Below are 240266 nucleotides of genomic sequence, written 5' to 3'. Positions count from 1 at the left end.
CGTGCAACTGGCTTGCCGTGCCCTGAGGAACAGTGTTCCTTCCTTCCGTGAATTTTACCTCTAAAGGGCACCAGAGTAAAATCATTCGGTTCGGGTCTGAAAAGATGGCTCAGCAGTTAAGATCGTTTGAAGCTCTCTCAGGGGTTGGGAGGGTGACTCCCATCGCTCGCCCGCAGCTCATGAGCCTTGTAACTCCACTGCAGGCAATCCCTCGCCCCTCTTACGCCCTTCGCGGGCACTAGGCACCAACGTGGTGTTCAGACATACGTGAAAGCAAAACGCCCACGGCCTTGAAATAAAGCGATCGTTTTTGTAAATCATCTGGTTAATTCACAGGATGGGGTTTTCAATTTTATAAAAAATATTTGTGCGCGTGCTTATGAGTGCACACGTACCTGTGTGGGAGGAGTGAGCGCGTGCACGTGTCTGTACCTGTATGCGGAGGTCAAAGGTCAGCCCTCAGGAACTACCCTCTTCGTTTGATGAGACAGGGTCTCCCACTTAGACCTGGGGGTTACCGATTAGGCTAGGCTGGGCTAGGCTGGCTGGCTGGTGCACCCCAGACATCCACCTAGTTCTGTTTCACCAGTACTGAGATTATAAAAATACTGGTGCTGGAGCTCAGTTCCCCATGCTTACGCAACGTCTTACCCAACAGAGCAATCGCCCCGGCTCCCATTCTACTATTTTAAATAAAATAATTTAAAGACCTATTGACTGTCCCTTTGATAACGTAAGCTGTTTGTGAATGCTGTCAGAATATGGGTGTTCACTTCAGCACGAGACAACTGTATGGAAACAGCTTGGGGTAAGGGAGGCAAACAGAAAAGACTAACCCCTGGTGACTGATTGCCCCTAACTACAGCTGAGGCTCACTGGAGGCTTGGAAAGGCGGACCTTAGCTGGCCCAGGCTGACTGGGCTCAAGCTGCTGGCCCTCCCACTGCGCGGACCACCAGCTGCCACAAATCAAAAACCCAACCCTGAGAGCGAAAGCCTCAGACACCGCTGCGTACCAAGAAGCTGGAGTCCGACTTTCCGTGCTCGGTTTCTTGGCCACATGGTGAGAACAGAATGTCCAGGCGGAGTTCACCCGAGCCTGTGAGGAAGACTTTCAGGACGGTCCTTCACTGACCGTGAAGTCGGAGGTACGCAGCATCTCTGTTGCATCCAAAAGGAAACGAACAGGTCAACCACGCACAGACATGTGCCCCAAGGAAAACGTTCTTCTGGAAGTCTCACGTAAATAAGTTATAAGATTTGTAAACAGCAAACATAACTAAGGCTATATTTGGTAAGTATTTAAAACATAGGTACAGTGAGGCATGTCTCCAGCATTCCAAGCTGATGTGATGAGTGTAGCATTTGAATTTAGAAATACAAACTATTTTCAAATAGTTTCACATTTAGAATCTGAAATCTAGACCCGTTCATTATAGAGACAAATAAAATATTAAACACCACTGTATACTCACTCTGGAAATGTAAATAATCCCCCATTCCACACTCTGGTCAGCATACACACTCCAGACACTATCAACTGACCCCAGATTGTGTAAATTCTTTTGATAAGGAAGCCCCTAAGACAGTGCTGAATCATAAAATGCTTCTGAACCATTGTATATTAGTTTTGATTTAGTTTTCATATTAAAACATATTTCATTCTATTATAATTCTGTCAAAAACCAATAACCCATACTCAGATGTAAACATGGATACATGGCATGTCCTTCTGTATTACCTTACCAATTATATTCAGTTTTATGGTAATATTTCCAATGGTTGCCTTTATCATACACTTATGAATAAGTAAAGTAGAGAGATGAAGACTACTTAAGCATGTCTGATTCTCTCATTTTATTACGTATGCCTTCTTCCTGCTTCTGAGAAAGAAAATAACTCTGTGATCACTATGTGTTGTCCAATTTCAAACATGTTAGTACACTAAAACATCATTTTTGATGGCTATGAAGGAAGACTATCTCAAACAGTTGTGTATTCTCTCCCATTTAACTTAGTGAGAAATTAAACAAGATAATATATGCCAAGATAGTATTTACTGCTAAAATCTTCTAAAACTTTCTGAGATTTGACAGCAAGTAAAAAACAATGAAAATGGAAGAAAGTTCTTCCTAAAACAGATAAAGGCAGGTAAACTTTGTATTCTATAGAATTATAATGGCATCACTTTTTAATCATTAAAGATTAGAAGTAATGAACTTAAGGTTTGGAAGAGTAACATAAGGTTTTTATATATTATATATATATGATAAATTCATAGAGGATTCTACATGCTGATTCTCTCATTCTAAATCATTATTACAATTAATGTAAATCTTTTCTATATGAGATTTCCTTAATAATATGGCACCTTAATATTAAAGTAAGTATTTTGGTGAATGTTCATTGTGCCCTTGTGTGAATTTAAACTGTAGCAGCAATGGAATAAAACAGCTCCCAAAAAAGATTACAAATTGATGCTGTCACTTGAAGCATGATGGATTGATTCAATTAATCAGTCAGTGTTTCCTAAGAGTCCTTCAGGGAGTTACTTAGCAGAGGCATACCCTGTTTATTCCCTTCCAGGGGCCTGTCATTTTTCTTCATTATTCTTCTAGTTTTACTCATTATATCTTTGGAGGGATACGCTGATCTCCATGTGCAAAAGGTTTTGTACACAGCTGTCCAGACATAAATCTTCCAAGCTTCAAACTAGAGGCTGCCAAAACACCTGAGCCTCATGTCATTGTTCTATCAGTATGACCAAGATGCTCACAGAATGAAGTGAGCATCTTACCAAACAAAGAAATGGACACTGACTTAAGAAATGGTCAGTCAATGAGAAAGGAACCAATTGATGGAGGGTTGTGAAATATTTCATTCATAAAAATAGTTACATTGTCCATGTGCTCCACATATGTGGAACTGGTCCTCAACCCCAAACGCACATAGGTAGAGGCAAAAGAATTGGGAGTCTGGGACTCATGCTAAATACTCACAATAAGACTAAAAACACATTCAGTGATTATGTTGCTTTGGCTAACGACGGATAAATAAATATTCTTAAATATGAAATATTTCTACAGTTAATGCATCAAACCATTTGCTTTTTTAAGCTGTAAAATGTGGGGCTGTAGATGTAGCTCATCTAGCAAAAGTACTTGCCTAGAACATATGGCTAGAATACATGAGGCTCTGGGTTTCATTCTGAACATCACATAGAATTAGATATCATACACACAAATGCAATCATTGCATTCAAGAGGCAAAAGCAGGTGGATTAGAAGGATAGGGTCATCCTTAAATATACTTTAAGTTTGAGGCTAGCCTGGGCTACATGGGACACTGCCCCCCCAAATATTTTATTTGAAGAGTGCCACACATCTAATATAGGATAAACATACTAAAATCTATACTCCTGAAGAAGCTAAACAACAAAGGAGGACCCTAGGGAAGTTGCTCAGTCCTCACTCAGAAAGCAAGTGAGATAGACATCGGAAGCAAGAGGAAACAGGGAACAGGACAGGAGCCTGCCACAGAGGGCCTCTGAAAGACTCTACCCAGCAGGGTATCAAAGCAGATGCTGAGACTCATAGCTAAACTTTGGGCAGAGTGCAGGGAATCTTATGAAAGAAGAGGGAGACAGTGGGACCTGGAGAGGACAGGAGCTCCACAAGGAGACCAACAGAATCAAAACATCTGGGCCCAGGGGTCTTTGCAAAGACCGATACTCCAACCATGGACCATGCATGGAGATAACCTAGACCCCTTGCTCAGAAGTAACCCATGGCAGCTCAGCCTACAAGTGGATTCACTAATAAGGGGAACAGGGGCTGTCTCTGACATGAACTCAGTGGCTGGCTCTTTGATCCCTGATGGGGGAGTGCAGCTGTACCAGGCCACAGAGAAAGACAAAGCAGCCAGTTCTGATGAGACCTGATAGGCTAGGGTCAGAGGGAAGGGGAGGAAGACCAACCCTATCAATGGACTGGGGGAGGGGCATGGGAGGAGAAAAAGGAGAGAGGGTGGGAATGGAGGGAATGAAGGAGGGAGCTACAGCTGGGATACAAAGTAAATAAATTGTAATAATCAAAAAAATTAATTAAAAAATAAATAAATAACTAAAAGAGTGCCGCACACAACCAGGTTGGAATAGTTGGTACTACGAATAGTGAAGATAATAAGAATTGGAAGGATCAGGGCTAGAGAGATGGCTTAGCGGTTAAGAGCACTAACTACTCTTCCAGAGGACCCCGGGGTCAACTCCCAGCATCCACACGGCAGCTCACAACTCTCTGGTGGTCTGTAACTCAAATTCTAGTGGATCCAACTCACTTTCACACAGATATCTATTTATGCCAAACCACCAAATGTACATAAAATAATAAATAAAAGAATTGCAAAGATGGACAGAAAAGAACCAAATACCTTATAGTGAGACTCTAAGTTACTTAGACTTTATGGAAGTATTTTAATTAAAATGGAGCAATCTAATTTCTGGCTATATACACAATGAAAATGAAATATATGTGCAAAGAGATTTTTGGATTATATACATGATCTCATCATTCTCAATATGGAATCAACCTATATGTTCATCAATAGATAAATGCACAAAGAAAATAGGACATATGTAACAATGGAATAATATTCAACCTTTAAAATGATGAAGTCTGTCATTTATAACAGAGTGGATGGATCTGGAAGACAGTTTTGTTCATTCAAATAAGCAAGGTACAAAAAGAGAGAATGAGTAGAATAAAAAAAAAGGAAGTGTTGGCTAAAGGAAAAGGGAGATGAAAAGAGTATGGGAGGAATTGGGGAGAGAAAAAATATGATCAAAATATATTGTATGAAAAAAATGCAATAAAAATATCAGTTAGGAAAATGAAACTATAAATAAATCACACATGGAGTGGCAATAATGATAACATGGAACTATGCTAGCATCGAAGTATTACATACTGATCACATGGAACTATAGTATTACCTAAGTTCTCTTGGCTATAATGTTACACTAATGTTGTAGACTCTAATGATAAGATGGAGCTGTGATATTATACAAGTATTATAGATTTGAATATTGCTGAGATAGTATATTTTAAATGTTCTTACTGCATATAAATAATAAGTGTGTTAGAAAATGGACATACTACGTGGCTTGAATTAGCCATTTTGCAATGCACATACACAACTCATTTATATACCATAAACATATACAAAGTCTAGCAATTAAGTATTAACTTGGGATTGGAGAAGTGGCCCAGTGGATAAAATGCTCTTCATGTAAACATAAGAGTCAAAGTTCAGATCCCCTACAGCTACATAAAATCCCACAGGGCTTGTAGCCCATTTGTCACCTCAGTGCTAGTGAACCTAAGACAGGAGATCCTTGAGTAAAGCTGGACAGACTGCTTCCTCATTCACTGAGAGACCCTGCCTCAGTAAAGTAGAGAGTCATTGAGGAAATCATCCAAAGTCAACTTCTGGCCTCTTCCATGCACCCACACCTATGAACATGGATACTCACTTACACATACACACGCACACATGCAGCACACAAACATACACAAATAATATTACTTAACTTACATAGTATCAAACAAGAAAGACCTCATTGCTAAATCTTGTAGGTACATAATTTACCAGGTTCAACTAAAAATAAAGATGTGAGATTCCTCCAAGAACTAGGAAAGGGGACTGGAACAGTGGTTCCCAACCTTCCTAATGCCGCAACCTTTTAATACAGTTTCTCATCTTGTGGTGGCCCCTCAATCATAAAATAATTTCCATTGCTACTCCTTAACTTTAATGTACTGCTGCAGTTGTGAATTGTAAATATCAGATATGCAGGATATGTGTCCCCTGAGGGGTCACGACCTTCAGGTTAAGAACCATTCCTCTAGGGCTGGAGAGATGGCTCCGAGGTTAAGAGCACCATCTGCTCTTCCAGAGGTCCTGAGTTCAATTTCCAGCAACCACATGGTGGCTCACAACCATCTATAATATGATCTGATGCCCTCTTCTGTCATGCAAGCATGTGCTCATGTGTATAAATAAATAAATCTTTAAAAAAAAAAAAAAAGAACCATTTGTCTAGAGATTTGGCTAAGCTGTTAAGAAGAGGAGCTGTTCTTGCAAAGGAACCAGGTTCAATTCCCACCACCCATACAGCAGCTCATGATCATCTGCAACTTCAAGATTACAAATGACAGCAAATGCTGGCATGGATGGGGTAGAGGGTGCTTTTACACAGTGTTGGTGGGAGTACAAAGTAGAGCAGGCATTTGGGAAGTCAGTCTGGAGGTTTCTCATAGAACTGACATATGACCTTGAGCACATTCCCAAAGAACTTTATAACCTATCAGAGAGTTGCCTGCCTACCCATGTTCAGTGCTGCTCAATTCACACTGACTAGAAAATGGAAGCAAGCGAGATATCCATCACCCGATGAATGGGTAAGAAAAATGAGGTAGGCAGACACATTTGGACAACTACTCAGCTGTAAAATAAATAACAAAATTTGCAGATTAATGGATGGAATAGGAAATAAACTGTGCTTAGGGAGGTCAGCTAGGACCAGAAAGACAAAGACCACATGTTCTGTTTCACATGTGGATCCTAGCATTGACTCTTTTTTTCCCCCATGTTTAGTTAGAATGAATCTGGAAGACAGGTAATAGAAACAGGACATTTGTCAGTCGAGACATTAAGAGAGGGAGAAGGTAAAACATGGGCAAAAACCTCAGTGCCGGGCACAGATTCCTCCTTATGAGTAATTGGTCAGGAAGGTCCCAAAGGCACCCAAAACAGCACAAGATCTTTCTCTTGGTTACCCAACATATGGGGCAGGCACCCTGTTACTGAAGACACCACTCACTTCAAATGCAGTATATGGATAGATCAACTTCAACTGACCAGGAAATGTTCTCCCTACTGTCTATATCACAAGTACTGGAAGAAAGTATTCAGGCTGCTGGGGAAGAAAAGCAATGGTCTCACTCAGGGCTGGACCTGAGTGTAACACACTACGATACCAATCTCCCATAAAAAAAAAAAAAAAAGTACCCACTGGTACAAAAGTGGCATGACAGTTATGGAAATACCAACCACTTTCTAATTGAGTATGAGGTCTGCTCCAAAAGAGAAACATCACGCCTGACATCGAAAACCTGGTCAAAAGCTCATGACTGAAGAGTGATAGGCCCTGGAGCAGACCCACTTGTGCTGTGTTAAACAGTTATGTTGTCAATCTGCCTTGTAAATGTTTATGTTTATGCTCATATATTTGCATTGCTCTCACCTGTGGTCAGAGAGGTTTCTTTTTGTAGCGGGTAAGAGTGCGGATACTCAGACTGACCAAAGTGCCAAGCATAGGTAACTAAGAGCTCAGCCATAGATGAACCATCTGAGGTTCAGGAAACATCATGGGAGGAATGTAAGAGCTCAAAAATAAGGAGAGCTGTGAGTTAGTTGCTGGCTTCTGGAATGCCTCAGAGGATGATTCCACAACCCTGTTTCCAGGAGCACTAATTCAAAGTTTCCTATCAATAACAACAACAACAACAAAAATGAAAGACATGAAGTCTGGAGTGAAATGGGGTCGGGACCCTATGGGGAACTAGAAAGAGGAATAGTAAACATATATGATTAAAATGCAGTGTACACATGTATAGATTTTTCAAAGGATAAATTATAAATATTTTAAATAACAAAGATGACTTCATAAAACTGTACAGTAGGAATCATTAGGTTGATGATAGCATATGCCTAATACGTTTAAAATAAAAACAAAATTTTTACTTAAATGCATGTAGAACAATCCACAGACCCAAAGAAGCTAAGTAATAAGGAGGGCCCAAGGGAGGATGCTTGAATCTCATCCAGCAATGGGTCAAATCAGATGCTGAGACAAAGGGCCAAACATTAGGTGGAGCTCAAAGAGTCTTGTGGCAGAGTTGGGGAAAGGAAGGAAGGACAGAAGGATCCAAAGGGAACAAGAACTATGCAAGTAGACCAACAGAGTCATGGGGACGCACAGAGACTGAAACACCCACTAAAGAGCATTCATGGACTGGACCTAGGCCCCCTGCACATAGGTAGCTGATGGGAAACATTCGTCACATGAGTTCCCTTGCTGTCTCTGACATGGACTCTGTTAGCTTCTTCTGGATCACTTTTCCCTAGCTGGACTGCCTTGTCTGGCCTCAGTAAAAGAGGTTGCATTGAGTCCTGATGTGACTTGAGGTGTTGGGCAGGTTGGTGGAGGATGCTCCTCTTTTCTGAGGAGAAGGCAAAGGGGAATGGGAGAAGAGGGTGGGAGAGTGGGATCTGGAGGAGAAGAGGGAGGGGGCTGTGATGGGGATAAATAAATTGAATAAATACATTAATTAATGAATGAAAAAATGCATTTAGAAATGAAAAAAGGTAGCTAAATGGGATACATTATACCTTTCAAAAGACTAAATTGATATGACTATACTTCATGTAACTGAATATTACATTTTGTCCCTTCATAGTTTCTGTATGATGATGCAAGGGGAAATCTGGAGTTCACAAATTCCCCTTCTCTTCTTTTTCTCTTTTGCAACACTCTTTTACACAGGAACATACTATTGAGTATTGGACGTGTCACATGATTTCCTAGATAGCCACCAAATCTAAGTGGTAGGTTCCAACTTCAAACCTTGTGTGTCATAAACCTACAGTTCTGGGGACTTCCTTCTAACCATCCACTCCCATCCCTCAGCCCTACCACTTCAGACAGAAAATGGGATTTCTTGACAATGATAGAAGGTATTGGACATAGAATTAATTTTGGGAAAAGATTCTACCTAGCTTCATTGTGGGTATATCTCTCAACAACATGACTTCCTGTCTGTTCAGGAAGAAATAAAGTCACAGAATGTATTGTTCCTGTGGCCCATAATAGCAAAAAAGAAGACACTTGTGATGCAATATTCACACCTTCTTCTCTCCATTATTCCCGTTTTGGTTGTGTTTGACATTTAAAATTAAAACGTGTAGAGGAATGTTAAGCTAAAGTCTGAAGGAATATGGTCACAGTAGGCCAGGCCTTGCTAAGTAATTGTTGCAATATCATTCATTCTGAAAGGCAGGACTTAATACCATCACAAAAAAAAAAGAATCATTTCTTCCTGTGGGTCTATTTATAGTAAAAGCCTAGAAGAAAACTAAACTAATCCCTCACCATTTTCCAACATTACTATAAAATGGAATGATATTATTACCTCATCCCTATTTCCAAAAAGTGGTTACCAGCAATTTCTATTTCTAAACTAAAAAAGGCAAATCATATTTCCATAAAAAAGCAAGACAAAACAACAGCAAAAGAAACTATAAGAAATGTACAAAATGCACAGGATAACCATAGTACAATTCACAGACCCAAACAAAATAAGTTACAAGGAGGACTGAAAAGAGGATGCTTAAATCTCACTCAGAAAGGGAAATAGAAAGATGACAGATGCTGTTGAAGAGAGGGAACAGGGTGGGAGAGGGAGCATAGAGATAAATAAGGGTGGAGATCAGACCTGGAGAAGGGGGAGCAGAGAGGGACAGAGTCTTTACAGAGAGAAGAGAAACCATGGATGAGGCCATCTCTATGACAACCTGGAGACCTACAACTGGATAGGCTACTGGGAATAAATATATGGGGTTGACTCTAGCTGAGACTCTTAGTAGCAGGAGTCATGGAGACTAAAGAAGCCACCTTCTACCTAGACAGGACTCCTAGTGGAGGGAGAACATCAACCATCCACAAAAAAACTTCTACCCAAAATTATCCTGCCTAAAAGATGTGCAGGGATAAAGATAGAGCATATATTGAGGGAATGTACAACCAAGGCCTGGCCCAACCTGAGACCCACTCCATGGGAGAGAGCCAACCCCTGACACTATTAATGATACTCTGCTATGCTTACAGACAGGAGACTAGCATAGCTGTCCTCTAAGAGGCTCCACTCTTCAGTAGATGGAAACAGATGTTGAGACTCACAGCCAAACATTGGGTAGGGCACAGGGAGCCTTTTGGAAGAGTGGGAGGAGAGTAGAAGGATTTGGAGGGAGTCAGAGCTCTATAAGAAGATGAACAGAGCCAACTAATCAGGACCCTGGGAGCTAGCAGAAATGAAGCATCAACCAAGTACAATGCATGGCCTGGACCTAGGCCCCATACACAGATATAGCCAATGGGCAGCCTGGTCTCCATGTGGGCTCCCTAGTAAGGGAAGCAGGGAGTGTCTCTGACATGGATTCTGTTGCAAGCTTTCCAATCACTTGCCCCTGGTGGGGCTGCCTCATCGGAAGACGATTCCCTTAGATGACAAATTGATAGATAGATAGATAGATAGATAGATAGATAGATAGATAGATAGATAGATAGATAGATAGATAAAATTAAACCCCTCATCCTAACAGAATTTCACCCTTTACCTTTATACACCACCATCTGCCTGTGGGCCATATCTGTCTCCTCTCTATCCAGAAACAGTCCTTTGTTCCCGTACTCCCACACCCTGTGAAAATACCCCTTACCTCTCTCCCTTGTCCCTTTTCTTCCCTCTCCTTTTTTCCCTTCCCCTTCTCCCTCTTTCTCTATCTCCAGTCTTTGTCCTTTATCCCTGCCCTTTGTTCCTTTGAGGCAAATCTTTGTGTTGAGAACTTGGTCTTGGGGAATCCTGAGTCAATACTTTTTCTTTCATAAAAAGACATAACTCGGGTTCAGTCTACAGGATTCCCTGTTTACTCCCTAACCCAATTCTCGAACATTCAGACCTCCTGATGCCCAGTCTTTTCATCCAATAGTGACTGATTGGTAAGACTCACACACACATACACACTTGCTGTCCTAAATAGTCCCCAGTGTCGAGCGTCTGGTGTTCCTGTTCTATCCTGTGGGACTGAGAAACTGCACCCCACCACCACCTGCATTGGTTACAGTGGACCCCTTTGCACCAGTAGGCACTTCCTGTTCAGTTTGGTTTGGTTGGAAGTTTTCATTTCACTTTTGGTGGCCACACAGCTGGAATCCAGTGTTGGCTCCTAGCCCCCACTCCCTTCACTCCCTCCTGAAAATCCTGTTTGACAGGTCCTAGATTTCTCCTCAGACTATTCTCTCTCTCTTGGTGACAGAGCATGAGTAATGACTCCTCCCTCCCAGAGGTTTCTGTAGGGCTACCGAGACCAGGGGGAGCCCTAGGCTCTCAACCCCATGGCCCTAGGACACCATTAACAAAAGGAATCCATTCACTCCATTCCAACTGAAAACCCCCAGCACTCAGGGAGGCAGAGGGAGGTGGATCTCTGTGAGTTCAAGGCCAGCCTGGTCTACAAAGTGAGTCTAGGACAGCCAACGCTACACAAAGAAACCCCGTCTCAAAAAACAAAACACAAACAAACAAAAAGGTAAAAAAAAAAAAAAAAAAAAAAAGTCATTGACAAGTTCAGGAAAATCTGTACACTTTAAAATTTCAGGGATCTCAAGTGAGTGTGAACATATGCTTTTACTGCCATCTGGTGTTCAAAAGTGTATATGATGTTTTCAATTAGAGACAGACAAATGAATAAGCAATTTAGTTTTAACTTTCTTTCAAACTAGATTCCTTGTTTCCTCACTCCAATGAGTTTAAGGTTTTATATTAAAAACTGGCAGTAAAGTAACTAATCATAAACCATATAAAATTATAGGAATTAACCCCTCATGAAATAAAGGAAAGAAAGAAAGGAAGAAAAGAAAAAGAAAAAGAAAGAAGTCACTACCTATGATGACAAGAGTCTTCACTCAGAATCTCAACCTACCAAATCATGCCTCATAATCACTGAAGTGCGCTTGTCTCAGCACACTCGTCTCCAAAACTCATGGGTCCAGAAAGATGGGTTTAATTAAAATCCAACTACACGTAGACGCTTCTGATATTTAAAATAATGCTTTAGCTTATTTCTCTCTAACTGGATACCCCTATTAAAGCACTAAAGGTCTTTGACCAGAAGATTTATTACCAACATTATTAGAAAAAAATAGATGTTTAATTTTTTTAAATTATATTTAAAATTTGCTTGGATTTGCTTTAAAAAACTTAGTGGGAGGAAGGATATAAGAGCTGGAGGTATCAAGGACACCACAAGAAGATCTAAACTAACGTGGGCCTGTGGGGGCTCACAGAGACGGAACCACCAACCAAAGATTATGCATGAGCTGGCTTAGACCTCCTACACATATATTCAGGTTGGTCATCATGTGGGTCCCCTAATAATGGGAGTAGAATCTGTCTCTGACTCTATTGCCTCACTCTGGGTCCCTTTCTTCTAGCTGGGTTGCCTTGTCTGGCCTCAGTGGGTGAAGATGTACTTAGTGCTGCTACAGCCTGAGATACTAGGGTGAGTTGGTGACCCTTGGGGACCTCCCTTCTCTGAGAAAAAGGAAGAGGGAGAGGATAGGAGGAGGGGTGCATGAGAATGGGACTGGGAAGAGAGGTGGGAGGGGGCTGTGATCAGGCTATAAAACAATTAAATAAATAAATAATTTGAAACTTGAACAAATAGCCCATGATTAAAATAAGACTTTTTTTGAACTCTTCAAAATTGTTTATTGTTTTCACTTTATTTTATTTTAGTGTGTGCGTGTGTGTGTGTGTGTGTGTATGTGTGTGTGTACAACCACGCACAACACATCTACAAAGATCAGAAAACTTTCAGAAGTTTTTTTTTTTTCTTTATACCTTGGATCCTAGGGCTCAAACCAAAGATCAGACCATCTCTTTTTCTTCTACTGTTACTTCAATGGCAGCATAAAACTTCTCTACATATGTGGTATTAAACTCACATCAACCTTATATGCAGAAGCTTGAGTCGGAGAAACAATGTCAAAGCAAGTTGCAACTCCCCAAAAGACAGATAATTACAAATATCGAAAGATTCAGAAAATACCTCCATGTTTTTCCTTGTCTTCACACAGGACTGACTTTATAAAACTAAACGTAGCAAAGCTGTTTCGAAGGCGGCAGCAGCACACAGAGCTGCTCTCGCTGCCTGTGGCCGGCATGGTTCATTTTGTGTATCTCCATGATGGAGCTAAGAGGAACGCTGAGAGCTGGCAAAGCATTCTTTCTGGGAATATTTGTGGGCGTACATACCCTAAGAAGAGGAGAGTATTTGAGTTAGTAAAGAAAACAAGTAAGATGCTTCGCCCTCCCTCAATGTGAGTGGTTACCACACAACTCTGAGCAGTACCATTAGTACCAAGGTAGAGGAGCAATGGATGCTCTCCTTTTGGAAGCTGGGACAGTGGACCTACTGTTTTGTAAATGTTTCAGTCGCCATTTGTGAGACAGTGTGGGATTCCTCAGCTTCCAAAGTTACAATCCAATTTTTCATGAGAAACTTTTTTTCTATATTTTTCTCTACCTATACTGTGGGCTCGCTTTTTTTTTTTTTTTCTTCTTCTTTGAGAAACTTGACTATTCCAACCTATGCTTCTAAAAACAGGCAATTAGATGCTCACTGTTTGGTCCTTAGGAAAGTCAATTAGCCACCCCCTCTTGTATTACCTGTCTCTGCTGAGACATCTGCCCCAATCTAGGCTTATATAGACCAGGAGCCACTATACCAAACATAGAATAAATCTTCACGGTCTACCAAGAACTCACAGAAATATTGGGTAAATTTCTTCCATTTAATTATCAAATAGTAGCTTGCCAGGGGTAGGTAACAAGGCAGGTGAGTAGTGCCTGAATGGACAGGCCGCTGTTTAAACGAATATCAGACAACAATTGGAGCTGGATTATATGAGTAGGTGTGAGAGTCATGCACCTTAAACAACAAGCAACGACAGTGAACCTCTTAAATAATACAACAGACCACACTTTGCAGTGAATTTGTCTCTCATCCTTAAGCATGTGTGTTATCTCTCCTATCATATACCCTCTAGGAATTCATTAACAACTGTGAACAATTTCTCTCACTAAAAGGAGGTAATGCAAATGAGATATATTTTTTTTTTCTGCATCTACAGAGGAAGCAATCTTTACCTTATTCGTTTCTGATTAATCCAGGTGCTATTAAGTTTCACCTGCTGATTGGAGATGCAATGTTTTAAAAGCTCCTAGAAACATTTCTTGAATTATTTATCTTTACCCAAAAAATTATTCTGGTTACAATATTGGGTAGTTGATATGAAGGCGATAATTCTTACTTATAATCAATTACAACATTAATCCTTAAGCTGAATCTAAACATAATAAACAAGTGAAAACTCATGAATTTCACTTGCTATTGAGTTTGCTCATAATTTTTCCTTTATGCTTCACATTAAAATTCAGATGTAATTTCAGGAAGATCACTGAAATATTTAATTACATACTACTTTCTCTAAACTAAACTGATAGTAAAGTCAAATATTAACTGTATATTTAATTTTTTAAAAATATTTTGTGTAAATTATCTATTTATCTAACCTATTCCACATAGGATAGCAGATAAGTAGCATCAAGAAGGTTTAAAGGTCATCTTGAAGAATCCCCAAATCCTGTTTTCAACTACCCTCATGGATCCTTCCAATATTTCAGTTTCCTCTGTAAAAAAAAATCTCTCCAATAAGTACACCAGCATTTCTGTACATTTCTAGTAAATACCCAAGCCTAGTTACGATCATATGTTCAGACAAAATAAATATGAAAGCATCACTCTTTCCATATACATGAAAAGCAAGCTTCCAAGTGTTTGGTGAAGCTTTCCTCTAAAATATATAATTCTCTCTTTTCCCATACGTCCTCATCACAGAGCTCTTCAGTACAGTGGTTTAGTATCCAAATGTTAATGAGTTCATTCATTTAATAATGCAATCCTTCCAAGATTCCAAAGTGACTGAAAGCATTTTGAAAGTCTTAAGTTTTCAGAATAAAGTATTCAGGAAAATAAAGAATATATCCAAGGAAGAATGATGCCTTCTGCTATGTAAAAGTTCTAAGATCCCCACAATGGCGAAAATCCTTAGCACATGTTGCAAACCATAATGAAATACAGACCCGCAGCGAAAGAACCTCAGGGCACCCAGCTGAGCGCCTTACCACCATCACCCCAAAAGTTCTCTGGAAAAGTTTGCAGGTTCCTACAGGCTATCGGTCACCAGTGCAAAGCCAGTTGCCTGCGTCTGCATGCTCTACTCACCATCACAGAGTGAACTGTGGACCCTAAAACATACTTGACTGGGTCCCCCTGTTGGGAGGAAACCCCACAGGTCCAACCTCAGGACACCATCCTAATCCCTGGAAAAGTCCCTGTGTTACCTCAGGCCCTGGGCTCCAGCATCCTGCTGAACCCCTGAGTGCTGCACACAGCTGCCACTGATAACCACTGGGGCACAGTGTTCTAACCTCAGACCTCAGATCCAGAAGCCTGGGATCCATATGATCAGCCCTCAGACACTGCTCCAAGACACAACCTGACCAAACCACTATGCTCCCTGGTTCTTCAAGAGAACTGTGCCCGCAAACACAATGTAAGAGCAGCAGCAGTTCACTTAATTCACAGCAAGAAAACCTGTGGCAGGATGGCTGTCTCCAGGACTTCTCCTGTTAAGAGGAAAGAAAGCCCCCCCCCCCCCAGCCCGACGACCAACTACTGCAGTTACCTCACAGGTCCATACAGCTGAGGTGAGCTGTGGTAATTCCTGAGAAGCACTGGCCATTCAGTGACCATACCCAAAAAGCTGAGGAGGCCTCCTCCAGAAACAACCATCTTCCTGCCAAGGGGATTCTCCCCACCCCAGAATTCTAGCAAGCACCAGAAACGAACAGCCAACTGAGATAGCCAAATGGGTAGAGGCCAGCATAAAAGCATAACCAACAAAAGCCAAAGCTTATGGCATCTCCAGAGCCCAGTTATCCAGGGTCAAGTAGCCCTGGACACCCTAACATAAGTGAAATTCAGGAAGTAGACCTTATATCTATGGTTATGAAGTGTATAATGGAGGAAATAAATAAAACATGTAAAAAAATAGAGGAAGATAAAGTCAAACAGATTATGGCCATCCAGAAAGAAATAGAGGAAGATAAAGTCAAACAGATCAAGGACACCCATAAAGAAATACAGGAAGACATAGCCAGTTTGTGACATTCAGAGAGGAAATAATTAACTCACTGAAAGAAAGAAAAGAAACAGAGGAATGTTCAAACAGGTGAAAAAATTGAAGGAAGATACAGTCAGACAGGTGAAGGAAATCAACAAAGCAATTCAAGATCTGAAGATAGAAGTGGAAGAATTATAGAAACACAAATGGAGGAAATCATGGAGAGGAAGAATTTAGGAAAGAAAACAGGAACTACAGAGGTAAGCATAACCTACAGACTACAGGAGATGAAAGAAAGAATCTCAGGTGTGGAAGGTACAATGGAAGAAATTGATGTATCTGTCAAATAAAATATTAAATCTAAAAAATGCCTGACACAAACCATCCAAGAAATTCAGGACAACATGAAAAGACAAAACCTAAGAATAATAGCAATAGAGGGGAAGAAAAAAGATTTCCGTCTCCAAGACCCAAAAAAATATTTTCAACAAAATCATAGAAGAAAATTTCCCCCAATTTAAAGGAGAGGCCTATAAGAATACAAGAGGCCTACAGAACACATAATAAATTAGACCAGAAAAGAAAATCCTCCCACCACATAATAATTAAAACAGTAAGTATACAGAACAAAGAAAAGAATACTAAAAGCTGCAGGGAAAAAGGCCAAGTAACATATAATGCCAAACCCATCAGAATCACACCTGACTTCTCAATAGAGACTGTGAAACCTAGAAGGGCCTGGACAGATATGATGCAGGTCCTAAGAGAGCACAGATGTCAGCCCAGTCATCTATACCCATACTATAGCCATACTATAGCCATACTATACTCAGAAAAATTCTCAGTCATCATAGTTGGAGAAAACAAGATATTCAACAATAAAAAAAAAATTAAACAATGCCTACACACAAATCCAGTGTTACAGAAGACACTAGAAGGGGAAAAAAAAAACAGGAAAGCTAACTACATTCAGGAAAACACAGGAAATAAATAACCTCACTACAACAAAACTAAAAGTATCCAAGCACACAAACACACTACCACAACCAATATCAAAATAAAAAGAACTAACAGTCCCTGGTCATTAATCTCTCTCAACATTCAATGGAATCAACTCTACAATAAAAAGACACAGACTAACAGAATGGATGCATAAACAAGACCCAACAATCTGTTGCATACAAGAAACACACCTAAGTCACAAAGATAGACATTACCTGAGAGTAAAGGGCTGGAAAACGGTTTTTCAAGCAAATGGACACAAGAGAAGCACGAGTAGCCATTCTAATATCTAATAAAATAGACTTTCAACCAAAATTAATCAAAAGATATGGGGAAGGTCACTTATACTCATCAAGGGAAAATTCCACCAAGAAGGCATCACAATCCTGAACATCTATGCCCCAAATACAAGGGCACCCACATTTGCAAAAGAAACATTGATAAAATTTAAACCACATATAGATCCCTACATATTAATAGTGGAAGACTTCAACAGCCCACTCTCACCAAAGGACAGGTCAACAAAACAGAAATTAAAAAGAGAAACAATTACTATAACAAATGTCATGAATCAAATGATCCTAACAGGAATCTACAGAACTTTTCATCCAAACACAAATGACTTTACCTTCTTCTCAGTACTTCATGGAACTTTCTCCAAAACAAACCATATAATCAGGCACAAAGAAAGCCTCAACAGTTACAAGAAAATTAAAATAATCTCTTATATCCTATCAGACAGACCTGTTGGACCTCAACAACAACAGAAAGAGCAAAAAACTTACACACACATGGAAACTGAAAAACTCTTTACTCATTGACAGCTGGATCAGGGAAGAAATAAAGAAATTAAAGACTTCCTAGAATTCAATGAAAATGAAAACACAATATCCCCAAACTTAAGGGGATACAAAGAAAGCAGTGCTAAGAGGAAAGTTCATAGCACTAAGTGCCTTCGAAAAAAAAATTCCGAACATCTCATACAAGCAACTTAATGGCTCACCTGAAAGCCCTGGGAGAGAAGAAGCAGCAGACACACCCAAGAGGAGTCGACTGCTGGAAATAATCAATCTCAGGGCTGAAATCATTAAACTAGAAACAAAGAGAACAATTCAAAGAATCAATGAAACTAAGAGCTGGATATTTGAAAAAAATCAACATTATAGACAAATCCTTAGCCGAACTAACTAAAAGACAGAGAGACAATATCCAAATCAACAAAATCAGAAATCAAAAGGGAAACATAAACAAACATGGAGGAAATTCAAACAATCATTAGGTCTTACTTCAAAAGCATATCCACCACAAAATTTGAAAATCTAAATGAAATGAACAATTTTCTTGATCATTTCCATTTACCAAAACTGAATCACGACCAGGTAAATAAATTAGAGAGTTCAATGTTCAATATCCCCTAAGGAAATAGAAGCTGTCATCAAAAGTCTCCCTTTCAAATAAAGCCCAGGGCCAGAGGGTTTCCGCACAGAATTCTACCAGACCTTCAGAGAAGAGCTAACTCCGATTCTCTTCAAACTATTCCACAAAGCAGAAACAGGAGGAACATTACCAAACTCTTTCTATGAAGCCACAGTCACCTTGATACCTAAACCTCACAAAGACCCAAAAAAGAAAGAGAAGTTCAGTCCAATCTCCCTTATGAACATTGATGCAAAAATAGTCGACAAAATACTCACAAACCTAATCCAAGAACACATCAAAAATATCATCCATAACTAAGCAAGCATCATCCCAGGTATGCAGGTATGGTGCAATATATGGAAACCCATCAATGTGATCCACCATATAAACAAACTTAAAAAAAAAAACCCACAGGATCATCTCCTTAGAGGCTGAAAAAGCATTTGATAAAAATCGAACACTCATTCATGTTTACAGTCTTAGAGAGATCAGGGATACAGGACACATTCCTAAACAGAATAAAGGCAATATACGGTAAGCCTATAGCTAACATTAAACAAAATGGAGAGAAACTTAAATCAATCCCACTGCAATCAGGGACAAGGCAAGGCTGCCCACTCTCTCCGTATTCAATGCAATTCCCATCAAATTACCAAAACAATTCTTTACAGACCTTGAAAGAAAAATTCTCATCTTAATATGGGATAACAAGAAACCCAGAATAGCTAAAACAGTCCTCTAGAATAAAAAATCTTTTGGAGGTATCTCCATCCCTGATCTCAAGCTGTACTATAGAGCAACAGTAATAAAAAAAAAAAAAAAAAAACAAAACTGCATGCTATTGGCATAAAAACAGACTGGTGGATCAATGGAATTGAATAGAAGACCCAGAAATAAACCCACGCATCCATGGACACCTGATTTTTGACAAAGATGCCAAAACCATTCAATGGAAAAGAGACAGCATCTTCAACAAATGGTGCTGGTCTAACTGGATGTCTACATGTAGAAAAATGCAAATAGATCCATACTTATCACCCTGCACAAAACTAAAGTCCAAGTGGATCAAAGACCTCAATATAAAACCAGACACACTAAATGGGTTAGAAGAAAAAGTGAGGAAGAGCCTTGAATTCATTGACGCAGGAGACAACTTCCTGAACAGAACACCAAAAGCACAGACTCTAAGGTCAATAATCAATAAATGGGACCTCATAAAACTGAAAAACTTCTGTAAAGCAAAGGACACTGTCATCAGAACAAAACACCCTACAGACTGGGAAAGGATCTTCACCAACCCTATATCTGACAGAGGGCTAATATTCAGAATATATAAAGAACTCAAGAAGTTAAGCAGCAAGAAATCAAGCAATCCAATGTAGAGGAATATAGAATGGCAGAGAAACACTTAAAGAAATGCTCAACTTCCTTAGTCATCAGGGAAATGTAAATCAAAACAATGCTGAGATTTCACGTTACACCCATCAGAATGGCTAAATTCAAAAACTGAAGTGACAACACATGCTGAAGAGGATGTGGAGAAAGAGGAACCCTCCTCCATTGCTTTTGGGAATGTAAACTTGTACAACCACTTTGGAAAGCTATCTGGTGCTTTCTCGGGCAATTAGGAACAGTGCTACCTCAAGATCCAGCTAAACTACTCCTTGGCATATATCCAACATATGCTCAATTATACGACAAGGACATTTGCTCCAAAACTGTTCGTAGCAGCTTTATTCGTAATACCAGAATCTGGTAGCAACATAGATGTCCCAACTAAGGAATGGATACAGAAATTGTGGTACATTTACACAATGGAATACTACTCAGCAATTAAAAACAGGAAATCAAAAAATTTGCAGGCAAGTGGTGAGAACTAGAAAAGATTATGCTGAGTGAGGTATCCCAGAAGCAGAAAGACACACATGGTATATACTAACTATGAGTGGATATTAGACATATAATATAGGATAATCATACTAAAATCTGTACACCTAAAGAAGCTAAGCAAGAAGGAGGACCCTGGTTAATGTGCTCAATCCTCATTCAGAAAGGCAAACATGATGAACATCGGAAGAGGGAGAAAACCAGGAACAGGACAGGAGCCTACCAGAGAGGGCCTCTGAAAGACTCTACCCAGCAGGGTATTAAAGCAGATGCTGAGACTCATATCCAAACTTTGGGTAGAGTGCAAGGAATCTTATGAAAGAAGGGAGAGATAAAAAGACCTGGAAGGGACAGGAACGCCACAAGGAGAGCAACAAAACCAAAACAATCTGGGCCTAGGGGTCTTTTCTGAGACTGATACTCCAACCAAGGACCATTCATGGAGATAACCTAGAACCCCTGCTCAGATGTAGCCCGTGGCAGCTCAGTCTCCAAGTGGGTTCCAAAGGGGAACAGGGACTGTCTCTGACATGAACTCAGTGGCTGGCTCTTTGTACACCCCTCCCTGAGGGGAGAGTAGCCTTACCAGGCCACAGAGGTAGACAATGCAACCAGTCCTGATGAGACCTGATAGGCTAGGGTCAGATGGAAGGGGAGGAGGACCTCCCCTATCAGTGGACTGGGGAAGAGGCATAGGAGAAGAAGCAGGAGGGAGGGCGGGATTGGGAATAAGGGAGGGGACTACAACTGGGATACAAAGTGAATAAATTGTAATAAATAGGAACATAAATTTAATAAAAAGAAGGGAAACTAAAAACAGTGATAAGGAAAGAGGCTGGAAATGCTGACACAGTAGGTCAAGGATAAAAAATAAGAAAAAAGAAGGCATAAATATCTTCTAGACGTCTCAAAAATTGGTGCACCTGAACTGTTAAAAACAGCAAACCTCTCTCCCTCGCTCTTCCTTTCTCCCTCCCTCTCCCTCTTCTTCTCCCTTTCCTTCTCTCTCTTCCTCTTCCTCTTCCTCCCTCTTCCCCTCCCCATCTCCCTGCCCTCTCTTTAACAGGGTTTCACTGTGCATAGCCCTGGCTGTCCTGGATCTCCATTCATTGACCAGGTTAGCCTCAACCTCACAGAGATCCACGAGTCTCTGCCTCCCAAGTACTGGGGTTAAAGGCATGTGCTACTATGCAGGGCTGAATAGCAAACTTCACTAGGTGGAATTCTGTAAGTCAGAAATCCTATAGTTCTCCAGATCCTATAGGCTCAAATCCGGATATTGATGCGTCTGTAATAATTTCTGGAGGCTCTGGAGGCTATATTTCCATGTTTTTGAAGGTTGTTGCCAGAATGCAGAGCTATGTGGTTGTACTGCAGCACCCATGAAGTCGATAGCTATTAAAAGACGTTGTTCTCAATGTCTTGAGCCTGCCGTAGATCACAGCAACCTTGAGTCAAGTCTTTCCCATTCTTTGATTCTCTCTGGTGTCATTTTCATTATGATGCTGTAATATTCTGTCTTCCTTTCCCATGTGTTTACTTCTTTGCTTCGGTTGATTTATTTATTTATTTATTCACTTTGCATCCCAATCATAGGCCCCTCCCTCCTCTCCTCCCGTCCCCATCGTCCTCCCTCTTCCCCCATTCCCTGCCCCAGAGAAAAGGAGAACCCCCTTCTAGCAGCTTGCATCAGCACATCAAGTCATATCAGGACTGAGCACATCTTCCTCTTCCTCAGTGACAAGGCAGCCCTGCCAGGGGGAAGTGATCAAAAAGCAGACAACAGAATCCAAGTCAGAGACAGCCCCAGCTTCCCTTACTAGGGAACCCATATAAAGACCAAGCTGCCAATCAGTTACACATTTGTAGGGGGCCTAGCTCCACTCAATGCATGGCCTTGGTTAATGATTCAGTATCTGCAAGCACCCCCAACCCCCACCCCTGCCCTGGGCCCAGGTTAGTGGGCTCTGTTGCTCTGCTTGTGGCTTTGGTTGATTTTTTTTTTTTTTTTGTAAGAGGCTGCATGCTACTCAGTCTGACCTCGGATTCCCTTTCTAGCCAAGGATGATGTAGAACTTCTGATCATCCTTCCTCTGCCTTCTTAGAGCAAGGAGCACAAGCAGGAAGGCACCTTTGTGCCTGGTTCACTGTGGTGACAGAGAGGGAACCTTGGGCCTTGTTTATGCTACACCAGCACTCCCCCACCTGAATCACATCCCAGAGCTGCTATTAAAGAGCCATGATTAAAATGAACTTAATTGGGTAATTCAAGATTATTTTTTAAAATTATTTTAGGACCTGCAGATCAGCAGCCTTAACCACAATTATAGAGCCCCTTAGGACAATGTCTAAGGATTAGTGTTTGGTTGAAGTGTAGCTGTTGTGAAGTCTGTCATCTACAGCATCACATGTCGTAAAGGTGGTGCCTGGCATAAATTATGAAGCTTTATTTTCTTAAAATGAATACTACTGGGTAATAGGACCTGTTACAATGATAGAAATCCACAAGAAAAATCTTCATCCTTTGTTTCCAAGCCAGATAACTATAATTTATTAGGCTACTTTTATGTGTCTGTGAATGGATTTTTCAAAATTTTGTGTGTATGCATGTGCGTGCATGAGTGAGAGCTAATTTTTTTTTCAAAAAAGCATTTCTGTTGCATAAGCAAGGCATAAGTTTAACAAAGGTTATTTTCAATCCTGTTAAAGAAATTTCAACCTGCATTGTCTCTGTGCTCATTTCAATAGTGTGGCCAAAAATTCTAATACTGAATCAGTGATCATGGCATTTCCATGGCAACACACCAGGGTGCCTCCAGCATGAAGCCATCTTCACTTAAGGCAGCATAAACAATTCACCTGATTATGGGCTATTAAAAGACTAGACAGAAGAGCAAATGAACAGAAAAAGAAAAGAACAGGGTGGGATGTACATTGCTACATATTTTGGCTATCGCTAATAAGCCCAGATAAGACAGGAGATGCTGAGAAAATGGAATAGAATTCTTCTGACTGGTTTTGATAAAATTGGACAGTTCTGTCAAAGTGCCTTCATGGATTCTTTTCCTTTACAGATTTTGAAATATTTTTTTCTCCTCCTTTCTCATTATCCACTAAAACAAGTTGTTTTCTTGCTATATAAAAAAACACTAAAGTTAGAAATTTTGCTACATATAAAAATGTATTTTTTAATACATTTTATGTATAAAATGCTATTTTAGGACAAAGCAAAGAAGAGAAATCTATAATTTGAGTTTTTACGTAAAGAACAAAGCCCGGGAAACTGCTTTTTAAAAAACCATCGCCCACAATGATTTTCAAAGTGCTGCGTTTGTGGCAGTGTCTTGAGAGAGTCTCAGTCGACTGCCAGATTGTGTACCCTTCACCTCTGCTTTGAGACACTGCACAAGCATCCTTACTGAAGCACGTATCTTTGTCTCTGCGGTCAACAGATGCAGAAGTTTCTGCCTATCATGTCACTTTTCAAAATTCAAATACCCCTGAGATTAGGCACAAGTTAGTAGGTCACATTAAAGTTAATGAGCCTTATCACCTAGACTATCTTACTCTATAGCTCCTTCGAGCTTACCATCATCCCTTGAAAGGATGACTCGAATCCTGACACCTACTTCCTATGTACCCACTGGGCCGCCTATTTTTAACTTCTTCCTCACATGGTGTGCTTGCTGTGCACTTCCCATGCTGGTCTTAACATAGCCCTGACCTTTCACCAAGCATGTTCATGTAGAGTATTTTACCTGCACAAAGCTGTCTTAGGATCTGGAACCCACCACTGGAAATCTTAATAAAACGGACAATCTCTTCTAAGCCTTTGAAATGACCTAGCAAAGCACTGCAAGCTGACTGATCTCCACAGCAAAAGAGTTCAAAGCTAGCCTGGCCTTCAGAGTGCGTTTCAGGGCAATCAGGGCTACACAGAGAAACCCTGTCTCAAAACACCAAAAAGAGAAAAAGAAAGGAGAGAGAGAGAGAAAGAGAAGAAAAACAAAAAAGAAAGAGAAAGAAGACATACTATCAAACTTCTTAAAGGAAGAAAAACTCAATTCCCAACACCAAAAAAAAAAAAATGTTGGGACAATTAATAAAAACAAGATAATGAGATGTTTATGACAAAAACAATTCTATCTAAAAAATATCTTGGTACTGGAAAGACGAGTCAGGACTTAAGAATACTTGCTACTCTTGCAGAAGAGCCAAGTTCCCAGCACACATTGGGTGGCTCTCATTGCCTGTACTCCAGTTACAGGAGATTCAACTCCCTCTTTTGGTCTCTCCTCCTGCACCAGCATTATCTAGTGTTGGGATCCGTAAGCAGGCATCTCTGCAGCCAGCCCCAAGGGACCTGACAAACCGGATATCAGGCATCTGTGAAGCCACCTATGGACCACCGGGACCCACCTATGAATGCTCTGGGTCCCCTTATAAGAGAACTGGAAGCTCCTCCCCTCTCTGTCTCTCCTGCCTCATCTAGAGACACGTCTGTGACCTCTTCCCCCTTCTCTTCCCTCTTCCCTTCTCCCTTTCTTTCTCCTTTCCCTCCCCTTCCCCTTCGCCTAATAAACCTCCCACGTGGAACCGGTCTGTGGCGTGATTTGTGAACCTGCTGTGTAACTCTCATCCTTCACGATTTCTACCATCTAGTACATACAAATGTACACAGACCCACCACCTCCAAATACACACAACACATATGAAATAAATTTTTTAAATCTTTTTTAAAAATCTATGTCCATCTCTTTCTTAGCCCACTAATTTTGAACAAAAATGGTAAGAACACAATATTTTAACACAAACCACTATGTAATGGTGAGAATGACCTTATATATGTTACAGTAGTTATAAATCTGGGAAAGCAATACAGAGGGAGTGGGAAGGAGGAGAATAAATAGCACTATAAGGGCTGCTTTTGTGTGTCAACATGACACAGGTAGAGTCATCAGAGAGGAAGAAACTTAAGTTGAAAAAATGCCTTCATGAGATCCCGTTGTAAGGCATTTTCTCAATTAGCGGTTGATGGGGCGGGGCCCAGCCTATTGTAGGTATTGGTCTTCCTGGGCTGGTGGTCCTGGGTTCTATAAGAAAGCAGGCTGGGAAAGCCGGGGGAAGAAAACCAGGAAGCAGCACCCCTTCATGGCCTCTACATCAGCTCCCGCCTCCAGGTTCCTGCCCTGTCTGAGTTTCTGTCCGGACTTCCTTTGTTTATGAACAGCAATGTGGGAGCGTAAGTTTAAACCCTTTCCTCCCCGACTTGCTTTGGTCTCGGTGTTTTGTTGCAGTGAAAGAAACCCTAACTAAGACAAACACTACGGGTGTTTGAAAAAGCCATAGAGAATCAATCATATTATTTTACATTGGCGTAGAATCACATATTATACTTACATACATAATTTAAATAAAGTTATACAAGTTGAGGTAGCAACGCTCCACCCCAAGAGCCATAGACTATTTAACAAATATTGAAGGACCAACCATGAGAAACTTTCTTTAGAATGATTGGTCTTGGGAGTACAAGAAGCTCCATATCTATGCAGGCTATTGGGGTTCAACTTGGTTACCTCCCAGGGTTTGAAGGTAAGTCCCCACCACTGACGACATCACACACTTTGGTAACAGGACTTAGAGGAACTGAACTGGATCTGACACAGAAGCCTCCTATCTGAGGACCAGCTTTCATCATATCACAAGAGGCTATTCAAGCTGAGTAGGGAGGGGAGTAGTCAGTAGTTATAACCATCTATGAAGCCTATGATCTACAACAATGACCAGTAGAGCAAGATATCTTTAAAGGTGCAATAGTGACACTCATATCTTGACAGTAATCAACAACTGTCTAGTTGGACTTAAAGCCCATCAAAAGGAGGGAAAATATTTCTGGTTCTGTAAACCTAGCCAACTCCTATGGCTTTTGAAACTATCAAACCTAGAGGAGAACCTCACACTGTCATCTTTCCAAACTATCCTAATGACTGACTGAATTCTTAATTCTTACCTTTATCCTCAAAGATAAGTATAGCTCTCTATCTTATTAAAAATCTTTTTTACAGCATACAGAGATCACTAGAGAAACTTACAAACAGTCAAATTGACAAGAACAACTTACCATCGGATGCCGAGGACCAAATGATTGGGACATCTACAACAGAATCCCTGCACTTGAGGCTTAGGAAATAACGTAGGAGAGAGGGTGGAAAGTACGTGAAGAGCCTGTAGACCAAGCCATTTGCTAGGCTCTTCTATCTTTTAAGTATGACTTGGAGGCTGTACCGCTGATATATAAACAGTATGGTTGCCTAAACAAGACCTGAAGAATGACAACACAAGTTGACCAGCATACATGGAAGGAAGAAATCTCCCAAGGCCCCATCTCTAGTGAAGAGCTATAAGCAATTAGTGTCTGCTGAGAGAGGAAGAATCCATCTTCCATTGGGATGAGACCTTCAGTTGCTCGTAAAATACTAAGTGATCAGCCTTGAAATCATGTGCATCTGAACAACACGAATGGACTCATGGTTTGTACTTGTGCATTTATTTATCTCTGTAACAATAATAAGTAAGAAAAAGAGGTCATTAGTTTGAGAGCGGGGGTTAACACAGGAAAGGTTGGAGAAAGAGGGGTGAAATACATTTATGTATTTCATATATGTATTTATATGAAATACATTTATGTATTTCATATATGTATTTATATGAAATACATTTATGTATTTCATATATGTATTTATATGAAATACATTTCATATAATATTTTATATATGCATATATGTACTTAAAAATAAATTGGAAATTATAAATTGGGATATATTTAAATTGATTTAACAACATACCTATATAACCAGTCCAACCAGATTTGCTGTGAGCAATTAAGTAAAATGGACCACAAACCTTCTTTGCTACCCACCACCCCTGCTTGCCTCTCTACTAATTTTCATTTGATGACAGAAGTTGGAATTGAAAAGTCTGGATGCCTGGTTCTGCTAGTGATATGATCGTGAGAAAACCACTTAAACTCTTAGTACCTCAATTCCTTCACCCATTAGGCCAGCAGTTGCTGAGGAGATGATGGCTAGGGAACAGCTCTCACTTCCCTTCACAGCCTTTCTCATTTTCATGCAGTGCTCCCACTGAACTCTGAAATTGGAAAACAAAACAAAACAAAACAAAAAAAAAAAAACATTTTGCTTCCTAGAATACAAATTTTAGAAATTTCTGGTACACGTTGATAGTCCCTGGTCATCATGAATAGTACTTTGAGTATACTCTTCAATTACTATTAAAATTAGTCATTTACAGTCACATTTCTGAAATTTAATAATAATAATTTTTTTAATGCTGGGGAGATGGCTCGATTAGTAAGTGTTTCTCTGCAAGCGTGAGGACCTGAGTTCAGATCCTCAGCACCCACATTCAGAGTCAACATGGATGTGCAGGCCTGGGATGCCAGCACTGAGCATCAGGGACTAGGAGATCCCTAGAGTTTGCAGGCCACCCAGTCTAGCATTTGGTCGACTCCAGGTGCAGAGAGAGACTCTATCTCGAAGAAATAGGTTAAAGAGGAGACAAGAGAAGATGCTGAATGTTGATTTTGTCCTCCTGAAGGTCATGCATGCACATGTGAATCTATGTGCATACACTAAACACATGTACACACACAGAAAGCACATATGGAAGTAGAAATTCTGACTTAGTCATAGGAAGCCACTTCTAAATTGAGGGTTTTTTTTCTCACCTAGTTATAAACAGAAGAGGGAGCTCTAAGATTAGAATTCAAATTCTAGTCTTAACTTGCTATACCAAGCAAACTCTAAACCAAAATTACCTAAAATGTGCAAAATATTTAATGATTTATACCCAACAGAGTTGAAACAGTTATATAAGGAGTTCAACCAGACAGCCAAAGCGGCAGCAGCAGCAGGAGGAGGAGAAATTGTTTACAGTATGGGCAATTCAATCAATAAGATGAAGAAAAGCACAAAAAGAACAGAAATTCACCCTGCATCAATCAATAATATACCTCTATTATATTTCACATAAGACATCAAAAATGGGTGACTGTGTATTTTTAATCTGTGGAGTTCCAAAAACAGAATATTTCTTGTCAACTCTGAATCTATTAATGTTCTACAATGGTTATGGGTGGCTGAGCAGACTAAATAGGCCAAGTGCAAGTACCTTGCACAGTAGCTATAATACAGCTACTAAATGATAGTGGTTTTCTTCATTTCTAATATTGCACGACTTTATCTTTGAAATTTGTGTTTTAATATTACTCTTATGAAGGAACCTATTAACTAGAAAATTTCCATATCAAAGCTACCTCAGTAATAGAGTTCATAGTTTGTTATAAAATGAAAGCACCAAGAAAAAGTCAAATTCTAATGAACCCTTTTTTCTGATAACTGATAAAATTATAGATAGATACCACACTTTTTATTTTAATTTTATTTATATATTTATTTATTTATTTATTATAATTTCTTCACTTTCTCTCATCTCCTGCCAGTTCCACCTACCCTCCCTCTTCTCCTCCCATGGCCCTTTTCCTAGTCCACTGAGAGGATGGGTCCTCCTCCCCTTCTATCTGACCCTAGCTTATCAGGTCTCATCAAGGCTGGCTGCATGATCTTCCTCTGTGGCCTGGTAAGGCTGCACTTCCCAGAGGGAGATGATCAGAGAGCCATCCAGAGTGCATGTCAGAGACAGCTCCTGTACCCCTTACTAGGGAACCCACTTGGAAATTGAGCAGCCTATGGGCTTCCTTTGAACAGGAGGTCTAGTTCCTCTCCATGTACAGTCCTTGGTTGGAATATCAGTCTCTGAAGGCCCTCCTGGGCCCAGGTATTTTGGCCCTGTTGTTCTGAATGTAATCTTGTACAACCACTTTGGAAAGCAATCTGGCTATTTCTCAGACAATTAAGACTAGAGCTACCTCAAAATCCAGCTATACCACTCCTTGGCATATATCCAAAATATGCTCAACTATACAACAAGGACATTTGCTCAACCATGTTTGTAGCAGCTCTATTCATAATAGCCAGAATCTGGAAACAACCTAGATGTCCCTCAACAGAGGAATGGATATAGAAAGTGTGGTACATTTACACAATGGAATACTACTCAGCAATTAAAAATAAGGAAATCATTAAATATGCAGGTAAATGGTGGGAACTAGAAAAGATCATGCTGAGTGAGGTATCCTAGAAGCAGAAAGACACACATGGTATATACTCATTTATAAGTGGATATTAGCCATATAATATAGAATAAACATACTAAAATCTATAGTCCTAAAAAAGCTAAACAACAAGGAGGACCCAAGGAACATCCTCATTCAGAAGGGCAAACAGGATAGACATTGGAAAGTAGGAGAAGACAAGGAACATGACAGGAGCCCTCCACAGAGGACCTCTGAAAGACTCTGCCCACCAGGGCAGATACTGAGACTCATAGCCAAACTTTGAGCAGAATGCCGGAATTTTTTTTCTTTTTTATCATTTCCAGGCATAATGTGTCTTAAGTCAGAGTTCAATCAGCATTTAGACAATATTGCAAAAGACGCTCATTGTCATTCTTTTAATCACAAAGGCATGGAGAGACATAACTATCTCCAACTCCCACAACTAGTGATTAACAGATGATGCATTTGACCACAAAAGCCAGAATTCTCGGTCGTCACCCTTCACTTCTCAGATAGTCTCCTTTTTTCCTAAATATTGTTTTATTTGCTATGTGTATTCACTTTTGCTTAGATGGGTTTACATACACAATATAAATGTAGGTTCCCGAGCATTTCCAAAGGCATCAGATCCCCTAGAACTGGAATCAAAGGTGGCTATGAGCCACCTAATGAGAATGCAGGGAACAAAATGCAGGACCTCTGCAAAAGCCGTAAGTGCTCCTAACCACTGAGCTGCTTGTTCAAATATATATATATATATATTTGTATATGTTATATAATATAATATATATATATATATAAATTGCAGTGGGCTGTAAACATGTGAAATTTTAATGCATTAGTAAACATACTGGTTATACATATGCCACAATTCTAAAAGAAAACTTTGATATAGAAATCATATAGTAGTGAGTTCCAAACCAGCCTGTGGTACATAGCAAGACCATATCTCAAAATATAAAACAAAAAGTGGGGGGAAGGGGAAAATGACAAGTCAAAACAAAACAAAAAACTCTCAAGCAACCGCAAACATTATTCTAGGTATGATAATAGGCCTTTCTAATTTGTTTTAAGTTGATTTATTTAAATTTTTCTTCATGTATTTATTGGACACTATGTAGGCCCACTGGCTTGGAACTCATTATGTAGACCAGTTTACAGACATCTGCTTGCCTCTACCTACTGAGTGTTGAGATTAAAGGCTTGTGCTACCACACCTGTCTGAAAGATTTTAAAATAGATTTTTATATGTCTAAACTAATGTTGTTGAGAATTTGAATGAAATTCTACTTAATCTACTTAATACACATAGCAATTTGGAGAAAAGCTGGAATTTTTGCTGTGCTCAGACTTCAAGCCTGAAACAGGGTATATCACTCTAAGTGATTTTGCTAATGAAGGTTTTCAGTATATACATGCTAGTGTCTCAGTAAGCAAACAGTTTTTATGTTATTTTACATGTATTTATGTTGTGTTTCTAATGTCTGCTTTTTTATCTTTCCTGTTAATAGACTAAAATACTATTGATCTTGTATGTGTGTTGTTGTTGTATCTTATAACTGTTGTTCTTGTATCCTATAACCTTATGAAACTATTAGTTCTGGGAGGTTTTGTTTGTGGGTTCCTTGGCATTTCTTATGCCACTGTCTTATCTTCAACTAATCTGTTTACTGTATGCTGTTTATACCCCTTTTTACATTGATCTACATTCCCAACTCAGTTGTTTCCTTTTTCACTCAATTTTTTTTTAAAAATTATCTTTATTTATATGCATTGGCGTTTGCCTGCCTCCCCCATTTATGTCTGTGTGAAGGTGTCAGATTTTAGAATTGCAGACAGTTGTGAGCTGCCATGTAGATGCTGGAAATTGAACCCAGGTCTTCTGAAAGAGCATTCAGTACTCTTAACTGCTGAGCCATCTCTCCAGTCCCTTTTACTCAGTTTTGGCTCATGAAAATTTAGCAGTGTTCTGTTCATATATCTGAAATGCTCCTGTTATTTTTCAGCTATTAATTTTTAGTTTTTTATATTATGACCAAAAGTTACCCTTTGTATGTTTCATTTTGTTGTTATTGTTGTTTTGTGATCCAGCATAAGACCCATCTTGGTTACTTTTCTATGAGTGTGTGTGTGTGTGTGTGTGTGTGTGCGCGTGTGTGTGTGCAAGCACACATTTGCACACATGCATGTGTACAAATTTAACAGATTAATTTATGTTTCTTCATCTTTCTTGTTAACAGACTAAAACACTATTGATTAGTGTACTGTTGTTCTTGTATCTTATAATTGTTGTCCTTGTGCCCTATAACCTTATGAAACTATTAGAAGTAGACCGTAGTGTCCGATCGCTTGCTCTATCCTGCTTTAACCAGGTGCTAACCTGGGCCTCACCAATTCGGCAAGACTGTCTGGCCAGGAACTCACCTGCCTCTGCTTCTCTGTAGCTGAGATTACAAGTTCTCACCCTGGGAGGGTGACCTCAGATTCCCATGCTCTGCACTAAGCGCATTACTGATTCGGCTACACTTTTTAAATTCCCCTCCCCACCCCACCCCCCGGGGATGGAGATACAGCTCAGCAATTAAGGCCCTGCAGTGAAATTCCAGGGGACCTGAGTTTGATCCCCACCACTCACAACCTCCTGAAATTCCAGCCTTAGGAGGATCTCAAGGCCTCTGGCTTCCACAAACATCTGCCCTCACAGGCGCACACACACCCACAAGCCCCTAACTTAAAACAAAATAAATCTCTTTTTCAAAATGCATTTTGGTTTTGTAAGGTTAAAGTGTTTGTGCACATCAGTTAGATCTACTGTTGACCGTTGTATTGTTCAAGCTCTTACTAGCTTTCATCAATCGAGCTCTAAAACTAAAATGATTTTATTTCTAGGTTCAAAAAAATAAGATATTTGGAAAATGTTTGTTGTTTTTATTTTATTTTATTTTATTTTATTTTATTTTATTTTATTTTTGAGACAGGATTTCTCTGTATAGCCTTGGTTGTCCTAGACTCTCTTTGTAGGCTGGATTTGAACTCAGAAATCTGCCTGCCTCTGGCTCCCCTAGTGCTGGAATGGCAGGCATGTGTTACCATGCCCAGAGTTCTAATGATTCTGATTTAATAAAATATTAAATAGTTGTTTATACTCATTAGAAATATCAGTCTTTGGCAATATTTTTTTAATTAAAACTCATTACCTCAGTATTAACAGAGACCTAATGAATTTAATGAATTAAAACTGAAGGATACCTAAACTCAAGAATACACACAGAGTTCATATGCTTTGGATGCTGGGAAGGACACAGCGGAACGTTCATTGGAAAATGTTGTAAGGTCTTCAATATTAGAGGCCCAGAAGAAGTGTTGCCTGTAAAGAAGATAGATTGTAGACAAAGATTATCTGTATCTGTGCTTGTCGGATCTTCTCAGCTTGACACACACTAGAGTTACCTGGGAAGAGAGAATCTCTGTTTAGGAGTTGCTGGCATCATGTGGTCATGTCTTTGAGCATTTTCTTAATTAATGATTGAGGTGAGGGCCCATTCCATTGTGGGCTATGCCACCCCTGGGCTGGTGGCCCTAGATTGTATAAGAATAGAAGCTGAACAAGCCATGGGAAGCAAGCCAATAAGCAGTATTCCTCTGTGTCCCTGCCTCAAGCTCCTGTCCTGGCTTGATGGACTATGACATAGTTGATGAACTATGCTGTGGAAGTGCAAACCAAATAAACATTTTATCTCCAAGTTGCTGTGGGTCAATTTTTTTTTGTCAGTGTTTTATCAACAGCAAACCAAAGATATTATGCCTCTAAGGCATGATTCATGTATGCACTAAAGGTGAGAAAAAAATATTAGAAATAAATTATTAAAAGAGTTCACTGACAGTTTTGACTTTGTCTTCCCAAATAGCTGCATCCTCTTTCAACAAAAGGTCCTCTTGAAAGTATCAGATAAATTTTCTATTTATCCACTCTTTTCTTCAATAAATAGAATAAGGCTCCTGTTGTGTGCCTCACACGGTCCTGTGTGCCAGAAACACAGAAAGAGCAAGATTCATAATGCTCACATTCCAACCACATGCCTCCATCTACGTCCATAGAACACTGGTTTCTCCTGTGTCTGCGTTTACATAATGAAAACCCATATTCACTGACCAGAGAATTCTTCGATGCTCCAAAACACCCCAAATATCAGTTAGGCTGGTTGTCAAGATCTTCAGTCAGGGGCAAGCATCATAGGCCCTCGAACCCTATGCTAAATCACAAGTTGTCACATTCACACTCTCAAAGTGACAACAGCAAACTTCAGGATGCATCTAGCCAGAAAAGGAAAGACTTGATTGGAAAGACCTGGTATTTGCCTTCTCTAAAAAGCCAAGGGAAGCTGAGAGTGAGCCACACTTGAAACCCCAGCCACAGTAGACAACTAATATAAAAGGCACTGTTCTCTGTCACTGAAGTGTGGTTATGGGCCTTCTTCTAAATTAAGCCAGAGCAATTGCTGTAAACTGTCAACTCTTCATACCCAGATGTCTGTTAACAAATGACCCCCATGTTGCCTGAAGAATATTTTACAGGGAGAAAAGGAATGGTGGGGAGCTACTAAAGAATAGAAGTGCCATCAGATTGCCGTTTATAGAACTGACTCATCATTCTCCATTACACATACTGGGGACTTTCCCTATTTATAACATGGGGTTCACAGACTTTACCAACAAGAATGTGTGAACCGTCAGGTAAAATTTAGCACACGGAGCCCAGTACTTGGATTGTTATTATATTAGGGCCCAAACTGGAATTGGCTCTATGTCAGATATGAAATATCAGAATCCTGTTAGCAAGTGCAACAAGTCTGCATTCCCTGCAAACCTGACAGCAGGGTGGAAAGAAAGGTCAGTGCCTCTGGTTTTCCCTAAGGCAGCAGCTGCAGCTGCTCAAGTGACTGTGGAATGTGCATCGACGGCCCCCTCCCGGCTGGCACAGTTATTGTCATCCAGGACACAGGTCACAGAGCCTATAGCATTTCTGCCTTCAGTGTAGTTTGCACACGTCAGCAGGAGACCTGAAGGGCTGTTCAGGAGATTAGAAACCTGAAAGACAGGAATGGCTAGTCCAGTCATGGAAGCACCACCATTTCTGATGAGCCTAGGAAGACCTAGGACCTCCAGAAAATTGCACATGGAACTGCCTTAGGTTTTTAGTGAGTGACCAAGAAGGCCAAAGGAAACCTGGTGCTGAAATTTTATGTGGATGGATGGGAGGGGTGGAAGGGAGTGGCTGTAAAGAGAATGAGTCTCCATTGGTTCTCTGAGTAGGGTAAAAGTTTAAAAAAACATAAGCAGGGTAGCAGGGTACACTTTTTTTTCAAAGAGCTTTTTTTTTTCTTTTTTTTTTTTTTTTTTTTTTGAGCAGGATTTCCTCTTCACATCATGGTGGACCAAGTAAATATTCCTCCTTTTGACTTAGTGGCAAAAACCATTTCCTGTAAGGTTCTTCCACAGGGGGAGGGGAGGTGCGGGGAAGAAAGAAAGAAAAAAGAGACTCCAACACACACACAACTCAAAATAGAAAAGAATAAATTACCGTGTGAAATTTGATCAGAAACATTTTCAAGAAACGGGAGCATGCTTCTCTGATTTGCTCTTAGCCAGGCTGCTTCGGTTTTGCTTCGTATTGCTTCTTAGACATGTAAACCTACATTACTGCTCAAAAATAGTCTATTATCTGAAGTGCCTAGGCTTCTCTCAGCCTCACAGTAATTTGCTCAAAAAAAAGTTTCTCTTCATTCTCATTCCCTCCTTATAGTTTCACTGTCATTGTGTGCACTCTTGTTGCAGATACAGCTGTCTAGTTTAAGAAGGGAAATATGCCATTCTTCCATGTACTAGAACAGGAAAAATAGGCAGAACATAACCATCTACCTTTCAGTTTCCACAGTTCTCTTGTTTTCACTCTAGCCTTTTTTTTTTCTCCAATGGTCATTTAACACATCCATGAAGCATAATTCAGATCTGCGGAACAGATCTGGGATTTGCTAAGGATCCCAGACTTGTGTGTCTAAAGTGCTGTTGCTACTTCTCTCCACCAGAAATTCCTTATAATGTGCAGTTGTTGATGGCTTCTTTGGGCAAATGTTCTCCTGCTCCCTCGCTGTGCTGTGTGTGTGTGTGTGTGTGTGTGTGTGTGTGTGTCTGTCTGTCTGTCTGTCTGTCTGTCTTATCTGTCTCTCTCTCTCTCCCCTCTCACTCCCTTCCTCTCCATCCCACTCCTCCCCCACCCCCCCTTCCTGTCTCCTGGTCATATTGAGAATCTGTCTCTTATTCTATAAAGTTAGCACTCACTTTCATGTGCACCAAAATAGAATTTACTCTTCTTTCTTGTCCTGATATAAAATAGTAACAAAAGATGTAGGGAGGGGCTAAATAGTAACTGTTTATATACATGTTTTCTGTAGAGAAAAAAAAAAAAAACATTGCAAGTGATATATGATACTATTTCAAAAGAATTTTTACAGAGATCTTTATGTAGTATGACCTGCTCCTGGATATTTAATTAAATGGACAAACTCTTGAATGTATTTTAACAGAAGGGATTGTTAGCTGCTGGGAAAGAAAGTAAAAGTATCTTCTAAGAGGGTAGACCCTGGAAAGCTGACCACTTTCCAGCAGAAAAGAACAGATCCTAGGATATTTGGGTACCACAAATTTGTCTTCAAGGAAGAGAGAGAGAGACAGAGACAGGAAGGAGAATGAATTAGGGAAGAGATGGGGATAAATATGATCAAAAGGCATTATAGGAAACTACCCAAGAATTAATAAGACATTTTAAAAAGAAAACTTAATCTACTCTATACCTCATGCATCTATTAAGGAGTTTTTTTGTAATTAAAATTTTATTTATATATTAATTACAGTTTATTCACTTTATATCCCAGCCGTAGCCCCCTTCCTCAATCCCTCCCAATCCCACCCTCACTCCCTCATCTCCTCCCTGACCCTCTCTAAGTCTACTGATGGGGGAGGTCCTCCTCCCCTTCCATCTGAAAGATTTCTAATATACCACCAATTATTACTATTGAAAACGATAGTAGATTTTAAAGAATGTCATTGGAGGAGGCGGGTTAAGAAAGCTAAGGGCATTTGTGACCAAGCCTGAAGGCCCCCATTAGATCCATGTGACCCACATAATTAGAAATCTAACTCCCACAAGTTTTTCTCTGACTGAGTACCATGTCATGTGCATGAATAAATAAACATTTACAAATTTAAAAGGTAAAAAAATGTTACGCTTTGGAGAAAACACAGTAAATCAAGTCACTAGCAAGAAAATGGATGGAACTAGAGACGGTGTTAAGGGAAATGAGCCAGAAAAGCAAATACCAGATATTTTCACCCATAGACAAAGGTTGAGGCTGAACGACTTTTTAAACATAAAGACATGACTGACACCAGCCATGATGTGCTTCCAGTATATTTGAGACAAAATATAGATTAAGTTTGTGACTAAGAACATGTATCTTTGATTTTTTTTTTCCTATTTGCTTCTGCCCATGCCTGAAGTTGGTCATTATATTATATAGTCTTAGAGAAATAAAGCTTTGAGAAAAAAAAAAAAAAGAAAAGAAAATTCTGGTGGATTCATAAAAAAGCTTCTATGTGATACCTGGTTATTTTTGTAGAGAAAATATACTCTAAACTCACTCTGTGCAGACTAAGGAATGCTCAAAGCAAGATTGAAAGAACCAACAAAGGTGAACCCAGTATTCCGAACTCAGTGTCTGCACCTCTCACTGTACCCAAAGACACTCATCCTCTTATCTTGGGCAATATTTTAGCTATGTAGAACGGAAGTGAGAGGGAATTTTTTTTAAGCTGGATTCATCACAGAAACTAGAAGAGAAAAATATGTTTAAGAAAACCCATTCTGTTTTGAGCAATCAGTGTCCTTGTGAGCTTTGGTTCTTACTGACACACACACACACACACACACACACACACACACACACACACCTTGAATCCCTTAATGACTGGCTTATAGTGCTATATTCTTTTCTTTGTTTATCCCATGAGCCTCTGTGCAACCTTCTCTCAATAAAATGCCCGGATTCTAGAAAATACTATCTGTTTACCGTAGCCTAAAGGCCACGTACTCTTCCTTTTTCTATCTATTTGCTCTCTGATCTTATCTGAAGGGATTTCTCTCTCTCTCTCTCTCTCTCTCTCTCTCTCTCTCTCTCTCTCTCTCTCTCTCTCTGGGATTCACTGTGCTGTTCCTCTTTCCAGGTTTTTTTTTTTTTTTCCTGTTTAGCTCTCCCCCAGAGCTGCCCTGTCCTGAGCTTTGATCCGCTTTACCAAGCTTTCCTTTGCATTTCCTTTGGCATCCTTCCTCCTGCTGTAGAAACCTTCCCCCTGACAGGGATTCTGGTTATTTTCTCCCTTCCTGGGATAGCCCTTCCATTTCCTTTCCTTAGCCCTGTTTATTGTGACTGGTTTACCCAGTGACCCCTACCTCCATCAGCACCCACGTTTCTTCCTGTTCTCAGTTAATGGCACCTCTGACCACCCAGCCTGGGAAAACAGATAACAGCTCGCTCTCTAGTCCCTCCCAAGCTGTCTTCAGCCTCAGCAACCAGACTGTCCCAAATGGCTCTGAGTCTGTCTGCACAATCAGCTGGCCTGTCCCTTCAGCCTCTCTGAAGCTGTTATCACACTCGCCAGAAGCCAGATTCTCACTTGCCTCCCCTGCTTTATCTCGGCGTCTGTCCTTTCCTTTCAAGGCAGGTACCTGAGGCAGAGTTTCTTCATCTTGCCTTATCTCTCACCTTCCCGTGGCAGAAAAAAAAAAATCTTCTTTCTTAAAGCTTCCAGTTTTAAAAACTGGATGCTCATTCATTCCTAGCCCACCTCTCATTTTCGCTGCGAGCTCAGCTCTCTGTTATTTGAACTTTTCTTGTGATGGAGCGCATCCTCCAACGCCTTTGGCCAACAGCATCTGTCTGCCTCACGCTGTCTCCCTTTCTCATCCCCAGGAGAGACCTCTCTGCCAGAGGCTTATAATACTCTGAATGCAGAGTACCTGAGAGCGTCACCAGTGAAATTCCAGCGCTGAGTGGCCCACACCAGCGCCCCCTCAGAAAAGTTCCGTGATTTCTATGATGACATATTCTGTGCTGTTCATTATGACAGCTACCACACATGAGTGACCACTGAGCACCGAACATGTGGCTGGTGCATATGACAAAAAAAAAAAAAAAAAAAAAATACACATGTGGCCAGCAGCTTCTGTATTTAATAATAAAGTTTAAGTGTAGGCCCTACAATGTCAAAAGGGCTTAACCCATTGAACATAATAGGGCCTTTTCATGATACTAAACAAACAAATAAACAAGCAAAGTGATGACGGCAAAATAAAAGCAGACCCCGTAATAAAAAGTAAACAGTATTATGATTTAATATAAATGTTGTGAGGATACTCTGCCTACTTAAAAATGACTTCATTAAAACCTCAGGAAGACTGTTCTATTCCTAAATAATATTTGTTGATTTTCCCACTTTATAAGAATTTGTAATGCCACGAAATTAAGTCATAGCCAGTTATAAATTTAGTGGGTTTCTTATCACCAAATTTTACCAAAACCAAAACTATTTTCAAAAAAAAAAAAATCTCCAAAACTATTGTCTCGAAAGTTAATGTTTCACATGGTACATTTTGTGTATTTGACATGAGGTAAAGCAACCTCCACAAGAGTAGTTAACCTGTGTGTTGGGCGGATTACATGCATCATACACACACACACACACACACACACACACGTATATGTATGTATGTGTGTATATGTATGTATGCGTACATAAAACATGTAGCCAAAGTAGGCTTTGTACATACACACAGTCTCTCTTTTCATTTCACTTGCACCTCCTCTTAGCCTTTACAGGACAAGGGAGAGTATGAAGAAAGCCTCCCTGTTGTGTGTCCGCTTTGCTCCCCACCCACTTCATCCTGGACCAAGAAAGACTCCACACTCGCACACAGCATTCTAGCCCAGTCTCCCTACCTCATCTAACTGCCCTGTCAGTGTACGCACCTGGCTCATTCTTCTCAGACTCCTGCCTCCTCTCTTCTCTGAGCTGGCATTGCCCGTTTGAGTACGTGTGACTCTTCGCTGCAGAACTTCTTGCATTGTGAACAGAAATGTCACAGGGAATCTTTTAAGGTGTGATACCTGAATATATTACTTGTCTATAGTTTTACAGTAGAATTTCAGTTGTCTACAATCTCAGCAATCGTAGATGATTTTGTTATTGCCGTTGCTGGACTAAAGCAGGCTCTGCTCATGACACCTGAAATCCCAGATAGACAAATATCAGCTGGTTTATAGAAAAGTCTAATTGCTGATTGAGGAAATGTTTTTGGTGATTTTCCTGTAAATTGAAGAAATACTAGAACTAGAAGGTTCTTAACCTTCTTAATGCTGTGACCCTTTAATACCCTTCATGATGTGTGACCCCTAAAATTTTTTAATTTATTTATTATTTATTACAATTTATTCACTTTGTATTCCGGCTGTAGCCCCCTCCCTCCACTTCCCCCCCCATGCCCCTCTCTAAGTCCACTGATAGGGGAGGTTCTCCTCCCCTTCCATCTGACCCTAGCTTATCAGGTCTCATCACGACTGGCTGCATTATCTTCCTCTGTGGCCTGGCAAGGCTGCACTCCCCAGGGGGAGGTGATCAGAGAGCCTGTCACTGAGTTCATGTCAGAGACCGCCCCTGCTCCCCTTACTAGGAAACTCACTTGGAGACTGAGTCTATGGACTACATCTGAGTAGGGGTTTTAGGTCGTCTCCATGCCATAAAATTATTTTTTTTTTGCTACATCATTACTGTAATTTTTCTATTGCTATGAACTTTAACATAAATATCTGTGTTTTCCGGTGGCCTTAGGCAACCTCTTTGACAGGGTCTTTGGATCCCGAAAGGAGATGCGCCCCACATGTTAAAAACCACTGTATTCAAAGAAAGTAGGCTTTGAAAATGGATGTTCAAAATGAATGACTTCTCATCCTGTTACAAGCCTTGGTCCTGGTTGGGAGAGATAATATCAAAACCTGGTTCAGTGACATTTTCATTTCTTCCAAATTTCCTCCTTCTGTTACTTTTTCTGCTTCCATGTGTTTTCTGTGTGAAACTGAAGTTTGTCACCTATTAGTAAGTTGTCAAACCAGTTTACTGTTGTAGTTCTCACAGTACAGGCCACAGAGCCCTGGTTTTCAGGGAGCCGTTAGGTTAAAAGCCCTCTCATAATAATGCTAAGACACCACCGATTTCTTCCATGAGGATGACACCTGCACTGATATTACAAAGGGCATTACTGGTAAAATTATAGATCCTAGGCAATGCAACCAAACTGCATACATAGCCATTCTTCACAGTTGTCATTCACAGTTTAAAAGTGCCAGTTTAACCAAAGTAACCAGAGGTATGTCCTTGGTAAAATGGTAAAAGTGTTTCTGTTGTTAAATATCACCCTAAAGAATAGTATGATATTAATTATTTGTTCTTTTTCTTTTTTGTTTGTTTTGGGGTTTTGATTTTTCTGGGTATTTTGTTTGTTTGTTTGTTTTTGTTTTTTCAACACAGGGTTTCTCTTTGTGTAGCCTGGCTATCCTGGAATTCACTCTATAGACCAGGTTGGCCTTGAACTGAAAGAACTGGATTGTTTGTATGTTTTTATACTGAACCATTTACACAAACATACAGCAACAGTGGCTAAAGAACAGGAGGCCTTAAATTTGAGATAAGGTGAAGTCTGACATGGGAAGGGTAGGAGGAGAGAGAAGGAAAAATGACTTAATCATGTTTAATTAAATAAAAAAATATCTTGGGGAAGCAGCCTTGCCAGGCCACAGAGGAAGACAATGCAGCCAGTCCTGATGAGACCTGATAAGCTAGGGTCAGAGGGGAGGGGAGGAGGACCTCCCCTATCATCAGACTAGGGAAGGGTCATGGGGGTAGAAGAGGGAGAGAGGGTGAGATTGTTAGAAGACAAGGGAGGTGGCCACAGCTGGGATACAATAACTGTATCCCGAATAAACTGTAATAAATAATAATAAAAATTTAATGGCAACAAAATATATCTCGGAATAGCAAAGTACAATTGATCTGTAAAAATATTCAATAAAAAGGTTTTTTCTTGCTCATTTTCTTTTTCCTTTTTATATTTCTTCTTTCTTTCTTTCTCTCACTCTATTTATTTATTTATGCATTTATTTACTTTTATTCCTCTAATTTTCTTATTGCAGATTGTCCCTGACCTACAATACTTACAGAACAGAATAGTGGATACCAGATGCCAAGGAAAATAGGAGAAAAAAACAGGTGGGTCATTGGCCAATGGATACTAAGTTGTAGTAACACACACACACACACACACACACAAAGTGGTTGGTTAATCACGCGCAGTGGGTGACCATCTTAGCTACTTTTCTATTGCTGTGAAGAGACACCATGATCTCGGCAATTCATAAAAGCCAGCATTTAACTGGAGACTTGCTTACAGTGTCAGAGGGTGAGTCCATTATCATCCTGGGAGCAAGCAGACAGGCATGGCATGGGAGCAGGAGCTGAGAGCATTACCTCCTGATCTACATGCAGCAGGGAGAGGGAAGAAGAAAGACAGACCTGCAGAGAGAGGGAAGCAGGGAGGGAGGGAGAGAGATAGGGAGAACGAGAGAGAAAGGGACTGAGTCTGGCATGAGCTTTTGAAACTCCAAAGCTCATCCCCAGCGACACAGCTCCTAGCCCTTCCTAAACAGTTCGTCAGCTGAGGACTAAGCATGCAAGTATTTGAGTCTATGGAGACCCTACTCATACAAACTATACTAGATTTTTATAAATCCTGGAGGAAAAATGCTGAATGTTTCAACAACAGAAACTAAAGGTTTGAGGATAGACAGATAAGAAATCATAAGTTTGCCTCATATATCATACAGTGTAAGTCTACAGTGAATGTTGCATGGTACCTCATAAGGTCTGCCCTGTTTACGTATCAATTTCATTTCTTTTAAATTCAAAGCACAAATTTAACATATATATTCAGCGAAGGCCATGTTCCAACACTGACTCTCAGTCCCCCCCTCCCCCACCACAGGAGAGCAACATGCAGTCTGATGCTCTTCTGTAAACCTGAGAGCAGCGGAGAACTGCAGAGCTCAGTGAGTCACAGTCACAAGAAAACAGCTCACACTTCATTGGATAGTGCATGGCTAGACTGTGGAATGTAGAAAATTAGGAATGTATGTTTTGTGCTTTTTTAACATACAGTGTTTATGCTTTCTTAGACTATAACCCTTTAATAAGTCAAATCTGTGTATGTTCACAGTTTCTTCATGTATTTCAAGCAAAATAATATATCTCCTATGACAATACTTAGCAGACTAGAGAAACAGAATATGGGAATCTAGCTGTTACATGTTAAAAAATAAAACTGTTTCTTTTAATATTGTAGGTTTAATGTAGGGTTTCTTTGAGGTGGATATTTCCATTAAATATAATTGCATTAACATGTAGTATGCAATTGTCATTTTTAGATGACTTAAGTGTTCCTAATTACCTATTTTCATTTATGATAAGGCACATATTGGTACGTATCACTCACATAAACAGAGGCTCTTTAGAGTCTTTAAAAACTTTTAAGGGAGTAGAGAATCCTGAGACCAAAACATTTCAAAAATATCAAGTTAACGGACGTTTGTCAACATTTTGATACTAAAATAGAGTACAAAATATTGTTGGACAATATTGTTAAAGTCAAATTTTATAGTAACTTTGTGTTTTATATTATACTTTGTATGGGTCAATGTAGCCTCTTGAAGCAATGCTACACTCTCCGCTCCTCCGGCACCATGTCTACCTGCACAGTGCCCTGCCTCCTGCTATGATGATAACGGACTGAACCTCTGAAACTGTAAGGCAGCCCTAGTCAAATGGTTTCTTTTGTAAGAATTGCATTGGTCACCGTGTCTCTTCGATAGGTGTCTCTTCCTTTTTAATTTTTTTTTATTTTCTTAAAATTTATTCATTATATATCCCGATTGAAGACCCCCTCCTTCAACTTCTCCCAGTTCCACCCTCCCTCCCTCTTCCCGCTTATGCCCTTCCCCTAGTCCACTGAAAGGGAGAAGTTTCCTCCTCGGCCATCTGCCCATAGCTTATCAAGTCTAATCAGGACTGCCTGGATCCTCTTCCTCTGTGGACTTGTTAGACCACCCCACCAGGAAAGGTGATCAAAGACAGGCATGACAAAGGCAGCCCCTGCTCCCCTAACTCGGGAACCCACATGGAGACTGACCTGCCAATCAGGTACATCTGAGCAGAGGTCTAGGTACATGCATGGTCCTTGGTTGATGCATCAGCCTCTGCAGGACCCCCTGGGCTCAGGCTTTTTAGCTTTGTTGGTCTCCTTGTGGAGCTCCTGTCCCCTCTTTGTCCTCCTATCTTCACCCCTTAAGACACAGATCATCAGCTTCTTAGTGTGACTGTGCTTTGCCATCACTCCAAACTAAGAATTTTAGCTCAGTGCATAGCACTTACACAAGGACAAGTGAATCAACTCAGTAAATACGGAATCAACCTGTAATCCTCTTAATTTCTACTTCCTACGTATGGCATTGCATCCTGTCACCTGACTTCAAAGCCCTTCCCCATGAAATCCAGGCCCCTTTCATTTCCACCCTAGTCTTTCACCTCAGATTCAACTTCTACCCCTAAAAGCTTCTGTTTGTTTCTTTGTTTTGAGACAGGGTCTCACTATGAGGCCTTTGCTGACCTAGAAGTCACAATGTAGGCCAAGCAGGCCTTGAGCTTACAGAGATCTGTTTATCTCTCTCTGCCTCTTGAATTGAAGGGATTAAAGCCATGCCCTACTATGCTGGGTTTCCTACAGTCCATTCTTAACTTTCCTGGCCAAGTGATTCCTTTGACTCCCTATGAACATTTACGTATCTCCTAAATATAACCTGCTAAGTCTAGATAGTGTTACTCATGTACACATGTTTTCAGAAAAGAAAGGAAAATGTATTTAATTATAAGCAAATATGTATTTGTGTGTGTGTGTGTGTGTGTGTGTGTGTGTGTGTGTTTGTGTGTGTTCTCCATTTATTTGGTAAGTAGCCAACTATTGTCTTTAGGGGGAGGCAGGGATCTGAATTCTGCTTTATAGCAGAAAATACATATCTGGTACTGTAAACCTGATCAAAAGTCTATGGCTAGAGAGGTCACAGACCTTTAGGGGAGTGAATTATTGATATGTTCCTAAATGCAGGTATAGTCAAATTGCCATCTAAATATTTATGGCTAAACCCTAGACTAGTGGGTCAATGATAGGTATATCAGCGCACATTCTGCCTGGGCTGACCCACTTCTGGGCAAGTGGTCCTGGGTTGTAGAAAAAAGCAGGCTGAGAAAGCCAATGGCCAGTATTCCTCTCTGTTCTCTGTTTCAATTCCTGCCTCCAGGTTCCTGCTTGAGTCCCTGCCTGGACTTCCCTCAGTCACGGCCTGTGATGCGGAATGTGTAAGCCAGACATATCCTTTCCTTCTTAAATTGCTTTTTATTGTGGTGTTTACCACAGCGTCAGAAGGCTAAAACAGAGATGACTCACTTAGAAAAAGGGAGTCATTAGGAGTAGGGGGGTATTATGAAGCTAATAGGATCACTATGATCGCAGTTTATTGCATATACCTGTGGGATTCTCAAAAACAATTAAGTTAAACTTAGTTCTCCATTTATACTAGTACCATCTGTGAACCTTCTATGCCTCCGCTGCCTTTTGCTGCCTATTTCTCTCAGTGCCCTCATTTCTTTGAGGATTTCTCCCACCATTTCACGGAATCTCTCCTTGACGGTCATATCCATCTCGTTATGAATCAGTAGACCTCAATGCCACAGTCACTGATCCGCCTACTAACTAATCAAAGCTTTGAAGAAATTAGCAGCCCCTGGCTCTAAGCTCTCAGCAGATAATTAGAATTTATGTGAAATAAGAAATCATCTAATTTTTTTTTTAAAGAAGAGGTTGGGGAATACAAGTAAATTCACATGTAACAAAATAAATGATATACAAGTTTGAGAACGGAAAGGTTGCCTGTTATATTTAGGAAATAATATCACTAAATTAATTTGTTTCTAAATTAAGACAGAGATGCAAATTTGTTAACAAGGCAGAGCAAGAAGGAAATACGGTTAGGGACACAGGACGGCTGCCTCTCTACCTTTTTTTGTCACATCAACTGAATTCTCAAAGTCCTACCAAACTCAGGTAATCACATTGCTGAAGTACATGTAAAATGATGAATTACAATATTTTCATCTTTAATCTGAAAAACAGTTAAATAGTTGAAGTAAATAGTTAAAAGGAAGAATTCCTGCAATAACTAGCAAGCACATCACGGTCAGGTTGTAGTTATTAACCAGATAACAGTTGTTTTAGCTGAGGTCTCCATTCCTGTGATAGAACACCATGACTTGGGAAGGAAAGTGCTTATTTCAGTTTGCATGTTTCTGTCACAGTCCATAACAAACGGATGTTGCAGCAGGAACTGGACGGAGCTGGATGCAGAAACTAAAATGGCTTGCTCCTTGCGGACAGCTCAGACTGCTTCACTATGTAACTCAGAACCGATTACCCACGGGCAGGACCATCAATGATGGGTGGGACCCTCCAGTCAATTATTAATCAAGAAAATGCGTACTCAGGCTTTCATACAGGCCCATGGGGGGGGGCGCATTCTCAATTGAGGTCCCCTTTTCCCAAATGAGCCTAGGTGGTGTTAAGCTGACCAAAACGTAACCAAGACAAAAATGAAAACAATGCATTCCATACTTTGCTACACTTGGTGGTTTCACCCCAACTCCTAATGATCACAGATCTCGTCAGAACTCGGTTTACACAGCAATTTTATTTGTGAAGATTTCACACATTTTACAGAATAGAAAACGATATTAGGAAAAGAACTTTATCCTATTTATGATAATGAAAATGAACAAAAAAGAAAATGAGAGGCAAAGAAAGGAAACAGACGATCAGAACAGATATAAATGAGTACAAAAATAATAATACAATTAAAACCATTGAAGGTTAAACAAAAGCAAGATCATAATGGAAAGAAAATCAACCGCCTGCTTCTGCAGACCTCCAACACCATAAACCCAGACATTAGTCTGCATCTTTAGCAGCTAAGTGTTTCAGCTCATTTCTAAATGTTTCCAAGCCATTCTTCTGTGTAATACCCTTCCTGCCTGGAATGACCTGGAATGTTCTTAATCAACACAGGGTGGCATTGTAGCTAGAATTAATCTGTTCCCATAGTGACAGAGATGTCGGGTCAAGGGTTAAATGAGGGATGTCCAGTATTGCTGCATTATTGCGTTAACATCTTCTGAAGGCACTTTTCAAGGTTTTCATCTAACAAACCAACTCAAGTTAAGTCTGTATCCTTCTTATATTTCTTCCTGATGATGGAAATGAGGAGGCATCTACTTTGTACAAGTGTAGGAAAAAACACTTCTGTATTCTTCCATTAGACGCAAATAAAACTCTGAGATTTTTTATATATTCTAATATAGTACAGTATAGTATCGTATGAGTATATGGGTTGCTCAGATTGCTTTATTATATAACTCAGGACCACATATATATATATATATATATATATATATATATATATATATATTCAGAAAGATAGACAGAGACAGAGAGAAGGGCCTACCTAAGGATCATAGCACTTTAAGACACACTATTATGGTAACTTTCCTGTGTTGTTTGTGTTCTTTCCTTTTGTTTTGCTTTTTAAGATTTTTGTCTCATAAATACTACACTTAGAGCCCAAGACTCTATCCACATAATTATATCAGTGGATTCAAAGGAAAGCGCCTTCTGATGTCCATCCTCTTTGCCTTTCAGGATGGGGATTGACCGTTTTAGTTAGGGTCCTCTCTCTTGCTTAGTTTCTTTAGATGCACAGATTTTAGTGGGTTTTTCCAATGTTGTATGTCTATATGAGTGAGTATATACTGTGTGTGTCTTTTTGCTTCTGGGACAACTCACTCATTATGATCCTTTCCAGGTCCCACCATTTACCTGCAAATTTCATGATTTCCTTATTTTTCATTGCTGAGTAATATTCCATTGTGTAGATGTACCACAATTTCTGCATCCATTCTTCAGTTGAGGGGCATCTGGGCTGTTTCCAGCTTCTGGCTATTACAAATAAAGCTGCTACAAACATGGTTGAACAAATGTCCTTTTTGTGTACTTGAGCCTCTTTTGGATATATGCCTAGGAGTGGTATGGCTGGATCTTGGGAAAGCGCTATTCCTAGTTGTCTGAGAAAGCGCCAGATTGATTTCCAGAGTGGTTGTACAAGTTTACATTTCTACCAGCAGTGGAGAAGGGTTCCCCTTTCTCCACAACCTCTCCAGCATGTGTTGTCACTTGAGTTTTTGATCTTGGCCATTCTCATGGGTATAAGGTGAAATCTCAGGGTTGTTTTGATTTGCATTTCCCTAATGGCTAATGAGGTTGAGCATTTCTTTAAGTGCTTCTCTGCCATTCGGTATTCCTCTACAGAGAATTCTCTGTTTAGCTCTGTTTCCCATTTTTTAAGTGGATTACTTGGTTTGTTGCTTTTCAGCTTCTTTAGTTCTTTATATATACTGGATATGATTCCTCTGTCAGATAAAGGGTTGGTGAAGATTCTTTCCCAATCTGTAGGCAGTCGCTTTGTTTTGATGATGGTGTCCTTTCCTTTGCAGAAGCTTTAAGAAACAGGAAACAACCTAGGAACCTTCTACAGAGGGCTTCTGAAAGCCTCTGCCCTGCAGACTATCAAAGCAGATGCTGAGCCTAATGGCCAACTGTTGGGCAGAGTGAATGGAATTTTATGTAAGAAGTGGGAAATAGTAAGAGCTGGAGAGGACAGGGTCTCTACAAGGAGAGCAACAGAACAAGAAAATTTGAACACAGGGAACTTCCCAGAGACTCATACTCCAACCAAGGACTATTCATGGAGATAACCTAGAACCCCTGCACAGATGTAGCCCATGGCAGTTCAATGTCCAAGTGGGTTCCATAGTAATGGGAAGAGGGACTGCCTCTGATATAATCTGATTGGCCTGCTCTTTGACCACCTCCCCCTGAGGGGGGAGCAGCCTTACCAGGCCACAGTAAAGGACAATGCAGCCACTTTTGATGAGAACTGATAGACTAAGATCAGAAAGGAGAGAAGAACCTCCCCTATCAGTGGACTTGGGGAGTAGCATGCATGCAGAAAGGGGAGGGAGGGTGGGATTTGGAGGGGAGGAGGGAGGGGCTTATGGGGGGATACAAAATGAATAAAGTGTAATTAATAAAAAATTAAAAGAAAAAAAAAGCAAAGGAAAGCGCCTAACAAAGCATGCACTCATGTTGAGCACTGGTTTTGTGCATGGTGTATTCAGTTGATGATTTCTGGGCCTGAGATCCAGACATGGGCACTGTCATGATCACTGAAGAATCTCCTGTGTCAATGTTGTATAAAGAATGTTCTCCAGTTATTACTGATTGGTTAATAAAAAGCTGAACAGCCAATAGCTGGGCAGAGAGGACAGGAAGCAGGACTTCTGGTCCCAGTATTGGGATGGGGGTCAGCTAGGGAGAGAAGAGGAAGGGAAAGAGAGAGAGGAGGAGGAGAAGGAAGGCAGAGAGAGAGAGAGGAGGTGCCATGAGGGAGTTGCCATGAGGACAAACATGGACTAAGAATGGCAATGGCAAGGAGAGACGGAGGGAACAGCTAAAGGGCACATGGCTGGGAAGTAGCCAGACTACCGTAACTGGGTTAGAATAAATGAGTATCTGTCCAGTTATAGTGCTTTAAAGCTTATTAATAAATATAATAGGTCTCTGTGCCATTATTTGGGGGCCATAATGGATAACAATTCTAGCCCCAAAGGGCCATGAACAGGATATCCTAGACAGGCAAAAACCTTTCAGACAATAACCAGCGTACTCAAGGTAGGCATCACAGAGAAAGCCATTGTCTCAAAGACTGAGCAAAGGGCCACAGAGAACCCATGGTTCTACTTTTGTGAGACCCTAATCCGGGGCACAAACTACTAACGTCCAGACCCACTAAAGTTGTGTGAAAAGTGACAGGAAACATTAAAGATTTCTGTCCTTACCAGGGTCGTTTCCCTGCCTCCTCAGCATCTGTGCAGAGCCTGTGTGGAAGCTAATTGCCACTCTACTCTATGAGGTGATCTCTGCCTCTCCACATTGGCATGCAGAAGAGGGCGAGGGAGAGGCAAAGGTTTCACCACCACCCAGACATAAGGGAACCACGTGCTACCCTGTCTCATCATGTTAAGACACTACGTAGTGAATGAGAATGAGGGACTTGCATCCTTATCTCACAAAGAGGTCTCAGGAAAGCCCAGGAGCAGGCAGAATCCCCCACCTGCAAGCAGGAATGAAAACTCTTTCTCACTGACCATCATCAGAAGCTGGGATCTGTGGACAGCAATGAGGCAAGATGGAGGCCCTTGTGAAACAGTGTCAGCACAAAAATGTAAGCAGGGCCCAGAAGCCCAGACCAGGGAAAATTATTGGGTGCAAATGCCATGTTCTAATAAGATGAAACCATATGAAGAAGCAGGAAGATTTCAGACTTCATGAAACAACACAAGCAATAGCTGTAATCATGTACATAAGAGACACATTACAATTAAATGTAAGACGTCAGTAGTAATAATAAAAATGCTCAAGGCAAATAAAAACTCAGACCACAAAGAAGTACAGGATATGTGTAAGAATCAAGTGTAACAATGCAAAAACCAGGATTTAAAAACTCAGTGTATAGGCTCAGAAGCAAAATGGAATGGATAGAGCAAAGAATCATGGAATATGAAGATAGAACAATATAAATAACCTAACAGGAACAACAAAAGAAATAGAACAGGCACATTATTTATAAGTGTTTCTCTCCCATTCTGTGTCTTCTTCCATATTAATCTTCCAACTCGTGAACATGATATATTTTTTAGAGAGCATTAAATTTCTTACATTGGAATTTGAATTTTAGAGCATAAGTCTTTTAAACTACTTATTCTTGGGCTGGACAGATGGCTCAGAGGTTGAGAGCACTGTCTATTTTTCTGAAGGTCCTGAGTTCAATTCCCAGCAACCACAGGGTGGCTCATAACCATAGATAATGTGATCTGGTGCCCTCTTCTGGTATGCAGGTGTATCTGTAAGCAGAATAGTATATAAATAACAAATAAATCTTTAAAAATAAAATAAACTAATCAAGAGGGAGGACCCTGACTAAAATACTCAATCCCCATCCCGAAAGGCAAAGAGGACAGACATCAGAAGAAGAAGAAAACAGGAAACAAGTTAGGAACCTGCCACAGAGGGCCTCTGAAAGGCTCTGCCCTGCAGACTATCAAAGCAGACACTGAGACTTATGGCCAACTGTTGGGCAGAGTGAATGGAATCTTATGAAAGAAGTGGGAAATAGTAAGATCTGGAGAGGGCAGGAACTCCACAAGGAGAGCAACAGAACCAGAAAATTTGAAGACAGGGGTCTTTCCAGAGATTCATACTCCAACCAAGTACCATGCATGGAGATAACCTAGAACCTCTGCACATATGTAGCCCATAGCAGCTCAGTGTCCAAGTGGATTCCATAGTAATGGGAACAGGGACTGCCTCTGACATAAACTGATTGGTCTGCTCTTTGATCACCTCCCCCTGAGGGGAGAGCATCCTTACCAGGCCACAGAAGATGACAATGCAGCCACTCCTGATGAGATCTGATAGACTAAGAGCAGAAGGAAGGAGAGGGGGACCTCCCCTATCAGTGTACTTGGGTAGGGGCATGCATGAAGAAGGGGGAGGGAAGGTGGGATTGAGAGGGGAGGAGGGAGGAGTTTATGGGGGGATACAAAGTGAATAAAGTGTAACTAATAAAAGTTAAAAAAATAAAATAAAGTAAAAAGTCAAAACCATTAAAAATGTTTATTCTTAAATATTTTATGCTTCTGGATGCTTTGTAAGTGAATTCCTCTTGGTTTCATTTCATTGTTCATTGATAAGATACAAAAAAGTTACTATGTCATATTCCTCTTATTATGACTCACTAAGCTTATAGTCCTGTTTTCATATGCAATCATACATATGTGCACACATGTACATACACATATACATGTACATATAAGCACATGCACACATCTACACATATGTGCACATACATATACATACACATATACACACAAACACACAAAAGTATACATACACCACACACGCACACTTTATGAGAATTTCTCATGTATTCCAGGCTGGCCTTGATCTCTGTATTTAGCTGAGGATGAACATCAATATCCTTGCTTCCTTGCTAGGATTACAGACGTGAATGAATACATCCGCTTTATGCTGAGCTGGTGGTTGATGGGTGCAAGTGAGCGCTCTACCAACTGAGCTACAGCCTGAGCCCTACTAATGATTCCTTTATTTTAATGCAGTTGTCTTTTTCATTCGTGTAACTCTATGAAGTTCTTTTTTTCCCCCGGCGGCTAAATTATATGATAGATTTCATTCACTAAGTAAGTTAATTTGTGACAATGGAAAAACGTGTGTTCAGATGTGACCTTCTACATCCAACTGAGAAAGTAATAAAGACTAGGCTGCGTGGAAGGCTCCAGCCTGAAGCTTTATGTGCACTTAGTGAGTTTAAAGTACAAACTAAAATTTTTGGGTAAGGACATCATTTATGTGAAGAATTACTGTAATCCTTAACTATTTTTTCTATCTTTCAGATCTGCTTTCATTTAACTTCTTTCATTTTCATTACACTTTTTTATTATTTGAGAATTTCATACATGTACACATTGTGTTTGATCAAATTTATTCCCTGATTCCTACTACTACTTTTCCCTTCTAGCTCCATGCATTCTGAAAGCCCTTTTCTAATTAATTAGTTACAAATAAAATATCATACATGTACGTAACAGACTTCAATTGTGCTCAACGCCATGGCCTTCTCTTGCCCCCTTTCATTCCCACTATTTCCTTTCGTCTTTCCAGCCAGTCCCTCTTTCACTTTCACGAGAAGATAACCCATACCTGGCACTGAGATTTCTAACCCACCTCTCCTGGGAGCATTCTAAACAGCATTCTAAGCCACTGAGCTGTATCTCCAGCTCCTGGGACATGACAATTTTAATGACCGATAACACTGAAATTCTGAACTTACAAATATATGAACTAAACTTTAGAATCTAATGACCTCTGTCCAATGATCTTACAGTAGAGCACAGCTGCTCCAAGACAAAAAATAAATAAATAAATAAATAAATAAATAAATAGAAATAAAAATACATGACAACCAGACATAGTGCATGAGCTTTGTTTTAATCTTGGAATTAAAAGAATCCATTAGGCTTGTTTAAGATAACAAGGAGACAAATGTATAGGCACACATCTGTAGTCCCAGCATCTGGAAAGCTGAGGGATGAAGATGGTGAGATATAAAGCAAGACCCTATCACACACAAGGCAGCCAACAATGAAACAGTGAGGAGAGGAGTTTAGGGAAACTGGTAGCATTTCCCTGATCCTAATCAAAACCACAACAAAATTGAGAATTTTTTAAAAATCTTCCTTCAGTAACAACTCTGATCATTAATGCCATGAAAATTAACAGGTGCCAGCAGGTTTTTTTTTTTTTTCTTTCTCCACAGAGCTATGTGTAAGTCTTCTTTTGAGACAATCTATTTAAGTTGATTGGTTCCTTTGAATTCAGGTGAAAATGCAGATTTGATGATGATGATGGTTGTCGTGGTGGTGATGATGGGGCGGGTAGGAGCGGTACCAGTATTGGTGGAGTTTTTTGTTTTGTTTTTTTTTTTTTTAGATTTGGAGTTTTTCATGTATTTTTGATGTCAATTCCTTGCAAAAGGATGAAAAAAAAGATGTATGTTTTGCACATATTTTCATACTTTCTCTTCACAATGAGAAATATGGACAAGAGATGAAGTCCTAGGAAGAACAAACAGACTTTTTAAAGTATTGTTTCTTTTTTAATTTTTTTCAAGAGTCTACTTTACATGTCAATATAGCCCTGTTGCTTTTTTTTTTCTTTATTAATTATACTTTACTCACTTTGTATCCCCCCGTGGTTCCCTCCCTCCTCCCATCCCAATCCCTCCTTTCCTCCACCCTCTGCCTGCATGCCCCTCCCCAAGTCCACTGATAGGGGAGGACTTCTTTTCCTTCCTTCTGATCCTACTCAATTAGGTTTCATCAGGAGTGGCTGCAGTGTCTTCTTCTGTGGCCTGGTAATGCTGCTTCCCCCTCAGGGGGAGGAAATTGAAGAGCAGGCCAATCACTTCATGTCAGAGACAGTCCCTGTTCCTCTTACAATGGAACCCACTTGGATACTGAACTGCCATGGGCTACATCTGTGCAGGGGTCTTAGGTTATCTCCATGCATAAAAATATGGAACGCTTCATGAATTTGCATGTCATCCTTGTGCAGGGGCCATGCTAATCTTCTCTGAATCGTTCCAATTTTAGTATATGTGTTGCCGAAGCAAGCATGCCCTGTTGCTTTTGAAAATGATTGCACGATACATCTTTTTCCATTATTTTACTTCTTCTTGTTCTGAATTGTTTTATTTGAAGTGAGGTTCTTTTTATTTTTTCATTTCTATTTTTTGTTTTTTTTTATTGTTTTTTTTTTTTTTTTTTTTGAGACAGCGTTTCTCTGTGTAGTTGTGGCTGTCCTGGACTCACTTTGTAAACCAGGCTAGCCTCGAACTCATAGAGATCTGCCTGCCTCTGCCTCCCCAAGTGCTGGGATTACAGGGGTGCACCACCGTGCCCGGCTGGAGTGAGGTTCCTGGGGAGATGTGTTTGGGCCACATTTTTAAACCACTCTCATCATTTTAGTTTATTAATGAGTATGTGTATGCCATGTATGCTTAGTGTAAGTACTGATTTTTACTTTTAAGACAAACTTTTTCTTCATTTTAAAAAAATCCGATTTTTTTTCTTTTATTTTTGGACCTGCCGTAATGCTGAATTGAACATGCTGAGCATATTCTTGGATTGTATTTTAAGCAGCCATGTTTAAAAAGGAAGACTTTAGCATGCGTTCTTGTGAGCCTTTATAAAGCGTTTGTTCTAGTGGCCACACGCACGCATGTACATAGTCACATAGTGACTCACTGGTGCTGCTATTACCTGTTATTGGTTCCAGTAAATGTGAAATCAGATCTTCCTTTCCATGTCTTTACTTAAACATTTCCAGAATTAAATCTAGAAACTCAGAACATTTTATATTTCTACTTATTTTTGAAAATTTGATTATGACTACTGTATTTACATCATTATCCCTCTCTTCTCCCCATGCTTCCTCTTCAACCTGCTTATCAAACTCATGGCCTCTTACTCTTTAATATATATTCTATGAAATACATTAAGTTAAAATATTACATAATTTATATGTAAAACATGTACATATCCTCCTGATCATTTAGTGTTACTCATACGTGTCCGGAACTGACATCCTGAGATTTGATAAACCTATCAGGGGTTTCTTTTCTGGAGTTGATCGATTCCCCCTTTCTCTCAACAGTTGCCCTTAGCTCTCTTTCTGAGCTGAAGCCTTTTGAGAATTTCCCATCCTCACTGGCGTGCTAACTGATGTTTTAATTTTGAAGGTCTTGCTTAGGCACTCAAATTGCTGAAATTTCCTGGGGGCAGTTTCCCCGTCAGATAGAGGAGACACAATCTCACAGCCCATCCTGTGCCTCTAACAGTGTTACCATACCTCTTCCTCAGTGTTGCCTGAGCCTTTGGTATAGGAACTGTATTGTTCATACATCAAATGGAGTTTGACACTCCATTTCTGTTGTTTTCTTCACTCTGACCAGGTTTAGCTTTCTGTAGTTTTCTCCATCTGCTGCAAAAAGATTTCCTTTGAGCAACTGAGAGCTACGTTTATCGATGGGTACAAGAATAAATACCTAGAATGTAGAAATTACAGTGACTTAGTAAAGAGGTACTTGTGAGTTCTCTTCTAGGTTCTATGACCTCACCACACAGGCAGTCGGTTTGTAATATCAGGCAGGCATCCCCTCCTATTGAGTGGGCCTTAAGTCCAATTAGAGGCAGTTGGTTACCACCAATATATAAGTTCCACTATTGTGCCTTTGGGCATGTTTTGCTATGCTGGTCATTGTTGTGCTTCATAGGCATCATATCTGGGTAGAACTGCTGATTGCTTTTCTCCTTTGGCAGCTTGCTCAGCTTCCTCTGATACCACAAAATCTCGTCCTCAGGAAGGAGGCTCCCAGTTCGATTCCTTCAAGCCCTGTGTCTGAAATGTATGGTAGCTTCAGTAATATGGTCTTGTCTTCAGTTTCTAGGAGACAACCAAAGGCAACAGCATTTTCATATTTGGGGGTGGGGAAGTCTCTTAGTCTCCCCTAGTCAACAACTTGAAAGGTGTTTCCTATGCCTGGCACTTCGGGGGAGAGGAGAGGTTATGGGGCAGTCTATGGCTCCTGAGTGTAACATTTCCATTCCAAGTGGCTTAACTTCATTTTTAAAAAAATAAAGTTTTCTCTTTAAAGAAAAGAAAGATGATAGGTAGGTAGGTAGATAGATAGATAGATAGATAGATAGATAGATAGATGATAGAGACAGATAGATTATTTAATTTTATGTGCATTGGTATTTTGGCTGCATGTGTGAGGGTTTTGGAGCCCCTGTAAATGGAGTTTCAGAGAGTTGTAAACTGCCACATGGGTGCTGGGAATTGAACCCGGGTCCTCTGAAAGAACAGCCAGTGCTCTTCACCGCTAAGCTTTCTCTCTTGCCCCCTACAAATATATTTAAATAAGCCTAATTTAAAAGAATTTTTTTATTTCTTTTATGTTTTAATTACCATTATCTTTCTCTTCCCCTTCCTCCCTCCAAAGATTCTGATATAACCCTCCTTGGTTCTCTTTCAAATTCCTGACATGTTTTTCATTTAACAGTTGTCATGTGTACATATGTATATGCTTGCATATGTGCAAGTTTAAATAAGCATAAAACAATGTAAATCCATATGGTTTTTGCAAATGTCCTTAGTGTTGTTTCTCCCACCCCCTCCTCCTCCCTCGTTGTTGTCCTCTCCTTTCTGTGCTGGTAAGTCACCCTCCCATCACCATTTTCTCATTCCCATGCATAGTACCTAATATCCTACTGTTTCCCTGTGCTTTGAGAGACCAAAAGATAAATTAGCAGCTATTTTTAAGACGTGAAGTAGGTGGGTAGAGAAGTCCAGTCATGCCCTGAGGGGAAGGACTGCCTTACTGCATTCTTTCCCCACCCACTAGAGATAACAGTTGCTAGGAAACTGGCCCATCCACCTAGGGAAGGACACCAGGTCATTATGGTCTGGGGACCTTCCTATAGCCAATCAATTCAAAATGTAGCATTTTGACCAATAGATGTTTGCCAGGCAAGAATTGCCCCTGCCTTGGGCATGCTGGGAGGGACCAGAATCTATATATCCCCCAATTAACCTGGGCGCAGTGCTCTCGGCTCCCACCTCTTGGGCGGTGGGGTGTGTGTGCAGCTTGTAATTTACAATAAAAAAAAAACCTCATGTATTTACAGCGGAGTCTAGTTATTCCTGGTCTTTTGGGGTTCATGAACTGGGCAGAACAACTTCATGTCTGCTTCCTGTGTCCCTTCTTCCTTTATGATGTCAAGATTATTTTGTCGTTTCTGTCCCCTGATTTTTCTATTAGCCCTTTTGTAAGGGCAGGTGCATGCAAACCACATCTTGTTCCTCCATCATCTGATGGTCCTTCTGTTGATGAAGATTTTGCTGTGTCATATCCTTTCAGCCTTTGGGAAAAGTGATTCCTTCTGGTCCACATGGTTTGTGATGAGAAATCTATTACTTAAATTTTATTTTTGTCGCATGGGGTTTAGGATGTAGTGCAATGGCTGAGCACTCACTTCACTAGCAAATGTAAGGCCTTGGGATTCAATCCTTAATATAAAATAATAATAATAATAAATTAGAAGAAAAAAGTAACTTTTCCCAAAAGAATGGTGTTTTTGTATTCTTTTTTATATAGATTTTTACATTTGATTCACACACACACACCTGTTTGTGTGGAGAGACTGTCTTTTTCTTTGCCCACCCCTGTTTACTAACAGGGGGGGGGAGGGGGTATGATAGCCATTTTAGAATACTTCACATTTAATTATCTCAGTGTTGACACCTATTGATAGTATTGTTTTTGTTCAGTTTGAGGTTGCTGCATTCTATTATAATAAAAGAATCCAAAATATCAGGAGTGAACATCCCACTGGCCATCTGATGGCAGAAACAGGCTTTGAAGAAAGCAGATTGAATTCGACTTCTAATTTAGGATAATCCACAGAGTGACTTTTAAACATCCTTTTGATCTGAACTATTGTTTTTCCTCATCATATTAGTTGTATTCATTTTTCTCTCACCGAGAGTCATTACGCTTTTCATGAGAGAATAGCTGAGGAAGAGAGATCTGAGAAGTGGCCTTTAATGGCTGACTCTAGAGAGATGACAGACAGACAGTGGGCTTGGCATGAAGAGGCAAGGGCTGTAAGGCCCTGAAACCTGTCGGCGAACCTTAGTGCTAAGGATTCACCCTGAAGAGAACCCAGAGCTAGGCTTGAGCTCCCGAGTTCCTGCCTGTTTGCGTTACATGTGTTTCCATCTCCCAGGAAAAATGTGATTTCAACGTTTCAGGAATTCGTTTCCATAAAGCCCTTCATTTGGTTTTTCAATGAATTTATGAAAAGAAAAAAAAAACAACATGACGACAACAGCCTCATCCCTGCTTTATTGAATGGCCAGCCTGAGCTCCCCACACGGAGGCCAAACGCAGACAGAGCGCACATCCGTGCCAGACAACGCATCCTCACTCTCTCATTTAATCTCAGAGGAGCACCATGACGTACGCCCTGCAAATAAACTTCATCTACAAAGGACGCGTCTTAGTAGCTTAACATCCATGATCCTGCAAGCAGGGGATCAAAGGCTCGACGTCTTAAAATGTAACTGCCGCGGGGCTGACTTCAGCCCTTTCCTAATCTTGTTTTCTAATGTGTGTTTTGTTTACTGAATTCGTCAGTACTGGACTTTGCGCCCCTGGCTAATATGATTTGCACCAGGGGTAGTGTGCAGCCTGTAAACCTCCTGGCTTCTGATACAGCCTCACGGCCCACGAATCTACGACAGCAGAGGGCAGCTGGTCTATCTGTTCAAGTCACGAAATCCCCCCATGTCTCTCGGAAACTTACGAGTCAGATTTGATTATCTTTGAGCTCAAGGACTCTGTTTTGTTTTAGGTTTTTTTTTTTTTTTTCCTTTCTGGGATAAATTACGAACACCACAGATGCTTCCAGAATCTACTTGATTAAACTTCATTACATCATATTTTGTTCGCAAATAAAGCTAGGGAGATGCTTAATGAATACTTAACAAGAAAAGAAGAAGAAAAAAATCTTCATATCCGGCTTACCTTTAAGCAGCTATGAAAAGAGAAACAGATATAAAGAATAAACTTCACTTCGGTGTTGTTACTCGTTCTGTCGTTACTGCTGTTGTAGAGCTGTAGGAATTCTTTCTATGTTCTGTATATCATTCTTCTGTGAGGCAGATGGCTAGCAAAAATGTTCACATTCCGTGGGTGGGTGTTCACCTCTGATAGCGCCCTCTGATAAACGAATTCTTAGCTGTTAAGTTCAGTGGAGGGGTGTGGATGAGAATGGCCGCCATAGGCACACCTAACGTGAATGCTTGGTCCTCAGACCAAGAAGCTGATTTGTGGGAAGGATGAGGAGGCATGACCTTGTTGGAGGAGGCGTGTCACTGGGGGTTTGAAGTTTCAAAACCCCACACCAGGCCCAGTCCTGTGTGTGCGCGGGTGTGTGTGTGTGTGTGTGTGTCCTGTCCTACTGTCCACCACCCTACCCCCATCCCTACCCTGCCCCCCTCTCTGCCCTTTCATGCTCCCCTAATCCCACCTCCCCCACCTCCAGGGCCCTGACCTTGTGGGTCAGATAAAAACTCTACTGCGCCAGCGCCATTCCTGGCTGCCTGCCCTAATGGTCAGGGACTCATCCTCTGAGACTGTAAGCAAACCCCCAACTTTTGTAAGTTGCCTTTGTCTCTTCACAGCAACAGGAAAGCAGCTAAGGCATAAGGCATCCAGCATATCTATTTCTTCTTTCCCGGGTCTGTGATGTCATATTCAAGCCACGACGTTGTTAAAGCTGTTCTGCTTTCTTCTAAGAATTATACAATTTTCACCTGTCACAGCTAGGTCTTTGATCCATTTTTAAATTTAGTTTTGTTTGCGGCACTTACTTCTCTTGTATGCAAATGTCCAGTAATCCTATAATTATTTGTTTAAAATGTTGTCATTCCCCCCCCCCACACACACACACACTAAATCGTTCTAACACACTCTTTTAAAATCTTTAGCTACCCTTTTTGGCAGGATGACGCATGCTTTAAGGAGCATTCAGGAGGTAGAGGTGGGGGGTTTTTGTGAGTCTGAGGCAAGAACAATCTACATAGCAAGTTTCAGGAGAGCCAGGACTACATAGTGAGAGCCTGTTCAAAAGAGAAAAAAACCTTTGGCTGCACATATAGAGATGTTTTTCTTCTGGCTCTAAATTTCACTCCTTTGACCTGTATGTCATGTATGCCATAGCACAGTGATTATTGGAGCCTTCTGAAAAACTTGGAGAGAATTAGTTTTCAACCTTATTTTTCTTTTTGAAGACTGTTTAGATTAAAGAACATGAAACTGAGTGGGCAGGGAGGTTTAGAGGGCCTGGGAGGATTTGGGGAGGAAAAAAAAAAAACACATGAACAAAATATGTTGTATGAAAAAAATTAACCAAAGAATGTTTAAATAAAAAATAAATTCTATAAAGAGCTGCTACTGAGCATTTAATATTTATAAATATGCATAATAGCATATAAATGCTCAAAATGTATAATATGCATAAATAGAAAAAGAATTGTTCAAATTATTCATAAAAAGTTGATTTGTTTGTTTGTTTGTTTGTTTGTTGAGAAAGAGTTTTTGTTGTGTAGTCTTGGCTTTCCTAGAACTAGCTCTGAAGACCAGGTCTTGAACTGGTCTTGAACTCACAGAGATCTGCCAGTTGCATGCCTTTCTAATCCCAGCATTCCTATGGTGAAGTAGTGGATGGAAATAAGGAGTTTGGCCAGAAGGTCTTGGGTCTGCCATCTGAGAGTGTGTAATACAGACTCTTACTCGCAACAAAGTGGAAGTGGCAAATCAACTCCTCCAAAATTGTCCTCTGATCTTATTACATGAGCACATCATCCACACTGCCTGCCCCATCCCAGCCTCCACACTCACATATAATACAAAAACATTCAAACATATTTTAATCTTAACTAAATAAGAATTCATCAAGGTGCTGTTTCTCTAGGGGAGATTTGTTCTAAGTATAACAAAAAAATAAAACTACAACTAGATAAACAAGATTCAGGGAAGTTGAAGTTTAACAGAAGGCTTCAACAAGGAGAAAGTGAAGCTTGGTGCAGGTATAAAAAACAAACAGGGGTCAAGATGGGAAAATATGTGCTGGCTCTTCTTTCCATTCCTGTCTTGGTTCTACAGCAATGATGAGGGCTTCCAATATGTTCTTATATTATTTTTAAGAGTCATGATTTAAAAGTCAGATAACTACCTAGATCATACACCATAATTCATTAGATACTTTCCTAACTTTGAGGATAACACACACATCTTTTTTCAATATGTTTTTTCAAACTGACAGTTTTAAATGGCTTCTTTAAAAGGCCTGCTTTGGCAGTGGTCATGATCCCACACATGGATGTACTTCATGGCAATAACAGTAAGCTTAAAAACAGTTAAGATGAGAAATTATACCTATGAAATCACTTTTGAAAACAAAGATGTGTTTACTATTTCAGGCATAATATCTTCTTTCCCACCAACTTATTTTTTTAATCACTTTACATTCTGATCACAGCTCCCCTCCCTCCCCTCCTTCTCCTCCAGTTTCTCCTTCTCCTCAGAGAAGGGGAGGCCTCCCCCATGGGTACCCATCTGCCTTGGCACATGAAGTCACAGCAGGACTAAGCACATCCTCTCCCACTAAGCCCAGGCAAGGCAAGATACAAAGGCAGAGACAGCACCCCCACCCCACCCCTGGTCCAAGGTCCAATTGGTAGGAGACCCACATGATAACCAAGCTATACATCTGCTACAAATGTATAGGGTTCCAGCCCATGCTTGGTGGTTTAATCTCTGTGAGCCCTCATGAACCCAGGTTAGTTTATGCTGTAGGTCTTCTTGTTGTGTCCTTGACCTCCCTGGCTCCCTCAGTCTCCCCACCCCCACCCCCACCTTCCACAAGACTCCCCAAGCTCTGTCTTATTGCTTGGCTATGGGTCTCTGCATCTGTTTCAGGTGTAATATCTTACTAATGGAAATGTTTGGTGTTTTGTTGACAGTCTGTGGTACATAGCCATGATAGAATCTATCCATGACATATGAATGGCAGTACTGAACCCTGCTGATTGTCTGAGTGGATTTATATTCCAGGGTAGGTGAACTGATAGTGTGGAACCACGGGAAGGCAAAATACTTCCAGGCAACTCCAAGGATGAAAGTGTTTTGTGTCTTTTGTTTTATCCCAAAACATACAAGAGAAAATGATTATCTAATTCCTCGGGATAAGTCCCAGGCAACGTACACTCAAGATGTAAAGCCAACTAAACAAAAAGTTCTTGAAATTAAGGTGAAGCGCTTGGTACCCGTTCTAAGTGCTTTCTCTAGAAATGTGGTGGACATGAGAGCATGAGATCCAGGCCTGGGACAGACCAGCAAGGGTAGCCAGGACTTTTAGCTTTTTCTCATCCTTCAGTGAGTCCTCTCTTCCTGGAGTTTCTTGAAAAGATGACTTGTGAGAATGTGCCCCAGATCCATTTTCTTTTCTGCTCCCCAAACAAATATTCTACATAGAAATTCTCACATGGTACTGGATATGATAGCGGGAGCCTGTAATCCCACCAAGCAAGGAGGAAAGTGAATTCTAGGGCACCTGGCTCTTCATGGGTAGTTGCAAGCTAATGGCTACATAGCAATACCATGTCTCAAATAAACCGATCCTATAAGCTATAATGGTTTCATACTTTAAAATAATGACACTCTGTCTGAGATCTAAAATAAGAGCACATAAGACTTCATAATGAACCTTCAGAATCTGATCTTTCAGAATCCTTCCCACTGAAGGAATAAGTATTCCTGGTCTTAACGAGATTCGTAGCCTGGGTTTGTTTACTAAATGTTTGCTCAGACCCATTTTGTGAAGCCAGACGTGGGTGCACATGCCTGTAATGCCAGCATCTGGGAGGTGAAGGCTGGAGCAACAGGAGGTCAAGACCAATGCTGGCTATGCAGTAAGTTTGAGAACAGGCTAGGCTTCTTAAGACCCTGTCTGGGAAGAACAAACAAAAGTGAGTTTACATTTTGCATATTGAAAGGGAGGATACGGACATGGCAGAGTCCACGGACATCAACAATCTTGTAAAATTAAAGGTAACCTTAAGCTGACATAATCAGACTCCGTGGAGTGTTTATGCATACAGCTATCACCAACTGTTTGTGCATGTAGTAGTCACTGATTTAGCATCACTCGTGAGCTATGTCTAATTTACCACCACAGGGTGATATGTCTTGGGCAACAGCCAATCCTGTGCAAGAGCAGCAACCATGGAATCGAGAGGGAGTGAAGGCTTTGGTGACATTCTATATTTATAGGGGACTTTTGCTATATTTCAGTCACTTCATTAAGCACTTCATTCTGAACATTTCTAAACCCAATCAAGCTTCTTTTTAGAAAGAATAAACATGATCATTTTATAGTTTGAGAACAGCGGACTATAAAGAGGTTAAGCAATTTACCTGTGCTCATAACGATGTATTTTTCAAAAGTAGTTCTGCCAAATAAATGTAATCTTTTGTGTTACCAAAAAAAAAAAAAAAAAGAGCACCCACAGAACAAATATATATATGTGAATAACAGCTCGTTGTGGACTGTTTATTACAAGGGATTTCTATAAGACAGAGAAAGGTGGAAAAGATTAATTTTCTCTATGTTTCCAAGAGGCAACAGCTTGCTTTTGTCATGTTTTAACTCTCATGCATTACTTGTAACAAAATGTCTTGGATTTAAGATGTAGTTCTCTAAGACGAGGCAGCGCGCACTGTGGTACCATGAGGTTTTGCATCCCAACTGTAAATACACAAAAGCCTGCTCATCTCTGCCTTACAGTGATGTTCCCATTTGATCTTGAAGAAAGCGTAGAATGTGCTGAGAATGCAAAGCTCTCCCTCCAGGAGCTGGCCTGATCATTCCCCGGGGCTGATCCAGTCCCTAAAGAGAGAGTGTCTATCCACACTTGAATCTAGCATATCATGTGTCACCCAGGATACACAGCTCAAGGTATGCTGCTTGCTGGGGTCCCTCAGCTGTGCTCCAGGTGAGGATCATAGAGGCAAGAGTCATCCTTCCAGGACAGCTTTCCTGAGCCTTGGAGACCACCTTTCCAGGAATCCTAGGCCCCTGTCCCTCCTCTCCAGAACTGACATGTCCACTTTTTGTGACTTGTGAGAGAAGTGGTCTCACCAGACTGAAGGCATGATGGTAGCCAACACTCAGTGACTCTCTTTCCTGACCCTTATAGGATAATTCATCAGAAAGAGTTCTTCAGCAACTCTCAGACCAGAATGAACGGGTGAGAGAAAAGTGAAATGTCCTTAGTCATGCTCATACATGTTGAGTGCTCCTACTAAGACTGCATATAATCCCTCCTCCTTCCCGGAAGCCTGCCTCCTGAGAGACACAGGGCAAATGCCGTAGGAATACTGTAACTGCATGGTTCTTTTGTTGCTTGATTGGTTCAGGCTTTATTTGAAAATCAGAAGCAATTAATCTACCTAATCCTCAGGAATTGTTTACAGCCGCTTCAGCAATAAGAGACCTAGAAAAAAATTAATAAAAAAGCAAGGATAGCAGGAGACTTCACGGTTGCAAACTTGTGACCTGTGTACAAAACCAGATGCTTTCTTCTGTAAGTCCACTTATGCTAGGTTATAATTAGCTTCCCTTCGAAATTAAAATAATGGAGGAGATGGAGCAATTGGTATACAACCTAAGGGAAAGATAAATGCATGCATAATCAGTTCAAGAACTTCATTCATTGCTTCTAACCATTAAGTCACTCCCTGCCTATATGCAGGCTTCTAAAACAAGATTATCACTGGACAAAAACACAGACAAGGTTTAGGGCAAAAGTCAAAGTAATGATTTAAGATGTGACACAAAAATAGCAATAACAGTTTTTGTTTCCCCCTTTCCTCCCGAGACAAGGTGTCCCAATGTAACTCAGGCTGTCCTGGAACTCGCTGTGTAGAACAGGCTGTCCTCTAACTCAGAGACAGCCACCTGCCTCAGCCTCCTGAGTGTTGGATTAAATGCATGTGCACGAAATACAGCTCCATGGTAAATTTTTAATGCATTAATAAGGTTTAGAATTATAATTCTAACTTTTGTCCAATGTTCTTACTTTCACTAAGTAAAAAAATTGGATCCAGCTTACATCACCATCCATTTTCTTTTTTCCTGGAGCTCACCCTCCCCTAATTAAGGAAGACAATAATGGCACTCCTGATTCATCTAATCCGGCTCTAGGTAATTATGCCTCATTGTAGCAATTACAAGTTATATTTATAATGAACAATGCAGTAGAAACCTTTCCAGTGCACTTTATTAGGCTTTGAAACCCTATAGAAGGGACAGTGAAGATGTATTTAGAGAGCAATCAAATTTTTTACTGTGGGTGTTGAATGTGGCTCTTTGCTCTGCAATCCTTTCCCTGCTTAAGCCTAAAATAGCACAGCCATTCGAATGTCTCCACAATGTTCTATGGAGAAGGTTTAGCCCGCTGATTTACATAATGCATATAATATAGTACTCGTAAGTATTTTATGAAGTTTTTCTGAGCTTATATTCTTAATTTTATGTGTAAGTTCGATGAGAACAGAACCCATCATCTCTTTGTTCATCTCCTTATGTGGAGCTGTTGCAAAGTCCACTCTGTGTCTTCACTTCTCACCTCTCTTTCAAGTTCCCTTCACTAGTGGTCTCTGAGGTCAACTCAGAGTCCACCTGAAGCCTTATCTTTTTTAAAAATGTCTTCCTATTTCAAGACTAGATCCTTTTCTCTACTGATCTCTCACAAAATGTCTTGTGTCTGTCATTTGTTTTAGCCTTATAATATATTGTTTTGTAGTAAATATTGTTAATTGCTTAAAAATAAAAATTTATTAAAAGATAAGCTGGGTATGGTGGCACATACCTTTGGTTACAGCACTCTGGAGAAAGAGTCAGATTGATCTCTTGGGTTCAAGGTCAACCTGTTCTACACAGTAAGTTCTAGAAAAGCCAGAGCTATATCAAAAATTTGTAAATAGATAACAGATAGATAAATACATAGATAGATAGATAGATAGATAGATAGATAGATAGATAGGCTATGTTGGTGTGTGCGCACATATATGTAGGTGGGGGGTTCCCTATAGTGTGTAATAACTCACTTTGTCCATTTTTGATCTTTGCCCTGAGAAAGCCTGTCTAAATAAGCCTGACCAACTCCATGGTTGGGCTTCAGTTTCTTGCTAGACAGAACAGGCCAAAGAGTTGCAGGGAAAAAAAATACAGAAAAGGGGACACCAATCAGAAACAGCCACGACATCTAGCCTGGAGAAGATAAAGTCGGTCGCTTAACCACTGGTTTGAAAAGCACCTAAGTCCTGACCAGAGTCAGGAAGTCTCCATGGGTGCCAGCCAGTCCCAGTCGAGGTTATCTTTCCAGAGTAGGAATGCCCCTCTTTGGCTCTGAAAGGGGCCTCCGGCTCCTCTGGAGGCAGCCTTCATGTTGTGAAGATGATGCCCCTAGCATACTGGACTTCTGCAGAATAAACGCCCTTTGCTGTTTGCATGCTATTCAAGTCTCGGGTCATTCTTTCAGCACATTCTGGACCCTAACAGACCTTCATACTTCATATATTTTCACTTCACTCTTTCTTTCTGGCATAGTGCCATACAGTGGCTTCTACAGGCCAATAACTCCCAATAACACCAAGATCTCTTACTGGATCTTGGTGTCCAGTAAGAGATCACAAGCACATATGTCTAGCTTGTTCTCAGTATCATCATTTGGATATTCTATAGATGTCCAAGAGTCATTCAATCCAAAAGTGAAGTCATCATGTCTCACTCCTCTGAACTTTGACCTAGTTGTATCAACCTTGACTCCAACTATTCTCTTCCTGAGAAATGACATAGAAAGATTGGTCTGCCCCAGCCTTATTCTTGTTCTGTGCATCTTCCACTGCTTGGGCTCCGGATATTAATGTCTCTCAATCAAACTCTCTACTAAGGAAGCAAGCAAGCAAGCAAAAGCATAGTGATTTTGCTCACTCCTTATTACCAGGGCCTCTGAAATACCTCTAACAAATGCAAGGGGCTCCGTAAGAACCCACTGAGTAAACAGCTAACAACTTAATTCATGGTTTCACTTTATGTCGGCTGTAGCCCGAGTGTCTCATCCATAATTAATATGTTGAAACGTATTGCCAATGTAATACGACTAAAAAGATGAGGCCTGGGATGGTATTAATTTACCATAACAGAGGAGCCCTTGTGAATGGCATCAGTGACCTTATAAAACAGGTACAAAGAAGTTGTTCACCCTTTCTGCCCTCTTGTCCTTCCATCCCTCTACCCTAAATAATAACATCTATGAAAAATGAGCAACACTGGCTGCTCTCCCAAAGGTTCAATTCCCAGCAACCACATGGTGGCTCACAACCATCTGTAATGAGATCTGGTGCCCTCTTCTGGCGTGCAGGTATATATGCAGATAGAAAATTGTATACATAACACATAAATCTTTTAAAAAAAGAAAAGAAAAATGAGCCTTTACTATACACCAGACTTGCAGTTGCCTCAGTCTTCTATTTCCCTGCCTTAGGGCTATAAGGAAGACACTTCTAGTTTTAATGTACCCAGTTCCAAGTGTGAATTATGTCAATGTCTTTCTATCCATTTCTTTTCTCAATAACTGGGCTTCCTCGTTAATGATAATAGCCAATAACAGTACTATCCTTAGAAGGCTATAAAAAAATTAAATATGCTAGTAGATACAAACCTCTCAAATATAGCTGGCACGTGGCAAGCACTATGAATGATAACTCACATTGTACTACTATTATTTACAAATATAGCTGGGATAGTGCCACATATCTTTGGTCCCATTGCTTGGAGACAGATACAGGCTTATCTCTACGAGTTCCAGGCAAATCTGGTCTGTGTAGACAGTTCTAGGCTAGCCAGGGCTACATAGTGATACTGTGTTTCAAGAAAAATAATGAAACCCCTATTAACATAGGATCTACATGTTTAACAAGTTTTTTATTATTAATGACAACATACCTCTTAGATATAGCTGTATGCCAGCTATCACTTGACCTCTAAAGTTATCTACCTTTCAAAACTGAAACTTCCCACTCATTGCGAAAAGACAAGCTTTGTTATGTCAAAACTTTGAAATGTTTATTTGAGCAGACAGGATGCATGGACCTGGCAAATACTAGCTGGGAGAGGTTTGGGGCCCTGCCAAAGGAGCCTGGATGTGAAGGAGAGACTTCGCAGGGAGAATACAGCAGCAGGGAAAGAAGAGGTCCCAAAACTGATTCAAGCACAGACTTCATTTGGGTCATTCGAAGTCTGTACTGAGACATTCGTTAACATTTCTGCTCTCTTAAAGCCATTTGTGCTGGCTTTGGTTAATTATGAAGCAGGGGCACTGTAACAATCTGTCTAGTCACCTCTCAGTTACTATGGAAACACCACTTACAAGCAGCTTCCCGGTGTTCTCCATCCCCAGCTACGGTAGAGACCATAGCACTCTGTTTCTAAGTCTGTTTATTTTACATTCCTCATGCTTGGGAGCATGCAGCACCCTCCTGTGCCTTGCTTACTTTTCTAGTACCCCATCTATGTTGCCTCATGGCACAGCATGCTCTTATCTTCCAAGCTGAGATAGTAGCCAGAGTTTGTATGTGACAATCTTTGTTTGCTTGGTTGCTCGGTTGCTTTTTTGAGACAGGATTTTTGTTTCTTAGGATTTCTCTGTGTAGCTCTGGGTGTCCTGGAATTCACTCTGAAGACCAGGCTGACCTTGAACTCACTGGTATTCACCGGCCTCCCAAGTGCTGGGATTAAAAGCATGTGCAACCATTGTCCAGCTATGTGTCTGACACTCCTTTATCCAAAACTGTAAGTGAATTCTTGGGTCATGAATATAATATTAATATACATTAATATTAGGAATCTATTAATTACTTCTCCTGTTAACTTAAAAAATATTTCAACACATGTAAAATTTCAATGTAGCACTACTAAATTTATTTTCCAATGTACTTAAATTTTTATAAAAAGTATAGTTCAGTATATTCTGTATTCTTTTATCAAAATTGTGTTTGATAGGAGCCATTTCTAAGACTATGTAAGCTTAAAGAAACAGTGTATTAGTGGCTGTTTGGGCATGAGATCTAGAACTGATATTAAAATGTGCTACATAATTTGCTAATTACCATCTTTTAACTTCACATGCCAAGAAGTCATCAAAATGTTATCTCTTCATGTAAAGATCCATATCTCTTTTTATCCATGTCACATTAATATTTGCAGTTTTCTTATGGAAGCTGGCTATAGCGTGAATGGGATCAGAATATCTATGGCTTCTAATAAACGATGCTTTGGCCTCAACTATGGAAGGCTGGAGGCTACTGGCAATGAACACATGTAGAGAGAAGCCTTCCTGACGTTTCCACTATCTGAGCCAAAGTAGCATCTGCTGGGAAATAAGTTCCCTCAGCAGGTGGATCAAGCCACACCAGGAACAGAGAGGCTCCTGTCTGGGGAGGAAAAAGAAAGACTGCTCTCAACTACACTGACAGACATCATCTTGAACCCTGACAACTCTCATGTGTTCTCAAAACTCCACTTGTCCTTTCTAAGTAAATTTTTGTGTGGTTTCCTCTTTTCCTGCTCATGTCTCTCTTTTTATCTACTCTACTAGGTTTTTAAAGTCCCTAACCCCAGCCATTTATTGAGCCAACTATTTCTTTTCCTGGCTTCCTATGTACACCAGCAACCTCTTTCCTCTGTTAATCTGTCTTTTGTCAACCTCATTCACCATCCTTAAAAAGCTAATGTAACCTCCAAAGTCAACCTGTAAGCCCTACCTGCCCAAGGACAGGGTAACTTCCTGGAATGCTGGGAGTTGTAGTTCTTGGAAAATAACAAAGCCACATGGGAAATATTACCTGCATGGTTTTGCCCTTAAAAAGCCCCTACAGCCCCTTGGCTCATCTCCATTACCTGGGATTCCAGAGAGTGAACTGAACCAGAGTTCATCCTGGCTAATATTTAATTAAATCTTACTTCAAATTTGGCGCAAAATTGTGGAACTAGTTTTTCCCTCGTGAATCTCAGGATTAACACTAAACACAATAAAGCAGAGTAATGTTTGGTTTTCTCCTATAAGAGCTACATTGCTACATTCTCAAATCCAAAAATCAATCAATAGGCTTACAATCATGCAGACCTTTAAATCTTTGTCCTGTCAGTGTCCTTTGGGTGAAATTACTTACACACACACACACACACACACACACACACACACACAAAATCCATCTATTTGATATTGTATTGCTTTTCTATTGCTATGACAGAACACAACAACCAAGGCAAGTTATAGAAGAAAGTGGTTATGGTTCCAAAGGGATAAGAGGTCATCATGGTATGCACGGTATGGTGGCCAGAGCAGGAAGCTGAGGGCTCATGTCTTAACTGCAAGGAGGTGGGGAGGGGTGAGGAAGGACCGAGGGAAGGAGGAAAAGCATATGTGTCTTTGTAACCTCATAGCCCACTCTCTCCACATGCTTCCTTCTACAGGGCCACACTTCCTAAATCTCCCTGAGTATCAGCAGCAACTGAGAACCAAATGTTCAAATACGTGAGCCTATGGGGGACATCCTCATTCAAAGTACCACACATACATCACCAAAGTACTTTGCTGGAGAAGGCCTAACAGTACTCTAAGTAAAACAAAATCTGTCCTGCGCGGGTGATATTACCATACAAACCCAGGAACACAGTGTGGAAAAGTCTCCAGCGCGTCATGCCTATGGTGCTGCCTAGCAACTTGGCTTGACTAAGTGGCCAATGCCAACCATTTCTGCTGCTTGAGCATTTTCTCACATCTTCAAATATCCTACGTCTACTCTCATCTGCATATTTCCTACATGTAGAATGTCCTTGAATCACAATCCTAGATACCAAAGAAATAAGACATATCCTTTGTACATGTCCAATTTTCAATTCACCAAGTCTTTTGAGCAGGTTAACACATCTACTCTTCCAGCTCCATGTAGAAGTTCCTTCTGTCTGAAAGGGAAATTTTATAACAATTAACAATGTTGACTTGCTCTTTTTATGCAGAACTTTTTTTTTTTCTTTTGCTCTATAAAATTAGGATTTCAAACACCAATTATTCCCATTTGAAAATATTTGGATTTTTTGCTTGGTTGTTTGGTTGGTTTGGTTTTTTGTTTTTGTTTGTCTGTCTGTTTGTTTGTTTGTTTGTTTTTGTATGGGGTAGAAGCAAAATCCAAGTGTCAAGTGTTTTGAGACTGGAAAGATGGCTCAGCAGTTAAGAGTGCTGGATGCTGTTTTAGAGGACTCAAGCTTAACTCCCAGCACCTACAACTATCTGTAACTCCAGTTCTAGTGGGTGTGATGATGTCTTTTGGCATCTGTGGGTACCACGTACATATGTGGTACACAGACATACATACAAGCAAAACACTCATACATATAAGTAAATGACATTTAAACCACACTTTAAAGATCAAATGTAAGAGATTGCCAAACAGACCCTAAGCAGCACCTGCACTCTTCTCCTCCATGCAGTGATTTTGGTAATGATTTTGGAAGTCCTGTGAGACTATGACTTAGTAGGACTTACTGGGTCCTACTAAACAAGTTATGGTGAACGACAGTAATGAATGAGTTTCAAACAGGAAGTATCCATAAGCATTCTAATTGCTCATAAAACGTAAGCCTTGGAGAAGTAAAATTATCACAAGAACACCACACTTTTGTTCAACTTTCTAATTATTTGTTTGTATGTGCCTGGGAAGACTTGGAGAGGCCGTCAGATATCTTGGAATTGAAGTGATAGGTCATTTTAAGCCACCAGACAAGGATGCTGGGAAGTAGGTTTTCCGGGAGAGAAGCAAGTGCAACTCTTAACCGCGGAGTTATCTTCTACATTCAAAGAAAGAAAATCATTCTACTATGGCTACTGCACACAACAAACTTTTCTATCTAAAATACTTCAATTTTCAATTAATAAGAAGCTTTTTTTTCTTTCAAGTCTATCGTTTTACTTCCAATACAGCAGGTACTGTGAGAATCATTCCTTTCTGAGGATGTGAATCCTGGTCCTGTTTTAGGTTACTCCTGTTTCCATTCTTTACAGCACCCCCTTCCCTCTCCATTAAATTAAGATCTCTGGGAACAATCCCTGAGCATCTCACAAACTTCCACGCATCTTGCTGTGCTTTGGTGCAAACACGACTCAGGAAGCTACTCCAGTTTCTGTAGCCACAGGACACAGCCGTATCGTACAGCAGCATTAACCTTTAAATCCACTAGCTTTGTAACTCCACTTAAAAACAAGAGAGACTTTTTGGATAAAGCGAGCCTGCAGTACATGCTGTAGAAATAAGCTAAGTGGATCACGCTCGATTGTCTGTCTTCTGTAAATGTAGAATGGTGAAGGAGAACAGGCCTTGTGGTGCCGAGGCTCCACAAAGCTCACGATGGGGTTTCTTTGAAAAGTGTGAGCTGCTGCCGGCTCTGCAGCAGGTCAGGATTTCATTTGTCAGCTTCCCCTTTCAGGGTAAATGAAAGCATGCTTCTTACCGTTCTCCCCTCCCCCAAGTGATGACATGGAGACCTATGGAGCAATTTCCAGGAGAAACAGACATCTTTAGCTAGACCGGTACTAGGAGTCACCCCAGCATTCCTTTCTACCTACCAAACATGTCTTGAAAAAAGAAACCATTTAATCCCTCCTTAATGTGACCCAGTATGTTTTCCCAAATGGGAGACTTTCTCAAATGTGGCATTCATACCAGTCTGCATGGGTTTATGTGGCATGAGTAAATCAAACAGGGAACCTTGCCATTTTGACAGTCTGATTTAACAGGACCATTTTTATGGCCCGAGAGCAGCAAGAACAAATACAGACAAGCAGACTAAGGAACTTCTAAACTGGCCCAACTAAACCTCATCTTTATTCACACAGACAACCACACTCATCTGAAAAACTCTGAGTTTAAATTATATTCCATGCCTTCAGAGATTTCAGCAGAGATTCTTCAGGACCAGAATTACTCTGTGCCCTACCGAAAGAAATATTTGTGGTTAGCATGAGCCCACAAGCTCGAGATCATGTCTCCCACTCTTAATCACTGCATCATCTATTCAAAACCCAGAGAGCATGTTTGGGCCAATACTAAACATAATTGTTTGGTTAATTCCATAGGAACCTAGATTCTCCAAACTTTATTAGAGACAGTCCATATTACTGTTTTCTATGTAAGCACTAAAAGGGAAATGAGCCAATTTTGTTTCACATAGGAAAACTGGCTCAGACACTGTTCACTCTAACAGAAAGCTGTCTTAGCGATACTCACTTTGACACCAGGCAGGTTTCACCAAAATCTGTTCCCCTTTCACCGAGGTCCTATGACTTAATGACTTTGATGCTACAGTATTTGCGTTATTAGAGCTTAAGCCCTTGAAGGTAGGTGTATAACAGGGGTAGCTTGAACTACATAGTGCAAACCAAGAAAGAATGCTCACTCTCAAAGCCAGTTACAAGTTTCCCAGCTGCATAAGAGATTGGGACAATTCTCTGGGACTGAAAGCCAATTCTCAAGCTTCAGTTTACGCAAGAAGAAAGCCCTCATTGAATATGGCTCTAATAACTGCCAGGACATCTACTTAGAAGTCTGTAAGATACGTTCTGGTGAGTAAACAGGCTTTTCTCCCAACCCAAAAACAAATAAGCAAACCCTAAATAAACGAAGGAAAATTTGGACAAAAGATAAACAAACAAACAAGCAGAGCCAGGCTTCGTGGCTCACACCTTTAATCCCAGGGTTCTGGGAGCAAGGGAATGTGCAGTTCAAGGCCAACCTGGTCTGCATAGTGAGTTCCAGCTCTGCTAGGGCTGCATAATGAAACCACGTCTCAGCAAGAGAAACAACAAAACAAAACAAAAATCTAAAACTACCACACAGATTAAAAAGAAATAAGAATTTATTTGGCCAAAGGGCAGAATATAAAAATCCACTTCAGAGATAGTCTACATGAGACACACCCTCGTCTCTGCTTTGCTGGACAAGCCTTAAGGAAGTAGAAATCACAGGTGGGGGCAGCCCTGGAGACACTGTCTCCTCAGAACCCAGACCTTTACATTCAGATAACAACGGCACTGTCTCCTCAGAACCCAGACCTTTACATTCAGATAACAACATGGTAAGGTAATTGACTCAATAATAAAACAGCTTCCTTTGCATCAGCTAAGCAAAACATTCCAAAGAGAATATACGTCTGCCTTGGAAGACAAAAATACCTATTTCAGTGCTTCATGAAGATTCTATTCCCATGGAGTCATAATGGCTACTTTCTGCTTTGGCTCCGTTACTACGCATACGCACGCAGATGGATGTGTCATCTATGTGCCTCGAATTCTTACTTCCTTTATATTGTTTTCAGTTTAAAGCCTAAAGCTAAAACTAAGCTTAAGTTCGAATCCTATCCTAGATATTAATACCTATGTAACTTAACTAAGGCGTGCTTTTAACATTTACGAGTTTCCCTCCTAGTGAATGATGAGAATACTAATATTTTTCTAGTAGGATCACCATGAACAGTAAATAAAACAGTACTCATAAAGCTTTTTTTAAATGCAGGGAATCACAGTCATGATGATTAGTTTTGACTGATAACTTGTTTGAATTAAGAAATGCCCAGGAAATTAATAAAACAAACCTCTGGGTCTGTCCAGGAGGATGTTATCAGAAACAATTTGCTCATGACCTAAGGAATAGTTTTACCAATTGATGGTTTCAGAGATTGCACAGACCGTGTGTAGATGTGTGGAAAGTAGGATCTGACTGGAGGCAGTAGGTCACTTGAGGGCAGTATCCCTGGAGACTCTATCTCCCCTTGGCACCTTCCTGTTTCTGTTCTGCTCTACTTCCCTTCTGTCCTCTTGTGACCTGTTCCATCTCCCTTCCAGCCATGATGGACTGAAATGTCTGTAGCCATGGGAAAAATAAATATTACCCTTCTCTTAAGTTTTATGATGTCGAGAATTCTGTCATCATAATGAGAAAGACAACTGACATAACAGTAAATTGCAAAAGAATGTTTTGTCTCTTACATTAGCCAAAACATATATTCTTACATAAAGTTTTATTTCTGTCCTTGTGGAGATTATATTCTGGTGGGTCAGGCAACAGATTACACAGTCCTAGGTGATGAAAAGTGCTGAACGGGCACATAAAACAGAATAAACATGTTTGAGTGACAGAAAACAGAGCAACATGTGCCAAGACCTGGCTGATGGGCAACTATCAGCCACACTCATTAACTGAGAAAAAAAGTGTGAATGGCAGAAAGGTACCCATGAAGGAAATGGCTTTGTTAAAGATCCAAGGGTCCATGAGAAAAGATAAGAGAAGAACATCAAACAGACCCTATAGGTTATGGCAGAGAGGCCAGAGAAGGATGCCTACTGCTCTGATCTATCACTTTCTGTGATATCCCCTCAAGAAAAGGTCTCTCTAGACTGTTTTCTCTCTAGGCTGGAGACCCAGCCAACCCTGGCAATTCTTCTACTCCCAAACCCCAGTACCTGGCTTGGTTCTGGGGAAACAAATTCAAATCCTCACATTGGTGCCACAGTTTCTTCTACCACTGAGCCAACTCCTTAGCCCCAGAATATATTTTTTAATTTTATTTTTATACTATTTGGCTTGCCTGTTTTATCTGATCAAGAACCAAAAGTAATTCAACCATTCCTAAGTTATAGAACTGCAAGCAAATGTCTTACTCATCAGCGTGTTAACTTCCTTATCTACCACATGAAGACTAAATACAAAAGACATTTTCCCCTACTAATTTTCCCCTAGCTACTAGTCATGGCTATATAAGATGTAAGCATTCAAATTTACATTTATATAATATTATTCTTTTATTGTCTTCATTGATTTTCATGGTACTATAATAGAATAGCTGAGGCTAAGTAGTCTATAAAGAACAAAGAGTTAAGATGAGCATGGTAGCTCATGCCTTTGATCCCAGCACTCAGGAAGACAGATGGATTGCTGTGAGTTCAAAACCAGCATGGTCTACAAAGTGAGACCAGGACAGCCAAGGATACACAGAGAAACCCTGTCTCAAAAACAAAACAACAATGAAAAAACAAAAAAACAGTTAAGAATGAGTTATTTGTTATGATTCTTGAAGTTAGAAAGCCAAATATCCAGGGGCCCACATCTGGTGAGTGCCTTCCTGTTATGTTATCCCATGATGGAAGACAAAAGGGCAAGCAATCACATAGGAAGGAGGAAGTGAGTCAGGAGGTTCAACTCTTTTTGTTGTTGTTGTCATTGTTGTTGTTGTTTTTTGTAGCCTTGGCTGTCCTAGAACTTGCTCAGTAGACCAGGCTGGCCTTGAACTCAAAGAGATCTGCCTGCCTTTACCTCCCCAAGTGTCTTTAATTTAAAGCCACCACTGCCTGGCTCGGTTGATCTTTTTATCTTGGTCGCTCCCCTGTGAAGACCAACCGATCCCCACAACAGCAGCATCAATGCATTCTTGAAGGCAGAACCCTCATGACCTCATCATCTCTTACATTTTCAACGTCTCGAAAGCTGTTCCTTTGGGGTTTGACGATGAAGCTCAGAGGACACATTCAATTGCAGCTTTTTGCCTCTGGTCACCAATATCTATGTCCTTCTCATAGGCAAAAGACATTCATAGTCCCCAAATCTTAAGTAATTTTCAGCATCAACTTAGCCCATAGCCTTAAATTCAGATTCTTGATTCGATCTTAATCAAGTGAATCAGGATCAAGGCACAGTACATCTTGAGGCAAGTGTGTTTCCAATTATTAACAATTATCTGCTTCACAAATTCGGTGTTGGGGTAAGAATGGCATAGACTTTCTCAGGTCAGAAGAGAAAAATAGAATAAAAGAAGTAACTGCTTTCAAGTAAGCATAAAACCACACAAAGAAACAGCCTTGAGTCTGAAAGCTGGAAGAAAATAAAGTAAATAAAATTAACACATAAACTTAAAAACTCCTTTGACTCATCTCTCACTTTCCGAGCACACCAGAGTGGGGGTTTGGACCTCTAAAACCTCCGTAGGTCTACCCCTATTTCTGAGCTCCATCAAGCCTACCCAAAAGTTTGTAGGGGTTAACGTTTCCTGCTTGTACCTTTCCAGGGTGCTGGTACCTGTTGCTTGCCCTACAGCTCTGGAGCGCCTCCTGTGGCAGCACCAGCTACCAGGCTAGAGGCAGCTCCCAGAGGCGGCTCTGCCAGGCAAGGTTTCCCTATTGCCCAGCACCCAAAGCTGTCCCTCCCAAGCCTGTCCACAACGTCCTGTGAAATTTAAGTGGAGGTCACCGTGGTCGCACATCTCTTGTGTTACTGGTGGCATCAAAAGTGTGTGACTAATATTTTGGGGAGAAGTAGGCGAAGGCTCACCTGGGTTGCTTGTGCCATGCATGACTACAGAAGATCAGGAGGGCTGTACCAGGATTCAAGGAAGAAACTCATATACTAAGGTCCCATAGGCATTCTTGGGCAGTCGTACCCTCCAGCTTACAGCTTGCCTTGAAGATCTCCAAATCATCTTTGGGATCATTCGCCCTTTGCCTGAAAACAGAACCTGGCTGCTCTTCGTGTTAATCTCTTTAGATCTCTTCCCACAGCCAAGCTAAGAGCAATCCAAATCTTTCCTTCATGTGTCTCTTTTAATTGCTCTTTCTGGATAATTTCTTCTCTTCTTTCACTATAAGTGGCCCAAAAGATGCAGTACCTCAAACCAAGCACTGCCTTAAACGGTGCAGGGACTTAAGCCATACAGAGTCTTAAGCCATAATGTCTTAAATTGTTGCCTACACGTTTTATCATTGAGAACTCACTGGTGGGTTGCTGGGGTTTTTTTTTGTTTTTTGTTTGTTTGTTTGTTTGTTTGTTTGTTTGTTTTTGTAGCCTTGGCTGTCTTGGACTTGCTTTGTAGACCAGGCTGGCCTTGAACTCACAGAGCTCCACTTGCCTCTGCCTCCCTGAGTGCTGGGATTATAGGCATGTGCCACCGGTCCCAGCTCAAGAACTCATTGCTTTCAAAATCAGATTTCCACAAAGTCTTTGAACACAGACCCACTTCTGTCACATTTCCGCAGCTGTATAACAAGGATGGCCATCGATTCACTTTCCACTACCTTGTTACTACCTTCTGTCTATGCCTTCATCAAAGATGAATCTACTGTCTGTATTTCTACCAACAGTAAGATCATGACCACCTAAGCCAGTGGTTCTTCACCTTCCTAATGCTGTGACCCTTTAATACAGTTCTTCATATTGGGGTGACACACAACCAAAAAAATATTTTTGTTGCTACTTCATAACTGTTAGTTTTGATTTACTGTAATCAATCATAAAATGTAAATATCTGATATTTTTGATGGTCTTAGGTGACCCCTATGAAAGGGTCATCGACCCCCCACCAAAGGGGTCAAGACCTAGACATTAAGAACCACTGATTAAGCAGTGTCTTTGAAAATTTAGGCATGCTGCTTTTGTGGTCTTCTGGGTTTTCACAAGAATTGTTCTTAATGCAACATTCATGGCCATCAGATCATTTTCCTAGCCTGCTCTTCAACATTTATAATCTTGATCCATTACCCAGTTTGAAACTATTTGCACATACAGAAAAAAATCTTCTAATAGCTTTGTAGGCTGTTATATCTAAAACTGAAGAGCTCACATCTGCCAAGGGCCTTTCATTGCAACATCCAGAGAATAAAAGATAAAGGAAAGAGAACAAACTCATTATTAATTCAGAAGTCCGCTTCTACATAATTAAGCCATTCCTATAATAAAGGTGTTGAATCAATTCCTGATGGTTTTAGTGTCCCACCTCTTCACAGTGCTGCCTTAGGGGGTTAAATTTCTAACACATGAACACTGGGAGAAATAGTCAAACCACTGGGCGTGGACTTTCTGTTTAGCCTGACTTTTCAATGCGTCACTTAACATGTATTCATTATTAAGCTGCTATACATAGTCCTCTGTCTTAAGAAAATTTTAAGTTGGTTATACTTTTAAGAAGATTTACTGTGTGTGTGTGTGTGTGTGTGTGTGTGTGTGTGTGTGTAATGTAGTGTGTACAGTGTAGTGTGTATGAGTGCAGGTGCCTAAAGAGTTCAGAAGAAGGTGTTAGATCCTCTGGGGCTTGAGTTACAGCAATTGTGAGCCACCTGATGTGGGTGGTAGAGACCAACTTGAGTCTTCTGCAAAAGCGCTAAAGCTAATCAGTCAGTTCTTTAGCCAAGGTGAGTATGTTCTTTGAGATGGTCTCACTGAATAGCCCAGTATATACTTGAATTTACATGCCAAGAAATGAAGGAAGAAAGGAGGGAGGAAGGAGAAGGAGGTGGAGGGAGGGAGGGAAGGAGGTTAGAAAGGAAGGAGGGAGAGAAGGAGGAAGGAAGGAAGAAAGAAAGGAAGGAAGGGAGGGAGGGAGGGAGGGAGGGAGGGAGGGAGGAAGGAAGGAAGGAAGGAAGGAAGGAAGGAAGGAAGGAAGGAAGGAAGGAAGGAAGGAAGGCTGTGTCAAGAATTCTACAAAGCCAGGTATGGTGGAAAATGCCTTTAATCCCATACTCAAAGGCAGTCACAGACAGACCTCTGTGAGTTCTAGGCCTGCCTGGTAACCTGGTCTACATAATGAGTTCAGGACAGCCAGAACTACATAGTGAGGCCTGTCTTAAAAAAAAAAATCCACAAAACTATACAACTGAACTTTCTGATCATGGAGAGTTGAGTTAAAATTCTGCACAACACAGCCAAATTATCTTATACTATTTTTAGTCCTTTGGAAAGACATTTATTGCCCACTTCTATGTCAGACATAACATTGTTCCAACCAAAACGAGTTTTCTAAGTGAATTCTTAGCAAACTACTGACTTCTACCAATCCAAAGCTAAGAATGTCATCAGACAATAGAGGAAAGATATGTAACAGAGCTTTCTCCAGTTTACTGTGACCTCATTCCCACCAATCCATCTTATATGTTTTTCCTGCATGTATGTCTGTGTATCACATCAATGCAGTGCCCACAGAGGCCAGATGGGGATTTTAGATGCCCTGGAATTAGAGCTTCAAACAGTTGTGAACTGCCATGCGGGAGCTAGGAATTGAACTCATATCCTCTGAAAAAACAACCAATGCTCTCCACCACTGAGCTCTCTTTTCACCACCACCCCACTTGTTTTTTATCCTGTAACTAACAAAACTTCATGTAAGCACGTCTGCAGTGGAACACGGTATTTGGGATAACCTGAATCTTTATTACGGGATCTCCTCACTCACATTTAGTTCCAGAATAAACTGTCTCTTACTCACTTTGAGTTGGGAGCTCTTCTTTTGCATTGATGCATTCTTTCTGTTGCAGTCTCACCACTACCAGGATTACACATGTGTGCTACCATACCTGGCTGCATAAGATCTTCCTTCTTAAGGAACACCGGCCTTGCTCCACATAGGGTTAACAACAACTTTTAAATTATTATTACTTACTTATTGTTTTCCTTATATTGCCATAAAGTGAGTTTTCTCAGTGGAAACTTCTGTGTTGAACTGGTTCTTGAGAACTGATGTAATGGTAGCATCACACTGTGTAGAAAAATTTCATCTGAATTCAGAAATATCTTTACATTTTGTATTATCAAGCCCAGGTAGAGCAAAACAGCATGCATTTTAGAATTTTGAGCATATTTGAAAAGGCAAAATGGCTTGTATTTTGGAATTTTAAGCATATTTTAACTACTTACAACATAAACACATATTGAACATCTAAATAATGTATGTTCAAGTCTTGAGCCTGAAAAATGAGTCTTTTCTCCTGGAAAGCTGGTCTTAATTTGCATTGACTTTCAATGGGCTTCCTTAAGCAAACACCTGGAGGTCTTCCAGTCTAATAAAAATATGTGTCCACAGACACAATTCTGCAAACACAGAGAGCTCTTTGGCAGTTTTAGAAAGGTTGAAGGTTGGCCACGGTCCAGACCTCAAGCTGTTCCTTCTGTTATTCTCAGGCAGAAAGCTTGAGCAAGGTACAATATGTCTTTTCTGGAGGACAGAGATTAATGCCAGATTCTGCTACAATCTGACGTTTGTTCAATAGAGGAGTTCCATTGTCAACACAGTCACACTCTGAGGTTGGGAGACTCCTAAACAATGAAGTTTGGGACACTGGCCAAATATCTGAGTCCTGAAATGTCTTTCCAGACCTGCTCAGAAGATTTACATGCAAGGTACAGGCTAGAAGAAAAACATGGGTCTCCTGCTTCTGTGAGTTTCTGTCACCACTCTTGAAGTCAGGAAAACATTAAGTAATGCAGAACAAGAAAGACATAGATAATATAACGTGTAAACCCCTGGCTCTGTGGAAATGGCAATAGTCGTAATCAGACTAGATACTCATGAGCATTTGTTAACTAAAGCATGCCCTTCCATACAGGGCTCTTCTTTGGCAGATGTTGCACAATGTGTAGAAATACTATGTTGGAAAGGCGTTTGTATAAAATGACAATGGGAAGAGTTGGGTGGGTGGGCATGACAAAATGGAGTAGAGCTGCTCTAGGTTAAGAGGTAAACAAGTATGATCATTGGCTGGGAATGTGGGTCAGTGGGAGGGGATTGCCCAGAGTGACTCCAGGTCCAGTTTGACCACAGCATGGCAGTGGGAAGATAGGAGACGGGACAAGGATAGAGGCAAGAAGAGCACACCATGTTAAAAGGTAATGTTGCATATTTACAAACATGGACAATACACTTGCTTTGTGAGTGTAAGGCAGAGCTTAAAGATGTAAAGGATTTTCTCAAAAGTACAGTTCAGTAAAACAATTAAATGGCATGGAGCCTATGGATGCTTTTCTGAGCTCTGTAGCATGCTGATTTGTTTTGGGGCCTTCAGAATATAATATTTCCTGTGTCCTAAAGGGATGTCCGACCATAAAAATGCTGTAGACTAATTACCTAACCAGTAATTTTAAATATCACTCTAGCTTGTTTCTGAACATGTCCATCGAGGTAGTAGGCTACCAGGACCTTTTCTAAAGGACTGTTGACAATATGCCCTGGAGAAAATGAAAAATTTAATTTTGTGAAAAGGCTGATTTATTTTTATTTCATGTGTATGAGTGCTGTACCGTCTGTTCTTGTATGACTGGGCACCACACGTATGTCTGCTGACCACAGAGGCCAGAGAAAGGCCTCCATCATCATCCCCTAGAACTGGACTTACACATGGTTGTGAGTTGTCACGTGGGTGCTGAGAACCAAACCCAGGTCCTTTGGAATAGCAGCCAGAGCTCTTAACCACCAAACCATTCTCTTGACCAATAAGACCCCCTTGCCTCATTCTAATTAAAATATTTTGAGAAAAAAAATTTGCTTTGAAACACCATTTCTAAATTTGTTAATATTCTTATGTTCTCATCTTGTTAATGCCACAGGTATGGGGAGGCATGCCAGTGATCCAGATCATGAACAAATTAATTAAAGCAAGCTTTTTAATTCATGTAAGGCAGAGTTCAGGAGATCAGCAAATGGGGGATTTGGCAGGCAAATAGGCAGGGTAACAGAAGGAGAATATGAGCATGGCAAGTTGGTCATAACAACCTCCTGAAATAAAGGCATGGTTGCAAGGTAGTCATAGCAACATGGTGTTAACAAAGTCGTCACAACAACCCTTACAACAAAGGCATTGTCGCCATATCTTAGAACAGGCAATGAAGAGCCATTTGTAGTTAAGGTTACAGGTGGGTCATAGCCTAAAAGTTGAGAAACAGAGATTTAATCATAAATAGGAATAAACATAGTTTGTCTTTACTATAAGATGGCTTGCATGCCCAAGATGGAGGCAGGCTGGTTTATCAATCTTGCCAGTCACATCATGGAATTATTTAAATAGAATTTAAGAAAATTATGTGCTAAAAGCTCTGAGAATTATGCCATTAAGAACAAATAGAAATTAATAAACTATAACTTTTTCCTGTATTGTTCAGAGAGCATTAATTTTTGAGATCAAGTTGTCTTACATTGAGAATTAGTATTTATTGAAATTTACCTACTACAATAATTTGAAGATCAGTCCTATAATTAGCAGAGAAACTGTGTGAAATAAAGTGAATTTCTTCAGGGTGAAAATGAATGATGTTGAGTCAGGTGATAAGGGCCATTTTATTTCAATGAACTTACATAAACATAAGGACTTTAAAAATTAATTCTGAGGGAGAATTTCATCTGAAGGCAAAGAAAAAAATGGTCATTAACTGGCAAATTTAAGCTGCCTCATATATCCATACAGATCGGTTATCTTTAATTGTTCAGTTTAATTATATTCTAGAATACTCTTAACTTTTTATAAAATGTATATATTCTGAGTCATGAAATGGGTGTTGCAACACTGCTTCTCTAAATGAACTTTTCATAAATGTTCAGTGCTTAATAAAGTTACAAGGAAAGAGAAAAAAATCTATGATAACAAGAACGGCTGTTCTGTTGAGAATTATACATGATCTAATTTGGGTCATGCAGTGACTTAGTCTTAATTTGTTCCAACATTCACTTGTGCATTAGAACGAACAGCTGGCTAATTTAATCCTTTCTGCTATAATTCACTTGCTTCTTGGTTATAATTCCATCTGCTTGTTTTTCATCGCATAACACAATGGATATGAATATTCAATTCCCATTTTGAATATAACATAAAATTTTCCAAATATTTTCTTAGGAAACAGTTTCTTCCTCTTATGTGGATTCATATGAAGAATCAAATTAATGAGGATTCAAATTAATTTCTACTCTCAATAAATTAGATTAGTATTTTAGATTTCTTTTAAGATCTTCGCCAAATACTTTAGAATTAGGCAAAGTTGCTCCATTTTGAGGCTACAGTTCTAGCTCTAAAACGATGCTCTCACTTGGGCTGCCATCTTTGCAGTGGCTTGATCTGCACAAAGCTCAGCGAGATGCCTAAGCAAGTTCCTTGGTAGCTGTTGTCTTTATCTCTCTTTTGCTCTCTGTAGATACCTGTTGAAACTGGCAAACTTTAAAATTGAGTTCTTGAAGGCTAAATTCCTGCACGCTGGGAAACCTACACACACACACACACACACACACACACACACACACACACACACAGCAGAACAAGTTAAACGTGGAAAGAAATTTGGACACATACAGGTGCATACAGCAGTTTTTCTGGATGTACGGTGAAGGCACTATACTTTAATCTAACTGCCTTATGATAGCATATACTGTAAACTACAGCTTATTAGAAAATACCTATGATACCTACAGACATATTTCCTATGGCTGCTAATCTATAGGCTTAGATCTAAATTGCTGCACCCATAAAAAGGAGGAAGGAGGGGAAGGGGGGTACTGAGGACAGGAGGAAGGGAGCACCCTTGGGATAAAAACAAAACTTAGTTTCTTAATCTTATTTTCTGTTTAAAGCCTGTTCATAAGGAAAAATTTTAAGCAACAGGAAAGTGACAGCTACCAAAACGTTTTTCATTTACAAGGCAAATTAATGCATCTATTATAGACAACACATTAGTGCCTTTAACATACATAAGATAATAAGTAGGAAAATGGCCAAAGATTATGCTCAGGCAATAAAATAAGACTTAAAAATAGTGAACAAACATGTGCTAAGATATTTAGTCCTGCGAGTAACCAAAATTTTCACATCTCTGTAAGAAGAGGACAAAATTAGTAAACAGAAAATCAACTCCCTCTTGTGTGCTAAAGCAGAGCAAATGGGCAGTTCTTCACCATCCATGGAGACTCCTTTTCTCCTTTGCTTACAGCATACAGAGCTACTGCTTCAATGATTCGGTTTCAGCAGTGAGAGTTGGGGCTTTAAACAGAAAATAAGATTAAGAAACTAAGTTTTGTTTTTATCCCAAGGGCTCTCCCTTCCTCCTGTCCTCAGTACCCCCCTTCCCCTCCTTCCTCCTTCCCTTCTCTTTTCCCGCAGAAAAGGGGAGCCTTCCCTCTTCTCAGCCCTCCTCAGTAAACTGAGTCACACGAGGACTGAGCATATCGTCATCCCCTGAGACCAGCCCTTCCAGGGTAAATGGTCCAAAAGCAAGCAACAGAGTCCATGTTAGAAACAGCACGCCCCCACCCCCTCCCCTTGCCAGGCGCTGGATATGAAGACTAAGCCTCCCATCAGCCACATACGTGGACGGGCTTTCCGTCCAGACAGTGCATGCTCCTTAATTGATGTCTCTGTCTCTGTAAGGCCCCATGGGACTTGGTTAGTTGTCTCTGTTGGTTTTCTTGTGGGGTCCTATCCCCTCCAGGTCCTTCCATCTTTCCCCCAACACTTTCACAGGACCCTCAGAGCTCTGCCCCATGCTTGGTTGCAAGTCCCAGCATCTGTCTGCATCCGTTGCTGGCTGGAGCCTCCCTAACAGTCAAGTTAGGCTTCTGTCTGCTAGCAGAGTATTATTAATAGAGCCAGGGTCTGGATCTCTACTGTGGGGTGGATTTCAGGCTGGCGTCCTGTATTTTAATGATTTGGCAATATAAAGAACATATATTACAACTTTGTATGGAAATTAGAAAAAAATTGTTTAAGAACGAGAAATTGTGGAAACTTTTTAAAAGATTGTTTATTTGATTTTATATATATATACCTATAAGTATGTATATATTATATATATATATATTATACACACACACAGGGAACATAACAGTTTGATTTTTCTGTTATCATCATTAATTTTTCTACAGTTAAACTTTCTTCTCCAACATATCAAAATATATTAGGTCTCAATGAAATTGCGAAGTCCCAGCACTCACAGGGTAGTTACAACAGTCTGGAATTCCAGTTCTAAGGCATCAGATGACCTCCTCTGGCCTCCGTGGGAACCAGTCACACATACATTTCACTTACATACATGTGGATAAAACACTCATACACGTTAAGTACATTTTTTAGTTGAAATGAATAACAATATTCATCTTGTAAAGATTTCTTGCATTCTGCATGCTGTAAATATGAGTGATTTCTTTGCATTCAAAGAAATTATGGTTTGATGAAGAAGAAAGATGAACAAACAAATAGTTTCAAGCCAGGGAAATATGTGCGGTGTTAGCTGTAAGCAGTAGGCAGTGTGGGAATATTAACATAAGTCAGGAATAACTTCCAATCACATCAGAGAACTCAAGAAATAGGGGAAATCTTTGCTTGGCCTAAAACGCATTTATGACAACTCAGCTTTTCTTAAAATGAAAGACATGGTACAATTGTTAAGCAGTATATAATGCAGTTATAATTTCATTAGGATATAGGTATTTGGAGATGAAAATATACCTTCAACAAAACTATCATAGTGAATGTTAAAATGTTCAGCATAAAACATTTTGTTGAATTACAAGAAAGTTGATCTCTCTTAGGTGTTATGTTGCTGACACAAAGGATAATGTGTCATAAATCTGTCCTATCTGTTTAGTAGATCATTTATTGTCTTCCAGATCAAGGCTCAACGTATGAGAGTTTATCATGAGATGGAAAATCCCTTTCTATAGTCTCCATAAGAAAATTACACAGGAGGACTGGGAGATATTTCAGAGGGTAGGTGATTGTTGTGTACACATGAGATTCTGAGTTTGTGTCCCCATCACCCACAAAAGAGCAGGACCCAGAGGCCTGTGTCTGGTAATTCTAATGCCAGGGAGGAAGGTTGGGAGGAACCTTGGAGCTCCCTCATCAACCAGTCTAACTAAACAGGTAAACTCTAGCTTCAAAGAGGCCGTGTCTCAAAAAATGGAGAGCACTTGAGGAAGACATCTAATGGCAATTTCTAACCCTCCTGGGAACCCACACACACACATACAGAGAGAGAGAGAGAGAGAGAGAGAGAGAGAGAGAGAGATAAATGGGTGTAATAATTTACATTTGCATTTTTTATTTTTACATATAATTTACATTTACATTATTTTAAAAATATTTTACTGTTTTTTTTTTTGGGTTTTTTTTTGGTTTTTTGAGACAGAATTTCTCTGTGTAGCCTTGGCTGTCCTGGACTACCTATGTAGATCAGGCTGGCTTTGAACTCACAGCAATCCACCTGCCTTTGCCTTCCTGAGTGCTGGAATTACAGGCATACGCCACCATGCATTTTCAAAAGCGTAATGTATTTCACACTTTCACGATCAAGCTTTTGTAGAGAATCAAATAGAGCACATATCTGTCACAGAACAATGTCCTTCAGGGGCCCTACAGTTTCTCTCATTTGAAAACCTGACTGGTTATATTTCTCCCAGAAGTATCTTTTCAAGTTTTCACACTAGATTAAGTTAGAATTTCTATACAGAATCATTAGGCCTAATTTGTACTTCTGTCTTTTTTTTTAAATATGTAAATTACTGATAATTAAAACTCTTAATAGAATTACCTTTAAGATTCTATAGAATGACAGAAAATTGGTATTTCTCCTCAATCTTGTATAAAAGCATGGGATACCAAAAAGCTTTCTAAAAATACCTTTAAGTAAATGCTACAAGAATTTTAAATATGACCAAGAGTTTTGATCAATCCCAGAACATACTTCCTAGTTTGGAATTTCCTTGCCTCCTCCAAAAACACTTACTAAAAATTAGAATGGAAAATTTGAAAAGAATGTAGTAAACACCCATTTATCCTTCACCTGGGTTCCTCCGTTAGAATGTGACCAAGGTTCTACCTACCCATCGGTTTATTCATATAACCACTGACAAATAGAGTGGAAGTTTCTGGTTTTTCTGAAGACTCGGGTTTGTCCTGTGATGTTTTGCTGGAGGCTGGCTTGTGAGAGGGTTTGCGATGTTTCCCTGTGAGCTCTCTTGCGCTAGTGACTTCGGCCGGCTGAGAACCCCCGTGGGTGGACTCTGAGGAGAGGAGATGTATAGAGGCCTACACACTGTGAGACATTGCTGATCTTCGTGTTTCCATTTCTCTGGGGCATTTCTTCGGGGTAAGAGTCTTGTGGCTTTTGCTGACCCATTGTGGTGATTCATGTTGCTGCTTGGTGTTGGTCTTTAGACTGGGCTGCTGGTATCCTGATGACTGAGTTTGGTAATCCCCTAATGACCACCCAACCCTAATCAGCAGGAAGTAGAAAAAAGAGGTCTTCAGCTCTTTTCCCTACTAATCTCCTCTCTAAGGTTAGGGTTGGGGGTTTGGAAAGGAGGCAAAGGTGTTTAAGAGCCCTAAATTACGTAGGTTTGGTGAAAAATCTAAGCCTACAGACACATGTTTCTGACATAGTTCAAAATAAATTCCTAGCATCTGTGTAGTTCCCTTAAATACTTCAGCATGCATATTTAGTGTTCAAGAACTTAGAGCTTTAAAAAATGTACATATTAGAATAATTCAGCATATACCAAGATGTTAACAGGCGCTTGGAAATCTTCTCATGCTGCCTCTCAAAGGCTTTCCTCTCTTGTCTCCAATGCAACTATTGTTTTGATTTTGTCTATGCACTATGTTATATAACTTCATGTAAATGGTGTTCCATGTAAGGTATCTGTCAGCAGGCACAGTGACGTAAAAGATCACCTGTGCTAACATCAGCGGCTTGAGTTTTTCATCATTGGCTAATGTCTCATTGCACATATCAAAATATAGCTCTACCTCTGCTTGAAGCTGTTAGGACTAAACGTCTTATAACCACCGTTCCAGTCTTTTTAATTCGTTTGGTATTGTTTCACTTGAAGAAGTAGGATTAAAATGATGAGGTCATAAACGTGACCATCAGCTCTTCATACTTAGTGCTGTAGTTCTTAGGCTTCTTTTTAAATTGTGTGTGTGTACACATGCGTGTGCATGTGCGTGCGTGTGTGTGTGTGTGTGTGTGTGTGTGTGTATGTATGTGTGTGCGCGTGCGCATAAATGCCCATAAAGTGTAGGAGAAGGTGCTCGTCCCTGGAGCTGTAGTTACAGGCTGTTGTGAACTCTGAACAGAGTTTAGGTCTTCTGTGAGAGGGCTACTGGGTTATGACTGGCCTTTTGTTGAACCCATAGATCTACTGGAGAAAACTGGTGTCTTCATATTGAGCTTTCCCATCCATGAGCTTAGTGTGTCTCCGCATGCGCTTTAATTTCTCTACAACGCTTTCTAATATCACACGTGGAAGTTGTTGCTGTCTTTTGTTAAACGAACTGCTTTGTTTATGGCTTATGATCTATTAAAATTATTTTATTTTCATTCTCTAATTATTGCTAATATATAAAATTTCAATAAATACACTTACTATTTCTAAAATATTTCTGTGGAATTTTTTTTTTTTTGCAAGTAAATGCTTGTATCACCTGTGCATAAAAAGCAGACCACTTCCCACCTTTTCTCTTACATCATGTCTTTTTCTCTCTCTACTCGCCAGGACTTCCAATATAGAGTTGAATAGGGGTAGTAGAGGTGGGTACTCCTGCCTTGTAAACCAGCATTTTAAAAGTATAAAAGGAAAAAAAAATTCAGAACAACAACAACAAAATATTACCCAGAAAATAATTTGACAGATATTTCTTTAAATACTAATATGTATTTTAATAAATTTAAAAAGAAAAATGTTATTTTTATACTGAGTATAAAAATATGTAATTATATATAATTATATATATATAAATATGTAATTATATTATATATGTAAGTATATTTTATACTGAGTATCCAATATGTAATTAGCATGTGCCCATGTGTGTGTGTGGTGTATGCATTTGTATATGTTTGTATGTATATGCACATATGTGGAAGCCAGACGTTGGTTTCTGGTGTGTTCCTCCATTTCTCTACACTTTTTTTTTTTTTGAGGCAGGGTTTCTCTGTGTAGCCTTGGCTGTCTTGCACTCACTCCCTTTCTAGACCAGGCTGGCCTTGAACTCACAGTGATCCCCCTGCCTCTGCTTTCCCAAGTGCTGGGATTACAGGTATGAGCCACCATGCCTGGCGCTCTCCATCTTATTTTATTTTGTTTTTATTTTTTTAATTTATTTTTTTATTATTAGTTACATTTTAGTATCCCAGCTGTATCCCGCTCCCTCATTCCCTCCCAATCCCACCCTCCCTCCCTCATCTCCTCCCTGCCCCTTTCCAAGTCCATTGATTGGGGAGGCCCTCCTCCCCTTTCATCTGACCCTGTTTTATCAGGTATCTTCAGGACCGGCTGCAAAGTCCTCCTCTGTGACCTAACAGGACTGCTCCTCCCTTGGGGAGTGGGGAGGTCAAAGAGCCTGCCATCCAGTTCCTGTCAGAAATAGTCCCTGTTCCCCTTACTATGGCAAACCAATTAGTTACTGAGCTACCACAGGCTACAGCCGAGCAGAGGCTCTAGGTTATATCCATAAATGGTCCTTGGTGGAGTGTCAGTCTCAGAAAAGACCCCTGTGCCCAGATATATTTGATCCTTGTGGAGCTCCTATCCTTTCCACGTCATACTAACTCCCCCTTCTTTCATATGATTCCCTGCACTCTGCCGAAGATTTGGTTATGAGTCTTAGTATCTGCTTTGATACACTGCTAGGTAGAGTCTTTCAGAGTCCCTCTAGGGTAGGCTTCTGTCCTGTTACTTGTTTTCTACTATGTCCAATGCACATCCCATTTGTCTTTCTACATGAGGTTTGATCATCTTACCCCGGGTCCTCTTTCTTGTTTATCTTCTTTAGGTGTATAGATTTCATTATGTTTATCATATCTTATAGGTCTATATAAGTGAGTATATACCATGTGTGTCTTTCTCCTTCTTCACTCAGATACTTCACTCAGAATGATCTTTTCTAGATCCCACCATTTGCCTGAAAATTTAATGATTTCCTCGTTTTTGATTGCTGAGTATTATTCCATTGTGTAAAGACAAGGTCTCTCACTGAAACCAGAGCCCACAGAAGCAACAAGACTAGGTGGCCAATGAGGTGCAGCGATTCTGCGGCCTCTGGGTTCCCAGTGCAAGGATTTAAAGGCGTTTGTATCACCATACAGAGCTTTTCATATGGTAGGAATCCAAATCCTTATGTTTGCACTGCAAGCCCTTTGCTGCCTGAGCTGTCTCTCCATCCTCTATTTAATATTTTTGATCTCTTCATTTCCTCACTAGGATAAGAGTCATACTATTTTGCTTTATCCCAAGGACCTGTCTTTGTACTGCTTATAGTATGGCTAGATTCATTCATTCACACAATCCTTTTTCTTTCTTTCTTTCTTTCTTTCTTTCTTTCTTTCTTTCTTTCTTTCTTTCTTTCTGTCTGTCTTTCTTTTGACAGGGTTTCTCTGTATAGCCCTGGCTGTCTTGGACATGCTTTGTAGACCAGGTTGTCCTTGAACTCACAGCAATCTGCCTTGAACTCAGCAATCCCAGAGTGCTGGGATTACAGGTGTGAGCCACCACACCCAACTATGGCTGGATTTATTGATGGTAAACAATTGAAGCAGTGTTTTTTTCCTGCATAATGTTATTTTCTTCTGCTTCAAAACATTATCTTTTTCAGAAACTTGGTCATGAGTAGCAGAAGTGTTTTTCTGTTTGACCCTACAGAGGATTTGATGAAAGCTTTGATCACTGAATTGGGGAAGTTTTAAATATTATTTCCTTAAAGTACTTCTTTAACTTTACAATTACTCACTTCCCATTTTGAGACTCCAATTGCTTGTTGTTAGAGGCTCAGATTTTTTTTTCTCTGATACAACATTCTGAACAATGCCAGTTCCGTGAGAGAGAGAGAGTGGGGGGGGAAGGGAGGAAGGGTGGCACACACCTTTAATCCCATCACTCAGGCGACAGAGGCAGGTAGATCTCTCAACTCCAAGTCAGCTTGGTCTACAGGGCAAGTTTCAGGACAGCCAGAGATTCACAGGTAAACTCTGTCTTGAGAAAAACAAAACAAAACATAACAAACATACAAAAATTCTGAACAGGAACAACTTGAAGGAAAAAAGGGCTTATTCCAGCTTATAGGTTACAGAGGGTCATCCAGGTAAGCCAGGGCCGAGGAGCAGAAGTACTGAGGTAGAGACCAGGGGGGAATACCATTTATGGCTTGCTCTTCAGTACATATGCTCAGTGAGGTTTCTTCCTTAGCCTGAGACCACTTGCCAGGGGTGGCACTGTTCACAGGAGGATGCGTCCTCCTCATCAATCAGTACTCCAGAAAATGACTAACAGGTATGTCACGGGCCAATGCTACAAGGCAGCTCCTCAAGTTAGGTTCCTACCCACAGCCCTAGGCTGTGTCTAGTTGACAGAGAAATCTAACTAGACAACTTGCAAATAAGATATTTTGCTGTTCTTACACAGATATTTGAGGAGTTTGAATTTAACATTTTGCTCTTTTTCAGATTAAATGAGTATTTACTCATCTTCAAGTTTTTATCAACTCTCTCTGTCATCACTCTTTTGCTGTTATGTCCACATAGTAACTTTTAAAATATCACATTCTGTATTTTCCCATTAGAATTCTTCCTTGTTTTTGTTTTATAGTATCTTTTGTTTCAGCATATTAGCTGAAAATTCAAAAGCACATCAAGAGATGTTATATTGCTATTCCTACGAGTAATGTCTTCTTAAAGGCATTGGTTATCCTGCACATGCTCTCTATGTATTATTTTGTTTTCTGAAATTGGGTTATATTTTCCTTTTTTATTATATCAAATAATTTTGGCATAAAGCCTGGGAATTGAAACGATGTATTGTAAAAACGAAACAAAAAACCCAAAAAACAAACGAAAAGTTCTCACTTATTTGTATTTCTCAAAAACAAATTTGTTTTTATTTTTGTTTTTCTTTGTCAACCTTTTTTTTTTTTTTTAACGTGATTCAAACCTCAAAAGCTGTTTCTCTGAGGCAGGGCTCATCTCAGTTTCATTGTGTTATTAGCTGAGCTGCTTGCAATCTGTTAATGTACCTATGTCTTAGGGTCCGCCAGAGAGTCTGGCAGAATAAACACATACAATGCATGGCTTAGCTTCCTTGAGATTTCATTGGGTTTCTTCTTCATTTTCCAGTAGCCAAAACTTTCCGAAGCTCTACCCTCTAGTCACTCAAACCTCTGGGACTTTAGCTAGGCTTCAGAGTGAGATGCCGCCTGATGCTCCTTGTCTACCGTGAGCTACTTGGAGCTACCCTTGAGATTTGATTCTGTACCACGTCACTACCTGTTAGTAAGTCTGTATTCTATTGAAAGCCGTGGTGCTATATAATTTTAGGGGCTACTAAAAATCAAGGAGGGTTCTGTGTAATATGAAGAGGTTCATATATATATATATGTATATATATTATCATGTCTACACCCACACATAAACACACACACATATGACAATCATGGTATATGTTGAGAACCACAAGTTCTTCAGTTATCTGAACAGAAAGGCACACCATAGGGCGCTGCTTGGCACACAGGCATATCTGGTATCAGCAAAAAGGCTCCGTGGGTAAAAGCACTTGCTGCTACACTTGAGGCTCTGTCCATGGGACTCATAGTGGAAGGGGAGAACTGACTTCCTCGAGTTGTCCTCTGACCTCCACACACATGCTATGGTGTGCAGCCCCATACACAATATACAGGAAATAAATTCATTAAGTACTTCTAAATTCATTAAGTAGTCATTTAAAAAAAAAAACAAAAAAGTACATGACTGACAAATACTGTCACCTTCCTACTTCTGTTGCAGGTTGGACTCGTTACTGACCCTCAAGATCTGGTTATACCCATCCTTGTTTCATAAACCTGCCTAAGATATACCTGATTGGTTGATTTAATGGCCTATACCTGGGCAGGGCAGAATGGGGTAGGTGTGGCTAAGGCTCCTGGGCTTGGAGAGGACAGAAGAATCACAGGAGACAGACGGAAAGAGAGGAGGAAGGAGGACACCACAATGGGTTAGCATGGAGAAAAAAAAACCTATGTGGGCTGAGAGGAAGGACTCCAATAATGGTGTGAAGACACCCAGATGAAAAATACAAACCAGTACCATGGGATTATGGCTGGAAGGTAGACCAGATGAAGAGGATTAAGGTGGGTGGCATTGGATGGAGACTGGGAAATGGATGGTGAGGATATTGACCCAGCATAGGTGAAATATCTACCTGGCCCAAGGTAAATAAGGCCATTATTAAATCTAACAGGTATATTACTTGTGATAGTGGGTTAAATAATACCACCGTGATAATAATAGGAAAAAAATAGACATTATATAGCCCAACACTCTTATTTATTTACAACAACGTACTTCTCATCCTTATGACTAGTTGCTCATAATGTCAGAATTATGGGACACAAAAAGACACTAGAACTCTTAGTGTTTTAGAGGAAAATCTTCTATCTTAAGATAGATTTAAAACCAGTGGCTTCTCCTTTTTTTTTTTCCCAGCAGATCAATAGCTTTTAAAAAGGTTTCTATTACATTGCCTTTCTATATTATTTGTGTATGTGTGTCTTTTTAAACAGTTTTTAAACAGTTTCTTAAAATGTATAAAAGCATTCTTAGTGGGACAAGCTGTATGAAAATAGATAGTGGGCTGTAGTTTTACTATTTCTGTGTTTGACATTCTTACTGTGGCTGAAAACTGGACAATATGACATGTGTGAAAACACACTAAATAACTAGAGACAGATAAGCTATTATAATTAGAGATAATTACCTGTTTGTCATTTGGAGGGATGCACAAAGGTATGGGCAAAATGGGGGAGGGAGAGGAAAATTTAGTGCACATAATATTTCCCAATGCAGACCAGGCTGGCCTTGTTCTCAGAGATCCTTCTGCCTCTGCCTCTCAAGTGCTGGGATTAAAAGTGTGCCCCACCACTGCCTGGCTTCATTTTCCAATGTTTCTGTAGCCAGGCTGGGCTCAGAGAGAAAATGCTGAAACCATCCATCTTTACCACCTGAGCCAGGAAAAGGCTTTGACTTTCCCTAAGTAAATTAGGATATACAAGTTGTCAGTGACTGAAACTCTCATTTAGTTCCTGTCTTTTTCACTCTTATTTCATAGATTCTCAACTGGGTATGGTTGGCTAATTCAAGAGTGAATGACTGTACCTTGTGAGTCTTCACTGGTGCTTTTGAATGAACATCATCATCAACAGCAAAACAAATCTAGGGCTGGGAACAACAGCTCAGTAGTTAAGAGTTATATATGACTCATATAGGGGACACAAGTTTGGTTTCCAGTACCCACATCAGAGAGCTCAGAAATGTGCATTACTGCAGCTCCAAGAAATTTGATCTCTCACACACACACTTTAACATAAAAATAAAATCCTTAAAAAAATAAATCTAACTTTTCAAGTCTCTTTTTTTATTGATCATATATATATTTTTTAGGAGAAACAGACAAACCACTTTCTTCAGGAATCAAGTTCTGTTTAACTTAAATTCATTGGCATTTCTGATAACGAAATTTACCCTAATTTAATTCATTAACCCTTTGAATTTAAAGGAAGTATTTAAAAAATAGCACAGCATGGTTTGAAAGCAAGGGACTAAATCTCACATATCGTGATGCCCCCCAACAATCAGAGATTACGAGCCTGTCAGGTGTAGGCTTCTGCAAGCCATACAAAATCATTGTTTTAAGCGACAGTGGTACCATGCTGGCCAGGCTTTTAAGTGTGGAAAGAACTGTGGTTCTTCAGTTTCACAATATTTCTTAGTCATGTCTGGAATTGGAAGCAAATAATGAAATAAAAACATGCATCAAAGGATGTGCTATTTAATCACATTACATGCATTGGCTAAGACAGTAACGTAACCATTGAGCACTGAGTCAACTGAGGAAGTGCAGGAAGAATGAGATGAACAAAAAAATAAATATTAGGAGTACATATTAGGAAGAAGCCCGGGCACCCACTATCCATAGCCCATGTCATTCATAATGGTATTAGTGGAATCTGCCAGTATCAACTAACAATTTACAAATCAGAAGCACAACCTTAGAGAAATGTGTTTCAACATCCCACAACCTACAGGCATTCTCACAGAATTACTAATGCCTACGACTGACATCGGGGTTGTTTTTTTTTTTAAAAATAATATTAGAAACCACCCTTCAAAGTGTAAAATTCAAAACTAACTAAACACTTTTAGCAAATCTTTTTGACAGCTTTGTAAGAAAGGTGTAAAAATTACTTGTATGAAATTAGGAATTCCTAAACCGAGGTGCAACAAGTCTTTGACTCATAATTAATTCTTATTCTTTTTCTGTCACTCACGACTATGTCATACTGTTACCATTTGACCTAGATTCTACTTTGAATGGTGTCTATCAATTAACGAATATTTGTTGAGCACATTCTTTATTTTGGGTGAGTTTCCATAAATGGAAGACAGAAGAGAACTTTTCTAATGGAATTATAAACACACTATAAAGTAGATAACTAACAAAAGAGTAATTACATGCTAACTCAGATAGGTGGATCCTTGGGAAATAAAATAAAGGGAGAGAGGACTGGGATGGAGTGGCGGGAGCGGTGATGCTCTGTGATCAAGGCTAGGTTAAGAAGGCTTCTCTGACAAAGGGTCTTTTGAAACAAGAAGAAAACAGTTAGTCTGCAGGTCTATTATGTTATATTGCTCACTATTGTGAAAAAAAAAAAAACCTGACCAAAACAATGTAAGAATGGAATGGCTTACTTTTGCTCATAGTCCACCATTACATCATAAAGGAGAGAGAGAGAGAGAGAGAGAGAGAGAGAGAGAGAGAGAGAGAGAGACCCAGAGTAGTGCACCCACATTTAGGGGCATCTTACTTCCTTAGAATCAGCTCTTACGAAAGTCTAAACTCTTGTTATGCTGACAATGAATACTAACCATCATGGGGTGAGGAGCTGCTGTTAGTGCACAGGACACAGGTGAAAGAACTGAGGCTAGAGCATGATGGGATATGTAAGGAAGATCAACGAGCTGACGAAGGTATGTGGGATGATTAAGGAGGAGTGGGCAAAAGAGTGGTGGGGAAATGTGCACCACATGGAAGGCAGAGGAAGACTTTGGCTTGTGCTCTGGGACAGAGGAAGCCTTTGACCATTGGTATCCTTTCCTTCTACCCATTCCATTATGACATAACAACATAGCAGCAAGAGGCCCTTTCTTTATGCCCCTCTGGGACTCCATTCCCTAATACACATTTTAAGTTGCCAACATAACTAGTTTCCTTAAACCCAGAGTGGACTGGGATTCTCTGGTTAAAACCATCCCACAACAAAACCCCTAATCAAATCACCTCCAAAGTAATCAAACCTATATAGTGAGAATCTCCAAAGAATACAGATGACATAAGCAACGTATTTCAGAGAATGTATTAATGGCTTCAGTCACAGAGACTAGTCAGATGTGGGTCTTGAGCAAGAGATAATTCAGTACCCTGGGGATAGGATACCTGGGGAGTAGTTTTCTCTTGATGTGAATTAAGCTCTGTTACCCCAGGAGATTTGTAACGTCCAGCTCCCAAGCACTTAGAATGTTCTCCTACTCGGAAGTAGGATGGATGTACCTGGAATTAGTTCAGATAAGGCCATAGTGCAGTAAGGTAGGATTTTAATCCAAACTGACTAGAGTCCTCCCGAGAAGAGAGAAAGAGATACTGATAGACGGATGGCCATATGATGCCAGGGGCAGAGGTGGGAGTCAAATACCGAGGAGGCTTAGTCAGTATTCTATTGCTGTAAAGAGACATCATGACCACTGCGGCTGCTATAAAGGAAAGCATTTAACTGGCGCTTGCTTACAGTTTCAGAGGTTTAGTCCATTACCATCATAAAGGAAAACATGGCAGTATGGAGGCAGGCATGGTGCTAGAGAAGCAGCCTGGAGTGCTACATCTGGATTTGCAGGCAGCAGGAAGAAGACAGACACTGTGTCTGGCTTGGGTTCTTGAAATCTCAAAAGCCGCAGTGTCACACTTCCTCTAACAAGACCACACCTACTCCAAAAAGGCCACACCTCCTTTTTTAAAAAAATTAATTTATGTTTTAACTTTTTATCCCAATCATAGCCCACTCCCTCTTCTTCTCCTGGTCCATCCTCCCCACTCCCTTCACCCTATCTCTCCTCCCCTTGTCTTCAGAAAATGGGAGCTCCCCCTTCCAACCCACTCCAGCACATTGCATCAGGCAGGACTGAGCTCCCTCTCACCCCCTAAAGCAGGGGGGAAAGTGATTAAAAGCAGGCAACAGAATCCATGTTATAGAGAGCATTTACTCAACTTACTAAGGAACCCTCATGAAGATGAAAATGCCCATTGGTTACATACTAGGTCAAGTCCATGAATGCTCTTTGGTTGGTGCTTCCATCTCAGTAAACTGCCCTGGGTCTAGTTTAGTTGATTCTGTTGGTCTTCTTGCAGTGTTCTTGTCCCCATCAGGTCCTTCTAACCTTCCCTTCCACTCTTCCACAGGACTTCCGAGGCTCCACCCGAAGCTTGGCTATGAGTCAGCATCTAATTCGATTAGAGACTGGGCATGCCTCTCAGAGAAAGGGTAAGTTAAGATCCTGACTGTAAACATAGCAGAGTGTCCTTAATGGTGTCAGGGGTTAGCTCTCTCCCATGGGGTGGGTGTCAGGTTGGGTCAGGCATTGGTTGGTCATTCCCTCAGTCTCTACTCTATTTTTATCTCTGCACATCTTATAGACACCCCATATCCTCCCTATAGGCCGACCTGTCTCAGGTCTCCAGCTTGTCTCAGTGATGGCCCCACCTTCAGTTTCCCTTTCTCTCCAGGCCATGAAACCTCCACTCCCCACTCTTCCCAGAGCTGATCCTCTGTTTCCTTTCCCACACTCTCTTTACTTCCTCTTCCACTGTCTATTCTTATTTCCCCATCTGAGTGAGATACAAGGAGGGCCTCCCTTGGGCCATCCTTGTTACTTAGCTTCTTTGGTCCATGAATAGTGGTATAGTTATCTTGTAGTATATGGCTAACATCATGTTATAAGTGAGTTCATACCATGTCTTTCTGGGTCTGGGTTACTTCACTGAGGGTGATCCTTTCTAGATCATCCTCTTGCCTGCAAATTTCATGATTTCCTTGTTTCCAATAGCTGAGTAGCATTCCATTGTGTAAATGCACCATATTGTCTTAATCCATTCTTCAGTTGAGGAACACCTAGGTTGTTTCCAGTTTCTGGCTGTTACAACTAAAGCTGCTATGAACATAGTTGAATAAATGTATTTGTGGTATGGTGCAGCATCTTTTGGGTTTATGCCCAGAAGTGTAATAGCTGGGTCTTGACATAGTACTATTTCGAATTTTCTGAGAAAGTGCCAGATTGAGTTCCAAAGTAGTTGTATAAGTTTGAACTCTCACCAGGAGGAGTGTTCTCCTTTCTATACATCCTTGCCAGAATGTGCTATCACTTGAATAAGTCCAGATCACCTAATCCCTCTCAAGTAGTGCCATTCCTGATCATCAAACTTTCAAACATATGAGCCTGTGGGGCCTTTCTTATTCAAACCTCCATAGGAAAGGATGTCAAGGAACATTAGTATCACCAAGGCTAGGGGAGGAAAGGAAATATCTTTCCATACTTGGGTTTCAACCAAAATCATAATTTCAAACTTGTAGTGGCAGAACCAATATAAAACAGGTTTCTAGAACTTTTAGTCATTTCATTTATTGCAGCACTTAATGTTTGTCATTATTAAGAGAGCCCTAGGAAGGTATCTTATTTTAGAATACAGAGGTGGTGGCTCAGCCTTGGTCTGAAGACATAGACAGCATACACAAATTTGTCAGAGCAGAAACCAGAAAAATCAACACCCCCAGCCCTCTCATCACCTGTCAGTCATTGCCCTTAGATGAATTGGAAGACAGAAGGTAAGGGAAGTTCCTGAGCTGTGGTGCTATGGGCCAGTATCTAGAACAACAGAGAAGAAATGGGATCTAGAGTATCCAACAGAACTATCCTCCCCAAAGTCTCTAGCTACCTTTGTGTCACCTGTGTGCTTTGGAAAAGCTAGCTGCCACTCAAGGCATCTTATTTTCTGTTGCTGTGGGCTCACTCATGTGGTCTCACTTCTTAATAGATAACTGCCTTTTCCACCTTCTCCAACTTCATAACATTTGCCCCACAACAAAAGTTTCCACAGGACTGAGTGTATAGCTCAATGATCACACCCACAAGATCTGTCTGATGTGTCCATTACCTATGTGTTGTCTCTACTTAATGGCAAGATTCTTCAGGAGTCTGATGGAACTACAGTCACTAAGTATAAGCCCTATCTATGCATATCAAGACTTTATGTACACAAGACATATGAGAATGTTAATTGAACAGGAAATTACAATTTTAGTAATAAGATGAGCTCTAGAACCATTCAGTTAGATCTGCCCTTTTTTCAGGAGTGAAAACTGAGGCCTGAGGCATGCAAGCAAATTGGCACTCAATACAAAACAGGACTGGGTTCCGTAAAAACCTTTCATCTTGGTACTTTTCCAAGTACCAAAGGATTATGGAACATAAATGATTCCCCCAAAGTTCATCAGAGTCATATAAATACCAGAAAATGTAAATGAGTCACGAATGTGTGAATAACAAGCTGTTTTTGATACTTGCATATTGAGAAATTTAAATAAAAGTATTTGAGAAAATATTTTGAGCTATATTGATGCCACAGTATTTGAGAAACAGCTTGTGGCATTTAACGTCCCCCAAAGGCAGCTGGGTCTTTCCCATTCCAACTTGGTAGCAGTGTGTTAAGAGATAAATAGCTAAAATTATTTGCCATAATTTTAGAATAAATATAGCTGAATGGCTTAAGCTGCTGGCTTTAAAAACTTTCATAGCCATTTAATCCTCTTGCTAGATTTTGTCAAGCAAAGGATCATAACTAATTTCAAATGGACAAAATATCAGGAGTGAAAACGTTTCTTATCTAAGCCATCCGAGAAAATGAACTTTTTTTTTGATAACAAGAACCAAGTAATTCATTTTCCCTTCATATTTTTCTGTCTTTATCTTCAGTTGGCAGGTGCCCTATCTTCCCAGTGATACCTTTCTGCTTGGGATGAAAAAGGGAAATGAGAACCTATAAAGGCCAATCAGCTTCTCTTTTGTGCAGTATTGTAATTCACAAGGCTGAGGGAATCCTTGAGATAAGGCAAAGCATCCCACTGCTTTCTTTTATAAGAGTTGGCTTGTTCATGGTGTCTCTTCACAGCAATAGAAAGAGGCCAAGACACCATCAGGACCCTAAAGTCAGGGATGGAGAGCCACAACATGCCGACTTAAAGATGTGGAGCTAGATGGGGCTTGCCAGTTACCATAGGATTTCTTTTTCTTCTTTCTTTTACTATAGGATATTTTTCTAAAAAAACATACCCCCAAATTAAATTTGTGATGGTATATAGTAAATCATCCTTCAACTGATTAAAGAAGGAGATTACCTTATACCCACCACGATGATGAGAATATAAATTGGTGCTAAATATTTTTTGATAATGTGTGACAAAAACCTTCAAAATGTTATTACTGTTTTCAGTAGCAATTTAATTCTTAGGACTTTTTGGTATTCTCTATTAGGAATGTATATAAAAGTTACATTAAATGTTAAAAAGATACTAAAATTATAAACATGATATATTTATTGAGATCATAAATTACCTGTTTTGATACATCATAATACATAGGGTATACACAGAAAAGGTATTAAATACGCCAAATCATATGACTTACACATGCAGCGGTACATAATGTGATCAGGATGGATCCTTACATAATAAAGACACAGAAGCAAAAAAAAAAAAAAAAAAAAACAAAAACAAAAATCCTGCAATTTCATATATATTATTTTAATTAAAATATTTATTTTTATATGCATGAGTGTTTTGTCTGCTTATATAAATGTGTACCAAGTATGTACCCAGTGCCAGGAGAGAGTGTAGAGACTCTGAAACTGAAGTTACACCAGCCAGTTGTGAGCCAGTATGTGGGTGCTGGAAACTGAATCCTCTTCAAAAGCAGCCAGTGCTCTTAGCTACTGAGTCGTCTCTCTAGCTTCCCCCACCCCACATAGTTTTTATAGACGCAGAAGCCAATAAAAAAACACTGCACACCAATGTGTTAAAGTTATTTAAATGGTTATTTGGGCTTGTGAGAATTGGTGACAGCTTTTCCTGCACAGACACACCGTCCTTTCTCTACCTTCTCTCTCTTTCTCCCTTTCCCTTCTTTCTTCTTCTTCCCGGCTTCTTCTGCTTTTCAAGCATCTGGTCGTGCCTTGTGTTACTTTACCTTTTTGAAGAGACAACAATGTTTGGTTTTTCTTGTTAACTTTCTCATAAATCTTCCTCCTTGAATTTTTCTTAAGGGGTTTAGGTGGGAAAAGAAGACAAAGCTATTTTATTCTCTTAAGCACGCAATGCCCCCTTTCTTCACGATTCCAAGTTCTCTTCCTCTGCTGACGAAGAGCAGAAAAATAGCTGAGGAGGTTGCAGAGTCAGCTGCATGGCTGAGAAGCCTTCTTCAGCTTCTTCAGGTTACACAGTTTAGTTAAATAATTGGTTTCTTTATTCCTCTTTAAATAGCTAAGGGACTGTCCTTCAGACAGACAAATCTAATTTTTCAAATATAATTGTTTACATATAATCGAATAATTGCTACTTAAATAGTATGCATTATTCTCCACAACAGTTGAGGAGAATTTTATTTTAGCTTTTATAGACACAACTAAAATGATTCAGTTTCTAAGTTATCACATTTTTTTTTTCTAATTAGGTAACTTTAGGTTTTAAAATAGTCTAATACCTGGCTAAAAGTTTTCAAGGAAGCCCCAAGCAAGCCATATTTAAAGGCCAGGATAAGACAGGGGGTGAGAGAAGACTTTCAGTGACAACACGATAGTCGTTGGTGGCGGTAGTCACCACGTTCTGGATGTGACACTGAATTCTGAATGTGAGTTCGGATAGCAAAGGCAGGTTCTTACCGGAGCTCTTCGGTTCAGGGTAGGACGTGCTGAGAGCTGAACATGGTGTAGGAAGGACATTAATAACATTTGTGTTGTAGTAACAACTTGTCTGTAGACGGTCTGAGCAGGGACATTATTAACCTCATAACATATCTGTGGAATTCCTGCTATCTGGTAGCTATATTTTCATGGGTTTTGTTAGTGTTGTTTGTTTTTCAAGACAGAGTCTCTGTCTGTAGCAAAACTGGCCTCAGCCTCACAGAGATCTACCTGCCTCTGCTTCCTAAGCGCGGGGATTAAAGGTGTGCTCCACCACCTCCCAGTTAGTAACTATATTTTCAGTCTTAAAAAAGAAAAGAAAAAGAAGAAATTCCCTCAGCACAATTACTAGTGGTGCATCATCAGTTTGGGCGAGGAGAGGACCATCATTGTAGCATTGCATTGTGATTCGTGTTTTGTTTGTCTAGGGGTTTGGGGAGGGGAGGCTGTGGGTCCCAGACCCAATGCTAGAAGTGCCAGGCCCAGGAGTAGGCAGGGAACATTTACCTGGAGGAAACTGGGAAGAGCATGTTCTTATGATCCAAAGTGCTGGAAGCATCTAGCAAGAAGAAGTCCTGGTAAGGAGAGGGGGATATCTGAACAGGAGAATGGCGGGGCCGTCTGTGGTCATCCACTCAGGACTGGGCTTCCCAATGGCTACTGAGGTGGGTACTGAGGACTACTTTTGGGTCCCCACGCTTTGATTGAGTGAGCTATCTCTCCAGGCTGCTTGAGTGTCATTTAATCTTCAAAACAATTATTCTTCATTCTTGGGTCACACCAGTGTGTGTTAGAGAATTTGGAGTGATTCAAATCATCCTGTCCAGGTGTACCTGAGCCTGAACCGCCGGGATGGCTGTGCAGGCCTTTTGTTCTGCTTCTTGGCGGCGCGAATACTGAATTCCTAGTTACCTAGTAGCATTTGCTTAATGCCTTGCAAAGTATTTTAGAACAACTTAATAAGAACTTCAAGATAAAAAAGAAAATCTACACACTTCACAGCTTCTTCCTTTGACGTGAATGTGTAAATTGAATTCCCTCCCAAGTTGAAAAAAAAAAAAACAAAACAACAAAACGGTTGGTTTCGCAAAAATGTTTTCATTGGCTTAGAAAAGTAAAACACCAGTGTTTGGGTGACTAATGCTTCCTGTAATATAAAGATAGATCAACACATAATTAAGTTCTGGCTGAAATATAATTGTTGTCTTGGAAACAGTTTTGGGTATGAATTTGGTTAGGTTAATGGAAGTCTCCCTGATTCCCAACGATGATCCAGCTGATCCATTAGGCCGGGCTACCCACTTGAAAGGGTTAACAACCAACCAACAAAAACCCAACCAACCGACCAAACAACAAGGAAAATCTGACCACCGCAACAAAAACCAAACCCGCAGAAACAACTTCCTGAGAGCACAGCGAACCGAGGAAAAGGGATAAACCTCGGGTCAGCTATTCGCCGGGCTCCTGAGTACTGTAGTCAGAGGAGTAGGCGACAAGTGCTTTTCGGACTGCTTGTGGTTTTCAAAGATCCTTCCTGTCGCCCTGGGCAGAGAACAGGGTGCTGCCTCCACTTCTGGAGCGCTAACACCCCGGGGTTTTCCAGCCCGGAGCCCGGGGTCCAGCAGTTCTGTAGCAAGTTCTACTCAAAGCACAGCCCCCAGGGGCGCCTGGTGGCGCTTTCAAAGGGGTTTGGCCGGGGCCGAGGGTGAACTCCAGGCGTGAGAGCGCACCTCGGCTCCAGCTCACACTCACCCGGGAGTGCGTGCCAGTGTGTGTGTGCGCGGGTGCCCGCGCGCGCGTGTGTGTACGTGTGGGGAGGTGTGCCCAGAGGGGTGGGGTGAGGGGGAGGGGAGCGGGGCCCTAGGTGAAGCACGAGGTGGGAAGGAGGGAGGTCGCCCGCTCCCGCCTCTCCCCCGCGGGGGGCACAAGCTCTCGGTGACGCCACAGGCCCCACGCGACCCTCGGGATCGCGGGGACAGGGACGGCGCGGGGCTGACGGTCGCCTCTCCCCCCGACCCTCCCCGCCCCCACCGGGACTCCTCGGCACCGCCCCGACCTGCATGCGGGCGGGACACCCACAGCCCGAGGCCCTCGGCGTCCCCGAGGCGGTGCCCGGCCGCGCCGGAGGAGGAGGAGGAGGAGGAGGAGGAGGAGGAGGGCGAGCGGGAGGACGACGAGGAGGAGGAGGAGCCGGCTGGCCGCGCGCTGCGGCCCGGGAGCACGGGCTCCCCGGAGGGAGCTTGGGGCGTCCCGGCCCCGGAGGAGGGACCCGGAAGCAGAAGCGCAGCCGCGAGTGGAGCGGAGCCGCTGCCCGCGCTGCCCGGCGCCGGCTGGGGGTCCCGGCGGCTGGATGGGCGGCGGCGGCGCGGGCCGCGGGCGGCGATGGGCGAGGAGCAGAGCACGGTGAGCGGCGGCGGCGGGCCCCGGGAGGCGCGGCTCCCCGGCGGGGGCTCGGCGGGCCAGCCCGAGTCCCCCAGGCCGCGAGGGGACCGCACCGGGGCAGCCGGGCCGCGCGCCGCCTCCTCGGAGCCGGGCGGCGGAGGCTGCGCGGACGCGAGCGCCCAGGAGCCTGCGAGCCGCCGGGCCACGGCGGGGCGGCCCGCGGGACTGCCACTCGCCGGGCCCCTGGACCCCCACAGCCTGCAGCTGCGGCTGGAGCGCGAGCCGGAGGGAGCGGGGCCGCGGGAGGCGCCCCCCGGCCAGCAGCCCCCCGACGGGCTGCTCCTGGACGCGCTGGCCCAGCGACCCCCGCCCCCCGCCAAGCCGCAGGTCTTCTGCTCCGTGTACTGCGTGGAGAGCGACCTGCCCGAGGCCCCCTCCGCCGAGTCGTCGCCGGAGTCCCCACCTCGAGTCCTGCCGGGGCCGATACCCGCCAGCCCGCCGTCCTCCTTCCCCAGCTCTCCGCTCTCGCTCGCGGCTGACCCCCTCTCCCCCGACGGCGGCAGCATCGAGCTGGAGTTCTACCTGGCTCCGGAGCCCTTCTCCGTGCCTGGCCTATTAGGGGCGCCACCCTACTCCGGCCTGGGCGGGGTAGGGGACCCCTACGCGCCCCTCATGGTGCTGATGTGCCGGGTGTGCCTGGAAGACAAGCCCATCAAGCCCCTCCCGTGCTGCAAGAAGGCGGTGTGCGAGGAGTGCCTGAAAATCTACCTGAGCTCTCAGGTAACTTCCACCGTTCTCTCTGCCCACTCTCAGTCCGGGTCACCGTGCCAGAGCACCGGTGTGGAGGTTCCCCTCCAAGCTCCCTAGCAAGGGAAGAGGTGTCTGGGCCGCTTCCCCAGTGCCTCCAGCAATTTGCTAGCGCCTCAGTTGTTATTAAGTGTGTTTTACCCATACTGGTTTATTGGCTGGTTAACTCTGCCCTGAGCTTCAGGTTTTGGTTGGCAGCTGCGGGAGGAAGGAGGCAGATTGCCCTCTGATTATTTTGTCTGTCGATTGCATGCAAGAGCTTGCTCCCAAGGCGAGCAGAAAGACTGCCTCACTGGTCTGGCATCCCCGAAACTGACAGACAGCACAAACCAAATGTTTGTGGAGCTGGTAAAGAGAATTAGTATCATGGCAGGGCAGTGATACCTGCATTTTTAAACTTGTTCTTTCTGCATGTCTAGAGAAATGTAAATTAAAAAAAAAAGTTAACTCTTGCCCACTTTTCAGTTTTCCATAATAAAGTTAAAAGACTCTTCTCCAATGAAATTTTAAGCCACCACAGTCAGTACTTTATTTCCTCAAGAGAGAAACAAAACGGAAAGAGCCAAACAAAGCAGAGAGAGACCAGAGGTTTAACCAAACAGGCAGCCACGGAACTTCCCTCCCCTCCACCCTCTTCTGGAGAGCTTGTTTGTTTTTTTTTTTTTTCTTGGAAAGCTTGAGAAATATAGCAGCCCTCTTCCATGGTTTTCAGCCTGCGGTGTTTCTGCCAGGGTTTTGCACAATTCTTAATGCCCTTTGATCCCATGTCTGATTGTCCTAGGCCTATTCATCTTACAAAACCTTGTCTGTTCAGGTGCCAGCTTTTCTGTGACGCTTTACCTCATCCTCCAGGCCCCTGCTCAGATATTTTTAAAACGTGTCTTCCAATCTTTCCTGCACTGTGAAGTTGTTCCCTTCCTGCCTGTTTGTCTTGCTAGACTGTCTGGATGTGTCTGGATTGGGTAGTTTCAGATGATAGTGTTGTTGGTTCTGGCTGAAGTAAACTGAACAGGGCTTTCTCTAGACAGTGTGCTTCCTGTGTGTTCTGTGGGCATCTGCGTGGCTGGAGTCTAGCCTGAAAGTGTGTGCTGTGCCCAACCGAAAATGCAAAGGCAAACTTACACAGAATGGAATGTTTCACAAACAGGCCCTTGGCCCAAATGGCTGAGATTATTATCCACACGGCCGTGAGAGACCGGGTGTCTGTTTTAGGATTTATCCACCAGCGGAGATTTAAAACAGGAATGTCTGCTGCTTGTTTGTGGTCGTCTCTATGACATCACCCTTGTATGGTAGTGCTGCCATCCGTGTGCAGAGATTTGTGATGGAATGCAGGCATTCTCAAAATATGGGCTTTGCTCTAGAGAAGTCATGGAGAGAGCAAATGTGCTCAAAAATAGTGCAGAATAGCATCTAATGAGGTGTAGACAATAACACCAAGAGTAGCCCTTATCTACCTACCTACCTTCCATCCATCCATCCATGTATCTATCTATCTATCTATCTATCTATCTATCTATCTATCTATCTATCTATCATCTCTTGGCAGTAGCCTGCTGTGTAGCTCAGTGTAACTCAGTGTGGCCTTGAACTGGCTAAGTATCCCAGGTTGGCCCTGAACCTTTGAGCTATTGCCTCCATTTCTTGAGTTCTGGAATTAACTTTGTCCTACTATACCCAGGTCTAGTCCTAACTACTAAGTGCTGGATACAAACTTTTCCAGCTGGTTCCTGATGAGTTGGTATGCAGCCTAACAGTTTGATTTCCTTACAATAGGCCCTTTCACCAAAGCATTTTTCTTTTCTTTTTTGTCAGCGTAAGCTAGTTTTTGGAAGTTGGGTGTTTTGAGGTGTAGGGAGAAGAGGAGCAAGCTGAGCAAGTCGTCCTTTTAGCATCATACCACAAAACTCTCCTTTGAAGTGACAGCACTGTCTGAACTGTGTCTGCAGTCTCTGTGACACCGGGGTTCCTGGCCTCCCAGGAATTTCAACAGCAAGAAATAGGCATTATTTCAAATGATCACAGCTCAAAATGTGGCCAGAATGCCAGGCACGTGTCCACCGCCGAGCTATGCACCCATTCCCCGTGTCTAGCAGATTTCCCTCCCTGTCTGTCCCTTTGCGGGTTCTGTCTACCACTCCCACCTTTGGGTTTGTGCTCACATATCCTTCTTTGTGGCCTTCACTGAGAGGAGTGTCTTCGTATGTGTCGATGTGTGCGTGTATGTGCTTGGCCTTGCACGTTTGTGCACTTGCACAGAGGCTAGAGGAGGATAGTGGATGTCCTGCTCTGTCACTGTCCTCCCTGTTCCACTGAGACCGAGTCTCTTCCTGAACCCGGAGCTTGCTCTTTCACATAGGCCATCTGGCTGAGTTCCTGGGGTCCAACTGTCTCTGCTCCCCAGTGTTGGGGCTACAGGCATGCATGGCCATGCCTCACCTTTCGATGTGGATGCTGGACATTTGAACTCGGGTCCTCAGACATGTGCAGCAAAGTTCTTTCCAACTGAGCCAGCTCCCAGGTCTTTGTGACCACCTTCTAAAAGCTGAGCCTTAGGCCACACTCCCTGTCTCTTCCTGGCTTTTAGTTCCTCTCCATAGTGCTAACCTTATACCTTATCTTAGAGTTAACCTCTGTGAAGACAGGAGTTTCCATAAGATTTTGTTATTTTCTACCTATTTAGCGTATAGCACATATTTGCTCAGTTGTTATTGAATTTGTAAAGAAGCTAAGGTCACCCCAGAAAGCTTGGGTGCTAAAATTTTCCCTGAGCATTTTTGTTTGTTTGTTTGCTTGCTTGTTTGTTTAAAAGAAAAGACTTAAAGCAGATAAGTGAAATAGGCTTCATTTGTTGTTAGATCTTCAAGAGTTTAAGCAAACTTTTAGCTTATGCAAACTTAACTCTTTTTTCCATTGGGTAAAATACAGGATTGTGATTGTAATATTTCTGATGTCATCCTGAATTTTAAGATCTAGTCGTCTTTATATTCAGAGTTCTGTGTTTCATGGTCACGTATGCCTGAATCTTCTCATCAGTGAAATTTAACTGTAGACCATGATCTGGGGAGAATTTACCATTAAAAACATGTAAGTGGGTGGTTGCTGCTTTACTGAACAAGGGTAAAAGGGCATTGCAACCAGGCCTGATGGTACAGATTTTAATTGTAGCTGCTTCAGAGATTGAGGTAGACAGATTACAGGTTCAAGGCTTGCCTGGTCAACTTTGTGAGTTCAAAGCCAGCCTGAGTAACTTAGTGAGCCCCTGTCTCCAGATTTTAAAAAAGGTGTGTGTGTGTCTTGGGGGGTGGGGGGTTGGAATTTTAGCTCAGTGGTGGTGTCCTTTCTTGTGTGTGGCTTTAGGTTTGACCCACAGTACTGAAACTAAAACAACAGCAACAAAAATAGGCAGGGGAGATGTTGCATGTCCTCTCTTTCTCATCTGATAATATTTTTGACCTAAGCAAGCCTTGACTTCCAGGCCTCTTAAAACCTTTGTGGGAGAAAAGGATGTATTTAAAGACCTATCAGTGACAGGTTCACATTTGAGTTTGTGCCACATTTGTGCATTATCTAACATCGTTTACGAACGTAAAGCCAATCAGTATTAAACATTTTATACAAACATTAAAAATGCATATTAATTGAGAGTTGGACTCATGCCTGGTTAAGTGAGCTCTTCTGAGAGAGCTGCTGTGTTCTTTGAAATAAGACAAATTTGGGAGCTAGAAATGCTTTCAGACTTGGAGCAGCAAAGCCTCTTTCAGGGACTGGTGATGTGGCCAAAGCCAATGAGTAGGTATCAGCAGTATTTCAGAACAGCAGAAACCATTAGACAGTGACAGTATCTCAGTGCTGTGATCAGGCAGAGTAATTCTTCCTGGTGGGGTGACTTTATAGTGCATTAGTTTCCATATACCTCCTGATTACCAACCACGATGAAGAGTAGAACTGTAGATCCGACCATCAGTCACTGCACTGGGCACTGATTTAGAGGTTCTGGTACACCAAGACAGAGAGTGGAAGTTACCGTGGCTTCTGTTGCTTAGGTACAGGTATGTTGTTGTGTTTGTTTGTTTGTTTTTGTTTTTTGAGACAGGGTTTTTCTCTGTGTGGCCTTGGCTGTCCTGGAACTCACTCTGGCCTTGAACTCAGAGATCCTCATGCCTCTGCCTCCCAAGTGCTGGGATTAAGGTGTGTGCTCCCACCGCCAGGCGGTATATGTAAGTTTTGTGCATATGTTTTTAGAAGTGCATTTCCCAGTGACATACGTGGCTAGCAAATAGTCTCCAGGACACAGGCAGTGTCTCCCAGATTCCACGTTCTCCCAAGTGTCGATCTTCTCAGCTTGTTTGGCCTTTGCCACATTCTTCTAGGAAGAAAGGTGATCTGTTGCCACCTTTGTGAAGCAGAGACCATCCACAAATATCTCTCCTTCATGACTTTGATTTAGACAGAAAAATGTGTTGCAAATATGAAACATTAACATTTAGTACTTTGGCTGACACAAGGAAAGAATTGAGCCTACTAACGGACCAGCTCAAGGCAGCAGCTGTCGTGGCTTTTAGCACACTGCTCAGAAGTGCGGGAGACTGGTACATGCGTACGACTTGGAATGTACACACCTGTTGAATGGATATTAATAGCAGCAAGCAACACATTTCTTCTACACAGTGTGAGGAAAACAGCTGCTGCATGGAGATGTCCTAAAATGACTGCTACTGTTGTCACCCTAGAACCAGTGACCCAGGGGGCCAAAAGGAAAGTATCCCGTTAGTGAATCAAAGTCATGGGTAAGGAAGTGTAACTTAAATTCCTTTCCTGTAATTCTTAAAGTAGATGGACATCTTTATCTTATTGAACACGGAGTTGGAGTGACCATTGTCTTCTCATGGGTAGACCCTATATGTGTTTGGTACTCTTGAAAGTGTGAAGAATAATGGAAGCATGAACTCTGAGTCACATCTCAAATTTCAAAAGCGAGGATTAAGGCCCACTTGTGCATTTGTTTATGCCCGCCTGTGTGTGTTGTCAGTGCATTGTTTGGGGGAGGTGGTAACGCTTGTTTGTACACCTTCCTGACCTGTGCCCTGACTGTCCTCTCCTCTGTCTGCGCCATCTCTCTTTAGCAGTTGTTTCTGTTTTTCTTTTACATTCTGAAGTCTGGTTTTAACTGACACTTAATTTCTGTAGGGCAGGCTGTCTCGCATCAGGCAGTGAGCTCTGGGGCCAGCAGACCCTGGTCCTCCTGTGGTGTGGCTGTTTGCCTTCCCACACAGCTGGGTGGAAACGAGGCTGTAGAGTAGCCTGATACCGAACTCCACTGTTAAAACATCTCAAGTAACACTGCGAGTACTAACTGGTGACCCTCCATATCAGCTGACACCTTCAGATGTGATTTTTAACCCTCCCTCCCCCTGAGACAGGGTTTCTCTGGGTAGCCCTGGCTATCCTAAAACGCACTCTGTAGACCAGGCTGGCTTTGAACTCAGAGATCACACTGCCTCTGCCTCCCGAGTGCTGGGAGTTTGTGCCACCACCGCCTGGTGGTGATTTTTATTCTCCGTCTAGCAGAGGCGATACACCAAATGGAGTGTGGTAGAGATTGTGTTTGCAGCCTTTTATTAAGAATTTGTGACGGGCACCAAGGACGGGCAGCTGGCAGGAGTTCTTGCAATCACCCTGTCTGCCAGCGTTCTGTTTTTGCATTAGACCTGTGCCAGGAGATCCTCTGCAGACATATGCAGTGCTCCCAAGAAACCATCTTACAGCCTTGTTGGAAGTGTTTTTATTTCCAGTTTTATTGATAAAAGCTCTTTTTAAAGTGATTGGATACTTTCTTCTTTTTTTCTTACACTCTGGTAGCTTCTCTTAAGGTCGTTACAGGAACCAACTAGCCTTTTTAGTAAATGTGTTATGATTTCTCTTACTTTGTTTAATCCAAAGTAATAAATCTGCATATACTCGCTCACATATATATGTCTATTTATATATGTATGTTTCAGAATACATTGCAGTTGTTGGAAAGAGAATATTTCTGAGCAGCCTTTTCCTTTAAAGTGTTGATTCCATTAACATGAGTTTTGCTAATTTTGCTTTGGTTCATTTGTGACAGTTCACCTGATGCTTAAAGAAAGAATTTTTGTGTGTGTGTGCTGCTGAGCGAGCCCAGGGGCTGGACTATGCTCATCATGTGATCGACCACCAGGCTTCATTCTCAAACCCTAAAGTTATAAAAAGTGTTTATTTTGTTTATATTTATTTTGTTAGAAGGATTTTACATACTACACTGAAAGGAAACTCTCAAATTAGGTTCTGTCATAAAGTGACAATTTAGTGTCTACAGGAATATAATGTCCAGCGTTCAGCATTCTCTGTAACCTCCAACCATTCCCTCTACACCATCTCTCTTAGGATCATTGTGCTTGAACTGTGTATACATAATCACAAATACTGAGAACCACCATCAAGTCAAAATCTTCGTACTAACCATTCTCATCTGTAGTTCATCATTTCGTGTTAGTTGACTTGTATGTTAGCGCCTGCTGTGTTATAGCTGCTTTTGTCAGTGCTTGAGATAAAAGGAAAGAAAATTGCAACATCCCTCCCTGGCTTGGTGGAGTTTATATGCTAGGCTATGAAGGAGATTTCATGTAGTAGAGGTATTGAGGACTACGGAGTAGAAGAGGGGATTGCTTGTTACTAAGTCTATCACTTGAAGGGCATTGATATAAATGGTTTCTTTGACAAAGTCCCTTATGCAAATCTAGAAAATGGCAGTCCAGTTCCAGAGGCAGAGACTGCCCAGGTGTGCCAGGGATGATGTGGCTGATACAAGGCAGCATCGGTGCGTGTGGTAAGATGGTAGAAGGCAGGGATTTCAGGCCATAGAGAGCTTGTCATTAATCTGAGTAAGATGGGAAACTACAAGGAACCACTGAACAGAACAGAAGTGTAGCCAGATGTAACTGTCCCTGTGAAGGGGCTCAGTCTCTGTGGAGAACTTGCTGTTAAGATTAAGTAGAAGAAAAAAAAATGATCAGTTTGAAGAGGATGACATTATTCCAAGCAGAAAAGGAATAGTTTTGACTAAGAGGATAGAGATGTGTGGTGTGGACTTTCAAAGTCTGAATATATTTCACTGATGTAGCTGACAGTTTATGGGATTTACTGGTTGGATGTGCTGTGAGAGGAAGAGAATTAAGGATGACTCAATATTTGGGTCCAAACCATTAGAAAACAGGGTTTGCCATTTAGTAAGGTGAGAAACAGTAGGAGGCTAAGGTTTGGAAGAAATGAGGCCTTTGAAAAGGCTGAGAGGAAAGTCCTGTGGAGACATTCGTGAAGGACCGTTATAGGTGGTCAGTATCTGGCATCAGAAGAGAGAGCTGAGTGGAGGATATGAGTTGGAGGGTTGAAGCCTGGAGGAGGTCCCCTAGAGAGTGAGAGAAGGAGGGCGGGGGACTCACTCTGGTCATGTCAGTGGGCAGAAACACGGAGTGTGGGTCACAGGAGAGAACCAGAGAAGGGTTTGAGAGGAAGAAGCCCGTTCCTTGAGAACAGAGTTGGAATGCTTTTCCTGAAGTTGACAAAGACGCCTTTAAAAGGAAGGAGGGCTGGGGACGTGGACCAGGGGGTGCAGTGCTTGCTGGACAAACATGAAGACCAGAGTTTGGTGCCCAGGTACCACATGAAAGCTGGGCACTGTGGCACTCCTTTGTAACTCCAGTGCTGGGAGGCAGAGGCAGGGGGGGTCCCTGGTTTATTGGAAGATGCGTTTAAGAAAAAAGTAAGATGTAAGGCGATCTGGCTTCTAGTTTCCACACTCATATATACAGGCAAGTCCATTTGTGCACCCCCCATGTATATACCCACATCCATACACACATGCGCACGCACCCACCACACATCATATACATACATGTATGCATACCTGCACACACATACACACACACACACACACATACACAACACACATGTTTTCACATGTTCTTCTTGGAGCACCTTTGTCTCTCTCCTTTCCTCTTGTGAAACAGCAGGCAGATTGAGTTAAGATCTTCCCTAATGATGATGGTGAAACTTAACTGTCTTCGCAAAGCAGTGGTTCTCAACCTTAATGCTGCTGACCGTTTAATACAGTTCCTCGTGCTGTGGTGACCCCAGCCATAACATTATTTTCATTGTTCCTTCATAAGTGCAATCTTGCTGCTGGTATGAATTGTAATGTAAATGTCTGATATGCAGGATATCTGATATCCCACCCCTGTGAAAGGGTCGTTGGATTCCCAGGTTGGGAACTGCTGTAGTGGGACCTTCTATGAGAGAGAACACTGAAGATTAGTGAGCCACTGAGTTTCTCAAAGTCACTGAGTTAAGGAAATGAAGACTGGTTTTTTGCCTCAAGAGCCTGTAGCCCTTTCATAGCCTTTAAATTTGTTATCTTAGCAAAAAGGCAATGATGACAGAAGGCCCAAGCAAAGCTGGGTGGTAGTAGCCTTGTCAATAATCTACATCTTCTCTGCAAGGGATGAGGAGGGAGAAGGAGGGAGGAATCGTCAGGTGTGCCCATCCTTAGCTGTGTGTGTGTGTGTATGTGTGTGTGTGTGTAGAACACACATTGTGGGGGTGGAGTGGAAATAAAAAGCTGCTTAGATGACGAAGGCAATATTCCAGAGGGGAAATGTTCATATCACCCAAAATCAAATGCTCTCAAATGACGGAAGAAAAGAAGCATAGTTACACAGTTTAAGACAGTGGAGACTTCCAACTTAGTAGGGAGGGCTCCTACTCTACATGAGGAACAAACAGGAGCTCAGTTTAGAAAAACAGTAATTTGGTTTACTGCTTGGTTTTTGGGTCTGTGTGCCCATTGTCTTCCTAATTTTTGAGTTATTACCCTTTATTTGCACTTTCTCTTTTACCATCTCTTAGTGTGATGGTGTCCACATGGCCCTTAAGCCTTTCCACAAAATCTCTAGTGTTTACTAGCATCTACCCACTTACTGCTGGGGTTCAGGTGGGCTTTTCCCAGCCCATGGGTCTTCCTATCTTTTAACTATGCAGCTATGCCTCTTTGTCAGTTCAAGCAGCATGCCCTACGCATGCCTACCTGTAGACAGTTCATTCTACATATTCAAAGTGGATTCCTGCTTCTGTTCTCTGGATTCCTGTTTCTGTTCTCTGCCATCCCAGAGCTTGCTTTTTGCATCAGGAGTCCTGGATTTCTTTAGTCATAGCCAGTTCAGAAACTTGCAGCCGTGCCTGAATTCTTCTTTCTACCCCTGCTTGCAGTTCTTTCCCTCCCACATCCTCACGGCTTTTTTCTATTCTTCTGTATCTTTCTCATTTCTACTGCCATTTTCTTTGTTCCTGCCTAAGACTTTTTCTCCCATGGATCTTCTTTTACATTTTATTTTTAATCTTTATTTATGTATAAGTGTGTGTGTGTGTGTGTGTGTGTGTGTGTGTGTGAGGGAATGTATGTCACATTATATGTGAGTGCCTAATAGGGCCAGAAAAAGGCACTTGGATCCCCTGGATGGATTCTCAGGTAGTGGTGACCCTGGGTCTTGGCAGTCTGCCTTGGGTCCTCTGGAAGAGCATGGGAGCATTCTTAACAGTGGAGCCTTGTCTTCAATGCCTCCTTTTTGGGTTCTGATGACTTGTTTCCCGTGTTTCAGTCTTGTCTCCAACCTTTTTCCCAGCACTGAAGCCAGAGGGTTCTTTAAGACACATGACCATTTTTGGCTGTCTCCTTTTTAGTTGTTCAGTGCTCTTGCTTTCAGAGTGTGAACTTTGTGTACACACATCTCTTAAGTGATCTGATTCCTGTACTTTCCAAGCTTTGTCATCTAGTAGCCCTAGGCCTATAGCCATATAATAAACTTTGTGTTCTTTGAAGACCCATGACACCCCTGAGTCTTTGCCTTTGGTAGCATTACCTTCTGTCTTAGGAGAGAGAGCCATTGTTCTTTCTTTGCTGTCTATCTCTCTGCTTCTTTCATTCCTCTTCATTCTTCTAGTCTCAGGGTAGATATTATTCTGTGATAATTGTTTTTGACCCCTTTATATAGATTAAACGTTCTTACTATACTCTGCCCTTTTTATGTGCAGCTATAAAACAATGCAAGAATCCTTCTGGAAGATTCTATTCATGTCATTGTATCTAAATTGCCCCTGTCCTTCTCTTTGTTTCCATTAGACAGTACAGTGTGCAGATAAAGAGCTTCGTGCTATTTTGTTTAGGGACTTCTGGAGTGTCTTAAGTTGCTTGCTCCATCAGCAATGACATGAGGGTGTGAGTTTGGATTTCCCAGTACCCTGGTAAAAAGCTAGGTGTGACGGTAAACCCAGCATTGGTTAGGTGCAGCTCGGGAACCCACTGCCCCGGAAACATGCATGCATGTGGTACACACACCATACTTATTCACAAAATAATTCTCTTTTGTGTGTTATAGGCATGGAAATAGTATGTGTAATGTGGGTTTATTTATTCCATCGTATTTAATACATTTAAGATGGTGTTGCCAATATACAAAACATTGTACTAGAAAATGCTATAGTTTGGATATTGAATGGCTTCTCAAGGGACCAGATGTTGAAGGCTTGGTCTTCAGGTTGTGACATTATTCTGAAGTAGTAAAATTCTTAGGTGGTAGGGACTAAGATAAGGAAGTTAGGACATTGTGGACACATTTGAGAGGAGATATCGGGATGCTGACCCTCTCTGTATTCTACTTTCTGGAGCCATGAGGTAGCATCCCTCTCAGCTATGTATTCCCATCAAGAGGAACATTGCTGCTACAGCCCCATGCAGCAGTACCCAGTGATCCAGAACTGCGATCAGAGCACAGCTTTTTGTTTTTTGTAAGTTCATAATCAGGTGTTCTGTCACATGGATACAAACCTACTATCCAAAATAGACCTTTGAAATGAAAATGTCAACATTTCATTATCTTGTTTGAACGCCTGCAGAACTTTACTTTCCATCACCTCACATAAAGATCCTGGTTCCTAACGTGGCTGGTAGGATTTGGCATGTCTTATGGTTTTTAGCCCCTTCTGTCATCAAGCTGTCTTCTCTCAAGGCATAATGTCCTTTCTTTGGTCAACTCCCCCGAGTCTTCAGATCTCTGCCAAGACTCCACGGGCAGAGTCTCTTTCTTGCTCTCAGAGTCCTTTTCACTCTGTCAGCATGTCCTTGGATCTTTTGTAATTATGTGCTTGTAGGATGATTGGTGTTTGATTCTGTGATATCTGTGACCCCACCCATAGTACCTTAGCTGATTCCACACTAGTGCCTTGGACCAGCATCCAGGAGGAGGAGGAGGTGTTCAGTTAATACTTACTCAAACTGATGGGGATACTTGAAAATGAGATAAGAGTACGTTGAAAAGATAAATATTTGAATCTGAACTTTTGATGATATATACTTAAGTACTGAATGTGAGTAAATGTCATGGCTAGAGTCTATCTTATACTGTCCTACAGTCATTGAAGAATTTCCTCTCCAGTTATAGCCCTTGCTCTGGTTACAGTCCCTGCTGCTTAACAAATTCTTCCAGAACCCAGGAGCTTAAGGTGGCCATTTTATTTTTGACCATGACACTGTGGGACAGGAATTTGGGAATTGCTCAGATGGCCAGTTCACTCTTGGTGTTTCTCATGTGGCTGTAGTCAGATGTCACACACACTCGGCTTGCAGCTGTTGTTAGCAAGCTCAGCTGTGGCTGTCTATCAAAGTGCCTGCTCATCCCAGCGTTCTGCATTAGAGATGGCTCTCCCTAAAGGCAACATCCAACTTGGTGAATGTCACCTAATCATTTCCACCCTGACTTGCAGAACTCTCATCATCATCTGGGAAAAGTGTTCACATAGCCACCCCACTCAATGGGAAGGAGGGTTTACCTCTGCTCTCTCAAGGTCTGTGTCAAGGGATTTTAGAGATGTATTTTAATTACCACCATACAATTTCAGATAAAATCCAGAAACATTGTTAATTTAGGAAATAAAACTTTTAGAGTGTGCATTTTACTTTGTTTTTTTTTTTTAATGTTTATGTCTTACCAGCTTTACTCATTTCCTATTTATCATTATATTGGTTACTACAGTTTAATCTTGTATTCATGTGTTTGAATACTTTTATAAGGGCTCATATGAGAGCTATTCTATCTTAGAATTATTTTAGATATTGCTGTAACAAATATTTTGGGGTCAAGGTCAACTTCTATTACTCTGTTTAGTATTACTTAAAAGCCTTTTCACTAGTACAGTTTCCTTTCCATTATATCAGAATTTTAGTCAGTCACAGTCATAGTTAAAAGTCTTCCTTAAAAATTTTAAGGCCTCTGATCCAACAGATTCTTTTACCATGTAGGCATATTCTATATGGAAATGGTATTATATTTAAGGATACTTATGAATTAGTTAATCCTCATTAGCCCACTGTTGGAGTTTTGTTGTATGGTAGTCTAGTGTGTATAGATGTTTTTGTTGTTTGCTTAAGTATCTTCTTGAACAGGTAACTTGAAAATTCCAGAAGCGAGTGTGTTGTACTCAGAAGTTGTTATAATGGAGGGATCTCTAATGGAGGGACCTGTAATGGAGGGATCTCTAATGGAGGGACCTGTAATGGAGGGATCTATGACAGAGGCCTCTCTAATAGAGGGAATATATTACTTGTATGATGTGGTCTTTCCCCTGGCTCAGGTAACTTAATTCAGGGATTAGTCCTTCACATGAATGACTAATCCCTTTTAAAGTCTTCCTAATCTATTGCCTCAATACTATTCTCTACTGTAAAGTGCGGGCACTAATTATAGGCTATACAAATCACTTCCGTTTTGCGGTGTTCACTCTTACTGTGTCCACTCACTTGATCACTGGCCATTCTTAGTGTTGGTGAGGCTGATTAGCTCTGGGTTGTGTGTGGCAGGCACAGTCACCGTGACCTTTTCTCCTAGTTGCTGAACAGCTCAAGACAGCAGGGGAACGAGACCATTGAGTATAAGCTATTTTCCCCTAATGCTTGTGATTTATTTAGTTCATTTCTATCTAAGAACTGAGATCTGGTAAATTTAGAATTGACTTTGGTGTAGCTGTATTGTCCTACACTCTCTGCTCGAATATATGAGCTTGGCAGGAAGGCCAGTTTCGTTCCTCTGCCAAAGATGCCCTGGACGAGAAATGATAGGTACAATCCCAAGTGTCCTCATTTCGTCCTACATAACCGTTGACTTCTTTAGGTGGCTTTCCTTCCTGTCTGCTGCCATTTTTCTTCTCAAGATTGTTTCTGGAAGAAACACCCAATGACAGAGCCCCAAAATTTAAGAAAGTAGTATTATGTTGGTATATTTAGCTTAAAATTGTGTGTGTGTGTGTGTGTGTTTGCTTGCTTGCACACATATAAAATGTGCGTGCATGTGTGCATGTGTGTATACACTATGAGTGTCTATCTACCTGTCAACTTCAGAGAGTAACATATTTGTGACACATGGACAGTAGTTGCTGATTTTGAAAAATCCAAGTATACTCTTTTCTAGTTAAGTGTTTGCTTCAAGTGTAGTTTGAGTGAACCGAGGTAGATAATTCTAAAGTTTACTTTTGTCTTGTTCTGAGTTCTAATGTTACCTTGTGAGTCACTCTGACTAAGCAGGAGGGGGGGCTTACAGAGAATCCCAAGGAGGTCAATGTTGGAAGGACAGCAGTCTTTGCCTAATACTTTGGTTGTATCTGTATGTCTGTCTAAATGAATGAAGATTTTTCAGAGAGATTTTGACCCACTTGTTTAGACTTACAAGTTTAGTGTCTGTTTAATTGCAAGAATGGTTGACCGTGGCCAGGAAAGATGTATGCAGCAGCATCGACTTTCCAGTAAGCTGTGCATAAGAGGCGAAAGTGAGTGTAATGACATAGTGGACATAGGAAACACGCAGGGCTTTTCATCTGTCCCTGATGTGAGATACTGCCTCGGATACATGGTTGTCAAAGTGTCAAAATGAACAGAATGCAGACTTCAGAAACCCAGAATCACCAACAACTGACCCAAATTTCTAAACTAACAAAAACAGTTCTGTGCTGTTGCTTTTGTATGGTTAATTCATTAGATTTATGGTGTAAAACAAACAACCCAAATCATCAGAAATTGTGGATTGTTCATTTCAGTATCCTCTTGGTTTGTTACAATCTAGAAGGACTGCAAAGCTTTGCTCAGAGCACCAGCTAATGAGGCCAAGGTCAAGTGGGCAGTCTTCTCACGGCCCGGCTAGCAGCTTGTTGATCAGTGGCCACATCCTTAACCCTGCGCAGTCATGTAAGGGCCTGCCTGCCACTGATCATGAGACCGGAGCTCTCGCAAGGAGGAGGAATGATTAATCTCATCGTCTTTTCTGGACAAACAAATCACAGACTGAATAGGCAGCCAAGAGTGCCAGAGCTTTCTACAGAGAGGAATCCCACTGTCCAAAGCTTTCTTTTCCTTCACTAGAGTCAGGGCTTTGGAGACCATCCCTCAGTACAGGGTAGGTATAAGAGAAGCAGCAGATTCTATTAAAAGAATTTCAGAACACAAACTATTTGGGCACACACACTCATCTCTGTGAGAAAGGTGGGTCTTTACATTCTATTCCATGATCAGTCTTCTCAGAAAATTTAGAAACTCAACAGGTGAAAAATGAGCACTCCACAAAAGATTAGGGTGTGATACGTGAGACTAGATTGTACATTAGGGGTCCTTTAGGACAGCAGGTCCAGGAAGAGAAAGCTGTGTTTTCAGGAGTAGTGAAACTTGGCTGCTATCTGAAAAATGGCTGTTGCTGTAGGAGATGGTAGGAGGGGGCTAAGGGTTGGAAAGTTGTGAGCTAGAGTAAGCAAGTACACACACACCATCAAAACACACTTGTGCAAATAAAGAGAGGGGTGCGGTGACCATGATTGGAGAGGGAACGGTATCTGTCACATAGCAGCTACTGAAGGGGAGCTGCGAGCTGGTGAGAGGTAGTGAGCAGAGCTCAGACCTCCCACAGAGTGGAGCTCAGGCAAGTGACCCAGTGTGAGAGGGCTGGGGTAGGAGCAGGCCTGGCCTCCTGCGGGAACGGAAGCAGGCAGCGTGGGTGCCTCAGCTCTGGCAACTGAGAGGCTGTGGGTCGGGCTCTGCTGCTCCTCTGTGGAATCAATACTTTATTCCAAGTGTGATGAGAAATTACTGGACCGTTTGGTGCAGCTGCAAAGAGGTCATTAATGTTTTAAAAAGATTCTCCCTTCTGTGTGGAGGGTAAACTGTGTTTAGAGGGAAGAATGAAGAGCAGCAAGGAGCTGACGCAGAGGTAGATGCTGTGACAGAGAAGCAGCGGCTTTGCGCCGTCATGCAGGTGGTGAAGATGGTCGTCTCTGCCCCTTCTCTTCCTTGCCTTTTGCTTTTCAGAAGTGTTGGGGTTGCTCCACTGCAGCAGCTGACCCTGCCAGCGCCTGCAGCCACGCTGTTGAAAGGCCTGCAGGTTGTGCAACCCTGTACGCCAGCTGCAGTCTTATCTCCCGGGCAGCACAGACAAATGTCTCCTCAGCTTGATACCTCTTCCAGATTCCACCTGTCTAGAATAGATTTCTGTTTGTTTGCTTGTTTCTGTGTGGTCTGGGGACACCGTGTAAGAAGTCATTGCCCTAAAATACAGATACATACGCATGTCTGGTGACTTTACTGATTGTCAAAACCAGTTTTGTGGTTTCCTTTTTGATTTTTTTCATTCCTTTTTCTTGAAAAGAGTGCTCTCCTTAATATGGTGCTCAGCGCTTAGCCTTCCTCACCCTGTGACACGAACAAGAGCTCTGTCCTTCCCACAAGTAGATTGCCCAGGTGATACGGCAGCTGGACCCTGGTAAAGGGTCTGGTAATTCTATTTAGTTTGTGCCCTTGCTCTGTTGAGTTGGTTAGTCACTGCCCTTTGCTTCCCTACTTAATTGTGTTTAATGATCTATATTCATCTTTCTAATTCTTATTTTTGTAACAGTTCTGTTCTAAGCTCTGCTTCCTCCACCTTTAATGACACAGGCTCCGGGGTCATGACTTTGCCATACACAGGCTGTGCTGTTTTGATGTGGCTATCCTGCCCTTTGTTTTCAGTAAGCATGTAATGATAAAGCGGCTGCCTAAACAAAGGTTTGCTCTGTTGGGTCTGTGCTGAGTAACTGAGTCGCCCCTCCCTCCCACACGCTGATTTATTTCACTTGGTGCCTGAGGATTTCCTCTGATACAGTCTATGTTTATTATAAAACCAGTAACATTTCAATGGAAGTTAACGTCAGTGTGGTTTTTTTAATGTATGAAAAAATGCCTCAGGTGTTTACTTTTCACATAGCCCTGTGCTCCTGACATGTTTTGGAGGTATTCTAGAAGAACATAAACATGTACGTATGTTTCCTCATCATTTGTCCACCGTGCCGTACCACTAGAAAAAGCAATTTAATGGGTAGTGTTTACTAGAGGTAAAGTGTTTCCAAAGTAGACGGTGTGATCAATGAGAGATACCGGCTAGTGTCTAGGAGTCCGTCAGTGTTGTATTTATAAGATAGTTTGGAAAAATTAATAGTTTCACTGTATTTTATGCTAGCAGAACATTTCAGCCCTTTAGCGGCCCCTGGACTCTTTTCGCCTGATTTTACCCTACTTTATTTCCCTTTCATAAAAGCCCAGGCAGTCCCCTGCCACGCAGGCTCACAGCACTCACGAACAGTAAGTCACATCAACTTTTTTTTTTTGGGGGGGTGGGTAGCTTTTGAGACAGGGTTTCTTGTGTAGCCCTGGCTGTGTTAGAACTCATTGTGTAGACCAGGCTGGCCTCAAAGGCACAGATATCCACCTGCCTCTCTCAAGTGCTGGGATTAAAGGTGTGCTCCACCACATCAGCAGACTCAGATTATTTAAAACATGCACTCACATACACAAGATCTCTTTGTGTTTGTGTGTCTGTGTGTGTGTCCTGTGAGTGGATGCCCAGAGAGGCTAGAAGAGGGCATCTGGAGCTGAAGTTGAGAGCAGTTGTGAGCTGCTCCATGTGAGTGCTTGGAAATAAACGTGGGTCATACGGAAGAATAGCATGCACTCTAGCAAAAAAAAAAAAAAAAAAGTTCTAGATTTATCTATTTTATGTCTGCGAGTGTTTTGCCTGCATTTAGGTATGTATATCATATGTGTGGTCAATGCCCACAGAGACCAGAAAAAGAGTGGAAGATCTCCCAGAACTAGAGCAACAAACAATTGTGAGTTGCCATGTGGTTGCTGGGAATTGAACCTAGCTCCTGAACAAGAGCCATTTGCCCCCTTAACTACTGAGCCATCTCTCAGTACCCTTTTACCCCTCTTTGGGCATATTCATACACACTATGATGAATTTCATAAATACGTTTTCATTCAACTGTATCATATACTTTGGCCATTTTCCCCCGTATAATCTTCCTTCACCCTTCTGCAAGTATATTTGCACGCACTTTGATGTCATATGTATGAATTTATCTACATGTCTATATAAACATTTTTATCCATTCATCTGCTGATTCTGTAAATTAGGCTGGTTCTCTAATTTAGCTATATAATTATGCTGTAGTAAACAGATAGGCAGATATGGAGATGCTGTCTTAAAAGTCCTTTTGGATATATGTCCAGGAGAGGTACACCTGAATCATAGGGTAAGTGTTTCTAGTGTTGGGGAGCATTTGTCCCAATGCCTAAAGCAGCTGCCTTATTTACACCCCCACCAGCAGTGTCCAGAGTATCTTCCTTCACAAACCCCCGCCCCAGCATTTGGTTTGGGATGTGATGGAAACAGAGTGTAGTTTTTTTTTTTTTTATTTTATTTTTTTCTTATCAGTTACATTTTATTAACTGTATTCTACCTGTATCCCGCTCCCTCATTCCCTCCCAATTCCACCCTCCCTCCCTCATCTCCACCCTGCCCCTTTCCAAGTCCACTGATAGGGGGGTACCTCCTCCCCATTCATCTGATCCTGTTTTATCAGGTATCTTCAGGACTGGCTGCAAAGTCCTCCTCTGTGGCCTAACAGGACTGCTCCTCCCTTGGGAGGTGGGGAGGTCAAAGAGCCAGCCATTGAATTCCTGTTAGAAATAGTCCTTGTTCCCCTTACTATGGGAAACCAATTGGTTACTGAGCTACCACAGGCTACATCTGAGCGGAGGTTCTAGGTTATATCCATACATGGTCCTTGGTTGAATGTCAGTCTCAGAAAAGACCCTGTGCCCAGATATATTTGGTCCTTGTGGAGCTCCTATCCTTTCCCCATCATACCAGAGTGTAGTTTTGATGTCCATTTTTTTTTCTGTGATGGCTAAGGATGTTTGAACAGTTGTCATTTTATTGTTCATTTATTCCTTATTTTTTGAAGAGTGTCTAAGCGCTTCATTTATGCACTCATTAATGGCATTGTTTGATTTGGGATATCATTTCCTCTCATTCTACATGCTTATCTTCACTCTTGTTTTGTGACCTTGCTTAAAAACTTCACAATTCTGTGAAATGCCTTTTGTAAATTCTCACTGTTAATTTTCTCAGATGTTGAAACTCGTTTGAGAAAGCCCTTGTCTATGCCTTAGTTATTGTCTTGTTGATTTGACAAAATATCCTGACAAAAGCACCTTAAGGGAGAAAGGGCTTATTTTGCCTAACATTTGGCAGGGAAGTAGCAAGAGCTTAAGGAAACTGTTTACATTGCAGCCGTGGTCAGGAAGCAAGTGGAGGCGAAGGTTAGTCCTCAGCTGTTCATCCTGTAGTCAGTCCAGAGCTCCACCCCATGGAGTAATGCCACGCATGGTTAAGGTGAATCTTCCCATGTCAGTTGTCATCGAGATAACCTTTTACAGACATTCCCAGAGGCTTGTTGGTAGGTGATTCTAAAGCCTTTCACCCCAACCATATAAACCATCGTACACCTGTTCTTGAAATGTTCCTGTATGTTTTCTTCCTATGACCTCAGTCTCAGCTCTCACATGAAGCTCCTTGATTCACTTTGAGTTGTGTGGGAGAGAGATGGGATCTAGTTTTATTCTTCTACATGTGGAAAGCCAGTTTTCTCAGTACCGTTTGTTAAAGAAGCTGTCTTTTCTCCAGTGCATGTTTGGACCTTATGTGGAAACCTTGGTGGCTGTTTGGTGGCTGTTTGCTGCCGAGTTTCCTATTCTGGAATCATTGATCTTATGTGTTTGTTTTATTTCATTTTGTTTTTGCCTGAAATTACTGTAGTAAATTTGAAATTAGGTCTTGTGACACCACCAGCGTTGCTCTTTGTGCTTTGGGTTGTTTTGACTCTTCATTTAAGACTTTTTTTCCCCATCCATTTTTTGTGAAGAATGTCATCAGAATTTTGATGGGGTTTATATAGACTCAGGAGAGTGCTTTTGGTAATACAGCCACTTCCGAAAATTTGGAGCAGCTTTTTATATCTGTATAGTATGTAAACAGTTATCCTTTTGATACGTTAGGTATGAAAAAGTCAAATGTAGATGAGTTTATGATATATGAAAGCAATTTATTAAAAGCATTCCATGCTACCTTTCATCAGGCTGAGGGTTGTGAAGAGGAGTCAGCCATCTTTCTTGAGTTAGTAGTTGTGGCCAGGCAAGGAGAAACAGACATGACTACCGCTGTAAAATGACTTTTATAGACTATCTTATTTTCAATGAGAAGGAAAGCATTTTTTAAGTAATACTCACTCCTTCTCTGTGGGAAATATATTCTGAGAATATATTTGGCCACACCTGAGGATGGTACTCAACTCCCTGTGCAATGTGCTTAGGTGTTCCTGTAGGTACATCCATACGTACGTATCATGGCTTAATAAATTAGGCACAATAATCCTAACAGTGGTAAGGTTGGTGGCTTTGTCAATAATTAGATCAAATAATGATAGTGGCATACTGTGATTAGAGTACAGTTTCTCAGCATACTTTATTGTGTCTGTTGTGCCATGCTTATTCATTTTATGATGGTGATGTGAGATCATAGTGTAGAGCATACAGGACAGGAAGTGAGGCGAGTGCGCTACCTTTATTTCTGTTGTGATAAAAATACGTCAGCATGAAACAACTTAGGGGAAAAGGGCTTTGTTTTAGGTTAAGTTCAAGTCCATTTTGGCATAGAAGTCAGGGAGGAACTGGAGGCAGTCCAGAGCAGGAAGAGAATGAATGCACACATACATACTGCTCAGCTCACTGTCTCCAGCTTTATGCAGGTCAGGACCCAAATCCAGACCCACATCCACAATCAAGACAAGATAAGCATGCTCACAGGCCAATTTGAGCTCCACAGTCTCTTATTGATACTTAGGTGATTCTAGAATGTGCCGAGATTAATGTGACAGATGAAACTAACCATCACGGTGAGTGACATTAATAGAGTATTAGGCTAGTATTTGGAGGTTATCTGAACACAAGCACTAGTCATACCAGCAATTGATCTTCTAACAAAGACTGATGAAGCATGAGCAAGGGAGTATAAACATGGTACAGAGATGCTGGGCAAAGTGCTGATTCTTGTGCCACCAGGCCAGACTGGGACAGTGCAAGACCTGTCCCAGTTTAGAGACCATCTGACCAAAGATGGGTTCTATGTATCAACTTGCCTATGGCCCTACCCCCGCTCCCGTACAACTCAGAAAAGCTTATAGTTCTTGAGATTGAAATGTCAAAATCAAGAGGTTATTCTTTATGGATTGTGCCTTGTGAGTGTCCTTGGATGGAAGGAGGGACAAAGAGGTACCTTCAAGCTCTTTTTTTATGGATTATAAGGGAGCTGATGCCATTCCTGAAGACTATCAAGACTGCATCCCAAAGGTCCCACCCCTCAATACTGATGTCCCTGTTAATTAGGATTCGTTGACTTCTAGGGGAGAACAAATATTTAGACCACAGCCATAAGTTAATTAAAAAAAAAAATAACACAGTATTTAAAGTTGCAGTTAAGTGTTCCACATCTGGAGTGCTTGGAGCCAGAATTGCATTAGATTTCACTGTTCAAGCAGTAAAAATGTTAGGAGGTGATATGGTCCTCAGGGCTCAGACCTCATGGATGAGACTTGTGCCCAGTGTTTGTGTCTGCTGGAGAAGATGCAGCTGTGAAGAACAGGCCCTCACAGCAGGTCTTCGGTGAATATAATCACCTGGCACCTTGCTCTTTTTACAGTCCAACTCTAAAACCATAAGGGATGTGCCCATTGTTTATAAATTAACAGCTGTAGGATTTTTGTTAAAGCAGCCAAAGCAGGCTTAGACAAGTTCTTTGTTATTTTCCATGCTCATTTTAAACATCCAGAGGTAGCCTTGTAAGGTCAGAGGCATGAGCACTGCAGCCTTTGAGCTCTGTTCTAGCCCTGTGTAAGCACAGCATATGTCAGCAGAGGTAGCTGGGTTTAAACTCCCCTTCTCAGGCTGGCTGTTTTGACCCAAACCCCGGGAACTCTGATAGAGTATACACGACAGTTCATAATTATTCATCATGCCTTAAAATTTTTTAAATTAGCATACAAAGCAGTGGGTTTCATCATGGCGTGTTCATTATTTATCCTGCTTTTCATTATGCTCGTCTGCCTTCATTTCCTTTTTTGCACTTTAAAGTGAATTCTCGGTAAGTCACAAAGGTGGAAATTACCATTTTTATTAAAGAAGTACAATTCATATCACATTCCCGTTAACTCCCCCTTTTCCTGTGGGTTGACAGGGTTCTTGAACCCTTAACTATTTTGATGTGTGAAGGCAAAGCTCCCTGTGGCTGCCAGTGCTTTGCCCTGTTCTGTAATCTCTCTTGTTCTAGTTAGTGCCAGGCTGGCCTTTATTCTCTGTGTTAAGAAAGTTGCAGTTTTATAATGGGGGAGCACAAGACCCGCCAGCCAACAGACTTCCTTTTTTGATAGTGTCATGTACTGAAGCTAAATGTTCTCTCTTATCACTGAGGTTCCCTCTCTGTGGGTCTGTCTTTGACCCCTTACTCCTCAATGCTAATGTATTTTGATTACTATATGACCTAGCTCCATGCTGGTAGTTGTGCTGACCGCTATAGACTCTTAAAATTGTTTGAAGGAAGTATTTGTTCTCGTGTGTGAGTGTCTTGCCTGTGTGCATTAAGTGTATCCACATGTGTGTCTGGTGCTCACGGAGGTCAAAAAAGGGCTTTGGATCCTCTGGAGCTGTAGTTGTAGGTGGTCAGGAGCAGCCACGTGGGTACTGGGAACTGAACACTGTTTCCTCTGAAAGAAAAACAAGTCCTCTTAAGCCATCTCTCCAAAACCTCAAAGTAGATTTAAAAAATTAGTTTTTAATTAAACCAATTATTTGTACAAGAGTTTCCTGTCTTGGGTAGGGTTCTTATTGCTGGGAAGAGACACCATGACGAAAAACACTTTTATAAAGGAAAATATTTAACTGAGGCTGCCTTACAGTTCAGAAGTTTAGTCCATTGTGGCAAGCATGGCAGCACATGGGCAACCATGGTACTGGAGAAGGAGCTGAGCTGAGGGTTCTACATCTGGATCTGCAGGCAGTAGAAAGAAGGAGTGACGCTAGGCCTGGCTGGAGCATTTGAAACCTTAGAGCCTATCTTCAATGACATGCTTCCTCAAAGAAGGCCACATCCCCCAAACAAGACCACAGCTGCTAATATGCCACTCATTGTGAACCTTAGGGGCTATTTTCTTTCAAACCACCACATTTACCTATTCAAAGCAATTCTCTTTATCCACTCTTCATCATATAGCAAAGGATACTCTAACCCTTCTGTAAAGGGCAAGACTGGACATATTTTAGGTTTTCCAGGTCAGAGATAAAAATAAAGAATTTTATACAGATACTTTAAGTACTAGAGAAAAAAAGACATGAGATTTGCATCTATTTTAGATGAAAAATTAAAAATTATAGTGGTTGTGATACTAAGATACTTAAATTTTATAATGCTCTTCAACTCATATAAAAAAAAGTTGTTCCACTCAACTGTTTGCATGGTGAAAGTGCAAAGTTGTCAGTGCTGATTTTGTCAGCGTCATGCTGCTCTCTATTGAGATTTCGTGCATTTCACTGAACGTCTTTTTGCATAGATAGTGCCTCAGACTTTGTCAGTCCAGGCTCATGGTTTGGAAGTCTTTCCTGCAGTTCTCTTAGCTGTAGTGTCACTGCAAAGAAAAAAGCAATGCTTTCCTGTCTAATCCACATTTCCCTTACAGTGTGGAACTGGAAGTCCATCTCTTTCTTCTTTTATTATTTATCAATGGTTTTAATAATAATAATAATAATAATAATAATAATAATAATGTGCTACAGGAGGCTGGAGGGATGACTGCTAAGCAAGAAAACTTGCTGCTCTTATAGAAGACCTGAGGTTGGTTCCAGTATCCCATGTCTGGTTATTCACAACCTGTAACTCCAGCTTCAGGGAGTCCAGCACTATCTTTTGTCTTTCCTGGGCACCTGTATACAGGATGCATGCACACACACACACGCACACACACACACACACACACACACACACACACACACGAACACACAAATATAAATCTTTAAAAAGTCATTGAAAATTAAAATGAGTTGCCGGAGGATGGTGCGAGTCCTTCACAGTGCTGTCAAGTTATGGCGGTGTCTCTGGTTGCTAGTGATCTGGGCAGCAGTTAGAGTGTTTGGCATCATGTCGGTCACAGCTGAGCTCTGCTCCTGTTGCACAGAAGCAGCCACGGACACTGAGAGATCTCCAGCACAACTGTTGTTCCCAGCAAAGCTTTATTTGTGAACACGGATATATGGATGTGTTATGGTTTTCATGTCGTTGAATACTTTTCATTTTTCAACTACTTGGAAAGGTAGAAACCATTCTTCATTTATGCTCTGTATAGATTGGCCAGATGGTTTCCAGAACTGTGTCCTGTGTCAGCTTTCCCTTTTATTGGATCTTTCTCATCTGCATACAAACCAGCTGTTGCTGCTGTTTTAAGGAATAGGGGATGGGGGTGGGGTGGGTTGGGGGTGGGGATGGGCATGGGACAAGAACCCTGGCGTTCCCCTTTATCACAGCCATCCACTTATTTGTAGAGTCGGATGTCCTCCCTCTCTTCTTACTTTGTCACCTGATCCTGTGTCATCCAAGCCTTCTGCTGGGATTGCCTTTGTGAGGAACACTGTGGACTTTCCTTTTACTTAATCCAATGTGCCTTTTTATTTTATCTATTTATTTTTGGCTATTGTTCTTACATTATTCGATGTTTCAACAGTGTTTGAAACAATTGACCACTTACTTTGGAGTACTTTCTTTGTATGGTTTCAAGGACTTTATAGTCCCTTGTTTTCTTCCTTCCACACTAGCTAATTGTTGGTGATTTAAGTCACTTCTTTGCTTGTGTTTGAAGTCTCCAAAAAGCCTAGGTCCTTTTCTATGTGTGCTCACAGCTCCTATGGCCTGATTTGATTTAGGCTAAATGTTCTCTGTGTCACTGATAATTCTGATGTCTTTGTCACAGAACTACTTCAATGAACTCCAGAGCTGTTTACCCGTGTGTATAATGTATATTTGGATATTTAATAGGTGCTGTACCAGTCAAACACTCAACTTCATATTTCTAAACCTACTCGACCAATAGTGTTTACCATCTTAGCTGATGCTGCAACATTTTCAAGGTTCTGGGATCAGAACCTCAGAGCTGGCTGACTTTTCTCTCTCTTATCACCCATTCCTGTATTTCATTTACTATTGTTTATTCCCTGTTCAACATATAAACAGAATGAATCCACTTCTCATTCCAAATGCTGCTTGTCAGAACCAAGCCACCAGGCACACCAGCCGTAAAATCTCTGCTCTTCTCTGTTTCTGCCTTACTGCCTTTGTAGAGTGACCTCAAGAGTTAAAGCTGGAGGGGTTGCTCGGAAGTCTTAAGTTCTATCATATTATTCCTCTACACTGCCTAATGAGAGCAAAGGCCCCGGATTCACAGTGGCCTAGAAGTCCCTGCGTGCTGTTTGCTTTCAGTTGTCAGGGGCTCCATATTGCTCCTCCCCGGCCTTGTTCTTCAGAACCAGCTCCCTTAGGCTCATTGCTCTTCTTGTGTTCTTCACCTTTGCTCCCATGAAGACTGTTTCAGCCGCTGCTTGCTGTCCTGATGCATGCTTGGCTCCTGTGTGCCCCTAGCCGGTGCTTAAATACCATGGTCTGCTGGTAATCTCCTTTTAGGAGCTATGTAGGAGGACCACCAGCCCCCATCTTCACGTTCTTAATGTGTTCTGTTTTCCTGTAACGTCATTGTGTTCAAACAGTGTGCAATTTTAATCTTACTATCTTTCCTTCATTGTAAGACTGTAAGCTATTGTCTTCATTGGTGAAGTCTGAATGAAGGCTACACTAGGGGGCTCAACAGAGAGCTACTGGTTCTGTGACCATTGTCACTGCCATCATCATCAACATCATCATCATCATCATCATTAAATAACTTTGTGTAGATAGGTGTTTTGCCTGCATATATGGCTGTGTACCACATTCTTGCCTGGTGCCTGCAGAAACAAACACACAAAAAGTTGTCAGATCCCCTGAAACCGAACATACAGATGGTTGTGAGCCATCTTGTACATTCTGGGACTCGAAGCTGGGTCCTCTGCATGAGCAGCTGGTGCTCTTAGTCATCTCTCCAGCTCTGAGAATTAGTTTTAAACATTTTTGTGAACACAGTTTTACAAGGTGGTTCTATTGATTTTTGTATTTTCAGGTTTTGGGTTGGAGACAGGCTCTCTGAAGCTCAGGCTGGCCTTGAACTCTATGTAGGCCAGGTGTGTTCACGTACGCATATGTGGGTATGCGTGTGCATGTGTGTGTGTGATTTTAAAGTTGTTTAGGTTTTTATTTAATTTCACTCCAGGCCCTCAAAAGTGCTAAGCAAACATTAAACTTCAAGCGACATCTTTTTTTGAGACAGTCTTGATTATGGCTTAGTCGAGTCTCCAAAGCCTGGCTGAGTTCAGTTGATCCTTCCTCAAGGTCTCAGGTAGCTGAGACCACATCTGTATTAATAGGCTCTTGGTGCTCTGTGTCTATAAATTAGAGTAAATCACTGTTGAATGAACAGAAGCTGTGGCTCTGCGTTCTCGAGAGCAAAACTTTAACTGCTCAGTGACTACAGTATCTGGCAGCACAGGAGCAAAACTTCACCATCATCGGAGACAGAGATAATGGACACTGATGCCTTGAGCCCTTGGGTTTCCCAAGGCCCTGCAGATCATGGTCTAAAACCCTGGGGACCCAAACTGGTTTATGCAAACTGTAAAGCAGTATTTCTCATATGAATGCTCTGGAACTTTCCGCAACATTGTTAAAATTTGTTAACATAGTAATTGTTTATGAGGGGGCCACAGTAAAGAAAATGCATGGGAGAACTTCCTGGTATGATTGAGGTTCTTATTGGAGGTAAAAGAGTAAATTTCCAGAGCAGAGAAGAAAGAAACAGGTGGGGCATGGTCAGGGCTGTCTGTGAGAGAGGGGAGAATTACATGAAGAGGGGTAGTGGAGATAGTGGGAGAACAAGAGATAGCAAGAGAGGGAATAGTGAGAAACCTGGGGGAGGGGGAACAGCCTTGTCATTATGTAATGAGAACAAGCCGGTTATCTGGGAGGAGGGAAGGCTGGGGAGGTTAAAACATTGATGTATAGTGAACTTGGCAGGGTGTAGATGAAAGGGTTCTGTGCGGGGCAGCCGGAGGCCCACTTGCAGCACTTGTTCTAGGTGCAGCAGGTGCTGCATTTGGGTTGGGTGTGGCTGCTGGTACAGCCTACAACAGGAAGGCTGTCAGGAGAAGGCTGTGACAGAAAGGCCCCAGGTGACAGCTGAGGGTATTTAGGAGCAAGCCAGGCAAAGAAAGTGCTGAGAAAGGAGCTTGCAGACCTGAGAGAACGAGAAGTACAACAGCCTGGTTCATGGCTCCTCTCAGGCTTCAGTTGGCTCAGTGGAAGCGAAGGTTCTCTGGAGAGGTGACGATGAGTCACCTTTGTTCCATGGCAAGGAGCTTGTGCCTTTATCCTGCAGCAAGTGGGCAGTCACTGAAAGAAAGAATATTGTACGTTTTAGAGCATAAATCACTTGCATAGAATGCAAAGCAAAGTTTATAAACAGAGAAAAATACATGAGGAGTGTGTGTGTGTGTGTGTCTGTCTGTCTGTCTGTCTGTCTGTGAGCATGTGTGTACATTGTGTGCACCCTTTCCTTATGTAAATTTAAAAACATTTAAAAATGGCTAGTCCTCATATCCCTACCACACCAAATTGGAAAAAAAGAAGTTACTGGTGTGTCTTTAGGTGGGCACATAATTTCACAACTTGTATTTACATCTTTAATGTACTAAATGCTGTCCTGCCCTGCTATTTCTACTGCCTAAAGAGTCCGCAAATGCTGTGTGTGGTGTTGAATTCCCGATTATGCTCTCTGCTTTAAAATTTTTTTTATAAATGTAAAATAATTTTATTTATTTGTTACCATTTATTCACTTTGTATACCTGCTACAGCCCCTTTGTATACCTGCTACAGCCCCTTTCCTCGTCCCCTCCCAATCCCACCCACCCTCCTTCTTCTCCCCCTGTGCCCTTCCCCAGCCCCCTGATAGGGGAGGACCTTCTCCCCTTCTATCTGACCCTAGCTTATCAGGTCTCATCAGGGCTGGCTGCATCATCTTCCTCTGTGGCCTGGCAAGGCTGCAACCCCCAGGGGGAAGTGATCAAAAAGCCAGCCACTGAGTTCATGTCAGAGACAGCTTCTGTACCCCCTACCAGGGAACCCACTTGGAAACCGAGCAGCCTATAGGCTTCTTCTGAACAGGGGGTCTAGGACTTCTCCATGCAAGGTCCTTGGTTGGAGTATCGGTCTCTGCAGGGACCCCTGGGCCCAGGATATTTTGGCTCTTTTGTTCTCCTTGAGGAGTTCCTGTTCCCTCCAGGTCTTTCTATCTCCCTCTTCCATAAGTTTTCCGGCACTATGCCCAAAGTTTGGCTATGAGTCTAAGTATCTCCTTTGATACCCTGGTGGGTAGAGTCTTTCAGAGGTCAGCTGTGGAAGGTTCCTGTCTTGTTCCTTGTCTTCTTCTACTTCCGATGTCTATCCTGTTTGCTCTTCTGAATGAGGATTAAGCATGTTCCCTGGGGTCCTCCTTGTTGTCTAGCTTCTTTATGACTACAGATTTTAGTATGTTCATCCTATATTATATGGCTGTATCCACTTATAAGTGAGTATATACCATGTGTGTCTTTCTGCTTCTAGGTTACCTCACTCAGGATGATCTTTTACCATTTGCCTGCAAATTTCATGATTTCCTTGTTTTTAATTACTGAGTGGTTTTCCATCGTGTAAATGTACCACACTTTCTGTTTCCATTCCTCCACTGTGGGACACCTGGCTTGTTTTTCAGATTCTGGCTATTATAAGTAGAGCTGCTACCAACACAGTTGAGCAAATGTCCTTGTTGAATGGTGGGGCATCTTTTGGGGTGTATACGCTCTCAGCTTTTTAGGAGTAGAGTTATCCTTGAAGGACAGTGCACCTGCTACGTGACCTTGAGTTTTCTAGCTCTCTGGCTGGCTCCTGGCAGCCTCAGGGATTTGGATCTCACTGTTTGAAATAGAGTCTCTGAGGTAATCAAGGATGTATTAGAATCTGGAATGACCTGGTCACTCACAGCTTCATCTGTAAAGCCAGGCCCCTAGCACTGCACAAAAGCGGGATGCACAGTCTGTACATTTCCCCCAGCATAATGTACAGCTCTGGTTAAAGAACCTAAAGTGAGATCATCAGTAGTTGTGGACTGTGTGTGTCGCTTTGAATGTGAAGATATCTGTGGCTTGCCAGTACTTGTAGCACCTCTTTCTCAAGTTACCATAATTAAGATTAGTATACTTTGATTGCTTTTCTCTAATCCCTGTAACGCTTTCAGTTTGTGGTATACTGTACATACAAAAGGATATATAAAACATACCACGGAAATTTCAAAAACAATAATAAAACAAATGTTTACATTAGTAGTATTTCTACGAATGTGTGTGTAAACATTCTTGCTTACTTGAAACTGGTTTCGCCTTGATATGAATAAAGACATATATACTCGCTATACTCTTTTTAAAGGAACATTTTTTTTTATTCACAGTCAAATTTCAGTGGTTGGGGAGATAGCCTAGTTAGTGAAATGCTTGATCCACAAACATGTGGGCCTTAGCTCAGTCTCCTAGAGTACAAGTAAGCAGCTGAGTGCTCCCTGGCAAGCCATGCTAGCCAAATGGGTGACATCCAGGTTCAGTGCTTGGCCACAACCCCCAAAATAAGGTGGGTAATTGAGAAAGACACTTTCTAGACTCCATATGACTGCACACACACATGCATGTTTGCGCACGCACTCACCCACACACATGTACTTTAATGTCAAACAACATTTGAGTTATTTCTTTCTTGTTTGGTGTTGCTTTTATTGATAACACACAGAGCGTTTTACCTAGGAAAGGTATAGTTGCGCTACAAACCTGTGTAGACTTGGCTGGGATTACCCTGTGTTTTCAAGGTGACTGTGTCATTCACTGCACTCTTAGGGCTGATGAAAATTCCAGCTTTTTCCTTACCTCTGTACTGCTCTGCATATTGTATTGTTTGGCCAGTGTGCTTGCTATGAAAAAGAGCCATGGTTTGTATATGGATTTCCCTGGTATACGGTGAAGTTGAGCTTGGTTTTTGCTTTTGCAGATTACAGGTTATTTATGTTTTCTTTGTTGGAGTTTGTCATGGCTTTAGCTGCTTGTCTCTTGACTTTGAGTTCAGTTGCATCTAGAATACTAATTCCGTGTTGTTTCAGGGTGCCCCAAAGACCTCCCAGTTTGCGATTTTCTTTTCTGTTTTTCTTTGAGTGTGTGATGTTCTTTTGTTTGTTTGTTTCCTTGGTGCTCGACTTCCCTCCACTCAGGACTTCAGGACTGCTAAGAATACACTCCAGCCCAGAGCAAAGTCTAATTTAGTCTCAAAAAGTAGAATATAGTTGCTTATATAGTTAAAATGCGTTTTTAGCATTGATCATCGAGATTTAAGATAGACACAGTCTAATGAAGACTTCTTTGTAGTATTTATACAGGTTTCGTTTCTGTTCCACAAATGGGAATGGCTGTAAATTCTGTCTTGTTTTGCTTTGTTTTTTTAGTCATTGCTAGCAGAAAAGAGCTTATTGTCTATTTTTGGTGTGATGTGTCTTACTTGTTAAACCAACAAGAAAACTTTGGTTCTGACCAAACATAGGGAACAAGATCTACTGTTTATTATTTTGTGATTTGTGGTAGGGGAAGGGTTTTATACGTAGGAGTTTATGGCTTCATGTTTCAGACCCTGTTTATCTTCAGTGTCTGCCTGCTTTCAACATAGCCCGCCAAGTCAGTGCTGTCCCGGGAACATATTCCTGAGAGTCAGTCCCGTGCCAGCATCCCACTAGTTACTTAACTGTGTGTACCATGTAATAGAAGACATACAGAACCACCCTCCACAACCAGTGTGTCCTCAGCTTAGAGTCTCCTTAGGAAAACCTGAGTAAGGCCTCCTCATAGCTGAGTAATGACAGCAGACACAGCACAGGGTGGAGGAGGGAGAGCCGAGTGGAAAGAGACATTTCTATAGCAACATGAGTCTAAGTGAGCTCATTTCTGGGACCTGGGAGGAAGCCTATGCACGTGAGAGACACTGACTTTAGTCCCTGGGTCAGCCCGTTCAGTCTGCTGACTCTGGCTCCAGCCCTCCGTACTGTTTTCCCTCCTTTTCCTCTACATTCTCTTCATTCCCAGCCTTCCTGCTCTCACTTCATCACTGGCATTTCCTGATCTTCTCTCCTGAATCAACTGATTTCAGCAGCATCTTTTTTACTTTACCCTTTCTCTCCTGATAGAGCCTTCTTGATTCCACTGACTCCATTATTTCAGCTGCTCTATGTGGCTGTCATACCTAACTTGTTTTCAGCCTGATCATTTCTCCAAACATCAGCATCCCTTTCTAGGTGGGAAGCTTAGGAAAACAAAGGTTTATTTCTAGTCCTTGCCGTTTCTATTCTGTAAACATTAATTCTCAGCCGTGTTCATTTCTACAGCGCCACTATCCTCCCTGTTCTTCCTGACTCTCCCCTCTTTCTCCCTTTCCAGGGATCCCGTTTTTCTGCATGCTTCATGCATGTAGTCTCCCTCAGCTCCTTTATCCATTTCACACTATTGGAAGTACAAACTGCTGTGAGGTGAGGAGCAAAGAAGCTAGGACCAATTCAGTTGTTTACCAAGGTCTTCTTCACTCTGCTCACTGCCTGGGAACTCAGGACTGTCATTTCTCATACACATCAACTTTACTTTCCTCAGAATCTTAAGAATTTTGAAGTGACCATTTTGCAACAGATTTTTAAAATATTATAACATTATGAACTTGTAATGGGCAAGAAATCTCTGATCTCACTTTGGTGAGAAGCATCATGTGGCATGTAATTGGATAAGATCCCTTTTTGAATAGCCTCCTTTAGAATCCCTTAGCTGCTATGTTCCCTCCAGCTATAGGTCAGGCACCCAGTCTGAAAACATCACACTGAATGTGCTTTAAAATTAAAATCATTTTGAGTGCAATTTCAGATTTTTAGATTAGGTGCTCAGCCTTTAAAGTCTATACAAATATTCTAATACTCGAAAAGCTCTAAAAGAGTCACTTTGTGCTCAGGCACTTCAGAAGAGGGAGATAAACCCAGACAGCTCTATCTTCACCTATGGCCTAGAACGTGTAGTTACCCAATGGCAAAGTTCTGTCCCTCAAGGTGACTTTGATTGTCTAAGAAATGTATAAGGAAAAACATACCTATTATGATGAGAATGAGCCAAAGCCTGCCTGCTCTTGTCAGCTCTGGTTCTAAGTCTGTAACTCGAGTTTTGAGAGGAGTTGGTCTTGGGATGTTTTATTTTAAATTTCCCCCTGTGGGAACATCATTCCGCTTCTAGCCTGCTTGTGACATCAGTGGCTAACCGCAGATGGCCGAGGGACTTGGCCCTTGCAGCTGGCAGGAATCCACTTCTTTCTCAGCTGATGTCCATCAGGCATCCTCTTTGGTTCCAATGGGTGGTGTGAACACCTTAAAGTGCACATCTTCCTCTCTCCCACTTCTTATAACTTTTTTTGAGATTATGATACAATTATATCATTTCCTCTGTGTGTGTGCACACATGCGCACACACTTCTAAATACATAAGTACAACCCAGTCAGTCTGTAAAATGTTACTTGTGTATATTTTTAGGGCTGACCATTTGGTATTGGATAACTAGTTGGTGTGTTCCAGATCTCAGCATTTCTTAGTTTCCTTTAGTTCTTTGTCTAGGGTTGAAGCCTCATGAACCTTCCCTCTCCACATTAGCATATCTACTGATGTTGACCTTCTTAGCTCATGTTTAGGCAGCCGTGGTGGTAAGACTTTATGGGTGTAGCTTTTTGGCATTCCCAGGAGACAGGCTCTCACAGCAAACTCCGTGTTCCTCTGGCTCTGACAATTCTTCCACCCTCCCTTGCGCAGTTCTACCTGAATCTTAGGTGTGGGAGTTATGCCATAATGTATCAGTTGGGATTGGGCTCCACACCTTTACATTTTGATTGTTTGTGGTTTTCTGTAATGGTCTTCATTACAGGATGAGATGGCTCAGTGGTTAGAAGTGCTTAGTGTTCTTGCAGAGGACCTAGGTTTGGTTTATGGCACCCATATTGGGTAGCTCACAACTAATGGTAATTCTAGTTCTAAGGAATCTGATGTCCTCTGACCTCTGTGGGCATCAGACACAGGGGACACATATGGTCCACACACACCCATGCAGCCACACACATATACATAAATCATAGCTCAGATCACTTTTATGTTTAGTACGACCTCACTGTAGACCTCATAGTCTACAATCTGGCCAGTGACTGACATGTGTCACATTTGCCTAATCTTGAAAATGGCGTTGAGATATGTAGGACTGCTCTGTGCACCAGATGAAAAGATGAACATGGCATTGAAAACAAGTTTGAAGCAGTATTAGTTAACATTGGCAAATGTAGAGACTTTGGCATTACCACTACATTACACACCAAACACCCACTGGTACTTGTCACACAGCTTATGCATGTCCCTCCTCTACAATGAAACAACTATAAAAGGGAAACAGATATGTAAAACACAGTAGATCTCAAATCAAGCCACTAACACCTTCAAATGAATAACTTCAGTAGAGCAATTATGATTCCCATCCAGCACCTTCTTAAACAATCAGTACAGATGCTGCTCAACTGTTTGTGGCCCCCAATCACGTGATGACTCGGTTCTTCACACCTTACCTTTTCCAAGCATTGAGAAAACTTAACTTCAGTTCTGGGCTTCACTGTTCAATATACAGTTTACATTCAGATCTCCCTTTCTCTTGGTTGCTCAGCAGTCAGCACAGAACCCTGCCACTTGATGCAGTTACTGTGTCCTTAAGTTAGTGTTTTAATATATGAGACTACAAGTTAATGATATATGCTATTTGGTATGAAGACATGAATAGTCCCCAGAAAAGAAGTTTTGTTTTTAAAACCAGGGTTGGAGAGAGGGATTGGAGGTCAAGAGGACTTACTGCTGATACAGAGGACCTGAGTTTGTTTCCCAGCACCAACAGGCATGCTGTCAACCTCCTGTAACTCCACCTCCAAAGAGCCTGACACCCGACATATGTGGCCTCCATATGCACTTGCATTAATACACACACACACACAAGTTAAAAATAAATTAAAACTGGTTTATAAAACAAACAAGCCAGGAGCAGTGGTGCACACCTGTAATCCCAGCACTCCGAGCCAGAGGCAGGTGGATCTCTGTGAGTTCAAGGCCAGCCTGGTCTACAAAGCAAGTCCAGTATAGCCAAGGCTACACAGAGAAACCTTGTCTCAAAAAACCCACCAAAACAAAACAAACCTCTTGGGCCTAGTGTATGAGAATTATCTCTGAAAAACACTGGCACATATGTGATACATCATAACCTATTAATAACGTATAAATGCAAGGGTATTATGCATATCTGATGGCAGTTATACCTTTTTATGTGAATATAAAATGATGTAATGAAAACTTTAGAAAATACTTCTATCTCATCCTTAAATACTCATTTCAAGAATTCCTAAGGAAAACTTGCTTATATCACTAAGTATTCTAGGAATACATTTTGCCTTTCAGATTTGAATTCATAGTGGGAAGATAGACATGCTGGAATGTATTTAATCCAATACACTGACGTAAGATGCAGGAGGATTTGGATGCCCGTGTCTTAAGGAAGTTCTCCATGTTCTATCTTGAACTGCAATTACAGTCCAGGCATATTAATGAAATGGCCAGTCCTGAATGAATTATTCTGGCAAAAAGATTTTTAGGAAGTCCAATAAGCATAAATCCTTAGACTGCAAGAGTGGCGTACTTACTGCTAGCGCCTTTCATCCTTTCTTTTGTATTTTATGCCATAAATTAGTTTTCAAAACACTGGTGTTCGTTTGCAGCATGATGTAAGAGGCATCTCTTTCCATCACAGAAAATGAAAACGTTTTCAGGTGACCTTGGCAGGCAGCCTCAACTTTCTAATCAACTCGGAGATCGTCTCTTACTAATTGACTTGACAGTTTGCAGAGTATTAATTTTTGCATTGTCCTTCAGTTACTTTATTGATTAAACAAACATTCTCTCCAACTGCCGATTTAAAAGATGTTGCCCATAAGGAAATAAAAGAAGGCAAAAGTATTCTAAGAGGTTAGAGTCGTTAGAGCTGGACAATTTTGTGTAAGGTTTCTTATCTTTTTATGTCTCCACGCTTTTCAGTTTACTTCGGTCTCCAGGGGCCCTCTGCAGGGGCCTGCCAGGCTGCTGCTCACTGTGGAGCCCGAGCTGGCTGCAGCCTCCTGCGAGTTGAGATACAGAGGTGAACCGCCACAGGAGGCTCTTCCCATGTTTTTGTCATCAGTCTTTCTGTGTGTTTTTCTCCTCCCTGTCCCACGTTGCTGCCACGTATCTTTGTTTTTAAAGTGAATTTGGCTTTCAGGTTGTTGGATTTCCTCTGAAAATTCTAGAGGAAAGGATCTAGCGACTGCTGGGTGAAGCGCCCCGTGTTAATGCTGCTCCCTATTGCTTCCATGAAACATGGCCAATAAGATTTAATAACATGTTCTGTTAACTATTAAACTATGACAATAGGAATTAATTGAAATAATTTGAGTGGATTCCTTCCTGCTGACCCAGAGAGGTGCCTTCTTTTATTAAATTGTGAAGTTGAAATTTGAATCGTAATTGTTAAAATTAGGAGGCATTGTTTAGTCAGTATTCACACACTCTGTTTTGTTTTCTGTTTTAAGTTCCGAATTCTGAGACAAAGATAAGATTCCTCCTGTGTGTGATAGGATTACATTGTGATGGAACACTCAGTACCCCCTTGCATGGGTTTTGTAAGATTTGTGCTGAGAGAAGGAAACAAAATGATGTTTTGTGTGTGTGCTGACTGATATGATTCAAAGCAATGATAAGTGAAAAAAATGCACAATAGCCAAAAAGCAAGGAAGGGTGGCCCCCATCAGTTACCTTGACAGGAGGGAGAACTCTGAACAGACCTCTAGAGTTACTGTTTCCATCCAGGTGGGGATGGGGCAAATACCAAGGTCATTTCTGCATGTAGATTTGAGCTGTTGTTGGACTCTCAGTAAAAAATGAGATTTGAGATTTCGTTACAGAAATCTTAACAGGCCCCAAACTCCTATGGATGGTCTGCATTAGAATTTTTGTTGTTTTTGTTGTTGTTAGAAGGGAGGCTAACATCTTCCGGTAGGACAGCTTTCCCCAGTTGGTAGATGTAGAAGGCTGTGCTGTTTTCCCCAGCCCAGTGCTGAATGCTTGGGAGCTTGACTGCTAAGGGAGTTAACAGGAGAATGCCTGAGAGAACCGACTCCTCAGAGTTGTCCTCAGAGCTTCATCCTGGTGCCAGGGTATGCAAATGCCATGCACATACACAAAAACGCTAGTAAACAATCAAAAAAACAGAGCTTTACCACGGTGACAGTGTGCCAGATGTTTCAGAATCATGTCCATTAAAAATAGTCTACCAAATAAACATAAGCAGATGAGGTGATAGATATGTTAATGAGCTTGATTTCCTCACTCTGTACAGTGCACGCTCAGATCATCACAATCCAGATGAGTATTATTTTTAAAAAATGAAGCCAGCAAGATGGCTCAGCAGGTAAAAGTACTTCCTATAAAGTGCAGTTCCAGGATCTGCACGAAGGAGATAGCCATCTAATCACCAGGTGCTCCTGAGTGTGTCATACATGTGTATGTACACGTGTGCACGCACGGCCCCCCCCCATGTTAAAAAAAGATGTCTTTATCAGAGAAAAAGACAAATGTACTTTGGGCATCTACATGTGTCTGTTACTGCAGCTGTACCCTGCAGTTTTACTTAGGTCCCATCCTTTGTCTTTAGCATCTGGTGAGGTTGTATGGCTTCCGGAAGAGAAGTTTAGATTAAGGAAAGTGAGGAAGAGCCTGTGATGGAAACGAAAAGTAATTGATGTCAACATTTATGCTTAACCTCGTTGACCAAATAATGTCAAACCCTGAAAAAATTCTATGTCCAATGCATGTTTTAAATTAGATTTTTGATGTTTTCCTTATATGGTAGGATAAGTTTCTTCCCCCTTCCTCACCCCAGACTTCAGTAGCCAAGGCTAGCATTCTTAGATGTAATTTTGAAAACAGAATCTTGTCAGAGTGTTAGTTGACCTCTGGGCATGCCAGTTATGCCATTTGTGTCCTGATTCAGGGCACGTAGTCTGCTCCTGTCCCTGTACCTTGCAGCACATGCCACATGGAGCTGAGAGGCTGTTCCAGACATCCCTGTCATTAGACACTTAGCCTCTTCCCTCCTGTATCTGATCTTTTCAGCTCTGGTTAGCTTTCCCCTGAAGCCATACCTGCCAGTTTCCAGCCAGGCCAGGTTTCCTGCCCCAAGACTCTTATCCTTAAGAGAAGCAAGAGTGGAAGCTGAGGCAAAATAACCAGAGCAGAGAAGTCCCAGCCATGGGATGAATGTGTGCCAAGTCCAAGGTGGTGAGAAAGTCAGAACCCTCGAGGGCAAGCGCAGCAGCAGTCTCCGTCACGATGCCATCCTGGAAGAAGGCAAGGCTCCTGAATGCTCTGGGGAGATCTGGGCCTCTGTAAACTAGACATGCTCTGTGGGGAGGGGGAAACAAAACTATGAATGGGTAAGTATACACAGACATCAAGGACCATGACACATGTCAATTCTTTCTGTTTCTCAGAAAGCTGGCCTCCATAGTCTACAGTCATTCATTTAGATTTTGTGCATAGAGTCATAAAGAAAAAAAAAGCTACTTTCTAAAGTTCTTGTGCAGTTCTTACAACAGCAGTAGAAGCGGTGGATTCTGTGAACTTGGTCTTTGACAGGGGGCTTCATCGGACCATGCAGGGAAGCTGTATCTGATGCTGTCTGACACCGAAATATCAGCATACTGAGACCTCAGAACCTCAGACATTGCCTCCATGTGAACCTGTTGATTCTGCAGTTTAAAGGCAGACATGTTTTATGTAACATAAGGGCTCAAGGTGAAATGACTTCGTGGTGATGAGAAAGCAGAAAGATACTCTGTTTTTCAAGTAACACAATAAACTTGCTGGGGGCTGGAAAGCCACGTAAAGGCAGATGTATCTGGGCTGGCTTTGGGCCATCCAGTGGTCATCACCCCAGCCCTTCAGATCCTTGGATGGTCTTTGAAATATTTTTTTAAGCCTCAATTTTTGAAAGCCTATAAAAAACTGAAATTATGGGAAATTATTATTTACATGGAGAATTCAGTCCATTCAGAAAATTACTGTTTCTAAAAGTAGCGTTTAAAATTTAGCTAAGTATGATCTATACTATTTCCTTTTGCCCTGACAAATAGGTAAGAAGAGTTGTTTATAGGGACCCAGTAACACACTATTAATTCAGTAGGTGTTTTTGGAATTGCTCTACCAGACTCAGGAAAGGGCTATCTATCAAAGCTTCCATCACCTCAGGCGGCCTTTCTGAGTGGCTAGAGAACTGGGAGTCCTCAGGAGCTCTTGTCTGAGATAGCTTTGTGCATGTTGCTTCCGCGTGTGGCCAAGGAGTGAAGGGCATTAGGTGTCCTTTTATGTTGGAGGGGTTTATGTTGTAATGAATGGAAAGAGATCTGTAAATAATAGTTACAATTTTTCACACTACAACTGTGAACCGAGAATTGACAACTGGTTGCAGAGATGGTTCAGCAGCACTGGCTGCTCTTCCAGAGGTCCTGGGTTCAATTCCCAGCACCCACATGGCTATGTATAACCACCCGTGACTCACTTCCAGGAGATCAGTTCCCTCTTCTGGCCTCCTTAAACAGTAGGCATGCAAGCACCAAAACATACACATAAAATAAAATAAAAATAAAAAGAGCTGAAAACCTCCCTCTGAAAGAATTGCCTGGTGCAGGAGACTTAGTCTGTGCTCTGCTGCTGTGAAATGCATGACCACACCTTGACCATAGCAGCTCTTACAAAGGGAAGCATTAATTGGGGCTGGCTCACTCTTCGAGAGATTAGGCCACTGTCATGGAGGGAAGCATGGCAGCGTGTGGGCGGATGTGGCGGCACACAGGCAGACAGACACATGGCTGGACAAGTAGCTAAGAGGTCTACCTCCATTTCTGCAGGCAACAGGAAAAGAAAGCCACTGGGCCTGGCTTGGGTGTTTGAAACCTCAAAGCCCACCCCCAGTGACACACTTCCTCCCCACTCTTCCTCTTCCTTCTCAAATAGCGCCCCTCCCTGAAGACTAAGCACTCAAATATATGAGCCTATTGGGGTCATTCTACTTCAAACCACCCCAGCAGCTCAATAATTCTCAATCCTTAACTGCAGGTCTATAGACAGGATAATAAAATAAAATAGCCTCACTTCTCTAGCAGTCTCTATAACTTTTATCTTAATATTAACATATATTATTTTATCTATATTATTTTTATATTATTTTTCCTGTAGTTATTTTTTCAATAGCCTAGTATGTAGTTAAAGTTATTGAACAGAAAATTTTCCCATGCTTTCTCCCAACTTAGTTTGATTTTACATTCCTCTTCCAATTGTTTCACAAGCTTGTTCTTAATTTTAATCAAGGCATAGTGATCCACCAGATGAATATGGAACAACCTGATAGTCTAAATCAGTAGATGCTACAATTGTTTTTGGTTTTGAATTTAGCATTAAAATTCACTTTAGAAGAACATCTCTGCACATATAGCTTTGTCAGTATTTTAGTTTTGTTTTCATAGAGTAAGTATAACTATTGGATGTATGTTTACTTTATATATATATATATATATATACACACACACACATACATTCTCTCTCTCTCTCTCTCTCTCTCTCTCTCTCTCTCTCTCACACACACACACACACACACACACACATTGGAGGAGTCGAGACAGGATTTCTCTGTGTAGCCCTCCCTCTCCTGGAACTCACTTTGGCAGCCAGGCTGTCCTCGAACTTAGAGATCTGCCTGCCTCTGCCTCTTGATTGCTGGGATTAAAGGCATGTGCCTCCATGACTGGCTTATTTAATATATTTACAGTCAGGATTTAGTATAAAGTTCTAGATGATTTTCTACAGCCCACATTTCTTTTCTTTTAATTAATTTTTTAAAAAAATTCATTCATTGTAAAATGAATGAATTCCAGTTGTAGTCCCCTCCCTTGGGTCTCCTCCTGGTCCCACCCTCTCTTTTTCTTCTCCCCTTTTCCTACCTTGTATTCAGAAAGGGGGAGCCCTACAAACTGACCTCAGCCTATCAAGTCTCTTCAGGACTGTCTACATCCTCTTCCCTTGTGGCCTGCCAACTCTGCCCTCCCAGGGAGAAGAGATCGAGGAGCAGGCAAAGAAACCCACATTTCAGTTCACTGATTTGTCATTAATTCTTGCCTGACCAAATGGTGGGATCTAGAAAAAAAATCATCCTGAGTGAGGTATCCCAAAAACAGAAAGACACACACGGTATATCCTCACTTACATAGACCTATAAGATAGGATAAACATACTAATATATGTACACCTAAAGAAGATAAACAAGAAAGAGGTCCAGGGGTAAGATGATCAATCCTCATCTAGAAAGACAAAGGGGATGGACATTGGAAGTAAGAGAAAACAAGTAACAGGACAGTAGCCTACCACAGAAGGCACCTGAAAGACTCTACCTAGCAGTATATCAAAGCAGATGTTGAGACCCATAACCAAACCTTCGGCAGAGTGTAGGGAATCATATGAAGGAAGGAGGAATTAGTATATCCTAGAGGGGACAGGGATCCCCACAAGGTCATCTGAACACAGGGTTCTTCTATGAGACTGTTTATCCAACCAAGGACCATGCATGGATATAACCTACAACCCCTGCTCAGGCATAGCCCATGGTAGCTCAGTATCCAAGTGTATCCCTAGTAAGTACCCCTAGTAAGGGGGACAGGAACTGTTTCTGACATGAACTCAGGAGTTACCCCTCCCCGCTGAGGGAGGAGCAGCCTTGCTAGGCCACAGATAAGGACATTACAACCATCCTGATGATACCTGATAAGCTAGGGCCAGACGGAAGGAGAGGAGGACACCCCTCTCAGTGGACTCAGAAGGGGGCAGGGAGGAGATGAGGGAGAGGGCTACAGCTGGGATACAAGTGACTGTATAAAATTATTTAAAAATAAACAAATATTAAAATAAATAAATAAATAAAAATTCTTGCCTGACTATAAATCAGTTTGTCAACTGAATTACTTCAGTGAGTCTCCCTTTATTAAGAATTGGTTTTATTTTACTTTATTGTTTTTCATGTTTTTTTTTTCTCCTTGACTAATAACTTTTCTTCTCATTGTTTGGATTTTTAGTTCTGTGCATTTTCAAGTCTCTTTTGTGCCTAGTGCTTGAAGTGCAGGTGCTGTGTGGTGACGTTTCTGGCACATGTGTGCATAGGTTTGGGTGTGAACTTTCCCTTCTTCTTTCTTAGGGTTGTCATCTTTGCTAGGTGACATTTCCCTCTCCCTCCCAAATATTCCTTTTCTCTGGGTTAAAGAACAGTACCGGCAAACACAATGAGAATTCCTCCGTCTGGCCTGGTTGTAACTTTGTTCTGCTTGAGGTCCCAGCACTGCGTGTGACACTCCCGTCAGCCCTTTGCAGGCCTGGATGCACTACCTCTCGGAATGATCTTTTATGTGAAGTTAGATCTGAAGAGAAGCTTTTTGCTTTTGTTGGGTCTTGGAGTTTGGATTTTGAATCTTACAAAGGTTCCAGTACATTAGAGGCTTGATTGTCTTCTTCTGACACTCTTGAAGGTGGTGGGACATTTAAGAGACTGGTCCTGTTGGCAAAAATTAGTTAAAGCGGACATATGCCCTTGAATGACTGCTTTCTCTTTTCTTCATGGGGTAAATAAGCCCTTGGAAATCAATTCTGTGGGTGATATAGTTGTGACATCACATGCCCAGAGCAATGGGGCTAGCCAAACATAAACTAAAACCTCTGAAACGATGAGCCAAAATAAGCTTTTCCTCCTTTCAAAATCATTATCTCCAGTACCCATCGCAGTAAAAGAAAACTGACTCGCACAGTGGGATAGTGTGTGATTTTGTGAGTGGACCAGCCCTACTTCTGTGCATTTAACTCAGGTCAACACTGACCAACTTCAGCTGTAGGTTGTGTCTGTCTCTATCCTCTTCCTACTTCTGATCCTGGACATTTTCTTTCATTAGTTCTAAGCCAAATTGCATAATGAGGTAGGAAAAAATATTCTGTTCCTTTTATTGGCACCATAATGTACACATGACTTATAGCAACGTTTCTTCTTAGGAGTTCAATGAACTCCTAGTAGTGAACGAGCGTTTCCAAGTTACCTAGTCTAAAACCATCACTATATGAACACTAGTCTACATTCTGGTGTTAACCCGGAGTGTTGCCATTTACTTGATGGTTGAAAGTGATGCCCTTTTATTGTATGTTTTCATATCTCATGGTGTCTATTGTTGTATCACTAGTTCACAGAGGGCAGGGAAGTATATAGAAGGCACTTCCCTCTGCAGCTGTGGTAACACTGCCGTGACTCCAAAGCATTCGTTCTTTGACCTTGTACTATGCTGTTCTGGGCTCACATTCATGCATCTGCAGCCGGAACCTGGGTTAAGGTTCAGAATAGGAACATCAGGCTGTTGTGTAATTATTTTCCTTCCCATCCACATTCATGAACCAGTTCCCAAAAGGAATGTAGGTAGTTTACAGTGGCAGAGCGCTAGAATGCTTTCATAGCATTTGTGAGTATTTGGATTTGAAGATCCTGTGTACTTCAAAAGAAAAGTAAAATATCCTGCCTTGGTGGTACACACCTGTAACACTGGGCGTCAGTGGCGGGAGGAAAGAGATTTGGGGCCATTCTAGGCTACGTAATAGGTTGTAGGCCTTCCTGGATCACAAAAGTGAGACCGTCTGATCTCTCCCTTTAAGGAGAAAGCACATTTATTAAACACTTTGCTAACTGAGCTGTCTCCTTAATCTTTTGTTTGTGAACTCACCGAAAAGAGCCTGTAGCAATACCACACTCTTCTCTATGTAAGACATTCAGGTTCTCTTTCATGGTCCCTGAGTCACTTCCTGTCTCCAGGTTCCTGCCTTGATTTACTGCCCCGACTTTCCTTCATAATAGTCTCTAAAGTGTAAGCCGAAATAAACCTTTCCTGTACAGATTGCTTTTGTCCTGAAGGATGCTGCTTATGGCTTGTTCCCCATGCCTTGCCCAGCCTGGTTTTTGTGTAACTCAGACCACTCGCTCAGACATGGTACCAGCCACTATGGGCTGGGCCCTTTCACACCAACTGGTAATGAAGAGAAATGGCCCACAGGGTGGCCTATGGGCTAATCTTGTGGAATTATTTTTTTCTCCCCCTTCCCAGATGATTGTATCTTGTATTAAACTGACAAAAAAAAAAAAAAAAAAAAAAAAAAAAAAAAAAAAAAAAAACCTTAGTACCACAGTTGGTCTTCCTCATTGTCTGGAACTAATATGTGTCATAGCACATGCCTGCAATTACAGCATTCTTCAGACTAAGGTAGAAAAATAGTGAGTTCAAGGCTAGCCGCAGCTACATAGTGAAATTGTCTATCCTTTAAAAAAAAATCTCAACAACATTTTTAAAAGAAGGAAAGGAAGTAAGTTGTAGTTCTGGATGTACGGCTGAGTAGTTAAAAGCAGGATTTGGGTTTGAGTCCCAGCACCTACAATATGGGTGCTAACAACTGTTTGTAACTCCATTTGACCTTTCCGGCCTCTGTGGACACTGCATAGACATGGTGCAAAGAAATGCATGTGGGCAAAACACCCACACATGTAAAAATACCTCAAAAATTATACTGAGAAAAATTAATCTGTGTTATTAAACTGATAAAGTGAGCAGTTCATGGGAATGTTCACTCTAAAATTTGAATGTCTTTACCAATTTCTGTCTGTGTGATGGAAACTGCGTTTTAAGATGTCAGGAAAAAAATTACATAGACACCTTTATCTCCTAATGTGTGGTTTGGTGATATAAACTATTTCTTATTCAAACTGCAGCAACATTCACAAAAAGGCCGCTAAACATCACATTACTTCTGTCCTTGGGGAAGGAACCTGCCTCCTCATGTGGCCTCGAGGGTGACCGGCTTTAGCCTCCTTGGTGTTGGAGAGCCTGTGGATAGCAGGTTAGGGAGTCAGCAAGTATGGAGAACTCCTGGCTCCAGACTCTAGCTCCCCCCAACCACATGGCTTAGGAAGATTCAGTGGCGAGTCTCAGGCTTTCAGCTTGCATGTGCTCCCAAATAGACAAGAGGGGAAATTAAGTCACACACAGGCAGAGGACCATTTAAAGGTGTGATTGACACATTAATTAGCTCGGTGTCTTGAGGTCTGTTACGGCACTTCAGACAGCAGCAGTTTTGAAGGTGACATTGGAGAAGGAACAAAGAATTTCATAAGTGAAAGCGCGATGGTAAGAGATAAGGAAGCAGAATGCCAAAGATAGGTTGTTGGTTTTTTTTTTTTTTAAGTTTTGTTTAGGAGTGACTCTAGACAAATCTTAATTTCCGTGGACTGTAGAAGACCAAGAACAAAGCAAACACTGACCTATCGCCTAGGACTATGCAGAACAATGACCACTACCACATTCTATATTTAGCACAGGTTGAGTTTTCTCTTTCTGGTCCATAATACCTGTGGTCTTTAGCCCCATCCTGATCTAATTCCAGGGCCCTTATTCATCTTACTTCAGGATTTTGAGCTTCTTGATCTATTATTTTAGCCTTATCAGTCATTTTCACTAATAAACTCAGAAGTCCCTCTGCTTGTCTAAAGATGTGCCGACATGGCTATACATATGTCATTCACCTGATTGCCACTGATCATATTTCAAGATGAGCAAAGAAATACTGGGTTCCAAAAAAGTCACCTTGAGTCTTAGCAAACAACTTTTAGAAATGAGATATATTTTTATTTCTATGTTTATATGTGCCTGCAGGGGCCAGAAGAAGGCATTAGGTGCAGTGGAGCCAGGGTCACAGGTGATAGGCTCTGGGATATGAACTCAGGTCCTCTGCAGGAGCAGAGCTCTCTAACCACTGAACCATCTTTCCAGCCCCCTAAGAAATGTGTAGTTGGAACATTAATGTATTGTTTCTTTCATGATGTTTCAGTCCACTTTTTTTTCCATTGCCATTTCCCTCCCCTTTGTTTCCCTTATTTCTTCTCTGGTTTTGTGTAAGGAATTATTATTATTACTATTATTATTAATTTTAAGATAGAGTCTCAGTGTGGCCTAGGGTGGTCTTGAATTTACACTGATACTATTCCATTAAGCCTCCCCAATTCTGGTGTTACAGAGGTGAGTCACTATGCCATCAAGAATCTCTGTTGGGTAGATTAACTAGTGTCTGCCTTTGGAATTCTGAATTCTTGGTCCTTTTCTTGGCCATCATAGTGTGAATTCAAGCGGTTATATCACAAGGCTGGCCAAATACTATTTGAATAGCCAAGCCTACTTTCTCTTCTTAAAGAGACCCTCATTGGACAAGTATGTATTGAATTTGACTGAATCGTCTAAAAGAAAGAGGTAGTCACAAGTGTTTGATACGCAGTCATTTGAAAGAGAAAACATACTTAGAAGAAAGTAGTAAGATTCTTATGAAGGAATAAAGAGATTGAGGCAGTTTAGATGTTTCCAAACATTTAAAACACAGCACATATAATACAGTGGAAAGTATTCCCAAGCAGCTGCCTTGGTTGGCTAAACGGAGTGAGTTTTGAGTTGAGTACTTCATAGAACAGAGTTTGGGAAGAGCATTGCAAATTAGTATTTACTGATAAGTGAACTGACTGCAATGAATGTGACATTGTAACATACGCTGTCATTTCTGCAGTGATCTTCATGTCAGTTATATTAATGCTGCCTGTAACTGTTATGGTTAGTGATTTAGAAACTTTTATAAGGCCTTTGGGATTCTATTTAAAGCATTTCCATAATTACTGTCATTTTATTCAAGTCTTTTTGGTAAAGGTGGATTTGTAACTAGGGTATTACAAATATTCCAAGAGAGCATTAGTTTTGTGCTTTACAGAAATTTCTTTCTGTTCCAAATTCTTACGAATTTGTTTCTGCTTTTCATTGGTGCCATACAACACTATGGTAGCAGACAGCTCGTGGGGAAAAAAAATTAATTTTATTTTTATAACATGCTTATCTTTTGATGTTGGACTAAAGTATTTAAAGTTTTTTTGTTTCATTTTCTTTTCTTTCTTTTTTTTCAAATCTATAGTCATTTTGAAATCTTTATTCATGTGCATTATGTTTGATGATTATAGTCTTTAAAATGAAAATAATTCGTTCAGTAATGGAAGTAATCTGTTCAGTACTGGAAGTGAAATGTCTTTATACAATACATATTTTTCATGGGTAGGTTTTAAATATAGATTATTAAATATTTCCTAAAAACTACAATTTCTCTATTTTTTTCTTAAAGGTTGGCGAAAAGTATTGAAAAAATATTTGATTCTTTTTTATTGCATCAATTGTATGTTGATAGAGCATCTACTCCATATGCCACAGAGGTTTTATTCTTGAGCCATGCTTGTTAACTAACATTATATAAAAAAGAAAGAGGACACTGACAGAGAAAACCCAGGTGGGTGCCGAGAGGGCGCAATAGGCCACCCATGCCCGTGTGCTGCTTTAAGTATGATCATGGAAGGATTTATAGCTGATAGAAAGCTTTCCATTACAAAGTAAGCGCTTTAGCTGTTTTTGAAATCCACATTTACTCATTGTGTAGTGTTTACTCGTCTACCATATCTAGTTCATAATAATATAACAGAAAAATATCTAAACTCTTCAAGAGAGACAGAAAACCATTACACAGTTATTCATTATGTGTAGTGATTCTCTGTGTCACGTGACTGATAAGCAGGAAGTGAGTCATACCCTTAGACCTAGCACCAAGTCCCTGCTTGACCATTGTTTAGCTACCAACCAATATTTATCGGGTAAATTAAGCATAACTATTGTAAGTAAGAGGTATTGTTATTAATTAATTTGTTCAGTATGCTAGCATGAATTCTACATATATTGTCTGTTGGCTACATGTGCAAACTTTACTGTCAGCTTGTTTGCAAATATGTTTATTTTAGGTAGGACTGTCACCTTTCCGCTTGCTATGTCTAATCCAGGCTGCTGTGAACACAGCTGCAGAGAGCAATGTCTCCCTGGGCCGTCCCAGGTAGCACCTTTTGTGCCTTTTTTTTTTTAATGGAGCCGGATACAGTAGCTGGTGCTAAGTAAAATCAGTGACTCAGAATCCACAGCAATCTTTTCTTTACCTTTATCAAAATATCACTGTAGAACAGGAGGGGATAGCTTTTGAGAAATAGTGATAGTACTAGCTCATAGTTATCAGATGGTACTGCTTTCTGTGCTGTGCGCCGAATGCCCTGCGTGCTCACCGAATCCTTGGAGCAGCTCAGTGTGGTACAGAAGGGAAAATCAAATGGTAATTGGTGCAAGCTGCTGCTTCCTTGTTATTTCACATAATGATTAATCATTTGGTACATCATTCAGTCAAGCAGTATGCCTTTCTTTCTGATGGCGGAAATGGGGGTACAAATACATTTCTATGATGACTGAATCTCAGTAATCAGCCTAGGGAGATGACCAGATCTTTTAGCCAGAAACTATTCAACAGCAAACACCAAAGCCGAACTGTTTATTACCAAAGACCTGGTTCTTCCAGTGACTCATTCCTGTATCTGGGGCACGATTTTTCTGCAGAAGCCATTTTTGTCATAAAAGGGAAATTAGTTTTGAACTTTAAAATGAATGTCCTTTCATTCCATGGTCACCTCCTGTGTGCTTCATTACAGTGCTGTTGGAGACTCAGTAACATGTGTGGCTGACCTCAACAAATCCAAAGCTGTTTCTTTCCTCCAGAGATACTCCAACTCTCATGTTTGTTGAGGTCTCTCTCTCTCTCTCAACTCTCATTCTCTCTTGTTCCTGCTCTCTCCATCTCTGTCTCTCTGTCTCTCTCTCTTGCTCTCTCTCACACACTCAGCCTGCATAGGGATTTGGTATATTCAGTATTACTTTAAAGAATTAGATAACATTCAGAAACAATAACTCTAAGATAAGTCTAAGATAATTCTAAGGTAAGCCTACCACTAAGCTAATAAAAATTTTGCATAAAATAGAATTATAATGCAGAATTTTGACATTCAGTGCATATTATATGAAGAATCACAATGTTCTTAGAGTTTCATTATTTGTTTCCCATTGATCACACCTGGTTTTCTCAGTTGAACAGAAACAGCTATATGCTACATTGTGGTAATGACTGCGTTATGGCAACACTCTATTGTTTGTATACTGTGTTTTGTTTTATTTGCCTTCACAACTAGAAACTCTTCAATTAAGTTAGGGATTAAAGGAGTTGCCTTTGGCAAGGTTTTGTAATTAAGTTTCTAACTTTCCCATAAATGTGCAGGTGTCCCGTTAACTTCTGTTTCGCCTATTATAACCTGTTTTAAGATTCTTTTGTGGAATTGTAAGTTAGCTATAGAAATAAAGTACCACATACATGGCCAAAATAGATAACCTGCTTTAAGGGAAAGCTATTTCTTTTTAAGCGCTGTTACTGTAAGATGGGCCTGCCTTCTCCCCACTCGTCCTAGGATTGTGTTGTGTAGACCTTTGAGCTCAAGGGAGTGTAACTGTATATTTAAAATAGAGATTGAATCCAATCTTTACTTGCGTATATATTCAAACAACACTGAGTTTTCCCTGGGAAGTTACTGGATTATAACTTCCTTTAGTGCGGGCAACAATCCCTTTAATCCGTCTATTCAAATTGTGCCCAGTGGTTGTTTTGGCACAAGCATGGTATTAATAATGAATGAACCTACTCAGTATTGAAATACTGAGATAGGACATACACAGTTACAAAGCCATGAGGTAGAAAAGCAGCTAATCACTTTATAAAAAAGGCTGTCATGTACCTTATTCAGTTTACAGAAGAAGTTACTATATATTTCATTAACCAGATTTTCTGGAAGCATTTACAGTGTGCTTGCTTACACCCAGGATCCGCTGAACTAGAACGGTTGGTTCTGAGGACAGCCCTCTGAGCACTTGGGAGGAAGAAGCATGGGGCAGTCTAAGAAAAGCTTCATGTTCACAGGAGACATGGTGTAGGGGCTCCTTCCCCATCAGCACAGACTAACGTAGAACCAGGTAATACTTAGATGTGTACAGCAGTGGCAGGTTTAACACTTTCTACCGAAGCCTCCTGCATTACACTGGAAAGAGCTACAATTAATCTTTTATTGTTATCAAGTGACTGGCTGCAAATCTAAGGGACCTTACAGTTGTAGAAATGTGAGTTATTTGCAATATTTTCTTTTAAAAACTGGCTTAACTCATATCTCATTCTCATGCCACAGAATAAACTCATTGTATCATTTCAGGGAGAGATGTCCTTCAGCATAAGAATTTTCACTGAAAACATAATATCTTGTTTGTTTTTCCTAAAGGCTTTCCAAATATATTAGCATTCACAAAACATGAGATTTAGCTCAATGAGATTTAGGACAATGAGAACAAAGACAGCAGTGGACCAGAAATCCAGCCTAGTTTTTAGGAGAGAGATTGCTGGAGAAACAATTGACTTAACAGAACTATTTGAAACTTAGATGATTATAAAAGAAATACCAGGAAGAAATATGTTAGTTTAGACTAGTGAATCTTAGAAGGGCTTTGGTGGAGATCAGTGGTTCTCAACCTGTGGGCTGTGGCTCCTTTGGGGGTTGCCTAAGACCATCAGGAAACATACATTTACATTATGATTCATAACAGTAGCAAAATTACAATTATGAAGTAGCAATGAAAATAGTGTTATGGTTGTGGGTCGCCACAACATAAGGCCCTGCGTTAAATAAAGTGTAGCAACAGTAGAAATGTTGAGAACCTTTGTCAATGTGTAGATGCTATCCAAGTATTTAGAAGAAATGATAAATTATGGATATGAAAGTAGTAGGATTTGTTGGAAGCCTGAATAAAGATGAGGAGTGACCACCATCAGAAATACAAACTCCTCCCTGACCTTGAGCAGATAGACAATTCCTCTGTTCTAGGCTAATACAAATGAGGACAGAGAACAGAGAAAAACCAACCAACCACCAACAGCAAAAGCAGGACAAATTTAAGTTCTAAGAGTGCAGTGCCCTGTTACTATACGATGAAATGTCATCATGAGGCAGTTAGATGAAGAGCAAATCCTGCCCATCAGCCACACTGGGTCGGATATGGGTCGGATGTGGCTCACTAGTTAATAAAACATTGGCTGTAACTGTTGGGAAGAAGAAGGGAAAAACTAACATGGCGAAAGGTCTCCCGTGAGGGGAAGCCAGCACATGCTCCCTAGCATGGCGTGTGACCACAAGAGCACAAGGGAGCACGGGAGAAACAACCAGGAGCTGAAACTGCTCAGGGAAGGGGGCTGAGGCTTGTGTTAATTTTATCATCCTCCTTGCAACTTTATTTACTTCAAAAAATAAGGGTGGGTGTGCAGTATTGAAAAGAGAGGATTCATGTCACATGTAAATGCCATACCTAACTCTAAATTTTAAATTTACTGCACAGACCTGTGTTGCTTTGTGACTTTGATGACTTACATCACAGAAATCCTTAATCTTATCATTTGAAACATAGGGATAATTACAGAAATTACGATACTAAATAAGCTCCCATGAATATTACAAAGAGAAAAATGATATGTTCAGAGCCCTTTGATACAGTGCTAGGTACATACACATGGGTGAGAATTATTTGTTTTATTTTAGTATTTTGCTGTAAATGCATTTGACTCTCAAATCCTTAATATTTTTGTTCTCAAGGAAAATTCAAATTTTAGACGATTATTTGTTAGGTAGTTATTATATTCAAGTGAGCTTTTGGCTTACATCTAATGGCATCATTAAAGGTCTTAAATTTATTTCTGAGGTGCATCTTTGTGGTTCTGGTATGTTCTGCTGTAATAACTGCCCAGTGTGTGGCCCAGTTGTATATAGTGTCTGCAGCTTCCTTTCTTACTAAAAAGCCAATTTAGCTAGCGGGGGAAAAAGTTTGTTTTTACTTTCTATTTATCTGGAAATGCAAAACTTGAGATGATGTGGCATTTAAATTCAGTGTACGATTGATTTGCCTGTCAAACTCTGTCTCTGAATACTTCCTGTGACATTGCTGCGGCAGGTGTTCAAAACATGTATTGGTCCTGTGTGCATTTTCTCTATCATTTTTGACACTAGGGGTCTGCCTTGTGTTTGCCAGTTGGGTTTTATGGAGAAATTCCTAACTTCAAGATGCTCTGGGGCAGCACAGTGAAATAAAATAAGAACTTGTTTATTTCTGTCAAAAAGAAGCGCGTTCAAAAGAATCAATTAGGCGAGATGGGAAGGAGTGGAGTGGAACCTGTGGTGTGTGGCAGCCATCTTTAAACCCTCGGAGACGCTAAGTGAAAATGTGCTTTGTGTATTATCCACATAGTTTTGATTCTTGAATCACATTGCTTTACTTACCAAAAATAAAATTAAATAAAAAAGGAAATGTTAAAAAGCAAGCCTAAAAATAGACTAAGAAGTGAACAAAGGAACTTAACTGTTTACTAGACTGACTGTAATCATGCCGAAGAATTAACTTGGAGACGTTGCAGGCACCTTGCTGTGACCATTACTTGGAGGAGTACCATCTGGGTAGAGAACTGTTTGCAGCAGTTTTTTTTCACAGCAGCAAAGAGTGATAAACAGAATGAGAATAGAATGGAGGCACTAATGTGTAATCATAATTTAGAAAAAGGAAGGGAATATGTTGGTTAAGTAACTTTGAAGTAACGCCTTTGGAGAAACGAGTGCATCTCTAAAGCCCAGATCCTGGAGTTAAAATAGAATTGACTCCCCATTCAAGATGCATCTCTCTGGAGAATCTGATGAGTCTAGCTCCAGGACAAGGAGTTATTCAAGACTAATGCAGACTTAGTAGGTCTCTGCTGGCCAAACTTAGGCCAGTTGGAGAGATGGTAATGGATTGTAACATGATAATTTAGAAGGGAAATGCTGAATATACAATGTTATTTAAACACATACACACCAGCATGAAAAGTACTCTCCTACTTAGAAGAATTTCAGCTAATAGATGTAGAAGGAAAAATAAAACTAGAAAGAGCTGCATTTTGCAACCCCTCGTGCAATTTCTGACTCAGGGACAGTTCATCAACAGATGGAAAAGCCACCGTGTAAAACATTCTTGGGGGAACGAAGTATGGCTGTTTCCTAGTACCAACGCATATATTATATGATAATCACAAAAAAGGAAGAGGCAGGACTGTGATGCAGTCCCCTGGCAGACATCACTGGAGCTAAGCAAGCACACTTGGCATCAGCAGCTGTGGGGACCAGAGCTACATGCCTCCTGGTGTGCTGTTTGGGAAGACAAGACAACACCAGAAAGTGCTCATCTGGGTTCTCTTAGGATGAAGTAATCAAGACATCCACACAGTGAGACATTCTTCAGAATACCTGACCTGAATTTCTCACATTTAATGACAGGATTTTCTTAAGGCAAAGGGCTGAAATAGCTGTGCCACCAGGACACCTGAATAGACTCTGATTCTTGATGATTCTTGAATCATTTTAAAAGACGAACTGTGAAGAATGTTGGAGGGAAAATTGAGAAAATGTGAATATGGCATTTAGATTAGGTAAAGGTAACTAATCTGTGCTATTTCCTGATCATGTGGTTATATTATGATTAAATACTTTTTAAATGGTTAAGCACAATGAAAAATAAGTGTGGGGGAGACAATATGAAATGTTTCAAAGTAGAAAAATAGAAGTAAATTATTTGATGAATGGATTATAGCCTTGTATATATGAATTTTCTTTTTTAAAAGATACATCTATAATGCTTTGCCACTAAAGGAATTTGACATTTTTGAATTTGCAAACAAGGAAGATTGGAACAGAAGGCAACATTGTATTTCCCTAAATGTGGGTTAGTTCTGAAATGTTTTGCAAATATCTGATCACATCATTTTGAGACCTCAAAACAAAACTCCTTCTTAGTTGCCATGTTAGTCACTTCCTTTGAAAAGCACTTTCCCTTTGAAAGTCACCTGTAATCGTCTGTTTCTTGAGAAAATGAAAAAAAAAAAAAAAACAAAAAACAAAAACAGTGCTAAAATTATGTCCACAAAAACCATACATTGCCAATTTTGCATATGAGATCAAAGTCTCAGCTTGCCTTCTGGATGGCCAGCTTTATGGAGGACAGCACAGCAGATCTTGGCTAGAGGTCTCCCAGGTCCTGAGGTCCCCTCCTGCTCCCCCTCCTTTATGCGGCTTCACTGCTGCAGAGGGCTGTGCCCTACCACAGGACATTAGACAGAGATGTTTATCCTCTCTCTCTGGCTTGGGGATATGTGTCTGCCAAGATTTTGATTATTCTGTTTCAATTTATGTCAACAAACAAATACTAAGTTCTGATTGTATGCAGGACGGGTCTTGGTGCTTATATAGAAAACCAGGATTGAACAAAGAATGCAGCATGTACCTATGAGAAGCAGGTAATGCAGGGAAGGAGGGCTTGAGACTGTGAAATCAGCTCCTGTTAGGTAGAGAATGGATGTGGTGAAAGAGGCACACGGGTGTTACGCTGTGAGTGCCTCCTGTTCCCAGGTCTTGCCTTTCTGTGCTGTCAGGCCTCTTTTTCTCAAAGCGGAGGACTGGGCCCAGTCATCCAGATGGTGTGGGCCCTTTACAGAACCATGATTCATGGTCCTGAGATCTGGTTGTATATTTTTTTAATTGCCCTGCTTTCTGATGCTAATTAGTGCAGCTAGGCAGCCAAGTAAACATCTGCTCAGGGCTGGATTCTGGATAAAGCCTCTCCTTTGGCTGGGCTTGCTGGAAACTGTTCATGCTTCACATAGAATATTAGATAATCTCCATAAATACTGCATAGTGTGGGAGCAGGATCAGACTTTATAGGCTAACGCATGGCTAGAAACCTCACAGAAAACGGGGAATGTACTGACATATATTAAGACAGTAATGTTTTACATACATTGACATAATAGCATTGCTAATATGTTTGCCAAGTTAAAAAGATTATGAGGTGTATGTGTGAGTATGTTGTGTGAGTGTGTGTGTATGCTTTTTTTTTTTTTTTTTTTTTTTTTTTTTTTTTTTTTTTTTTTTTTTAGGTGATAGTTTTCCATAGAGAAAAGGGTAGTAAAATGGTTGATATTATATAGTATTAGTACAGCCCTTGCAAATCAGTTTGGCAGTATGTTTTAAGAATTTTAGAATAATCATTCCCTTTGACTTGGTAATTTCAGTTCTGGGAATCCGGCCAAGGAAAATAACCTCCAATACAGAGCACTTTTTGCACTGAGGTATTCATCCACTCCAGTGACGTACGTTATGCTGGATGCAGAGTCCACATGGAGGTTGACTCTGGCTTCTCGCTGACGGGTTTCAGAATGTTCAAAATATTCTCTGCTTCTTGGATCCTGGAAAGTGATCATAGGCAGTAATAACGTAAAAATGAGTCCTGTTGCATGGATGTGGAAAGGTAAGATACTATAGAGGGGTTTGAATCCAGAAACATGGCTACTGTGGCTGGAATACAGCCACGCCCTTAGCACACACCTCTAATCCCAAACAGTGATGGTAAAGTTAGTTTGTGGAAGGAAGCAACCAGGTTTGAAAGTAATGTCTAATTGAGAGGCAGAAAGAGTGACAATCAGGGAAAGATTTGACAGAATAGCATATGCCCAACTCTCACAAGAAGAGAGCTGACTAAGAAGAGAGCATGGTAGACAGAGAGAGAGGAGGAGAGGAGGCAGTTTTACCAGGAGATTTTTATAGAGACAAGTTGAAGAGAGAACAAGCTAGACACAGGTGAAGATAGAAGGAGCCAGAAAATGAGAAGGTGCCAGAAGATTAGAACTAACTAGAGTTAGAGGCCAAGCAAAGCACTTTAGTCAGAAGCTGAGAGAAGCCAGTTAGAATCAGTCAGTCTGGAGACAAGTTTGAGCCAGAACATCTATTAGGCAGAGTTCAGAAACAGCTAGAAAGGGTGAGCTTATTCAGCAGTAAGTCTCAGAGGCTGAAAACATTCTAGGCCTCGAAAGGATTTTATGGAAGGTAGAGGTTCCCAGGACTAGGCCTAGCTTAGCAGGTAGAGGCGGTAAGCCTCCAAGATGACAAAATTAAATCAGGCAAATAAAAGATAACTTTAACAAGATACTAAGCTAAATTACAAGTAGACTAAAGATGATATAAATGTAATATATTTATATGACATATTTATATAGAGTATATTTTCAAGGAAATAAAAGAAGTTGTTTAAAATTTTGGTATTTAGATGATAAGCCAAAACCTGATTTTTCTTCTTTTCCATTTTCCAATTATCTTTTATAAAACCATTTATTTCTTATGTGAAAATAGGTCATCTCATTTTCCCTATATGATCAAAAGACCCAGGTAAATCAGATAATTATATCCTTCAGTAAGTAAGACCACCCACTGGCCAAAGCTGTCACCACATATTGTCCTGTGCTCTCCAAGCCCCCAATATGTCTTCATCAGAGAAAAGAGAAACTGCAGCCAGTGAAAGTTTGCTAACTAGTGCATTCATAAATGTCTGCCACACATGTCTGTGTTCTTTAGTTTTTGATCACTAAGACAAACACCTAAGAGCATGTAAATTAGTGGGATTCTTTTTGGCTCATGTTAGAGGACCCAGCTGTGGCTGGCTGGTTCTCATGCTTCTGAGCTATGGGATGCGTGAACGTTGTGATGGAAAGTTGTTGAGTCTAGTTTCCAGGAAGCAGAGAGAATTGACAGGATGGGGCCAACCACAAGGCCTACCCTTCCAGGACGAGTCCTTCAAGCATGCCCCACCTTTCCAAGTTTCATTACCTCCCAATTTTCTGTTGAGATCTTGAATGAATCAGTGGATCAATCCATTAATGAGGATACAGTTTGAGATTAAGCCTTTGATAGCCAAGACTCTTGGGGGGCTCCTAATATCCAAGCCATGTACTAAGCTGCCTAGGAATACTTGCAGGAAGCTGGACTGTGAAGAATGGGCAGAAAGAGAGGGCCACAGAATTTTTCTTTCTTACATCCCTCTTTCAACTATTGGCAGTAGCATCTAAGATCATAGCACGTCAGGACATGTATGGGTGATCTCTTATGAGGCTGGCCTTCCAGACTGAATGAGTGTGTCCTGGTACTTAGGCCTGATCATTTTTATACTCATAACCGCTGAGTGAGGCCATTTTGCATGGCTTCTCTTCGTTGTTAAAATAGTCCAGAACCCATACACTGTTTATTCTGTAACAGGCTAATTTTCTCACCTTATCTCCCTTATAATCAGTGATACCTGATCATTATATAAAAAGCCTCATGCAAGCTATATTAACCTCTTTCTGAATTTCAACACATGTTATTAAGTACTTAGTCTGTGCCAGGTCATCAGCAGGATGTTGGAGGTACATGAATAAGCAAGACACAGTTCCTATCCTGAAGGAGTTTATAACAGGTAAAACAAATAATTATCCTAACATAGGACAAATTAAATTACTTGAGCAAGCAGCATTTGCCAAAGTTTATACATACTGTTTAAGGCCACTAGATGCGGTTTTGAGAAAATAGAAGTTTTTCAGTAGGATTTGACATTTATACTAAGGTACAAATAAGTTTTATAAGAAAAATGTGCATGAAATATGTCCTAAATGATATTAAACATGCCCTAGCATGTTTAAGAGCCTAGAGGAAAACAAATATGATTGAGATATAGCCTGTGATGGGGTAACTTGGGAGGCCCCAAAGCGGTCAAATCATGAGTTAGGGCTTTGTTTCACATGGGTTCACATGATGAGAACTTTTTATTTTATTTGAATGTAAGGGTATTGCATATTTTAATTTATGAAATGTGGTGATCAGAATTGTATCTTAGAAATAACTCTGGAAAAAAGAACCCTGCACACTGTTGGTGGTGATGTTATTGGCTATTAGAGGAAACAGTTTCAGCAGAACTACCGTATAATCCGGTGACCCCACTCCTGTGTATTCCTCCCAAAAGAAACATAATATTTGGGTTGCCATATCCTTTGTAGACCTGGTCATAGTGATGTTGTGGAAACCATCCGAAAGTCCTCCAGGAGGGCATTCATCTTACTTAAGTAATTGTGTACAGCTGAATAATGCATGTAAAATACTATGTATTCCAGCAGTTTGACACAGCAAAGTACTAAGGATAATGTAAATATCAATATGGGCAGGATGGCTGGTTACAGTAAAATGTACTGGGAGCTATGAAAAAACTGTGAAATCTACTCACCTTAACATAGAAACAGCTGTAGGACGTATTGCCTGGTGAAGAGAGCAAGACAAGTATTACAAACATTTGAGTGGGGAGGACAGGGTAGATCCTTGCATTTCTCACTCATCCTTGAAAGTCTCTAGAAGGAACTACCCATCTTCTGGAGGAAGGTGAGTGGAGATGCTAGGGCGATGCTAGAACCTAGTCCTGGTCCTCCTATGATTGCTTCCACTTCTCAGTCAAAGAACCATGAGGATTTAAAACCTTACAGCACACGAGCTTAATGTTTCAATTTATTTAAATAAGTGATTATGAAGATTCAGAGGGTGAAGAGGGAAACGCTTAATAATACAGGAGGGTAGCTGCATGTAGGAAAGTACTTAGAACTGGTTATCTAAAGTCCAATTAACCCATTAATTCTATAGTTATTTTAATTATTTAAAATTTGTTTAATCTCTCTATCTCTTCTCCCTTCCTCATTTCCTCCTCTTCCCCTGACCTGTGTGTGAGCTTGTGTGTGTATGAGTGAGAAAGTGCTGTGTGAGTATGTACTTGTCACTGTGTCAGTGGACAACCTCAGGTGTTGGCTACAGTTTCTGTCTTGAGATAAAGCCTCTCCTTTCATTGCTGAATGTACCAGGCTAGCCAGCCAACAAGCGTCTGGGGAGGTTGTCTCTGCCTCCCATCGTAGCATAGGAGCACCGACATTCCACACATGTGGGTTCTGGGAATTCACGCTCAGGTGCTCATGCTCGCCTGACCAGTTCCTCACCCACGGGGCTGTCTCTCCCCAGTCCATGTATTGCATCTTCAAGAGCTGTGAGCATTTGCTGTGCTGATTCTGAAGTGCCTGCCCCTGTGGTTCTTCCCTAAAAACTCATGAAGCGGAGCACACTTGATGTTTCCTGAGGTCATGTGGGGTGTGGGTGTCATCTTTTCTGAAATCCTCCCATGTCCTTTGACTTTTTTTTTTTTTCTTTTTTCTGGGCTGGTTGTTTGTACTTTTTGTAAGACATGTCATTTCTATTTCGTGAATGCCATCTTACAATTCTGTTTCCACCACCCTAACTATTTATTGGTGAGTGTAAGTTTTAATTGACCTGTTTTTTATAATGAATACTTTCCTGTCACGTGTAAGAAATCTTGCCGTTCCAAAAGTGTTCTTGAGTGTCTTTAGAAGCTTCCCCTTTCACCTTTCTTGTATATAACTCTAACCCACCTCATGTAAAGGGTGTGTCTGAGACTAATTTGAGTGGATATTTAAGGAACCCAGATGAGGTTACTGAGAGAGTTGGCTACCACCCCGCCGTATGGCGTGTTCAGCCTCCTGGTGGAGTGGGTTCTGTCCTGTTCTGGCCTCCCTTCTGGCCCACTGCAGCAGTGACTGTTGTTATGCCAGCGTCACACCATTGTAATTCCTGTAGCTCCCTGATTAGTTTTAAGTCTTGTAGAACAGGTTTTACTACTGTGTCCTTCTTGATCGAGTGTTTACTTAGTGCTTTCATGCCTTTATAATCAAATAAAGCTGGGAGCTGTTCTCCTTTAGATACTGAAAACCTCCTAAGGCTTTACATGTGGGAGACTGGTTCCTGGCCTGTGACGCTATACAAAAGTGGGGTTCCTTAGGAGGTGCAACCAAGGGAAAGAAAGGTAGGTCACTGGGGACATGGACTTGAAGGGGATACTAGGAAGCTCACTTCCTTTGCTCTTCACTTTCTGCATGCCACGAAGTAGGCTTTTCTGCCATGCTCCTGTCACCTGCACTACTGTTCTAACTGCCGGCCCAAAGTGAACGTGAACCGGGACTTCTGAAGTTGAGCCCTGAGACTGCCTGTGTCTATAGTGTGTCCTTTCAGCATGGAAGGGGAGAAGCAGCTCCCTGGGGTCTGTTTCGTAGGGCTCTTCTGTGATGTAATTGCTGTCCAAACGCCCTATCTCCTGATATTTACAATGGTAATTAACTGTCAGTTTATGAGCTTTGGGGAGCACAAACTGTAGAAAGTGTCGTGATTACACATATATGTTTTCAAATTATCTTATAATTTTGAGCCTACTTTCCCTACAAAATAAAAAATGAGCACTGCTAGAGATTTCACTGAACTTGAATTTGCAGCTCCTCACGGGCTGACTTTATTTCACTTAGTGTTGAATCTTCCAGTTCCAGAATGCAGTATGTCATTTGCTGCCTTTTTGACTTTGGAATACTTCAAATGTTTCTAGACAAGATAATTTGTTACATTTATATTTGCTGGAAATATTTTCATCATCTAAAATGTCACTGGTTCTTGAACACTATCTTTAATTTCTCAAACCAGTTTATAGCAGCACATAACATTGTGTTGCTGACCTGTTTAACATACTTGTTTATGTGGAGTGGAGAAAGCCTTGAATGAATGAGCAAGGAGTGGATGAAGTCCTGAGGGAATTTGTTTTGTTGACATGAGCACAGCTATGTCAACATCCCCAGTGCCTCAGACCTATGGGAGGGGCAAAGCTTTCCTCTGGTCCAGGCGTGAATGTTGACAGCCTACGCAGAAACCATCAACCACAACTTCCTTCTTCCAAATGAGTGCAGCCCAAGACGGCTGTCCTACGGAGACCCCGGTCAGCTGTCATGAAATGACCACACTGGATTTCTGGTTGCTGTTGCTGCTAGTGGTGGTACATCTCTGTCAGGCCCCAGCTAGTGTGTGTGTGTGTGTGTGTGTGATTCCTTTCTATACTCCCTTTATCAAGTCTGGTCAGGTTTTCCAGGAGCAGCCTGTGCAGGATCTTGTATTTGGCTGTAGTCACATTTAATTCTAGTAGTTTTTCTGTTAGAACTTGCCGATCATGAAATCTGCCAGCCGTGAGGGATTCGAGTTCTTCATTTCCAATGGTTTCACTCTCATTTCCTCTTTCTGTCATCTTGCTTTGATCATGAGCTTTAGTCAGTTGAATAATACTGACATTGGATAATTGGACAGTTGAATAATACTGTCCTTGTCCAACTTGGAGAAGAAACTTTCAGTGTTTCACAATTTGTTTGCTGTTGGTTTTCTTATAGCTATTCCTTAACACTTTAAGCAAATTTCCATGTAACCCTAGTTTGGTATGATTTTCTCTTGAATGGATGTTGGATGTATCAGATATTTTTCTGTGTGTGATGATCAAATGATTTTCCTCCTTTATTTTCTCTTAATTTTCATTTTTGTCAAAAATAGGATTTTTTTAAAAATTTGTCACTATTAAAATTCTGAAATTTAAACAGATTTTTGGACTGGTGCTTCAAATCCAGCATTGGCACTTGTCTCAGCAGCAGGACCCTCTCCAGACCTTGCTTTCACCATGAAGCTCCAGGAGCTTTCCCAGTTCAAACCTAGCCTTCAGCACTTCTTCTTTTCCAAGGAAAGAATTCCAAAGGCAAGCCTTTCCTGTGTTTCCCCCAAGTGCTGGCCAGAGGCAATGTATTAACCTCTTCTTTCAAGACATCTGTGTGTACTCTTAGGTCCTGTTGCTGAGTTTAGGTGGTCTTCCTCACTGGTTATTGTGTTTTTGTAAAACCAATGCAGAATAGATGAAGCCAGTAGCTGTGCGTAGGCTTAACGTTACCATAAGCTGTAACCACACATTCTCTTGTTTGAGAATGCCATATATGCATGTGTGAGTATTGATTAAATCCACCCCCAAACTTCCAATCCAATTTCATCTCTAGCCCCTCAACCATTTCTCTTGCCTAATTTCGTACGCTCTTAAAAAAAAACAAAAAACAAAAAAAAAACAAAACAAAAAACAAAAAAACCTGCTGAGTTCCTATATGTACAAGGGTACAGGACTATGTACTAGCAAATAACTAGCCTCACAGGGCTCTCTTCCCTGAAGAAAACTGACTCTCCATATGATACTAGACGTCATCAGTTGCCAATAGTTCCTTAGCTAGGGTGTAACTTAATGAGCTCTCCCTTTCCGTGCTGAGATTTTGGCTGGCTTGCTCTCATCTAAGTCTTGTGCATGTAGTCATGGCTGCCATAAGGCAATGTGTGCAATAGCTCTGCTGTGGCCTGCAACTACTGTTCCACTGCAGACAGTTATTGCCTCTGGCTCTCAAATTCTTACTACCCCCTCTTCTGAGGTGATCCCTGACCCTTGAGGGGCAGGGTATGATACAGATGTCCCAGTTAGAGCTGAGCACGCCATAGTCTCTCAAGCTCTGCTTGTTGACTAGTTACAGGGGTCTGTATTAATCTCCATCTGCTGCAGTGAGAAACTTCCCTGATGAGAGCTGAAAAATGCATGACCTATAAGAGGGAGCTGCAGTTTAATTCTGTGTCCATTTGGCAGAATAATATTAGGTTCTTCCCAAGGGCCAATGACTTAACCACATTCACGTTTTTGGTCCATTTAATGGTATCAGGCATGATTTCCATCTCAGTGTTAATGGGCTTTAAATCCAAGCAGAAAGCAGTTGCTTAATCCCATAACTTTCCTGCAACTATTGCACTAGAGTCCCTATCTTGTCATGCCAGTCATTATTTTAATGACTAGCTACCAGGGTTCACAGCTGGATAAGACTGTTTTCTCCAGTAGCATAAGAGGCGGTTGTGAATGCTAGCCAGTGCTGATGAAACTTTCACGAGGGTAGTGGCTTGATTTCTCTGTATCCTTTGACTCATATAAAGCATCTTCAGCAACAGGGTCTTAACGGGCAACCAAAAAGCAATGTAATTTTTAAGGGTGGTCTGTAGGTCCACTTTTTGACCATAGAACACATTCTGTTCCCCTAGGTAAGATCCTTTCCACAGAAATTAATCAGACAGTCTTGCCCGAAACATCCTCAGTAGTTAGGGCAATGCTCCAAAATCAGCTTCATCAGTGTGCACATCATCAGGGCACACACCACTTCACACATAGCAGCTGAGGCCATGGGATGCAGTTCTGGTTCCTTGAATCTTTGCAACCATCTGTTTCCCACTGTTTCCAGTGTTGAACTGTCTAGAGCTTTCATATCTGACAAGTCTTTTTGAGAAAATGGATGAGCCACTTTCTTCTCAGCTCCCTTTTGCCATCTTTAGTCAGGTGCTTGTTCTTGATAAATACCACTGTGCTACTCAGAGCGCCAAAAAGGCTTCTTTGTATTATTAATGTGTAAATTGCTTCAACTGATAATGTTCCTTGCATTTTCTGAAATATAGCCAACTTTATCTTGATATCTCGTGTGTATTGGTCAATTTAGTTTGCTACTTTTTGTCAGGGTTTTTGCATCAGTGTCTATATAAGAGATTGCTCACTGTTGTTTTTCCTGCAACTTATTTTGCAGGTTTTGTTATAGGGGTTATGCTAAGTTATGCTAACCAACCACTGAAATCACTGCAATGATTTCCTTCTTTTCTCTGTCCCCTTTTCTTCCAAAGTTATTGTGTAATATTAATGTTATTTTGCCCTTGAATGCTTAATGAATTTGCATGCAAGGCACCTACGACTGAAGTTTTTCCATTTGGTGATATGGGTTTTTTTTTTGTTTGTTTGTTTTTTTAATTTGGTTGCTCTTCTTTATTATTTTATGTGTGTGTGGTGTTTTTGCTTCAGATTACTATGTATGGTCTTTTTTGCAGTGATCCTTCTTGTCCCAGGGAGAACTTTTGGCTTGATGATTTCCCTCATTATAGAAAACAATAACAAAACAAAACAAAAACCTTCTAAGGTGTCATCCCAGGATACTGTGTAAGCCGCTGAGTAAACTGAAACACCATGTGCATCGCCTCAGTAGGTAAAGTACTGGTTGTGCAAGCCTGAGAGCAGGAGGTTCAATCCGTAGCCCTCACAGAAAAAGCAGTAGCTGTGGCAGCTAGCTGCCTGTGTTCCTAGCTCTCAGGAGAGAGTGACGAGTTGGCAGGTTGGATAGCAAACCTAACAAGCTGTAGCTTCAGCGAGAGACCCTGCCTCAGCAAATAAAGAGTGCAATCAGTGAAAACACTTGCCACACCTATGAGTACAGGCGTGCATGCTCTAGTCATATGTACGCGCCTGCGAACATACACAAAAGTAAAAACGTGTGCCCCTAGAGTGTCCACCTTTTCGTGGTTTCTGACGGTGAAAGCAGTGAGCTTGGAAAGCATTTGCCCAGTGTTGCTCAGCACTCAGCGGGTTAGTGGATATTGAAGGAGGCTTGCTGCCAGTCTCCATTGGTCTGGACAGAGGCAAACTTCGCAGTCTCATGGCTAGCACTGAAAACCAAGTTCCAAATCAGACTAAACACTTGACAAATTGAGTCTGAGGCTCCAGATTGTACCTTTCCCTGTCCTTTTCTTTGGAGAATTTAGTTAATTAATCCAGCACTTCAGAGGTCCCCCTCACCTTAGCCACTAAATTACTTTTGAGTTTTCTCATGTGGCAAATTAGCCATCCAGCTCAGGTGTTAAGTGGATAATCATACCTCCTGCTGACACCTCAGAGATTGCTTTGCAGTTAAGTAATTTTTTTTTCTTACAAGAATGAACCTGTTCAGAAGAGGCAGAGAACATGTTTTTCAGTGATGTAAGAAGTGGCATCAGCATTGAACACAACAGAAAGGCAAAGTCAGTTTATGAATATTCAGAACTTGATGTGCTGTAAATAGAAGTTGGCTGACATTTTGAAAACATTGATTTGATATTAATAGACATTTGAGAAAATGTTTGGCGTCATGGTTACAGTAGCAAAGGAACGTGTTAGTTCTTGGAACCATATGAAAATATTTATGAATGAAATGACATGATGTCGGATATTTGCTTCAAAATAAGATTCAAGATCTAAATGAGTCAAGTCCCCAAGGAAACAAGATTGGTCACAAGCTGACAGTTGTTTAAATGAGAGAAGGACTACTTGAGGATCCATAGTGCCTATCACCATTTTTTTCCATAGGTTTGTAGTTATTCCTAAGGAAGGTTTTAAAAAAGGTGGGTGTTAAATAAAGAGTTACCATCAAACTGAAGTTACAGAGTCTGTAAACACTAATCACTTCTGTTTCCGTCATGAAGGACCGTTTCATGGATTGATCTACTTTAGGTACCTAATACCTTTGTTTCTATTACTATAAAATGTAAAAAGGGTAAATATTGCAGAGCATGTGGGGGAAGAGAGCGCTTGGATTCTTGTGGGGGAGATGTAAATCTCCACAGCCAGGTTGTGAGATGGCTCAGTGGGCAAGGGTGCTTGGCAGTCAGCCGGATCCTCTGAGCTGAATCCCCAGGAACCACGGAGTGGGCAGAGGGAACCGACCCCTGCACATTGTCCTGTGACCTCCACATGTGCTACACATGCTGACCCCCCAAGATTAACTTAAAGTAAATAAAATAATTAAGCACAGCCATTATGTACAATGAAAGAATGGCTCCGCTCAAATTAAATACCACAAAATATATTCCCGTATATGAGTGTGTGTGTGTATAACATATACACAAAACATGTAAAAGAGTTGTCTCTACACACATGCTTATTGCATCATTGTTCACAAGAGCTAAAATGTAGAATCAACCTAAATATCTATTAGTAGATGAAGAAATTATGCTTTGTATTGTCATTTATAAGTGCACATACACATGTTGGAGCATGTTCAGTCTTTAAAAAGAAGAAATCCCGTCATCTGCAACAGCATTACAAATGTTGAAGGACACATTGAGTCAGGTAGGCAGACACAGAAAGGCAAATGCTAGATGATCTTAGTCAGTTTAGAACCTGAAAAGGATGAACTCAGAGAAACAGAAAGTAGCTGTAATTATCCAGACTAGCGGCTATGGGTAGAAGGGCTATTGGGCAAATGCTGGTCAGAGAATACAAAATTTCAGTTAGAAGAAATAAATTCAAGGGGACTATCGTCCAACGTGGAGACTATGGTTAACAATGATAAGCGTGAAGGTTGCTAAGGATTTTAGTGTTCCCACTACAAAATAATAAATGTTGCAGCCAGATACAGCCAGTCCACAGTGTATTCATATTCTTCTAAAGCATCATGCTGTGTAGCGTAAAAACAGATCATTTTTGTCAATATAAAAAAGACCCCAATTGCTCTCCAAAATTCACTGCATACTGGCTGCCCCTTACTGACCCAACTTCTGTCATCAGCGGCTGCTCCCTGGGCATTTGTTGGAGCCAGTTTTTAGCTCCTATTTTCTTGGTCTGTACTTTTGGCTCCTGATGGTACATTCTCCAAGAAGAGCTTGAATGATTTTTTTTTTAATGTGACAGGTTACTTCTCTTAAAACCTGGAAGCGACTCATACTGAATTTATAATTTAATCCAGAGTTCTTTATATGATCAGTAAAGCCTGAATGATCATACCTCACCTGACACTTTAGCTTAATCTCCCATGTTTCTGCCCCAGGCTCAGTAAAGGTAATCCCCAGGTCTGTGTTCTGAACATAGGCGTGTCAGGGTCCTCTTGTCTGGGAACCGCAGTCTCTAGTTCCTTTGTCTATGGAAACTTTATCACAGGCTCTTCAAGTTCAGTAGAAAGCTGCCACTTCTCCATTATGGCAAAGATTATAATCTTTGTTTTAAAAATTCTTCCAATAAGTCTAGCTTAGCCATCTCCTTCCATCTCTCAAGAAGTCCTTCATGTTGTATACCTTATGAAGCCCATGGTTTGCGGAAGTCCAACAGGTGACTGACTGTCTGACATGCTGTTAATACCACATACCACCCCGAAATAAGAATTATTGAAAAAGCTTAATGATTATCAACCATTGCTCATAAGACAGTTAAAGGGCTTTTCTAAATGTTTCCTTGAATAAATAGAATATATATTGGATAAACAAATGAATACACATTGCTTGCTCTAGATGCTTGTCAGATAAACCTTCTGAGAAAGCTGCTCTGAAAATGATACACACGTAGCTGCCAAGAGTCAACTAGGTCATTAGTCACACTGTGCATGCGAAGGGAGGGGGGTTGTCCTTAGGAGGAAGTATGAATAATTGACAGGCTTGAGTCATTGTCTCAACTGCCAATTATTGGCTTCCTGAAAATAATTCAGATTCTGAATATGTAAGTTTAGAGCAGGCTGGGAAACTAAAGCTCTCAGAAGACTTTTCCATGGACTTTTGTGCACTTTTCCATCTTAAACCAAAGGAAGCCAGAAGAGAGAGGGCCAGATGGAGACAAACTGATGGAATTGCTAGTGGGAAGTTGGGTAATACATACCTGATGTCATCTCTCGGTGATCAGTAAAATGTTGTGTGAAGTCACTGCCTCAGCGGTATGGGGTAAGGGTGTTGGAGCTTTGAGAAAAAATAGAGAGCATGAAAACTACAGCAAACAGGGTGTCCATGGAAATGGAATAGGTTGGCAGAAAGAGCCAAGATGCTGGATGCTGGGTGGCATCCTAGTGTGGTCAGTAATAAACACTCTCTGCTCAACCAGCAACAAGATAGCCTCGTCCCTGGGATGCCTGGGATGGTTCTGCTCTCCAAGCGGCATGGCATTTCTGTAAGACAGGACTGCTTCCGGATAGCTATCAAAATGCTGTGTCCATCGCTACCACTTACATGGTTAAAATAAATACAAAAGCAGATGGAGGTTCAATCCAGACCTCAAGCTGGGACCAGGTAGCCCAGGCTTTTAAGCCATAGAGTGCGAAAAAGTCTGCTTCTGTGTGCTAAGAGCTGAGTTCTTGTCTGCTTTATAGGGGGAAATGCCCAGGTTCCTCAGCCGTGATACTCTGCCCTTGTGCTCTGATCCATGCTTGTGTTTACAGCCTCTTCTCTACTCACACTTTGGGCTCCAGCCTTATTTTCAACCCTGTTTTAAGAGTGTGATCTTAGGTTCATATGAATGTTTATTGTGTACGTCAGTGCAGTTGGGGTAACTAGAACACGGCACCCCTGCCCTAGAGAGAGCTGCGTTTGCTCCAGGCCTTTCACCGTGGTGCTCCCTTTGGCTGCGTGGAGCAGCTTCATTCTCATTGGCTAACTTCCACTGAGCTTGGGCTCTCAACTTGAAACTTAGTCTGAAGGTTAGTCTGACCCTCTCAGGTCTGTCGTGACCAAGCCTCCCACAACTTTTGATGATAATCCACACTGCCCTGTCAGGCTGAAACCATCATTACCCTGGGTCCAGACTGTGCCTGCGTCATTCCTGATCAGCTCTGCTAGCTTCAGCAATTTCCTGGGTGTCTGGTTCTTAGCAGGGCTTCGCAAATGTCTACAGAGTATTAAAGGAAGGAACATGTTATCATTTTTAAGCATTTGTTACAAATGCCAAAAACCGAACTCTTAGTGTTCTGGGGGTGTTTCGTCTCTATGGAATGCTTATAAAGATAGCTTTCTTAAGGTACAACTTAAAATAATTTACTGTAAAACATAGTTGAAAGCCAGGTGTAAAGGCATGGGTAGCATTTAGGTGGCTGAGTAGGAAAGAAGGCAGCTGAAGGCCAACCTGGGCTCTAAAGTGAAACTCTGTCTGAAAATCTAGTTTACTCCTGATACCTTACAATATTAATTTACCCAGAAGGCCACAGAGCTGAAGGATACACTAAGAAGGTCAGCATTTGGAAAGGGAACTTGATGACACTCGTGTTAAACATGACAGAAGATGCTTAAAACAGAAAATGTCAACATGACTCCTTTTTGAAGAGACGAAGAAAATAGACTTTGAATAAAGGGGAACTGGGATGTTTCTTTCCCAATGGAGTGAAGAGAAACTCCAGCCACAGCACCATAATGTCCTCCACACGCCATCCCCAGCATGTGGTGAAGGGTGACACTGGAAACTCACTTGATGGTTACAACCCTCTGCTTTTGATGTGCTATTCTGACATTCTGGGAAACAGAAAACACCCACCCACACGAGATAAGAACGGAGGAAGACTGAAGTGGAGATGGGGGAAAGACACATGGTCTGGAGAAGTGAAAAAAACATGGCCACAGAGAACAACTAAAAATAAAACTCTTAAACTTACACTCACTTTTGGCTTTGCTGTTTGTCTCACACAAACTTGAGAGAAAGTAGGTAAGAGGTGGAAGGAAGCTGAGGGGGACATGGCGATGCCAGGAAAAGCCATGAGATAACGTGATAATAACGCAGAAGAGTCTGGCTAGCTGTAAACAAATGCCTTCACCGCCGTATTAGTACACTGTTGAAGTATAAATTACCATATAATTTTACATTAAAGTTGTTGGAAAATGTGTCACAAACAGGTTTACTTTTTTAAATATCTTCCATAATACTCACCTGTTGATAAGTTTGCTCATGGTTGCAACCAGATTTTATCATTGTACTTACAATGTCATAGCAACACCAATGTATTTTTAACTGTTTTATATTTATTCATTTGGTGTGTATGTGTAAGGAAGGAGGCTTTCTTGTGCCGGAGTATGCCTGTGGAGTCAGAGGACAACTTTTGGAAGTTGGTCCTTTTCTTCTATCGTGTGGGACTTGGGGCTTGAACTCACATCATTAGGTTGATGATCAAGCAGCAGAACCTGCTGAACCATCTCAGCAACCCAGACTTTCCTCATTTTTCTTACACCAGTGTGTTTGCTTTGTTTTCCTATTCATTTCTAAGATTGCGATGACATCATAGCTATTTATGTGTTTGTCAGGGAAGAGCCAAAGAAAGCATTAATCTTTGCTCATGATTGTTATAAACTAATAGTTATTAAACATAAACACTTATAAAATCTCTTTTGGGTCAGGGATGCCATAAGAAGATTTACAGAGCAAACTTACCTAGGCCAAGTGGGGTGAATCACAGAAACTGAACCATTGACCAAAGAACATATATGGACTGAACCTAGACCCTCTACACATAGGTAGCAGATGTGCAGTTTGGTCTTCATGTGGGTCCCCTAACAGTGGGAGTAGGGCCTGTTTCTGACTCTGTTGCCTGCCTTTGGATCACTTTCCTGTAGCTGGGCTGCCTTGTCTGGCCTCAGGGGGAGAGGATATACTTAGCCCTGCTGCGACAGGGTATACCAGGGTGTGTTGGTACCCATGGGCGGGGGGAGGGGGCCTCCTCTTCTCTAAGAAGAAGGGGAGGGGGGAAGGGGAGATGTAAGGGTGGGACTGGGAGGAGGGGAGGGAGGGGGCTGGGATCATCCTGTAAAGTGATCAGACAAACAAACAAATAAGTAAATAGATAAATAAAATAAAATCACTTAAAAAAAAATGTGCCCAAAGCATAGGGCTGAAACACTGTGGTGAAGTTGACGTCTCTGAAATGCCTCTTGGTTGGCAGGTCCCAGGGTGCTGACACAGCTGCATGTCTTATAGCTGGCCTTCTGCCTTCGTGCTTTCTCACCGTGCAGTTTCCAAAAAAAAGTAGGATGGTTATTTGCTTCTTTAATGAGCCTGTGGATCACCAAATGAGTTCACAAACATAACTGTCAGAGAACACTTAAGCATCCTACAGATCATGATTAGTTTTCGTTCCTCAGTGTAGGTTTCAAAATGACTACTATTGATTATGCTATGTGGAAAGATAGTTGATCACCTTTTCTTGAAAGCATGAGATAATTAATGCTGTTTGCAAAGACAAAAACAGAGAACTTTAATAACCAGTGCTCTTTTCCTTTTCCATCTGTTCTTTCTCATAGGTACAACTTGGCCAAGTAGAAATCAAATGTCCAATCACAGAGTGTTTTGAATTCCTGGAGGAAACAACTGTTGTCTACAACTTAACCCATGAAGACTCCATCAAGTATAAGTACTTCTTGGAACTTGGCCGAATTGACTCCAGCACCAAGCCGTGTCCTCAATGCAAACACTTCACAACCTTTAAGAAAAAAGGACATATCCCCACTCCTTCCAGATCAGAAAGCAGATACAAAGTAAGCACGCTTTCAGGAGTGGTAGGTCAAAGGTCACAGGATGGGAGGAGCCATGATAGGCCGACTGGTAGTGAGCATTACCTGGGCTCCCTTAACCCCTTATCCGGAGCCCCAGGTAAGCAGATGTTGCCTGGGATTCTGACTTATGATCTGGGGAGACCCATGATAAGAGATCACTCTGGAGGATTTAACTGATGTTTTCTCTTTGACTTCAATCATGTTGGAAATTCTTAATGACCCAATGGAAAGACCAAGCTTTAGAGTGACAGTCATCACTCTTACCAAGTTCTAAGTAAATACTAGGGCCTTATTTCTTTTATTTTTATTTTTTATTTTTAATAATGAGCTTGACTTTTTCAGTAGTCTCGATTTCCTTTCTCTCAGCTTCTGTCTCTAATGAGCAAAACGTTGTAAAAACATTGTTCATTCACTATTTGCCAAATACAAAATGTTGCTATGTGCTTGGCATTTGCATACATTAGGTGACAAGCAGTCCCTGCTTCAAAAGAGTTTCATAAAGGTATGCTGGTCAGTTTACCGTTCCTGTGACAAATACCTACGATCATCTTAGGGAGAGAAGGGTTATGTTATCTGTTGGCCAGTTGAAGACATTTTAGTCCAGGGTCCTTTTTGCACCTATGTAGGAGAACCAGCTGAGCAAAAACTACTCCTCCTGTGATTGTTCAGCAAAAGAGAGTGGGGAAAGGGGCGGGAGTTCCAACCTCCTCTTCAAAAGGCATAGGCCCAGTGATCTAAAGGCGTGCCTTGCCTCCTAAAGTTTCCAACATCTCTCACTAGGAACAAGCCTTTATTTGCCATATAGACTAGACATGGGAGTGGGGGCTGCTTTAAGGTGCAATCTGAAGGAGAGAGGGACATTTGTAATACACGTATGTAAGTAGAGTGCTTGGGTAGACACTACCTAGGATATTAAGAATGGCTTCATGGAGAAGGAATTGTGCTGGCCGATCCAGAGGAGAGCATTTCAGAGAAAGCATGAGTCAGTGCTTAGGCCCAGAGGCTGGGGCTGGGTGTGTTGGAAATAGGTGGGGAAGGAAGGGAGGGGCACCTGGGAAGATAGGTGAGAGCAGGTCAGGCCAAGTCTTGTACCATGTGTTCACAGGTTTGAAAGTAATTCTATAGGCATCAGAGAGAAATCAGACTGGCAGCGTCTAGAGGCGGCCACCATAGGGCAAGACCAAAGACAGGAATCCTAGGCGCAGCTGTGGGATGCAGCCAGGGCCTGTTGAGACACAAGAGTGCCACCAGCCTGGGACGTGTTGCACCTCGCTAGGAGCCTGACCTGCAGCAGGGCAGAGGACTGCTAGTGTGAGGCAGTGAGGCCGCTGTGGTGGGGTCCTTCCTCACCGCCTCAGCAAGTGGCAGTTTGAAAGGTGAGCAGTCCCTGCTCCCCTGCTTTGTCTTGGAAGCGTCACCACTCCATTATTCCTCCTGTAGCCTCAAGGAGACTGGTTTAGCGAATGGTTTCCTCTCCTTCCCAGTGGCAGCGGTGGGCTAGAGTCCTGCTCGGGTCGTCCAAGTGTCTCAGGACTAGTGGCCTTTGAAGATGCTCAACTCTCATAGTGTTTTTGTACTATAGTCTCTTTAGAGCATAAGTCTCAGGAAAAAAGGCTTTTGTTAATCTTCTGCAAAGCACGCCATTTTGAGACTCTGAAATTTTGTAATTGAAATCATACCTTGCAATCACTGGATCTTGAGAGAACATTTTTATTTGATGCTATATATTCTTGACTTATTTGAGGAGCCACCACAATTGTGTTAATTTATTAATGTTGTCAAGAAATGATTAGTTTTAGAACTTATCTTTCCCTAACTTAGAATATTTTATTTTTTTCTACATTACTTTTAGAATTAGATACAGCTATAAAACAAGAATACTCAGTCATGGAATTTGTGGTAATTAAAACATGAATGCATAATTGAATCAAAGTGAAAATAATTAAGTAATTTAAAGTGTAACGTTACTTCTCAATGGGTAACAAATACTATAATTTAAGGTACAATTATTATAAGTATAAAATATTATGTCTTGTTTTATCAAAACCATGTTAGGACAAGCCTAACTTATTAACTTGTATGTACATATATATATGTGTGTGTGTGTGTGTGTGTGAGTGAACCAAAGGTATTTGGATAATATATCCCAATAATAGGCTTCTTCCATTGTCCACCAGCTGGCTAGTAGCCAAGCAAAGGAGCAGGAGACAAATGGACCAGGAGAAGAAATGCTACTTTAAGGAAAACAGAAATCTAGTACAAAACAAACGTTGTCCAGAATAAAGCAGTTTAAATCTTCAGAGGTTAAGAAAAGGATTGAAAGCTAAGTATGTGTTAGCCAGCTTTATGTCACTGTGACAAAAAGCCTCAGATGTTTACATGGGGGGCATGATGCTTCCTGGTTTTGGTCAGATGACTTGCTATTGGTATTGCCTTGGGGCCCAGTCTGTGATGTGTAGCAGGAATCTGTAGAGTGGCAGAGGAAGCAAGAAGAGGAGGGGCTGGGTCTCAGTACTTCTTCAGGGATGTACCCACGATGGCCTAACTTTGTCCCCTAGGTCCCACCCCCTAAAGGTTTTATATCAACCGGCAGCATTGTAGCAACCCAACTTCACCAGCATCCATGGGCCTTTAGGACATTCAGGATCCAAACTGCAGTACCTCTCACAGCAGGGCTATTAGACAGATTACACAAGAGCAAGGCCACCACTGCATGTGGATATGAGTGTGTTTGCTGTACCTGCTTATTCTCCTAGAGGAGAAGCCCAACAGTCAAGAAACATAATCTCCCTGCTCTGTGCTATCCATAGTTTGAGGCAAGATTCCAGTAATTCCTAAAGCAGTACATCTTGCTACTTTGAGTGTAATGTTCGAAAAGCATGTTCATTACTAAACTCCAAGCTGTTCATTAGCATTACCCAATTTACATGCTCAAAACCGTCTTCATACTGAGGTACGGAGGGCATTGATGTGCTCATTCCAGCAAGCCCCATGCCATACCTGCTCACAGGGTAGCACTGTAAATTAGCACTAACATCTTGATACTTGAGGTGAGCAAATAAACTTTTTTTAATTTTGATTTATTTTAATCATCTATCCCAATAACTAAATCTATTTCCAATTTGGTATAACAAAGTACTCAAACTATGATGTAAGGTAAAAAATAAAAAAAAAAAAGTTGCCTAAAGTTTCTGATGTTTTGTACATGTCACCAAGTCCTTTACATGCTTATTTATTGCAGTAGTACTGTTTTTGAATCATTGGATTACAGTATCTCGCTCTTAAGATGTCAGTCACTCAGAGCATTTATTATGACTTTGGCTGACAAGTCAGAAGTACTTAGATAGCAGGCTGAAACTGATTTAAAATGTCATTTTTTAACTGGCTGGGTGCTTCTCACATGACACTGAGATCTGAAATACCGTATCTGGGCCTTTCATTTCTGGTTTTTGTAAGTCATTTGTTAAACTTTTGTACTTACCAGATGGCAATTGGACAAGTAGAATATAGCATTTACCAGTAATCAGGCCTCTCAGGTGCTCATTTGTCCTCCCAGCCCCCCAGTTAACAGTTCGAATCTGGCAATAATTTGAATGAAGTGTGCTGTATTCTAAACACCATCAAATTCATACCAAATTTAATAATTGCTTTCCTGAGTTCAGAAATTTACACCCAGACAACCTTGTCAAATCAGTTTTCCTATTTTCTCCAAAATATTTACATTATCTTCTTCCTGTAACTCATGGCATAAGGTCAAAAATTTACACAATTCCATTTCTTAAGGCTGACTTTCATTTCTGATTAAAAGTAACAATCTCTAGCATAACTTGCCGTGATGTCATACTTAATGCTTGCTGAGTTGTAAGCAAGTTCACAATGAGAAAATCAGTATGACTTAAATGTACTCACATGACAACTAGGGACAAATGCATCACTCACATCTGAAGTTTGTCTCCATAGCGATTATCATTGGGATTTTATGGTACATTTGTGTAGTTGTCTCCTTCCACCTGGTCTCTAGGAGGCCAGGTCCAGGCTGACTTCATTTACTGCTGATAAGCAACTATGACCTTCTGAGCATGCTTATGAAATCTACTTGCTAAGGGAACAATAAATGGCCAATATGTAAATAATAATAAATATGGGTGGAAAGTGCCGGAAGTGCAGGAGAAGAAAAGACAGGAGAGATTGATTGGAAAGGTTTCATTAAAGAGTAAAAACATTAACCCTTTAAATGTCGACTTTACAAAAGTAGGTCAGAACACTGGCTTTAATCGTGATTTATATTCTCAGCCTGTTACACTTTCTCTAATGTTTTGAGCTTAGTTTACACATCTTTACCTGGGGGTAGGAAAATCACCTCTAAGAATGTAGTGAGGATTGAATGAAATTACCCATGTAAAGGACTGGCACCATAACTAACACATAGTACAGGTTTCACACGTGCCAGAAACCACTGTTGTCATTATTGTTAGGCAAGGGGAGCAAAATTAACATCTCCAAGTATTAAGAAGGGAGTAGAGTCAAAAAGAGTAGAGATGGAGTCAACGTTAGCCCAGGAAATGAATGATAGGAGTAGAAGAGGGATGATATTGACTGCCTGGAAGAAGAGCAACAGGGTAGGTTGTTTAGGTCATAGAAAAAGTGCTTGAGTTAGAAATATGTTGACGATGGAAAGTATAAAAACCCTTTGGGACATCAGAGAGATACCTATGAACCATGGGTCAGAAGTAATTTTTATACAGGTCATCAGTATTAGGAGATGGGAGGAAGAGAGACTTATAACTTTTCTATCATCCATCTACAATGTATCCATCCATTTATCTGTCTGTCTGTCTATGAGAAAGAAAGATGATAGAAAGAAAAGGATAAAAAGAAAGGAAGGAAGAAATAAAGGAAAAGAGAAAGGAGATTTATTAGCTTATAGGCTGTGGTCCAGATAGAACAACATTAACTGTTTCCCAGTGGAAGGTCCAAGAATCTAGTAGTTGTTCAGTCCATGAGGCTGGATGTCTCAGCGGTTTTCAGTATACATCAAAATCCTCAAGAAATAAGCTCTACTGCCAGTGAAGCGAGAGCGAGAACAGGCAGGCCCAAAGCAACAACCTTTCCTTCTCCCGTGTCCTTTATGTAGGCTGCCACCAGAAGATGTGGCCAGATTAAATGTGGCTCTTCCTTCCTTGAAAGGTCCAGGCTAAAGGTGTGTCTTCTCATTTCAGATAATTTGATTAAGAAAAAACCCTTACCTGTGTACCCAGCCACTTCGATTATAATTAATTAATTCCAAGAACAGCCATCACAGTAACCAAACCCATAAAAACAAAAACATGCTTCTGAGAAGAAAAGTAAGAGTTGTTGTATTGTTCCAGGGAAAGAAGGAGAGAGGAACAGTTTACCACCGAGGATCAGAAGTAGCTACTTGTGGTTGACTGAGTCCTTCAGTTGCAGGATCCCTTCTCCTTCCACGCACAGACTAAGAATGAGCCACCTTTTCATTCTGACTCATTGTGAGTTGAAGGCCGTGCCTGTCAACACAGGGGACATTTCAGAGGCACCTCTGTGGTTCCTGAAGGCAAAAGTAATCACAGCCCTTCTCTGTGAGTTGCTGTGAGTCACGGCACTGTGACTCATCACCAGGTAGAAGGAGAAGCCACTCAAATGTCCTGGAGAAGGTGTCTTAATGCTTTCTTTAGTGCCACCCTTCTGTAACAGTCACAAGCTCCCTGCGTAATTCGTCTTCCCCAAAGCTGCACACATACACCCTTAAGGTCGCCCTTTCATGTGTGTGTGGTGAAAATAACTGAAGTGCTTTCAGAAGGCTGTTGAGCCAGTAGGTGTGGTAAAGGGCGCTTGACCTTCCTTCAGATCAAGACGGGACAATGTCTTTATATACGCCGAAATTATTTCAGGCTTCCCTATGAATGTGGAGGTGTGGCTGTATGCTTTGCTCTTATTTCTGCATTCTTTGCCCGACACACACACACACACACACACACACACCTCTTCAAGCTGATTGTTTACAAATAAGAAGCAGACTGCCAGTCAGCTCAGTTTAACTCCCGACACACAGCGATTGCTCTTGGCTCGATACATCGTGTCAGCAGTTGTCAGAAAACAAATGTAGCTTCTCAGATGTTGTTGCACAAGAGAGATAAAACTGAAGCTGTCCAGCCAGATTTAAGGGAGCCAGTTAAACAAAGGGCGTGTTGCATTTGTTAACCTTGAAGTGTTTATCAGTGCTCAGCTATGATGCAAGCCCACTAGATTTTAGGAATACATTTCTCCCTTTGATTATTTATGGGGTGCCTTGCAAAAGTTCCCTTTTATTCTTTCTTGATTTCATAAAAGAGACTTTTCTTCAGACTTTTTTTTAGAGGCTTTTCCTGCCATCAATTTTTAACAGCCAAATACTGAAATTCACCTGATTTTTTTATCCTAACATCTACCCCTAAATACCACCACCACTAATAATAATAATACAGACATCTAGCCAACATAAATTGATGGCGGTGGTGTTTAGAACTGTTTTTGTTCGTTTTTCTTCATCACGTCATCTCTGGAGTCTTTAGGAGAAAGGACAAGAAAGAATTGTTTCTGGTGTTAGCAAAGCAGGAGGAGGATAAGCTAGCCGTGGTGCTGGTATTCAGCAGTCAGATGTCCAGTCAGAAGAAGGGTTGGGACTGGGCCTTTCTTCTTTGCATCCTCTGTACATGTGCCTTTTCTCACTTAGTCCCCCATTTCCACAAACTCAGTGTGGTGTCACACCGGCATGGGGATTTAGCAGTTCAAGAGCAGATCTTCCAGTTCCTTCCCACTTTTGTTCATTAGTGGAAAAGTGGGTCCTGAGACAAGATGTGGACTCACTTATGTCTTAGGTCTTGCTTTCTGAGCTTGGGGGAGTCTAGAATGTATTTCCAGAAGGGCTGGGATGAAAGGGTGATCCCAGGTGAAGAGAAGGAGGCTCTTTGGAAGCAGACACCCCTTTGTAGCTTCTCATAGGTTGCCCTAGAAATAACGTGCTTTCTGCTTGAAAAGAAATTTTTAAGTTCTTGAGGTGAATGTATTGTGTAATGAATGTGTATGAAATGTGTAATACTAGCTACGGGTGTTGGTATGTGGGAGGCTAGCAAGGTATGTGCATCTTGATATACCTTACCCTACCCTGTGTGAGTGTTTGTGTCTTTTCTCTCCTTTTGGTTTTTCTTTTCTTTTTTCTCATCTAGCCTGGTTTCATCTCTGCTGGGCAACCATGAGGCAAGAGTTATTTAAGCACGCCTGGATTCTGTTAAGGGACCCTTGCCTCATGAAGCGTGAGTTCCTGTGGTACTAGAGGAAACCCCAGGAGACAGTGACATCTCAGAGAGCAGGATTCTGCAAGTCTGCCATGAGGAGACTGGCTGGCTACTGCAGATACTCTGGCTTTAAGACTGGATGTTTAAAAGGATCAAAAGAGTGTCTCCTGGAGGTGTTTGAAGCTGCAGATTAGACTCTTTTACTGCCCCTGTAACATCTGCATATCTTCCTCTACAAAAGAAAGGATTTTTTTTATTCTTAAAAGAAAATCTTATTACTCATGTTTTCTGATAATTTATTACATTGATTAGATTCTTTAGGACATACTGTAGGCTGAGTTTTAGATGATCTAAATATGGAGTGTCTGAACCATTGTGTATCTTGGTGTACATGCCAGGGTTATAGGGATTTACGGACTCTGTTTATTGGATAAGTCAGCAAGGCTCATGTTGAGCTAGCTGCAGTGCTGTCTCAGTTTAGGCTGTCAGAATACTGTGTTTCTGTGTGTGCTCTCCGGGTCCTATCTAGTACTAGGACAGACTCTGCCTGACAGAGGGTCTTATCACATGTGACAGCAACATTCTGCCACAGTCTCTCTGATAATTTATCTTCCAGCCTTCCCTGAAACATCTTTCCCAGGGCACTGACTTGTACAAGCTTCTACACTGACAGATTACGATCATATTGCTGCCCCACTTCATATCTGTCTGCTCTGAATAAGTCCGTTACAGACAAGATATTCTCATTCTTTTTTGTGTGAAAAATAAATCAGTATGGTCACTACCTGCCCCTCAGGTGCTATATAAATATTGCAAATGAATTGATGACTGTTTCATTATTGAGAATATGTTTAACCTGACATTCTAATAAAATAAGTTCCTCATGGAAAACTAAGGTAGCTCTTATCTTTATAATCCTTCACTTATGAATGGATTTTGTCTAACATTTTGAGCTTAAGAAGTAATGATTTCATGATTTATTTAAGATTATAGGGCTGGACGATGGTTTAGCTGGCAAAGTACTTGATGTACAAACTGGAGGACCTGGGTTCACATCCCCACCTATATACAAGCGGGGCAGGACAACATGCGCCTGTAATTCCCAACATTGGGAAGGCTTGGAGAAAGGCAGATCCCAGGGTCTTTCTGGTCAACCAGCCTAGCCACTTGGTTAGCTCCAAGTTCGCTGAGAAACCCTGTCTCAAAAATAAGAGAAAAGGCAGAAGAAAAAAAAAATCAGGCATTGAGCTCTGGCCTGCACACACAAGTGCAGAAACCCACATGAATACACACACACACACACACACACACACACACACTGCATATACACAAACACTTTATAGGAATTTGGAAATTTAATGCAAATTTATCTGTCGCTTTCTTGGTTTTGGATTCTTTATCTTGAGTGTTTTCTTGGCATGATGAGTGTCAGGGTGGCCAGGGTGCCTGTGAAAACTAGTGTGTTTCAAGTGCCAGAAATGTATTATGAAGTTCTTTTATGTTTCTTAACTAGTGCAGAAGAGTTTGACCTTAGTCAGGATGATCAATACAGTGCCATGAAGATAAAACACGTAGAAACCATCGTCCGATGATGTGGTCATGTCACGTCAGTTACTGGATTTAATCAGATTCCTTTTTACAGAGCTCGTTAGTTTAGAGAACCCAGGAAGAATGAGGCAGGTGAAGCCTTTGCCCTCCGTGCGCTGTAGACTCTTGGGTAGATTGGATGTCTGCACACCTAATATAAATTTCCTGGCAAAGTTCCTAAATCCGGTTGGGAAGCAAAGGGAAGACATTTTGAAGCAAGAAGCTTTCTCAGGATATATCAGTGGGCATATTGTGTTAGTTGGATCGTTTCCAATTATAGGAAGCAGAGAGGTGATCTCTCTCAGGCCACACCAATGAGATTTGCTAAGCACACTCCCCAACCTCCACCTGGGCAGTGGAAAGGAAAAGATCAGGCTTCAGGGAGAACCAGGCCCTTGTGGCAGCATAAGAGCACAAGGCAGTGTCTATTCTCTAGAGATCTGCATCCACTCTTCTTCTTGTCTTTGCCTTTCTGGTAAAGGCTGAATGTATGTGTATCCCCATTTTGCCTCTAAGGAGAGAAGACATAGTTTGTTTCTTGTCATTAAAGAGTGAGTAACCTCTGTTGCCAAAGCAGATGTCAGCTACATCTTAGGCCTCTTGTCAACTATGTCACCCAGTAACTACATGTATTTGGGGGAATCTCTGGGTCCAGTAGTCAGCAGTCAGAGAGATTGAGTTGGAAGAAAAGATGAATCCTATCAAACCTTAGCGTGGGTATGAATCACCTCAAGGCAATCTTGGAAATATGTAAACTCTTTACTAAGTCCTGTGTCCAAGGTGTTGCTGATGTTGCTGGTCCTCTGACTTTTCTTGGACTAGTGCCTTAGTGACCTTTCTCGTTGTGGTACCTAAGGAGAAGCAGGAAAAGGGGGCTGTTCAGGCCCACAGTTCAAGAGGAAGCAGATCATCATGCTGGGCTGTGTGTGTGGCAAAAAGAGCAGGGGACGGCTGGCCGTTCTGCATCTGCCGCCAGAGAATGGAAGAGTGGACAGGAAGTGGGGCAGGGCTTTGAAGCTTCAGCCTCTAACCCAGTGACCCACTTCCTCCAGTCAGGCTCCACAGCCTTCCCCCACAGCGCCCCCAGCTGGAGAGCAGGCTTCACACCTCAATTCAAAACACAGTCCCAGGGTGAAGAAGGGAGTATGGGGCTTCTCTGAAGAGAATTTTATTCAGAAGGCATACTCTCCTTGTGATAAGGCCTGAGGTTGTGAGCTGGCATTTTCCGAGGGCAGTAGCTGAACACATGAGCGGAGGAAGATGCAATGTTGATATCTATGTTTAGATAAGGCCAATTTTGAATGTGGCTAAGGTCATAATGAATGAGATGAAAGTCAGTACTGTTAACTATTCAGGTATAATTTGTGCATGCCAAAGTTGCTGTGATTGTTTATTATTTTAGTTTCAAAGTATGGTAAGCAGTTGAGTGAACTTCTGTTATTCATGGTTACTTCAGATCCTCAGTGTTGCTAAGAATTAGTAAGTACCAGGGCTTGCTTTGTGTTGGGCACCACATTTTCTAGTTGAGATAGCAGGTGCCAGACTTCTTCATTATGGTACCCTAAGATAATCACGTATTTCTAGTTATCACTGTTCAACATCTTTAGATGTGCTAGTTCAACTTTGGCCACAGGCTTCCTTGAACCATTGTAGTTTCTCGCCTTTGTGAAGCGTTTCTCTGTCTCAAAGTGACTTTACATCACTTCTGTTCACTAATAAATCTAATCAAAATCTGATTTAAAGACCTGCAGGGGAAGGGGGCAGTGGTGTGTGTGTGTGTGTGTGCATGTGTGCATTTTTGTTTGTATCTGTGTATCTCTGTGTGCGTAGAGCGTAGAAGTGCGTGTACGCAGAGTTCAACCTTAGGCATCATCCATTTTGTGTTCTTTTAATTTTTGAGACGGAGTCACTTGGCTCTGTACTCAGCCTCTCTCACTGAGTTAGGCTGTGTAGGCCGCCTGCTACACAGTCCCCAGAGCTACAGTTACAAGCATGAGCAACCTCTGTGCCTGGCCTTTGTTAAAATATGGGTTCTATGGATTGAACTCAGATCCACAGGCTTGTTCTTTTATTTAACTTAAAGGAGACCTTTAAAATTTTCATTTCATGATGCTCGAGTTTGGTGATTTGCAATTATGAATATAGGAGACAATTGGACTAAGTCTTTAAGCTTCCTGACATCTGCATGAAAGATGTGTTTTTCTGACTTTCTTACCATTTCATTTGTGTGCAGAAGGAATGCTCCTGTATATATTGGCATATCCTCTGTACTGTTGAATGACCGAAGAGAAAAAAAAAAGATTCCTCTGTTTTGTCTGCTGAAGCTTACCTACTTCAGCTTAGTATTCCTAACCTTAAACATGACTTAGTCCAGCCTGGGGAAGCACGCCTGTAATTTTATCATGTAGGAAATGGAGGTGGAAGGATCAAAAGGTTAAAAGTTCATCCTTTGCCACGTAATGTTTGAGGCTAACTTGGCTACATGAAACCCTCTCTCTCTGTAAAAAACAAAAAAACAAAAGAAAACAAAAGTTTAGCATGCAGACTCGTGTGTAGACTCTCTGCCCATGTTATGTAGGCCAATTTAATAACTACCTTTTATTGTTTAGACTCGTTTTAATTTTAGTATTCAGAAAAGGCAAATGTGTCTGGTTTTTGTTTGTTTGTTTGTTTGGTTGGTTTTTGTTGTTGTTGTTGTTGTTTTGTTCTTGCAACTAAGTAGCAATAACCTTTCTTTCCAAACCAAGGGTCTTCCTATTTATGTTAGTGGGTTGGGAATCCTGTAAAACGGTAACTAATGGAATAGTTTAAGTGTGAAGTTTTATGTTTTCACTCATTGAAGAAGGAATTCTGCAGAGTATGATCAAGTGTTCTGACAGTGAAGAGTGTGCTGGCCATGTAGCCAGATAATTTTAGGTTCACATGCATTCTTAATACCTACGTTCTGGGTTACTTTGGGTGGGCCACTTAATATCTTTCACCCTCTGTAATAAAAATTTATGAATTCCATATATATGTGTGTGTGTGTGTGTGTGTGTGTGTGTGTGTGTGTGTGTAACTAGACACACACACATTGTAACATTATTCTGAGGATAAGAAAAATAAGACATGGCATTATCATTTAGCAAAATTTTGAAATTAATGAATTTTGGTATAATAATTGAGATCTTTATAGAAAATCAAAAGCAAAATTTCACTACTTCATATTTGCATAGAAAAAAACATTATTTATCCCTGCTTTTCCTTTTTGAGACAGGGTCTCTCTACATAGATCAGGCTAGCCTCCAATCTTTCCCTCAAGTGCCAACACTGAAAGGGTATGCCACTGTGCCCAGAAACGTGGCATGAGTGAGAACTAGAGTCTTTTGGCTTACAAGCAAAAGAGCCACAATTAGAACGCTTCTCAGTTAATGTATTCAGGGGAACCACACTGTCAAAAAGAAACATCAGTATACAGAGATCTAAGTTGTGGTATTAGCTACAGTTTAATGAAAGAAATCTTGACTGTTCTTCAGAACATCGGTAAATTCAGTCCTGCTGCTGCGATGTAGTGTGCAGAAGCACAGAGAGTAAGAGAGGTCTTCCTTACAAGAGCGTTCATGGTGTGGCATCTTATTTTAATTCGTTTAATCACACGAGGATGCAACACTTAAGGGCCCTGAGGACCACTCACTTTAGAGTGAGAATGGGAAATACTGTGTGAAAATGGAACTCTTCACTGCCGTCCAAAACAAAGGAAGGCATGAAAGAAAGCTCCCATGTGGAGTGGAAGGCAGAATACTTTCATTGAGCACATTCCAGGAATTCGTATTTTCAAAGAAGGCTTCCTTCTGACGGCTTCTTAGGTGTCACCCGCAGGATCGATGTACTGATCTCTTTCCAACAGGATCCTTGGGGGTCGCTACTGATTCAGCGGTGTGCTGTCTGGATGTTGTGCCTTCAAGATTCACTCTGTGTTCCAATATGGGAGATGTTCACATAACTAAATTGATTTTTCAACATGTCTCGTGTTATGACTGCCTAGGTAGTCTCTAAACAAAATGTCCTTGTCAAAACAGTTTCGTCCTCCTTCAGTATTAGAGGATTCCTATTTTACCGAGATTCGGTCTTGTTTGTTCTTGGGGAAAGTATTCCAAAGGAAATTACCTTTTAGCTAATTTCCCAAAGCATTGACATGTTACTCCGTTAGACAATATGGTGGTTCTTTTTTTTTTTTTTGTCAACCTGACACAGGCTCAGGTCATCTGGGAAGGAGAAATGTCAGTTGAGAGCATTCCTTCATCTGTAGGGCATTTTCTTGAACAATGATTCACGTGAGAGGGCCCAGCCCACTGTGGGGGGTGCAACCCCTGGGCAGATGGGCCTAAGTTATATAAGAGAGCAGGTTGAGCAAGCCACGGGGAGCAAGTCAGTAAGCACGGTTCCTCTAGGGCCTCTGCTTTTGTTCCTGCTGCCAGGTTCTCTCCTTGAGTTCCTGCCCTCATTTCCCTTCGTGATAGACTGTGAGTGCAATGTGTAAGTCCAATAACCCCGTTCCTACCCAGACTGCTTTTTCTCATGGTGTTTATCACAGTGATAGAAAACACTCCGTATATCGCCTAAGTACTAATACTGTTTTTCTTGCACAGATCCAGTGTCCCACTTGCCAATTCATCTGGTGTTTTAAGTGCCATTCTCCTTGGCATGAAGGTGTTAACTGCAAGGAGTACAAAAAAGGAGACAAGTTATTGCGTCACTGGGCCAGCGAAATTGAGCACGGGCAGAGAAATGCCCAGAAGTGCCCCAAGTGCAAGGTGAGATAAGCCTTTGCAGGGAAGGAGAGGGAAGTGGCACCCGTATTCAAGGGAGCGATATTCACAGGATGGAAGTGAGCATGTTCATAATGGCCTGTGTGGGTGTGAGAGGGCTTCGCCATTTTATTTTTTAAGAATGATTATATTTCATGTCAAAGTGGACATGCATGTTCATATAAATAGTCAATTATTGTCGTCAGCATTTGTTGCCCTGACATTTTTATTTTAAGGTTTCCTTTAGGAAGTTATGCGTGTGTTTGAGTAAGTGTTTATACTATCTTTGAACAAATTTACTTTTGGCAACCATATTGGGCCTAATTTTTTTTTTAAGAATAATTTTACAGTTGCTTCCTTGAGACCTAGCACTTGAGAAATGAACCTTAAATTTTTAGAAAAAAATATTAAAATTAATAATGGTGAATCCAAATAGCAAAAGTACTTTTTAAATTATTATTGGGTATGTAATATTTTGCTGTGCTAAATTCACATTCTTTTATACATACCGAAAGTAAATAGTGTAGTTTGAAATTTATGATATATTCTTAGTGACTAGAAGAACTTTTTGAGGACAGTTCTTTCTGTGTTATTCAGGCTGGCCTAGAGGCTGCTACCCCAGCCTCGTCAGGAGCCGGACCCACAGGCCAACCTGACTTAATTCTTGAGAGTGGTTCACAGTGACTTGAGTTATGGTTTTCTTATGTTCCCTGTAGAGCAGAAGCCAGTACAGCTTTTATCTGTGCGCTGCACCAGTTGCTCTGTACACATTAGTTTTCGTCCCATTGTGGAGCGCGTTAAAGACAACGCAGTTCACCTTTCTCTCACCTAGCACTTCACTCGGAGGTCCTTCTCGGTTTCAGACCCAGGCCAGGCAGGCAGGAGCTGCGGAGCGCTATTCACTCGTTCTACGGAACACCTTCCTGAAGAGTGTACTTCACATCTCTAAATAGACATAAAAACAATTTCCACTTAGTATGGATCTAAGACTGTAGTCTGAACAAATGGCTGTGCAGCCTTTGCAGTGGAGGATTTCTGAATGAATGGAGACAGTGCAGAAAACCAGGCATTGATGACATCCATATCCCAGCCAAATGAAAGGAGGGAGTAAAAGTTGCCGGTCAGCTCGCCGCAGTCACTAACAGCTTCCACAGCCTCACCAAACACAGCTAATAGCTAAGAGAAAGTGTGAGTGCTGCAGTCCATTTAGAGCAGCAGGTAAGGAGGCTTTCAAAGAATTGCCTTAAATAGCCCAAAGGAAAGAGCCGTGAACCACTCCTGTGGCTGCATTGAAACAACCATGTGCAGTCCACATAAAACATAAGTCAGTATAAGTCATGTTTGATGGGTTGTTGTGATCACAGACTTTTTTTTTTTTTTTCTTCCAGGCATGACTTTAAAGCTCTACATTTTCTGACCTTTTTTTTTTTCTTTGCCTTTTGAAATCACTACCTCTGTTTCTCCTCCAAACAAACATTTCTTCTAATAAGAATTAAGGAAGCAAATTCAGTGAGTTAACATTTTTATACTCTAAGGCCTCTTTTCACGAATCTATTCAAATTTACAAATATGAAACAGGGAAGTAGGAGGAATGTTTTTCAAAAATTTCCATAATGCTCCAAGTGAACAACTTATTTTTATGTAAATATCCTCAATATTTGTAACAAAGGTATTTGAATTTTGCTTTGACAAAAACTTACCGTTTTTGCATTCTGTTGTATTTTAAGTTAATTTTATAGTATTAATAGTAATTTGTATTTTTTAGTGCTTGGTCTAAACTCATTAAACAATAAAAGTTTGGAGTGAGAGGGAAAGCACTTACCCAGCATCCCACTGTACTTAAACGTTCGCTGTGTCTCCAAGGCCTTCTGAAATTACTTTCATAAAGGTTTTAAGGGGAGTGTCATGACTGTTTAGTGTCATTAGCTTTCTACTCAACCACTCAGACATTTCTAATGTCACTAAGTTGTTCTCCAAACATTGACGTTCTGTCAGCTCTGCTTAAATATGTATCGTGGATACATACCCTTTCCCATTTTGTACCATTAACGTTTACTATTGTGAAGGTAGAGCTGCCGAATGCAGGGCCACAGTCTTTTTCGTATTTGGTGCATACTGTCAAATCGCTAAACTTATTTATTTATTTACTTATTTTTATGTACATTTGGTGTTTGGCAGACATGTATGTCTGTGTGAAAGAGTCAGATCCACTGGGATTTGAGTTACAGACCACACAGTTGTGAGCTGCCATGTGGGTGCTGGGACTTGAACCAGGGTCCTCTGGAAGAGCTGTCAGTGCTCTTAACAGCTGAGCCATCTCTCCAGCCCCCAAAACTGCTAACTTCTACAAGTGGTGAAACAGATTACTTCCCCAGAAAAGTCTGCAGACACTCTGGTGGGCTTTTCCTATTCATACTTCAAATATAGTTACTCAGTTGCTAATTTAATGATTGTGCAGTACATCCTTATATTTATAGGTTGACTATAAATGTACATTCTTCTGAGTTTGTTATGAACCCTTAAATTTTCTGTTTATATTCTTTGGTCATTTGAGTGGGCTAGGTTGGGACCTACTTGCTTGCACTGAAATCTGTGAACTTCTGTATTTCAAACTTTTAACTCCTTTTTTTTTTTAAACTTTTTTTTTAAGTTAGTTGATTTGTACATATTTTTTAAAGTTTTATTTGTCTGAATATATCATTTTCTTTCTTTTTGGAAATGCATACAAACACACACAAATATCATGTGCATATATTTTATATACTTACATGTATGTATTATTTATAATTTAATTTGGGGGGCAGCAAGATGGCTCAGTGAGTAAAGGCACTTGCCGCCAAAACTGACAACCCGAGTTCAGTGTCCAGAACTCACGTGGTGGAAGGAGAGATCTGATTCCTGCATATTGTGGTCCCACCCCATAAATGTGCTGTGACATGCCTGTGACACAGCATGCATACACATATGTACACAAATACAAAAGAATAAAATATAATAGAGAGTATAATTGAATCTGACAGATATTAAAAGTGAGTCTTAAGAGCTCTTTTCTATCATTTATGATCAACATGTTTACTCGTAAGTGTAATTATTTTATATTGAGGCAAACATGCAAAAACAATTCCAGAGCTTACTTATGAATTATTTTATGAAACTGTAATAATGCTGTATTAAAAGTAACTTTGCTTAATCATTTTGATGAATGCCATTACCTCTTTTTAATTAATTAATTTATTTTTATGTATATATGTAAGTACTTTTGGATTTATGTACACCAAATACAAGCAGGAGCTCACAGGGTTCAGAGAGGGCATCAGATGGTTGTGAGCCATCCAGGTGCAGGGGTGCACGCCTGAAATCCCAGCACTCAGGGAGACAAAGGCAGGCGGATCTCTGTGAGTTCGAAGCTAGCCTGGTCTACAAAGCAAGTTCAGGACAAACAAACAAAATAATAATAATAATAATAATAATAATAATAATAATAATAAATACATAAAAAAAACTAAATTTTAAAAAAGATGGTTGTGAACCATAGTGTGGGCACTAGGAATCAAACCTGGATCCTCTTGAAGAGCAGTTACATGGCTTAACCACCAAGCCATCTTTCTAGCCCCACCATTCATTGCCTTTTCTTTTTCATTTCTTTCTTTCATCCTTTCTCTCTTTTTTTTTTTCATCAATTACACTTTATTCATTCTGCATCCCCCCATAAGCCCCTCCCTCCTCCCATCCCAATCCCACCCTCCCTCCTCCCTCTGCTTGCATGCCATTCCCCAAGTCCACTAATAGGGGAGGTTCTCCTCTCCTTTCTGATCTTAGTCTGTCAGTTCACATCAAAAGTGGCTGCATTGTCCTCTACTATGGCCTGGTAAGGCTGCTCCCCCCCCAGAGGGAGGTGATCAAAGAGCAGGCCAATCAGATTATGTCAGAGGCAGTCCCTCTTCACATTACTATGTAACCCAATTGGACTCTGAACTGCCCTGGGCTACATCTGTGCAGGGGTTCTAGGTTATCTCCATGAATAGTCCTTGGTTGGAGTATGAGTCTCTGGGAAGTTCCCTATGTTCAAATTTTCTTGTTCTGTTGCTCTCCTTGTGGAGACCCTGTCCTCTCCAGCTCTTACTATTTCCCAGTTCTTACCTAAAATTCCGTTCACTCTGCCCAACAGTTGCCCATCAGGCTCAGCATCTGCTTTGATAGTCTGAAGGGCAGAGGCTTTCAGAGGCCCTCTGTGGTAGGTTCCTAGGTTGTTTCCTGTTTTCTTCTTCTTCTGATGTCCATCCTCTTTGCCTTTCTGGATGGGGATTGGACGTTTTAGTTAGGGTCCTCTCTCTTGCTTAGTTTCTTTAGATGCACAGGTTTTAGTGGGTTTGTCCTATGTTGTATGTCTATATGAGTGAGTATATACCATGTGTGTCTTTTTGCTTCTGGGACAACTCACTCAGGATGATCCTTTCCAGATCCCACCATTTACCTGCAAATTTCATGATTTCCTTATTTTTCATTGCTGAGTAATATTCCATTGTGTAGATGTACCACAATTTCTGCATCCATTCTTCAATTGAGGGGTATCTGGGTTGTTTCCAGCTTCTGGCTATTACAAATAAAGCTGCTACAAACATGGTTGAGCAAATGTCCTTTTTGTGTACTTGAGCCTCTTTTGGATATATGCCCAGTAGTGGTATGGCTGGATCTTGAGGAAGCGCTATTCCTAGTTGTCTGAGAAAGCGCCAGATTGATTTCCAGAGTGGCTGTACAAGTTTACATTCCCACCAGCAGTGGAGAAGGGTTCCCCTTTCTCCACAACCTCTCCAGCATGTGTTGTCACTTGAGTTTTTGATCTTGGCCATTCTCATGGGTGTAAGGTGAAATCTCAGGGTTGTTTTGATTTGCATTTCCCTAATGGCTAATGAGGTTGAGCATTTTTTTAAGTGCTTCTCTGCCATTCGGTATTCCTCTACAGAGAATTCTGTTTAGCTCTGTTCCCCATTTTTTAAGTGGATTACTTGGTTTGCTGCTTTTCAGCTTCTTTAGTTCTTTATATATACTGGATATGAGTCCTCTGTCAGATAAAGGGTTGGTGAAGATTCTTTCCCAATCTGTAGGTGGTCGCTTTGTTTTGATGACGGTGTCCTTTGCTTTACAGAAGCTTTTCAGTTTCATGAGGTCCCATTTATTGGTTGTTGCTCTTAGAGCCTGTGCTGTTGGTGTTCTGTTCAGGAAGTTTCCCCCTGTACCAATGAGTTCTAGGGTATTTCCCACTTTTTTTTCAAGCCGATTTAATGTGTCTGGTTTTATGTTGAGGTCTTTGATCCACTTGGACTTCAGTTTTGTGCAGGGTGACAAGTATGGATCTATTTTCATTTTTCTACATGTAGACATCCAGTTAGACCAGCACCATTTGTTGAAGATGCTATCTTTTTTCCATTGTATGGTTTTGGCGTCTTTGTCAAAGATCAGGTGTCCATAAGTGTGTGGGTTTATTTCTGGGTCCTCTGTTCGGTTCCATTGATCCACCATTCTGTTTCTATGCCAGTACCATGCAGTTTTTAAAACTGTTGCTCTATAGTACAACTTAAGATCAGGGATGGAGATACCTCCAGAAGATCTTTTATTGTAGAGGATTGTTTTAGCAATTCTGGGTTTCTTGTTATTCCATATGAAGTTGAGAATTTTCCTTTCCAGGTCTGTAAAGAATTGTGTTGGTAATTTGATGGGAATTGCATTGAATCTGTAGATTGCTTTTGGTAAGATGGCCATTTTTACTATGTTAATCCTACCAAGCCATGAGCATGGGAGATCTTTCCATCTTGTCATATCTTCTTCTAATTCTTTCTTCAGAGATTTGAAATTTTTTTCATACAAGTCTTTGACTTCCTTGGTTAGGGTTACTCCGAGGTACCTTATGTCATTTGTGGCTATTGTGAAGGGTGTTGTTTCCTTAATTTCTTTCTCAGCCCTTTTGTCTTTTGTATACAGGAGGGCTACTGATTTTTTTGAGTTAATTTTGTATCCTGCCACTTTGCTGAAGGTGTTTATCAGCTGTAGGAGTTCCCTGGTAGAGTTTTTGGGGTCACTCACGTATACTATCATATCATCTGCAAATAGTGATAATTTGACTTCTTCCTTTCCAATTTGTATCCCCTTGATCTCCTTCAACTGTCTTATTGCTCTAGCAAGGACTTCCAACACTATGTTGAAGAGATATGGAGAGAGTGGGCAGCCTTGTCTTGTCCCTGATTTCAGTGGGATTGCTTTAAGTTTCTCTCCATTCAGTTTGATGTTGGCTATAGGCTTGCTGTATATCGCCTTTACTATGTTTAGATATGTGCCTTGTATCCCTGATCTCTCCAATACTTTGAACATGAATGGATGTTGGATTTTGTCAAAGGCTTTTTCAGCATCTAGGGAGATTATCATGTGGTTTTTTTCTTTCAGTTTGTTAATATGGTGGATCACATTGATGGATTTCCGTATATTGAACCACCCCTGCATACCTGGGATGAAGCCTACTTGGTCATAGTGGATAATATCTTTGATGTGTTCTTGGATTCGGTTTGCAAGTATTTTATTAAGTATTTTTGCATCAATGTTCATAAGGGAGATTGGCCGGAAATTCTCTTTCTTTGTTGAGTCTTTGTGAGGTTTAGGTACCAAGGTGACTGTGGCTTCATAGAATGAATTTGGTAATATTCCTTCTGTTTCTATTTTGTGGAATAGTTTGAAGAGAATTGGTGTTAGCTCTTCTTTGAAGGTCTGGTAGAATTCTGCGCTGAAGCCATCTGGTCCTGGGCTTTTTTTGGATGGGAGACTTTTGATGACCGCTTCTATTTCTTTGGGGGATATAGGTCTATTTAGTTGATTTACCTGGTCCTGGTTCAGCTTTGGTAAGTCAAATCGATCAAGAAAATTGTCCATTTCATTTAGATTTTCAAATTTTGTGGCATATAGACTTTTGAAGTAAGTCCTAATGATTGTTTGGATTTCCTCAGTGTCTGTAGTTATATCCCCCTTTTCATTTCTGATTTTGTTGATTTGGGTGGTGTCTCTCTGCCTTTTAGTTAGCCTGGCTAAGGGTTTGTCGATCTTGTTGATTTTCTCAAAGAACCAGCTCTTGGTTTCATTGATTCTTTGAATTGTTTTATTTGTTTCCAATTGATTGATTTCAGCCCTGAGTTTGATTATTTCCAGCCGTCTACTCCTTTTTGGTGTGTCTGCTTCTTCTTTTTCTAGGGTTTTTAAGTGAGCCATTAGGGTGCTTGAATGAGCTGTCTCGAATTTCTTCTTGAAGGCACTTAGTGCTATGAACTTTCCTCTTAGCACTGCTTTCATTGTGTCCCACAAGTTCGGGTATGTTGTGTCTTCATTTTCATTGATTTCTAGAAAGACTTTAATTTCTTTCTTTATTTCTTCCCTGACCCAGCTGTCATTTAGTAACAAGTTGTTCAGTTTCCATGTGTGTGTAGGCTTTTTGTTATTTCTGTTATTGTTGAGGTCCAGCTTTATTCCATGGTGATCAGACAAGATACATGGGATTATTTCAATCTTCTTGTATCTGTTGAGGCTCGTTTAAAGCACATATAGATCCACACACATTAATAGTGGGAGACTTCAACACCCCACTCTCAACAAAGGACAGGTCAACCAAACAGAAATTAAACAAAGAAACAATGTCTCTGACAGAGGTCCTGAATCAAATGGACCTAACAGACATTTACAGAACTTTACACCCAAACACAAAAGAATTTACCTTCTTCTCAGCACCTCATGGAACCTTCTCCAAAATAGACCACATAGTGGATCCTTTCTCTCTTTTTCCTTCCTTCCTTCTTCCCGTCTTCCTTTTCTTCTTCTTTCCTTCTTTCCTTCCTTTCTTCCTTCCTCTTTTCCTTCCTGTCTTTCTTTTTCTTAAGAGATGGTATTCTCACTGTATGGCTCTTGGCTAGCCTGGGTCTTAGTTGTAAACCAGGCTTACCTCCAACTCACAGACCTCTGCCTGTCTTTGTCTTCCTACCTGCTGAGTGCTGGAAGATGTGGGATAGCCACCCTCCCATGTGTACTTTTGAATGCAGAGGTTTATTTAGTCAATTGACTCAGCATTCTTATAATTTTTTGTTTGTGTGTGTGTGTAAGTTCTGACTCTAAAGGGAACATAAGCTTATTGTGACAGATTTCCCTTCAGCTTAATCACAACAAAACATAGTTCACAATGATCTGACCTTTAAATGAAATTTAACACAAGTAAAGAAATTAAACTTTATTGGGGAAAAAAACTGCTTAGTTTCATGCAAAAATTCGTCTTGACACTGTGCATACGATTTCAAAGTGACTTAAGATTCGCTAAATTAAATACAATTAACAGTGAGATGCATACTTATAATTAATAAATACATGTCAACAATATACACCTAAATAAACATCAGTGTTGTAAGCAGTTTCACAGCCCCACATACCTTAGCATTAAACCTTCAGTGAAGTTAGGTTTTGAAACAAGGCATTTGACTCCCAATTGAATGCTTCTTTAAGATCATGACCCAAAACAAACAAACAAACAAACAAACAAAAAAGCCTTATATTTTACTTTAATATCCTCATCCAGGAGTGGATTTGGTACATGCCTATAATCTCAGCACTTAGGGGATAGAGACAAAACTTTTTTCCCCCCTAAGGCAAGACTCCTGCCCTTCAAACATGTTTTTTCAACACATGAACTTTGAAAACACAGGAGTGCACACCTTCGGGCAGTTTTACACAATGCTTTGAAGCAAGTGCAAAGCAAGTGGGAAGCTGAGTCAATCAAACGTAATTATGTGAAGATAGCACGCTGCAAGGAAAGCATTGTCTCCAGATTACTTCTAAAGCAAAGGTTGTACTGTTTTCCATCATTAAATGTGAGGGACCCATGGATAGCATTAAATTATCATCGGTAGTGTTTAAAATATTTGGACTTGTTCATAATCAAGATTATAATTCAACTAAAAATTAAGAGGCCCATAGTGTCACAGCTTGTGACATTGCTTAGCTCACAGACAAACATCTTCTATAACCTGTATGTCCTTTAGGGATTTGTAATATCATTATGTTTGTTTGTATTCTAAACCCACACACTCCATATTTCAAGATAAAAGGCAGTTACTTTTCTGCTTTTAAAGGAAACTTCGGGGTAGGGTACTGACTTTTGCTTTCACATGCTCAGAGCTATATCCCCAATAGCACACACATGGCATACACAAACAAGATAGAAAGAGATGATGGTGTGAGTTAGGCTGGGGAGAAGGACTCACCTGCAGCTAGAGTTATATGAACGTCATGATTAAAGTCAGAGGAGGCTAACCAGTCACCCAGTTGACAGCAATTGTGTGGCCTAGAGGAGTGAGGATGCACTAAGCTCATTTTATATGGAGACAAGATACAGTTTTCTCTGTCTACACTTTTATCTTGTCATTGTTAGGATAACGCACTCTAGAAGTATGTTAACTTGAGTTTTGCTTATTTGTCTTGGAAATGACTAAAAGGCTTATGTATATGACGAGCAAATAGTTGAGTGGATCTAAAGGCCAGACTCACAGATGAGATAAAGAAATGATATAGAGTGAAGGAAAATTGAAACCAATGATTTATAGGTGGAAGAGGTCAACAAAAGAGCATGCATGAGGTATTGGAAGTATGGGTAGAATTAGGGCTGGAACCTAAGAGAGATCAGAGCAAAATGGAAAAAATGGAGGTCATTGAAAGAAGAGTACATCGAAGGTCAGAGAGGATGCAGTGATCAGCTGATTAAATGATGCCAAGTGATATGGGAACATAACCATTTAAAACACGTTCTTTGGGTTAGACAATTGTGTGATCGTGGGTAACACTCATTTGCCTTTTTGTAAGTATTCGCTGAGAACATGCTTGTGTGAGGATGTGTTACAAGCGCCTTAACAAAAATAATGAAGCAGTGCACAGAAAGCTGAGGATGTAGCACAGCACTTCCTTGAAGCCCTGGGGACCAGAGTTCACATTCCAGCAACCATCTGACCATCCCATGCACCCCTGTAGCTCCAGCACTCAGCCAAAAAAATGGAAACTTCAGGGTCAGGAGACCCCGACTCAAAGGAACAGGTGGAGAATAGTGGAAGAGGACACAGATCTCCCATGCCCTCTGGGCTCATACATGGAAATATATGACCCCCCCCACACACACACAGATGCAGACACGAAGCTTAGATAGATAGATGATAGATAGATGGATGGATGGATGGATGGATGGATGGATGGATGGATATGTATATGATATGGACCAATGTAGACTTTATTGTCCAGGGCTTAAGCAGAGGGGTGCAGATAATTAGAGTAAGCAGCTGTGCCTGTGCACCCAGAGACTCAGTGCTGTGAATATTGTACCTCCCTGGAACTCCACTTAGCTGGGAATCTGCTGCTTGCCTCTCATTTCTTAGATTAAATTTCACTTCCTCAGATAAACCTCTTCTCACCCTTAACACCAGATCAAGCTCCTCTGTTAACTGTTTTTCCCACACGTGCTTCATTTTCTCCATAGAATTGTTTATGGCTTAGGAGATACATTGTTGTACAATTGATTAATACCTGTCTGCACTTTAAATTACACACTCCTTAAGAACAGGGCCCATGTAAGATTTGTATCTGCAAACAAGTATTTGTCTGTTGGGCAAAGGAATAAGGAAGCGATGTCTGGCTCTTTCTAGAACATGGGTTATGGTCAAGTGCGGAAGAATGGAGACTAAGAGGAACAGGGTTTCTAAGTAACAAAACATGCAAAATGAGAATGATCTTTGGCTAGCCAGCCATGGGAAATTAATGTATGCTTGAGGTGTCCAGAGCAGGGAGGAAGGGTTGAGAATGAGTGTGAATGAGAATGAGAAGGAGAAGAAGCTGAACTCTGAGGTTTCTGAGGGCATGACAGCCTGGGCCTAGGGAATCTAGGGGAAAGGAGGAGGAAGAAAGTCAGGGACTAATTTGTAGCAAAGCTCTAGACTGTGGAATAAGAAGTTGGACAGTATTTGTACCTGTTTCTGAGACTTCATTTCATTATAACCTTACTGTAAGACAGAAGCAGGCTGAAAATGTCTATAACTTACTGAAAACAAGGAGACAAGGAATTACTGGTGCTGCCTTAAAAAAAAAAAAAAAAAAAAAAAAAAGCTGACCTCACAATGGGAGATACCAAATCATCGTAAAAGCATTATCTTATTTACCTTTAAGTATATGTTTGACAGTAAAAGCAGCTGCTTTTCACTCATTTGGTTTTTAACTTCTGTTAATTGCCTGTCAATAATAAGCTCTTACCCCTTACCATCGACATTGTCTGTTGACTTCCTGAGGGCAACTAAAGACTTACTTATTTATTCTGTCTTTTATTTTATGGTGCTTTTTAAGACAGAATCTTACACTGTAACCCAGGCCATCCTCATTCTTCAGGCTTCCAAGTACTGTATTACAGGGGTATATCATTAGTGTAATTCTTCCTTTGACTACAGTTGGATAGTATCTGAGGAGATCTAGTTAGCTATAGTTGTCAACTTGACAGAACACAGATTTATTTGAGGACATCTCAACTGGGGAGATTAGCCTGTGGTCATGTCTTTGGGCCTTTTTTTGATTATTGATGGATGTGAGAAGGTTTGGCCCACTACTGGTAATGCTACCCTCATGGCAAATGTTCTCAAATTTTATAAAAAGACAGCTAAAAGCTAATAGAAGGTTCTCATATGGACTGTATGACCTGTCTAGCCATAGGTTCTTGGCCCTAATAGTGGTGTCATGTATGGATTTCATTTTGTGAAGCAGAACTTAAATTCAACCAGAAGGTCCTTGAGTATCATGACATCCATGCCACTGTTGTAATGGTGGTCATGTCTTGCCAGTCCCATCATTACTGTGGCTCACAAAGCTCACAGCTGGACAAAACTGACAATTATTTTCTCCTCTGGTAGCATCCAGAGCACCTTCCAGCACTTTGGAAGTTGGCCAATTGGAATAAAGCTTTGTGGTCCCAGCTTGAGTTCTCCATGTTCTATGACTCAAATGTGGGCTCTTTATCAGTGGGGTCTTACCATCAAATTCTGAAGGGTAAAAAGAGAACTGGAATAGCTTGTGATGATTGGGGGAGTCTAGGACCTCGCTGGCCAACAAGTCCTGCGAAATGGACATAGCATTAAACCAATTCCTAAAGACTTACAACTGCACCCATTATTAGTGTGTCTCTGCGCCTTCATATAGAGGACTTTTGTCTTTTGTTTTCTTGTGGGGGTTTTCATTGTTTTGTTTGTTTGTTTTGTTTTGCAGTAGGTCGTTTTGTTTTCGTTCTTTTTATTAACACAGACCTGCAACAGGTCAAGGTACAGGGAATAAGAGACTGGAGCAGTCAGCTGTAAATGGGATGTCTGCTTCATGCCCCCTTCTCTCAAGGCTCAGGAATCTTGCAGAAGAGGGAGTTTAAAAGATTGTTAAGAGCCAGAGATCGTGGATGATCACAACCAAGTAGTGGTTTCCAGAGACAGCGGGGCACTTGCACATAGGGACATGTGACAGTGTAGTCTGCACAATACCTGAGCAAACTCCAGCCGGGCAGACTTCCATCACGGAGAGCGGAAGTGGGCATGAAGCCCCACCACCCAGCTGAGGAGCTATTGGCAGTTGGGATCTGCTGGAAGACGGAGACTCATTCTTGGTCTTGACTTAAGGGTGTGGCCCCTGATAGGTCAAGCATCCTCCAGTGGATAGCCTCATCACACCTATTTGTGGGCAGCACAAATTGGACTCACTGGGCTTTTTTTTTTTTTTTCTTTTTTTTAATGAGGACACTAAGTTGGGCCATTAGGGAAGAAGGGAATAGATATGGAAGGAGTTGGGGAGGGAATATGATCAAAACACATCATATGAACTTCTCAAAGGGAAGACAGCCAGCTGAGCAAAAGGCGGGATAGGTGAGCCAGTTAGCTGCACTTCCCTGTGCGTGCACTCTGCTTGGCCCCGCCTCCAAGGCTCCCGCCCTGAGTTGTCGCCCTAACTTGCTTCAGAAACGGGTCATTGTTACCTGACAGTATAAGTGGAATAAGCCCTCTCCTCACCAGGTTGTGTTTGGACATGATGTTTGCCCCATCAACAGAGATCAGAGAACATATTGTCCATCTGTTCCCCCCCCCCTCCCCACTATCCCTTCTGCTTCCTTCTTCTAAATTCCTGTAAGCTGTAACTGTATTTCTGTATTGTTCAATTGGGAAATTCAACAATATCTAGGTTGTTTTTTTAAATACTATTGTACTTAATGGTTCTGATTTTATTTAAGGGATGACTTGTTAAATTACTAAAGTTAACAGGGTTTTCAAAATCATATCATCATTGGACAAGGATTAGATTTTCTTTGCCTGTTCAGTCACTTCAGGAAAAAAAAAAACATCCCAATACTGACATGATTTTGTTGTAACTAAAAGCTCCTATGACTTCTGTTCTTCCTGAAGTAATTTTCTTCTCCTTTTTTTATTGAGAGGAGAAGTAAGACCCACCTGATTTAGCATTTCATTTAATAGAAACTCAATGGAGTTACACTGTCTGGTCTGCATCCTCCATTGTTGTTGTGAAGATGTTGAGACCAGCTGACTTTCTAGTCTAAAGTGGACAGATTACCTCGAAGTTTCCTCATATTATGAGCGCAGGAACGGGACAGAGAGGCTAGCATTTGGGAAAGGCATTCTCTCTACCCTCACATATTATTTACATTATAGGTGGATAAGAATGCTAGAAGTGAAATGTTTCTATTTGATAGTTTAACTGTCTGCAGGTTCTTGTTGAGGCGGGTGAACCCCTGCCATGTGGAGTGTGTAGGAGCAGTGTGAGTTGAGAACTGTTCATTATTCATGAGATTTGCTTAATGCCCTCATAATGCTTACTCTTCCTTCTAATTAAGTCTTCCAGATCCCAAATACCATTTGAGTGAAATAAATATACAAATCTACCCCTTTCCTATTTATTCTGTGTATGGTGCGCGAGCCTGGTACCTGTGGAGGCCAGAAGAGGTCATCAGATCTCCTGGACCATATAGGTGCTGGGAACTGAACCTGGGTCCTCAGCAAGAGCAGCCAGGGCTTTTAACCACTGAGCCATCTCTCCAGCCTCAAGATTCTTTTAAAAGAGTTTAGTGTTTCATCTAGAGCAAAATATCAATTGATAACAGCCACAGAAATAACAATTTAGTTCTTTTTTACCTGATTAATAAAGTAGACCTTCATTTCTTAATGAAAGATAAATATTAGTACACAGATATATCCTGATAAAATTTTTAAGTGGGTTGAATATTTAATAGTTCTTTTATTTTTATCCTTTCTTTTGGCTAAATGAGACCTACACCAAAATTAAAAACTAAGTTCTGGGGGCTGAGGAGATGGCTCAGCACTTAAGAGCACTGTATGCTCTTCAAGAGGTCCTGAGTTCAATTCCCAGCAATCACATGGTGGCTCACAAATCACAACTGTCTGTACTGGGATATGATGCCCTCTTCTGGCATGCAGGTGTACATGCAGATAAAGCACTCATTACAAAAAATTAAAAAACAACTAAGTTTTACTTTTATTTTTTAGGTATTCTGTGAGTATTTTATTGAATTAAATGTCGGTATCCTCAGGAAGATTGGTACTGTTTTATTTTTATGTATGACATTATTTAATTTTATATTACTTTTGTTACGAAATGTTAAAGAAAATAATTAGTTCTTTATCTCATAGGCACAAAAGTGGCTTGTTTCTCATTTCTGTCTACTACAATGGGTCACTTAACAGAAAACTCCTATGGTAGCTGGTATCAACCTTTTTGTCTCATGACTTCTAAGTGTCCGAGAGGTAACACTGTATATAAATATTGAATTCCTGAAACAGCTCGCTTATCTATTACAGATAAAGAGGAGAAACTGAGTAGTAATAAATCATGGGGCACTTGTGCCATACGAGCTGTCAGTTTAATCCAACGGGCTTTGATGCTAAACTGTAGCCATGTGAGTGCTTAGTTTGCTCTAGGAGAACTAAAATGACGAATGGCTTGAAACTATAGCAAAAAGTTTTAATTACATCTAATATAAACATAATAATAACCTGTGTTTTAAAGTTTTATGTTTTTAAAATAAAAATACTGTTATCAAACTGTAGCATTTCAATGTATTTTTTCCAGGATTTTGCTTAGCATGTTGGACTTAGTACACCTTGGTTGTTCAGAGTGCAGAATTCCAAGTTGCTTAGCAAATATTAGCTCTGAATGCCTTCTGAATCTGCATTGTGTCACTTTATTTCTAGAGTTATAAAATAATAAAATATGTTTATATAATTATATTCATTACCTTTGCATGCCTGAGATCAAAACAGCTCACAGAAACTTGAAGAATTTGTTTTGATTCATGCTTGTAGAGGAGTTCAGTCTGTTGTAGTTGGAAGGCATGGCAGAGAGGTTACATCCTTGGCAGCAGGAATCTGACGCCAAGGCAGTTCAAACCCTGACATACCAGGAAGCAGAGACCAGGACCAGAATCAAGGCCTGGGCTGTAACCTTTAAAGACCTCTCACAATGCTGTACATCTTCCAGCTAGGCCTCACTTCCCCAGAGTTCCGTAGTCGAAATTGTTCTCAGAACTCGGGTTAAGAATAAGAACCATGGTCCCACGATGCGGTTACAAGACTTGAAAGTAGCAGTCTTCCTGCCGCGCTCCATGCACAGCGGGTCCTGAAGACATTTAGTTCTCTTTTGTAGGTTACCCATGGCAGTGCTGTGCTCTCACAGAAACCATTAGCTGTCATCTCCTTGTAAATGCAGCACAGAGTCCAAAAGCTGACAGTAGATGTTGAATGCTTAGAAGATTATTTCAACCATGTTTTTTTTTCCTGGTGCCTTGGCAGTCTGAGTGCTGTGGCCCATCTTACATGTTATTGTTTTGTTTTGTTTTTTTGGATTTTTTTTTTAGACATGTAGGCCAAGTTAGGCTTGAATGCTCTTTGTGTGGCGGAGAAAGGCTTTGAACTTCGGATTTCCCTGCCTTGTAGCCCCCTGAGTGCTGGCATTACAGGCATGGGCCACCATACTCAGTTTATGAGGTGGTGTGGATTGGCTCTGGGCTGTGTACATATTCCCAGCCTGGTCTGAGTTATTTCTTAGTGCCATCTGCAGGCTGCGTAGCTATGAGCCCATAATTATTGACAAATAGGCCCAATAAGGGAGGTCACTTGACCAGGGGCTGAGTTACTAGGAGGCCTTGTACCCAGGTTTTATTTACATTTGTCCTTAAAGAGGGACTCTCAGATAATTGATGGGCTGCACAAAGTCCGGACCCGCTGCTGTTGGCCCAGCATATACAAAGAGAAAACCATATCACTGTAAAAGGACGAAGTGGCGAGTAGCAGCCATCACCAGCTTCGGTTTTATTGCCCAAATCACGCTTTAGTAGGGAGCCTGAAACATGAATGCTCATGTGTCCTTGACTACAAAGGAGGAAAAGAGTAGAGTGACAGGTGAAAACTCGTAAAGTTGTGACTGGCCACAACTTAACTGCTAAGAGTCAAACAACAACCTCTGCCAGGTTTGACTCTTGTGTTAGTTGTAAAGTTCCTGACTACATTAAAATGTTCACCAGCGTGCAAGTCCCAAAGTGCATTACAAGCTTGTAATGGTACATTTAGTACTTGAAATCTTTTAGATGAAAATGTGATTATGAACAAATTGAAAACTTCACTTCAGAAATGCTACATAAGACTTAATTATTGATAAAACGGATTCTGTAATATTTGACATATTTTGCTTTTTAAAGACATTAATTGCATTTTCTTCTATTCGTCTCTTTATCCAGATACATATCCAGAGAACAGAAGGGTGTGACCATATGACTTGTTCACAGTGTAACACTAATTTTTGTTATCGATGTGGAGAGAGATATCGCCAGCTCCGTTTTTTTGGAGACCACACATCAAACCTCAGTATATTTGGATGCAAATATCGCTACCTCCCAGAGAGACCTCATTTAAGAAGATTAGTTCGAGGGTCAGTTTGTGGTGAGTAGCACACACACTTTCTGTTGGGTAACTTCCTTAGGATCCAAGGAGTGGCGATAGAAGGGTCCAGGTGTGAGAACCCTGAGGGCTTGCTGTGTGCCAGGGATTCCAGTAAGGCCTTTTCCAAACTATAGGAAGAGAGTCATTCCTTTTGTGATCAAAGTTGGAAAGGTAAGATTGTTAATATGACACTCTTCCATGATCAGCACTGCTGAAACCCTGAGGGCAAGCCACTTGTGACAAGAAGAGTGTCATATTTATTTTTATATGGACATTACCAGGTATCAAAACACAAGCGTGCTCTATTGATTCATTAAATGAGTACAGTACAGCATGAAACAGGGGACAGTGATTAAAAAAAGAAAAACATACTCACACCCCAGAGCCCTGTAACAGAGGTGTAGAACGTCTGTAGAAATAGTCTTGGTGTGTATGAACAGCTACCTGGATGATGGAACGAGTCTCAAAACTCCTAATTACGTATAAGCCCAAGTTTAGCTCCCCAGCTGCTTTGTGAATTCTTTTAGCCCCCTCTTCATCAAACCCGTGGCCCTGTGCTCCCACACATACAAAATGCAGGCAGAAACAGACACCTGGCCCCATGTCCTGCCTTAGCCTGTGCAGTTCTCATGGCCTCAGCTGATTTCTTGCCCTAGTGCCAACCCCTGGGCGATGTGTCCACCGAAATTTCTTCCTCTTTCTATCGTGTGCTGCTTCAGCGCTTCTTCCTCTCACGGGTTTTCTCTTGCGCACCCAGCAGTCTTTAAACATTGAAACATTTTCCTTCTCTCCCACCTGTTTTGTCTAGTTCTAAGAATGTCTTTGTGGCTCTCCTCAGCAGTTTCGCTGTTGTGACTCACCCCTCTGTCTGGAATCATTATGGCTGATTTGAGAAAAGATGGTAGTTATAATAGATCTGTGTTGAAAACTCTCTTTATTTCTTAAGTATACTTCAATATGTAGAAACTAGTGTCGCCCCTTTCTGAAACTGTGGTCACTGTAAAAAAAAAAATATATACCCCAACTAAATTTTAATTAAACACACTTTTTACAGAATCAATACCATACAATAGCCAATTGGTTTTAATAATTTTCAGTATTTTCTATACCTTTATTTGCTTCTAAGGTAAAAATTACAATTATAAAACCAGGATTTACTTGCTGTTTCTGTGGACTTTGAGGATAGCTAAGAAATGTAACGAGTATTTGTAAGAGTCAGGAGGGAAAATTGCAAAAGCAAACAAAGCTGTGACCATCTGTAACTCTATATATGGAGAACAAGCTCAGACACAAAGCTCTCATTTCTCCTGGTCTCCCTTCTTTCCTGTTCCAGTGCCATCTTGGCTTCTGTGTAGAAGTTTCTTCCATCCTTTATCCTGGATGGTCTTTGCTTTGACTGGTCCTTTTTTCTTTTCTTTTTTTTTTTTAATTACTTTTTTCTGTCTGGGCCTCCTTACTGACAAAAGTTATCCTCTGCCTAATTTGTCTAACAGCACTTTGGTTGTATCTCTGTCTTATTCTTTGTGTGTGTGTGTGTGTGTGTGTGTGTGTGTGTGTGTGTGAACACATGTGGCCTATCTTGTATTCAGATGTGTGCATGTACAGCACACGTGTACATACCATTAAGCCAAGATAAACCTGACATTATAAGGAGCAGCTGGCTTAGTTTCCCTCCCACATGTTTTCCAACCTCCAAGCACAGCTATCTAATTGGTTATGATGGTTAGCTCAGTTGTCAGCTTGACAAAACCTAGACACCACACCACATTGGAGGGGTCCCCACCTCCCTTACCCAACTACAGCAGGAAAATGGACTATTCCTGCCATTTGAGAGGGGATCTGGATTGCATCTCAGCCCTCACATCTACCACCATGCCTGTTAGTGCCTTGAAGTACCCTTGGCCAGAGACAGAGAACAAGAGCCTGCGTGCCCATCACAGCGGAGGGTGGAGAACTCCGTCTTCGTTCCCTGCATCCACAGGTAGCTGCAGTCCCAGGAGCAGGATGATGAGCACCATCTAGGAAACAAGCGCATTTTTTGAGGAGTGGTACTTTGAACCGGTTTCCAAAATGTTTAATGACATGTATATATTTACTCTGTATATGCGTTTGTTGCCATTCAGTGTTTTTGCCACAGCATGCCTGTGGGCATCAGAGCTTGTGGAAGGCAGTTCTCTCTTCGGGGGGATTGTGGGTTTCAAATTCAGCTTGATAGGCATGGCAGTAGGCGTCTTTACCACCTCAACTATCCTGTGGGCCTCTAAAATTTAATGCTTTAAATCATAGCAAACAATTTGTATGAACAAGAGCAATGGAGTCTCCTTCAAAATTCATTTGAAACATAGTCAGTTTAAATAAAAGAAACAGAGGGTCTAGAGAGATGGGCTCAGCATTTAAAAGCTCGTGCAGAGAGAGGCTCTGGGTTCACAGCAGCCACATACCTGAGTTCGCCTAGAAGTGTCTGTAACTCCAGTTCTAGAGGATCCCATGCCCTCTGCTGATCTCCACGGGCATTGCACATACATGGTGCACAGACATCCATGCAAGCAAAGCACCCGTGCATATAAAAAATAAATAAATAAATAGCAGGCATGCTGATACCCACCGTAATCCCAGCTCAGTGGAGTTGGAGGCAAGATGACCACGAGTTTGGAGGCCATTGGGCTATGTAGTGAATTAGAGGCCAGCTTGAGCTGTGTAGCAAGACTCTATTTCAAAAAAAAAAAAAAAGTAAAAAGCTGAAAGCAGAATTAAAGAGTTCACATTAAAAATATTCACTGTCAGAAAACTTTAAATTATAAAATTTGAACTACTGATTAGTATGCAGTTGTCATTAATATTCAGTGTTGAACTTTTGTGGTCTACAGAATGCATTGAAATTTTTCAACAATTCTTTTCAAAAATATGAAACTATCATGGTGTGATAGCGCATACGGAGAAGTCCAGAATGCTTTGGAAGCCGAAGCAGGAGGATCCTGAGTTCAAGACCTGCCTGGGCTGTACCATCAGATGTTTTAAAAGAGAGGGTAGGGGAGTGAAAGAGGAAATTAATACGGTCATGTGGACATTTTAAAACTGTAAATCAACCCGAGCATAGTGAAGCTTGCACTGGGGTGGTCAAGGCATGGGGATTGAACCTAAAGACCCTATCTTAAAAGAGTAAACCAACAAAACAATACACCTAGATAGACAATCAGTGTTTTATTGTAATAGCACAAAACTAAATGAAAATTTAAATTAGAGATATTTAAACAAGATAAAATTTATGGATGTGAAAAAAAACATTTAACTATTGAAAATGATGTTTTAAGAGAATTGCTATTGGAATAAGAAAAAGCATACTGACTCCAGTGAAAGTAAGAAGTAGTCCTACACCGTCAAGTTTATTCCTCCTTGAATTCAGTGATGTTTGGGAAAGTCAGTGCTGTTAATAACAGTTGTGTTCTGTTGCTCTGACGAAAATGTCTTGCTGGGTTATTTTAAGAGGAAATATAACTAAAGAAACCGAGCCGTGTGCAGCGGCAGCGGAAAGCAAAGCAGACTCTGAAAGTATGTAAACCTCGATCCTGCGTTCTAGACTCTTCACCCCAGCTCTGCGGGTGCACAAGCAGCTGTTCCGTGAGATTTAGGATTGCTCAGCTGAGTTTGTCATTGGTGTAAAGCAAGAGAAAACTCATAACCAGGCAGCATGTCAAAATGACGAAGATTCATGTCTAAATTTAATAAATATTAAACTATGTTGTTAAATTTTATATTTAAAACTGTTTTTCCATACCTAACCATTAATTACAAAAACTATTTTCTATGAGTTAAAAAGTTTTTTTTTTTTTTGTTTTTTCTTCAAAACTCCCAACAAATGGCTGAGTTGTTTATCTTCTCTTGTGCAGTTACTATCCTTGGTCACTGCTCGTAAGTTAAGAATGGTATTGCTCTGTGATTCTTAACTAGCCGTGTGCCCACTGCAGCTTTTGTTTCTTTCACACTCTGTGGCATTCAGTTTGCAGAGTTATGCCAGATGTCCAAAAGTTGCAGCACAGTGACAAGAACGTGAGTGACTGTACTGCTTTTTTTTTTTTTTTCTTTTTTCTTTTTTTTGTCTATGTCAGTCTTCCAAAGTCCTGGGGATTCCACTGGTGGCTTCTGGGCTGCAGTTACATGTGACAATAGTGATTATTATCACACGTCAAGTGTTCCTTCAGAAGAGAAGCCACTGGGGCTGCCAACTGTGACATCCCTGCCAGCACTGAGCCTTCTTACAGCATTTCCTCTTGAACTTTGTTTCAATGAGTCACTTGAATAACTTCCAGCACATCATTTATTCAGTGGCAACTTTCTCCACCAGTTGTCTTGAGGATCTCATTTGGAGTTCAGTCCATTAGATGGTCATACGATTTCCTTCTTTACCTAGCGAGTGAATAAAGTATTTTTCTTAGACATTGGCTGGGTCAGACACTCCCTGTGGTCGCTACCAGCTCTCCAACTCCGTGAGCTCAGTAGATTGTCCACTGCATGCTAAAGTACATTACTGCATTCTTAATCTTCCAACATTTGAACATTGAAAGCAGAAGAAATCTAAAGGGAAAGCACAAAGAAAACAAAGCAGGCCAGTGTAAAGAATTATCATCTTTTTGTTATAAAGAATAAATGACTTGTGGGTGTTTGGCATATTTCCAGAGCTTAAGCACTGCATACTTAAACTCTGGTGATGGATTACATGTATGTATCAGTTCTTCTTACGCCCTTCATTGTAATTGTTGTTGGATTATTGTGATTCCTTGGTAACTCAGCCCTGAGAGCCTTTAAATTCTTTGCCTTTGTTTTTCAGCCGGAAAGCTCTTCATTGCGCCTCTCATCCTGGTTTTGGGATTGGCACTAGGGGCCATAGCAGTTGTAATCGGTAAGAAACGTGACATGTCTGAGATTAGAATTCTCCCATGGCAGTAGGACAGTATTAGTGTATATGTAATGGCGTATGTAATGGTGCGAGTCAGTCAGTGGGTGTGGCTTCTGCTCTGTGCCTCACTTCAAACAGCTGTGCAGCACAGGGTGTATAAGGCAGAGGAACATGCTTCTTACATATGAACATATAGACAGGTATATTAAACATATGAACAGATATATTAAAGGGGTAGTTCTCTGACTTAGTATGATACAGCCTAGCCTGGAGAGCTGATGAAAACACACATTGCAAGACCCTACCATCAGTTTCTAGCCCAGTGTTGTGGCTGAGCCTATGTTTATGTCTCAAAAAAGTCCCAGATGCTGCCAATGCTGTTAGCCTACGGGACACACGTTAAGAACCATTGCTTCAGAAATTTCAACTTAAACATTCTCGATAAAGCTATTTTGGTCATTATTCCCTGAAATAATGGGATGCTTTTGCTGAATTAAATGATTTTCTACGTGTAAACTTCTCTTTTATCGGTGAATGTATGGGACAGATAGAATTGCAAAGTATCTCACATTCAAGTCGTTATAGTCAGTCGGGACTTTATAAAACAGATGTTATTATCTGTACTCGCAAGTAGAGAGAATCTAGTCTTACTAAGATCTCAAAATTGTTACAACTGGGAACCACATATATGTTCTTAAGATGTTATACTGACCAACAATGAAATGAATATCGCAGTGTACAAATTATAGGACCTTAAAAATAAAGCCATTGGCATTAAGCTAAATGGTTTGCTAGAAAACATTGTGTTTTATTAGAACTTGTATGACTGAGGGTGATAAATTGGACAGTGTGTTACGGGGACAGCGTGTTATGGGGAAGAATGAAGTCTTGTGAAAAAAAAAACATATCCTGTAGTGTTTGTGAATTATTAATAATGACTATTGTAAGTAGATTGCATATTAGTAAAATTGGGAAATTTCAAATATATATATACATACATATACACACATATACATATACACACATACATTATATATATGCATGTGTGTGTGTGTGTATTATACATGCACCTCATTATTATACATTATACCTCAGCACTTTCCTTCCTAATTGCCTTTTTTTTTTCATCCCTAGGTTTATTTGTATTTCCTATATATTGCCTTTGTAAAAAACAGAGAAAGCGATCACGGACAGGTATGCACTGGTAATCCACAGAGGATTTCACATGATGTCAGCCGGTACCAGGAGGAGCCGTGCGGGATGCTCCACCGTCTATGCGTCGGACCCTTAACACCTAGAGAAACTTCCGCCATCTTGTCTCCTGTGGTTCTCTGCAGGCCACAGTGCCTCTCTAGCTACGGTGCACTCCCAACATGGTGTCCTGTCCTTTCCTTAAACAAATTGCTGCTTTTAAAAAATGGTCACTTTCGTTAATTAGAGACGTTTATATCTTAACTCTTACCTTCGTGGTTCGTGGAAGAAAATCCTTCGAGAACAGGGTATCCTCAGCTGTGTTTTGAGGACACCTCACAGGAGTTTATTTGGATTGTCTGAACTCTGTGCTTCTCTCCAGGCTGAATGTGAGGCATGGTATGCAAAGCTGAGGTCCTGTCTGTCTCAGCAGACAAAGCCATTTTTCAGAAGATAAATCAGAGTTCACCAAATGCACCTGTTGTTGTCTGTAGCCCAAATGGTATCATTCTTTTGCTCTTTGGACACTGTACTTGCTTTAAAAAAAATCTCAGCACCCAGAAGGGAATTAATGAAACTAAATTAATGAGAAGAACCAGGAGTTACTGGTGCGTATGTGTAAGGATGTGTATGTGTGTATATAAACACGTGTTAAATCAGGCTCCACAGCCGTGTGCTTGTCTAGTTCCATGTCTATTTTCATAGAACCATTCAGCCATGATGGTTATTTTTGTGGGCCTAACTTGGTAATGTACTGAATTAAAGCCAATATCAACAACAGGTTGTGTCCATGGTATCCCTGTCCATTTCTTGCTCTTTCTGTGGACACACACATACACCCACTCACACACACACACACACACACACACACACACACACACACACACACCGGCATGAGATGTATGCAGTGTCACTCCGAGATGCACCAAACTTTGTAAACTGAAAGGATGGTTTTAGAAAGTCCCAAGTTTCCAACATGATCTTTTCAGATCCCTTGGATTTTGACATTAATACTTTATCCTGCCAATAAAGCCTTCCTGGGATTATTTCTTTTTTTTTTTTTTCTTTGAAGAAAACTGTTTAAACTTTTAATTTAATTTCCATTCTGCTCATTATTTAATTACCACTTTAGAATCCTAATTAATTCTGCTTTAGGTTAAGTTTTAAAAAATTATTTAATGCTCTACTTCTTCCCTCTTTATTTTTTTAATTTGTCCTCAAGTTTTTTACAAAAATAAATACTAGTTTTGAAGGATTTTTGCCTATGTTTACTACTCAGATGCATAGTTTGCTGGTATCTCCTTATAGAAAGATAACTTGAAAACAGCTTTTTATGTACATAGTTTCATCAAAACATAAACTGCTTTGGAGAAGAAAACAAATGTAGAAAATATTTTGAAGAAGTTCTTCTGAGATGAGAAGTCTTTGAGAATAAGATAATGGAATTTAAGCAAAGAGCTCCATTTCCTTGCTTCTATCATAAATTTTATCAAGACAAAGAAGAGATGTCATGAAGCCTAAGGCTTCAACTCATTTCTACATTCTCAAAGTCAGCTACTTGTAGTAAATTTGTGTTTGACTTGAAGTAGACCGTATGATAACACTCACGCTTATATGGCTGTTTCATGGTGTCGGATGCCAGAGTGTAAGAACTTTGTACCCTTGTGTTTCGCTGCAAAAGTTCATGCCTGTGAAGGATGGTCCATGTCTAAGCTAGCATGCTCATAGTCTTGAGAACAATAGAGAGGAGCTGGACAGCTTCCTGCTCAGTGGTGAGTTTCTGGCGGGAGGAGTGCATGGCACTGGTGGAGTACCTGTTTCTAGACTGTGGTGTGAGGTAAGGCGCAGTGGTCTCTGGCGTCACAGACTCATCTTCCCGTGCCTTCAGCCGTACATTTGCCAAGCGTTTACTGTCCGCCTTAGATGTGCTAGTCTTAGACCAAAAGACTGAGAACTTCTAGCCCAAATACACGTCTCTGTTGTTAAAAGTGCTTAATTTTTAGAAACTCGTTTTTCCTGGACTCGGCCATCGGTTTGGCCAGCTGTGGGTGGGATGGATCTGAGTATGCCCCATGAATCTGTCTGTATGTCATTAGTAAACATGTCATGTTCATACACATTACTGGGTGAACAGAGACTTGTGGGTCTGAGAGTGTCTATATTCTTGGGTTTTTGTGCCTGCTGGCTTTGGCCAACTCAGGGATTTTTATTCTATTCTTTAGATAGCTTATCTTTTACAGATATTTTTATATATGATTTGAAAAAAAAATTCCAATATGTGATTTACAAATTGGTATTTGTTATCAGGAAAGGCTGTTTCATCAGAGGGTGGGAGAGTACACACTGTGCTTGCACGGGCATCTCATTTGTAAGTGCATAGATTTGTAAAATAAATGTGTGCATTTTTCCCTTCTTAAGGAACACACAACCACATACACACATGTGTGTCCTTTCCGTGGTAGTAACTTAAAAGTAATTACTTGTGACTATTTTAGTAAGTCTCAAAAATCTTTAAAAGAGTTAAAAAAAATAGCAAAAAAAGTTTCTATGTAAGTGCCAACTTTGAAGGTAGAACAGTAGTAACGTTTAGAATAAATTCTGAAAACTCCTTTACGAAATGAAGTATACATGTTAAGTGTCTTTTTATCAGGTCTCGTCTTTATCTGTCAACATTGTAGAAACTCAGACCATGTAGAGCTATAAAGTACAAGGTCCTCTGCGTATCTACCCCTTGTTTCCCTAGGGTTGACTCTCAGTGGTCTGAGATGCTTCCTTCAAATGTACAAATAAGTGTGTGTCTGTGTGTGTGCACGCATGCACCCCTGCATGTCAGTTTTCTACTAATTGAATGACATCCTTTGCTGTGTCTCTTTTTCATGTTTTGAAGGATTAGAAAAATACCTTTCCACAAGTGTTTATACCCATTTGAAAGTCACAGTCTAATCCACTGAGGAGCTGTGTTTTAACTGATTTGGTCATCTGTTGAATGGGAAACAAGATAGTTTTCACTGATCACACACAGAGCATCTTATGCATCCGTATTTTTGTCACCAATACAACCATTTCCATGGGATTTTGAAATTTATTTTTACAAAAATATTTGTAATAAATATTTTAAGACATAGCCAACAGATGTGACCGTGGGCATAATGTATTCAAGATCCTATTTTCGAGCAGTGTAGAGAATGCCTAATTTTAAAGCAGAGCATCTTTCAAGACTTCCTCTTTGAAAGATTAGCCAAATATCTTGCTGAAATTTAAAAGAGAATATTAGTCTGTTCCCAGTGAAGCAAAAATGTGATAAGTTGTCTTTTTCACAGTGTGAAAAAGATTAATCAGTTCTTGGATTTCTTCTTTTTCACTTTAGTACTGAGGGAATGAATGGTATCTGTCTCGCTGTCTAAAACCCTCATTTATGCCATTTATGAGAGGTAGGAAAAAGAAAGGGGTCAAATGCCATAACGCTAGCTGCATCCTCTTCCCACCTTTATGGTCCAGCACGTAGCCACTTAATAGTACAAGAACAGGTGGGAAAACAGAGATGAGTTAAACAAGAGACAATTTACAACATAGCATCTGTCTCTCTGTGCTGTGGGATCAAGATTCTGTACAACCTCTCGGGAAATGCCCAACCCTGTGGCACCATCTCAAGTATCAGGGCCCTACTTAGGACTGTATCTTTTAATTTCACTGCCCAGGTACATGTCTCTGTGTTCCCATAATACTCTACACCTTTGCAGTTATTCTGTCTGTCCCTATGTTAGTTGCAACCACGTTTTTGTCCACACCTCTGTCACCCTCAGAGAAGAGGGGAGGCAGGTGGGAGAGAGGCCTACTCTGGTCTGTGTAGCCTCAGTGTCTCTGGCCTTTCTCAGATTTCAGTGCATCTGCCAACACATCTCCCCTACCACAATGAAACTGTTTTAACATCAGATTTTTTTTATGATGCCTGTCAAGATGATAACAAAGTTAGTGGCCTAAGTAATACTAGGTGGCATATAAGTACAAAACTAAGAAAATCTATGCCACAAGCCACATTACAGGTTAGTTTTATAAACAAGCTGAACACAGTCCTTGATGTGAGTTCTTTCGTGTCAGTGGTTGGAGTCTGTCTGCACTATTGTTCTATGTTAATGTCTGCTATAACTGTTAGCCTTAACACTGATGCACTTTCTAGTGTGTGTGCCATTTAAATAGTTAAGTGCTGAAGCAAAAGTGACAGGTGTGTTTTTTTAGCGACAGGAATAGAATCATATCAGTAAATATGTTTAAATTCTTCAAATTAGTGAGGAATCGGAAGCTGAGTCCTTTATGTAAAGCATTTTAATATGAGTATAAAGCACTCAAATATAGAACTGTTTCTAAAATGTTAGGAAAGCTGGGGATTTTTTTTTTGCAATGATTTTGCTACGTTTAGAACTGAAAGCAAATAATGATGCTACATGATAATTTCACTCGAATCTGTTTAAAATACTAATTCCTACTGAATGTTTTAATTGTATTTAGCTGTATTTTCATAGTTCATGAATTCTATACAAGAAATTTTCTTGACTAGAAACACAATAAATTAAAATAGTTGGAGCACATTTTGCTTTCAAATCATAACTTAATTATACACTTTTCCTACAGTTGTGGACACTAACTTCCAAGATCACATATTAAAATGTGTCTCTGAAATGACCATATCACGAAAACTTGTACAGAAACCGTGTTATCTAAGCAAACAAAAACCACTTCCAGGCTTGAAAGAGTACTTAAGGTTGTGAAATGTTACTTTTTGGAGGCAAATCAATGGATGGGACACCATTGTATTTCTTCCTTTGAGTGTACAGCTGAGACTGATTCCAAAGCCGTGTGCCCCGTGGGATTTCTATGCATCACTTTGTGAGTCTTCAGATTTAGATGGTGTTGTCCAGACCCAAAAGCACAGTCATAGTAGAGTGAGACTATTGTCGTCTAAAGCCTTAATATGTCACAGACCGTATATGTCCTTCTACATATTGTCAGTCGTGTGAGCATGTAACTGTGTATATTAGAAATTATTATTTTTTCCCTTGGACTAAAGAAGTGACTGTTTTGAGAATAATGACTTAAATGCAAAAATTATCTTTTTGAAAAATACTTGAAGAATTTTTTACTGGTGTCCTTTTGAGGGTCATTTTTTTTTTTATTTCTCCAAAAGGCATTCAGTGGTTTATTTTAGATTATGTGGACTCATTAATAGAGAAAATTTTTGTTGTTGTTTTTCAGTTCTGGGTCATCTGCTACCACTGTCTTCTTCCATGTGTTTGTGTGTATGTGTAGCAATACCCATGTATCTCAACATCGCATACCTATTTCTTTTCTTAGTTTTCCAAATTATCTTGCTTTTTACTTCTGCAGTTCTCCCCCGCCCCCTCATCTCGGCCAAGTGAGGAAAAAACTGTCTTAAGCATTCGCTCCTTTCGACTGTAATGCAATGAAATTCGGGGCTGACAGGCCTGGTGACCTAACTCTACTAGTGTGTGTCATTTATCCTTGTTATTGTTAACTGAACTGGATCCACAGTGCCTGGGACAGTTTTCCTGATTCTTGGTAGGAGCTGAAGAACCCTTCCTAGCCCTCTGTGAATTGGACCAGAGGTTTGATAATACTCTAGAGCCAAACTTGAGAAATCTGTGATCGTCAGAAGCTCAATGCAGTGCCTGCGTATCGGCTGGACCAAAAGCACACACACATTCATATGATCTGACCCAAAGCTTTTTATCCTTCACCTAAAGGAATTCACACTTGCAATTATTGGTCTTTAAGTAAAAACATCCTGTAGCTTGAACTTGGGGTAGATTTAAATTGAGTAGCAATTGTATATTAGATGCAGCTATCAACTTATGTGCTGTGGTTTTTATTGGACACTTTGATAATCTAAAGCAAATCACCTGGACTATAACCAGGGTTGGCCCTAGTCTAGAGAAACTGCTTTTCTCAGTCTGCAGGCTGTAGTCATTTTGTTCTGTTGACAGTGTCCTTTCTTTATGGAAGCTTTTCAGTTTCAGGAGGTCCCATTTATTGTTGATCTTGGAGCCTGAGCTGTTGGTGTTGCTTGCCATTTGAAAACAGTCAAATATTTTTAATTAATCAGATTTATACATAAGCCACACTCAAAATGTATTTAATGTAGTTTTACTATGTAAGAAAAAAGTTGAAAGTCACACTTGGATGTTAAATGGCTTCAGGATTGTAGAAATGATGCCATTTCAGGTTTTCCTCGTAGGGGGCAGGCTGTGCTGTAGTTGTTAGTCCCTTTCAATGTCAAAGTTCCATCTCATGGCCAGCTAGGAAAATTGTCTTGTTAAATTCTTGAAAGTTACCAGGTTTTTAAATTAGCATTGCTTCCTCCATATCTAAATATAGTTTCAGACAGCTAGTATTTAAATATATGATGCTTATATCTAATTTTTAGTCTATAGAAAATTAGAATGCTATATGTTTCTTTACAAAGAATTTCTGAAGATGGCATTATTACTTTTTATCAGCTGAATAGATATTTTTTTTCCTAATGCCCACTTTTAAAGTTGCATATGATAACTCCTCAATAGCTAACATCTTGATCATTTTCATTACAATTAAATTTCTGTAGATGGTGTTTTGAAAACTTTAAGAAGCCTTGTTGAAAAACCTTATTTTGGTATGAAATTCAGAATAGTAATTGAGTATATATAAATGTGTATTTAGACACCATTTGCCAAAGCAGAAACAATTTCTTCCAAATTTTTATGAAAATTAAAAGGCACCCAGGCAGGGCACTTGGCACGTGGCCCAGACAGAACCCTTAGATCTGGGGTTGGCTGCATTTGCTTCCATCTCCTCCTCAGTCTACACTGATGTATATGAACGGGCAAGGCTTGTATTGGTTTTATTTTATATTTTTTGTTTCCCTCTCTCCTGCCCTTTAAAAATTGGCTCTATGGTGAAAGGCAGAAGGCATATTTCATGTGCCCGTCAGGCACCAGGCAGCCTACTGTATGTGCCTGCAGTGACCAATTACCCTTGTATCCTACTCCCATCCTCGCTTTCCATGACACAGTACAGTTAAGGAGTTTAATTTAAACCCTGTTCTGTGGGACAGCAGCCCTCTGCAGACACACATCTGCTGCTTTCTAATAAAGACCCTTTTAACCCCTTGTGGGCGTGTGGAGAAGGAGGGGGAAAAGATTGACTATCTCGTTGCTTGTGAAAACAATTATTCATGTGCTAATAAATAGTACTTCTGACTGCTTAAAAAAATCTAATCAAACAGCAGCAGGCACACATATTTAATCCCAGCACTTTTGGGAAAGCAGGCAGATCTCTGTGAGTTCCAGGCCAGCCTGGTCTACATCGTGAGTTCTAGGGGGCGAGATCCTATCTCAAAAACAAACAAACAAATAAAATCAAACAAACCAAACAGTAGCATGCAAATATTATTACATTAACTCATCACTTATTAAGAAGCAAAATTGGTAAGACATTTTCTTTACTTCTCTTGCAAACTTTAAAGACAGTTATATTATCTGTGTCATCATTTTTCTACATATTCAGAAATTGATGTTCTAAGGAATAATTACCATCTTCTATGTAAATGTGAGACTATATTCCATTTTAAGTATGGTCTCAATAATAAAGGGGTAATGTTTGCTTTATTTTAAAGTGAATTGCTTCCATTTTAATGTGTACCAGGTCTTGTCACTTTCCTTTTATTGAACATTTTAAAATTTTCTGTAAACTTTGTGGTCCATTCCAAGGTAATATGTCATAATGTTTTTCTTGTTGAAAATATTCTTTGATTTTTAAATGTTTTAACTGTTTCTGCATTTCAGTAGTTGCACTGCTAACTTTGATCTTCATAAAAGTACGTGGAAGAAGCCATTTTGGATGTATTTTTAGGAAATAGGCAGGTAGAAATAACAAAACAGATGCCACTGATATCTTAATTAATCCCTGAAAAGCAATTGGAAAGAAAACAAACAAACATTGTACCAAAGTTTTAAAAGGTTGAAAACAAAAGTTGAAAAACAAAAAGACCTGATTTCTTATATTGTTGAAGGGATCAACTTTCAGATGAAGGCTTTATACTCTTGCTTCCATGAATGGAACATAGTCTCCGCTCTCACCACTGTTGCGTTGGCACACTCCTCACTGAAAAGAAAGAAAGAATTAGTGAAGAAAGCCAGGGAGATCAGCCTTGTTTCCACTATCCAGTAGCACTAAACCTACTGTGCCACCTAAACCTCCCGTATGGTGCTTATGTGATAATGTAACATCTGTGTGTGTTATTAGTGCCTTATTTCTTTCATGTGACTTCATTTCTTATCAAAAGAGCCATAAATTTTCCGTTAGCGCTCTTTGATCCCTCTACTTTAAAGCATGCTAATCAGGTGTCTTGATAGATGTACCTCGCCTGCATTTGCTACTGAATCTCCTATATTGTCTCTAGACTAACAAATTAGCTGTATTTTTCTTAAGTGTGTCGCTTATTTTCAAGTTAAGGCAAGAAAATGAATATGAACTAACAGACATCAAAGTTAATGGAATTAATTTCTATTTTTAAACCACAAGAAAAAGAACGCTGAATAAATCGGAATCAGTGAGTTGGTCTGCAGCTCTAATTAGGGTAGACCCATAAAACGTTAAAAACAACGTTAAAAATGAGCATAACTGTGATACTTTTCTAATGTGATCATTTACCTACAACTTGACTTTGACAACATTTTAGCATTAAGTTTCTTATTGATGTAAAAATAATTGAGGGTTGTCACAGTTTACACATTATTCATTCACAGTAGGCTGTAGCAACTACGCGCCATTCTGTATATTACCTGCCCTTCTAGGCTCGTGCCTTTTGTCTTGTGTTATACAAGATACTGGTTTTGTTGTTTCATATATATATATATGAAAAATTAAAATAAATATATATGATGATGAAGTGATCAAATTAAATAAGGTGTGAAGAAAAGACAAAGACATGGCCTACATGTGGAAATGTATAAATATTTGACAAAGAAAATAAGAGGGAATCTTCCTGGCAACAAATACGACCTGCTGGAAGGGCCTGGAAATGAACAGGTTTGTTTGGTTTGGTTTGAGGATTTTTGCATTGAAATTTAAAAATCCATTGCCTCAAGAAATTTGGGTGATATATATTCTATGCACTAGAGGATACGTAGCATGTTTCTTCTGAATAAGTACTATCTCAGTTGTGACTGATAAAAGCAATGCAACTACCAGCTCACAAACTGTAGGTACACGTCTTTGAGGAGATGGATGTGGAGTCTAGTTGCTGGCTCTCAGTAATGTCCCTATATCCTTTTATTGCAGCCTTTGAAAGAATGGTCATTATTTTTAGTTGATTGCTTTAAATTGGGGGTTAAGATTAATTCTGATATCCGATCTCATGGAAGAATATAAAGACACTCTACCTGGGTGAATCTAATGGAAGTCAAATGGTTCCAACTGTCACTGTGTGTACAGTGTAGATTACCGTGGATTGCTATTTACTACACGATTTGTGCAGAATATCACACGGCGTCAGCTAGCCATGCCTAATAAAAGTATTTAAAAGAGGAGACTCCTGTCTTTTTTCCTTAATAGATTTTTGAGTCTAAATAAACTAAGAGGCAAAAATCAACACCCATGTACTATAAATTAATTTAGGATTGTTGGAGTAGTGATTATTCTTCTGACTGAGGTAGCTGGATGAAGGGGGGAAAATAGAAACCATTACATCATATATCATATATATAAATGTCTTCTACCCTAGCAATTGTTTCCTAGTCCTGTTGCCTGAATAGGGGGCATTTGTCAACCAAAGACCATGAGCATGATTTCTGTGAACAGCAAAATGGATAAATATAGAGTAATGCATTCATACAATGGAACACTACGAACAATTACAATGAAAAAGTCAAATAATGGCTGAGAAATCCATGCAGAAGGCTGAATCTTGCAGATGGTGTTGTATAAATTAAGCCAGACGCAATAAAAACTATAGTGTAGAGTCACTGATCAAAACCAATCACTGGCCAGAAAGTGGGTACTCGGGGCTGGGATTGTCGACAAGAGAGGAGAATGAAGAGACCTAGAAGAATATAGTAAATGACTTCATAATATATACATACATATATTAACAGTTGTGCATTGAAATCTGGACACTTTAAGCCTATCTTGAATATATATTATACTAGAACTTGAAAGAACAATGGAGAAAAAAAAAAGTAAATTGGAAAATTCCAGAAGAAGTCACCCATAGTCCCAGATATGGAGAAAGATATCTTTGATATGGCACCTGCCAAAATGTAAGTTTTAGTCTCCTTTTTAAATTTTTACTATATTGTTTTCTTTGGATTGTTAAAAGCAATGCCTGACAGATCAGATAGCACGTGCTTCAGCTGTTTGTACTTTGATGCTGTCAGCAGAATGAGGGGACTGTTCTTGAATACAAATCCTGACATACATTCTTAGTGGTTTGGGGGCCACAGGCTGAAAACCTGTGCCCCCTCATACATCCAGGTGGCCTCCTCGAAAGTTGATGCCAAGTTATACTCTTTGGGCCCATTTACGAGAGTATTCTTTCTGCTTAAGCCTCACCAAAAGTTTTTTTTTTTAATTTGCTTTTTCACTAATGGAAAATGGCATCTGATCTTTTAAATGACAGCCAGGCTGGATATATATATACTGAGTTTTCAGTTGCATTTAGTTCCTCTCGTTTTAGTTAGCTGTAAATCTGAGTACAAAAAAGAGGCTTCTTCTTATGATAGCCACAGTTACCAAAAACACACACATACATAATGCAGGAGAAGTGAGTTTCATTTACACAACATGCCCCAAATGTTTGCAAACATATGCTCCAAGCTAAACAAGCACTTTGAATTGTAAACTTCTGTTTCTTCTATAATTCTAATTCAAGTGCCTCTACCAGTGTTGGACAGATAGCCTGTGTCCTGGAATGTAATAGTGTTTTTTAAGCTGCATATTTTCTGATTTTTGTCCAATTCTGGCACCAGATTTTTAAAGTGTCATTATCGTGTGGTATAGTATGTTGAGAGTTGGAAGATCCATCAGTAGGGCACCTCGTTATGGACATCCCCATTTGTTCTTGCCTGTTAATCTCCTGCATATATTTATTAATTTATATTTCAACCAAGGATCTCTAGGAATCTTCTCTTGAAAAGTTAATGATTACATCCTTCAGAAATTTATCGTGGTGCAGGTTTTAGCCCTCAGGTCACAGCTGAGGTAGCTTTGTGAAGATGGTACATTCACACATTAGTGGTTACACTTCCAGACTGTAATTTGGGGCATGTTACTTTTATTATTATTATTATTTATTATTATTATTAATATTTATATTTTATTCGCCTTACGTCCCAATCATAGCCCCCTCCCTTCTCTCTTTTTGGTCCTACCTTCCCTCCCTTTTTCTCTTTCTCCCATACCCCCTCCCCTTCTCTTCAGAAAAGGAGAGTAACACCCCACCAACTCATCCCAGCACTTTAAATCACATCAGGGCTGAGCACATCCCCTTCCATTGAGGCCTGATAAGGCAGTCATGCCAGGGGGAAATGATTGAAAAGCCAGCAACAGAGTCCAGGTCAGAGACAGCCCCTACTCCCCTTGCTTTCTCATCTTTCATATGATAGCCAAAATGTGTCCTTAATTATAGCTACATCTTTCTCCATTATTCATTAACAAGCAACTATTGAGCACCTGTAAGAAAAAATTTTATAAGACTTCATATATCTTCTGCAAATAGTGATAGATCCTCAGAAGGAAAAAAGGCAAATCCATGCCCATAGATATGTAGGGCAGAGAAGAGGCTGAGCTCAGCCTCTTTAGCCTTTGGCTGGCCACATTCACAATGAAAAGGGGAGGAGGCCCTTTTCCACAGGCCCCAGGGGGGGAAAATGTTTCAAGGCTCTCTTGGCTTCGAACAAAAATATTTTGAAGAGTATTTGGGATTTTAAAAACTATCATCATCATAATTATTATTGGTAATCAAAGGATACCTGAGCAGTATTGTCTCTTTTCAGAAAGATCCTAGGTGCTCAGGCTGGACACCTGGTAGTTCATCTCACATGCTGTCTTTCACTGAGCTAGCCTTGGCCTGTCACTTGGCCCTACCTTAACATTTAAACACTTCCCTATTCACAATTTACCCTTTGTGCAGATTCCCATTTCTCCTTCAGTCAGTGATACAGCAATGCAGTCGGTGGTGGACATGCCCTCTGCTTTTCTCTCTTCATTCTCCGTGCCTATGATAGTGGCTTGCCCCATAAGAGCTGTCCACTATGTCTTTGGTGAATGACAGTCTTTCACATTGCTGCTTCCAGAACGATGCTGCACAAACCAAAGCCTGGTATTATTTGGGATGGGCACAGTTCACTGCAGGGCACGCTTGGAGATGGAGATTTGCACTTAGCATGGTTATTGCTAAGAGTTACCAGCATCCACATCTGAGGGAGAATACGGGAAGCAGGACTGGGAAAGAATGCAATGAAGTCTCTCTGTGAGCCCACCAGCAAAAAGTCATGCGAATGGAGAAGCCTGGCAGAAAGCATTCTGCATTACAGGAAGAGGAACTTCAGGCTACACACAGACCAGGAGCTGGGTATGAGCTACTACTCCTGGGAAGGTCATGTGGCTTTTCAGATGGGGCAGCTGTCTTCAGCTGAGGTCACTAGAGGAGCTGTTCAAAGCTGTTCAATGTCAGCGCTCTCTGCTGGGCAGTGAAATCCCTCCTGAAGTGGGGTAGACAGGATGAGCAGGGATGATGAAATAGATAAGACGAAGGTGTGAAGATGGAGGAGGATGGAACCTGGGCAATGCATTCCAAGTTGATTTTATTCAGTCCCTAGGATATGGAATATTCTCATCCCAGTCATAAACAGAACTCCCTCTACCATATTCAACAATCACCTGCAAAAGGTTATTTTTAAATTTATCTACCTGTCTATCTGTCTGTCTGTCTATCTATTTCATGATCTGGAATTACCTTTGTTGCACTATTTATAGCATTTATAAACACTGAAAAACTTGCCAGTCACATAGTTTGGAAAGGGTGAAGCCGAGAACTGATCCTGGCCTTACAGAGCAAGGCACCTACATTAGGGATTTATCTGGTTGCTATCATCAAACAGCTGACAAAAGCAACTTAAAGACAAAATGGGTCGTTTGGGTCATAGTTGCAGTACAGTCCGTCATGGACATTGCATAAGCTTAGGGCAGCGGGTCTGTTGCCTCCTCGGTCAAGAAGCTTAGACTCATGAATGCTCATGCTCAGTATGTTATTTCCTTTCACTCAGTCCAAGATTCCATCCTAGACAAGGGTGCTAAGGTGGGTCTTCCTATCTTGACTGATCTAGATCAGTGGTTCTCAACGTGTGAGTCATGAGCCTTTGGGGGCGTCACATATCAGATATTTACGTTACAATTCAGAACAGCAGCAAAGTTACAGTTATGAAGTAGCAATGAAAATAATTTTATGGTTGGGGTCAACACAGCATGAGGAACTATATGAAAGGGTCGCAGCATTTGGAAGGTTAAGAACCACTGAGCTAGATAATCCTGTATAAGCATGGACAGAGGCTTGTTCTAAGTGATGCTGAGCCTGTCAAGTTGATGATATCAACATTCCAGTTCCCAAAGTTCTAAAATCTGAGTTATAGAATAAGAATAGAATTGTCCCCATCAAATGGCAGGATGTAGCTGAAAACAAATTATAGTGCAAGGTGTGTGCTATCTGGTCATTCATTGAAAATTTATTCACTCTTAATTATTCGGTTCACTGTTCTTTGTTGAACAGGGATGGCTTCTCTTTTAAAGGACACCAGACTCTAACCTCAATCTAGCGGAGAGGCTAGCAGGCAAAGGTTGGGGAAGTAAATGCCATTTTGCTTTCTGATATCAAGTTAGAGGCACAACTTGACAGACTTTTGCCTAAGACAAAGACACACAGGAAACCCAAGGTCTCTTTCAGCTCTTTAATCTGGATTCATGTAACCTACTTCAAACCGTTCAGTTCCTGCATGTCCCCGCCCCTGACAGGCTCTGTCAAGTCACCTGACCCTGGTATAGTGTAATTCTCTATTTCTGTTACGTCTCTATCCTCCTCAGCCCCAGCGTCTTGCCTGTGACCACAAAGGGAGCATGACCATAGCTCTCCAGCAGGTAAGTAACCTGTATAAGTCACTGCTGAGCAAAGCCCTCGAGTCGGCATCACAGGAGTGCCAAACTAGGTGACTTAAAACAATGTGCATTTATTCTCTTACATAAAATTCCCTAGGAAACTGGCACGGTTTTCAGTCATTCTCATTTATACCAAAGGACCCAAGAAAGCCCAGAACATTGCCTCAGAGAAACCCACACTTTCCTGTTGAAAATTTACTCAAAATTCTCTCTTGCCTAGAAGCCCCTGTTTTCAGGATGTTGAGAGATACAAGCAATTACACATGGAAGCACCCTTTGCTTCTAAGAACTGTGGTGGTCTGTTGCAGTCCAAAGCCAGTCACATTTCACATCAAAATTCAAGTCAACTGTATGGAGTATACTGTTGCATTGAACTTAGAATACTCTCCTACTTGTGAAGGTGATTCTAACTTCTGTAAATGACTCAAGTTCTTACAGAAGCGACATAGCAGTCCAAAGGGACCGTATGTACAGTAAATGGTGTCAGGACTGACCATTTGATGTCAGATAATCAATGTATACTCTTCCTGGTGGAAGAAGGTCTCTCTAGATTTCAGCATTCCGTCATCACCTACAGTTCTTTATGGAGCGTTGAGATTCCCCCACCATCCACTCTGACAAGGGTATTGTTGTCATTATTCATCTCATGTTTAGATAGACCTTATCTTTTGACATTGTTAAGAGACCCAACCTCACAATAAACTACTTCATCCTCTGGCTTTCAGCCCCCTCTTTGACAATGTTCTCTGAGCCTTAAGTACAGGAATTATTACGTAGATGTACCCATTGGGGCTGAGTTCTACAGCTCTGCATTTTCCTTGGTTGCTGTTTTCTGCAGTGGAAACCCTACATTAAGCACTTTACTAAGCCAACAAAATCCCTGACCACACTTTAAGTATTTTCCATGTCCACAGATAATCATAGTTCTCACCCTCAAAAAGGAAACTTCTCTTTGTAACAGATGGAGACCATTAGCGAAAAAACGGCATCACAGGAGTGCCAAACTAGGTGACTTAAAACAATGTGCATTTATTCTTAAAACACACGTTTTTAAGAAGCAATACAGGTAACTGTTTAATTAGACAATGATTTGAGTAGCACATTTCTTTTCTTAGTGCTGGAAACAGTTTTAATTTTTATTTCCTACAGTATTGGTGTGTGTGTGTGTGTGTGCACGCGCGCACATGTGTTGTGTGTGCAATGCACATGTGAAGCCAGAACAAGAGGTCAAGGCTCCCCCTTTATCGCTCTCTGCTCCCTAGTGCTGGGGTTACAGGCATGCACAGCCATGCCTGACTTTTTTGTTGTTGTTTTTAACTAAGACATGTGTGCTGAGGATCAACCTTAGGTCCCGAATGGCCTTTCCCACCTTTGCAACTGCAGGAAGTAGACAAGTCAGACCTGTGAACTGTAAAGTTGAAGTCCTAGAGGAGTGAGTCAGAGAAGGAAGAAACAAAGGAGCAAAATCTCAGCAGGGACTAGAAACCACTTTCAAAATGAGTAAAAAACAAATGTTAAAACTGAAAAATGCAATAACAGAAATGACATTTTTCATGGAGTGGACTCAAGGATACAGTGGAGATCAAAGTGTGAGACTCAGCCAGCTTCAAGACTGATTAATAAAACATATTGCCTGAGCTGGTCATGATGGAAACTGCCTCTAACGCAGCACTTGGAAATAATTTAAAGAACCAAAAGAAAAAAAAATTGAAGATGGAGGCAAAATAAATAGACCCTTACTCGTCTGAGGAATTCCATTTGAAAGTTTGAATATGCAGGTCTTTTTTTAAATAAATTGTTTTATTTTATGTATGTTGGTGCAATTGTGTCAGATCTCCCGGAACACAGAGTTACACACAGTTGTGAGCCGCCGTGTGGGTGAACCCGGATCCTCTGGAAGAGCAGCCAGTGTTCTTAACCACTGAGCCATCTCTCCAGCCCCATCTCGAAACTTTGAGTATGCAGGTTCCACACACAGCAAGGAAATGAATGGATAGAGAACACAAGGATAGGGAGAAATTGCGATGGGTGAAAGTGTGTCCTTCCTGCTGTGTTTCCTTGGTCTCATCTACGCCCGATCACTCTTACACTCATCCTCATTCCTCTTGTGTGGAGTTCCCTGGTACCTGCAGAAAGGAATATGATGGAGACACTCAGTTTAGGACTGAGTGTTCCAAGGTCTCTCCCTGCACATCGTGCAGTTGTGGGTCTTGTTCAGCTTTTCATCTACTGCAGGAGGAATTTGATGGATGAGATGGTGATCTACAGGCACAGCAGAACCAAACCTCCTTTATTCATTCCTTACCTCATTTGCATTGCTGTGCTATTGGCAACAGAAAATCGAGTTGAGATAGAAATGTTCTATAAAGGTATCAGCTACAGTAATGGTTAGTCCAGTGGTGCACCTTAAATACAAGTTTGGTGTCAACTAGAGTCCAATTAAATTATTTAGAATTTATATAAATTTATATACATTCACACAAAAGAAAGGAAGTGCTTCTACACCATACAAATAACGAGGTGTTTTTCTTTTCTTAAAAAGATTTATTTACAGGTCTGGAGAGATGGCTCAGAGGTTAAGAGCACTGACTGCTCTTCCAAAGGTCCTGAGTTCAATTCCCAGCAACCACATGGTGGCTCACAACCATCTATAGTGATATCTGGTGTCCTCTTCTGTCACGTGCTAGTGAGGTGGCCCAGCAGGTAAAGGAAACTTGGTGACATGAGTTTAGCCTGCAGAAGGAGAAAACGGACCCTGAAAGGCTGTCCTCTGACTGCCATAACGCACATACATGCACACACACATGCATGCACATGCCTGCGCGCGCGCACTCATCACACATAAACCGGAACTCTCACACACAAATAAGCGATCTAGGGTCTTCAGTGTTTTCTTGTACTCACAGATATGAAAATTAACACAAGCATGTATTTTGTGTTTGTGATGACCATCATTGCCATAGTCATTGTGGTATGGTATGGGAAGTGTGCGTGTGCCCTTAACATTAGTTCTGCTGTGTGACATTGAAGCTGCACAGTATGGGAGAAAGAAATTCATTACTGGATGGACGTGTTTGAATTTGTCATTGATAGTTTGCAGGTATAGAAACCTTGATTAGGAAGTCAAGGTAATTAATTGATTTTATACACCATTTTCTCTCAGTGGATCTCACCTGGATATTATCATACAGACTAAATATATATATATATATTTAAAAGCTGCTATTTAAGTCAATTTGTCTTCATCTGGAATTCAACCAAAAAGCAAACAGTTTGAGTATCTGTAGACAATTTTAATTAAAAACCCGTTGCTTCCTGTGATTAGGTCTCACCAAGGCGACCTCATCTCCCCACACAGTGGCAGAACCACAGTCTAATCTAACGCTGTTTTTTTTTTTTGTTTTTTTTTTTTTTCTGCAAAGGCAGAGTCCAAGATCAGATCTTGCACAGAGGTCACGGTTTGTTTTGGGATGTGACGCTGAAATGAGTGCCTAAAGGATGCCGCAGGAAAAGAGGGAAGACTAACCAAGGACACATTATCAGGATGGTTTCCCGGGTGGGAAGTCCTGCCTCAATGCTACAGGACTCCTCGCAGAGTGTGACAGTGTAGCCTTGGGACAGCACTCCTCAGACGAAAGAGCTACTGATTCAATCAACTCAGCTCTCCGTTAGTCTTAGCGTGTGCGGTCTCTGTCATACTTCGGCATCTCTGTGCCAGGCTCAGAGGCCTCCCCATGTGCCTCACAAGACATCCAGTGTGGCCGAGGCAAAGAATCCCAAGAGGAAATCTGAGCAAACTCGCTGCCAGATTATCCTTGTCGCAGACCCACTAGTTCTGTGGGGTTAAAATGAAAGGATGGGTCAAGAAAATGTGAGGGATGCTTTCTTAATCCAACACAGAGAAATGTAGTCATTTCATTGCAAGAGTGGCCGAGATTCCTGCAGGAGTGTTTCCTTCGTGGCTCATCCTTTCTTTGCTGTGGATCTCTCTACCACGTCGTGAGAGGAGCACCTGGTGTGAGTGGAGGAGTGAGCGGCGGTGAATCACGCGGGACTGTGGACCCACTCTCTTGCTTCCATGATGTACATAAGGATGTAAGCGTGCGCAGTGTAAAATAAATAAGTGTGATAAACGTCAAGCATCCGTATGCGTTATTACTGGTTTGGATGCTGCTGCTGAAACCATTATCAACCAGAGTGGGAAAGGAATGGCACAAGAAACAAGTGTTTCAGACATGTATGTGGGCTCATGGGGAAAGGCAGGAGGAGAAAAGGAGAAAGACTTCACTGTGCATCTGTCACAGTTTATCCAACAGAGTGAAACGGAAGCTTTGGCTTCAGATAGACTTTGTCTGCACCGATTATGCCCCACATGCGTTTGGAGGAAATCCAAGACTCTCCCTAAGCTTCAAGCAAGAGATTGAAAATACGGGGTGGGCCACAACACAAATCATGGGGTTGCTGCAAATTATAGCTGAGCTCATCTGTATCAGACCCTAGGACAGTGCGTGGAGTAGGTTAGATAGCCACCAATTGACACAAAACAAAACATTTTAATCATCTGAAATATCCTATCTACAAAATAGAGACAACAACATCTCATTTTAAGGATATTGTGAGGGAAAATGAGCTTATATAAGAAAATTGACTAGAAAAAAATGCGTAGAATGGAACACATAATCAATAAATTCTGGTTCTTATTCTCATTGGGATGTTCATTGAAACAAGACCCTCATTACAGGCTTATTTTAGCATCCTTATAATTTGGCGCCACCTGGTGTTCATTTTGAACAGCATTTTTAGTCTACTTGACACCTTTAATACTAATATCCTAGATTTGAACTTCTTCAAGTAACCATCATTTGCATACTACTTTGCCATGTTGAGATGAGCTGTTACTATTTAACATTTCTATTTAAATATATTCCTTTTTTGAGGTAAAGTATTTCCTACTCCCACTTCCTATCATGAAAAATGAGTTTAGATTTAATATACACTAAAATAAAAGCCTAATAATTAATACAGAAAACAAAATCCCAATGTAAGCATCAATTAGAGTCATGCCTCCTATAACACTTAGACAAACTTAATTTCACATTGGTAGATTCCATGATATAAAGAGTCAAGGAAAACATTTACTTCACACAGAAAAGCAAATGTTTAAAATTGAATTTGCAGAAATTATGAGAAGTTACTTTGGTGGACAAGGGTGCTAGAGTTTTCTCAATAGATATTAAACATATGAACTCAGCAAGTTACAGGATCACTTGCCTCATCAAGGAAACTGCAAGCTGCTCCAAATGGCTGACCTTGTGTGCACATTATGACGGGGCCTCGACAGTGTTTGTAGTGGTCATTGGAAAAAGCAGAGGACTGTGGGCATGCTTGATGGAAAGTCATTATTTCTTCTGTAACTGAAACCACAGTATATTAATAAATTCTCCCCCCAAAAAAAACCTTAAAATATGTGATTCATTGCGTGCATATGTGTGAGAGAGTATGTATATGAGTGTGTTATGTTTGGGGATTAGTAGGTCGGAGATCAGGGGAGGTGAAATAAAAGATAATAAAGTAGAAAGTAAAATCCTGACTATGTAAAAGGAATAAAAAATGGATTTTTTTTCCTGCGGGATATTGAATTTTGCAGCCAGTCTGCTGGATGCTGTTTGCTTTTAGATTGATTGCATCCATCTTTCGGAGTGGCTTCTGTGCTCTTTTGACAGACAGTTGTGGGTAATTGTGAAATTCTCATTCTGAGCTGGTTAGACTGCCGTAGTGCCTGAGAGCTCCCGCGGCCCTGTCGTGTTGTGTTAATTTCCCTCAGTTTTTAGTGAATACTTTAAACTCATGGCCCAGCTCATGAACAAAACAGCTTTTTTTTTTTTTTTTTCCTCCAGTGGGGGAAAAATATGGATTAATAAGTAGAGTGAATATGCAGAAAGCGAAGCATCCTGGCATGGGGTGAACTCGGGGAAAAAGTCAGGATGTTGTCCTCTTGTATAAATCATTCCATCGATGTCACGCAAACGTCGCGTAAATTTAATTCATTAACTTCTGCTAATTTTTATTTTCACTGATTATTGCTAATGAGTCACAGAATGAACTATGGCATTAGTTTTCTAACTGATCCATTAATAAAGAAAATTAGAAATCTGAGGCAATTTGGCAAGGTGGATAAGGACAGAGGCAGAGAGATTTAGTTGGGATTTATATTTTAGCTGTTATTAACTGCCTTAAATAAACCAGTTAAAATAATCTAAGACTCAAACTTCTTCTTTGATGAAAAAAATGTTAATCCGTGTCTAAGGAAAACTCATATTCATAGCTATCTGTACATATGTGTGTGTCTGTATGTACATGCCTAGGTGTTTATTGTTTTAAAACTGTTTGAAATTGTTAATGTTTACCTAAATTAATATTATTCCTTAAAGAAAATGGGAACATTTTCTGTGCCAACAAGAATGGTTTTAGTAGCCTTTCATTGTGATAGTGGATGGAGAACCAGAAACAACTAAAATGACATTTGAGAATGGAAGACAAATTGTATTACTCACTTAGCTTAACCAAAATATCACATGTATCCCTTTTCTTGGTACAACTGAAAACTGTCCAATGTTTACTTTATTCTTTGGGAAGGTAGTGTGCTCACCAAAAGTCAGAAGCCAAGTCGTTCCTCATCTACAAACTCAAAAAACTATTGCTACCAGGTACTATTTCCATTGGTCCTTTAAAAGCAGGGAATCTCCTTAAAATGCGTTTGAAAATCATTTTTCTTCATAGCTTTTCCAGAGAATAAGGAGGAGCAAGAAGATTAGAACAGATTGCTAGAGTTAGTTTGAGGCCAAGCAAAGCAACTCAGTCAGTAGTTGAGAGAAGCCAGACTGAATCAGTCAGCTTGGGAAGGATTTGAGCCAGAACAGTTGAGTTGGACCAGCCAAACAGCGTTCAGAAAGAACCACAAAAGGTGAACTTATTCAACAGTAAGCCTCTGAGATGATAATTACATCAGGTGAATAGAAAATTACCTTTACGTTAGAATATTTGTAATTATAATTAATTTTTCTGATGCTTATAGTAGTTCAGATAAACAGGCAATGCTTGTTTATTCAGTTCATGTTTAAAGACATTTACATGTTTGTATATTCTTCCAGCTCTAAGGTAGAGACCCAGGCATGAGCTACATGGATTGAAGGTCCAATACGTCCTCAGCTTTGCTGTATGCTACTCAGTTGTCGTCCAGTGCTGCTGTGCAAATTCACCACAACTATGAGTGAAAATGACATTGTTCTTCCTCTCATGGCCACTGTTGTCTGGTTGTTCCCTGCTCTTCAGATCTGTGAATATGCAATACTATCTTGCTGAGACTTGGATTCACAGTTCTTAAATTTCCAGTGAATGTGGGCAAGGTTTTTTTTTGGGGGGGGGGGGGAGTCAGGGGGGAAGGCCATGGCCCAGTATGATTCATCACCTTTTCAAACCCATCCCTACTGAGCAATGTTAAAGTGGTTTGATGTGCAAGTGATTAGCACATTCACTGACTTAGAAAATCCTGTTATCAAATGGTGATTTTACCCTCTGTCTTAGTTACTCTTCTGTCGCTGTGAAGAGATGCCATGACCAAGGCCACTCTTACAGAAGAAGGGATTTAACTGGGGACTTGCTTGCAGTGTCAGAGGATTAGTTCATTATCATCATGGCAGGGAGAATGCAGGCTGAAGCAGCAGCTGAGACTTTTTTTTTTTTCAATGCAGTTTATTCAGGAACCTTAAACAATCTTCTGACCCTGGGGAAAGCCAGCCCACAGCTTAAATAGCCTCTAGGTAGCCAACCCAGGCGTGCCACGTGGGCAATGCATATAGGTCCACATACACGGAAGCAAGCCAGATCCTCAGCCTTAGCCAAATATGGAGTTGTTTGTGACAGAGAGCACTCACCATCGGGAAGGTGGAAGGCGGAAACCAGCTCCATCTTTAAGGCGCGGCATTACGCAGCTCTCTACAGTTCCCCCTTTTTGTTTTAGACGCATCAGGCAAGAGTAGAAGTCTGATCTCTGATATTAGAAATAAATTGGGACTTTGTACCAATGTTCATTTAGGTGTCATCCACCCAAAGAGCATCAGACCCGTCCGATACCTTTTTCTCAAAGGCGGGACCTGGGGCATCAACCCGCATGCAATCAGACATGCTCTTCTCTGGGTCCAAAGCGGCTGACCCTGAGTGCAGTGCTTAGCCTCGCATCCTGAGCGTAACATTTTAGCTTTTTATGGTAGCCAACCATGCTTGGGGAGACTGTCCTGCTTCAATGGCTGTAAAGGCCTGAATGGTCATGGCTGCATTACGCTGTTGTGAGACTCTAATCTTGCATATACACCACAGGCAAACCAAGGAGACCAACACCAGAAGGCCTGCTAACGCTCCCATGCCCGCCCATTCCTTCAGATGATTCATGGCTGCAGCAATCCATGATGATAATCCTGTGGCTAGTCCTGCATCCACTCTGGTAGAATTTACTGTGACAATGGCCACTCTCAGCAGCTGAGACTTTTACATCTTCATCCACAGATGAAATAGCAGATGAGGGTGGGCTGGGGGAGGGAGAGACTGAGACTCTGGGTCTTGTGTGGGCTTTGGAAACCTTAAAGCCTACTTCCAGTGGTACACCTCCTCCAACAAGGCCACACCTTCTAATCCTTCTCAAATGGTTTGAGGACCACGCGTTCAAATACAGGAGTCTGTATTTCTCATCAAATCCACCACACCCTCTTTCCACACAATGTAAGAACTTCGGGAGACTTTAGCTCCTCCTTGTACAATTACGCTGCGTACTTTGATTCTGTGCATACTTTAAACCCCAGCAGGCCATACATTTTGTTACCTGACACAGCCAACAAGCTGTCTTGCATACTCCCTTGCTTGAAATTTTTAATACTTTGCAACCCACTCTGTACTTACGACTTTTCATTAAGTTCAATTTCCTTTTTTCCTGAGTAACAGCTTTTGCTGTCTCCGAAAATTTGACCATCATCATTCATGAGTCAGTGTGATCTGTCTGTGATAAAAACAGCTTCTGCTTCTTTCATTAGATAGTTTTTAATCATCCATGTATTCTTACTTTAGAAACCTTGACTGATAAAGTAATGCACACACACACACACACACACACACACACACACACACACACAGAGTTGATAAACTACTGGGTTGGGTTTATTTTCATTTACTTTAGGACATCTCTAATGTACAAATAAGTTGTCATAATGTTTTTCCTTATTAATATTCTTTTTAAAAGTTTTGTTGTTGTTGTTGTTACAGTTGTTGTTTTTTTCAGAAAGGAATGCTAAAATTTCTTGGATTCTGCCACTCCCCTGTCCCATTTTATCATTAACTGTACCAAAATTTTGTTTAGTGCTAGTTGAAATTTCAAAACTCCTCATTAATAAGACATTATTTGTTCATGCTGTAGCAACTTTTAAAACATAGAATTGGTAAATTAAATGAAAAACAACTTTGTTCACAGGAACAACAATATCAGCAGTTTCTTTTCCCCACACAGTGTGCATTTGCCTGGAGTGGATCAGTATGAAACACATCATGTCTGAGTTGACTATCACTGAGCACTATTTGAGACATAGTTGACTGACTAGCTCTTCCAAGAAAATTTGCTTATCAATTTATTGTAGAAGTGTTTCTAGGAGAAAAGTTTTGTTTTTGTTTTTGTTTTGTTTTGTTTTTCCAACCATTATTCAGGAGGAGTACTCTCTACCAAGGAAAAGTAACACCTGAGTAAGACTGAAAAAAGATGTTTTCGGCATAAGTCTGCACTTGCATTTGCTCTGCTGGCTTTGTGCAAAGGCGCTAATTAACAGATTAGCTGAAAATTTGACCTTTTGGTGCTTATAGGAAATTTTAAATTACAAATGATTCTTTTAAATTTTTATTACTTGTGGCTTGTTCTACAATATGCTAAAATACAGGGATGTCTACAGGAGTTCAAATTCAGACTTAAATTATTTCAGTCATTTTAGCTTGTGGAATCAAAATTCCTATTACTCACATAGCCAGTTCTCTAGCAGAGCTGACTTTCTCCTTGTACCATAACTGAGAAAAAGAGTGGCCACCAACCCACCTCCTCAACTTTGCTGTAAGCTGAGGTAGCAGCTTCCAAGCCCGTGTTCTTAGTGACCTGGGGCATAGTTTGTGTGACTGTTTGGAATCACCAAGTGTGCTCATTTAAAACCCAGTTTAGACTACTTCAGAGTGTGGAACTCACATGTAAAAATTAGGACAATGCTGATGTGCTGACTAGACAATTCTTAGCCATTTTTCATGGTCATTTGTGGTCTCTCTTGTTGCCATAGACAATAGACATGTGTCCTGCTTCAAGACAGTGCCCACATTTCTACTTATGAAAATAAAAGTGTACCCTGGCTCCTTTTAGATTACCTAAGGATATTATTGATAATCTTTGTGATGTCTGTTTAACCTTTCTGTGCTGTTTCACGGACAGTTAGGGTGAATCCGATAAATCTCTGTGTACTGGTGTTCCAAAAGAATCTCACAACGCCTGGTCTTCTGTTTTCATTTTCTTAGAATGGTATAGTGACAACTATCTATTTAGAGGTCACACTGTTCAAGAGAAGCTGTTAAGACAACTGTCCTCCAGCCGGCAAAGAGCAAGTGCAGCCACTAGAGTAACTAGATAGTTACTTCAATCTGCAAAGAGCCATCCTGAAGCTGCAATGAAATGACAGCTTCGAATAAATAAATAAATAAATTTAAGAAGCAGAAATAAGCCTTGCAATGGTGGCACACACCTTTAATCTCAGCATTGTTTATTTACCCAAGTGACAACTTTTAAATTTGAACTGGAGAATCAGCACCTTTCATCTTTGAGGTGCCCAAATTCCAACAGCAATTCTCAATCTTGGGAAAGCATCAATATCACCTAGAGAGCTTTCAAAACGTAAATCAAATTAGATTATCTGCAGCGGGAACCCAGTACAGAAGTGATTCAGAGCCCCTCATTCGGTCCTTATATTCACAATGCTGGAAGTCAATGCTTCATGAGTGCCAACGGGACAGGAGGAGGAGAACAAACACATCGGTGAATACCACAAAATGCAGAGAGCTAGGCACAGCCCGGCTAAGAAACTTATATTGGGCTGTAGAGCTGCCAGTTTTCAGAGTGGGAATCTAATGGCTCCCCAAAGCTCTGGTTGATGCATTAGTTAGGGTTGTGAGTCAGAGCAATGTTTTTTGCCTATCCTTTCTCATTTCTATGCCTGCTGTGCCCACATCCCATGGGCCTCCTCAGTACTGTGCATTATCAATGGCTTAGAGCTTCTTCAGCACCCCTTTCTTTTGGACATTGAAGCTGTCCTCTGCATCATTGCCTCTTCAGAATGTCCCTCTCACAGTGACCCAGAACCCACTGACTCAGTCTCACCCCTGTGTGTTGTGGCCCATGTGCAGCAGCTAAAAAGATGAGGAATGTGTTAGCTTAAGCTTTCAAGAGGCTGAGGAACTCCATGATTGTGAGCGGGAAGGAAAAGGAAGGATTCCAACTGTGAACCTCTTATGCATTGACTTGAATCATATTCTCTCAGCTAAGCCACAGCTTGATGGTCTTCTGGTTTGAATGTAAAAATGGTCTCCAAAAGTTCACATGGTTGAACTCTTAGTCTCCAGGTGGTAGGGCTGATTTGCCAGACTGTTCGAACTTTGAGAGGGAGGGGCTGGTAATGGAAGAAGGGAGTGAGGAAGGCAGGTCTTGTGGGTTATAGCTAAGCCACAGCAGATAGACTCTCAGAGGTGGGAAAGAGAGATCTCTTTCCCTCCCTCCATTTCTCTCCTCCTCCCTTTCTAACTCATCCCTCCTCCCTTTCTTCCTCCCTCTCTTCCCCCTTCTTCCTTCCACCTCCCTCCCTCTCTCCCTTCCTCCCTCCTCCCACTCTCCCCCACCCCCTTCCTTTTATACTGAAATGCAAGCAAACAGCCTCATGCTTCTCCTGATACAGCCATATACACAGCCACTAACATACTGCCTCTGTCATCATGGGCCACGTCCTCTCGTATCTTGAGACAAAAACAAAGCTCTTCCCCTTAAGTCGATTCTTGTCTGGTATCTGACCAGTGATAACAAGAAAGATAACAAATACAGGGGTCACACAACTTACTTGGATAATTTGGCATCTTTCAAAACTTAGCTGAGGTGAAACAAATTTTCTCTGATTTCTGCGTTCAGCCATGAACGCAGGCACCGGGCTTGACTTGCTCAGCTCTCAGAACCTCACACTGCTTCATGAAGGACCTGTTTAGCCTTCCTTTTCCACAGATCATGAACCCCTTGAAAGTGATAAGGAGAATCATGTCCTTCATCGTAGCCTTGGAATCTTGCCAAATTCTTGGCACAAAGAACAAATGCCCAAGTATTATCATCATTAAAAAAAAAAAAAATGGCCAAAATGTTAAATGGGAAGTAGCTTAAAGTTTTAGCAATCAGAAATGAGTCAGAGTTCAGATGACGGTAGATGGCTTAAACAGAAAAGTCAGGAACTATTTTTAGCTCATTTTAACAGCTGGGAGTCAACTATAACCCAATGTTTAATTTCTAGGATTAAGAAGCCCAGAGAAACTGAATAGACTCTAAAAGTGATTTAATCATCCACTTGCCACTTTGTAACTGCCTGGGTCACTTTCTTAAAGTCATTATAGGGTAAAAGTTATGAAATTGATTACATACCTGGTGTGATCTTCAGCACAAAACTGAGAAAAACAAAACACACACACACATAAAACAAAACAAAAAACACTGACATGTTTGTCTACATGCCACAAAGCCATTAGTATGCTTTCTTTCGAGGAAGGTACACGGTTCCATTCATAGGTTTAGCTTGTAAGTTTGGGAGTAACTTGGGCATGGAGAAACTGTGATTTATTGATTGATCATTCACTCTTTCCTGAGCTGTAAATCTGCTTGAGGATCTTCGAGAGAAACTACGAGGGACTTAGTACAACAGTAACCACCTTCGACTTCACCAGACT

At 40.9% G+C, this 240266-nt stretch overlaps 1 protein-coding gene and 1 non-coding gene across 2 annotated transcripts; one reads left to right on the top strand and one right to left on the bottom strand.

The window, feature by feature from the left end:
• Positions 1–54113: 54113 nt before the first annotated feature.
• LOC132649626 (U6 spliceosomal RNA) lies at positions 54114–54218 on the bottom strand. The gene has a single exon (XR_009588110.1). It is a non-coding gene; the product is annotated as a U6 spliceosomal RNA (small nuclear RNA).
• A 50823-nt stretch (positions 54219–105041) lies between these two features.
• Positions 105042–222604, top strand: Rnf217 (ring finger protein 217). The gene is made up of 6 exons (XM_060373534.1): positions 105042–106348; positions 175973–176206; positions 189732–189896; positions 206737–206938; positions 211764–211835; positions 212967–222604. Exons 1-6 carry the CDS (start codon positions 105569–105571, stop codon positions 213038–213040), a joined length of 1527 nt encoding a protein of 508 aa, XP_060229517.1. The 5' UTR covers positions 105042–105568; the 3' UTR covers positions 213041–222604.
• Positions 222605–240266: the final 17662 nt, after the last annotated feature.

This window comes from Meriones unguiculatus, chromosome 20 (assembly GCF_030254825.1).
Source record: "Meriones unguiculatus strain TT.TT164.6M chromosome 20, Bangor_MerUng_6.1, whole genome shotgun sequence".
NCBI lineage: Eukaryota > Metazoa > Chordata > Mammalia > Rodentia > Muridae > Meriones > Meriones unguiculatus.
This window is presented reverse-complemented; position numbering and strand designations above follow the sequence as displayed.

Coding starts and splice junctions, on each gene's coding strand:
- Rnf217 (XM_060373534.1), top strand. CDS start 105,569: ATGGGCGAGGAGCAGAGCACGGTGAGCGGCGGCGGCGGGCCCCGGGAG. Junction 106,349..175,972: donor AAATCTACCTGAGCTCTCAG/GTAACTTCCACC, acceptor TCTTTCTCATAG/GTACAACTTGGCCAAGTAGA. Junction 211,836..212,966: donor GGCCATAGCAGTTGTAATCG/GTAAGAAACGTG, acceptor TTTCATCCCTAG/GTTTATTTGTATTTCCTATA.